We start from the raw sequence: 269,523 nt of genomic DNA, 5'->3' as shown, positions 1-269,523 counted from the left end.
CTGTCTTTGAAATTTGAAATACAGGACAGGGGCTCCTTAAACCTAGTAATCCTTTCCTCTCTCTCGGTCCATCTCAACCACAAACATGCACATGCTTGTCAAAAACAAGTCAGTTATTTTGAAAATCAATTAAAGTATTCATACCCTTTGAAATTTCAAAGGAAAGTAGAGAGAGAGAGAAGTCACGGGTATTAAAGTGCTTATGAGTTAAATCAGGTTCTTTGTCTCTCTACTTTGCTAGTGGCTGGGCTTTTGACTTTTCTGATGATCAACCCTGGCTATCAAGTGAGATGCCACGGGGCTTGGTTTGTTCATATTCTTCTGAGTGTCATTTTCCCCATTCTAATAGCCTAAAAGCATAATGAGGTAAATGAATCACAGGTAATAATGATTTTTTTTTAAATCTAGGCAGGAACAAAACTGGCTCATTACCATGAAGAAGTAGCATTCTGATGAGGAAAGGAAATCACTGAGGAACAGGAGAGAATACATAAACTTCCACTTATGTGTATTGCTAATAATATGCCAGACACGATTCTAAGCACTTACATGACAGTCTCATTTAATACCAATGCAAAGATTCTACAGATGAAGAAATGAGGGCTCAGAGAGATTAAGTAGTTTGCTTAAGGTCACACAGCTAGGAATGACCAAATTGGCATTTAAATGAGACAGGCTGGCTCAAACCTGGACTGCCTCTGCCTTTTTTTTTTTTTTTTGAGTTAGGGTCTCACTCTGTCACCCAGGTGATCACAGCTCATTGCAGGCTCAACCTCCCAGGCTCAGGTGATCCTCCCACTTCAGCCTCCCAAGTAGCTGGGACTACAGAAGCACCACCATGCCTGGATCATTTTTTTTTTTTTTTTTGAGATGGGGTTTTGCTATATTGCCCAGTCTGGTCTCAAACTCCTGGGGTCAAGTGATCTGTCCACCTTGGCCTCCCAAATTGCTAGGATTGCAGGCATGAGCCACCGTGTGCAGCCTGCCTCTGTCCTTCCGAAAAAAAGGAAACATCAAAGGCATCTGGAAAAATTAAACATATTTAAAGAAAAGGCTATAAATACTTCCATATGCATGTTGATTCATGTATTAGTTTCCTAGCACTGCTGTAACAACCATAACCAAGTGGCATTGGTGGTATAGTAGCGAGCATAGTTGCCTTCCAAATAATCATAACTTTGGTGGTTTTTTTTTTTTTTTTTTTGAAACACTTTCGTTCTTGTAGCCCAGGCTGGTGTGCAGTGGCGTGATCTTGGCTCACTGCAGCCTCCTTCTCCCAGGTTCAAGTGATTCTCCTGCCTCAACCTCTCGAGTAGCTGGGATCACAGGTGCCTGCCACCACACTCGGCTAATTTTTGTATTTTTAGTAGAGACGGGGTTTCACCATGTTAGCCAGGCTGGTCTCGAAAGACTGACTTCAGGTGATCCACCCTGTTGGGGTGATCAGACCCTAACACCAGGCTGTGTGGGCAATTAAGTCCGGTGGAATCAAAGGAATGAGACAAGACAAGTTAAGAGTGAAAGTGGGAGTGGGGACCAACGCTAGTATGGAGGCTGTGAAGGCCCCGAGCTCTGGGAGCCCGCGCTATTTATTGGTGATCAAAGAAGCAGGTGGTGAGGGTGTGGGGGTTGAAAGAAAACAGTGCATCAGGCACATAATCTACAGCTGTGACGGTTTAGCATTTTCTTTGCAGCATATGGAACATGTTCTGCTACTTGAGATAATGGGAGCCTGTAAGCAAGGAGCCAGCAAGTCTAGACACATTCCAGAGGCCACGAGGGGTTTTATGCCCTGGGCTTAGATTGTGGTGTGGCAGGGCAGCCTTCCACCCTTTAGCACAGAGCTTGGTGTTCCAAAGGCAACGAGGGATTTTAGACCCTGGACCCCGGACATGTTCCAAGACTCTTTTACATTATGTCAGACATGCAAACCCTGCCTCAGCTTTTTTCCCAACGCTCAGCTTTTACCCAACATATCCGCCTCAGCCTCAGTCTCCCAAAAGAGCTGGGATGACAGGCGGGACCCACCGCGCCCAGTCCCACTTCAGTGGTTTAAAAGAGCAGATATTTTCTGTCTCACAGTTCTGGAGGCAGGAAGTCTACAATCAAGGTATCAGCAGGGATATACCTTAGGGGAGGAACCTTCCCTGCCTCTCCCAGCTTCCGGTGGCTCCAAGTGTCCCTTGGCTTGTGGCTGCATCACTCCCATCTCTGTCTCCATCTTTACATGGGCTTCTGCTCGGTGTGTCTCTCCTCCATGTGTCTCTTATAAAAATATTTGTCATTGGCTATAGGGCCCACGGGGTGCGCTCATCTCAAGATCCTTAACTTAATTAGACAAGTCTGGGAGGCATGGTGGCTCACGCCTATAATCCCAGCACTTTTGGAGGCCGAGGGCTCACCTGAGCCTAGGAGTTTGAGACCAGCTTGGCTAACACGGTGAGACCCCAACTCTATTTTATTTAAAAAAAATAAAAAGACACCTTTTCCAAAAAAAAGTCACATTCACAGATTCCAGGGGTTGAGATGTGGATATATATTTTGGGTGACCACCACTCAACCAATTATAAACAGTCAGGATTTATGTTTTAAGAAACAGAAAACTCATATGGGGCCAGGCATGGTGGCTCATGCCTGCAATCCCAGCACTTTGGGAGACTGAGGCAGGTGGATCACCTGAGGTCAGGAGTTTGAGACCAGCCTGACCAACATGGTGAAACCCCATCTCTACTAAAAATACAAAAATTATCTGGGCATGGTGGCACATGCCTGTAATCCCAGCTACTTGGGAGGCTGAAGCAGGATAATCACTTGAACCCAGGAGGCGGAGGTTGCAGTGCGTTGAGATTGCACCATTGCACTCCAGCCTGGCCTGGGTGACAGAGCAAGACTCTGTCTCAAAAAAAAAAAAAAAAAAAAAAAAAATAGAAAACTCAAGGAATTGTCTGACTGAACAGTCCATGGGTAGCTCCAGCTTCAAGGTGAGCTTGAGCCAAGGCTCAAAAGTATAACCAGGACTTGGTCTCTCTCTGTCTCTTTCTCTCTCTTATTGTTTTTGTTTTTGTTTTGAGACTGAGTCTCGCTCTGTCACCCAGGCTGGAGTGCAGTAGCGCGATCTCGGCTCACTGCAAGCTCCGCCTCCCGGGTTCACGCCATTCTCCTGCCTCAGCCTCCTGAGTAGCTGGCACTACAGGCGCCCGCCACCACGCCCGGCTAATTTTTTGTATTTTTAGTAGAGACGGGGTTTCACTATGTTAGCCAGGATGGTCTCGATCTCCTGACCTCATGATCTGCCTGGGAGGATCTTTTGCACTGACTCTACCAACTCATAACGCTAATTTCTTCTGGAAACATCATCACAGGCCTACCCAGGACCACTGTTTTGCCAGACATCTGGACATCCCTTAGCTCAGTCAAGTTGACACATAAAATTAACCATCACACGACCATCCCTTGTCAACTTGTTATCCACCAGATACCAGGTCCTGCTGGGCATGGTGGCTCATGCCTGTAATCCCAGCACTTTGGAAGGCCGAGGCGGGAGGATCATTTGAGGTCAGGAGTTCCAGACCAGCCTGGCCAACACAGTGAAGCCCCATCTCTACTAAAAATACAAAAATTAGCCAGGTGTGGTGGCGTGTGCTTGTAATCACAGCTACACAGGAGGCTGAGGCAGGAGAATCGCTCCAACCTGGGAGGCGGAGGTTGCGGTGAGCCAAGACTGTACCACTGCACTCCAGCCTGGGTGACAGAATGAGACCCTGTCTCAAAAATAAAAATAAAAAATCTTCTGAGTTTTACATCTAATGCTACAGAAGGGCCAAAGACACAGTTGGGGCAGTAGGGGAAGGGGAACCAGCTTTCAGTTATTTTGGCAATATCCCCAGGTATTTTGAATCACAGTGAAGAAGAAAGAAATCAACAAAATCGGCGCTAGCCCTGCCACACCATTGGCCGCACAAGGTTACAGTTTCTATAGCTACGAGCCTGTCTCTTAGGGAACGTAACACACCACAGAGCGGCCAGGTCCCTAAAAAGGCCACTGAGTCATGTGAGACGTAGATCTCTGCTGAATCAGAGATGTTTTCCTTTGGAACTTACAATTAATAAAGTGATGCTCAGCAGTGCAAACGTGACAGAACGGGATACAATAAGAGAATGAGGCTGCTTCCCTCAGATGGAAATAAACAGGCTGGACTGTGATGAAAGCCAATAGAAAACACAAAGCCTGGCCGGGCGCCGTGGCTCACACCTGTAATCCCAGCACTTTGGGAGGCTGAGGCAGGAGGATCACTTGAGCCCAGGAGTTCAAGACCAGCTTAGGCAACAAAGTGAGACCCTGTCTCTACAAAAAATCAAAAAATTAGCTGGTTGTGGTGGCACATACCTGTAGCCCCAGCTACTCAGGAGGCTGAGGTGGGAGGATCACTTGAGCCCAAGAGTTTAAGGTGCCGTGAGCTGGGATTACACCACTGTACTCCAGCCCAGGTGACAGAGCAAGACCCTGTCTTAAAAAACAAATTAAAAAAGCAACAACAAAAAAAAAAAAAAGAGAGAGAAAACTAAACTTCAAAGATGTGACACAATTACCAGACATTCAAGCAAAGAACAAAAGAACAAAGGAAATAACTAACTAGGACCTGACCCCAGGTCTCCTGAGGCCACACCCAGGGAGCTTGCTACTTGAACCAGTGACAATTTAAAAAATAACTGGCCGGGCGCGGTGGCTCACACCTGTAATCCCAGCACTTTGGGAGGCTGAGGCGGGCAGATCACGAGGTCAGGAGATCAAGACCTCCCTGGCCAACATGGATGATAAAAGCCCATCTCTACTAAAAATACAAAAAATTAGCTGGGCGTGGTGGCGGGTGCCTGTAATCCCAGCTACTCAGGAGGCCGAGGCAGGAGAATTGCTTGAACCTGTGAGGGAGAGGCTACAGTGAGCCAAGATCACACCACTGCACTCCAGCCTGGGTGACAGAGCGAGACTCCGCCTCAAAAAAAAAAAAAAGAACTAACATTCCTTTCTGAACCCTTGGAAGAGCAACTTGGATGAAATTATTTTTCTAGTAAGCAAAGATGTTGGGTGTAATCACAGAGCTCACATGGAGGACCACGTGAGAGGCTTTTACAAACCTCAGAGCGCTAGGAAAGCTCTCTGAACCATTTATCAAGAGGAATCAGGCTTTTGGCATTTTTGAGGAAAAAGTAATAAATGACATGCTAAGTTTATGAGAAGATATTTTTTTCCCTGAGTTTATTCTCTTTCCTTTCGGAATTAAATTCTAATATTCATACAGAAGCAACACATTTGTTCCTAAGTCAAATAAAGAACCCCATCTAAAGGTATAAAAAACTGTCGAATTATATATAGCAGAGGCACACAAAATAAAAATTTTATAGTTCCCCCAACCTCACTGGAGGACCTTTGCCATAGCTAGGAAAAATAGCCAACACTTTCAGAGCACTTAGCTAGGCTGGGTCCTGGTCTGTGCACGAATTTTAACTCTTTTTTTTTTTTTTTTTTTGACACGGAGTCTCGCTCTGTCACCCAGGCTGGTGTGCAATGGCGTGATCTCAGCTCACTGCAACCTCCACCTCCCAGGTCCAAGCAATTATCCTGCCTCAGCCTCCCAAGTACCTGGGATTACAGGTGTGTGCCACCACGCCCAGCTATTTTTTTGTATTTTTAGTGGAGACGGGGTTTCACCATGTTGGCCAGGCTGGTCTCGAATTCCTGACCTCAGGTGATCCCCCCACCTCAGCCTCCCGAAGTGTTGGGATTACAGGCGTGAGCCACTGTGCCTAGCCTGAATTTTAACTCACTTAATCTTTCCAAAAACCCTACAAGGAAGGAACCTTTACCATCTTGACTTTACAGATGGGAAAAATAAAGGGATACAGCTTGCCTGAGGTCACACTGCCAGTAAGTGGTGGAGACGGGGGCCTGCGCAGCCTTGGGGCCAGTCCCCGCCCCGGACCACTAGACCGAGTCTAAGATGACTTTGATCCTTCTTCCTGAGGGGAACCATTTGCGCAGAAGAATTCTGGGTTTTCTCCCTAACCTCTATCCTCCGCCCCACTCAAGCTCCTGATGTGTGAGATCTAGAGATCCCCAGCGTTCACTGGGCTACACCAGCAATGAGGAGCACTCAACACCACTAGTCATTAGGGAAACGCAGATCAAACCCACAATGAGATACGCCTCACACCATCAGAATGGCCTTCATTTATTTATTTGTTTGTTTATTTATTTATTTTTAAGATGGAGTCTTACTCTGTTGCCCAGGCTGGTGTGGCTCACTGCAACCTCCGCCTCCCAGGTTTAAGCGATTCTCCTGCCTCACCGTCCCAAATAGCTGGGATTACAGGCTCCTGCCACCACACTTGGCTAATTTTTGTATTTTTTAGTAGAGATGGGGTTTCACCATGTTGGCCAGGCTGGTCTCGAACTCCTGACCTCAAGTGATCCGCCTGCCTCGGCCTCCCAAAGTGCTGGGATTAAAGGTATGAGCCACCGTGTCTGGCCAGAATGGCCATTATTAAAAAGTCAAAAAATAATAGATGCTGTGGCCGGGTGTGGTGGCTCAAGCCTGTAATCCCAGCACTTTGGGAGGCCGAGACAGGTGGATCACAAGGTAAGGAGATTGAGACCATCCTGGCTAACCCGGTGAAACCCTGTCTCTACTAAAAAATACAAAAAAAAAAAAAAAAAACTAGCCGGGCGAGGTGGCGGGCGCCTGTAGTCCCAGCTACTCGGGAGGCTGAGGCAGGAGAATGGCGTAAACCCGGGAGGCGGAGCTTGCAGTGAGCTGAGATCCGGCCACTGCACTCCAGCCTGGGTGACAGAGCGAGACTCCATCTCAAAAAAAAAAAAAAAAAAAAAGAAAACATGGTATGGGCCAGGCATGGTGACTCACTCCTGTAGTTGCAGCACTTTGGAAGGCCGAGGCGGGTGGATCACTTGAGGTCAGGAGTTCGAGACCAGCCTGGCCGATGTGGTGAAACCCCACCCCTACAAAAACACAAAAATTAACTGGGTGTGGTGGTGTGCCCCTGTAGTCCCAGCTACTTGGGAGGCTGAGACAGGAGAATCACTTGAACCCGGGAGGTCAAGATTGCAGTGAGCCAAGATTGCGCCACTGCACTCCAGCCTGGGCAACAGAGTGAGACTCTGTCTCAAAAAAAAAAAAAAAAAAAAAAAAACAAAGAGGAGAGAAAGAAAGGAAGGAAGGAAGGAAGAAAGAAAGAAAACATGGTACATATACACTTTGGAATACTACAAGCCATAAAAAGAATGAAATAATGTCCTTTGCAGCAATATGGGTGGAGCTGGAGGCTATTATCCTAAGTGAATTAACTCATGAACAGAAAACCAAACACCACATGTTCTCACTTATAAGTGGGAGCTAAACATTAAGCACACATTGATACAAAGAAAGGAACAACAGACCTACTTGTGGGTGACGGGCAGGATGAGAGTGAGAATTGAAAAACTACCTACGGGTATCATGTTGATTATCTGGGTGACAAAATTATCTGTATACCAAACCCCCATGACACACAATTTACCCATGTAACAAACCCGCACATGAGGCCGGGTGAAGTGGCTCACACCAGTAATCCCAGCACTTTGGGAGGCCGAGATGGGAAGATCACTTGAGGCCAGGAGTTTGAGACCAGCCTGGCCAAAATGGCAAAAACCAGTCTCTACTAAAAAAAAAAAAAAAAAAAAAAAGCCAGGTGCGGTGGCACATGCCTGTAGACTCAGTTACTCAGGAGGCTGAAGCATGAGAATTGCTTGAGCCTGGAAAGCAGAAGTTGTAGTGAGCCAAGATCGTGCCACTGTACTGCAGCCTGGGCAACAGAGCAGGACTTTGTCTCAAATAAATGAATAAATAAATAAATAAAAGTTGGAAAGAAAATAATTATGCTTTCAAAGCCACTTCACAGCATGGGGAGCTGGATATGTTCTGATGTAGAATAACAAAAACAGGATGCAAATGTGCTTATTACACTGATTTAAATGACATACATCACAATCGTGATTTTACAGACATACACTATGCACAGACAAATAAATGAGAAACACATTAAATATTAACAGTTGTTGTTTGGAGGTCGGAGAACTCTGGGTGATATTTTCTTCATCCATTTATCTAATTGATCCAAGTTTTCTTCAATAAGGAAACTTGCATAAATCAGGGCATACAGGCCGGGCACGGTGGCTCACGCCTGTAATCTCAGCACTTTGGGAGGCCGAAACAGTCAGATTGCTTGAGTCCAGGAATTCGAGACCAGCCCAGACAACATGGTGAAACCCCATCTCTGCAAAAAATACAAAAATTAGTTGAGTGTAGTGGTGTGCACTTGTAGTCCCTGATACTTGAGAGGCTGAGGTAGGAGTATTGCTTGAGCCTGGGAGGTGGAGGTTGCAGTGAGCTGAGATGGCGCCACTGCACTCCAGCCTGGGTGACAGAGTAGAGACCCTGTCTCAGAAAAAAAAGGCAACACATTTAAATCATGTCACGATTGGGAGTAATTTAGGCAAAACTTGCCTGGGAACAGGGAGTATAGACTAGAAAATTGTTGGAAGTTCATGCTTTTGTAACAAGGGCCGGTTCTAGAATCTGGCATCAGATGAGCAGCAGCTTTGGAAGAAAGCGTGAGAAAGGGACACATGAGGACTCCACACAGCCCTGATTGTCACTTTCTACCACCAGACATCCTCTTTAATTCTGAGAGTATTCAAAATGGTTTAACCGTTCAGTGGATGATACAATGATCACAGCGCCATAGCCAGTTGTCCTGTTAACAGCCATCACGTGTGACCCTGCGGAGCCCAGGCTTCTTTTGTGGTCAGACCTAAACCTGTGGAGAGAGGCTGGTTTCACATAAGTCACTGACAGAGCACATCTCTAGCTCTCAGTGCGGAATCCAAGTTTTCCTTTCGCCTTTCTGCCTCATTGCGTTCTGCCCATTTGCTTGGAGCCAGAAAGGGGAAAGGAAGAACCCAAGACATCTTCTCCCCTCTGCAACTGAGCCAGGTCTGTCTACAACGCCTCCTGACAGTGCACAGAAATCCTCGCATTAAACCACTGGCCCCTGATGCGATTTCTTTTCCAAATATGCTCATAGATCATTGCAGAGACAATATGAAGTTCGAGAGCATTATCGTCTGTGTAACTCAGTCTCCTCTTCGACCATAACTCAGAGCTTCCATGTAGGAATATGCACTGAAACACAGGCTACTGTCTGTGTTCTCATGGAGCTTACGATTTAGCTGCACTGATAAGATATTTACACATGAAGAAATAGCAAGGTAAGAAGATTCATAGATATTAATTTTTAGGAACACAAAGCAAACAATCTTTTTTTTTTTTTTTTTCCAGACAGAGTTTCTTTCTTGTTGCTCAGCCTGGAGTGCAATGGCGTGGTCTCAGCTCACTGCAACCTTCGCCTCCCAGGTTCAAGCGATTCTCATGCATCACCTTCCCACGTAGCTGGGATTACATGCACCTGCCACCACGTCCAGCTAATTTTTTTGTGTTTTTAGTAGAAACACGGTTTCACCATGTTGGCCAGGCTGGTCTCGAACTCCTGACCTCAGGTAATCTGCCTACCTCGGCCTCCCAAAGTGCTGGGATTAAAGGCATGAGCCCCCGGCTCCTGGACACAATCTTGTATGGATGGCTATCTTCCAAAATAATTGCAAACTTCCTGTGGGGGCTGGGATTTCTTCATATTCCTCCATTCACCCCTCAGGGTCCCCACAATGCCTTGAACACCATAATGCTCTGGTAAATGTTTTAGACTGGAAATTCAATGTCATTCTAAGTCCATAGTCCTTGCCTAGTTAGCCAGTGGTGCTTCTATCCTAACAAAAGTGAGTCTTCCTCTCTGCAGATGATACAGTAAAGATGACCCAACTCTAACCTGCCTACTAGAGGACCAAGGAGAAAAATAAACTTCTACCACACTTTCGAAAACAAGCACTCAAACTCAGGAGATACTTGATTGAAGTTGAAAGAGCCGTGCAGTCCCCAAGGCAGTACCCTCATGAATGGGATTAGTGTCCTTTAATAAAAGAGACCCGGGCCGGGCGCGGTGGCTCAAGCCTGTAATCCCAGCACTTTGGGAGGCCGAGACGGGTGGATCACGAGGTCAGGAGATCGAGACCATCCTGGCTAACACGGTGAAACCCCGTCTCTACTAAAAAATACAAAAAACTAGCCGGGCGAGGTGGCGGGCGCCTGTAGTCCCAGCTACTCCGGAGGCTGAGGCAGGAGAATGGCATAAACCCGGGAGGCGGAGCTTGCAGTGAGCTGAGATCTGGCCACTGTACTCCAGCCCGGGCTACAGAGCAAGACTCCGTCTCAAAAAAAAAAAAAATAAATAAATAAAATAAATAAATAAATAAAAAATAAAAGAGACCCAAGAGAGGTCCCTTGCTCCTTCCAGCATGTGAGATTACAGCAAAAAGATGCTGTCTGTGAACCAGAAAGTGGGTCCTCACCAGACACTAAATCTTTTGGCACCTTGATCTTGGATTTCCCAGCTTCCAGAAGTGGGAGAAATAAATTTCTCTTGTAAATAGGATAAACAGTTTATGATATTTTATTATAGCAGCCTCAAAGGACTAAGACAGAAATCCAGTTGTACACCAGATGGTTGTAACATGTTCAGTGGAATGAAAAACTTATGTCTTGGCAGGGTGCAGTGGCTCACGCCTGTAATCCCAACCCTTTGGGAGGCTGAAGTGGGAGGGTCACTTGAGGCCAGGAGTTCAAGACTAGCCTGGGCAACATAAGGAGATGTCCAGATAGCCAGCAAAACAGTGTTCCTGGATAAGCCTGTGATGGTGTTTCCAGAGGAAATTAGTGCTCTGAGTCGGCAGAGTGAGTGAAAAAGAGTCTCTTAAAAAAAAAAAAAAAAGGTTGGCTGGGTACGGTGGCTCACACCTGTAATCCCAGTACTTTGGGAGGCCGAGGCAAGTGGATCACTTGAGGTCAGAAGTTCGAGGCCAGCCTGGCCAACATGGTGAAATCCCGTCTCTACTAAAAAATATAAAAATTAGCCAGGCACGGTGGCACGCACCTGTAGTCCCAGTTACTCAGGAGGCTGAGGCAGGAAGATTGCCTGAGCCTAGGAGGTTGAGGCTGCAGCACTCCAGGCTGGGCAACAGAGTGAGATCTGGTCTCCAAAAAAAACCTTGTGTCTTCATGTGGAGATTAAGTATGGTTTAAGGAGATGTGGATGGATGACAAGTTGACAAGGGATGGTCGTGTGATGTGTCGACTGAGCTAAGGGATGTCCAGATGTCTCACAAAACAGTGGCCCTGGGTAGCCCTGTGATGATGTTTCCAGAAGAAATTAGCGTTACGAGTTGGTAGAGTGAGTGCAAAAGATCCTCCCAGGCGGATCACGAGTTCAGGAGATCGAGACCATCCTGGCTAACACAATGAAACCCCCGTCTCTACTAAAAATACAAAAATTAGCCGGGCGTGGTGGCGGGCGCCTGTAGTCCCAGCTACTCAGGAGACTGAGGCAGGAGAATGGCATGAACCCGGGAGGCGGAGCTTGCAGTGAGCTGAGATGGCGCCATTGCACTCCAGCCCGGGTGACAGAGCGAGACTCCGTCTCAAAAAGAAGGAAAAGAGAAAGATCCTCCCCATCCGTGAGGGTGGGTATCATCCACTGTTGAGTGGACAAAAGGTGGAGGAGGGGCGAATCTGCTCTTCCTGGGCCCACATCCATTTTCTCTTGCCCTGGGAGGTCGGTGCTCCTAGCTCTTGCTTTTGGGCTCAGACTGGGACTTACACCACTGTCCCTCTGGTCCTCAGTCTTCAGATTCAGGCTGAATTATACCACCAGCTTTCCTGGTTTTCAGCTTGCTGATGGCAGATCCTGGGACTTCTTGGCCTCCATAACTCCGTGAGCCAATTCCCATAATAAATCTACACTTGATCTTAGCTGAAAGGCCGAGAAGCGATCAATTCCTATAAATAATATCCTGTTGGTTCTGTTTCTCTGGAGAACCCTGACTAATACACCTTTTTTTTTCTTTTTTCTTTTCCTTTTTTTTTTTTTTTTGTTTGAGACAGTCTTGCTCTGTTGCCCAGGCTAGAGTACAGTGGTGCCATCACAGCTCACTACAACCTCCACCTCCCAGGTTCAAATGATTCTCCTGCCTCAGCCTCCTGAGAAGCTGGGATTACAGGCACCTGCCACTACACCTGGCTAATTTTTGTATTTTTAGTACAAATGGGGTTTCACCATGTTGGCCAGGCTGGTCTCGAACTCCTGACCTCAAGTGATCTGCCCGCCTCAGCCTCCCAGAGTGCTGCAGCTACAGGCATGAGCTACTACTGCGCCTGGCCCTAATACACCTTTTAACCTAACATTTCAGGATATTCTTTACTTAGAAAATTTTATATTTATTTATTTATTTTATTATTATTATTATTATTATTTTTGGAGACAGAGTCTTGCTCTGTCCCCCAGGCTGGAGTGCAGTGGCCGATCTTAGCTCACTACAACTTCTGCCTCCCAGATTCAAGGGATTCTCCTGCCTCAGCCTCCTGAGTAACAGGGATTACAAGTATGTGCCACCATGCCCGGCTAATTTTTGCATTTTTTGTAGCGACAGGGTTTCACCACCAGGCTGGTCTTGAACTCCTGACCTCAATTGATCACCTCCCTCCGCCTCCTAAAGTGCTAAGATAGCCACCGTGCCTGGCCAGAATATATTTTTTAAATGTGCCTTAACATTTCTCAATACAAAAAGGTTCAATGAACATTATCTAGAAAATAAAGAATAAAAAAAATTAAGATTACTAGGTAGAAAATAAACCGATTTAAATTCATAGAAAGGGATTGGAAGATTATATACCAAACTTTTTTTTTTTTTTTTTTTTTTTTTTTTTTGAGACAAGGTCTCACTCTGTTGCCCAGGCTGGATTGCAATGGCACAATCACTAACTGCAGACTTGACCTCCTGTGCTCAAATGATCTTCCCGCCTCGGCCTCCCAAATAGTTAGAACCAGAGGTACGCACCACCATGCCAGGCTAATTTTTTATTTTTTATATTTTGTAGAGACGGGGTCTCCCTATGTTGCCCAGGCTGGTATACCAAACTGTTGATGGTGGTCATTTCTGGGAGAAGGGCAAGCAAAAGGTGTACGTTTGTATTGTTTGAAACCTGTACAACCAGAATGTATTCATGTATAGGCGGAGCTTGCAGTGAGCTGAGATCCGGCCACAGCACTCCAGCCTGGGCGACAGAGCGAGACTCCGTCTCAAAAAAAAAAAAAAAAAGAAAGAGGGGAAGGGGAAACCACTGTCACCTGTAAGGTTAAGGAATATGTTACTTAACTGGGTACATAGTCACGATCCAAGGATACAGGGTTCTGTTGCTAATGAGAAAAGAGGAAATGGACATTAACAAGCAACTAAGCAGCCTCTCTGCTGGGGAAGAAAAAATGTACAGAGAGGCCGGGCAAGGTGGCTCATGCCTGTAATCCCAGCACTTTGGGGGGACAAGGCGGGTGGATCACTTGAGGTCAGGGATTTGAGCCCAGCCTGGGGAACATAGTAAAACCCCATCTCTACTAAAAATACAAAAATTAGCCGGATATAGTGGCATGACCCTGTCATCCCAGGTACTGGGGAGGCTGAGGCACGAGAATTGCTTGAACCCAGGAGACAGAGGTTGCAGTGAGCCAAGACTGCACCACTACACTCCAACCGGGGTGACAGAGTGAGACTCTGTCTCCAAAAATAAGAAGAAAGAAAGAGAAAGAGAGAGAGAGAGAGAGAAACAAACAAACAGAGGCAAAATTAATAGAAGTAGCATTTTGTTGTTGTTGTTGCTGTTTTGTTCCCGAGACGGAGTTTCAATCTTACACCCAGGCTGGTGTGAAGTGGTGCAATCTCTGCTCACTGCAACCTCCGCCCCCAGGGTTCAAGTGATTCTCCTGCCTCAGCCTCCAGAGTAGCTGGGATTCCAGGCGCCCGCCACAACGCCCAGCTAATTTTGTAGGTGTTTTTTGTTTTTGTTTTTGTTTTTTTGAGACGGAGTCTCGCTCTGTCGCCCAGGCTGGAGTACAGTGGCCGGATCTCAGCTCACTGCAAGCTCCGCCTCCCGGGTTTTACGCCATTCTCCTGCCTCAGCCTCCCGAGTAGCTGGGACTACAGGCGCCCGCCACCTCGCCCGGCTAGTTTTTTTTTTTTTTTTGGTATTTTTTAGTAGAGACGGGGTTTCACCGGGTTAGCCAGGATGGTCTCGATCTCCTGACCTCGTGATCCGCCCATCTCGGCCTCCCAAAGTGCTGGGATTACAGGCTTGAGCCACCGCGCCTGGCCTAATTTTGTAGTTTTAATGAAGACAGGGTTTTGCTATGTTGGCCAGGCTGGCCTCAAACTCCTGACCTCAGGCGACCCACCCACCTCGGCCTCCCAAAGTGCTAGGATTACAGGCGTGAGCCACTGTGCCCAGCCTTGGTTTTTTGTTTGTTTGTTTTTTAACTAGGGTTTGTTTGGGCCAAATTTGAAGACTGCAACCCAGAAGACATAGATTCAAGTTGCCCTGCCCTGAATATATGCTCTGATTAGCAGCAGTTATACATGGGTTTTTAAAGGAAAAAAGAAGGGGTAGTTCTTACATTGGTTCATTAAAATAACTACATTGTTTTTTTGTATCACAAATTCTAGGAACATGAAGATAATGGGTAAGGGTCACATTCTGCAACTTGTGATAACATTTTAGGTCATTTATCAGCTAATCTGGAAACTACAGGTAAGGAAAGAAAGAAGAAAATGCTTTTAAACAATTGCCTGGGTGCAGGTATGTACATGTGACTGAAGTATACTCATGACTCTCTGGGTGTGATAAATTTTGTAAACCTCACATAGCTCAGACTGCTCTAAGCTACTTTTCATTCTCAATGTACAGGGATTTGTTCCCACATATAACCAAGCAATTCTTTTTTTTTTTTTTTGAGACAGTCTCACTCTGTAACCCAGGCTGGAGGGCAGTGGTCCAATCTCAGCTCACTGCAACCTCTGCCTCCAGGGTTCAAGCAATTCTCTGCCTCAGCCTCCTGAGTAGCTGGGATTACAGGTGTGCACCACTATGCCTGGCTAATTTTTGTATTTTTAGTAGAGATGGGGTTTCACCATGTTGGCCAGGCTGGTCTTGAACTCCTGACCTGAGGTGATCCACCTGCCTCAGTTTCCTAAAGTGCTGGGATTACAGGCGTGAGCCACCATGCCTGGCCCAAGCAATTCTTTAGCAGAGTCTCCCGTGGACAACAGCTGGGTGTCCTCCAATTCAATAGCATCACATCTCACAGGTTGAGTGCTCAGTTCCACAAGACTGCCTCTCACTTCAGAGGTCAATTGCAACCCTCAGGTTATAACCTGATCTTCTCACTGGCTGGCTGTAAATCAGGGCTCCCACCACCCCCTCTTTGAGTTTGATTAACTTTCTAGAGTGGCTCATAGAGCTCAGGGAAATACTTTATTTACATGTATACATTTATTTTATAAAGGATATTACAAAGGATACAGATGAACAGCATGATGAAAGAGATACACAGGGCAAGATATGAGGGAGGGGGATGAACTTTCAGGCCATCTCTGGGCACACCACCCTCTAGGCACCTCCACATGTTCTGCAATCCAGAAGCTCTCTGAATCTAATCATTTTAGTTTTTTGTCTTTTTTTTATATGGAGTTTTGCTCTTGTTGCCCAGGCTGGAGTGCAATGGCGCGATCTTGGCTCACCACAACCTCCGCCTCCTGGGTTCCAGCGATTCTCCTGCCTCAGCCTTCCAAGTAGCTGGGATTACAGGCATGTGCCACCACGCCAGGCTAATTTTGTATTTTTAGTAGAGATGGGGTTTATCCATGTTGGTCAAGCTGATCTCGAACTCCTGACCTCAGGTGATCCGCCCTCCTCAGCTTCCCAAAGTGCTAGGATTACAGGCATGAGACACCACACCTGGCCTATTTTGGGTTTTTATAGTTTTCATTATGTAGGCATGATTGTGTGAAAATAAGTAATTCAAAATCTAAGTGGTTTTGAAAGCAGCAAGAGACACACAAATTCCTAGGCAGACAGAAGCAGGTCCTCAGTGAAACCCAACCTTCAAGCCAAAGACAGCCTGAAGCCTGAAAAATGGGCTGCCCATTCCATATAGAGTCCACAAGCAGAGTGAGAACTTCCTCAATGCCTTTTTAGCCAGTCGATTGGTGCTTTTTCCAGGCCAGTCAGCATATACTCCCCAATTCTGAGCCCATAAAAACCCTGGACTCAGCCACATGTTGGGACTACCCACCTTCAGGCCCGCTCTTAAACACAGGGCTACCCACTTCAGGTCCCCTCTCACGTTGAGAGCTGTTCTGTTGTTCAATAAAAGCTTCTCTGCCTTGCTGATTCTCTGGTGTCCATGTAACCTCATTCTTCTTGGACATGAGACAAGAACCTGGGACCCACTGAACCATGGGTGCGAAAGGAGCTGTAACACTGTAGCCCACTTATCCTCGGCCAGTGTCAGGTGGCCATCCCACATGATGGGAAGAGGCGGCAGTGGGGCTGGGGCAGCCCAGGAACCGCAGGCCAGAGTGGGGCAGCAGGATCGATGCCCCGTTCACTGAAGCATGTGGCTGGCAGGAACTAATGAGCTGTAACATGTCCTCCCATTTGCCACTGGGAGGCAGGAACAAACATAAGCTGTAACATGAATGAGCTGTAACACGCTTCCCACTACCACCATTTGCTGTGCTGTAGTCAGCAGGAAGGAGAGAGAGCTCTAACAGTCCTTGGGGGCTCAGATCTCAGGACTCTCCACATGAGAGCCATAACACCCCTTGGGGCTCTGTGGTTGCTGACATCTCCAAGTTTTCAGGTGCTGCTGTGTCCCCCTCATCTAGACGCCAGCACCCAAGGTAGTGACATGCCTGGACCAGCTGCAGGCTGAGTGCAGAGCCACAACGGGAGCAGAATCTGGGCTTGTAGCATGAACTGAGCACAGCCTGCTGGACTGAGTGGGGAGAGTGAGCCCAGCAGTGAGCCTGGAGCCAAGCAAGGCCCAGGTAGGGGTGCCCTCAGCCATGAAGATTTCTGGCTGGTGAGGTGGCACTGAAAGAACCCTATGTCAGCTGGAACTTTAAAATATTTTGAAACTTAAGGGAATGTGATTATGGGACCTGAGTGTCACAACCAGGCAGCTATAACCTAGGCAGCTGTAACTTATGTTTCTCTGATTATAAAGTGGCCTTCTTCCTTACCTACACTGTTTTGTAAAATGTTGTAAACGACTAAAGAGCATCAGGGACCCCTTCCCTCTTAACTGTTGATTTTCATTGTAGATTAACCTCCCTTTTTTCTTTCCCACACAAAGACTTCATGACTATCACATTGTCTAAGATAGAGTGTCAAACACACACCTTTGAATTGGAAAGGAAATGAAAACAGGTTGTAAAGAAAAGGAAAGCTGTAAGGAAAAGAAAAGAAACTGCAACGAATTAAATGGTTGTAACTCATAAACCAGTCCGGTATAGAAAATTGTAATCCTACTGAACTTCTTTATTTTCAGCCAATACAAGCAAGACCTTGACTTTTAATTTTGGAGCACTGACCCCATTTCTCTGGAGTCTGTGTTACCTGGATGGCTGTTCCCAGCTTTTTGCTTGAATATACTCTCTAAAACTGGATGCTGATGCTTTTGGATTTTTTCAGGTTGACAACTGATTATATCATTGGCCACTGATGATCAACTCCACTTTCTGTCTCCTCCCTGGAAGTTGGGGGTGGGGTGGGGACTGAAAGTCCCAACCCTCTAATCCTGCCTTAGGCTTTCTGGTGACCAGCCCCCATCCTGAAGCTATCTAGGGACTGCCAGCCCCATCAGTCATCTCATCAGCATATAAAAGATACTCTTATTACTCCTCTGATTCCAAGGGTTGTAGGAGTTGTGTGCCAGGAACCAGGGACAGACACCAAATATATATATATCTTATTATGAATCACCATATCAAAGAGATACATAATTATAAGATATTACTCAAATATTCTTTAGCCTATCTAATTTTCAAAAAGAGATGTTAAGAGTTCCATGTGATTAGTGGATTTGTCCATTTCTTTTTTTTTTTGAGATGGAGTCTCGCTCTGTCTCCCAGGCTGGAGTGCAGTGGCCCGATCTCAGCTCACTGCAATCTCTACCTCCCGGGTTCAAGAGATTCTCCTACCTCAGCCTTCCAAGTAGCTGGGATTACAGGCATGCACCACCACGCCCAACTAATTTTTGTATTTTTAGTAGTAAGTAACTGGTTTCTCCATGTTGGCCAGGCTGGTCTTGAACTCCTGACCTCAGGTATCAACCTGCCTCAGCCTCCCAAAATGTTGGGATAACAGATGTGAGCCACTGCACTGGTCAGATCTGTCAATTTATTTTGGTAATTCTGACCATCTTTGTGTTATGCATTTGAATCCATGTGATTAAATGTGTTAAATAAAAATTACAGGACGCTATTGTTTTGGACTAAGTTTCTGCTCTTGGATCCAACGGACAAGACAAAAATCAAAATGGAGTCACCTGTGCCAAAGTTCCACATCACTAAACCCAAACTAAGTTGACTGACCCTCCCCAAAATCACAAATAATTTCCCAAACAGGCCACTTTAAATCTTCAATTGGCATGATAATGAAGTTCCCTCTGCTTTAATCCTTACAGGAAAAAAGTAGCTTGATGTTTACTAATCAGTTATTTTTCTATTGTTCTGTCTCCCTGTCCCTGCCTTATAAGAAACATAGCTTTGAAATCACCAGTATGCTCTTTGTTCTTCGCTTCTGCTTGCTTGCTTTGTTTTTTTGAGACAGGGTCTTGCTCTGTCTTTCCTTAGCAATTCTCTGTCTAGAAAGTCAACCGTTTCCGTTGCCCAGTTCTAGAACTGCCAAAAAGCTAATTAACTAGGAGTGGGGTGAGGGGGAGTGAACTAGAAGACTTAAAAAATAATCTTATTTATGATATAATAATACTGTATACCTGACAGTGATTCATCCAGAACAGAGCTGAGAACCTAGGAAATAAGAGGCATTTAAGTCACCAAACAAGGTATATTGCACTTTATTCATAGGAAAATGCCCTCCTCGGTATACTTGCTCTTGTTTTATAAAAACTTCCAAAAACTTTAGCTCTTTGGCAGTCTCACCAAATTAGAAATTGCCTATTAGAAGAGAATGTTCTCAGAGGCAGGCATATGAAGGTCAGAAAAAGTGTTAATTAATAGCTAGGAACAGGACAATATGTATTTGTTTAAAAAAGAAAAAAAAGATACAGAAATGCAAAAACACAGCAGTTTGGAGTGATTCTCTGAAGGCACAAACCGTCCAATAAGTTCCCAAAGGTATTGAAACTGTCTTTGGAAAATTAAAACTGCGGAAATCATGGCAGTGAAAGAAATCAGACCTAATGGACTCTATCTTGCTTCTAACCTTTAAGCTGTCCTTGTTCATTCCTGGACATAGGCCAAACTAGCTTTGGGAAGGAATTCAGTTCATGGTTTGACTCTGAAACAAAATTAATAATAGCCCTTTCCTGAAAAGACCCCCTTCTTGCCTGGGGAGCAGTCTGCCTTTGCAGGACTAACAAATTAGCTACAAGATTAGAAATTATAATTTAGGGGTAATGTAGCCTCTGGCTCCAAGAGTCTGAGCCTCCCCAGATTACTCCTCTGGATAACATCTCTATTGTAAGATCGGTGCTTGAGATATTTTGCAGACCCTGCACTCCACGGATCAGCTGACACCACCCAGACCTGTAAAAAGGCTCAACCAGTTCTGCCATCCCACCCAGGAACAGATGACAGCAAGAAAACCTCACTTCAGCCCCCGATGATTCCACCTCCAACCTGACCAGTCAGCACTCCCCAATTCCCAAGCCCGTGTCCCCCAACTTATCTTTAAAAACTCTGATCCTCGAAGGCTCAGGAAGACTGATTTGAGTAATAATAAAACTCTGGTCTCCTGCACAGCCAGCTCTGCGTGAATTACTCTTTCTCCATTGCAATTCCTGTCTTGATAAATTGGCTCTGCCGAGGCAGACGGCCAGGTGAACCCACTGGGCAGTTACAGTATCCCCACATTATGTGCCACCAGAGTGACACATCACAATGATGTCCAAGTGCTAAAGCAAAAACTGAACGATATGTATTATGTTTATTTTATTTTCATTTTTTGTTTTTATTTTTTTTTATTTTATTTATTTATTTTTTTTTTTTGAGACGGAGTCTCGCTCTGTCGCCCAGGCTGGAGTGCAGTGGCCGGATCTCAGCTCACTGCAAGCTCCGCCTCCCGGGTTCACGCCATTCTCCTGCCTCAGCCTCCCGAGTAGCTGGGACTACAGGTGCCCGCCACCGCGCCCGGCTAGTTTTTTGTATTTTTTAGTAGAGACGGGGTTTCACCGTGTTAGCCAGGATGGTCTCGATCTCCTGACCTCGTGATCCGCCCGTCTCGGCCTCCCAAAGTGCTGGGATTACAGGCTTGAGCCACCGCGCCCGGCCATTTTTTGTTTTTATTTTTATTTTTGGAGACAAGGTCTCACTCTGTTGCCCAGCCTGGAGTGCAATGGCATGATCATAGCTCACTGCAGCCTCTACCACCTGAGCTCAAGTAATCCTCCTGTCTCAGCCTCCCAAGTAGCTGGAACTACCGGTGTGCACCACCACACCCAGCTAATTAAAAAAAATTTTTTTTTTATAGAGACAAAGTCTCATTTTGTTTCCTATGCTGGTCTCGAACTCCTGGGCTCAAATGATCTCCCAACCTTGGCTTCCCAAAGTGCTGGGATTACAGGCATGAACCACTGTGCCTGGCCTATGTTATGTTGAAAGTGGCCAAGGATGTTTAGCTTTTGAGAATGATTTCTGTACAAAATGGTTAAAAGAAAACAAAGCAATTAAATCAAAACATTTTAGTGCATAAAGAAGTAGCATTGCAATGATGTTAGTGACACAGGATGCTTTTGATGCTGCTTTGGCACCTGGAAATATCCACGGCTGGCAGCGCCTCTGTCCAGGCTTGGCTTGGTTTTGGGCTTACTCCTGGGCTCACTCCACCAGCTCGCCCTGGCAGGCTGTGCTCAGCTCGGGCTGCCAGCCCACATCCTGTGCATGCGCAAGGATTCCGTGCTTGGCCTGCAGCTGAGCCAGGCATGCCATGGACTGTTTTCATGTTAGGCACCAGCGTTTAGATGAGGGGAAGGCGGTGGCGCTTGCAAACTCAAACACGCCAGCAACCATGGAGCCCCAAGGGGTGTTATGGCTCTTGCCTAGGATGTCCCAAGGTTTGAGTCCCCAAGAATGACACAGCTCTCTCTCATTCCCACTGCCTGCAGCACGGTGAATGGGGGGCGTGTTACAGCTCATTTGTGTCACAGCTTGTCTAGTCCTGTCACCCGCAGTTTGGTGAATGGGGGCATGTGGTGCACAGTGGCTTTTTCTCCCCCTTTGCTTGGCGAGCAGGAGGGAGACCTACAGTGTTACAGCTCTTTACGCACCCATGATTTGGTGGGTTCCAGGTTCTTGTCCTACAACCAAGAAGAATGAGGTTAGGCAGACACTGGAGAGGGAGCAAGGCAGGGAAGAATGTTATTGAGTGACAGAAAAGCTCTCGATAATGAGAGGGGACCTGAAGTGGGTAGCCCTGTGTGAGAGGGGAGCCTGAAAGAGGGTAGCCCAATGTGTGGCTGAGTCCAGGGTTTATATGGGCTCAGAATGGGGGAGTGCATGCTGATTGGTCTATGGGCAGGCCTGGAAAAAGCACCATTTCATTGGATAAAAGGCATCAAGGAAGTTCTCACTCGGGTTGTGGACTCTACCCAGAACCGGCAGCTCAGTTTTCAGGCTTTAGGCTGTCTTTGGCTTGAAGGTTGGGTATCAAGAGGCCCAGGGACCTGCCCCTATCTGCCCAGGAATTTTTCTATCTCCTGCCACTATGATTAGGAAAACAATCTGTTTAGGTAGTGCCACGTATTCCTAAGAATGGCTAGAAGTGCTGAGTACAGAGTAGAAGCTCTGTTCTACTGAGCCTGCTTGCAGGCAGTGGAACAATGGAGAAGGCGGGCACGGTGGCTCACACCTGTAATCCTAGCACTTTGGGAGGCCAAGGTGGGTGGATCACCTGAGGTCAGGAGTTCGAGACCAGCCTGGGCAACATGGCAAAACCCCGTCTCTACTAAAAATACAAAAATTAGCTGGCCATGATGGTGCATTCCTGTAATCCCAGCTACTTGGGAGGCTGAAGCAGGAGAATAACTTGAACCCAGGCGGCAGAGATTGCAGTGAGCCAAGATCACGTCACTGTACTCCAGCCTGGGCAACAAAGCGAGACTCTGTCTCAGAAAAAAAAAAGAAAAAAAAAAAAAGAAAAAGAAACAATGGAGGAACTCTATGAAAAACCCATAGCTAATGCTCAAAAGCAAAAGACAGGATGCTTTCCCCTAAGATCAGGAACAGGACAAGAAATTATATACATATAATGCAATGACATAAACTGTCTTAGCTGGGTGACACTAATGCAAACCAAAAATAGAATTCTAAGACCCCCAATCCACTGAATGGACCCCTCCTCTCAGCCGAGGGGATTCCAAAGTAAACCTGAAAAACCAGTTCAGGCCATGATAGGAAGAGAGTGTTGAACGTGCCTCATTATACTCTCCTCGTGTTGGAATTCAGTCACAGCTGCCCAGCATTAACATTAAAACAGGGACCTTGAGGCTGACAAAACATACTCTTTGTAGCAATAAGATACCAAATTCCAACCTGATTCTAGTATAGCATCAGATGACATCTAGCAGGCCCTAAAATATTAAAGTATTTTACTCCAAAATATATGTCTTTGACATTTTCTAAATGGCCCTGCAAAGCGGTCTCTTTTGGGGGAAATGTACATTCTGTAGAGAATTCTGACCCCTCTCCAGGTCTTTTTCTAATCCTGAAGAGATTAGCTGAGAGTCTAGCACCTTTGAGAGAACTAAACAGGAAACATTTGCCATCTATTGCCTCTAAGGGCAACCATCTGTGAGATTTCAGCTCTATAGTAAGAACCTTAGTCTCCACAACCCGCCCCTTATCTTAACCCAGACACTCCTTTCTACTGATTTTTTTTTTTTTTTTTTTTTTTTTTTTGAGACGGAGTCTCGCTCTGTCGCCCAGGCTGGAGTGCAGTGGCCAGATCTCAGCTCACTGCAAGCTCTGCCTCCCGGGTTCGGGCCATTCTCCTGTCTCAGCCTCCTGAGTAGCTGGGACTACAGGCGCCCGCCACCTCGCCCGGCTAGTTTTTTGTATTTTTTAGTAGAGGCGGGGTTTCACCGTGTTAGCCAGGATGGTCTCGATCTCCTGACCTAGTGATCCGCCCGTCTCGGCCTCCCAAAGTGCTGGGATTACAGGCTTGAGCCACCGCGCCTGGCCTCTACTGATTACAGATTGTGTTTTGTTTTGTTTTGAGAGAAAGTGTCACTGTCGCCCAGGCTGAAGTGCAGTGGCAGGATCTCAGATCATTGCAACCTCTGCCTCCCAGGTTCAAGCAATTCTCCTGCCTCAGCCTCCCAAGTAGCAGGGATTACAGGCGTGCACTACAACCCCCGGCTAATTTTTTTTTTTCTTTCTTTTTTTTTTTTTAGCAGAGACAGGGTTTCACCATGTTGGCCGGCTAGTCTTAAACTCCTGACCTCAGGTGATCCACCCTCTTCGGCCCCCAAAGTGCTGGGATTACAGGTGTGAGCCACTGTGCCTGGCCTATTCCAAGTCTTAAGATAATAATCTAACTCTTTCAACAAATTGCCAGTCAGAAACTCTTTGAATCCACCTAGGACCTGTAAGCTCCCCTGCCCAACCTTTCCAGGCTGAACCAATGTATAGCTGATATGTATTGACTGATGTCTTATGTCTCCCTAAAACATATAAAATCAAGCTGTAACCCAACCACCTTGGGCACATGTTCTTAGGACCTCTTAAGACCGTGCCTTGGAGGCTAGACGCGGTGGCTCGCGCATGTAATCCTGGCTAACATGGCAAAACTCCGTCTCTGCAAAAAAAAAAAAAAAAAAAAAAAAATTAGCCAGGCATGGTGGCGGGTGCCTGTAATCCTGGTTACGGGAGGCTGAGGCAGAAAAATTGCTTGAACCTAGGAGGCAGAGTTCGCAGTGAGCCTAGATTGTGCTACTGCACTCCAGCCTGGGAGACAGAGTGAGACTCTGTCTAAAAAAAAAAAAAAAAAAAATTCTCTCTAGTTTCTGTTCTTTATAGCTCTTAGGTATGTCTAAAAATCACTTTACTGATTTATATGCTTCTTGTCTGTCTCTTTCCATTCTAATGCAAATCCCATAAAACAAGAATCTTGTCTGTCTCATTTACATTATATCCCTAGTGCTTAGCAAAGTGGCTGGCACATGGCAGATCTTCAAAAATTATTCACTGACATCTTTTTAATTTTTGTTTTTAAGGAACAGGGTCTTGCTCCGTCACCCAGGCCAGACTGCAGTGGCATGATCATAGCTCACTGCAGCCTCAAACTCCTGAGTTCAAGTGATCTTCCCACCTCAGCCTCCAGAGTAGCTTGGACTGCTGGAACATGCCATCATGCCTGGCTATTTTTCTTTTTAATTTGTTGTAGAGATGGAGTCTTGCCATGTTACCCGGGCTAGCATAGCTAGCACTTTTTTTTTTTTTTTCTTTTTTATGAGACAGAGTCTCACTGTCTCCCAGGCTGGAGTGCAGTAGTGTGATCTTGGCTCACTGAAACCTCCACCTCCCGGGTTCAAGCGATTCTCATGCGTCAGCCTCCCAAGTAGCTGGGATTACAGGTGTGTGTCACCACGTCTGTCTATTTTTGTATTTTTAGTAGAGATGGGGTTTTGTCATGTTGGCCAGGCTGGTCTTAAACTCCTAGCCTCATGTGATTCACCCAATTTGGCCTCCCAAAGTGCTGGGATTACAGACGTGAGCCACTGAGGCTAGCGTTCTTGTTTTATTACACAGTACATTTTCTGCTCACAAGCTCCTGAGATCATGCATGTATTTCTCAGCTTCCTTCTGCCTAGACATGCCCATACTTTATTCAATTCAGACTAAGGTAGGAGTGCATCAACCATATGGTATTTAATATGGTGAAATTTCTAAGGCACTAAATCTTAGGGAAACCATGTCTGACTTAACACTATAGCCTATCCCCCTCAATATAAACTCAATAAACAAATATGTACAGAATATTCATAGTAATGCCTGGGACTTAGCCATAGTAATGAGGGTTCAGAGCTCTGAATCTGCTAGATTGAGAGGGTAGGTAAGTAAACAAATAAATACAATTTAATGCTGACGGCGCTTGACAGAGCTCCACCCAGAGTATCATGTTCCAAAAACTAACAAAGACATACATACCTCCCAGCCTAGTCAATATAGTGTAAGACCCCGTCTGCAAAAAAAAAAAAAAAAAAAAAAAATTAGCTGGGCAGGGTGGCACTTGCCTGTGGTACGAGCCCCTTGGGAGGCTGAGGTGAGTGGATCGCTCGTGTGGTTGAGGCTGCAGTGAGCTTTAATCACGCCACTGCCCTCCAGCCTGGGTGACAGAGCAAGACTCTGTCTCAAAAAAATCAAATCAAATGAAATCAAATCAAAAGCATTCCAGATACCTTTGTTTTAGGGACATCCTTACCCAAACTTGAAATTCAAATGATGGGCCTACTCATTTTAACGTGGGTGTTACTGCATAAATCATACCTCAAGGAAAGATGCAGGAACTCAGCCTTGAAAGATATTCTTTTTTTTTTTTTTTTTTTTTTTTGAGATGGTGTCTTGCTCTGTCGCCCATGCTGGAGTGCAGTGGCACGATTCCAACTCACTGCAACCTCTGCCTCCTGAGTTCAAGCAATTCTCCTGCCTCAGCCTTCTGAGTAGCTGGGACTACAGGCGCCCGCCACCACACCCGGCCAATTTTTGTATTTTTAGTAGAGATGGCGTTTTACCATGTTGGCCAGATTGCTCTTAAACTCCTGACCTCCAGTGATCCGCCCACCTTGGCCTCCCAAAGTGCTGGGATTACAGGTGTGAGCCACTGTGCTCGGTGGAAAGAGATTCTTAGTAAAGGTCAACCAAGTACTAAAAAAGAATCCAATTTATTTTTTTCATTGACTGTAGGCTGAATCTACCTTTGATCTTTGGAGAAAAGAGAAATAGTACTGGTACACTTCTGAACTTATTTGCTAAATTGCTTGTTAAGCTAAATAATCACAACCATCAAGTGGCTATGTTTTTAACCTGCAGTCCTTTGGCATGTGATATGTATTGAGAGTAACAGGCTTACCTCTTCTAGGAGGACGGAATGCTGTTGTGGAAAGACGGATGGCATTTGAAGTTAGAAGACCTGTTTGGTCCTGCGCTGTCACTTACCGGCTGTGTGACTATGAACGAGTCATTTAACAATTTGGAACCTGTCTCCGCACCTATAAAATGGAGATATCATCTGCCCACTGCATCTCAGAGGTCTGGAGTACCAAATAAGAGGGTGGATGCCAGATTGTTTTATCAGCTACAAAGAAATATACAAAGATTAATAATCAGTGTTTGTATCTGTATGCTGCAGCTTTAGAAAGTGACTGGCACAAATGTACTCATAAGTGTTTGTAAAATAAATTAATATCTCAAACGCTCCTGGAATATAGACCAATGAGAGCTCTAGTCAGCTATAACCAGGAAGCCTCAATAATTACAACATTTATTTCAGATGATGTGGGCCAAGTGTGGTGGCTCATACCTGTAATCCCAGCACTTTGGGAGGCCAAGGCAGGTGGATCACTTGAGGTCAAGTGTTCGAGACCAGTCTGACCAACATGGTGAAACCCCCTCCGTCTCTACTAAAAAAAATACAAAATTAGCTGGGCGTGGTGGTGCACGTCTGTAATCCCAGCTACTTGGGAGGCTGAGGCACGAGAATTGCTTGAACCTGTGAGGCAGAGGATGCAGTAATCTGAGATGGCGCCATTGCACTCCAGCCTGGGCAACAAGAGCAAAACTCTGTTTCAAAAAATAATAATAATAATAATAATAAAGATGATGTGGAAAGATTTTTTACCTGTTTACATTAACAGCACTTGTTTAGTGAGGATTTGATTTTTAAATTCATGGGTTGTCAAAATGCTTTTTACCTCCTGCTCTGACTTTTAATCATTTTTCTGCCTGTTGGCACTTCCACCAATGGTGAACAGGAACAAGGGAGTTAACAAACTGTGGATCATTCTATTTTGCATGTTTCTTTCTTTTTTTTTTTTTTTTTTTGAGGCAGGATCTCACTTTGCTGCCCAGGCTGGATTGCAGAGGTGTGCTCTCAGCTCACTGCAGCCTTGGCCTCTGGGGCTCGAGCAATCCTCCTGCCTCAGCCCCCCAACTAGCTGAGACCACAGGCACACAGCACCATGCCCGGCTAATTTTTGTATTTTTTGTAGAGGCAGGGTCTTGCCATGTTGCCTAGGCTTGTCTTGAACTCTTGAGCTTAAGTGATCTCTCTGCCTTGGTCTCCCAAATTGCTGGGATCACAGGCGTGAGCCAGTGTGCCCAGCCGCCTAATTTTGCAAGTTTCTGTTAACTCCAATAAAGGCCATAAAGAGGTGGATGCTACTGGTCAAAAACTGTAACTTTTGTGTCTCACACTTCGATACCTGTTGATATGGAGAAGTACTGGCTTCATTCTCTGGCCAAAAAAGGTGATAAATGATAGATGACAAATTAAAAGTTTGGACATATGCTTGGGGAAAGAAAAAAGTAAAAGAATATAATTTCAACAAAGTACTACCAACTCCACTCTTCACTTTAATACATATAAAAAGGTGCTTCAGGGTACTGTTCCACTAAGTTCAAGTCACAGCTCCTATTCAGATTGTTTATCAGATCTAAAAATGCTTCCTTTTTTTTTTTTTTTTTGAGACAGAGTCTTGTTCTGTTGCCCAGGCTAGAGTGCAATGGTGTGATCTTGGCTCACTGCAACCTCCGCCTCCCAGGTTCAAGCGATTCTCCTGCCTCAGCTTCCTGAGTAGCTGGGATTACAGGTGCACACCCCAACGCCTGGCTAATTTTTGTATTTTTAGTAGAGATGGGGTTTCACCATGTTGGTCAGGCTGGTCTCGAACTCCCGACCTCGTGATCCGCCTGCCTCGGCCTCCCAAAGTGCTGGGATTACAGGTGTGAGCCACAGCACCCGGCCTAAAAATGCTTCTTTTTCTGGTTGAATTGGGAACAAATTTCACTAGACATCACTGACAGCAGTGATTTATAATGATTTATAATAAGAAGCTGACTGCAATGCCCTCTGGTGGTTTAAAGCTTTCTTCGTATCTATAACTGCAAAGTTAAAAAAAAATGCAGCCATTTTCTATCAAACGGGAGTTTGTTTATAAATTAAAACATCAACAAAGATAAGCCATAAAACTTCCTTTTGATTTCCATGACTATCATAATAATCATAAAGCACTTCTACAGATGCACTTTGCAGAACATAACTCCACGGTTCAAGGAATTAATAAAATAATTTAGCCTGTAATCCCAGCCTCTTAGGAGACTGAGGCAAGGAGGGTCACTTGAGCCCAGGAGTTTGAGGCTGCAGTGAGCTATGACCACGCCACTGTACTCAGTCCGGGGAAATAAAGCAAGATTCAGTCTCTTAAAAAACAAAGAGATTTATAGAAAGTCCCTGCCCTATGACCTTGCCATCTAACAAAGACACATAAACTAGGAGGCCATGCAGACATGAAACCAAATCCCAAAGGACAGAACTGCTTTTTAAATTTAATAACATGATATCATGGTAGGCAAACCTTTTGGTTCAATAACTGAATTCCTGGAAATTTTTCTTAAAGAAATAATCAGAGGCCGGGCGCGGTGGCTCAAGCCTGTAATCCCAGCACTTTGGGAGGCTGAGATGGGCAGATCACGAGGTCAGGAGATTGAGACCATCCTGGCTAACACGGTGAAACCCCGTCTCTACTAAAAAAATACAAAAAACTAGCCGGGCGAGGTGGCGGGTACCTGTAGTCCCAGCTACTCGGGAGGCTGAGGCAGGAGAATGGCGTGAACCCGGGAGGCGGAGCTTGCAGTGAGCTGAGATGGCGCCACTGCACTCCAGCCTAGGGGACAGAGCGAGACTCCGTCTCAAAAAAAAAAAAAAAAAAAAAAAAGAAATAATCAGAAAAATGTAAAGAGATACATATTTTAAGGATTTTTATCGCCACTTCATTTATAACAGCAAAAATTGAAAATAACCTAGAAGTCCATCAATGGGAGTCTAACTAATTATATATATTCATATAATGCAATTCTATGCAGCAACTATATAATAAAATTAGCACGTATTTATTAACATTATATTTGAGATGAAAAGGTTACAGAATTAGGCATAGTTTCATCCTTTTTTTTTTTTTTTGAGATGGAGTCCTGCTCTGTTGCCCAGGCTGGAGTGCAATGTGCGATCTTGGCTCACTGCAAGCTCCGCCTCCCGTGTTCACACCATTCTTCTGCCTCAGCCTCCCGAGTTGTTGGTTCGGACTACAGGCACTCCCCAACACGCCCAGCTAATTTTTTTGTATTTTTAGTAGAGACGGGGTTTCACCGTGTTAGCCAGGATGGTCTCTATCTCCTGACCTCATGATCCGCCTGCCTTGGCCTCCCAAAGTGCTGGGATTACAGGCATGAGCCACCACACCCGGCCCATCCTGCTTTTTAAAAAAACCCTTATCTATAAATATACTTGTGTATGTATACATTTAAACAAGTGTGAAAATGGATATACCGAAATATTAGCGAAATGTATAGAAATATATATCTCCTCATTCTCTTTCTTCTTTTCTGTATTTTCTGAAAAATTTTATAATGACTATGTATTACTTTGGTAAGGAAAGAAAATGTCTAAAGCTAAACAAAAATTTTAACCAAAATATAAAATACATCAACCTGGGAAATACAGTGAGACTGTTTCTACAAAAAAATTCTAAAAAATTAGCCAGGTATGGTACAGTCCTAGCTACTCAGGAGGTTGAGGCAAGGGGATTGCTTAAGCCCAGAAAGTCACAGCTGCAGTGAGCTCTGCCGATGCCATTGAACTCCAGCCTGGGTGACAGAGTGAGATCCCGTCTCTAAAAAAAATAAATAAATAAAATAAATACAGATAGCCCCAAGTAGTACAAGACACTATAAGATTCTTGGGTAGAAAGAACATCAGGATGTTTGAATTCCTGTTTTAGACTCCCAGTCCTTTGCTATATGACCTGAGCCAGACCTGTGTCTCCATTTTCCATCTATACGGTATGAAGTAACTAAAATAAATGTCACACTAGAGAGAATAAAATGAGAATGAGTATATTAGAAGAAAAATCTATATACACCTATAAACTGGTTGCAAATTAAGAAACAGGATTTTCTCAATTTAAAAAATTAAAAATATAAATATGTTATATATATTTACTAACTATAACATATATGTAAATATATTTAATATGTGTAACATATTAAATATGTATAAAATATATATCTAAAAACATTGAAGACTTAAGGTAAAGGATAATTTCTATATTATCCTTATATATATTACATATATGTATTTAATACATTTATATGTAAATGTGTGTCTAATTTATATATACATATTATATATATTTTTTGAGGCAGTATCTTGCTTTGTCACCCAGGCTGGAGGGTGGTGACATGATCATGGTTCATTGCAGCTTCAACCTTCTGGCTCCTGGGCTCAAGCAATCCTTCCATCTCAGCCTTCCGAGTAACTGGAATTGCAGGTGCGTACCACCATGCCCAGCTAATTTTTTCTTTTTCCTTTTTTTTTTGAGATGGAGTCTCGCTCGTCGGTCGCCCAGGCTGGAGTGCGGTGGCGCGATCTCGGCTCACTGCAAGCTCCGCCTCCCGGGTTCAGGCGATTCTCCTGCCTCAGCCTCCCGAGTAGCTGGGACTATAGGCACCCGCCGCCACGCCCGGCTAATTTTCTATATTTTTAGTGGAGACAGGGTTTCACCGTGTTAACCAGGATGGTCTGGATCTCCTGACCTCGTGATCCGCCCACCTCGGCCTCCCAAAGTGCTGGGATTACAGGCGTGAGCCACCGTGCCCGGCCATTTTTTCTATTTTTTGTAGAGATGAGGTCTTGCTATGTTGCCTAGGCTGGTCAAACTCCTGGGCTCAGGCGATCCTTCTGCCTCAGCCCCCTAGATTGCTGGGACCATAGGCATGAGCCACTGTACCCAATCTTTTATAATTTTTAATACACTAACAAATGCAAAATAAAGAAATCAAATAAAAACTCAACTAGTTTCTTTTCTCTTTTTTTTTTTTTTTGAGATAGAGTCTCACTCTGTCACCCAGGCTGGAGTGCAATGGCATGATCTCGGCTCATTGCAGCCTCCACCTCTTGGGTTCAAGCAATATTCTCCCGCCTCAGCTTTCCAAGTAGCAGGCAAAAACAACAAAAAACAGACAAGTTGGACTTCATGAAAATTTTAAAATGCATGCATCAAAAGACACTATCAACAGAGTAAAAAGGCAACAGAATGGTAGAAAATATTTGCAAATCATATATCTGATAAGAGATTAATATCCAGAATATATACAGAATTCCTAAAACTCAACAACAAAAAAACACTTGATTCAAAAACAGGCAAGTAACTTTTTTTTTTCTTTTTTTTAATTCTGAGTTGGCTCACTAGGGAGTAGGCAAGTGACTTGGATAGACATTTCTCCAAAGAAGATATACAAATGGCCAATAAGCACATGAAGAGATACTCATTATCACTAATCATTAGGGAAATGCAAATCAAAACTACAATGAGATACGACCGCACACCCCATTACGATGGCTACTATCAAAAAAGCAGAAAATAGTAAGTGTTGATGAGGATGTGGAGAAAGTGGAACACTTGTACACTGTTGGTGGGAGTGTAAAATGGTGCAGCTGCCGTGAAACAGTATGGTGATTCCTCAAAAAATTAAAAATAGTGCCAGGTGCAGTGGCTCATGCCTGTACTCCCAGCATTTTGGGAGGCTGAGGCGGGTGGATCACCTGAGGTCAGGAGTTCGAGACCAGCCTGGCCAACATGGTGAAACCTTGTCTCTACTAAAAATAGAAAAATTAGGCCGGGCGTGGTGGCTCAAGCCTGTAATCCCAGCACTTTGGGAGGCCGAGACAGGCGGATCATGAGGTCAGGAGATCGAGACCATCCTGGCTAACACGGTGAAACCCTCTCTCTACTAAAAAAAATACAAAAAACTAGCCGGGCGAGGTGGCGGGCGCCTGTAGTCCCAGCTACTCGGGAGGCTGAGGCAGGAGAATGGCATAAACCCGGGAGGCGGAGCTTGCAGTGAGCTGAGATCCGGCTACTGCACTCCAGCCTGGGCGACAGAGTGAGACTCCATCTCAAAAAAATAAAATAAAATAAAATAAAAAAATCAGCCAGACGTGGTGGCAGGTACCTGTAATCCCAGCTACTTGGGAGGCTGAGGCAGGAGAATTGCTTGAACCCAGGAGATGGAGGTTGCCGTGAGCTGAGATTGCGCCATTGCACTCCAGCCTAGGTGACAGAGCAAGACTCTGTCTCAGAAAAAAAAAAATTAAAGATAGAATTACCATACAATCCAGCAATTTTACTTCTGGGTATGTGTCCGAAAGAATTAAAAGCAAGGTTTCAAAGAGATATTTGTATATCCATGTGCATAGCAGCATTATTCACAATAGCTAAAATGTGGAAGCAACCGAAATGTCCCTAGAGAAGCAAAATGTGGTATACATACAGTGGAATATTATTCAACCTCAAAAAGGAAGGCAATGCTGACCTATGCTACAACACAGGTGAACCTTGAGAACATTATGCTGAGTGAAATAAGCTAGTCACAGTAAGACAAATACTGTAGGATTCCACTTAGATGAGGTACTTACAGTAGTCAAAAATCATAGAGACTTCAAGAAACTACAATGGTGGCTGCCAGGGGACGGGGAAGGTGGGCAGTGGAGAGTTAGTGTTTAATGGGCATAGAGTTTCAGTTTTACAAGATGAAGAGTTCTAGGATGAATGGTGCTGTTGGTTGAACAATATTATGAATATATTATATGCTACTGAACTCTACACTTAAAAATGGTTAAGATGGGGCTGGGTGCGGTGGCTCACGCCTGTAATTCCAGCACTTTGGGAGGCCGAGGCGGGTGGATCACCTGTGGTTGGGAGTTCGAGACCAGCCTGACCAACATGGAGAAACCCCATCTCTACTAAAAATACAAAATTAGCCGGGCGTGGTGGCGCAGGCCTGTAATCCCAGTTACTGGGGAGGCTGAGGCAGAAGAATCACTTGAACCCGGGAGGCGGAGGTTGCGATGAGCCGAGATTGTGCCATTGTACTCCAGCCTGGGCAACAACAGTGAAACTCTGGCTCAAAAAAAAAAAAAAAAAAAATTGGTTAAGATGGTATGCCATGTGTATTTTACCACACACACACCCTGACACACACACAAATTAGGAGCAGAAAAAAAAAAACACCTCATCTAATCTCTGTACTAGTTTCCAAGTAAACATTTCTGTATTAATCAAGATAAATCCAATTCCAGACCTTGATAGTAAGCCTAAACTGTTCTTCCTGGTCAATCTTCATAAAGGTAAAACGGAACAATTAATGCTATGTCTCATTATTATTTTTTTTTTTGAGGCAGGGTCTCACTCTGTCGCCTAGTCCTATGTCTAATTTTTAAAGTACATTTAAAATTAGATTTTGGGCCAGGCATGGTGGCTCATGTCTACTCCCAGCACTTTGGGAGGCCAAGGCGGGAGGATTGCTTGAGTCCAGGTGAGACCAGCCTGGGCAACATAGTAAGACCTCTACATAGTAAGACCTCAACATAGTAAGATCTCTACAAAAATAAATGAAATAAAGTTAGATTTAATTATTATTATTTTTTTGAGACAGAGTCACCCAGCATGATCTCACTGCAGCCTCCACCTCTTGGGTTCAAGTGATTCTCCTGCCTCAGCCTTCCGAATAGCTGGGATTACAGGTGCCTGCCACCAAATCTACCTAGCTTTTGCATTTTCAGTAGAGATGGGGTTTCTCCTTGTTGGCCAGGCTAATCTCAAACTCCTGGCCTAAAGTGATCCCCTGGCCTTGTCCTCCAAAAGTGCTGGGATTACAGGCATGAGCCACCGGGCCTCCCTTTTTTTTTTTTTTTTTTTTTTGAGATGGGGTCTTGTTCTGTCGCCCAGGCTGGAGTGCAGTGGTGCGACCACGGCTCATTGCAACCTCTGCCTCCTGGGTTCAGATGTTCCTCCCACCTCAGCCTTGTAAGTAGTTGGGACTACAGGCGTGCACTACCATGCCTGGCTAATTTTTGTATTTTTTGTAGAGGAAGAGTTTTGCCATGTTGGCCAGGCTGGTCTCAAATTCCTGGGCTCATGTGATCCACCAGCCTTGGCATCCCAAAGTGCTGGGGTTAAAGGCAAGAGCCGTAACACCTGACCTAGATTCTAAATTCTTAGAGTACAAGCACCTCATCTTCCTTCCCAAGTCTACATGTAGACATAACTGCTAAGTAGAATGGGGGTCCTAATCACTCCTCCTCCCTCGTTGCAGGCCCCGTGTGACCTGATGCTGTTTCTTCTCCTCTGCTTCAGTATTTGTTCAATCCAGAGGTCCAGGTTGGAAAGCTTCTGGATCTCATTCAGACTAATGCACAAATAATAAAGTATCATCCTCTTCCTACTTTGCATATGCTATTTATTTCCTGTGGAGGTCCTCCACCCACTGCTTGGTGTGTTTCTAGTTCAAATGTCGCCTTCTGGTCCCACAGTTCAACAGAGTTAGGTCCCGCTTCCTTATGCTCTCAGAGCAACTCCTGAATGTTTACAGCACATTTCTCTTCAGAACTCACCAGCGGTACAATTTTAAGTTGTTTTTGTCTGACTCCCACGCTGAACAATGAGATACATGAGGGCAGAGACTATTATTCATCTGTATAATCCCAGCAATTTGCATAGTGTTTGGATATGGCAGACAATCAAAAATGATTTCTTAAATGAATATAACATTATTCTTAGAAGAGGAATTTGCAATTTAAGAAGGTCCTCCATATGATACCCACACAGGGAACCACCTACTTGACTGGCCATCCAGTTTGCCAGTGGGTTCTACAGAAACCAAAGCAAAACAAGAATGAGGTGCACGTGACACGATTACATAAGCAGTGCCCTTAGGGTAGATCATTTTGGTGACTCCAATTAAAGCAAAGAAATAAACGAAGGTTACTTTTTTTTGTGGGGGATGGAGTCTTGCTCTGTCATCCACGCTGAAGTGCAGTGGCATGATCTCGGCTCACTGCAACCTCCGCCTCCTGGGTTCAAGCGATTGTCCTGCCTCAGCCTCCCAAGTTGCTGGGATTACAGACGCCCACCACCACACCCAGCTAATTTTTGTATTTTTAGTATAGACAGGGTTTCACCATGTTGGTTAGGCTGGTCTTGAACTCCTGACCTCAGGTGATCTGCCCGCCTTGGCCTCCCAAAGTGCTGGGATTACAGGCGTGCGCCACCGCGCCCGGTCTAGATGGCTTACTTTTAAGGACATCTGAAGAATGTAGTATGGCAGGGTAAAAAGTCAGCCTCAACTAGGAATCCCTACCCCTATTCATGACACATGTGACTGTAGATAAATTACCCTTTAAGCTTCAACTACTTCATCTGTTAATGGAAATAAACTCCATACGCTGGAGTTGTTACAAGGATATCAAGATGTATATAAATTATTTGTAACTAGCATTTAGTGGGCATTCAGTTTCTTGCATGGAAGTTTCAGGACCCACTCTCATGCTCTATAACTAGTTTCAAACAGATTTCTCCTTCCTTTTCAATGTCATTACAGACTGAACCCCATTTGCTGGGTCCCACAGTTCACTGTCCAGTATGTACCTGCCACACATTTTTTGAACATCTCTTTGAGCGTTGTGGTAGGCACTGGTCTCTCCCTTTCCTTGACTCTCATACCATCTCCTAATTTCTTTTTCACTCTGTCTTTAGTAGTTTTCCTTCTTCTCCCACTTAGCCTCTAGAAAACTTTTTTTTTGCTCATTAAGCCCACTGAATGCACTTTTCAGGGGCAACAAGTATGTCCCAGAAAGATCAGCACTAACCTTCAATTTACATAGTAATGAAGCCCTCCCACTGCTCCTGTGAAGGCAAAACAAAACAAACAAAACGAAACAAAACAAAACAGGCCGGGCTTGGTGGCTCACACCTGTAATCCCAGCACTTTGGGAGGCCGAGGCGAGCGGATCATGAGGTCAGGAGATCGAGACCATCCTGGCTAACACGGTGAAACCCCGTCTCTACTAAAAATTGAAAAAAAAAAAAAAAAAATCAGCCGGGCGTAGTGGCAGGCACCTGTTGTCCCAGCTACTCGGGAGGCTGAGGCAGGAAAATGGCGTGAACCTGGGAGGCGGAGCTTGCAGTGAACTGAGATTGCGCCACTGCACTCCAGCCTGGTGACAGAGGGAGACTCCGTCTCAAAAAACAAAAGAAAACAAAACAAAACAATCAGGTTCTCAATCAGTCACTTTTTTGTGGTGGGTGGGGGGTGCGGGGTAAAGGCTCTTGCTCTGTCACCCAGGCTGGAGTGCTGTGGTGCGACCACAGTTCACTGCAACCTCTGCCTCCTGGGCTCAAGCGATCTTCTCACCTCAGCCTTCCAAGAAGCTAGGACTACAGGCATGAACTGTGGTGCCCAGCTGATTTTTTTTTTATTTTTAAGCAATTGAGACGGGGTCTTACTATGTTGCCCAGGCTGGTCTCGAAGTCCTGGACTCAAGTGATCCTCCTGCCTTGGCCTCCCAAAGTGTTGGGATTACAGGTGTGAGCCCTGGTGCCTGGCCTCAATCAGCCACTTTTAGTGCACACATAAATATCCTACAAATGAGGCTTTGTGTATGTTGGGTATTCTGGTGACATTCCACACTGTCAGGCAAGTAATTAATTCACTTGCCCAGAGAAGGGCTCTTCTTAGGTGTGTGGCATTTGGCTCCTCAAGTCACCATTCTTTAGCTTTTCAAAAGAGCCAAGGTGAGTCACTAGCTCAGTCAGTGACGCTGCCATTAAACCAGCTCATGTTTTACTGATTAACTGATAAGTGTCTGGGAAACTTGACTACTAAATAAAATATAGAATTACTGGATTTGGCTTTTTTTGAGAAGATACAACAAAGGAAAGTTCCCAAAAAAGAAATGTTCACAATTAAAACAAACGGAAAGTGGAAAAGCTGCCCCAAAGCAAAACCTAGTTCATTTGCTTGGTTCAAACAGCTTTTATTAAGCACATAGATATGCCCTGTACCGTGCCAGATGCTCTCCCGTATCTACAGCTGTTAATCATCAGAACGGCTTTGAGAGGTCATCATTTCTACCTGACAGATGAAGACCCGGAAGCTCAAAAGGTCAAGTGATTTGTCTGTAGCTGCAAATGCTAATAAAGTGACGGAATGAAAACTGGAACCAGATCTGGCTCAAAATCCAGAGTGCCTTCCACTAAACCACAGATACATCTATTCAAATAGCCATATCCCTAACCAGTAACAATGATATCATAATAGTTGTCACCGCCGGGCGCGGTGGCTCAAGCCTGTAATCCCAGCACTTTGGGAGGCCGAGGCGGGCGGATCACAAGGTCAGGAGATCGAGACCACAGTGAAACCCCGTCTCTACTAAAAATACAAAAAATTAGCCGGGCGCGGTGGTGGGCGCCTGTAGTCCCAGCTACTCAGGAGGCTGAGGCAGGAGAATGGCGGGAACCCGGGAGGCGGAGCTTGCAGTGAGCCGAGATCGCGCCACTGCACTCCAGCCTGGGCAACAGCGTGAGACTCCGTCTCAAAAAAAAAAAAAAAAAAAAAAAAAATAGTTGTCACCAACATTTATCTAGCTCCTCTCATGTGGCAAGCCCTGTGCTAAGCGACTTACGTATATGATCTCATTTAATCCTCACAATCACCCTATGAGGTAGGTTTATCAAGATCTCCATTTCATAGTTGAAGAAACCAAGTTTCATAAAAGCTCAGTAACTGCTTAGTTCCCACAGCTGGTAAGGAGTAGGACAAGTTTGCACCTAGGTCTATCTAATTCCAGAACCCATTCTCTTAATCATTACACTAGATTGCAGGAAACTCAAACTCTAGTCCTGCTTCTAAAGAGGCAAGTCGTTTGATAGTTTTCTCTCAATTTCCTTGCTAGTTAAATGGGGATATTGTTACTTGTCCCTACCTATTTCACAGAAATATTAGGATTATAAAATGAGAAAGTATATAAGCTTTCAAAAGGGAAATTGCTATATAAATCTAGGTACTGTCTAAAGTTTCACTCAGATCTTCCCTATTCCACAGTCACCAAGGGATTTGGCTGACATCATTAGCTCTCAAACGTCCTCTGAAGTGGAGAGTATTATCTCCACTTATCAAACAGCAAATTACAAAGAGATGGCGTAAAATGCTAGTCAGCAACAGAGATGGGAATAAAACCCAAGATTTCTAACTCCCATTGAATATGTTCTTATGACAGATCTATTTCTGCATTTCTTACTTAACTGTAGAACAGACAAGGGTAGAAATATGACAGTGCCCGCTTCAAAACACACATTAAATACTTACAGAAATTAAATTTTCTACTGCGGTGACACTAATACAATCCCTAAGGTTCTTAATTCTCATATTCTAGAGAAACTGCACAAAGTATCAAAAATAAAAAATTCCCTTTTCCCTAGTACAGACTTCAGCTCTTCAGTTTTCTCAAACAACTTATGGTTACAAAACTAGGTGGGTTACTAACTAGTTTCAACTGGTGAGTCTATAAATTTCCATAAGGAACATAACTCAATGTTAAATTGTTTCCTCATAAAATCAGAAAAAGAGAAGCATCAAACACATTCTCACATCATAAATAGCTAATAGAGCTATATAATTTGAATTGGAAATTATCCTAACAGACCAACTCGCAGTATTCTGAGCTCAAAATTCAAGTTCCAAAGGGAACAGCATAATTAAAACAATAATGAAAACACACATGGCACCTTTATGATCATTCTTCTCCTATTCAGAAATCAAAATAATGTTGTACTTCCCACTCAAGGTCTGCCACAGGCACATAAAAACCTTAAAGTAAAATTAAAAAGTAGTAAAAACAATTCTGTCTTCAATTCTCTGACTTAAATAGGGGATGAATGTTCAGTCCTCTTCCCAGATTATTAGCTCCTGCTAATTTTTGTTTGCTAGAACAATACGATGATCTTTAACAATCATATACTTTGAAATTACCACAGGGACTAAAGAGGAAATTAGAGAAGGAAATTTCCACTCTCAAAATTGAATTAAATCCTAAAGAATGAAGTATTTCATTATTATTCTCTCTGACTGAATCATGGACTTATAAATCAAAAACCTGCCATTTTGTTATAGGGACAAACACGAAGTCACAGAAATCCAAAGAACTGCTCTACTAATGTCAAGAAAATTTGCTTCTTGAGTGGGTCGAGATATCTAAATCCACTCCTAGCCACATAATAAAAGCCCTACCACCTAAACAACGTGCTGTGAGTAGAAAGCAAAAGATGACATAGGACTCCTAGATTTTTCAGAGGTTGTTTGAATATATTAATCTCTTTCGTTTGAGAAAAATCTTTATCTTTATGTCCATAATTGAAACCAATCACTTCTGGTGGGTCAGGGGGTCCTATGGTCTCTGGACCTTTAATGTGGCTAAGAATCCCCCAGGGATGTTAAAATACGGAGCAGGATTCAGAAACTCTGGGTTGCATGCCCAGCAAGCTCGCGGCAGTGTCATTGTCTGATGGACTACACTGAGCAATAGGACTCTAAGGAAGGTTTCCAAATGAAATAACCTCAACCAGATGTTTATTTTCAAAATATACAGCCTACACCAAGTTTATAACGGGAGATAATATTCCAGACCTCAACAAGATACCTGCTCCCCCTCTTCTCATTTTTGTGATTTTTCCCATCTGGTTGCAAACTCAACGTAATACCTTAATGAAGAGCAATTTTCAAGAGTATCTTTTTTGTGCTGACCATTTATTGGGACTTGACTGACCAGGGCTTGCAAGGATGGACACAAAACTTCAAGTCTTTCATAATGAAAGTATTGATTCAAAATAAATATTCTAAAAATTATGTCAAACACTAATGAATAAGTGACATTTACCAATAGTTTATAAGAGAATCGTTTTGGATGAACAATTTTCATTTCGCAAAATAAATCACTCATATCCTAAAAAGACACCTCTCCTTAAGCAGGAAAACAAAAGCCCAACAAAAATCAAGTCATGCCCGTGGCACAGCCTTAATGTTAGTTTTAGGGAGGAAAACGCCAACACTGAGACATACAAAAGTATTTGAGGAGAATTACACGTTATTAAATTTGTCCTAGAACCTGGGGGAGTTCAGGGAAAGAAAACAGCTGGTATATTTAAGAAAAATTTAAATAGAAAATATTACACATGAGAGCAAAATAGTCCATTTCTCTTAAGAAAACCAATAAACACTCACAAACTTTCATTTTTAGGTTTTCAACAATGTTTTTTTCATATTAGTCCAACTGCCACCAGTCAGCATGACAATTAAGGTGACAACAGGTCCAGTTTGCCATACTCCCTGTACACCCTTGGATGCTTTTCAAGCCAAAGAGGGTAACATTTGTGGTGGGAGGAGCCAGAGTCAAAGGAGAATCATTTCTCTTCACTCACGAGGAAACCTCCCTCTTGAGCATCTTCGGAATTTTTCATGGGAAGGCATCTCAGTGTGTGTGTGCACGCTTTAGCCCCATAACTGTGAAGGTGGCAGCTGTCAGTTTCTCATAAACAAGGAACATGAGAGCAGCAGTGAGGACTGTCTGCAGCAGTTTGGCTTCCAGGCCTTTGTAGAGTCCCAGTATTCCAAAACGCCTAAAGGGAAAGAGGTTTGAAAAAACAGAAGTCAGCTCCTGCATCAGAGAACATGCTGCCTAGATAGCTACAGCACTTTGATGAGAACAAGCAGTGGAGGTTTTAGATTCAGCACAGACTTCTGCTGTCAAAGTACTTCTTACCTTTAAAGGTATTTGGGGACTGATGAAAGTTTAGTATTCATGAACCACTAATACTTTGTCTTTATAGTCACCATTAATTAGCAGAATGTTGACAGTATCCCACTGAGGATGCAGATCCTGAAACCTCCTGAAACCATCTTAATGGCAAAATCTGTGATCTAACTAAGAACTTCTGGATCTTCACTTTAATGCTAATTCAGTTATTTCAACTTAGTCCCTAAATGGCAGGACAGCTACCAATATGTTTAGATCATTTCAGCTCAATATAACGAAAGAGAAAAATGAAAAGCTACCTGATTCTCAAACTTCCCATACATTTCATCCTCTCACTCGGTGGTTTTCAAATTTAGCAGGCATCCAAATCACCTGAAAGGCTTCTTAAAACATACATCGCTGGGTCAATTCCCAGAGTTTCTGATTGACTAAGTTTGGGAAGAAATTCAAGAATTTGCATTTCTTCTTTTTACTAGAGACAGGGTCTCACTATGTTGCCCATGCTGGTCTCCGACTCCTACGTTCACGTGATCCTCCAAGCCTCGGCCTCCCAGAGTGTTGGGATTACAGGCGTGAGCCATTGCACCCAGCCCAAGAATGTGCATTTCTCACAAGCTCCCAGATGAGGAAGAGGAGGATGCCAGTCACCCAGGCTGGAGTGCAGTGGCGAGATCTTGGCTCACTGCAACCTCCGCCTCCTGGGTTCAAGCCATTCTCCTGCCTCAGCCTCCCGAGTAGCTGGGACTAAAGGCATGCGCCACCACACCTGGCTAATTTATTTTTATTTATTTATTTTTTTGAGACGGAGTTTCGCTCTATCGCCCAGGCTGGAGTGCAGTGGTGTGATCTGCGCTCACTGCAAGCTCCGCCTCCTGGGTTCACACCATTCTCCTGCCTCAGCCTCCCAAGTAGCTGGGACTACAGGCGCCCACTACCACACCTGGCTATTTTTTTGTATTTTTAGTAGAGACGGGTTTCACCACGTTAGCCAGGATGGTCTCGATCTCCTGACCTTGTGATCCACCCATCTCGGCCTCCCAAAGTTCTGGGATTACAGGCGTGAGCCACCGCGCCCGGCCTTTTTTTTGTATTTTTACTGGAGACGGGGTTTCATCATGTTAGCCAGGATGGTCTTGATCTCCTGACCTCGTGATCTGCTCGCCTCGGCCTCCCAAAGTGCTGGGATTACAGGTGTGAGCCACCGCACCCAGCCACAGATTTTGGTTCTTACAAATAATGTCGTAAATTTGGAAGCAATCTACATGTCCATCAACAGATAAATGGATAAAGAAAATGTGGTACTTATATAAAATGCAGTACTATTCGGCCGTCAAAAAGAATGAGAGCTTGTCATTTGTAACAACATGGATGGAACTGGAGGTCATTCTGCTAAGTGAAACAAACCAGGCACAGAAAGACAAATATCGCATGTTCTCACTTATTTGTGGGACCTAAAAATCAAAACAATTGAACTCATGGAGATAAAGAGTAGAAGGATGGTTCCCAGAGACTACTGGGAAGAGTAGTGTCGGGCGGAAGGCGGGGATGGTTAATGAGTACAAAAATAGAGAGTTTGAATAAGACCTTGTATTTGCTAGCACAACAGGTGACTAGAGTCAATAATAATTTAATTGTACATTTAAAAATAACTAAAAGAGTATAATAGGACGGTTTGTAACAAAAAGAATAAATGTTTGAGAGGATACATACCCCATTTTCCATGATGTGATTATTATGCTTTGCATGCCAGTATCAAAACATCTCACGTACCTCAAAAATATACACCTGCTATGTACCCACAAAAATCAAAAATTAAAAAATAATAAAAAAAAAGCCATTAATAACATCTGTATACAAGCGTTTGTGTAGACATATGCTTTCATTTCTCTTGGGTAAATACCCTGAAGTGGATGGCTGGGTCCTATAATAGGTGTGGTACATATAAATTTTTTAAAGAAAATGCCAAATTGCCTTCCAAAGCAGCTGTACCATTCTATATTCCCACCAGGAGCATGAGAAAGTAAGTTCTGTGGCCGGGCGCGGTGGCTCACGCCTGTAATCCCAGCACTTTGGGAGGCCGAGGCGGGCGGATCACAAGGTCAGGAGATCGAGACCACGGTGAAACCCCGTCTCTACTAAAAATACAAAAAATTAGCCGGGCGCGGTTGTGGGCGCCTGTAGTCGCAGCTACTCGGGAGGCTGAGGCAGGAGAATGGCGTGAACCCGGGAGGCGGAGCTTGCAGTGAGCCGAGATCGCGCCACTGCACTCCAGCCTGGGCGACAGAGCGAGACTCCGTCTCAAAAAAAAAAAAAAAAAAAAAAAAAGAAAGTAAGTTCTGGCTGCTCCAACATCCCTCCCAATACTTGATATAGTAAGTATTTATTTTTTACTTTATACCTATTCTTTGTCTTTTATTGTATTTTATTTTTTGATAGAAGGTCTCACTCTGCTGCTCAGGCTAGAGTGCAGTGGCACAATCACGATTCACTGCAGCCTCAACCTCCTGGGTTCCAGCAATCCTTCCACCTCAGCCTCCTGGGCAGCTGGGACTACAGGTACGCACCAGCACGCCTAGCTAATTTTATATTTGTGTTGAGACAGGGTCTCACTATGTTGTCCAGGCTGTTATCAAACTCCTGAGTTAAAGCAATCTGCCTGCCTCGGACTCCCAAAGTGCTGGGATTATAGATGTGTGCCACCATGCCAGCCTAATTTTATCGTTTAGTCCCTTGAATGTTCTTTTTTTTTTTTTTTTTGAGGCAAGGTCTTGCCTCTATAGCCCAGGCTGGAGTACAGTGGTGCCATCATAACCCAGCATAGCCTCGATCTGTCGGGCTCAAGTGAATCTCCTGCCTCAGCCTCATGTGTAGCTGTGATTACACATGTGTGCCACATGCTTGGCTAATTTTGTAAATATTTTTTGTAGAGACAGGATCTCACTACTTTGCCCAGGCTGGTCTTGAACTCCTGGCCTCAAGTCATCCTCCTGTCTCAGCGTCACAAAGTGTTGGGATTACAGGCATGAGCCACTGTGCCCAGCTGCACATTTTATTTTAATAACAAATTTATTTTCAAAATATCTTGTATCTAGGAACACTAATAAAGTTATAAGAGCTTCTGCTTCAAAGGAGGTCCCTGACATACCTGACTTCACTAAGTGTCAGTTTCTTTAAATGAAACAGGAAATGGCAATAGTTCTTAACTCACAGAGCTACTGTTAGGATTGTGATTACCTACGTGTAGCCTCTAGCTCAGTGTCTGCCACACAGCAATCCAATGAAAATGTTAGCTACCCTTACCATCATCATCATCATCACTATTATTACTTTTTCCACTGCCCCCTCCCTTCTCCAGTACTCCTATTCTATAGGCAGATGTAACATTGCTAAGAGGGGTCATAGGATATGCCACTGATGAAAGCACCACTCAGGGTGACTGGAGTATAGAAGGGTTCTCTTTCTGAAGGAGTTCTGTATATTTGTGTTTTTTGTTTTTTTTTTTTGAGACGGAGTCTCGCTCTGTCGCCCAGGCTGGAGTGCGGTGGCCGGATCTCAGCTCACTGCAAGCTCCGCCTCCCAGGTTTACGCCATTCTCCTGCCTCAGCCTCCCGAGTAGCTGGGACTACAGGCGCCCGCCACCTCGCCCGGCTAGTTTTTTGTATTTTTTAGTAGAGACGGGGTTTCACCGGGTTAGCCAGGATGGTCTTTATCTCCTGACCTCGTGATCCGCCCGTCTCGGCCTCCCAAAGTGCTGGGATTACAGGCTTGAGCCACCGCGCCCGGCCAGGAGTTCTGTATATTTGTAACTAACAAAGAATAACAACCTGAACTTTTCCATAATTTCCCAAAATACTGTCATACTGTACTAGGCTCCTAAAATGGGAAACGTCTAAGCACAGCAAGCAAGGGAAAGGTTTTGGACCGAGGCAGTAGTGTGAGAGAGGGAAATGCCGTCCCTGGCAGAGACGGCTGCTGAAGGAGAGCACGGGATGCGAGGCATCTGCAAAGCTCACCTTACTCGTTGGTGAAGAAGATAGAGAATATTCCGAAGACTTCCCAATGTTCTGTTTTCTGGGTTTAGTCTATGACGCCCAAACTGAGGAAAGAGGGAAAAAAAAGTAAGTACTGTTGCTGTTTTTAAAAATCTTCATTACTACCTGGAGAGGATATTATGTTGGAGCAGTATCTTATAGCATACATTAATAAATTTATCCAGTTAGTACCATAGATTTCTTTTTTTTTTTTTTTTTTTTGAGACTGAGTCTCGCTCTGCTGCCCAGGCTGGAGTGCAGTGGCCGGATCTCAGCTCACTGCAAGCTCCGCCTCCCGGGTTCACGCCATTCTCCTGCCTCAGCCTCCCGAGTAGCTGGGACTACAGGCGCCGCCACCACGCCCGGCTAGTTTTTTGTATTTTTTAGTAGAGACGGGGTTTCACCGTGTTAGCCAGGATGGCCTCGATCTCCTGACCTCGTGATCCGCCCGTCTCGGCCTCCCAAAGTGCTGGAATCACAGGCTTGAGCCACCGCGCCCGGCCAGTACCATAGATTTCATTAAACCTGTATTTTTCAACTGAGTGAAATATTTCAATTAAATAAGCGAAAATAAGAAAAATTTTTCTTTTCTTTTCTTTTTTTTTTTTTGAGACATCTTCTCACTCTGCCACCCAGGCTAGAGTGCAGTGGCGCAATTTTGGCTCCACCTCCCAGGTTTAAGCAATTCTCCTGCCTCAGCTTCCCGAGTAGTTGGGATTATAGACATGTACCACCACGCCTGGTTAATTTTTGTATTTTTAGTAGAGACGTGGTTTCACCATGTTAGCTAGGCTGGTCTCAAATTTCTGACCTCAAATGATCCATCAGCCTTGGCCTCCCAAAGTGCTGGGATTACAGGCGTGAGCTACCATGTCCGACCTAAGAAAAAGTTTTCAATGAAGCAAGCATAGTAATTTTCATTTTATAGAAATGTATAGGAAAACTCTACCTCAAAATAAAAAAATATGCCCAGGATGATGATTTAGATATTGATGGTAGTAACTTCCACTTCTTTAGGAAATTCTGAGAAACGAATCATTTAGGACCTCTGCAGTCTAAGCTCTTCACATTATGTGTTTACATTATAAAAGTGTTAAAATACATTTACAAGGATGCTACTGAATTCCCTTATATTAAGTACCAATTTTAAAATAATACATTAGTAAAAATGCTTTTAACAGAAATTACTAATTTTTCTGAACTGGAATACTCTCACTAACACCCCTATTTTATCTAGCAACAAGCCTTTTGAAATTTTTCTCCAAAACAGATCTTGCATCTGTCCTTATCCTATTCCTCTCCTCTTTAGTGCTGCCACCATGGTCCAGGCCACCATCCTCTCTCGCCTGTATTACTGAAATGGCCTCCTACTAGATTGCCCCTGGCTTTCTCTCTTAGCTTTCTGACCAGTTCACCACATCATAGCCACAACAATCTTCTCCAATTGTAAATCACAGCACATATTCTCCAGCTTAAAGCCCTTCCCATCACATATTCTCAGCTTCCAGTGCTGAGGATAAAAAATCCACATTCCTCACCTACGGTTTCCCTGCTACTCTTGTAATCTCACCCTGAGCCACTCTACTGCCATAGAGGCCTTCTTTCAGTCCCTAGGATGCACCAAATTCTTAGTACATTGATATGGTTTGGCTGTGTCCCCATCCAAATCTCACCTTGAATTGTAATAATCCCCACATGTCAAGGGCAGGGCCAGGTGGAGATAACTGAATTATGGGGGCGGTTTCCCCTATACTGTTCTTGTGGTAGTAAGTCTCACGAGATCTGATGGTTTTATAGGAGGAGTTCCCCCTGCACTTGTCCGTGCTGCAGCCATGTGAAGAAGGACATGTTTGCTTCCCCTTCTGCCATGATTGTAAGTTTCCTGAGGCCTCCCAGCCATGCTGAAACGTGAGTCAATTAAATCTCTTTCCTTTACAAATTACCCAGTCTCAGGCAGTCCTTTAGAGCAGCATGAGAAAAGACTAATACACACATCATGCTCCCCCTGCCTGGAATGCACTTTCCTCCACTGTGCCTGGCTAGGGCCTTACCCTCCTTTGCATCTTGATTTAAACATCCCTTCTCAAAGAAGCCCACCTCCAATCATGCTATCTAAGAAGATCCCCACCATGCCCCTCTCCAGTAAATAATTTCCTTTATAGCTCTTTTTTCAATTTGTAATTACCTATTTATTTTGCTTGTTTACCTGTTCATTCTAACTTCCACTAGCTCCATGAGGACAGGGATTATGACTTTTATTTACCACTGCATGCCCAGTTCCTCCCACAGTGTAGATGCTTAGTAAATATTTGAACAGATAAATAACTGAATGAATTAAAAAACAGAAATTTGAGAGTGCTTCAGAAAAGCTAAATCATTCATTCTTCCTGAGTGAACTAAAGGAATCAGCCTCTGACTTTGTAAAGGATAATCCCCCCTGGGGCACCAAACCAATAAACTTGAATGAGAAGGAAGCAAAGTTATGCTTTCCTGAGGTCTTTAAAGAACTTGTCTCCACATTTGTGTTTTCTGAGACATTATGTTACCTAAGAAATCACAAATGCAAACTTCATTCTAAACCAATGACAGCCAGCCTAGTTAAGCAGAATATCAAATAAAAAAATGGGGGCCAGGCACAATGGTTCATGCCTATAATCCCAGCACTTTGGAAGGCCAAGGCAGGAGGATCGCTTTAGTCCAGGACTTTGAGACAAGCCTGGAAAACATGGTGAGACCTCATCTTCAGAAAAAAAAAATTTTTAATTAGCTGGACAAGGTGGTGTATGCCTGTAGTCTCAGCTACTTGGGCGGCTGAGGCAGGAGGACTGCTTGTGCCTAGGAGGTCGAGGCTATAGAGACCCATGTCGCACCACAGTACTCCAGCATGGGTGACAGAGGGAGATCCTGTCTCAAAAAAAGAAAAGAAAAGAAAAGAAAAATAAATGGATAAGGAATACTCTGGCATACCAACTAACTGCTTTATTGCTTTATTAACACTGTTTTAAATCAAGAGACCACATATATTAGAATGCTGTTTGACTAGATGCGAAAAGAACTCCAGCACTCACCCTCAGAATTGACTGTACCGTCTGCATGGGATAGGTGAGCGTGGTGGCAATCGCTTTGGCTACTGCACCAATGATGAACACATCCAAGGAAGAAAGCTGGAAAGCAAAGAAAGAACAAACCATATCAATCAAGTCAACAAGAAGGTGTCAGAGAGAATTATTTTACTGCTTTCAAAATCAGGGATTACCTTCATCCGTTTCTTTAAAAGCTGCCGTTTTAAACCTTCATAGAACATGAACTGGATGGCAGGATTGAAGACCAACAGCAATGAGGGAAATGTGCCATTCCATAAAGCCGAGATTCCTTCATCTCGAATGATCTGATGAAAAGCATCTAAACAAGAAATCAGGGACTTTTGAAAAGCATGATGACAACCCCCTAACTAGAGAAGACAACGTGAATTCCATTCAAATGTACCCAGAACACAAACCATACTGGTTCTATAAAGATTTCCTTCTGGCAGCTGGGTACAATGGCTCATGCCTATAGTCCCAGCACTTTGGGAAGCTGAGGCGGGTGGATCACGAGGTCAGGAGTTCGAGACCAGCCTGGCCAGCATGGTGAAACCCTGTCTCTACTAAAAATACAAAAATCAGCTAGGTGTGGTGGCACGCACCTGTAATCCCAGCTACTTGGGAGGCTGAGGCAGGAGAATTGCTTGAACCCGCGAGGCAGAGGTTGCAGTGAGTCAAGATTGTACCACTGCACTCCAGCCTGGGTGACAGAGCAAGACTCCGTTTCAAAAAAAAAAAAAAAAAAAACAACAAAACAAGATGTATTTCTTGCAATGATAGTTTGGGGGCAAGTTTATCAGTTAATTACTTTTTGATAATCAGACACTGACAGTCACCAAGTTATTGAGAGACCAACTTCAATCACAGGCAACTGTTCCTGACGATCCGGAGTTAGAACGTCCAATTCTCCTAAGTCATTATCAGCATCACTGGGAATTCTGGATTACACAAAACTGTGAAGTGAGCCCACATCTTTCACAAAAAAGTCCAGTACAAGAAAAGATAGGCCGGGCGCGGTGGCTCAAGCCTGTAATCCCAGCACTCTGGGAGGCCGAGGCGGGCGGATCACGAGGTCAGGAGATCGAGACCATCCTGGCTAACACGGTGAAACCCCGTCTCTACTAAAAAAAAATACAAAAAACTAGCCGGGCGAGGTGGCGGGCGCCTGTAGTCCCAGCTATTCGGGAGGCTGAGGCAGGAGAATGGCGTAAACCCGGGAGGCGGAGCTTGCAGTGAGCTGAGATCCGGCCACTGCACTCCAGCCCGGGCGACAGAGCGAGACTCCGTCTCAAAAAAAAAAAAAAAAAAGAAAAGAAAAGATAAGATCGTTTCCTGGAGTTTATTATACAGGATTTGACTTTTAAAAACCACTATTTCACTACAAAGATTGATGTATGGGAAAGGAGAACCTGGCAGTGTCGTACTATTGAAAGGCAGAAGCTCAAAGATACCAGATACCAATCTGGTGTCTATCCAAAGACAACACTAGAATAAAAAAGTATAGATTATTCTTCAAAAATATTCATCCCCTCCCACTGATACTCCTTGGGAGCAGCATAATTCTCTACCCCTGGTCTTGGGTTTGGCTATGTGATGTGCTTTGGCCACTGGGATGTCAGCAGACAAGGTGCCAACAGGGTTGAAAGGTGTTTATACTGTTGGGTGTGTTCTCTTGGACCTTTTGCCATCACAATGAGAAGAATATGCTCATGCTCGTCCCAGAAAGAGGAGAGACATGTGAACTGAGACTGTTAGGCTAGGCTCAGCCTAGATGAGCCAAATCCACGTCAATCCACAGACACATGTGTTAAAAAAAAATGTTATTGATGAATGCCGAGATTTGAGGTTGTCTGTTATGTAGCTATTTTTTAAAAAAATTATACTTTAAGTTCTAGGGTACATGTGCACAACATGCAGGTTTGTTACATACAGATACATGTGCCATATTGGCATGCTGCACCCATTAACTCGTCATTTACATTAGGTAAAAGCAATGGAAACAAAAACCAAAATAGACAAATGGGATCTAATTAAACTAAAGAGCTTCTGCACAGCAAAAGAAACTACCATCAGCGTGAACAGGCAACCTATAGAATGGGAGAAAATTTTTGCAATCTACCCATGTGACAAAGGGCTAATATCCAGAATCTACAGAGAACTTAAACAAATTTACAAGAAAAAAAATCAAACATCCCATCAAAAAGCGGGCAAAGGATACGTTATGTAGCTTTATGTGGCAACATATTCCAGATACAAAGAAGAAAGAAAACCCTGAAATAGAAATTCTGTGAAGAGATACTTACCAATGATACCTTTGTAGTTCGTTGGTACAATGTCTTCATTCCTGAATTTTGCCCCTTGCAGCTTCAGTCTGGTGTTTACCACCCAGAGTGGAGTTGTTAGCAACACGTTAACTACTCCTTTAAAAAAGAAAGATGGAGAGAAAAAGGGAAAGCAAAATGTCAGCTTTTAAGCTTTGCTGTTTTAAAGCTACATACTAATATTCCATTTATATCTCTGTCACTGACCTCTTAGGAGACCTAAGGTAAGGTGTTTCTTTGTGCCAGGGTACAACACAAGCCACTACTGTTAGAAGCGATTTGGAAGCTTTGCTGAGAGCAAAATGGCTGGCAGCAGCACCTCTCCAGATGAAGAGCAACAAGTTCCCTCATTTGTACAATAGGCAATCTATATGTCAATTTACATACCATTCAAAGTAGCAATTGCGATATAGTCATAGCTTTAAATATAATTTTAACATAACAGCTTTAGAGATGGGAGTGGCTTATACCTAACATGCTAAGTCCATAACAATATCAGATAAAACACACAATTTACAACTCTTAAGTAGCTCACATGGTTTGAAGTGAGTATGGATCTGGTACAATGAGTGACAGGGGTGGGACAGGAAGTGGTGACGTTTAAAAATGCCTTCACAGAGACAGCTCACTGAAGAGTTCCTCATTGCTTAGAGAATTAGGATAGGCAGGCAGCAAGCATCAGTTAAGTGTCACAAAACACCTGAAACAGCTTCACAAGCATCATGATCCTTACAAGCTTAAAGATGGGGATCTTGGCCCCCCAAGGTTGCCTCAGAGTAGAACAATACAATGAGCCAGGTGCTTCTTTTTTGAAAACACATGATCCCAATTTAACACCATCTTGAGATATTAAAATATTCCTCACCAGTCCTGAAATGATTAAAAAAAAAATACCAGATAGAATTGTAACAAAGTGCCTGACACATGGTATATACTTTATAAATAAATATTTGTTAAATAAATAGTGGAACAAATGAAGCAATGAACAAACTCAGTAAAAAAGTGCACATCCAGCTCTCTGGCTCTATTCAAGATCTGAAGAACCAAGAGAAAAAAATCCTAAGGAAGAGAAGTCTTTTACTAAAATTCATTTAAAGACAATTGAAGAAATAAAGTTTTGATTTAAGAGTCTCAAAATATTATATATAGGAAATGCAGTCTAACCAAGGATAAACTTGACAAAACAGCCAAGAGATTCAAATTCAATGTTTTCATTGGTTGCATACAGTTGTTAAAGATATTTTGCTGCCTGTCTCTAAGGAGCATTATGAGAGCACATTTCTCAAAATAAAAGATATCACCTAATAATTTTATCAGTCATATTTGTCATATTTTTATAGATTCACAGAACATTAAGAAGTCATCTTTAGTTATAACTTAAAATATTCATACATTGTCTAATACATACATAATCTAAAAATCCCTTAGTTACAGAGTCTTGCTAGTCTCATTTTTTCAAAAGCACCCATGCCCCAGAGGCCATTATAGAAGGATATTAACACATTCCTATTTGCCTAGATTTTAGAACATATTCCTATTCAATGCAATGCACACTTCACTTAACAGAGAAAAACTAACAGTCAGAAAAACCAGACTATAAAGTGCTACTGAGCAGTCTACTACATTTGTTTTAAGAGAAAAGGAGGACAGGAGAGCTCAGGAGCAGAGATTACAAGCTTCTACAGATACAGTAGAAAGGCAAAGTGCACCCACCTTTCTAAACAAGTGAAATATGCTGCCTGTTAAATAAATTCTTTAGAAATCAAAATTTTCTTCATTTAAGAGGTAGGCACATACAAAAACACTTAGGGGGCAATGCAACTAAGATAAAGATCTAACCATTCTTTAAAATTCTGCTTTCACACCCAGTGTGGTGGCTCATGCCTGTAATCTAAACACTTTGAGAGGCCCATGTGGGAGGATCACTTGAGCCCAGGAGTTCAATAGCAGCCTGGGCAACAGAGGGAGACTCCATCTCTAAAAAAAATATTAAAAATTAGCCAGGCATGGTGGCACACTCCTGTGGTTCCAGCTACTCAAGAGGCTGAAGTGGGAAGATCGCCTCAGCCCAGGAGGTTGAGGCTGCAGTGAGCTGTGATTGTGCCACTGCACTCCAGAGCCCAGGCAACAGAGTGAGACCTTTTCTTATTAAACAACAACAACAACAACAAAAAAAAAAACTGCATTCCTATCCCCATTATTAACACAAGCAGAAAAACTAAAAGGATTCTTCTAAAGGACAACCTCAAGTACAAAAATGAACTACATTACTTACATAACGGATTATAAAGTCCTTGTAAGAACATTTGGTATTTCAAAGCTTTTTATCTGAGAAGTTCAAGTACTTTTTTCACCCTCTAAGTCAAAATAAATGGAGGAGTACTTTTTAACCACTATAATTTTATGGGTTCTGAGAGAAGCTACTCAAAATACTTGGGAATCCAAAACTTTACTAAAACTTGCAACCTGTATCATCAAGCAAAGGTCAGCATTCCACTGAGAGAAAAGCATGCCACAAACCATTCGTGAGTACCAACCCCTGACAGGCCCAAAGGACAAAGAAAATTGTCTGCTTTTTTATAAGCCCGTGTAACTCTTCTGCCAGTTCCGGCCAGGCGCGGCGGCTCCCGCCTGGAATCCCAGCACTTTGGGAGGCTGAGGCAGGTGGATCACGAGGTCAGGAGTTAGAGTCCAGCCTGGCCAACATGGTGAAACCCCGTCTCTACTAAAAATACAAAACTTAGCAGGGCATGGTGGCAGGTGCCTGTAATCTCAGCTATTCGGGAGGCTGAGGCAGGAGACTCGTTTGAACCCGGGTGGCGGAGGTTGCAGTGAGCCGAGATTGCGCCACTGCACTCCAGCCTGGGTGACAGTGTGAGACTCCATCTCAAAAACAAACAAACAAACAAACAAAAAAGAAAAATCTTCCGCCAGTTCCAAGCTGTGGGTGCTACTTCAGTCTAAAGTGGGCATACAAATTAATACTTTACCTACCAAAGGGCAGAAGACTGTTTTTTTTTTCTAATTCTAATGTCTACAATTTTATTTTCTTTCTTTCTTTTATGTAACAAATCATTTACAAGAAAGAATAAACCAAAATTAAGAGATGAAGAACAGCCGGGCGCGGTGGCTCACGCCTGTAATCCCAGCACTTTGGGAGGCCGAGGCGGGCGGATCACAAGGTCAGGAGATCGAGACCACGGTGAAACCCCGTCTCTACTAAAAATACAAAAAATTAGCCGGGCGCGGTTGTGGGCGCCTGTAGTCCCAGCTACTCGGGAGGCTGAGGCAGGAGAATGGCGTGAACCCGGGAGGCGGAGCTTGCAGTGACCCGAGATCGCGCCACTGCACTCCAGCCTGGGCGACAGAGCGAGACTCCGTCTCAAAAAAAAAAAAAAAAAAAGAGATGAAGAACAGTAATTGAACACACTGAAATTATTCACTAAATCAAGGAACAATTAGAACACAGCTATTTACTCCTGAAATCTTGATAATTTTATCAGCAGTGAGTCTCCTTTGTTATGGAGAGAAAACACAAGTGAAGTATGCTAATTGGGTATGCACTTCCGGGAAATATGTGCAACGACCATGGATATAAGAAAATGGCAAAACAAAGGCACAAATCTAACAAATCTCACTTGACTCTGCAGGAAGGAATGAAGCTTTACACACAACAGGAACAAACCTGTCTTGCCAGATTTAAGGCCAGAGGGCAAGAAATGCATTTTTAACTATCACAACAATAATACCTTTGGCATTCAGGAAGAGTTTATTGGTAAAAATTCCAATTTCATAAAAATGAGTGTCTCTTCACTTATCTGTTAAGGTTCTGTTCCCAAATTATTCCCCAGGATATTAAGCTTTATAGGCTGGTTTTTCTGGGAAAATACAACAAATAATAAATTTCTAAGTTTCAAGAAGAATTTGAAGAACAATGCTGTTCCTAGTTCTCCTTAGAGATGATACAACTCATTTCTGCAGTGATTATAATACAGCAGGAAGAGAGAAAGCTGTTATAATTATTATAAAAATATGTACATATTAAGACATAAAAACTTGTTATGAAGAGAAGTTTAAAACTCACAAAAGTAATTTTCAAGGAACTCCCAACCTTCAGAAAAAGAGAAGACCTACAATCAGAGAGTCTCACAATTACAAAGGATTGTAAAATTCTTTAACCCAGAGTCTCCCAACTGTGACACTACCGATATTTTGAGGTGGAAAATTATTTGTTGTGTGTGTATGTGGGCTCTTGTGTAGGATGTTTAGCAGTCTCCCTGGCCTCTACCCACTAGATGCCACATTTGACCCTGTGGGTCAAAATCAGCCTCAATTTTGCTGATTGAGGCTAATCAGCAAAACCACTAATCTAACCCAATCACCAAGTGATTATTCAGTTTATTCTTTACAATTTCAAAACACAGGAATTCACTTTCACACCTGTTGTATTCCATTAGCTGTTACAATTATTTATTTTATTTTGTTTTGTTTTTTTGAGACATGGTCTTGCTGCAGTCTCCTACTCCTGGGCTCAAGCGATCCTCCCTCCTTAGCCTCCCAAGTGGCTGGGACTACAGGCACACGTCAGCTCATTTATTTTTAACCTTTTTACCACTCCCAGCACTGAAGTTAAAATACGTAGATACAGCTTTAACTTAACACCACACTATCTAAAATGGTACCTCTTTTTTTCTTTCTTTTTTTTTTTTTTGGAGATGGAGTCTCGCTCCATCTCCCAGGCTGAAGTACAGTGGCGCGATCTCTGCTCACTGCAACCTCTGCCTCCTGGGTTCAAGTGATTCTCCTACCTCAGCCTCCCAAGTAGCTGGGATTACAGGTGCGTGCTGCCATTCCCAGCTAATTTTTGTATTTTTAGTAGAGAGGGGGTTTTGTCATGTTGGCCCGGCTGGTCTGAAACTCCTGACCTCAGGTAATCCACCTGCCTCGGCCTCCCAAAGTGTTGGGATTACAAGTACGAGCCATCGCGCCCGGCCGGTGGTACCTCTTTCTAACACTCAGTACTCTATCCCCTCTTTGCTTAAATTTTGTCTGTAACCGTATCCTCTAACACACTATGTATTTTCCTTGTTTATTGTCTATCTTATAATATTAGATTGTAAGCTTCATGAGGACAGAGATTTTCATTTTTTATTTACTGCCATATCCTTAGCCATCTAGAACTGTGTTTAGCACATACTAGACACCCAATATATATTTGATGAACAAACCATGATGAATAAATGGCTTGTGGGAGAGGGTATATACTTTTTCTTTATTGTCCAAGGGAACTAGGCCAGGATCACAATATATTTACTTATCCTAAAGTATACAAAAAATCATTCTGGAATTGCTAACTCATACCTTTGTGGGGTGGTGGGAGAAAACATATGTACTAAGTTTCATCTTTGTTTCTAGTTGCTTTAAGAAGGTAGATTTAATATCAGTACAATAAATATTATTTTTATTTTTTAAAATAAATACTCAGCTGGGTGCAGTGGCTCATACCTGTAATCCCAGCACTTTGGAAGGTCGACGCAAGAGAATCGCTTGAGGCCAGGGGTTTGAAACCAGCCTGGGCAACACAGTAAGACCCCCATCTCTACAAAAAATAAAAAACAAATTAGCTGGGTGTGGTGGCATACCTGTAGTCCTAGCTACTTGGGAGGCCAAGGCAGGGGGATCTCTGAAGCCCAGGAGTTGGAGGCTGCAGCAAACTGCACCATTGCACTCCAGCGCCTGGATGACAGAGCAAGACCCTGTCTCAACAACAACAACAACAACAAAAAAAAAAGAAAAGGAAAAAAAAAAACCTTGAAGGTTTTTCAGTATACAGTGAAGTATAACCTACCTGGATCTTGTGCCAATCATAGAGTTTCAGTTAATCACAGGCAGCCAACTGTTCAATTAAGGTAAACAAGTGGTAACTAATCTGGCTGTCTTTAAACCTCACTTCTGACTTCTATATGTCACTTTCCTGTTTCTGTCCATAAATATTCTACCATGTGACAGCTCCAGGGTCACTCTGACCTTCTGGTTCTGAGGGCTGCCCAATTTGTGAATTATTCTTTGCTTGATCAAACTCTGTAAGGCCAGGCATGGTGGCTCACGCCTATAATCCCAGCACTTTTTTCAGGTGATCCCCCGGCTGATGCGGGTGGATCACCTGAGGTCGGGAGTTTGAGATCAGCCTGGCCAATACAGTGAAACCCCGTCTCTACTAAAAATACAAAAAATTTCATTTTTGGGGCATGATGGCATGCGCCTGTAGTCCCAGCTACTTGGGAGGCTGAGACAGGAAAATGGCTTGAACCTGGGAGGCGGAGGTTGCAGTGAGCTGAGATCATGCCACCGCACCACTGCACTCCAGCCTGGGCGACAGGGTGAGACTCAGTCTCAAAACAAAAACAAAAACAAACTCTGTTAAACATAATTTGTCTAAAGTTTATCATTTAACAGTGGCCATTTAGGGAAAAACCTAAAAGGAGGTGAAGGAGTTAATCACATGGTTACCAGGCAGAGGTCACAGTAGGCACACAGGCAGACACATGCCAGGAGTGTTCAGGAAGGAGAAAAGAGGTCAGGGTGGCTGCAGCCGTGTAAGTAAAGAGAATAGGACGGCCAGGTTAAACACGCTTTGCAGGACAAGGTAAGGGCTTTGGCTTTTCCTCTGAGTGAGATGGTAAGCAACTGGACGGCTCTCAACAGAGAAATGACATGATCTCATTCACTTTTTAAAAATTTTTTCTAAGAGACAGGGTCTCACTCTGAATGACTCCTGAATAGCTAGGACTACAAGTGCATGCTACCATGCCCAGCTAATTGTTTTTTTTTGTTTTTTTTTTTTTTTTTTGTAGAAATGAGTTCTTGCTATGTTGCCCAGGCTGTCTCAAACTCCTGGCCTCAAGTGATTCTCTCACCTTAGCCTCCCAAACTGCTGGGATTACAGACATGAGCCACCGCACCCAGCCCTCATTAATGTTTTAACATGATCACACTGGCTGCCGTGCTGAACACAGACTGAAGGGGACTAAGGAGGAAGTGAGAGATCAGTTAGGAGGCTCTGACTGGGCGCACTGGCTCACGCCTGTGATCCCAGCACTGCGGGACGCCGAGGTGGGCAGATCACTTGAGGTCAGGAGTTCGAGACCAGCCTGGCCAACATGGTGAAACTCTGTCTCCACTAAAAATACAAAAATTAGCCAGGCGTGGTGGTGTGCGCCTGTAATTCCAGCTACTCAGGAGGCTGAGGCAGCAGAATCACTTGAGCCCGGGAGGCAGAGGTCGCAGTGAGTTGAGATCAGGCCACCACTGTGCTCCAGCCTGGGAGAGAGAGTGAGACTCCGTCTCAAAAAAATAAAATAAATAAAAACAAAACACTGAAATACTAGAAAACAGTGAATGAATAAATAATATGATTTTTCATCAGTGGTCATTCATTATTTTGCTTCTAGAAACCTGGAAGAAATTGTCTTGAGTTTCAAATGTTCTGGTAAATCTAGTCATTTCTTAGCTTCCTCAAAAATCACCTTGAATTGCTGAAATAAGTGACTCTAATGAATCAAAGTTCTTTTCTGGTCTGAGGTAGCCAACAATGGCCACACGCAGGATTTCCCCATAGAAATGCTCTTTGAAGGTATGCATGGTATGTGGTTCCATGGACTTCTTCGTATTTTCATAGTATGGGTTCCATCCTATGCTCACCACCATCTTCTGACCATCTCTACTTCCAACACTGGCCCAACCATAATAAACGCCACTGGATGTATCAGCTGGCAGATTATTTACCTTGTTTAGGAAAATTAGCTGTGGGGGGATGCCCAGCTGCTTGTAGCCACGGCTGAAGCCCCACACCACTTGGTCCCGGCAGGAGTAGGGTAGATGCCTCGTAATGCAGTCTGCTCGAGGCATGGGCTGTGGCCCGGTCCCTGCGTCCTAAGGAGCCGCCATCCACGTGGTGCCTGGACCCTGGACCAGCTGCGGGGTGGGAAGGGGCGTGAGCTCTGTCTGCCATGGGGGGGTTGGGGGGGGGGGCACCAGAAGCCAGGTGACACCGATGACACGCCACGGAGGATTCCTGATGTCGGCAACTCAGGAGCTGGGTCTCCCGACCATTTTCATTTTCTTTCCTCCTTCTCCCACCTTTTAAAATATTTTATTTGTTTGTTTGTTTGTTTGTTTATTTATTTAGAGATGGAGTTTCCCTCTTGTTGCCCAGGCTGGAGTGCAGTGGCATGATCTTGGCTTACTGCAACCTCCACCTCCCAGGTTCAAGCAATTCTCCTGCCTCAGTCTCCCAAGTAGCTGGAATTACAGGCACCTGCTACCACACCTGGCTAATTTTTTGTATTTTCAGTAGAGATGGGGTTTCACCAGGTTGGCTAGGCTGTTCTAGAACTCCTGACCTCAGGTGATCCACCTGCCTCAGTCTCTCAAAGTGCTGGGATTACAGGTGTGAGCCACCACGTCCGGTCCAAAATTTATTTTTTTATAGAGACGGGGTCTTGCTATGTTGCCCGGGCTGGTTTCAAACTCCTGGCTCAAATGAATCTCCTGCCTTGACCTCCCAAACTGCTGGGATTACAGGGGTGAGCCACCACACCTGGCCTTGGATCATTTTCTGACAAGGCAACAGATGATGCTCACAGTCAACACAGACCGGTAGGCTCTCCTATATGTCAACTGTAATCCTACCCTCTTCTCACACACTCAAGAAAACACCTCAGGCTGGGCGCAGTGGCTCACGCCTGTAATCCTAGCACTTTGGGAGGCCGAGGCGGGCAGATCACCTAAGGTCAGGAGTTTGAGACCAGCCTGGCCAACATGGTGAAACCCCGTCTTTACTAAAAATACAAAAAATTAGCTGGGCATGGTGGTGGGCGCCTGTAATCCTAGCTACTCAGGTGGCTGAGGCAGGAAAATCGCTTGAACCCAGGAGGTGGAGGTTGCAGCAATCCAAGGTCGTGCCACTGCACTCCAGCCTGGGAGACAGAGTGAGACACCATCTCAAAAAAAAAAAAGTGAAAGAGTGAACTTCAAAGTTAAAATACAACAATTAAGGTCAGTAGGCTATTTATTATACGTGTTACTTTGACTTTTTAAAATTGAGCCTGAAAAAAAAGAAAAAAGAAAAAAATTGTTCATGAGCCCTGAAAAAAAAATTTTAAGCAAGTGGAAAAAAGTAAAAAAAAGAAAGCTAACTGCCCTACTATACCAGTCCAGCTTGTTAGATATGGGGGAGTCTGCTGTAATCCTAAACTGCACAAAGAGCTAGAAAGGAGACGAACAGGACACAGAGAGTAACACAAGGGTGGTATATATCTGGTAGGTAATGGGATGGCAGACAGCAAATAAATAGCTTTGGACAATTTAAAAAGCAAAAGATTTCAACATATAGTCCATGAATTAGAAGTTTCATGGAAAGTTATATGAGTTGGTCCCTGTGAGTTATAATCTTTCAAATGCAAATACATATAAACTAATCTAAAGTGATTAAAATCAAGGTATTACAAATAACTGGTCTCAAGTACAGAAGATCCCACTAGATTGCCATTTGTTGTAATTTATGTAAAAAACAAGTCTTTTTCTGTATAGGAACTATTCTAATTTTTTTTCCCCAAGTGAACAAATCTCAAACTTGAGTTCTTTGAGTTGTGATACTCTTTGAAAACTACTCTCCTAGAAAGGCTGCAAAACTGCAAAGTGGGTTCATGAGGAAGACCTCAAAGGGAAGATCAGACTAGTGCAATAGTCCAGGTGAGCAATGATAAGGCTTGATTTGGGGAAATGGATATGGATATGGAGAAGAGGAAATGGATCCAAGAGATACTGAGGAGACAGACCAATGGTTCTGGATGGAAAAGCAGATGTGGAGTGGGTGAAGGCACGAAGAGCCTGTGATGACTCCTAGACTTCTATCCTGAGTTATTTATCCACAATTCAACCTCTCCCCCCTTCTCTCTAAGCACATGGCTGGTTCCTCTGGCCACCAGTGTCTATCCTGAAGCTATCTAGGAGCCATCCAATAGTAACCTTATTAACCTAAACTCAGGGATAGTTAAAAGGGGCTCATTAGGAATAACAAAAGATATTACCACTCAGGAAATTCCAATGGTTTTAGGAACTGTGCCAGGAACCAGGGACAAAGGCCACATGTATTTTTTATTATACCACATACAGAAATCCTATAACTTTAAAGCAAAAAAATCTAATAACCTGATTAAAAAATGGACAAAGAACCAGAACAGACATTTCTGCAAAGATAATATACAAATGGCCAACAAACATATGAAAAGATGTTCAACATCACTAATCATCAAAGAAATGCAAATCAAAGCCACAGTGAGATATCACCTCATACCCATTAGGATGGCTACTATCATAAAACAGAAAATAAGTGTTAGCGAGGATGTGGAAAAATGGGAACTTCTGTGTACTGTTGGTGGGATTATAAATGTTACAGTGTTATGGAAAACAGTATGGAGGTTCCCGAGAAAACTGAACAGAATTCCAAATGATCCAGCAATCCCATTTCTGGGTATATATCCAAAAGAATGGAAAGCAGGCTCTCAAATAGATAGCTACACACTCATTTTCATAGCACTACTCACAATAGTGAAAAGATGGAAGCAACTTAAGTGCCCATTAACAGATGAATGGATAAACAGAATGTGATCCATTATACACATATAATGGATTCAGTCATAAAAAAGTAAGGAAGTCATAGTACATGCTATATGGCATGGATGAAAGTCAAAGACATTATACTAAGTGAAATAAGCCAGTCACAAAAAAAACAAGTAGTATATGATTCGACTGGTATCAAGTATCTAAAGTAGTCAAATTCTTAGAAACTGAAAGTAGAATGGTGGTTACTAGGGGCTGAGGGAGAGGGAAAAGGGGAGTTTAATGAGAATAGAATCAGGTCTGCAATATGCAAAAGTACTGGAGATTTGTTTCACAACATTGTGAACATATTTAACACTACTGATCTTACACTTAAAATTATTAACATGGTAAATTTTATGTCACATGTTTTCTAACACATTAAAAAAAAAAAAAAGACCAAGTTGGAAAACTGGCTATATTCTTTGTAAGCATTAGTTTGGGCTAAATAACCTCTTAGAGTATGTAAAACCACAAGGTAAATATAAAAACATTTTATACCCAGAAAACCTTGTTACCTGCAACAAACCCAACTACCAGATCTTTTCCAGTGGTAGAACGTTGACCTTTGACCCAGACTGCTTTGAGGCTATTAAAAGTGTAGAAATAGACAAAATTGGAGCAGCAGAGACTGGAAATCACTGGAAACCACCCTCGATATGGTGCCAGGCTAGGGGAAAAACACAATAAGCAAAGTAAAGGTCATGGACAAATTAGAAATTGGCAGAGAAATCCTAGGAAAGGCTGACCATCACTCACATGGTCTCAAGCTTCACTCCTACAAGAATACAAGCGACTCCAAACTGTACAAACACCTCACATTCTGAAGGATGTCCAAATCAAGGAATCTATTCTAGCACTAATGATACCAAAGAAACAACACAAAGTGTGACTGATTTATTAATTCCCTCCCTTAATTTTCTTTAGTAACAATGGTATATAAAATTAGAGACAACTTCCTTATGGCTGTTAGTTAATAGAGTACCATTCATGTTTTATGACAGGGCAAGAACAGTTAAAATGAAGTAATTATAGAAAATAAGTACTGGAAAAAGAAAAAAAGATGGAATTCATAAGGGCACAGGAGCTCACAGGATTTGGCTACAGGCCAAATCTGGGGCAATTTGAATACCAAAATAATTAAGTAATCAATTGTAAACCACTGAAAAATAGACATTTCTGAGTCTATACCAATAATAAGTAGATAAATAAATGAAGGAGAAGGGGAAGTCCTGCTTATAGCAGAATGCCAACACTGGTAAAATTGCCACTGTGGAGGCAATGCTGGAGTTGGAAAGTTGTCATTTTGCAACTTCGTGGTAAATTTAGCGGAGAAATGTTGACAAGGCGCAGGATATTTGTATTGTTTTAAAGTATCTCCACATAGACTGCTTACAGTTGCAAGAGAAGAAAAAAGTAATCGCACAGTGGCCAAATCAAATTTAAGAAATTATAATTAGCAGGCCGGGCGCGGTGGCTCAAGCCTGTAATCCCAGCACTTTGGGAGGCCGAGACCGGCGGATCACGAGATCAGGAGATCGAGACCATCCTGGCTAACACGGTGAAACCCCGTCTCTACTAAAAAATACAAAAAACTAGCCGGGCGCGGTGGCGGGCGCCTGTAGTCCCAGCTACTCGGGAGGCTGAGGCAGGAGAATGGCGTGAACCCGGGAGGCGGAGCTTGCAGTGAGCTGAGATCCGGCCACTGCACTCCAGCTTGGGCGGCAGAGCGAGACTCCGTCTCAAAAAAAAAAAAAAGAAATTATAATTAGCCAACCAAGGGCAGGCAGACAATATGTGAGTCAAGATGTGATACCTTGAGGACACAATATCACCTGTGCATTATTCAGGCCAAGAATGTACAACCTCAATGGAATCATGAGGAAATGTGAGGCAAACTTAAAATGAGAAACATTCTTTTTTTTTTTGAGACGGAGTCTCGCTCTGTCGCCCAGGCTGGAGTGCAGTGGCCGGATCTCAGCTCACTGCAAGCTCCGCCTCCTGGGTTCACGCCATTCTCCGGCCTCAGCCTCCCGAGTAGCTGGGACTACAGGCGCCCGCCACCTCGCCCAGCTATTTTTTGTATTTCTTAGTAGAGACGGGGTTTCACCATGTTAGCCAGGATGGTCTCGATCTCCTGACCTCGTGATCCGCCCATCTCGGCCTCCCAAAGTGCTGGGATTACAGGCTTGAGCCACCACGCCCGGCCAAATTGCCCAGGCTGGCGTACAATGGCGTGATCCTGGCTCACTGCAACCTCCACCTCCTAGGTTCAAGTGATTCTCCTGCCTCAGCCTCCACAGTAGCTGGGATTATAGGCATGCACCACCATGCCCAGTAGTAGAGATGGGGTTTCTCCATGTTGGTCAGGCTGTCTCTAACTCCTGACCTCAGGTGATTCGCCTGCCTTGGCCTCCCAAAACGCTAGGATTACAGGCGGACTGTATTCTTTAAAAGTGTCAACATCATGGGGCTAAAGGCTTTGATGTATGTAACTTACTCTCAAATAATTCAGAGAAAATTTGTGTGTGGTGTGAGTAAGGAGAAAAGAGAGGTGGGAGAGGGAGAGCATGAGCAAAAATGGTAAAACAAAATGGAAAAGATGTTAACAGATGAATCTGGGTAAAGCATATACTTGTCTTCTTTGTACTAAGTTTAGTTTTGCAAATTTTTGTAAATTTAAAATTATTTCCAATAAAAAGCTAAAAAAAAGAAGTACATCATCTGTCTTAATGCACCTGACAGGAATGAACTAAACAACTATTATATTTTTTTCTGTTTACTGTATATAAAACAATACATTTTAGTTTCATGGAAGACTCCATGATCAAGAATCAAATGGCTTAAGATAAATATTGTACAAAAATAAATAAATAAAAAGAATCAAATGCCTTACTACAGATCTTTAAGAAACTGAAAACAATTATGTACTTATAAATCAGGCAATTATAAATTTACAACATTATAGTGCTATGAGAATAGATAGAAAGTAAGCATAACTCTACTGGAGGCACAGGAATCTCCTAACAAGTTGCTTTGTTTAACAAAGGTGAAATGAGTTAGTACTCACAGTCCTTCTTCTTTAATGATCTCCAGGAGCACCATGTGTGTAGTTTTGGATTTTCTTTTCTCATCAACTACAAGACCAAACAATGCATGTTTATTTTATTTATTAATTAAATTTTTTTTTTTTTTTTTTTTGAGACAGAGTCTCACTCTGACACCCAGGTTGGAGTGCAGTGGCGTGATCTCAGCTCACTGCAACCTCCACCTCCTGAGTCCAAGCTATTCTCCTGTCACAGCCTCCCAAGTAGCTGGGATTACAGGTGCACACCACCATGTCCAGATAATTTTTGTATTTTAGTAGAGGTGGGGTTTCGCTATTTTGGTCAGGCTGGTCTCGAACTCCTGACCTCAGGTGATCTGCCCAACTCGGCCTCCCAAAGTGCTGGGATTACAGGCATGAGCCACTGTGCCCCGTCTATTTTTTAATATTTTTAGAGACGGAGTCTCACTATATTGCCCAGGGTGGTCTCAAACTCTGGGGCTCAAGGGATCCTCATGCCTTGGACTCCCAAAGTGCTGGGATTACAGGCATGAGCCACCACACCTGACCTGTGTATGTTTAAACTAAACCCTTTGAGAATTATAATTGTCAGCATCAGCAAGTTTCACTAAAATGCCATTTACCTCACCTTTGAGCTCCCTAGGTTGCCCCAGAACTAAATGATCCGCCTGTGTGACCATGTGCTAAATTCCCACTGCAGATCCCTTGGCCTTCATCTGTTACTCATGAACCATAAAGCAATCTAATGTAATTCCTAATTTCCAAAGGAAAAGACATGACAGAAGCAATTTCTTTTTTTTTTTTTTGAGACGGAGTCTTGCTCTGTTGCCCAGGCTGGAGTGCAGTGGCGCAATCTTGGCTCACTGCAAGCTCCGCCTCCCGGGTTCACACCATTCTCCTGCCTCAGCCTCCCAAGTAGCTGGGACTACAGGCGCCCGCCACCACACCCGGCTAATTTTTTGTATTTTTAGTAGAGACAGGGTTTCACTGTGTTAGCCAGGATGTTCTTGATCTCCTGACCTCATGATCTGTCTGCCTTAGCCTCCGAAAGTGCTGGGATTACAGGCGTGAGCCACCGCACCAAGCCTAATATATTTCTTGTATTTCATAAAGCTCTCTTGTTTTATTCAATTAATGTACATATTTTCTCATTTTAGCATCTTATAAAGCAGAGAGGAAATAAATTACTCTCTACCTTTTATAGGAGAGGCTATAGACACAAAAGCTGGAAGGACAGATGTGGATGGCAGCAAAGCCAGTATTAAAATTCAAGTTTCTTTTTTCTTTTTTTATTTTGAGACAGAGTCTCGCTTTGTCACCCAGGCTGGAGTGCAGTGGTGTGGTCTCAGCTCACTGCAACCTCTGCCTCCTGGGTTCAAGCAATTCTCCTGCCTTAGCCTCCTGAGTAGCTGGGACTACAGGCTCCTGCCACCATGCCCAGCTAATTTTTTTTTTTTTTTTTTTAGTAGAGATGGGATTTTACCATGCTGGCCAGGTTGGTCTCGAACTCCTGACCTTGTTATCCACTCGCCTCGGCCTCCCAAAGTGCTGGGATTACAGGCATCAGCCACCATGTCCAACCTAAAATTCAAGTTTCTTAAAGGGTTTTAGCCTTGTGTTCTGTCTCCTAATCTAAAAAATAAAAAGTCTCAAAAGGATGAGGACTGTGTTTTTCCTGGCATTCTCACTGAAAACAAAACTCACCTTAACTAACCTCAAATTTCCTACCCATACCTGAAAAGCAATTTTAGAACATAAAATATGCAAATTAACCAATTTCCTAAGAATTAAAATTGGTACCAGTATGGCTTGTGGGATGGCAAACTGGCCAAACCCCTATAGAAGGCAATCTGAGGCCGGGCGCGGTGGCTCACGCCTGTAATCCCAGCACTTTGGAAGGCCGAGGCGGGTGGATCATCTGAGGTCAGGAGTTTGAGACCAGCCTGGCCAATATGGCGAAACCCCGTCTTTACTAAAAATACAAAAATTAGCTGGATAGGGTGGCGCAAGGCTGTAATCCCAGTTACTCGGGACGCTGAGACAGGAGAATCACGTGAATCCAGGAGGCGGAGGTTGCAGTGAGTTGAGATTACGCCACTGCACTCCAACCTGGGCGACAGAGAGAGAGACTGTCTCAAAAAAAAGAAGGCAATCTGGCAATAACCATCAAAATTACAAACACAATTACCCTTCAATGCAGTAATCCTACATCTGGGAATTTATCCCATAGAATTCACAGAAACAACGTGGCATAGGAACAAATCTATTCTTACATCATTTCTGTAATAACAAAAGGGTGGAAACAACCCAAGAATCTACAACGGGGAAGGGTGACACAGATTATGGTGCATTCACACCATGCAACACTCCACGGCTGTAAGACAGACGAAGACGCTCCCAATGCGCTGATTCGGAAGGCATCTAAAACATATTGTTAAGTGAAAAGTTCAAAGTACAGGACAGCATGTAAAGTATGCTGTTTGTGTAAAAAAGAGAGAAAATTAAGACTATATATTCTTATTTGCTTGTTATCCCATGAAGAAAGTCTGCAAGGCTACTCAAGAAACTGATAAACATGTTACCTGCAGTGAAGAGGAAAGGGAGACAGGGCAGACTAAGAGTGAGCATTTTCACTGCACTGTGTACCTTTTTATATATTTTGCCTTTTGAATAATATAAAATTATTTATCCAAAAACTCTAAAATTAACCAAAAATAGTAGGCATGAAGCGTTTAACCTTTGAATTATTACTATTCGAAGCTAATCTTACTCATCTCTTCATGCAATTTCTGGCATAGGTTTACAATTTCAACTTGAACAAATCTGAGGAAAAAACAGGCAAGAATCACAGTGAGTTGTAGAGTACTATGAAGCTGCAAAGGCAGATTAGGACTACATGCCTACATTAGCAATGGCACTGAGTATGTGGCTCCAGTATGTTCCTGCCTCTTCTTTTGAGACCATCTAACTCCCTCAAAAAACTCTCCACTGTGTGCCTTAAAAAAGTCATATGGCTTCTTAGAAAAGGATTGTCAACGATTCAAAATTATTAATGCAAGCCCACTCAGGTTCTTAGATTAGAAAATGGCTGAGGCTATGACTCATCCAGGAATGACTGTTAATTAGGAAACATATCTTCTGGAAAGAAAAGGAAAATAAAACTTAAAAAAAAAAAGGAAACAATGATGACCAATATTTAAAGTCAATGTTGGATCTCTATAGCATCAGAAATCATAGATTAATTCAGAAATCACTAGACTGGGGTGGAGGCTGAGGTGAGCCAGGCCTGTATGCCCGGCCAGCCCTTCCTCTGCAGCCAACAAAAGCACATGAGTTTTTCTTGCTGTGGCCACAGGGACATCTGATAAAGCCTTTGCCCCATGGGCACCTCTGGCTTTCCCGCCCTGACCTGGAACCTCCAAGAGGGCTGTACAGTAAGCACTGCCCCTGCACCCCGGGAGGAGCAGCGGTCCTGAGCGTCTTAGATCTGCATAGAAGGGGGCACTGCCCATTCTCACTTCCAGGCTAAAGCCACCCCAGAGTGTGGCTTCACAGGGTGTGTGGAGAAAATCGCAAACAGCTCATCTAAGGAATGAGTTTGAAAGCTCCCCGCTTAGCTCTGATAGAAATACACCTGCTCTGGAAATTCGAAGGGGCTGTTGATGTGGCCTTGATCTTCGCCTGTCTTGTCATCAGTTGTCAGCAACAACTGGGCAAAAAGCTCTGGAAAAGGTCGGAGGCAAATTGAGTCCATACAGCTACAGTCCACCCTTTACCCTGGGTGTTAGAGAACTCATCTCAGACAAAGTAACATGGCCTGATGTGCACCATTGGTTCCTCAGAGCCTTTTCCCCATCTGCCTCTTTCAGATCATCGATGGGCAGAAGAAAGAGTGAAAGCTTCCTTCCCCACTGTAATCTGGAGCAGGAAGTCAAGGGGCCTCTAGAGTGGGAAAGGGGGTGGCAACTTTAGGCCCCAGTCTACCAGGTATCTATCTTCTCCCGCTTCTACAACTTATTTCAAACTTCTGGGATACAGTTTCAGCTGAAAAGTTTATTTTCTCAGTCAAAACTTGTTCCCCCTTAACCCTATCCCTCCTAAAAAAATAAAATCACACATACATTAAAAAAGAAAAAAAAAAAGGCTGAGTGCAGTGGCTCATGCCTGTAATCCCAGCACTTTGGGAGGCCAAGGCAGGAGATCACCTGAGATCAGGAGTTCAAAACCAGTCTAGCCAATATGATGAAACCCCATTTCTACTAAAAAAGAGGTTCCTGTAATCCCAGCTACTTGGGAGGCTGAGGCAGGAGAATCGCTTGAACCCGGGAGGCGAAGGTTGCGGTGAGCCAAAATCACACCATTGCACTCCAGCCTGGGCTACAAAAGTAAATCTCCGTCTCAAAAAAAAAAAAAAAAGAAGAAGAAGAAGAAGAAAAAAAGAAATTACTAGAGAAAACGTTTGCTTCCTGACACCAAATGAGTAGGAATATGATTTCTACAAAAGATAAATACTCACCCTGAAGTCGAAGTCTAGCTGTATCCAGGGGAAAAAACACTGTCATTGCTGTCACGCTTCCCTGAAAAGTTTGAAAAAGGCCATGACAGTATTACAAACATAGTAAGTCACAACTTTTTTTTTTTTGAGACACGGTCTTGCTCTGTTGTCTAGGCTGGAGTGCAGTGGCATCGGTGTGGTTTACAGCAGCCTCAAACTCTTGGGCTCAAGTGATCCTGCCTGCCACCTCAGCTTCTCAAGTAGTTGGGGTTACAAGCACATACCATCCAGGTGCACAGCACCATGTTTGGCTAATTTTTATATTTTTCTGTAAAGATGGGGGTCTCACTTTGTTGCCCAGGCTGGGAGTCACAACATTATTATTATTTTTTGAGATGGAGTCTCGCTCTGTTGCCCAGGCTAGAGTGCAGTGGTGCCATCTCGGCTCACTGCAACCTCCGCCTCCCAGGTCCAAGCGATTCTCCTGCCTCAGCCTCCTGAGTAGCTGGGATTACAGGCGCCTGCCACCACGTCTGACTAATTTTTGTATTTTTAGTAGAGATGGGGTTTCACCATGTTGGTCAGGCTCGTCTCAAACTCCTGACCTCATGATCTGCCCACCTCGGCCTCCCAAAGTGCTGGGATTACAGACGGGAGCCACTGTGCCTGGCTGGGAGTCACAACTTTTAAATGAACAAAAGTTTATTATTAGCAATGGATGAAATCAGATTTTCAGTGAACAAATGCATACAATATTTTAATCTATTAGGATTAGTAATGTTGAAGCTTCTACTATGCTTTAGTAGAAGTACTTAATTGTTCAGAAGAAAACTCCTCTTTCTCTCCTCTCAGACACTGAAAAAGAAAACGTATTTCCCTGCATATGACAAACTTAGGGGTTTGCAACCTAGAACACATGTCAAAGATAGAAGGCAAATGGATTTTTAACCTTCTACAGGTCAGTTTCTGCTATCATGAGCACTCCCTGATAACCCCCAAAACGAAAATACCCAGTAATTAAACAGATACATACTTTTATTCTGTGCTTCATACATTCACCACAAAGTGAAAGGACATGTAAGAATCATATTGTCTTTGAAATAGTGGTTTGCTTGTGTTTTAAATTAAATAGGAACAATCTCTTTGCTAACAATTCTTTAAGCTCATCCAGGATAACACAATGACACAAATTATCAATGAAAAAAACAAGCAAACAACAGTCTTTCCACTCAGAAGGTCATATATAAAAACCACAAGCATATATTTAGGGATGAAACCTACATGCATGAAACTTCCATTTTGGTTTATGGTTCTCAACCCAGATGCATACCCATTGGTATAGCAAGTTTCAGACTGCTGATCTAATAATGGTTACAAAAAAAAATAACTAATGAATTAGTTAATTATTTTAGAGACAGGGTCTTGCTATGTCATCTAGTCTGCAGTGCAGTGGCGAGATCATAGTTCACTGTAACCTTGAACACCTCGTCTCAAGCAATTTTCCTGCCTCAGCATTCCAAGTATTTAGGACTACAGATGTGTGTCAGCACACCCAGCTCATTTTATTTTTTGTAGAGACAGAGTCTCACTATATTTGCCCAGGCTGACCTCAAACTCCTGGCCTCAAGTGATTCTCTGGCCTCAGCTTCCCAAAGTGCGGGAGTACCAGGTGTGAGCCACTGCACCTGGCTTCATACAATATTTTAATCACAAGGTGGAGGTTGCAGCGAGCCGAGATTGCACCACTGCACTCCAGCCTGGGGGACAGAGCGAGACTCTGTCTCAAAAAAAAAAAAAAAAATTGAAAAAAAAATTGAAAAAGGGCCAGGCACGATGGCTCATGCCTGTAATCAATCCCAGCACTATGGGAGGCCGAGGTGGGCAGATCATGTCAGGAGTTTGAGACCAGCCTGACCAACATGGTGAAACCCACCTCTACTAAAAATGCAAAAAAACTAGCCGGGCCTGGTGGCACATGCCTGTAATCCCAGCTACTCGGGAGGCGGAGGCAGGGGAATTGCTTGAACCAGGGAGGTGGAGGTTGCAGTGAGCCGAGATCACGTCACTGCACTCCAGCCTGGGCAAAAGAGCAAGATTCTGTCTCAAAAAAAAAAAAAAAAAAAAAAAAGTGTGTGTGTATATATATACACACACACACCACACATACATATACATAAATCAAGATAAATAACTAGGAACTAAGTCAACTTTAACGATAAATAAGAAAATTTGGAAGGCCTATTATCAATTTAAATAGGTCAGCCTCCAAGACAAGGGAGAATATTCTAATATTTGTATTCTTCAAAACACATATTAAATTTTACCTCTCCCTACGTATCAGCTTACAATTGGTTGTTCAGTCCTTAGGATGCCGTAGCACTTATTTATGGCTCTTTCAGCACATATACTACAGTGAAATCCAACTCTTCTGCTAATTTGTGAGAATATTCATTCTATACCTGTGCACATCCTAGATTCTCAATTAAACATTTATTCAATTCACTGTACTTTCACTTATTTATGTTTTGATGACCCCAACATAAATGTTCTTTTCTAGTCATGATAAATGATTAAATGATATTCAATGTTTCAAGAAATGATACTCAACGACTAAATGATATTCAATGTTTCACAAAACACTGAACCCACAAAGCTTTATAAATCCTACAAATCCTTGCATCCAGCATCCTTGCTCATCTTCAGGAGGCAATTTTCCAAGAAAAACGGGAGCTGGAAAGTTAGAGAAAGCTTATTAAGTTTATTACGGCTCTGGCATTGGTTTTCTATCGCATGGTACTGCATTTCTTTTCTTTTTTTAAGATGGAGTCTTGCTCTTGTCGCCCAGGCTGGAGGGCAATGGCAGGATTTCGGCTCACTGCAACCTCCACCTCTTGGGTTCAAGCGATTCTCCTGTCTCAGCCTCCTGAGTAGCTGGGGTTACAGGCGCCTGCCACCATGCACGCCTGGCTAATTTTTGTATTTTTAGTAGAGAAGGGGTTTCACCATGTTGGCCAGGCTGGTCTCGAACTCCTGACCTCAGGTGATCCATCTGCCTCAGCCTCCCAAAGTGCTGGGATTACAGGCGTGAGCCACTGTGCCCGGCCTGATTTGAATTTTCATATGCCAGTTCTTGAGGTAGTAATAGACCTCAATAGGTAGCGAGTCAAGATCGTGCCACTGCACTCCAGCCTGGGCAACAAGTGGGAAACTCCATCTCAAAGAAAAGAAAAACAGAAAATTCAAATGAGTAACACCAAGTAACAGGTTTATAAATTTAGTAGTACTAGAAAGACTGGATCAAGAGGGTTGGCTGAAAACCCACCACTGCCTCCTCCCTACTCCAATGATTAATAATGAGAACAGATTTATATATAAAAGGACTATATAGAAAAACAAAAAGGGGTCTAATTGGTAGATGAGCATTAAAAGAATACCAGAGTGAGACATTTTAAAATTTACTTATTTATAAGTGCCATGTAATAACTGTACATGTTTATGGGGTGCAGTGTGGTGTTTCAATGCATGTACACACTATATAATGATCAAACTGGGGTAATTACCACACCCATTACTTTAAACATCATTTCTTTGTGGTGATAACATTTGAAATCTTCTAGCTATGCTGAAATAAGCACAACATTGTTATTTGCTATAATCACCATACTTTGTAATAGAACACCAGAACTTATTCATGTCTAACTTTTTCTTTTTCTTTTTTTTTTTGAGACAGAGTCTTGCTCTGTCGCCCAGGCTGGAGTGCAGTGGCCCAATCTCAGCTCACTGCAAGCTCCGCCTCCCGGGTTCAAGCGATTCTCCTGTCTCAGCCTCCTCTGTAGCTGGGACTACAGGCATGTGCCACCACGCCCGGCTAATTTTTTGTATTTTTAGTAGAGACGGGGTTTCACCGTGCTAGCCAGGATGGTCTTGATCCCCTGACCTCGTGATCCGCCCGCCTCGGCCTCCCAAAGTGCTGGGATTACAGGCGTGAGCCACCACGCCTGGCTAACCTTTTCTTTTTTTAAAGAGATGGGGTCTCCCTGTGTTGCCCAAGTTGGCCTTGAACTCCTGCGTTCAGGCAATCCTCTTGCCTCAGATTTGCAAATAGCTGGAACTGCAGCCCTGTGCCATCATCATACCCAGCTTAAATGAAACTTTGTACCCTCTCCTGGTCCCCCTCTCCTTCGTACCATCTCTAGCCCCTGGTAACCACTATTCTATTCTCTACTTCTATAAAATCAATTTAGATTTTACTTATGAGTAACATCATGCGGTGTTCGTTCTTCTGTGCCTGGCTTATTTCACTTAACATAATATTTATTGTCCAGGTTCATCCACATCACCACAAATGGCAGGATTTCATTCTGTTTTACAGCTGAATAAAATTCCCATTGTGTATATTTACATTTTTCTTATCCATTCATCTGTAGATAAGCATTGATTCCACATCTTTTCTTTTGCAAATAGCACTGCAATTAACACACATATGCAGAGGTCTCTTTGACATGCGGATTTCATTTGCTTTGAATATATACCCAGTAACGGGATTGCTGGATTATATGGTAGTTCTATTTTTAATTTTTTGAGGAACCTCCATACTGTTTCCATAATGGCTGTACCAATTTACGTTCCCATCAACAGTGTGCAAGAGTTCCCTTTTCTCTGTATCCTCACCAGCATTTGCTAGTTTTTTTTGTTTTTTTAAATGGCTAAGTTGGAAAGTGGCGGCTCACCATATGCTACACATTTCCACTATGTCGGATCTCACTTCTAGTTTCCAGCTGAGCCATCTGAGGTGACTGGGCAGGTCCTTTCTCTGAATGTTTCATTTCCCATAAATGAGAAAACAGGTGGAGGACCTTAGAGAGTTTTGATGCGAATAACGGCTATTAGATATCCTCAAGAGCTTTTTCTCCAGACGACATGGACACAGGCACACTGGGTTCTGCTTTCCTTGTATCCCACTTCTGAGCCCAGGCCCTGTTCCTCTCACTTTCAATCCCAATTCGGGTTCCAAAGGAATAGCAAAAGGAGTCCTTTTAATAATATCTAGTGCTCCTTTGTCCTGAAATCTGGCTAAGGGAGGATTTCAGGGCCTCAGCTGGTTGAGGGAAGGTAGAGACAATCCATCCTTTCCCATCTACCCACCCAACCCTAGAGCAAGTGAGTACTTGGGGCTCTCTGGTACCTAGACATTCAAGTTCGTTCTACCAGGGTCCCTGTGAAGGAATGGGATCCCTATTTTCTGTCCTTTTTATAACAGTCAATCTAATTGGGGTGCGGTGATATCCCATTGTGATTTTGACTTGCATTTCTCTAATGATTAGTGATGTTGAAGTTTTTTTATATATCTGTTGGCCAATTCTATGTCTTCTTTTAAGAAATGTCTATTCAGAGCTTTCGTTTTTTAAATTATTTACTTGGTTTTTGTTTGTTTGCTTTGTTTTGTTTTTGCTATTGAGTTGAGTTGCTTATATATTCTGGATATTAACCTCTTGTCACATGCATATTTTGCAAATAGTTTCTCCTATTGTATAGGTTGTCTCTTGACTCAGGCCAGTCATTGTGCCAGGCCTGAAGTGTTTTACTGAGTCTGTGAGAAAAGGGTGGGATTATGGTTGACATGCAGGAGAGCCTCCGGGTCTGTGTCGATTGTGAGCATCATTTGTTGTCTTGTCAGAAAATGGTCCAAGGCCAGGTACAGTGGCTCACCCCTGTAATTCCAGCACTTTGGGAGGTCAAGGCAGGAGGATCACTTGAGCCAGGAGTTCGAGACCAGCCTGGGCAACATAGCAAGACCCTGTCTCTATAAAAAATAAATATAAAAAAGGTGAAAAAAGAAAGAGAAGGAAGGAAGGAAAGAAAAAGACAATGGTTTATAACTGCTATTCTGAGGAAAGCATTATTGGCTGGGTACAGTGGCTCACGCCTGTAATCCCAGCACTTTGGGAGGCCGAGGTGGTAGATCAATTGAGGTCAGGAGTTCGAGACCAGCCTGGCTAAAACAGTGAAATCCTGTCTCTATTAAAAATACAAAAATTAGCTGGGAATAGTGCCACACACCTGTAATCCTAGTTACTTGGGAGGCTGAGGCAGGAGAATCACTTGAACCTGGGAGGCAGGAGAATTGCTTGAACCAGAGGTTGCAGTGAGCTGAGTTTGTGCTACTAAACTCTACCCTGGGCAACAGAATGAGTGAGACTTTGTCTTAAAAAAAGGTAGCAGAGGAATACAGAAGAGTAGTGGGAATGTTGCATTGTGATGAGGACTCAACCCACCATTGCTGGCTTTGAAGATGGCATAAAAAGCCACTAGCCAGGGAATGTGGCAGCCTCTAGAAGCTAAAAAGGCAAGGAAATGGATTATCCCCTAGAGCACACATGTTCAGCCTTTTAGGGATAATCCTGGGACACACTGGAAGAAGAATTGTCTTGGGCCCACATATAATACACTAATACTAATGAAAGCTGACAAGTTTAAAAAAAGATCCATGCATAATTTTTGTGATATCCACTACAACAGATAAGCAAAAAACTCCTTGCATTCAAAGGACTGGACAAAGTTGCAGGCCTGGAGCCTCCAAAAAGGAACACAGCTCTGCTGACACTTCGATTTCAACTCTGTGAGACTCGCATCGGTCTGATCTACAGATCTACAACACCTACAGATAATAAATTTGTATTATTTTAAGCCACTAAGTCTGTGGTCATTTGTTACAGCAGCAATAGAAAACTAGTAATACAACAGAATTACTATTATACAAATGGTGGACACAAACCCTGGGAAGCAGAAGGAAGCCCTGGGCCAACTTTCAGGTTGATTGGCTGGGTGCCACAGTAATACCAGACAGGCAGTACCAGTCCCAGCTAGTAACTGTGAGTACGGGAACCTGACTTGCCAAAGGTGACTTGGAGCACCCAGTTGGAACAGGAAATTCTGTGCCCAGAAAGCTAACCATTATCATATTTTGCCAGAAACCCATTCTACCTTTTTGCTACAATCCCTGGAGACTGGAAGCAGTAAACAGATAGGCAGAGGCAGGGGGAAAGCTGTGACGTGGGGAGGAAACTAAAAGCTGACCAGTTTTAACCAATTAAAGGAGATTTGTTTACACACACACACGTATGGATTTGTTTTAGGCTTTGTTAGAAAACATAAGTGTAAATGTGCCGGGCGCAGTGGCTCAAGCCTGTAATCCCAGCACTTTGGGAGGCCGAGACGGGCGGATCACAAGGTCAGGAGTTCGAGACCATCCTGGCTAACACGGTGAAACCCCGTTTCTACTAAAAAAAATACAAAAAACTAGCCGGGCGAGTTGGCGGGCGCCTGTAGTCCCAGCTACTCGGGAGGCTGAGGCTGGAGAATGGCGTGAACCCGGGAGGCGGAGCTTGCAGTGAGCTGAGATCCGGCCACTGCACTCCAGCCTGGGTGACAGAGCAAGACTCCGTCTCAAAAAAAAAAAAAAAAAAAAAAAAAAAAGTGTAAATGTGAGGGTTATATATTTATTTATTTATTTATTTATTTATTATTATTTTTTTTTTTTGGGACGGAGTCTCACGCTGTTGCCCAGGCTGGAGTGCAGTGGCGCGATCTCGGCTCACTGCAAGCTCCGCCTCCCGGGTTCCCGCCATTCTCCTGCCTCAGCCTCCTGAGTAGCTGGGACTACAGGCGCCCGCCACCGCGCCCGGCTAATTTTTTTGTATTTTTAGTAGAGACGGGGTTTCACTGTGGTCTCGATCTCCTGACCTTGTGATCCGCCCGCCTCGGCCTCCCAAAGTGCTGGGATTACAGGCTTGAGCCACCGCGCCCGGCCGAGGGTTATATATTTAAAGTTGAAATGTAGGCTTCCATTTCCAGCAATATGGTAGCCTAGACAACATGCTACAAAATACCTAGAAATGTTGAATAAAATATATATAACAAATATCCTTTAAATGCTTAGCTGAGCTCACAAGAAAGTAAGGGAAATCCACTGGGGCCAGGAAGAAGATTAAAAACCTACAGGGTTATGAAGTCTCTTCTATTTTGGTTGTCTGAGCATTTTTTTGCCAGTCTAATTGCTCAAGGGGCTTTAAAAAAACAGGTGGAATTAACATATTATAAAATCAACCATTTTAAAGTATTCCATTCTATAAATTCATAATATTGTTCAACCACCACCAAAGTTCCAAAATATTTTCATCATCCCAAAGAAAATCTCATACCCTGGCCGGGCGCGGTGGCTCAAGCCTGTAATCCCAGCACTTTGGGAGGCCAAGGTGGGTGGATCACGAGGTCAGGAGATCGAGACCATCCTGGCTAACATGGTGACACCTCATCTCTACTAAAAAATACAAAAAAATTAGCTGGGCGTGGTGGCAGGCGCCTGTAGTCCCAGCTACTCAGGAGGCTGAGGCAGGAGAATGGTGTGAACCTGGGAGGCAGAGCTTGCAGTGAGCCGAGATCGTGCCACTGCACTCCAGCCTGGGCGACAGAGCGAGACTCTGCCAAAAAAAAAAAAAAAAAGAAAAAAAGAAAATCTCATACCCATTAAGCAGTTACTCCCCACTTCCCCTCTTCACTCAGTTCCTGGCAGCCACTAATCTGCTTTCTGTCTCTATTCTGGATATTTACTCTAAAGGAAATCACATAACCTGTGACTTTTTGCTACTGGCTTTTCTTTTCTTGTCTTAGAGATAGGGTCTTGCTATGTTGCCCAGGCTGGAGTGCTGTCTGTACCTATTCATAGGCACAATCATGGTACACTACAGCCTTGAACTCCTGGCTCAAGTGATCCTTCTGCCTCACTCTCCCAAGTAGCTATGACTACTGATGATTGCCACCACGCCCGGCCATGGCTTCTTTACACTTATCATGCTTTCAAGGTTCACCCATCCTGTAGCACGTATAAATTCTTCATTCCTTTTTATAGCTGAGTATTCCATTGAGTGTATATGCCACATTTTATCTATTCAAAATGGTTTGGAATGAGATAGAGGTGGTGGTTGTACAACATTCTGAATATATTAAATACCACTGAACTATACTTGAAGTAATTTTATGTTGTATGAATTATATCTCAATTTAAAAAATTTAATCCTCACAACAACCCAATGAAGCAGGCACTATCATTCTTTTTATTTTACAGACAAGGAAGCAGATGCCCAAAGGTACAGCAATTTTCCTAAAGTCAGATAGTTTGTGACAGAATCAGTATTTGAACACAGGCAGCCTGACTACACAGCTCATGCTCTTACTATAATGAAAACTTTTAAAAAATTATAGAATTAAATTAAAAATAAATTAAATTATAAATAATATAGAAATAAAAATTAGAGGCCAGGCGCAGTGGCTCCTGCCCGTAATCCCACCACTTTGGGAGGCTGAGGTGGGCAGATCACGAGGTCAGGAGATCGAGACCATCCTGGCTAAAACGGTGAAACCCCATCTCTATTAAAAATACAAAACATGGCCGGGCGCGGTGGCTCACGCCTGTAATCCCAGCACTTTGGGAGGCCGAGGCGGGCGGATCACAAGGTCAGGAGATCGAGACCACGGTGAAACCCCGTCTCTACTAAAAATACAAAAAATTAGCCGGGCGCGGTTGTGGGCGCCTGTAGTCCCAGCTACTCGGGAGGCTGAGGCAGGAGAATGGCGTGAACCCGGGAGGCGGAGCTTGCAGTGAGCCGAGATCGCGCCACTGCACTCCAGCCTGGGCGACAGAGCGAGACTCCGTCTCAAAAAAAAAAAAAAAAAAAAAAAAAAAAAAAAAAAACAAAACATTAGCTGGGTGTGGCAGCATGTGTCTGTAGTCCCAGCTACTCGGGAGACTGAGGCAGGAGAATGGAGCTAACCCAGGAGGCGGAGCTTGCAGTGAGCTGAGATCGCGCCACTGCACTCCAGCCTGGGCAACAGAGTGAGACTCTGTCTCAAAAAAAAAAAAAAAGAAATAAAAATTAGAAAATAGTCTTAATATAGAATCTATTTTATGTGTCATTTTTTTTTAATGAACTAGTCTGAAAATACAGCATAGAGCCTGGTATAGCATAAGCCCTGAACTTATTAATGAATGTATAAATGTGTACCTTTACAGACAAGTTTATATCTACAAGATAATGTACTCCAGGCTGGGTGCAGTGGCTCACACCTGTAATTCCAGCACTTTGGGAGGCCAAGGCAGGCAGATCACAAGGTCAGGAGATCAAGACCATCCTGACTAACATGGTGAAACCCCATTTCTAATAAAAATACAAAAAATTAGCCAGGTGTGGTGGTGGGCACCTGTAGTCCCAGCTACTTGGGAGGCTGAGGCAGGAGAATGGTTTGAACCCGGGAAGCAGAGCTTGCAGTGAGCGGAGATCACACCACTGCACTCCAGCCTGGAAGACAGAGCAAGACTCCGTCTCAAAATAGTAATAATTAAAAAAAAAAAAAAAAGATAATGTACTCCAAATGCTAATGGTAAATTTAGAACACAGCATTCTATACCTCAGGGGCTTGCTGTATTTGTCTCCAAGCCAAGCAAACACAAAGATGACTGTTTTTATAAGCAGCTGTTACCTGAAGGAAAATATTTGTTATATATATGAGTCTTATGCCAAGCTGTATAAGCACAAACTTTTCAGAATCTGAATTAAATTTGTCTTAACATAAATACTCATTTTCTTTCCCCCTGAGGACTGTCTGTTCACTTACACAAAATTAGAAGGCACAAAATACCGAGAAGAAAACCACAGTGTACAATACTGTTGTGCCAGAGAGGCATAAAATAAATCCATTATTTGGAGTCCCACAGAATTCTAACCATCTATCTAAGTGGGAGTTCTATCGCTGACAGCAATTACAATTTTAAAGAATCTATTTCCCAAGAGACACCATTCTTTGTATCTCACTCAAAACATTTTTAATTACAACACTCTATCTTCCCACCCCCGCAGCATTTAACCATTCGGTGTTGGGAGAGTAAGTGACTTCCTACACTATATCGGTACTTGAAGCAGAGGAGTCCCTTCAGCTGAGAAATGAGGAGACAGGGCAGGGTAGTTAAGGGGTCTGCCCAAAGCCAGAGTGGCAGAGAAAAGGTTACAACCAAGATCTCTGACTCCTACTCCTACTGTTTGTTGCTCTCCTACCAAAGTTCTCAACCTTTTTTCAATCAAGACACACATGATGTTGAAATTTTCTCTTCCACTTACAAAAGTGTACACAACACATACACATACACATACACATAAGATCTGGGAAAATCAAACAGCTAATTCTTGACCGGGTGCGGTGGCTCAAGCCTGTAATCCCAGCACTTTGGGAGGCCGAGACGGGCGGATCACGAGGTCAGGAGATCGAGACCATCCTGGCTAACACGGTGAAACCCCGTCTCTACTAAAAAATACAAAAAACTAGCCGAGCGAGGTGGCGGGCGCCTGTAGTCCCAGCTACTCCGGAGGCTGAGGCAGGAGAATGGTCTAAACCCGGGAGGCGGAGCTTGCAGTGAGCTGAGATCCGGCCACTGCACCCCAGCCTGGGCGACAGAGCAAGACTCTGTCTCAAAAAAAAAAAAAAAAAAAACAAAAAAACAGCTAATTCTTAAGAATGATTATATGCAGAGGGAGGGAATTAAAAGTGGTTTCTATTTCTCATGTTACGCATCTCTGTACAATTTTTTATAAAGAAGCATGCGTTAAACATTTCAGTTTTGAAGTGGGTAAGAGGCAAATATTTTTTGTAAAAGACATCAGAACACAAGATATAATATAGTCTAGTTATTCTCAAACTATAGTCTGGAGATCCCTAAAAGTCCCCAAATCCTTTCTAGGAGGCTTTGTAGGATTAAAAATCTTTTCATAAGAATCATTATGAAATAATTAGATGCTATTTGCCTTTCTCATTCTCATTCTCTCACAGTGTGTAGCAAAATTTTCCAAAAGCTACACATAAGTGTGTGATATTGCAACAGACTGAATTCAGAAGCAGAGAAAAGGATCCAGCTATCTTCTATCACGTCAAAGAGAGGTGTTTGCAAAACTATACATCAATGCCATTCATCTTACAACAGTTTGGAAAATATGGTTTAAAAAATATAGCTTACATATGTTAACATGCAATGGATGTATTTTACCTTTTTTTTCTTTTTTGTAGAGGCAAGAGAACATTGGAATTACAGGTATGAGCAACCACACCCAGCTAATGTATTTTTAATTATTTTTAATGAATTAACAAATACCTTGGCCGGGCTCAGTGGCTCATGCCTGTAATCTTAGCACTTTGGGAGGATGAGGTAGAAAGACTGCTTGAGGCCAAGAGTTCAAGACCACCATGGCCAACAACATAGACCACATCTCTTAAAAAAAACAAACAAAAAGGCCAGAAGCGGTGGCTTACACCTGTAATTCCACTTTGGGGGGCCGAGGTGGGCGGATTGCTTGAGCCTAGGAGTTCGAGACCAGCCTGAGCAACATGGTGAAACATGTAGAAACCCAGTCTCTACCAAAAAAAAAAAAAAAAAAAATTAGCTGGCATGGTGGTGCACGCCTGTAATCCCAGCTACTTGGGAAGCTGAAGTGGGATAATTGCTTAAGCCTGGGCTGTCAGGGCTGAAGTAAGCTGAGATTGCGCCACTGTACTCCAGCCTGGGTGACAGAGTGAGACCCTGTCTCAAAAAAACAAAAAAAACAAAAAACAAAACCAAATATCTCAATGATTTCTCAGTTTTAATTTCCAACACAATAATATTGAGAGTTATAACCACATAAGCAAGACTCTGGGATAGGCGAAAATTTTTAGGAGTGTGAATGGGTCCTATGACCATAGTTTGAACACAGGCCATTAACTACAAAAAAAAAAAAATACATTATTAACAAACTTCATTATTATTTACTATCAATTCTAATACTCCCTTCAGCTAATCTTATCATACCAGTGTCACAAAAAACAGAACCTGACATCATCACACTACCTCTGGGTTGGCCACTGTCCTTTCCAAGAAAACTCTATAAAAAGGTAAATACCACTAGGAAAAATAAATTATATAATTTATTATCTCTCTATATTATATAGGATATTACTTATACCCTATAATTAATGTCTTACAGATGATCATTTAGTAGGGGATTTTTTTTTAATGACGGGATGTGGTATTATGATGCAAAGTATATATTTGGTCCTCATCTCAGGCTCCTGACACAGAGCTCCTGGTAAAATTCTTGTAATTTCCTGAATGATAGGAATGTCTTTTGTTATAATAGTGTCTTAGTCCCTGGTTCCTGATACAAGAGTGTCCAAGACCCTTGGAATCTCCAGAGTGCTAAGAGTGTCTTTTTGTATACTGGTGGCCCCTTATCTTTTAGTGCATTAATTGCATCTTCAGCTGTATCTAGTATGTTCAGAAATCTGTGCTTGAATTTGAACATATCACTAAGCTTCAATTAACATAAATTCATAGCCATGTATTAAATATATATATATATATATATATATATATATATTTTTTTTTTTTTTTTGAGATGGAGTTTCACTCTTGTTGCCCAGGCTGGAGTGCAATGGCGCAATCTCGGCTCATTGCAACCTCCGCCTACCGGGTTCAAGTGATTCTCCTGCCTCAGCCTCCTGAGTAGCTGGGATTACAGACATGCGCCACTAGGCCCGGCTAATTTTGTATTTTCAGTAGAGACGGGGCTTCTCCATGTTGGTCAGGCTGGCCTCAAACTCCTGACCTCAGGTGATCTGCCCGCCTCGGCCTCCCAGAGTGTTAGGATTACAGGTGTGAGCCACTGTGCATTAAATATTCTAATTGTAAATTTTTAATTGATCAATGCAAAGCATGCACATAGTTTAAAAAATCACAAAGTATAAATGACAAAATACAGCAGTTTTTGCCCCACTCCTGTCTATTTTATCCAATCTTCCTTCACAGAGGCAATTAAATTCTTCTAGTTGTTTGTTTTGGAATTTATACATCTTCATATAATAATATACTGATACCTTATTAATCACTTTTAGACATTATTTACATTCTCTTATGGGGAATGAAAATTCAGCTCTCTTATACCACATTCCCTCTTTTTTTGTGGTTATTGTTTTGAGACAGGGTCTCACTCTACTGCCCCGGCTGGAGTGCAGTGGCACGATTTCAGCTCACTGCAACCTCCACCTCTGGGTATCAAGCAATCCTCTCACCTCAGCCTCCGAGGTGGCTGGGACCACAGATGTGAGCCACCATATCCAGCTAATTTTTGTATTTTTTGTAGAGACAGGGTTTTGCCATGTTACCCAGGCTGGTCTCAAATTCCTCTCTTTATTCTATCCATCCTTTTAATAGTTAAGATTTTTGCTTAAATCAATATTTGGTGTTCCCATGATTATCATGTATTAACTTTTAAATTTTTTTTTTTTTTTTTGTAGTAGAGACAGGGTTTCACTGTGTTGGTCAAGCTGGTCTCAAACCCCTGGCCTCAAGTGATCTACCCATCTCGGACTCCCGAAGCGCTGGGATTACAGGCGTGAGTCACTAAGCCTGGCCAATCGTGCAGTAACTTTTAAATTGTAGTCATTTTGTTTCTAGATTTTTTTTTTTTTTTTTTTTTGAGACAGGGTCTCATTCTGTTGCCCAGTGCAATCGTGGCTCACTGCAACCTTGGCTTCCCAGACTCAAGCGATTTTCCAGCCTCAGACTCCTGAGTAGCTGAGACTACAGGTATGAGCCAGAACAGTGCTGGAATCTGCTTCTGCTGAGGGCCTCAGGTGGCTTATGATGATGGTGCAAGGTGAAAGGGGAACAGGTATGTCACATGGTAAGAGAGGGAGTAAGAGAGCGAGCAGTGGGTACCAGGCTCTTTTAAATAACCAGCTCTCCCATGAACTATCAGTGAGAACTCACTCATCACCAAGGGGATGGCACCAAGCCATTTATGAGGGATCCGCCCCCATGACCCAAACACTTCCCACGAGGCCTCACCTCCAACACTGGGGGTCACATTTCAACATGAGATTTGGAGGGGTCAAATAGCCAAACTGTATCAGTCACATAAATGATTTTTAGCCTAAGTTCCTAGGGATTTGGGGGTTCCTCTTTTTTTTGTGAACAATTCTGCAACTGACACCTGGATTTCTTTCTTTTTCTCTTTCTTTCTCTCTCTTTCTTTCTTTTTAACTTATTTATTTATTTTTAGAGATGAGGTCTCACTACATTGCCCAGGCTGGTCTCGAACTCCTGGCCTCAAGTGTTCTGCCTGCCTCAGCCTCCCAAGTGCTACGATTACAGGCGTGAGCCATTATGCCCAGCCTGGCACCTGGATTTCTTAAGAATGCATCATCATCTACACTTCAGGCTACTTACTAAAAAAAAATAGATGGTTTATTCATTCTGGGCTATATCTCTCCTGTAAAAGGGCAATAAATATCTAAAGTATACTTTTAAATTTGGCCAACACAATCCACACATGAAGTTGAGCTTACAGACAGAGTAAGAATTAAACACTGGGTAAATCTGGGTAAATCTGGTCAAGACTTGGTCCCCCCAGCATGTACAATCTTATTGGAATAACAGATAGGAACATACATAAATACAGAAGCAGATTTTCATGTCTTTTAAGCATAAAACAACGATGTTTGGGTTGGTGTGCCAACCAAATCACCAAATGTGACTATTTCTAAAATGCTGATTCATCCTAGCAGGGTGAAAACTAGTTGGGGGGTGGGGGGAGACAAACTGACAACTGATTGCTAGTCCAAAATCAGTTTCCAGAGGAGTCCAGAAATGGCTGAGACACAGCAGCACCACTGAAATCAGTGTACAGCCTCTCCTGATTTAGAACACTGCATTATAGAACAGAAAGATTATTTTAAAGCCGGGCATGGTGGTTCACACCTGTAATCTCAACACTTTAGGAGGTGGGAGAATGGCTTGAACTCAGGGGACTGAAGCTGCTGTGAGCTGTGATCATACCACAGCACTCCAGCCTGGGTAATAGAATGAGACTTTGTCTCAAAATAAATAAATAAATAAAAATTAAAAAAAAAAATTTTAAAAACCACCTAAGATGTTTTCTGTGGTTTGAGCTAATAAAATTCTAAAGATTAAAAGTCACTTACTGTGGTTTTCATATTGAAAAATGTTATTCACCTTATCAGAGTTAATGTAAGTCTTTTCCCTGACGTAACAATCAAGCTAACTCACATACGTACACGGACAGGCAAGTTACACAAATGGCCTCATGGATGACACTCTCGAGTGTTTAATGGAAAGACTGTGGGCTTTGGGATAAAATCTAGGTTCAGGTCCCAAGAATAGTATATATTATCTAAGTAACTTCAAATCTCTATGTCATAATTTCCTCATTTGTAATTTTGAGACCAGTATCTGTCAAGGTTGCTATGAGAAGTTAGAATCAAATTATGGAAAGTAGCTGGGCGCGGAGGCTCACGCCTGCAATTCCAGCATTTTGGGAGGCTGAAGTGGGTGGATCACTTGAGGTCAGGAGTTCAAGACCAGCCTGGCCAACATGGTGAAACCTCATCCCTACTAAAAATACAAAAATGAGCCAGGAGTGGTGGCACACACCTGTAGTCCTAGGTACTCTGGAGGCTGAGGCAGGAGAATCACTTGAACCCAGGAGGCAGAGGTTGCAGTGAGGCAAGATCATACCACTGCACTCCAGCCTGGGTGACAGAGTGAAACTCTGTATTTAAACAAAAACAAAACAAAAAACAAAAAAACACATCTCTACTAAAAATACAAAAAAAAAATTGCCAGGCGCGGTGGCTCAAGCCTGTAATCCCAGCACTTTGGGAGGCCGAGATGGGCGGATCACAAGGTCAGGAGATCGAGACCATCCTGGCTGACACGGTGAAACCCCGTCTCTACTAAAAAATACAAAAAACTAGCCGGGCGAGGTGGCGGGCGCCTGTAATCCCAGCTACTCGGGAGGCTGAGGCAGGAGAATGGCGTGAACCCAGGAGGTGCAGTGAGCTGAGATCCGGCCACTGCACTCCAGCCTGGGCGGCAGAGCGAGACTCCGTCTCAAAAAAAAAAAAAAAAAAAAAAAAAAAAAAAAAAAAAAATTAGCCGGGCGTGGTGACAGACGCCTGTAGTCCCAGCTACTCAGGAGGCTGAGGCAGGAGAATGGTGTGAACCTGGGAGGCGGAGCTTGCAGTGAGCCGAGATCACGCCACTGCACTCCAGCCCGGGCAACAGAGAGAGACTCCATCTCAAAAAAAAAAAAAAAAAAAAAAAAATTATGGAAAGCATCTAGCATCATACCAGGCACACAGTCGGCACTCAACAATTGCTGGTTTCTACATGTCCTTTATAGCTGTAGCATCTGTTAGTACTAGAAGCCAGTGTTAATTTTAGGTCCCTAAAATGAGTAATGTCTTCTCAAGTTCCTTCCAAAAGAGCGATTGCTGTTTAGTAAAAAATAAACACCAACTGCTCTTTCAGAAGGAGCTTCAGAAAGGTAGAAGGGTCAACAGTATCGAATACTTACAAAGAACTGGAATCAATTAAGAATGCAAAAACAGTCAGGAGATGTACAGAGCACTCTTGACATAAGTAACTCCATCTTAGAAAAAGACTCCAACTTACATTTTAAAAAGCACTTTGACAACAGGGACCAGATGTTTTTCCACATAAAGACACAACCAAGCATACTCTTCCACTATCAGTCCTCACCAGAAGACTCTATGACCATAAAAAGAACAGGACTGAAAATACTCAAAATGGTCTTCTTAACAGACACTGTCTTGCTGTCACTTGTTATAAATGCCTGATATCACGCCAGGCGCGGTGGCTCACGCCTATAATCCCAGCACTTTGGGAGGCCGAGGCAGGCGGATCACGAGGTCAGGAGATCGAGACCATCCTGGCTAACATGGTGAAACCCCGTCTCTGCTAAAAATACAAAAAATTAGCCGGTTGTGATGGCAGGCGCCTGTAGTCCCAGCTACCCGGAGGCTGAGGCAAGAGAATGGCGTGAACCCGGGAGGCGGAGCTTGCAGTGAGCCGAGATCTGGCCGCTGCACTCCAGCCTGGGCAACAAAGCGAGACTCTGTTTCAAAAAAAAAAAAAAAAAAAAAAGCCTGCTATCTGTGTCTGAAGGCTCTGCCTACATCAAGGATTCTTTCCTACAGGACCAACACACCGCCATGACGCCATGACGAGACCAGGATACTTGTCTATATCGCTCTCCCTGGACTGGTTAGGTAACCCTTTTTCCTTATCCTTTTCTCTTGATGTTCAATGTTACTTTGTTGCAGAATGTTTAATCTACAACATTTATATATTAATTAGGTATACTATTATGTATGATTTACAATATTGACTGACTAGTGAATAAGAAGTACTAAAAAAAAAAATTGCCTCCCTGAGAACTCCATGTAACTTGTGACTTCTGTAACTGGAATAACACAGTAAAAGTCTGACATTGTGAAAAGACACAAACATGTGTGTACCTGGTTATCCCTGACCTTACACCATTCACAATAGTAGATTAAGCTGTCAAGAAGTCAGAGTTGACCTTTGGAAGAGCAGTTCCAGTGGTCAAAGTAGGATGAGGAAAGGCAGTACATGTGAAAAAAAATACATATTTATATATTTACAAATATATAATATATATAAAATATTAAAATATATATTATATATAATATAAAAAATATATATATATATTTTGAGATGGAGTCTTGCTCTGTCGCCCAGGCTGGAGTGCAGTGGTGCGATCTCAGCTCACTACAAGCTCAAAACCTCCCGGGTTCATGCCATTCTCCTGCCTCAGCCTCCCGTGTAGCTGGGACTACAGGTGCCCGCTACCATGCCCGGCTAATTTTTTGTATTTTTAGTAGGGATGGGGTTTCACCGTGTTAGTCAGGATGGTCCCGATCTCCTGATCTCATGATCTGCCCGCCTCGGCCTCCCAAAGTGCTGGGATTACAGGCATGAGCCACCGCGCCGGGCCCAGGATATTCTTTAAATAAGCTTAGCCTAAAGGGAAGGAGAACAGGCAGAGGCTGAAGAAGCTGCCAGATTCCAGATCAGATTGGTATAGTTTTCTGATGAGACAGGCCTGACCATGTTTGCAGGCTGAACAGAAGCAGACACTAGGTTAAAGCTACAGCAAAGAGGTGAAAGATTACTGGAGCAAGGTCCTAGAAGAAAACTGGCAGTGGGGTGGAAGGGAGGACCAAGGTAGCAGACACTGAATATGTCTGTTTTTCCTCTGAGACCAGCAGAATGTAGAAAACTATACAACTGGCCGGGCGCGGTGGCTCAAGCCTGTAATCCCAGCACTTTGGGAGGCCGAGACGGGCGGATCACGAGGTCAGGAGATCGAGACCATCCTGGCGAACACGGTGAAACCCTGTCTCTACTAAAAAATACAAAAAAAAAAAAACTAGCCGGGCGAGGCGGCAGGCGCCTGTAGTCCCAGCTACTCGGGAGGCTGAGGCAGGAGAATGGCGTGAACCCGGGGGGCGGAGCTTGCAGTGAGCTGAGATCCGGCCACTGCACTCTAGCCCGGGTGACAGAGCCAGACTCCGTCTCAAAAAAAAAAAAAAAAAAAAAAAAAAGAAAACTATACAACTGTAATTAGAAAAAAATGAAAAAACTCATCCCAAGTAGGTTCTATTTTATCTAGAGAGTAAAAGGTAATCTACAACAAGTGAAGGGAATAGGTGGAGATGGCCATGAGGCAAGAGAACATTTCAATTCCCTTAAATTTCTAAAACTGGGTATAGTGCTGTATTTGCAAGAATAGACTTGAGACAGAAATGAATAATTATGGTTTTACTACAATGTTCCATTAAGGTAGATGCTCCACAAACATAATCACATTTACTTCTCACAAGAACCCAGTTAAGTGAGGCGTTGTTATTGTCCCTGTTATATAGTTCAGTTAAAGATAACACTCATAGTTAAGCTTTACTACAGAACTTTTTTTTCAGCTATTATGCCATATTTGCTTCTTAAAAAAATTAAGTTATAGAATACTATGTATGACGATATAATTTCATTAATCCTTTTTGATTCAGGCATAAACAAACAAAGTTAGAAAAGCAATTCCAGGCCAGATGGAGTGGCTCACGCCTGTAATCCCAGCACTTTGGGAGGCCAAGGCGGGCGGATCACCTGCGGTCGGGAGCTTGAGACCAGCCTGACCAACATGGAGAAACCCCGTCTCTACTAAAAACACAAAATTAGCCGGGTGTGGTGGCGCCTGCCTGCAGTCATAGCTACTGGGCGAGAGGCTGAGGCAGGAGAATTGCTTGAACCCAGGAGGCGGAGATTGTGGTGAACCGAGATCGCATCATTGCACTCCAGCCTGGGCAACAAGAGTGAAACTCCATATCAAAAACAAAAAAAAAAAAAAAAAGAAAGAAAAAGAAAAAATGAGAAAAACAGGCAACAAGTGAAAAAAAGAAATATCTTTATAGATTAAATAGAAATATATTACCACTATTGCCAGTCACTCTCTACAGCAGGAGTCAGAAAACTATGGCCTATGGGCCAAATCCAATCTACCACCTGTTTTTGAAAACAGGATTTTAGGCCGGGTGCGGTGGCTCACGCCTGTAATCCCAGCACTTTGGGAGGCCGAGGCGGGCGGATCACAAGGTCAGGAGATCGAGACCACGGTGAAACCCCGTCTCTACTAAAAATACAAAAAATTAGCCGGGCGCGGTTGTGGGCGCCTGTAGTCCCAGCTACTCGGGAGGCTGAGGCAGGAGAATGGCGTGAACCCGGGAGGCGGAGCTTGCAGTGAGCCGAGATCGCGCCACTGCACTCCAGCCTGGGCGACAGAGCGAGACTCCGTCTCAAAAAAAAAAAAAAAAAGAAAACAGGATTTTATTGGAACACAGCTCTGTCCATTCATTTACTGTCTACAGCTGATTTCACACGACCATGGCAATGTTGGGTAGCTATGACAACTGTACGCAAAGCCTAAAATATTTCCCATCTGCTCTCTTTAAAAAGTTTGCCAACCTCTATGTTCTTTTATAGCACTTAACTGTATCTAAAATTATTCTACTTATTTTTTATTTATTAATTTATTTTTTATTAATTAATTTTTTTTGAGACCGAGTCTTGCTCTTGTCTCCCAGGCTGGCGTGCAATGGCACAATTTTGGATCACTGCAACCTCCGCCTCCCGGGTTCAAGTGATTCTCCTGCTTCAGTCTCCCGAGTAGCTGGGATTACAGGTGTCCACCACCATGCCTGGCTAAGTTTTATATTTTTAGTAGAGACGGGGTTTCACCATGTTAGACAGGCTGGTCTCGAACTCCTGACCTCAGGTGATCCGCCCACCTCAGCCTCCCAAAGTGCTGGGATTACAGGCGTGAGCCACCGTGCCCGGCCTATTCGTTTATTGTCTGACTCCCCTACTGGAATGCACAGTCCATGAAGAAAAAGACCTTCTTCTCTACTATATTCCTAGCACCTAGAACAGTGTGTGGCACATAGAATGCACTCAGTAAAGGTATTTAATGAACAATATTTATTGCAAGAAGGAAAAGAAAAACATTTCCCATCTCCCCACTTTCTTCTCTTAGATGCACTCCAACTATTTACCCCACCACTCCAACAAAACTGGTCTTCTCAATTAACCACTGGATTTCTCAACATGATAAATTCTCAGTTATTTCTCAGTCCTTGCCTTACTCGACCCCTCAGCAGCATCAGACCCAGCTGGTCTACATCCTTCCCGGCAAACTTTCTTCACGTGGCTTTCACTCTTAGTTCTTAGCTTCCCTCCTACCGTACTGATCCATCTTCCCTTGGTCTCCTTTGCTAGTGCAATCTTATTTTCCCGGCCTCTTAATGGTTAGCCTGCTCCAAGACTCAGTCATTCAGATTCTTCTGTCAGTCCATACTCACATCCTTAGTAAGCTCATCCAGTCTCACGACTACTCTTAGGCATTTCAAACTCCTCCAAAACCAAAGCCAAAGCCAAATCTATCTTTTCCCCCAAAACCTTCTCCTTCACAGCCTCTGCCATCCCAGTAAATAACACCATCCCTCCAGTTACTGAAGCCAAAAGCTCTTGGAGTCAACCAACCCTCATTTTATAAATATATTCCAGGTCAATGACCACTTCAACCATGTCTGCTACCACCCTGATCCAAGTCACCATCATCTCTCGCCTGATAATTAATTGTCCCCTGTTCCCTTACATTCTACTCTCAACACAGCAGCCAGGGTGATCACATTTAAAGGTAAATCAGCAAGTTCAACAGCTAGCCAGAGCGAAAGACTCACACAATTTCGTCCCCTGAAAACTATTTGCCTCTTTGTTCCCTCCACTCCAGACATCCAGGCCTCCATGCCCATCTTAAAGCAAGTCACGCAAGCGTCCATCTCGGCCTTCATACTGGCTGAAAGGCTCTTCTGGCTGAACTGAATGAACCAGGCTTCCTGAATTAGGCATTTTCATGAAATGCTGTGTCGCTTAATTCTCTAAACTTTGTGAGGTAGGTATCACTTCCCCCACTTTACACATCAGGAAAGTGAGGTTTACAGGGCATCTAGCTAACAAATGATGGAGTTAGGGTTCAATCCAGGTTAGTCTACACAGAACATGAGCTCTCTTTTTTTTTTTTTTTTTTTTTTTTGAGACAGAGTCTCGCTCTGTCGCCCAGGCTGGAGTGCAATGGCGCGATCTCGGCTCACTGCAAGCTCCGCCTCCCGGGTTTACGCCATTCTCCTGCCTCAGCCTCCCGAGTAGCTGGGACTACAGGCGCCCGCCGCCTCGCCCGGCTAATTTTTTGCATTTTTAGTAGAGACGGGGTTTCACCGTGTTAGCCAGGATGGTCTCGATCTCCTGACCTCGTGATCCGCCCGCCTCGGCCTCCCAAAGTGCTGGGACTACAGGCGTGAGCCACCGCGCCCGGCCAGAACATGAGCTCTCAGTGAAGTTTCTGGAGGCTAAACAGAGGATTCAGTGATGTTCCTCTGAAGTCACAGTGATTTTAACAGCTAAAGGTGTATGCTAACTGGTGAAGGATATGAGAAAAGGCAGTCAAAGAGATAAAACAACCACAAGAGGAGTCACCCAAGCCACAAGTGGAAAGTTTTAAGGAAAAGCGGGGAGAGGGGAAGTGTCAAGTGGAACCTAGACGCCAGAAGCCCAAGAATCAAGCGTATACCTCATAACAAACCACACTCGTGGTAGACAGGAACCCAGATCTTGATTTAGAAAGAAACAAAAAAAAGCCAGGCACAATGGCTCATGCCAGCACTTTGGGACGCCAAAGAGAGATTCGTTTGAGGCCAGGAATTCGCGACCAGCCTGGGCAACATTGCCAGACCCAAAAAAAAAAAAAAAAAAATGTAGCCGAGTGTGGTGGCTCACACCTGTAGTCCCAGCTACTCAGGAGGCTGAGGTGGGCGTATCGCTGGAGCCCGGGAGATCCAGGCTGCAGTGAGCCGTGATCGTGCCACTGCACTCCAGCCTGGGCAACAGAGCGAGACCCTGTCCGGGGAAAGAAAGAAAAAAAAAACAACTATCTTCTCTTGCCAATAATGCTGCCCAGAGCTATCCTACTAGGTATTGCCACTTGCCCGCGGCAAGCGTGAAGACAGGCTGTAGGGAAGCATGTGACTAAGCAACACGGCTTCACACCTACGTTCTCCTCCGGGTCAGTGAAGCAAAGTGTGTGAGTGTGCGGTGGTGGACTGATCTTAAATTTCCCAAGGCAAAGATGTAGACCCTGATTGTGCACGTGTGACCACGGCTCTCTACCCCACAGTCTCTAGGAGACCAGGACGTGGCGGAGTCTCGGCCCTTAGCCCGAATTCCTCCAACAACTTTCCGCCTATGGCCCATTCCTCTCTGCCCCACAGTCACGACAGAGGACCCCAACCCACACTACCTCCCTCTCAGACCCATCCCCCAGGCATATCCCGAGACTGGCCGCCGAGAAGCCTTACAACCAGTTAAGGCCCGGGCGTGAAGACCCCGTCTCACCACGGCTCCGGCCACGGCGTGGACTAGGCTTTCGTAGGACAACACAGAGGCCATTGGTGCGGCTCCTCGAAGACCCAGCCACACTTTTCCCACAGATGCCGCAGCCAGTGGAGTTAGGAAAGGAGCGCCGGAGCCTGGGGCGTGAAAGTCGCAAGCTCCACCCTCTCAAACCCGCCCGCCTGCCTTAGAACCACTTCCGGGTCGCGGGGTGGGAACGAGGGCCTAAGAACGCCCCTGAGTGCTGATTGGCCCCTGTGGGCGCGGGGCGGGACAGCGAGGTGTTCGCGCGGGCCGGGCTCCAAGGCGCAGGGCGGCCTGATACCAGGTACCCGGCTCCCAGCTCCCGGGTCTCAAGACGTTCTCTCGTGTTCCCGGGCCCTGACCAGTCCCTCCATCTCAGAAATCTTAATGGCCCTCTTTTACTCTGGTGACAAAGATGGGGAAACTCAATGAGACTCCAGTCTCCTTGTTTCTCTGCGCCTGAGCTCTTTTCTATTCTGAGTCACATTTTGGCCAAGAGGAAAACAGCTTAATTGTGGACTTGGAAACTTCTCCCTCCCGAAAAACCCTTGAGTGTGGTAGGAAGAGATATTGAGCTCAGGAGACCAAGATACCAGACGCGAGTGGGAGCCTCCCCCTAGTTGGCAACTATGGAAGTCGTTTAACCTCTTGGGTTTCCAACTTTGTGAAATGACAATGTACTAGTACCAACAATCCCCGTTTGCTGTAAAGATTATGAAAGCCAGTTTATGTAGCAGTACTTCATAAAATACTGAAGGAAAAAAATTTTTTTCCATGTTGCAAAGTGAGTAACAAAATTACATAGCACTAAAGAAGCCACATTCAGCTTTAACCTGTCATACTGTGAGATTCTGCTTCAGGATGCTCCTCAGGGACTCTTTCATGAGACACCATCACCACTTGTCTGTACCATGTTTCCTTTTAGAATACCCTTGTGATAACTCCTGAGTGCTGACTACATGCCAGGGTTAGTGTTTTATGCCCAACGTCACACTTAATCCCTAGGAGAGGGTCCTAACAAAGTTTAACTCGGCCGTTTTCACAAAATTTCCAGAAGATACTGCTTCCAGGAAAATTCCCATCACGCCATAGAATCATGACGTGAACGTGCAGGACCAAAAGTGAAGCGAAGATGATTTGGGGCTGGGCGCAGCGGCTCAGGCCTGTAATCCTAGCACTTTGGGAGGCTGTGGCGGGCAGATCACTTGAGGTCAGAAGTTTGAGACCAGCCTGGCCCATATGGCAAAACCTTGTCTCTATTAAATATAGAAAAAATTAGCCGGACATGGTGGCACGTGCCTTGTAGAAATTACAAAGTAGAAACTGCAGCTACTAGGGAGGCTGAGGCAGGAGAATCGCTTGAACCCAGGAGGCAAAGGTTGCAGTGAGCCAAGACTGCGCCACGGCACTCCAGCCTGGGACAAAGCAAGACTCCTAAAACAAACAAAAAAAAAAAAAAAAGAGGGATTTTGGCACGGGAACGTAGCCAGAAACTGGTTGGTTGTAAAACTTGAGAACTCAGTTCTCACTGACTCCTGATCAAATTGGGAGCTTGCTGTCAAGAATACACTAGATTATGCATCATAGTTATGAAAACATTAATACTTCGTTTTGACGTTTTTATATCTTAGCTACCAAACACATTTTGATCAGTTTGTTTTTTTTTTTAAACCTGAGACAGGGTTTCCCATCTCGAACTCCTGGGCTCAAGTGATCCACCTGCCTCAGCCACCCAAAGTGCTGCTATTACAGGCATGAGCCACTGTACTGGGCCTTGCAACTTTTTTTTTTTTGAGATGGAGTTTCACTCTTGTGGCCCAGGAAGGAGTGCAATGGCGCAATCTCGGCTCACTGCAACCACCACCTCCGGGGTTCAAGTGATTTTCCTACCTCAGCCTCCCGAGTAGCCGGGATTATAGGCACGCGCTACCACGCCCAGCTAATTTTTGTATTTTTAGTAGAGACGAGGTTTCATCATGTTGGTCAGGATGGTCTCAATTTCTTGACCTCGTGATCTGCCCGCCTCGGCCTCCCAAAGTGCTGGGATTACAGGTATGAGCCATCACCCCCGGCCTGATCAACTAAAGACTGACATACTGAGAACAGTAGTCACTTTTTTTTTTTTTTTTTGAGACAGAGTATCCCTCTGTCGTCCACGCTGGAGTGCAGTGACGTGACCTCGACTCACCTTAGCCTCCATCTCCCGGGTTCAAGTGATTCTCCTGCCTCAGCCTCCCAAGTAGCTGGGACTACAGATGCACGCCCCCATACCTGGCTCATTTTTGTATTTTTAGTAGAGAAAGGGTTTCACCATGTTGGCCAGGCTGGTCTCGAACTCCTGACCTCAGGTGATCCATGCATCTCAGCCTCCCATAGTGCTGGAATTACAGGTATGAGCCACTGCACCCAGTCAGTGTCATTTTCACATAATCAGAGTATGCACTGAAAAATGTAGACATTGCATAGCTACCTCAGTTATTAAATGGAACTATGAAGTTGTGACGTTTGAGGCATAATTTTATTCATATATATATGTTTTTTTTTTTGAGACAGTTTCGCTCTTGTCGCCCAGGCTGGAGTGCAGTGGCGCAACTTCAGCTCACTGAAACCTCTGCCTCCCAAGTAGCTGTGACTATAGGCATGCACCACCACCCCCAGCTAATTTTTGTATTTTTTTGTAGAGACGGGGTTTCACCATGTTCGCCAGGCTGGTCTCGAACTCCTGACCTCAAGTGATCCGCCCTGCCTTGGCCTCCCAAAGTGTTGGGATTACAGGCATGAGCCACTGTGCCCAGCTGAGACATAATTCTAAAAAATTATAACTTAGTTGAGCACAGTGGCTCACGTCTGTAATCCCAGTACTTTGGGAGGCCAAGGCAGGAGGATTATTTGAAACCAGGAGTTCCAGACCAGCCTGGACAACAAAGTTAAGACCTCATTGCTGTTAAAAACAAAAACAGATGGTCATGGTGGTGCATGCCTGCAGTCACATTTACTTGGGAGGCTGAGGTAGGAGGATTGCTTGAGCCCAGGTCAGGGCTGTAGTGAGCTGTGATCGCATCACAGCACTCCAGTGTGGGCGACAGAGAAAGATTGTTTCAAAAAACCTAAGGACTGTAATTTTTGGCTGCTTTTTTCATTCTAAACAAATATCCACTTGTGTGTCCAATTTGTTGTTCATAATTACATTCTTTTCCTTAAAGAGGGTCCTGTGAATTATACAAGCATCATATCCCTTGACACTACATAAAGTATATAAAAAATTTGGGGCCATTCTGTAAACACCCATGCTATAAGAATTAAAGGAACCTAGCTAGTACTTGCCATTTCATGTATGTTGCTTTTACACTGGCTTAAGTATGGTCAGGTTACTTATCCTGCAATCTAAAAATGTCCCAGTGATGTGTGTGAGTGAACTACTTAATTATGTATAAGAGTCCTAGATTTTCAGAGCACCATAGACATTTCTATTAGTTCTACTTACCTCCTGGCTTCTTAGAGCCGTAATTTTAAAATCAGGATTTCACCAAACATAATTTTTAGTTTACTGCTAAACAACTTTATAGAAAACCATAAACTTCCACTTCCACCAGCACTATACAAAAGGTCTCACGGAAAAACTGCCAACTTGACAGGCATACTATTTACATTTGCTCTTTAAAGCTCAACAGTTATTCACTGTTGTTGCCTATTTACCTTAGGCTATTTTCCTCCCCAAACTGCATGAGCTCTATTAAGTACATTATATACTGGTTGTAAATACTGGCACATAATGACCTTTTTAGAATTACTGTGCTGTAATTCTTTTACTTATTCTTGCCCTTATTTGGGGGCTTGTCATGTACTTCAATTATGCTGTGTCCCTTACTATTAGGAAGAAACCCCCTGGATGTATACATCAGCACATCAAGTGTGTGACATTCCTTATTTAACCAACCTTATTCAAATGTACATTTTAGTTGTTTTCAGTTCCTTAAACAATTCTGCAGGAATCAACCTTGTACGCAGGCAGCACAGTATAGAGTTTGGGAGGAAGCCCTTTGAAGCCACAAACCTCTGTATTCAAGAATTTCAGCTTTACAAATAATCAGCTGTGTTATCCTGGGCAATTTACTTATTAAGTGCTTCAGTTTCCTTATCTATAAAATTGTAAAGTGGTGCTAACAGTATCTACCCTTATGGTCATTATCAGAATTGATCCAATACTTGCAAACGGTTAACAGGGTTTGGCACAAACACTACTTACCTGTGCCTACTCAAAATGCATTCATTTTAGTCATGAGCAAATCTCTGAAATTGTTTCTCCTTTATCTTATCATACTAGTATTTCCTAGTATGGCAGACTGCTAGGTGTCACCCCAAGTCTTTCCTGTTTCTACGTAAGTTTTTTCTTGAGCACGTGACCACACAGTTATGGATGACAAACTGGCTTTCGCTGCAGCTAAACATAGCCTCAACACACAAACTGACCAATGGGATATTAGAAGTAATAAAATGTTAACTTCATATATTAGCTTCAGTATCTCAGCATGTTTCCCAGACCCCCCTTCTCCTATTTCCTCAATTGGAGGATGAGCACCAGAGCAAGCAACTTTGGACCTAGAAATGGAAGCTACCTTCTATGTATGGCAGAATGCCTGCCTCTGAACAGCTACTCAAAATAAAGTACCTGTTTTTTAGGGGTTCTTGTTTGCAGCACTTAATAGTCTGCAGCCTAATATACCTAGTAAATAACTTGAGTACCAGAGACATAAATAGAACATATGCTACAAAAAGGCAGGGGCGGGGGGTGGGGGAATTAATATCTAGTTTTTGTTTTTTGAGGCAGTGTTTTACGATCTCAGCTCACTGCAACCTCTGCCTCCCAGGTTCAAGTGATTCTCCTGCCTCAGCCTCCCGAGTAGCTGGGATTACAGGTGCCCAACACCATGCCTGGCTAAATTTTGTGTTTTTTTTTTTTTTTTTTTGAGACAGAGTCTTGCTATGTCACCCAGGCTGGAGTGCAGTGGCACAATCTCGGCTCACTGCAAGCTCTGCTTCCTGGGTTCATGCCCTTCTCCTGCCTCAGCCTCCCAAGAAGCTGGGACTACAGGCGCCCACCACCACGCCTGGCTAGTTTTTTTTGTATTTTTTAGTAGAGACAGGGTTTCACCATATTGGCCAGGATGGTCTTGATCTCTTGACCTCGTGATCTGCCCACCTTGGCCTCCCAAAGTGCTGGGATTACAGGAGTGAGCCACCACACCCAGCAATTTTTGTATTTTTTAGTAGAGACAGGATTTCGCCATGTTGGCCAGGCTGGTCTCAAACTCCTGATCTGCCTGCCTCGGCCTCCCAAAGTGTTGGTATTACAGGCGTGAGCCACCGCACCTGCCCAAAATCCAGTTTGAAACCGTATTTTTTAACATAGCTAGAAACATAACTATATTTTTAAGCAGAAAAAAACTTCCTTCTGATAGCATCATTAGTACAAGAAAACATTTCTAGTTTAGAATATTGAGTTGAAAATTAAGAATGTATATTATGGAATTTAAAAATCTAAAAGCACAGGACACATTTTCAGAAGAGTAATTTTACTTTTACCCACTTATGGTAATATTTGCAATATTAGAATATAATTAGGTTAAATAAATCAAATAAGGAATCCAGAAGAAACTGTTCTTCAGTGAAGCCAAGTACGCACTGGCAATTTTGAGAAAGGAGAACTCTACACGTTAAGAAAAAGAACACACAACCTCAAATCCAAGTTTATATGGTGAGTGTTTTTAAAGGATTTAAGCAGCATGCTCCATCAGCATAATAGCTTTTTCTCATTTATGTAACAGATGCATTTCTGTCTGCTTGTGTACAGCAAAGGGTTAGAACCTGAATAAACTTATTTATGATTTTAGAAATGTACTCCATAGAATTTACTTCACTGCTCCTACCACTGATTCTTCAAATAAGCAAAATACAGAAGGTCTTATCCCTTGAAAATGTTTTTAAACACTAGCACTTTAAATTGAAACACTGGTAGAAACGTAGCAATGTCAGGTACAATGCCTATACTTAGTCTTATTTAAAATAAGAATTGAATGCACAACAGAAAATTTATCATTTTCTTTATCATCGGAGGGGAGGGAAAGAAAGCAAGCAGAGGTGGGGGTATGGTTACACTATTTAAGAGCTGAATACAAAGACAATGAGTCTTTCATAGTCTCAACAACTCCACAATGAATAACTGTGGATTATCTCATTTATAATTCACATTGGATCAAAAAAATTGGTTCCCCTCTGTGTATATCAACTTAATTCAAACCATATTATCTTCAGAATATAAAGATGAATACTACAAGATAAACTCTAACTGCAATAAGTATTTTCTAAGTAGAAGACCAAACACCAAAGGGAATCCCTCTTTCCAATGTCTTCTGATATGGCAAGATTTTGCCAGAACGGAAGTCTAACACTTAAATAAGCATTCTCTTGGCCAAGTAAGAAACTACAGTTGTTGTGGGTATTACCCTACAATTACCATATGTATTACATATTAAATTAAACTCAGCATTAAATATGCTTGTATAGTTATGCTGTTAATGATGATAGCAGTGATGATGCTGGTGGAAAAAGCCTGTCTTTAGCCCAAGAAAAGTAAGGGAGAAAAACCTAACAAGCAGAAAACAAACACAGAGTTGGGCAATTTTTGACTAGGAAAGAGAATTTTAAGCGTAAAAATATAAAAAGAAAAGTACTCCCTTATTTCCCTTATGTGGAAATAATATGAAACACTTATTAGATATACTGGACAAGAAGAGAACTCCAACTCTACTGCAGCATTACAAAAAAAATCATCCCTTCACCACAGTGTAAGATTTAAGGGCAACCTGCCCAAGGATGCATGTTATATAAAACACAGCAAGACTGCTGCTGCCCTGCTAAGTACTTCCAATCCCTACCCAGGTCCTACTGAAATACGGGTGGTCCCAATTAGTTTTATTGAAATAAATCTTTAAAGAAAAAGATAAAGCATTTAAAAAGACAAGTCAAAATGCATCAGGAACCACATATCTAACACAAATTTTATCCTCAAATGAGTTATGTTTGCCTCGCACTAGTAACTTTTATTTCACTCAAATTAGAGCAATAATCTTCCATACATATCTTCCCTGCCCAATTCAAAGAAAAAAAATCCAAAATGATCAGTAAAGAAAAATATAAGAATTAACAGACCCTTTAAATTTGTTTTAAATATTTTGAATATTTAAAAAGTGTTTAAAGTTTGTAATTCCTAGTAGGAAAACATTATCTGAATGAATACCCTAATGGCAAACCACTGTAAAATGCTTCAGCTGAATTTGGGGGAGAGGGGTAGGGATTATCTTCAAAGCACCCCAGCTCTCTTGATGAGAAGGTCAGAGGTACACTGGTTTGTATTATTGCGACATCCATAAGGTGATCTAGGTTGCTTTTCCTTCAGCAAGGGCTTTATTTATCAGAAGGGCATTACGCTTGACCTCCAAATTTGGCTGACAATTTACTGATGAGATTCATAACCTTTGGGTTGCTCTGGTATTTTGACATATTTGCTGGGTTCTGAGCCACATCCTGGAAGGCCACCATAACTTCTGGATCCTGAAAACAAAGGGTTTGTTAGTATTTAAAAAGTATCCTACTGGGTCAATAAGTTTATTATCCTAAATTCCATCTCTTATTTAGACCTATAATTTGGTCATAGTTAAATGGCGTTTAGACAAGTGCTTGAAGTATCAAAATCAAGCTGAATTATGTCATTTGAACTATATGATGAAAAAAGCACAATTGTGATACAAAGAAAAGGACAACTGGATATAATTGCCAATCATTACTAAGTATTTCCTAGTTTTAAAAATTTAATTTACTCACTCTGCATAAAGAACATAAATGTCACTCCTGCATAATTAGCTATTTGATAACTGTGATAAATAAAAAATAGCTACAAGAGTAACCTTTGTCTCCACACAGAATTATGAAATAATTGCCTTAATGATACAAAGTCCAAAGTTCTTCCAAGTCTTACCTGCATGGCTGCAAGAACCTCTGGATCACTAAGAATTTCATTGAGTCCAGGCATTCCAGCCATTCCAGGCATGGCCCCTCCCATTCCAGGCATTCCTCCGGGAAAACTACCAGGCATTCCCCCAGGAAAGCCACCTGTAATAAAAAATGAAGAGACACTAATCATACTCCCAAATATTCTGTCACAGTACTTCATCCACAAAAAGCACAGGTTCAACGAATAAGGGTGCCACTAAGCACGAAGTAGTCTGAAGAGTCTGAAAATTCTAATCAGACTGACACAAGACACAAGTTATAGCTTCTAATTATCTCTTAAAAAACAAGGCTGTGGGCCGGGCGCGGTGGCTCAAGCCTGTAATCCCAGCACTCTGGGAGGCCGAGGCAGGCGGATCACGAGGTCAGGAGATCGAGACCATCCTGGCTAACACGGTGAAACCCCGTCTCTACTAAAAAAAATACAAAAAACTAGCCGGGCGAGGTGGCGGGCACCTGTAGTCCCAGCTATTCGGGAGGCTGAGGCAGGAGAATGGCGTAAACCCGGGAGGCGGAGCTTGCAGTGAGCTGAGATCCGACCACTGCACTCCAGCCCGGGCGACAGAGCGAGACTCCGTCTCAAAAAAAAAAAAAAAACAAAAACAAGGCTGTAAATCTCACTTTGCTACCTCCTGGATCAGCATTTTTCTAGTAATAACAGTTTTTTATTTTTGTTTGTCTTAAGACAGAGTCCTGTTCTGTCACCCAGGCTACAGTGCACTGGTGCCATCTTGGCTGACTGCAACCTCTGCCTCCCGGGTTTAAGCAATTCTCCTGCCTCAGTCTCCCAAGTAGATGAGACTACAGGCACGCACCACTACACCTAAGTTTTGTATTTTTAGTAGAGACGGGGTTTCATCACGTTGGCCGGGCCACTCTCGAACTCCTGACCCCAGGTGATCTGCCTGCTTCAACCTCCCAAAATGCTGGGATTACCAGTGTGAGCCACTGTGCTCAGCAACTGTTTTCTAGTAATAACACTGTTAAAAAAAAGACTAATTTCACCTTAAAAGCAAAGAGTCATCTAACAGTTCCTTAGATTATAGTCATTTTGATCATCTTTCAACTTTCCATTCTTGCATATTTGTCTGTTTCAATTTAAAATTGATTCATATGAGTTTAGGTTTTTGTTTCAATTATACTCATCTAGCACAGATCTTCCTTCAGTTAAGGACTACTTTAAAGGCTTGTTTATCTGTTGATTTTTCATTTCCATCTCCAATAAAATAAAAATTATCTGAAAGTTAAACTGGAAACCTGCATTTTTAACAAGAAATCCTGGTGCTTCTTTACAGAGAATAATGCTCCAGCAAAAAGGATTTTATCCTCCCATTATAATTTGTTAGATTATAAACCCAAATAATCTACTCTGTTCTTCAATATCACAAACCTGTATGTCTACTGGAGATACTCTAAAATTATAATTAATAATATAGAGAAAGATAACAATGTATTCTACAAAGGGTCACTGTAAGTAAAGCCGTTTTAAAGAAGGAAACACATGATAAAGTCATTTCTACCTGCCTCAACAGTAATTAAAACATGGCCATTAATAACTAACAACCACAGATGAAGAAATCTAAGGGGACCATAAAACAACTTCTAGCTTCTCTTGCTGTCCCTACTTACCCCAATGCTTTGAAAAATTAGTGCCTACCCATAACACAATTACTGACCCAAGGCTTGTCAATCTAAATAAAATGTACATAACAGAAAATTATCTCTAGTACTAGCCCAACATTAGCAGTCACTTTCCAAAACAAAGGTATCTGACAATAAGATTATTTATATTTTAAATAGGAAGTAAACTATGAGCTAAATTTAATTTCTTGCTTTTTCTTCAAACATCAGGTCATCCTCAGTATTTGTTCTAGGTTTGAATTCTGTTGCTGTGCACTAGATTTTCTAGTCTCAGATCATGCAGCTAAGTTCTAACCAGTGACATATAAGCATAAATAGCCTCTAAAAACTTTCCTTAAGAGAAAGCTAGTTACCATTGAACAACTGGAGACAGCTGTTTAAAAAACAAAAAATTAAGTCTTGTCCTAGTCTTTATATAAATTCCACACTGTCGTAATCAGGAAGTACTCAATAAATCTTCTGCGTGCCTTTTCCATCTCTTCTATCTCCGTGTTAGTCCTGTTCTCTGGTATTCAAAGATTTGCCTCACTAGCAATTTCTGATCACATTTGAAAGAAAAATAATAATATGCTATTTTTACACTGGACTCAAAACATCATTTTTATGCCTAATAATTCCATCACTTCTTTTACCTAAGTTCTTCATGAATATCACTGTATAAGAGAACAAAATTAGAACATCACGTTATAATAAATATTGAGTATTATATTAGAATATCACTGTATAATAGAACAAATTTCAACTTTTCTTTAAATATACCTGGAAAAGAGCCATACTGAGCTCCTGACTGTCGTCTGGCTTCTTCCTCCTTTGACACAAAAGGAAATAAATTATATAATAAAAGAAGAAATAAGTGCTGTCCATTCAACTTGTCCATGCAAGACCATGAAAAAATTGTAAAATAACCTAGTAGATGGCAATACTGAACTAAAGGATATACCCCATACCCCCTTCCAACATTTTTTCCAACTGGATTCTCAGTGGGCATTATTCTCTGTAATAATTTCAAGTGTTTTACTTCTACTCTGGAAACAAACCTGGAAAACAATTTACAGTATTAATATGAAAACTCTAAATTCATCCTGGTTTTAAAACACCTACAGGGAAGGACGTGGCTAGATTACCAAGACTACCATGACTTTTGTTTCCTAGGTACATCTTTTCCATACTCTCCCTACATAATACAAATGTAGATTTATTGATTTGTTTTTGCTGCTTTTTAAAAGAAAATGAATGAAAAATAAATTTCCCTCACATGTAGTTATAAAATTATCAAGGAGATATATTGCTTTTAAATATCAAGGAGATAAATTACTTTTACAGATTATAAACTATAACCTTAAAATCAAGTATTGATGCTTAATATTAAATGGACAAAAAATTAGAAATGAGTTATATAATACAGCCTTATGTTCCTTCATTCAACGTTAGAAATGAGTAGATGAATTATTGTTATTTTTTAAAGAGACAGCATCACACGATGTTGCCCAGGCTAGTCTCGAACTCCTGGGCTCAAGTGAACCTCCCACCTCAGCCTCCCAAACAGCTGGGACTACAGGCACTTGCCACCTTACCCTGCTAGAATCAATTGTAAATAGCAACGCATCCACTGTTGGAAGAGAGGAGGAATCATAAATTGAATTAATCTGGCCAAGCATCCTCAAAAGATCAAACAATAATACTGCCACGTTTCAATTACCTGACCTGGAAAAACTCCTGATTTTATAAAAACACAAACAAGAATATAAAATGGTGAAATAAAAGCTCACTGAAGAATTTAAGACTAAAAATAGGCCGGGCGCGGTGGCTCACGCCTGTAATCCCAGCACTTTGGGAGGCCGAGGCGGGCGGATCACAAGGTCAGGAGATCGAGACCACAGTGAAACCCCGTCTCTACTAAAAATACAAAAAATTAGCCGGGCGCGGTGGCGGGCGCCTGTAGTCCCAGCTACTCAGGAGGCTGAGGCAGGAGAATGGCGTAAACCCAGGAGGCGGAGCTTGCAGTGAGCCGAGATCGCGCCACTGCACTCCAGCCTGGGCGACAGAGCGAGACTCCGTCTCAAAACAAAACAAAACAAAACAAAAAAAGACTAAAAATGCCCCCAAAATTAGACACAGTGAAAGGAGACTCCTTATACATAATATCATTACTCTATAGAACTGTAGCCAGCATTAAATAAAAGAGCCAGCAATTAGAATTTTAGTGTCCTAAAACCTCTATATAATTTGCTGTATTTTCCTTTCATGGCTTTGCTATAGGAAATTTACCCTCTGGGCTCTCTCATGCTCTTCTCGAGCCTTTTTAACTCGTTCTATTCTTTCTTTGATCTCTCGCTCTTCACGTTTTCGCTCATACTTTCTCCGATGTTCCGCAATTTTCTGTGCCTAGAAAAAAGAGCCATAGCAAAATAAGCCTGCTCCAAAAGCTGAATAACATCAACACAAATATTTTTTGTGGAGAGATGTTTAATTCAACATGCAGTTCAGAAAAATGACAGATTTGTCTTGTAGAAAAAGACCTAACACAAGCTCAGGCTTTAACAAAACCAACCTCAACTGCACGAGGCACTGTAAAACAGAGTAAAGGGGCCTGGGATTTGAAGTTAGAAATGTTACAATCTCAAACAATTAAGCTCAAAGATTAACAAATAGGTTTCTAAGTGCATGACAATTCTTGCCTGCTAGTTTCTACCAGATACAGTGTTTAGGTTTCAGAAGGACAGCTGAGATCAGTGGAAAGAGTATCATTACGGATGTCAACCTGGGAAGGCAAAAACTGGGAACACATACACCAAGTATATGTCACAGTATATTTAAGCTTCTGTATCCATAAAATAGGAGAGGAAGAAATATTTAGTCTTATCAAATTGCTATAGGGATTAAGAGGGGAAAATGTAAATATGTGTACCAGACACTAGTTAGTAGTATCAAATAAATGCTCTGGATCTGTTATTTCCTCAGAGAATAAAGTAAATTTAAGAGATTCATATTCAACTGTCACTTTAGCTTGTTTATACTTTGCTGACAAAGTTACAACTTTGCCCTATTTTAAGAAGAAAACAGAAAACCAAATGAACTCTCTGGCAGTAAATAATTAAATTCAATACAATTTCCACTATCTTAAAATCTCAGAGTAAATTCCTGACAGTTGAACTTCCCACAGAATGAAAGATTTACCATGTAAACACATTAATATTATCTTAACCAACAATTTCAGAGAAAAATCATCCTTAAAAGCTGGAATGTTCTACCTTTGGGATTCAATATTATTATTTTTTAAAGATTGAAAATTCTTTGTTTTATTAAGACAGCTTCGCTCTGTCACCCAGGCTGGAGTGCAGTGGCCTGATCTTAGCTCACTGCAACCTTCCACCTCCCAGGTTCAAGTGATTCTCCTGCCTCAGCCTCCCAAGTAGCTGGGATTACAGGCTCGTGCCACCACACCCAGCTAATTTTTTGTGTTTAGGAGACACAGGGTTTCACTATGTTGGCCAGGCTGGTCTTGAACTTCTGACCTCATGATCCACCCGCCTTGGCCTCCCAAAGTGTTGGGATTACAGGCGTGAGGCACTGCGCCCGGCAGGAAGACTGAAACTTCTTAACTTCCACAAGGCTTCTTGCTTTATAAAGTGGCTGTATACACCTATGATATCTAAGGACACATCAGATTCAATCTTGGGTAATGCTAATTATAGATTTTCTATTTGTTTCCTTGTTGTAAACCTGATACCCTCTTTTCTAATTTTCTGGTTATAATTCCACTGCAAGCTTCCAAAGTAACAGAGTTTGCTCTAATAATGCATGAGAAATGAAAGCATGAAAACCTAATGAGATCTCCAGAGTTGAGCACAAACTTCAGCAATTACAGATTATATCTTCCGATAGTTTCTTTGCCTATTTTTCAGATGAATTACAGCTGTCAGGGGCTAAGCACTCGAGCGATGGAGTATTAAACTAATGACTTTCCTTTCTCTACTTTAACATACCCTAGGTTGAACTTCTTTCAGCATTGCACTAGCATCTTCATCATAATCCAATTTACAGGCAAGGGCAAGATCATGGGCTGCTTCTTCCCAGTGGCCTAGAAGTCTGAAACAGATTTACACTCATTTTAGGAGCCTTTTATACATATTCACCTATGTGGCATGGTATCTTTTTTTCCTTAAAAAAAAAAAAAAAAGATTGTTCTAAAACAGGCTTAAGTTAAATATTAACTATAAACTTTCACCAACCAATTCAGTTACTATATCCCACTTTAGTTAACTCTATAAAAACATTTAAATTTCCTCTATTTAAAGCTGATCTCCTACTAAAAGCTAAAAAACAAAATTTTTCTTAATTCAGAGTATCATAAAATTTTCTAAAAAGTATATAGAGCAGTAACTTTCAACTCACCCAAACCAGGACTAACATAATGTGTTAGCTTTTAGCTACCTTCTATGTAAGACAGAAGAGAAAATAATACACGTGTACAGGCTTTATGAAAAACACAGAACAGGTAAGCCAGAAACTACAGATTGGTGGGGGTAGGTGAGAATGGGGTACAGGAGACAGCAACGGAAATTTACAATTCTCTGGGTATACCTTTTAACTCAGGTGTAACTCTTCAAACATTTAAATGCTTTACATACTCAAAAAATAAAATCAGAAAAATGGAAATAAAGCAAATCCTAAACCTCAATACAAACAAATAAGCTGTGTGGCTGGGTGCGGTGGCTCATGTCTGTAATCCCAGCACTTTGGGAAGCTGAGGCGGACAGATCGTGAGGTCAGGAGATCAAGACCATCCTGGCTAACATGGTGAAACCTTGTCTCTACTAAAAATACAAAAAATTAGCCAGCCGTGGTGGCAGACACCTGTAGTCCTCGCTACTCGGAAGGCTGAGGCAGGAGAATGGCATGAACCCGGGAGGCGGAGCTTGCAATGAGCCAAGATCACACCACTGCACTCTATCCTGGGTGACAGAGGAAGACTCCATCTCAAAAAAAAAAAAAACAGAAATAAGCTATGGCTAGGCGCAATGGCTCATGCCTGTTATCCTAGCACTCTGGGAGGCTGAGGCTGGTGAATCACCTGAGGTCAGGAGTTCAAGACCAGCCTGGCCAACGTGGCAAAACCCCATCTCTAAAATAAAAAATTTGCCAGACATGGTAGTGCACACCTGTAATCCCAGCTACTAGCGAGGCTGAGGCAGGAGAACCGCTTGAGCCCGGGGCGGGGTGAAGGGGGTGCAATGAGCCGAGATTGCACCACTTTACTCCAGCCAGGGTGAAAGAGCAAAACTCCTCAAAACAAAAAACAAAAAACTGTGTATTTTATTAACAACATAAGCTACACAGAAAAAACAAATTCAACTTTTTTTTTTTTTTTTTTTTTTTTTTTTTTTTGAGACGGAGTCTCACGCTGTTGCCCAGGCTGGAGTGCAGTGGCGCGATCTCGGCTCACTGCAAGCTCCGCCTCCTGGGTTCACGCCATTCTCCTGCCTCAGCCTCCTGAGTAGCTAGGACTACAGGCGCCCGCCACCGCGCCCAGCTAATTTTTTGTATTTTTAGTAGAGACGGGGTTTCACTGTGGTCTCGATCTCCTGACCTTGTGATCCGCCCGCCTCGGCCTCCCAAAGTGCTGGGATTACAGGCTTGAGCCACCGCGCCCGGCCTCAAGTAACTTTTCATACCGTTATCTTGACTGTATATTTCAAGTGGGATATATATTCTAAGAATAAGAACATCCTTGGGTCATGCCTGTAATCCTAATGTTTTGGGAGGGAAAGGAGGGCAGATCACTTGAGGCCAGGAGTTTGAGAATATCCTGGCCAATGGGCTAAACCCCCTTTCTACCAAAAATACAAAACATTAGCTGGGCATGGTGGGGCATGACTGTAAGTAATCCCAGCTACTCAGGAGGCTGGCTGAGGCAGGAGAATCACTTGAACCTGGGAGGCGAAAGTTGCAGTGAGCCAAGATCGCACCACTGCACTCCAGCCTGGGTGACAGAGTGAGACTCTGTCTAAAAACAAAAGACAAAGCAAAACAAAAACTTCCAAAAAAACCTTCAAACTTTACTTAGGGCATATACTGTTTTTAAGGTATTATAATTCTGAAACAGTTTTATGTATATCATAGCACTGTAGTAAGTAAATGTAAAACTAGGACAAAAATTTTTACGTTAAGTGTCAAAAATACAAACTAAAAGGTAAAACAAAACATTTAATGTTAAATTTTAATAGAAAATATCAGTATAAACTCATAATTTCAAGCATTTTTTCCTTAAATTCATGATTTTTAAAATGTCTTTTTCTAGCTGTTCACTGAAATGACAGTACATACCAGAAGCAATGAACACGCATAGTGATCAAATCTTAGTTTCCACTATAATGAACCATGATTTCCCACAGAAATGGCTTATTTTCAGTCTGAGACAAGCAAAGCACAAGATGAGCCAACGCTGTCTTGTATTAGAAGGGAAAGAAAAACTTGGACTAATGGGATTTCAAAAGGGATCAACAGCAATGCATGCGCTTTTCCTGTGCTGACACAGCATTAATAAATTTTATTTCAACTTTTAATGTTTATCTTTAATGCGTCATAAAATCCACTAGAGCTACTCTGAGTCAGCTAATACAGTTGTCCTAAACATATCCATCTTTACTTCCATCCACATTTGAGGTATAAGACCTTTCAACCCATGTAACATGTGAAAGTCACTGAACGCTTCATCCCCAAGATACAAATATTCGTAAGTTTTGCTGCAAGGTATAATTACTAATCTGGGTTAAATTCCCCTCTTTATGCCCCCCTTCCTTTTCCTAATTTTTCAGGTGGCCTAGCAGTGACTGAAGTAGTTTCAGGCTGGCATACTCCTTCTTCTATAATACATTGGTAATTCAATGCTAACTTACAGAGTCTGAAAGTAAGAGAAAATTTGTAAGGACACTGATAAAAGATCATTCTTTCTTTTCCTGGAATTAATTTTAAGGAAAAATCCTTACCTTATATTTGGCCATATGTAGTCAAAAACTGGTAAAAGTAGCTTCATTTGAATGAAAAAAATGAAAAGAATTTTTATTTTATTTCTTCCTTTCTATATTCTCACTTCCTTTTTAAAAAAATTTCCTTTTTTTCTTTTGCCTTTTAAGCAGCTGTCTACAAGCTATCTCATTTCTTGACACTAAGTACATACTAATTTGAAAATTAAGTCATTAGGAACTTCTGTATTTTTGTTTAAACAAAGCATCTTAAAACATCAGATTTAAATGTAAAGAGTTCTGAAAATAATTAAATTCAATTATTTACCTGTGTGCTTTCCCTCGCCACTTGTAAGGCTGAGCTGAATCAGGATTTATCTCAATGGCTCTGTCACAGTCTCGGATAGCAGCATTTGGCTTCTGTAATTTGACGAAGACACTGAAAAATAAGTGTTATTAAAAAGTATTCATTTCAGTAAAACTTTTGGGATCAACACAGAAGCAACTCTATTTAAACAAATGTGCAGAAATTATTCGCCAGGGGATGCTTTTCTGTTTAGAGTTCTCACCTGGCCCTCTTGGCATACAAAATGGCCAAGCGAGGATTCAGCTTGATGGCATCTGTGAATAAGTCAATGGCTTTCTGGAGTTCACCTAAAGTGAAACAAAAGTTATCGAAATATTGAGAGGATAAAAATATTAATAAAAAGTTTTTATCTTTTATCCAGTTAAGTCTTCTACATTTTTCTTTTCATCAAGTAAAAATAAAAAAGACACCTAAGTTATACAAAAACTGGCTCTTGAAAGCAAATCTTAGCACATCTATACTGTAACTCATGAGGTAAGGCAATTTCTGGGTACATAAGCCCCTAACTAACAATAGAATAGCACATTCCTAGTATGACTCATATTGATTATGTTTAAGAAAACAGTAGCCGGGCGCGGTGGTTCACACCTGTAATCCCAGCACTTCGGCAGGCCAAAGTGGGCGGATCGCGAGGTCCAGAAATTGAGACCACCCTGGCTAACACAGTGAAACCCTGTCTCTACTTAAAAATACAAAAAATTAGCTGGGCATGTGGGTGGGTGCCTGTAGTGCCAGCTACTCGGGAGGCTGAGGCAGGAGAACTGCGTGAACCTGGGAGGCGGAGCTTGCAGTGAGCCGAGATTGCACCACTGCACTTCAGCCTGGGCGACAGAGCGTGACTCCATCTCAAAATATAATAATAATAAAAATAAAATAAAATAAAGTAAAAAGATAAAATCAATTTAAAGGATAAATTAATTTTATTCCATTGATTTTCTTTTATCCATTAAATTAAAAAGATAAAATTAAGTTTAGGAAAAGGAACCCATGCTAACTTCACAGGGCTGATTTTAAAAGAAAACAACAATATGCTCATTATTTGAATTCAAAGAAATGGTATAAAAGTTCAACAAAACTAGAATTCATAAAAGACTATAACCTATAATTCATTGTGTCCTATTCTCATAGTTTCTTTACTAATCCCTTAAGTAATATAACACATAAAACACCCTATAGAATCAGAACAGTTCTTTGCACAAAGTCTAAATCTTGGGGAAGCAAGACAAATATAGAATTTTTTTTTTTTTAAAGAGACAGGGTCTGTCACACAGGCTAGAGTACAGTGGCAAGATCACAGCTTATAGACTGAAGTGATCATCCCACCTCAGCTCCTGAGTAGCTGCGAATACAGGCCCACACCAGTAAACCTGGCTAATTAAAAAATTTTTTTAGAGACTGGGCCTCACTGTGTCACCTAGGCTGCTCTCGAACTCCTGGACTCCAGTGATCCCCTCTGCCAGCTCAGCCTTCTGAGTAGCTGGGAGTACCACTGTGCCAGGCCGAACACAGAAATTTTAAAATAAATGTCACAATTCACTATGAAAGATACTTAGCCAGTTAGCAAATGAGTAAAGGACTTGAAAGGAACTCACGAAAACAACACAGAAAAATGCTCAGTCTTATTAATTACTATTACAGGTATCTATTATAGGTAATTACACATGGATGTCTAATAAGCAACTCAGACCTACCATGTTCAAAACCTAAATTTTTTTATGACAGGGTCTTGGCCAGGCGCAGTGGCTGACGCCTGTAACCTCAGCACTTTGGGAGGCCGAGGCAGGTGGATCACATGAGGTCGGGGGGTTCAAGACCAGTCTGACCAACATGGAGAAATCCCGAGACCAGTCTGACCAACAAGGAGAAACCCCATCTCTATTAAAAATACAAAATTAGCCATGCATGGTGGCGCATGCCTGTAATCCCAGCTACTTGGGAGGCTGAGGCAGGAGAACTGCTTGAACCCGAGAGGCGGAGGTTGAGGTGAGCCAAGGTTGCGCCATTGCACTCCATCCAGTCTGGGCAACAAGAACGAAACTCCGTATCAAAAAAAAAAAAAGTCTTGCTCTGTCACCCAGGTTGGAGTGCAGTGGCACAATCACAGCTCACTGCACCCTCAACTTCCTGGGCTCAAAGGATCCTCCCAGCCTCAAGGGAACCTCCATCTCAGCCTGTCAAGTAGCTTGGATTACAGAAACATGCTACCACATCCAACTAATTCTTTGTGTTTTTTTAAGAGATGGAGTCTCACTGTGTTGAACAGGCTGATCTTAGACTCCTGGACTCAAGAGATCCTTTCACTCTGGCCCCTCAAAGTGTTGGGATTATAAGTGTGAACCATCACGCTCAGCCAAAACTGAAAAACTGAATTCCTATTTCCCACCCCATTTCCAAATCTATTCCCAATCTGAATCTTCCCAACTAAATAAATGGCTCCTCCATACATTTAGTTCAGGAGTTGGTAAACGTTTTCTGCAAAGGGCCAAATGAGAATTATTTTAATCTCTGCAGACCATACAATCTGTCATAACTACTCAGTGATGCTGTTGTAGTGGGAAAGCAGCCACAGTTAAGTGCCAGACCTGGGATTCAAACCATAGCATTCTGGCTCCATACTCCAGGTTTTAACTACATTCTCCAAACAAAACTGCCTTCACCAACCCTTGGTGGGGCTTGGATTCACAATCCCTGCTTTAGAATACTAATCTTTTATCCTTTAGAATATACTAGAAAATTGCATAAATTCTAAAATCAGAACTAGATTAAATTTACAAAGGCACATGAACAGAGAGTTCAGAAAAAAACAAGAAAACAAAAACATGATTAGGTGATAGCCTCATTTTTCTTTTGTTATATATTACCGAGACGGTAAATTTTAAAATGGGCTGGGCACAGTGCCTCACATCTGTAATCCTAGCACTTTTGGAGGCTGAGCTGGGAGGCCTGCTTGAGGCCAGGAGTTCAAGACGAGCCTGGACAACAGGGTGAAACCCTACCTCTACCAAAAAAAAAGATAATAATTAGCCAGGCATGGTGGCATGCACCTGTATTCCCAGCTACTCAGGAGGATTGCTTGAGCCTAGGAAACTTGAGGCTGCAGTGAGCCATGACCATGCCACTGCACTCCAGCCTGAGTGGCAGAGTGAGACTCTGTCTCTTAAAACTTAGGTGCTAGGGAAATCAGCAAAACTTTCGTGTAAAGAAAAGGAATGGTATAGAAGAGCAATGGCTGGGAACAACTGATAGGTATAAATTAAAGGTTGAAATATGTGAAGAAAAGCTTTCCAGAAAAACAGTATAGCACAAGTAAAAAACATTCTAGAACAGTAAAGTCTGACTGGAGAAAACAAGGCTGGAGAAGTAAAATAAGGGGTCTGAGTCTGGCAGGTCTATAATCCTCTGATGAAGATCTTAAATACGTATGCAAAACTTAGTCACAGGTTACAAGCAAGAGTAGTATAATAAAAAACAGCTCTAAGTAAGAATAACCTAGGTTAAAGTAAACAGAAAGCAATAAAGGAATAATATTTTTCAGGAAAGTAAATTATTAAGGCAACTGCAGTATAAAATAGTATAAACATGTTCTAAGGAGCTAATCAGGTGGTAAAATCACAAAATGTTTAAAATATGTACCAACTCAGAACATTAATACTGAACTCATTCTAAAAATAACTTCAGTCATCTTCTAAATCTAATAATGAAGTCCAAATGCACATGAACACTATATAATAGTATCTAGTCGACTATGGCATTGTGACACACTATCACAGTTATTAAGAATGAAATATTACTCAAGCAGCCACAGTACCCAAGTTTATACATGATTTGTTCTTACAAATTATAACCGATTATACATTATATTTAATACTACCATGGGCCGGGCACAGTGGTTCGCGCCTGTAATCCCAGCACTTTGGGAGGCTGAGGCGGGCCGATCACTCGAGGTCAGGAATTCGAGACCAGCCTGGCCAACATGGTGAAATTCCGTCTCTACTAAAAATACAAAAATTAGCTGGAGCTGGTAGCACACGCCTGTAATCCCAGCTACTAGGGAGGCTGAGGCAGGAGAATTGCTTGACTCGGGGGGGGAGGTTGCAGAGACCCGAGATCGCACTACTGCATTCCAGCCTGGGTGACAAAGCACTACTGTGTCTCAAAAATAAAAATAAAATAAAATACAACTAAAAAAAAAAAAGAAAAAAGAAAAAAATAACCTATTGTTACCTTGGAGAGTTAAAAAAATAAACATATAAAAAAAAGAGGCCAGGGTCGGGCGCGGTGGCTCACGCCTGTAATCTCAGCCCTTTGGGAGGCCAAGACAGGTGGATCATGAGGTCAGGAGATCCAGACCATCCTGGCTAACTCCGTCTCTACTAAAAAAGACAAAAAAAAAATTAGCCAGGCGTGGTGGCAGACACCTGTAGTCCCAGCCGAGATGGCCTCACTGCACTCCAGCCTGGGTGACAGAGCAAGACTCTGTCTCAAAAAAAAAAAAAAAAAAGAGGCCAGGCACAGTGCCTCATGCCTGTTATCCCAGCACTTTGGGAGGCTAAAGCGGGCAGATCACCAGGTCAGGAGTTCGAGACCAGACTGGCCAGCATGGTGAAACCCCATCTCTAATAAAAATACAAAAAATTAGTTGGGCATGGTGGCACACGCTTGTAATCCCAGCTACTTGGGAGGCTGAGGCAGAAGGATTGCTTGAACCCGGGAGGCAGAGGTTGCAGTGAGCTGAGATCACGCCACTGCATTCCAGCCTGGGTGACAGAGCGAGAATCCGTCTCAAAGACAAAACAAAACAAAAACAAAAAAACAAAACCGAATACTATCAGCACTTTCTCACTCTGAGGGGATTTTCTGAAGAGAATCTAACATGCTCTGACTAGGAATGATTGTTATGCCTATGAACATCATCATCTGTCAAGGGTATTAGCATGTAAAAAGTTAAGGGTCACTGTTCTAATACTACTATTTTTTTTTTCTTTAAAGCCTTTCACCCCTTTAAAGCCTCTTCTCAGTAGAAAAACACCATGATAGGGTCAGGAAATCAGAGGCACTGAATCAAATCAGAATCTGTCCTTGCAGAGAGAAGGTAATACATACTGAGTGATTTCAGCCTCTTTATCAATGAGGAAAGAGTGACTGGATAATAGGACACTATCTTCTCTAGTACAGGACAGGTACATGTAACTTCTCTTCTACTTTACCACGATTTAAGTTACTGCAATAAATATTCTGACTACCATAGAAATGTAGCAAAAAGATTACTCACCATCATTAAGAGCTTCAATAGCAGCCACTTTTTTATCATTTGCCTGATCCATCATCTCCTCTGTTATCTAGGAAGAAAATAAAAGTCCTCTTAGAATTGGTAGAGAGAGAGAGAAGGAACCAATTCGTACTTTCTTAGGGATGAAGTGCAGTCACAATACCCATTTTCATTCATTCTTCTCTAGTCTCCAGAGAACAGAGAGACAATTATGATAACTCATTAGTGAGAAACTACATATGAGTTTTAACCTTTTATACAAAACAAATTTTACTCCTACACTGTGCCCGAGATACAACCTTTGCTTAACCTTCCCGCCCAACCAAAGCATACCACCTCCTTCCCAGCTATCCATAAACATTAAACCCAATCTCCTCACAGAGATAACTAACTCCTTTTAGGTTTGAATTCTCAGAAGAGAAAGGTCTCATTCCTTTGTTCCCACAAACAACTACTGAGCACCTATACTATATAGATAGACCAAACACTGTACAAGATGCTGACAGTATAAAGATTAGTTAAGAACAACAACATGTGCTTCTAGGCAACAGAGGGAGATCCCATCTCTCCAAAAAAAAAAAAAGAAAGAAAACCAAGCTGGGCATGGTGGCACATGCATCTGGTCCCAGCTACTCAGGAGGCTGACTTAGGAGGATCACTTGAGCTCAGGAAGTCAAGGCTGTAGTGAGTCGTGATTGTGTCACTGCACTCCAGCCTGGGTGACACAGAGCAAGACCATGTCTCACCCTACCCCTGCAAAAAAAAAAACAACAAAGACTTACAGCAAACATCCTCCTAAAATGGAAAGCTCAGGAGATCTTTAACCACAGGAAAAAAATACACAACTCATGCCTGTAATCTCAGCACTTTGGAAGGCCGAGGCAGGTGGATCCCTTGAGCCCAGGAATTCAAGACCAACCTGGGCAACATGGCAAAACCTCGTCTCTACAAAAAATAAACAAAAAATAAATATTAAATATAGCCGGGCGCGGTGGCTCAAGCCTGTAATCCCAGCACTTTGGGAGGCCGAGACAGGCGGATCACGAGGTCAGGAGATCGAGACCATCCTGGCTAACACGGTGAAACCCCGTCTCTACTAAAAATACAAAAACTTAGCCGGGCGAGGTGGCAGGCGCCTGTAGTCCCAGCTACTCGGGAGGCTGAGGCAGGAGAATGGCGTGAACCCGGGAGGCGGAGCTTGCAGTGAGCTGAGATCCGGCCACTGCACTCCAGCCTGGGTGACAGAGCGAGACTCCGTCTCAAAAAAAAAAAAAAAAAAAAAAAAAAATTAAATATAACAATTATTTTTTCTTTATTTAAAGACAGGGTCTACCTCTGTCACCCAAGCTCCAGTGCAGTGGTGCAATCACGGCTCACTGCAACCTCCATCTCCTGGGCTCAGCCTCCCCTCACATGTAGCTGGAACTACAGGCTCGCACCCAGCTAAATGTTTTGCATTTTTTTATAGAGACAGGTTTTCGTCATGTTGCACAGGCTGGTCTGGAACTCTTGGACTCAAGTCATTTGCCTGCCTCAGCCTCCAAAAGTGCTGGAATTAGAAGCATGAGCCGCCACTCCTGGCTGCAATTTTATTTTGAAGGTAATGCAGGACCATAGGATACAAAGTCTATATTCAGAGGAAAAGAATGTATGTGGTCTAACCAGACACTTTCCAAAATAAATCTGAAACTCCAAATGCCAACACTGGCAAGCATAATGGTATAAACCTGTCCTACAGAAACGGACAGTTGAGTAGTGAGATTAAAAGAACTTCCCCTAAAAATTCAGAGCCACCGGCCAGCCTTTCATCTGGAATTCATCCAACTACCAAAGTAACTGGAACAAACAAAAAAACACCATGCTGAGAATTTCAAGGGGGCCTTGAGTTGGTAGCACCAATTCAGTGACTTGATGGAAGCCATCACCTTCTTAACTAGGCCTCAAAAATTTTCTACAGGTTAAGTTCCAAAGAACACATTTTCAAAATATCACACACAACACACATCATAAAATAAACAAGGTACCTTAATGAACAAGAGCCATGAATAACAGAGTAAGACCAGCAAAGAGTTCAACAAGGAATTTAATGTGTTTAATAAAATTCTGAAAATGAGTAATGAGCAAAAGACTTCTAAATAACCAAGTAGACTTCGAAAAGATTTGAAGTACCAAAATGAAGAACACAAGCACTCCAATTCAAACATCAATGGAACAGAGAAAGTACAGACTGCTTTTCAGCAGACAGTGATAAAGAAATGAAACTTATTAATGAAAAAGTCTAACATAACCAGGGATTCAGAATTAAGAGCATAAAGTAAACAGGAAGGAGGCAATATTTGAATGAAATAACAGCTGAAGATATTCTAGAGCTAAAGAAAGTTAACCCTAGAATTTGATGCTCAATGAATCCCAAGCAGGATAAATAAAAAATTATAAACCTAGATACATTATGAAAGAAGCAATACCATCAATAAACGTAATATTTAACCTTTAAAGTTTCCTTTGACAAATGGTGACAGAAAGTACTTACATTTGTTCTTAACAAAAATGCACAAGACTTAGGTCTGGTGCAGCGACTCATACCTGTAATCCCAGCACTTTGGAAGGCCAGGAGTTTTGAGACTTTGTCTCAACTAAAAATTTTAAAAATAAAAATAAAAAACTAGCTGGGCATGGTGGTACATGACTATAGTCCCAGCTGGTCAGGAGGCTGAGGCAGGAGGATCACTTGAGCCCAGGGGGTCAAGGGTGCAGTGAGCTATGATTGTACCACTACACTCCAGCCTGGATGGAAGAGTGAGACCCTGTCTCAAAAAAAAAAAAAAAAAAAAAAGCACAAGACTTACAGGGAACATGTTAGTAAGTTATTAAAACATTTTAAAAACACCTAAAAATTAGGCAGATAACATTATTTATGGATACTTTATCTCAATGGTGAGGAGATATATCTTTTCCTGAACTTGATTTAGATTTAAGACAATTCTAACAAAGGAGAAAAAAAACAATGGGACGGGGGAGACTTGACCAACCTATTTCTAAAATTTACTTGGAAAAACAAAAAGAACAGCTGAAAGACTAAAAAGTTTTGGGGGTCCTTGTTCTACAAAATAACAAGACAGTATCAAACGATGTGGCATTAGTGAACAGAAAAAAAACAGACAAGCAGAACAACAGAGTCCTCAGACAGACCCACAATATTCGGAAACGGTGTATTTCAGTACTGGCGGGACCGGCAGACTAAAGGTGAAAGGTAAGTGTATAAAGTGTTCAGAAAAGAAAAAACAATGCACTACAGTGATTATAACCATAAAGTAATAAAGCAGAAAATATCTGCATTAAAAGATGCTATTTTTGAAACAACATGAAGATGAGCAAAGATGAGTCACAAACTAGTAGAAAATATATGCAGCACCAGCAACAAATTATTAGCATCCAGAATATTGAAACGAAATACAAAGTAGTAAGAAAGAGATTCAGCAAAAAGAAAGAAAAGAGTTTAAACAGGACTTCGCAAATGCCGGTGAATGGCCAATAAACATTTAAATATGCTTGGCCTCAGTACGAATCAGGAAAATGCAATTTTTTTCTTTTTTTTTTTAAATACAGAGTTTTGCTCTGTCACCCAGGCTGGAGTGGAGGGGTGCGATCTCAGCTCACTGCAATCTTTGCCTCCTGGGTTCAAGTGATTCTCCTGCCTCAGCCTCCCGAGTAGCTGGGATTACAGGCGTGCACCACCACACCCGGCTAATTTTTGTATTATTAGTAGAGACGGGGCTTCACCATGTTGGCCAGGCTGGTCTCAAACTCCTAACCTCAGATACCCACCCAGCTCAGTCTCTCAAAGTGCTGGGATTACAGGTGTGAGCCACCGTGTCTGGCCAGGAAAATGCAAACTAAAAGCCAAAAAAAGATACCATTTCCCACAATACTGGCAAAGATGAAATTCGATAATATCAAGCTTTGAGGATAAAAACCAATCTTTTAAAACTGCTATTACTATATTAGAGTTTCTCAACTGTTTTATCAGACACCAAGGAGCCTTTTTAGACATCTTTTCCTCATTTCCACATCGCCAATTCTAATACCACAGATACACTACATATTAATATTCTATGAGTCTTTGGAGGACCACTAACCATTATAATACGTAGAATTTTTTTCAAGCCCTCCTCCCAAGAACCAATTTTTACTCCCTTGAGGGCCCGTTATGACAAAACCATTTTGGAATACAATTTGGCATTAGATATTCCATTAAGAGCAACTCCACTAGTAAATGTGTATTTTAAGTGAATTCTAGTAGACATGTATTTTAAGTGAATTCTGCGTTACAGTGCAAACAAGCAGTCACACCAGACGCAAACTTAAAAAACAGATAAAACAGAAAGTAACAGTATTTATTTTCACAAGTATTTTAAGTAGTAAAATACAATGCTTGCCTAAATGCCTGAAGTCAGAGAAAGATTTACTACGCACTTTTCCTGGAAGAATCGTGTCGTAAAATAATTGCAACAAGAGGACCTTTCACGTTTCTTAGAATAAGCAGGAAAGCAGGAAATCAAGTCACCGAACTTACCTCTGCATTTTCATCTCCCATTTCTTGAGGAGAATCAGTGTCTGGTTCAATCACACCTTCTTTATCAATTTCTGCCAAAGTTGAGAAAATGACAATAATACCTGCACTGTGCAATATAGTAGCCACTCCCAAGATTATTAAAAACTGATGTACTATGTCTAGTACAATTAATTGAATATTTCGTTTTAATTAATTTTGATTTAAATATTGATGCATTTTAAAATATGTTCCCATTAAACATTTCATTGCTTTGGTAAGACTACAAGTACGTTAACTCTCACATCATGTAAGATATTTATCATCAGGTTGTAGGGGGGTTGTTGGCACGTGCAGTTTCTAGTATTACACATAAATACACCACTGATTTAGTCTTTGTATATAAATACACCATCGATTTAGTCATTATCAACAAACTGATTTAGTTCAAATAATTTTCTTCTACACACTGATGTACTATACGTTTTTCAAAAACACTTTATGTAGGTAACACAAGCTACAGTGATACTTTAAATCAAAATATTTTAATATAATTATCTTCATTACTTTCCTTTTTAAAATTAAAATATTTTGGGGGGCACAGGATCTTACTATGTTGTCCAAGAAATGCTCCCACCTCAGCCTCCCAAAGCACTAGGATTCCAGGCACGAGCCACTGTAGCTGGTCCCTAATTACTTTCATTTTTAAAAGTAGCAGGCCAGGCGCGGTGGCTCAAGCCTGGAATCCCAGCACTTTGGGAGGCCGAGATGGGCAGATCACAAGGTCAGGCGATCGAGACCACCCTGGCTAACCCGGTGAAACCCCGTCTCTACTAAAAAAAAATACAAAAAAAACTAGCCGGGCAAGGTGGCGGGCGCCTGTAGTCCCAGCTACTCAGGAGGCTGAGGCAGGAGAATGGCGTAAACCCGGGAGGCGGAGCTTGCAGTGAGCTGAGATCCGGCCACTGCACTCCAGCCTGGGCAACAGAGCGTGACTCCGTCTCAAAAAAAAAAAAAGTAGCATGGACAAATTTTAATTTTAAAATAAAGGCTTACTGCTAATGCAGCATCAAGTACCAAGGCTAGATTTAAAAATATATTTAGTTACAGATGTGTGCCACCAGGCCTGGCTAATTTTTTTATTTTTAGTAGAGACGGGGTTTCTCCATGTTGGTCAGGCTGGTCTCGAACTCCCGACCTCAGGTGGTCCACCCGCCTCAGCCTCCCAAAGTGCTGGGATTACAGGTGTGAGCTACCGCCTGGCCTCAGGCATACCTCATTTTATTGTGTTTCACTTTACTGCACCCCACATAATGAAATGATTCTCACCCCATCATATTAATAACCTATGCATCTCACATATTTATTTATTTTTGGTTAGAACACTGAAGATCTAGTCTCCTAACAAATTTCAAGTATACAGTATTATAGTCATGCTGTATACTGGATCTCTGGAATTCATTCAGATTATAGCTGAAAGTTTATGCACTTTAACAGGGTAAAAAAAATTTAATCAATTTTTAACAGGAACTAAGCTTGTCTAACGGTCAAAGTTTGATTTGTACACAAAAAGGAAAACACTTTTGGGTGGAGATTTGGTTAAAAACTTTATTGTAGTTTTAGAAACTGCTAGAAAGTAAGACTAAAAAGGCATTTTATAAAAAGTAAAACATCTTCAATTTAGCATTCGAACAACTGCCAATACAATATAAGACCTCTAATGATATCAAAGATCATTTGATTCAGGCCAGGTGTGGTGGCTCACGCCTGTAATCCCAGAACTCTGGGAGGCCAAGGTGGGCAGATCATCTGACGTCAGGAGTTTGAGACCAGCCTGCCCAACATGGTGAAACCCTGTCTCTCCTGAAAACACAAAAAAATTAGCCAGACATGGTGGCACACACCTATAGTCCCAGCTACTCGGAAGGCTGAGGCAGGAGAATCGCTTGAACCCAGGAAGGAGGGGTTGCAGTGAGCCGAAATTATGCCACCACACTCCAGCCTGGGTGGCAGACCAAGACTCAAGTCTCCAAAAAAAAAAAAAAAAAAAAAAGATTCAAAGTTTGAAACATTTCAAGTACTTTTCTTTAGGTTCTGTGATATAAGAGATTTCTCAATTGATAAACTGGGGAATACTTATACCCCAAAGGACTTTCAAACTCATGAAGAAATTTTGTCAACTTGTGGCAAAAAACCAACCAAACTCATAGCACAGATAACAATTCCTCTAAATATGAACCAGTTTTATCAACATGGTTGTAAGTACTAAACGAATACTATTTTTTGGTACTCAATTCAGTTACGGGAAAACTTTTGGCTGGGCGTGGTGGCTCACATCTGTAATCCCAACACTTTGGGAAGCCAAGGCAGGTGGATCACCTGAGATCAGGAATTCAAGACCAGCCTGACCGACATGGCAAAACCGTCTCTACAAAAAAAAAAAAAAAAAAATCAGCTGTGCCTGGTGGCAAACGCCTGTAGTCCCAGCTATTAGGGCGGCTGAGGCATGAGAATTGATTGAACCTGGGAGGTGGAGGCTGCAGTGACCCGAGATCATGCCACTGCACTCCAGCCTCGGCGACGCAGTGAGACTCCATCTCAAAAACAGAAAAAAAAAAAAAAAAAAAAAAAAAGATAACTTTTAAAGTATGCTTAGAACAACTTTAATATGTAACCCAACTTTTTCTAATACAAACATTACGAAGTCTGATTTATTATCAGTGAAAATGTAAAATCTGAATTGAGGGATACCACTTGTGTACAATACCCTTTGGAGTTTGAATGTTATTAAAAAAGGGAAAATAATTTATTAACAATATATTGAGGCCAGGCACAGTGGCTCACATCTGCAATCCCAGCACTGTGGGAGGCCGAGGTGGGTGGATCACGAGGAGTTCAAGGCCACCCTGGCACACATGGTGAAAGCCTGTCTTTACTAAAATTACAAACATTAGCCGGGCATGGTAGCACGTGCCTGTAATCCCAGTTACTCAGGAGGCTGAAGCAGAACTGCTTAAACCCGGGAGGCGGAGGTTGCAGTGAGCCGAGATTGTGCCATTGCACACCAGCCTGGGTGACAAGAGCAAGACTCCGTCTCAAAAAAAAAAAGAAACACCCCCCTTGCCAAAAAAAATATTCATTACACATGTCAATATTTCAACCAATATGACATTAATATCTGAATTTATTTCATGTTTCCTTTTACTTTCTAAAATGTGACTATTAGAACATTCTAAGTTTCATATGTGCCATTATATTTCTATTACACAGTGCTGATTTAAGTCACCTTAATAAAAATCAACAAAGGATCACATCATAAGTTTTCAAATACAAACCAACTACCATCTCCTCACCTAGATCACTTTCCTCACTTGATGGTTCGTCTGCCTTTAAATCTTCCTCCACCTTCTTACTATCAGGTTTTTCTTCCTAGCAAAGGGAAGGCAAACAGTATCAGTATTTAATAACATACCCAATATTTATACTAATTTCTACAAATCTATGTATAAGCTGTTCAAATATGGCCAGGCATGGTGGTTCATGCCTGGAATTCCAGCACTTTGGGAGGCTGGGTTGGGTGGATCATTTGAGGTTAGGAGTTCAAGACCAGCCTGGCCAACATGGTCAAACCGTCTCTACTAAAAATACAAATCAGCTAGACGTGGTGGTGCACGCCTGTAATCCCAGCCACTTGGGAGGCTGAGGCAGGACAATCACTTGAACCTGGGAGGCAGAGGATGCAGTGAGCCAAGATCATGCCACTGCACTCCAGCCTGGGGACAGAGCAAGACTTTGTCTCAAAAACAAAAAAACTGTTCAAAATAAAGTTTGAACATTGACAATGAACAGTTTAGAGATTATAAATAGCCTCATGTCCACTCACATTATGTTTTATTGTCAAATTTAGTAAAAATCTTTACAAGGGTTTTTGAGTTTTGGAACTGCAAATAAGAACCTGAGGAACTATAATAATAAACAATGAAAAGTCAAAGAATTTAAAAGTGCACATGACATTATAGAAAGCAACATTTTCTTCCCATCCTATAAGTAGTCAGTGTGGTTTCTTGTATATCCCATTCTAGGATAGTCTCTCTGTATAAGAAACAACTCTATCCTTTGCCTTTTGCATTTAACAATGCTGTGTATCTTATGAATTATATACCATTATCAGCCTATCTTTATCTATTCACTCAACCATATATCATTAACCAGTTTTTTAGGTTGCTTCCCTGTTACTTAAAAAATTAGAACCAAGGCCGGGCGTGGTGGCTCATGCCTGTAATCCCAGCACTTTGGGAGGCTGCGGTAGGCAGATCACAAGGTCAGGAGATGGAGACCCTCCTGGCTAACATGGTGAAACTCCGTCTCTACTAAAAACACAAAAAAATTAGCTGGGTGTGGTGGTGGGCACCTGTAGTCCCAGCTACTCAGGAGGCTGAGGCAGGAGAATGGCATGAACCCGGGAGGCGGAGCTTGCAATGAGCCAAGATTGCGCCACTGCACTCCAGCCTGGGCGATAAGAGCGAGACTCCGTCTCAACCAAAAAAATTAAAAATTAAAAAAAAAAAATTAGAACCAAAGACCTACCTTGTTACAAAATATTTGTTGAGTCCCTATGAAATGTGCAAAGTCTAGGTGTTCTAGAATATATTGAAAAGACCAGTCATAATTCTAATTTAGAATGTTTTTCTTACAAAAAATTTTCAGCTGACACATAGGTTAAATATAATTTTGCCTTCATATGCATTTGCCAAATGGCAAAATACCTACGGCTCAGAAAATACCACTCTGATAAATGACTCTTTTAAAAAAAGGTAACTACTTTTTGGGCTTTTGCTTACCTTTTCTCATTCTCCTTCTTAATAGACATAACTTCTACTTTAAGATCCAAATAGATATCAATGTTTAAGTTTCTAAATAATAAAACAGCTAATTTTCTTATCAATTTAAGACAGCTAATCAGAAAATTTGCCAAAAAAAAAAAAAAAAAAAAGCCTTTTAGATACGAAGGCAGAAGAGAGAAATACAAAATTATGAAGAAAGCATTCTTGGCCAGGTGCGGTGACTCACACCTTAGTCCCAGCACTTTGGGAGGCTGAGGCAGATGGATTACTTGAGGTCAGGAGTTCCAGACCAGTCTGGCCAACACGGCAAAACCCCCATTTCTACTAAAAATAGAAAAATTAGCCGGCCATCGTGGCATGCACCTATAATCCCAGATACTCGGGAGGCTGAGACAGGAGAATCGCTTGAACCCAAGTAGGCTGATGTTGCAGTGAGCCGAGAGTGTACCACTGCACTTGGACCTGGGACACAGTGAGACTTTGTCTCAAAAAAGAAAAAACAAACAAAACAAAAGAAAACGTTCTTAAACATGTATTTTCCCCTTCATCTGTCTCTCAACTTCAGCTACCGGTAGCCTTCTCCTAATCTTACACATCCTTTAAGCAAATATGCCAACCTAACACTATGACTCACATTCAGAAATATTACTCAGGTAGTAGAGCAAAAAAATTAAGTTCCTGAACTGGGATACTTCTTCATTTACTCTGCAAATAATAAAGTACTTACAATGTATATGACACACTGTAAGGCAATGATGAAGACTACGGATGCATACCATCACGCAACTTACCACTTACAGGCCATACATGTAACTTATTGTCATGCATTCTAAAACAGTGAACATCCAACCCTAAATTCTCAGTTCTAAATCAGAATCCAGCGAATTCGGTCTACAAAGTTTATAAAGATAAAGAGGTCGTAAAAGATCTTATTTCCAAGTGATCTTGGGGAAATCAGGAGTGATAATTGGAGAGCAGCAGCTTAAAAACAACCCCTAAGAAACCTTATAGTACTTTATCACAAAACATACAAATGAAATTAAAACTTACCTTGGTATTTTCTTCTGATTTAGCTTTCTGAGTAGCAGGTGGTACTTTACCCCCCATGCTTGAAGAAGAGGAGAAAAAAGAAATTTGTTTAGAAAATTAAAGTTCACTATCACGCAACCCATTTATACCTAAAAAATAAAGTTAGACATTTAGATGACTACCTTTTCAAAATTTAAAAGTAAACACTCAATTGATCTGAATCTGTGGTATTATTATGGCCAAATTTTTTCCAGCTTAAAATTTTATTTATTTTTAGGCTACTGGCTAATCCACCCCTTTGCCTCAGTAAGTCTAATAAACATAATTTATAGCTTCTCTGTGCCTCTTCCCAGAGGAAGAGGCAGATATGTCAACATGGAATGACAAAATAATTTGTACAAGCTGGTAACTTAGAATTCAACTCAGTAGGTATATTTGAATCCAAAATTTGAAACTTGAAATAAGAGTAGTTCAATTAAATTTAAATATGCAGTTTATGAAATAATTATGCAGTCATGATATAATAATTCAAAATGTTTATTTCCTGTGACTGAGACCTACGAGGACTTTTCTTGCTTATATTTGCATGCCCATTACATTATACATTTTCTTCTTATACACCCCTCCCGACCTCATCCATTAATACTTCCTCCTGGCCCTACAAACTCTTCTTTTCCAAATAGTCCAGGGCAACACAATTCATTAGAAGTAAATAACTAGAAGAGGAAGAAAAAAGATACAAAGTGGCCAGGCACAGCAGCTCAGCACTTTGGGAGGCTGAGGTGGGCAGATCACCTGAGGTAGGGAGTTCGAGACCAGCCTGACCAGCATGGAGAAACCCTGTCTCTACAAAATTAGCCAGGTGTGGTGGCGCATGCCTGTAATCCCAGCTACTCGGGAAGCTGAGGCAAGAGAATTGCTTGAACCTGGGAGGCAGAGGTTGCAGTGAGCCAAGATCACACCATTACATTTCAGCCTGGGCAACAAGAGTGAAACTCCGTCTCAACAAACAAACAAACAAACAAACAAAAAACACAAAGAATTAGCATTACATGCTCCAATTTGGTGCAGACACTATAGCATATAGGCTACCTGCGACATTCCAGTTACTAAAATGGTTGATAGATTTCACAACAGTTGGAAGCAACACAGACATTATTAAAATTTGCCTTAAAAACAAAGAAAAAAGACTAACCCGACCACCACTGGCCTTCGCAGGACACCATGAAGCATAGTCCAAACCTTCTTCTCTCCTGTCAACAGCGGCCAGCCCCACAACTATGAGATGCTCAAGGAGGAGCACGAGGTGGCTGTACTGGGGGCGCCCCACAACCCTGCTCCCCTGACGTCCACCATGATCCACATCCGCAGTGAGACCTCCGTGCCCGACCACGTCGTCTGGTCCCTGTTCAACACCCTCTTCATGAACCCCTGCTGCCTGGGCTTCATAGCATTCGCCTACTCCGTGAAGTCTAGGGACAGGAAGATGGTTGGCAACCTGACTGGGGCCCAGGCCTATGCCTCCACCGCCAAGTGCCTGAACATCTGGGCCCTGATTTTGGGCATCCTCATGACCATTCTGCTCATCGTCATCCCAGTATTGATCTTCCAAGCCTACTGATAGATCAGGAGACATCATTCAGGCCAGGAGCTCTGCCCATAACCTGTATCCCACGTGCTCCACCTTCCATTCCTCGCCCTGCCCCTGGAGCCAAGTCCTGTATCAGCCCTTTATCCTCACACACTTTTCTACCATGGCATTCAATAAAGTGTACATGTTTAAAAAAAAAAAAAAACAAAGAAAAAAGTCATTAACTATGTAAAACAAGGGATATATTAACTTTGAAAACAGAAAGGGTTGATTCCTTTTTTTTTTTTTTGAGATGGAGTCTCGCTCTGTCACCCAGGCTGGAGTGCAGTGGCATGATCTTGGCTCACTGCAACCTCTACCTCTTGGTTTCAAGTGATTCTCCAGCCTCAGCCTCCCGAGTAGCTGGGATTACAGGCGCATGCCACCACACCTGGCTAATATTTTGTTTTAGTAGAGACGGGGTTTAACCATGTTAGCCAGAATGGTGTCGATCTCCTGACCTTATGATTTGCCCGCCTCGGCCACCCAAAGTCCTGGGATTACAGGCGTGAGCCACCAGGCCCGGCCTGATTCTTTGTTAACTAGAGTTGTCATATCTACATTTACATTCATTTCAATTGGGTGGAATTTGTGGTCATAAGGGTATGTGCAGGTTGAATTTAAATGAGTATCAGTTTTCCGAAATTCTTTTATCAATTCACACTTATATCAGCAACCCATGAGAATTCCAACTGTTCCACCCCTTGGCCAACACTTAGCTATTGTACATCTTTTTTTTTAGCCATTCTGATAGGTGTCTACTGGTATCTCATTGCAGTTGAGTCCCTTTTCATGTATTTACTGCTCATTTGAAAAGACTTTTTTGTAAAGTTCAACTCTCATCCAGCTTTCTAAAAGATTGTCTTTATTTATTTGAAGGTGTCGTTTGTATATTCTGCATATGAACCCCTTGTCAGCTTTATGTGTTGCAAATATTTTCTCCTACCATGTGGCTTGCCTTTTCACTCTTTTAGTATCATCTGAGGATCCCAATATGAAGCAAAAGTATAAATGCAAAGTAGCAAATGTAACAAAAAGAAACAGAATTTGGAATTTCTTATAGGCACCATTCAAACAAAATGTGCCTACTTTTTCCATCATGCTTAATATGATAGAAAAAAATGTTACTCAGTACCCTTAATATGGAATAGCTCCCATGTCAACAATAAAGATTATATGATCCAAAACATCCTAATCTGCAGTTCAGCAAAGTAAAATGATTTAATAAGGAACAGGCATACAGACACCACAAAATTCTTTTCTATGGAGATACTACTTTGCGAAAGAGCACGGTAATCACCAGTCCTTTGTAGTTAAATTTTAACGAAGACACAAGGGGTTTCTTACACTATGTTCTTCCTAAGTTTCAAAATGCAGTGTCAGGAATGTATTCAGGGTGACATCCAGACACAGTATAACTTACGGTACACCAACTTGGGGAAGTGATATTCCTGCCAAGAAATGTATTAAGCTAAATTCAATACTCAGGGAAGGCCAGACAAACCCAAATTTAGAGAAAGTCTACAAAATAACTTGACTATAATATTCAAACTGTCAAGATCATTAAACTCAAGGAAAGACTGAGGAACTGTATCAGAATGGAGACTAGGTGACATGGCAACTAAATGCAACACATAAATCTGAGGATTAGATAGCATGCATGCATCAGTATTCGTTTCCTAAGTTTAATATCTGTATTGTAAAGACTTTGTTTGTAGGAAATACACACTCAATGGTGTTGGGGCATAATGTTGGCAGCTTACTTTCAACTAGTTCAGAAAAAATTTCTTTGTACCATACCTGCAATTTTTCTCTGAGCTAGAAATTGTTGCAAAAAAATTAAAACTTAAAAAAAAAAAAAAGAGGATTTACTCATAAGCTAGATTTAGTTTCTCACATCCTAAATTCTAGTTAACTAATGGAAGAAAACACCATCTGGGAGGTACGAAATTTCAATTAATGCTTCCAAGCCTCAGAACAAGCTACTTTCTGGCCAAGAACTGCCACTTGGACTTTGCCACTACAGGCTTTTATGTTACACAATCAAGTAGGACCAGTGTAGAGACCTTTCTCACATAGTATCACACAAAACTTCATTCACAATTCTCTTAATTTGATAACCTTCTAATCTGCTTTGTGCTATGGTTATTTATACACATGTACAAAAAAATTGGTTGCTACACTCTAAATCCTATATTGAGGGTAGAAATGCATTCTGTTCATTTCCTTTACAGTATTTAGAAAAGCCATGTGCCATGTACTGTGCTACCGAGTAGAATACAAAGACACTCTCTTTGATCTTAATTACCATCAAGTAAAGCCATGAAAGCACATACAAGATACTAAATTGTTAAACGGGAAAAAATAGAGTGGGAGAATACTTCTGTCTCTAAAATGGGGAAAACAAAAACATCTCAAAACACAGTTCTTGAAAAGAACAGTCTCCTGGATCCTCAATGACAACTACTTCAGACTTTTAGTACTTCTCTTTGTGCAATTTAAAAGGTTGTTAGGCCGGGCGCGGTGGCTCAAGCCTGTAATCCCAGACTTTGGGAGGCCGAGACGGGCGGATCACGAGGTCAGGAGATCGAGATCATCCTGGCTAACACGGTGAAACCCCGTCTCTACTAAAAAAATACAAAAAACTAGCCAGGAGAGGTGGTGGGCGCCTGTAGTCCCAGCTACTCGGGAGGCTGAGGCAGGAGAATGGCGTGAACCCGGGGAGGCGGAGCTTGCAGTGAGCTGAGATCCGGGGCCACTGCACTCCAGCCTGGGCGACAGAGCGAGACTCCATCTCAAAAAAAAAAAAAAAAAAAAAAAAGGTTAAACTAATAAATCCTTATATCAAATAAAACTAAGCTATAAACAATGCTAGCAATTACAGCAAATAGACAAATGTACTGTTCTTCAACAGCTAAGCCTGTGAGAAACTGAGATGCTTTCAACTTGAGTAACCCTAACAGTAGGATCAGGCCTAGGAATACGTCTGGACCTAGAAGTCTCGGTATTCAGCCCCATCAGCCATAATCTTGAACTGCAGATTGATGAAAGCAGAGAGAGAAACGGATACAAACTCAAAGGCCTCAAGAGTTTATAAAAATCTTAGTTTAAATACAGAAATAAAGAGAAAAAGCTTCTATATTAAATATCTCAATTTAAGTTCAGAATAAAGTCCCAACGTATGCCATGATGCTTCACCCCATACTTAAGCCGACTCAGGATGCCACAAGAATGTAAGTGGAATCAGAAAGAAAAACTGGAATTATCTATGTTAAAATAAAGTATATGACGATTTGTTGTTTTTTTTGGGGGGGGTGGGGAGGATATAGTAGTGCCTGACAAATAAGTATTTTGCAGACCTTCAACTGGAATTCTCTATATAGCACAATCACTCCAACACAAGTCAGGAGGACACTGTTCTTACGCGTTAATTTTTCCTTCTGTGTCTCCTCTTCCTCACTAGTAAGAATGGAACAAAAACATTGTATCCACTTAAAGTGCAGTCAGCTCTTGGAGCTAGCTATTTCTTCCTGTGATACTTGTTTACTTTACCTGGAATTTTAGAAAGAATTTATTAACTGCAGGTTCTTTCCTATAATTAGGATAAAAGCATACAAATATCTTAAAGGCTTTTGGATCATCAAGCTGTTCAATAGAGAATACGACTAAAATCTAGCCCTCAATTCCTAATCCTGACATTTCCCGGTTGAGGAGTTTGCAAAATAGACTTCTTACCAAGTCATAGTTACTATTAACATAATAATATTAAATGGTCTCAGAATTTCACATATAAGTAAAAGTCTTTCAGTAGTTAAGACAATTGGTGGGGAGTTAAAGATTGAAAAACTACTTAAGAGGAAAAAAATATACAACGTTGACAGATTGCAACGAGTTTTTTCCTTAGAACCAGCCTGTTAATATTCTTTGAGCTATTTGGTAATCATGAGCTCATCTTCCCATATAAAAATATCAGGCTGGGTGAAGTGGCTGACGCCTGTAATACCACCACTTTGGGAGGCAGGGGAGTCCTTTGAGGCCAGGAATTCAAGACAAGCCTGGGCAACTTAACGTGACCCCCACCTCTAAAAAAAAAATTAAATTAGCCAAGTATGGTGGCTCAATCCTGCACTGCTAGCCACCTGGGAGGCTGAGGCAGGAGGATCGTCTGTGCGCAGGAATCAGAGGCTGCAGTGATCCCGCCACTGTATGCGGCCTGGATGATACAGCCAAACCCTGTCTCTAAAAGAGAAAAATCACTAAATAGATAATGTTCACAATAGCACCTCTTAGGAGTCGCAATGGTCTGCATAGTTGCTATTTATCCCTGTTTAGTGCAATTTGTATGTCATCTTTGCAGTTATCCACTAGTAGTAACTTTTTAAAAAGTCATCTTAGGGAAGACTTCCTTCTCACTTTTTCTCTCTTCGGGGCTCCTTCAATACGTAAAGTGCTAATTACTATTATATAGTAAATATCAAAACGAACTTTCGTATTTATTCGTCTGTATCCCTAAATAGTACTTATACTGTTTCCTAGCACCAGGCACAATGCCTTGGCAATTAACTCCTTGCACGTAGCGAAGTACTCTACAGTTAAAGACAAGAATACATCCTGGAAACACGCCAGGACTTAAAACATTATTTTTCTCAGAAGTGTTTGGAGTGACAACACTGCCAAGTAACGGAGGTATAAAAAGTGATTCTCAAGATAATCCTACGCAGCTAGAAACGCTGTAAGGTAAAGACAATCATTTTTACAGTTATCATTTTTATTCTAACTTACTAAATAATTTTGTAACTTTTAACTTACTAGTGTTATATTATAATAACACAATGTAAAGGGATAGTGCGTAAAAGAACCGCTATATACCAATGAGACCTGAGCAGGGCACACGAGACTGAAAGAAAAAACCACCCCACGCAAAAGCTAAGTCTTGCAGTTCTCACTCCTCGCGTCTCCAGTGTCGACGTATCCGTTTTTTTATTTCGCCCAAGATACACCCCTGGCAACCTCAGGGTGCGAGGAACCCGGTCTGCCTCCGGCTCGCCGCAGCTCCTGTACTACCCAGGGCTCGCGATCCTCCATGACCCATCGAAGTCGCCTCCCTTTCCCGGGCAAAGAAGGGGCTGCGACCCCGCCTCGCCCGCCGGCCGGAGCCAGCTCCCGCCCGGCTCCCCCTGGGGCCGTGCTTCTCCCCGCCCCCAACGGTCCTCAGGCCTGGGTCTCACCTCTCCACCCACTCTCTCAGGAAGCGCATTTCCTCGGTGTGCAGAACGCTCGGGTCCTGCTTACACATTTTCACAAAGGCCCGAAGCTCGTTCACTTTGCGGGGGTCCATGGTAGAGAGGTGGTGGGCGAAGCTGGGGGGACTACGGCCCTGTTCCAGGCCCAGGCGCTGGCTCGGCGTGACCGCGCAGAAGGGGGCGGCTGCCGCGAGGCAGAACAGACCAGAACCTCCCCGGCCGCTGGCTCCTCCCACCCAACGGTCTCGTGACCCCGGGTCCTCCGCCTGCTCATTCCTACTCTCTCTGCGCTGCTCCTGCGCGCTCCCTAGAACCTTCTAGAAGCGTGGCTGTTCGTGCTGTTGCCTGCCTCCCTGCGCATGCATTCTCATATTCTTAACTAGGAACCAGCTCCCTGGATGGGCCAACCCCAGAAATGGGCGCCTGCAAGGAGGCGGTAGATAGCATCCCCTCCAGGGAGCAACGTCCAAGAACACATCGTGTGGCTGCGCGCACCGAGTAGAACTCAACACCCCGACCTAAACAAGGGTGTGGAACCGGAGAGGCGGTCCCACCTCGGGGCATGACGTCACACCCTGCGCCGCCGCGCAAGGAAGGCCCGGGAGCGACGCCTGCCGGAAGCGGGGGGGGGGGGCTGGCCTGGTTTCCTGGCGACGCGGCGCTGCAGGCGGTTACCCTCTTTCTCTTCCCGACGCGTGAGTTAGGCCGTCATGCCTTGGCTGCTCTCAGCCCCCAAGCTGGTTCCCGCTGTAGCAAACATCCGCAGTTTCTCAGGTTAGACTCTCCTCCCACGGTCTCCTCCCATGGTGTCCCCTGGAGGGACCCAAGTTGGTCTCAGGCGATCCCTGTTTCGGCCGACCTTTCTCCTGGTGGGGCCTCCGCTCCCCAACCCTCTGTGCTCTCCGCGGATTTCTTCTATACCGGCTGCTCCTGGAAGGGGGTGGTCCCAGTGTGTTCTCTACCGTTCAGGTATTCTGTGAAGCCGAAACGACTGCAGAGAAAAAAGTGTGCCATTCCCCAGAGGGGCTGTCTTCCAAGTTACTCGGACTCCGAAGTTGTGGCAGTTATCACAAATAAGTGATATAAGTGACAAAGTGTCTCACATCAAGTAGCTCTTGTTTCTGTTAGGCATGAGAGCTTGCTCCAGAATATACACGAAGCGTGTCTTAGTAACACAAATTATTTAAGCAGCTCTTCTTAGGAAAGGTAACTGTTTGGAAATACTCCTGGGGCATTCTGTGTCTGAAAGTCCTGTTTGCAAAGACAAGACGAAGGATTAAGGAGAATAATTTTTTGTAGGGTGTCCTCTATTGCGAGCAATTAATCTGATGAACATAAAGCTTAATCAGTGAAAACTGAATCACCTTCCTTGCAGGCGGATCTGCCATTGGATTGTATTTCAGTTTTTTGGGCCAATATATAAACAACGTGTGGTATTTGACATCAAAGCTATGTCTTGGCATATGTTTATGTTGATATACTTGAATTCATTTAAAATGGAATGTTAATTACATCGACTTCTTACTATAAAAAATAAAAAGTTATTGTCCAGTGCACAGAACTTGTTCTTCAGTTCTCATAGTAAAGCTACAGAAAGACGTAAGTTTCCGTGGGATTAGGTGAAAAGAAAGATGTGCAATTGTTCAGTCTTTTTTTGAGACAGGCCCTCATTCTGTCGCTCAGACTGGAGTGCAGTGGCAATCTCTACTCATTTGCATCCTCTTGCCTCCTGGGGTCAAGCAATTCTCGTACCTCAGCCTCCGGAGGTAACTGGGATTATAGGCACGTGCCACCACGCCTGGCTAATTTTCGTAATTGTAGTAGAGACCAGGTTTTGCCATGTTGGCCAAGTGGATCTCGAACTCCTGGCCTCAAGCGATCCACCCTCCTCTCTGAGCCACCGCGCCCGGCCTGGAATTTGCTTTTATTTGAAAGGCTGTCACCAACATGACTAAAAGCCGTACTACCAGAAGGAACGCTTGTAAAGACACAGAACTCTGAAAAGGAATGGCCAACACTAAGCATTGCAATCATGTAGTATGGCTGGATTTTTTTTTTTTTTTTTTTGAGATGGAGTCTTGCTCTGTCGCCCAGGCTGGAGTGCAGTGGCCGGATCTCAGCTCACTGCAAGTTCCGCCTCCCGGGTTTACGCCATTCTCCTGCCTCAGCCTCCCAAGTAGCTGGCACTACAGGTGCCCCCCACCTCGCCCGGCTAGTTTTTTTGGTGTTTTTTTGTTTTTTTTTTTTTAAGTAGAGACGGGGTTTCACTGTGTTAGCCAGGATGGTCTCGATCTCCTGACCTCGTGATCCGCCCGTCTCGGCCTCCCAAAGTGCTGGGATTACAGGCTTGAGCCACAGCGCCCGGCCTTTTTTTTTTTTTTTTTTAAAAAAAAAAGACAGAGTCTGACTCTAGCCCAGGCCCGAGTGCAATGGCGCGATCTCTTGGCTCACTGCAACCTCTACCTCCGGAGTTCAAGCGATTCTCCTGCCTCAGCCTCCCGAGTAGCTGGGATTACAGGTGCCCGCCACCATGCCTGGCTAATTTATGTATTTTTAGTAGAGACAGGGTTTCACCATGTTGGCCAGACTAGTCTTAAACTCCTGACCTCGGATTATCCGCCAGCCTCGGCCTCCCAAAGTGCTAGGATTACAGGCGTGAGCCACTGCACCCGGCTTAGGAAAAGCTTTTTTGAAATATGTTCTTAGACAAAATAGTAGGCATTACACGAAAATGATTCTGTGATCAAATACTTTTGGGGAATGCTGCATTTCATAATGTACATAATAGTTTAAATCTTTTTTTGGAGATGGGGTCTCGCCATGTTGACCAGGGTAAACTTGAACTCCTAGGATCAAGTGATCCTCCCACCTCAGCCTCTCAGAGTGTTGAGATTTTAAGCGTGAGCCACTGCACCCAGCCCTTAATAGTCTAGGTTTCTAAGAGATGTGTTCAGCAGTAATTTGCAAAATGTGTAAAAATGTATTTGACCATGGACCCCTTTTCTGTGATGAGTCTTGAACTGGTATCCCTGGAACAGATTTTGGAAACAGTTGAGCTAGAGCGTAAGATGGGCGCAAGGAGCTGATAGGAAATCAAGTTGGGAAAAAGCTGGTGGCTGGCTCATGGAGGGCCTTGTATATTATGTTAAGAAACAATTAGCTTTTTCATTTAGATGGTGGGAAAACTTTGAGGAATTTTAAGCTATTGAGTAAGATGATTAAATCTAAATTTTTGGTTTTCTGTTAAGAGTGAAGAAATGGACTACAGGGCATGTCATTACATTCTTAAATTTTCTGAGACACTGATTTTTGCTTTAGTTTTTGGAAAATTGCAATTTTTTTCAACTTTACTACCATATAAATGATAACAGATAAACTTTACTAAATATCACATCTTATATAAGAAGCATTTAAAATACTCTGGGCTTTTATTATTTTATTTTCTGAAAATAAACTTTTTATATGAATTGTCCCCAGTCTCTTCTGTAGAATAAATAACCTTTCCTTCTCCCATCTGCCCACTAAAAATCAAATAGCGATACAAAACACAAGCTCTTGACTATAACTGTCTTTTAAAAATAGCAGATATTATCATTTTTTTCCAATTTTGTATTTGTATTTGGCCAAAGGTGAATAAGTTTTAGTGCTGCTAGACGTAACTCAAACGATTTGCTCGATATCTGGTGTATTTGTAACCCATCTGTTTTTCTCCCAACATGACTAAATTAAAATGGCTATACGTGGTATTTCAATGTAACGTATTTGTAGATTTTGTGTACAAACTCTAAACAAAAATAGAAAGTTTCCTATCTGGAGTGATTCAGTGATGGCCTACCATACAGACTGCTCTGAGTTCAGGGTAAGACTGGCCTTAAAAAAAGAGTGGTAAAATATACTACATAAAATTTACAATGTTACCCATTTTTAAATTTTTTTAATTTTTTATTGTTTTTCTTTAGAGACAGGGTCACACTCTGTCAGCTGGAGTGCAATGGCAATATCATAGCTCCCTACAATCTCAAACTCCTGGGCTCAAGCAATCCTCCCACCTCAGCCTCCTGAGTAGCTAGGACTACAGGCACGCACTACCACACCCAGCTAAAGTTTTTAAAAATTTTTTTCATAGAGGACAGGTCTCTTTATGTTACCCAGACTGTCGTGAAATTCTGACCTCAAGCAACCCTCCTTCCTGGGCCTCCCAAGATGCTGGGATTACAGGTGTGAGCCACTGCACCCAACTAAGTTTATTTTTAACTTAAAATATTTTATACTTTAATTTTTAATTTGTAGTACCTTTAAGTTATGCATCAAATGCTGTACCTCCATTGGAAAAAAATCATTTCATGAATAATTATATAGTCTGAACCTGTGTGTCTTAATACCTTCTTGTCTCCTAATGTTATGCATGTTTCAGAAATGTGTATAGTGGTTTTAATTAGAGAAAAGAAATAAAATAGGATATACACTCTACTAAAGAAAAATTCTGAAGTAAAAAACTCTTTGCAGTTTTCCAAATTCCTTTTTTTTTAAGACAGGGTCTCACTTTGTCGCCCAGGCTGGAGTGCAGTGGCGTGATCTCAGTACACTGCAACCTATGTCTCCCAGGCTCAAGCAGTCCTACCAGCTTCCCGAGTAGCTGGGACTACAAGGTGCGTGCCACCACACTTGGCTAATTTGTAAATTTTTTGTAGAGACAAGATCTCACTATATTACCCAGGCAAATTCTTAATAGCACCAACTGTCACAACAAACTCATCCTTTTCTGACATACCCAATCCAAACAACTACTAACCAAATGTCCACAATCCTGTTAAGAGTGTTGAAAAGCTCTTAGTATAGTATTAAACAAGTGTTATCTACAAAATTTGTGATTAACCAAAACACACACAATTGTGTTCAAATGTTATGTTTGAAGAGTCAATTTAACAATTCCTTTTGGTAGACTTCTTTCGCACCTCTTTACGCTTCTTTTTTTTCTTCTTACCACCCTCTTTGACTCCTGCTGAGAAAGTAGGGGGATCCCGGTTGCTGGTAACCCAAGATATACCTCCCTCATCATTGTCCACAAAAGTACGTTGAGATACATGTTTGGAGCTGTGAGACTTTGGTGAATAGTTGTTCAATGACTGTCTTCTCCAGCTGCATTCTTCTGCAAAGCCCTCTTCATCGGCCACACTATTTACAAGAAAAAATGTCAACTTTCCATTATCTTCAGCTTCTCTTTCTTGATCACTTTCAATAATTTTCTTTGTATTAATATTTCTGCCATTAACAATTTTGTCTGAAGTTGTAATAGATATGTAGTTGTCCATTACACTATCATCAAAAGCCAGGGAAGAGAACGAAGTAAGGCCTTCATGCCCCAGTGAACCCTGTGATGTATATCCTGTATCATATGAAGAAAATTTCTCAAAAATTGGATATTCACTGGAGGTAGAGAAAAAGGATCCTGCGTCTCTGCTTCTGTTTCCATAGGAGCTTTTTGGATGATTTAACAGGTCCTCAAGCGAGTCTTCAAAGAAGTGAAAAGAAAATGGATCCCTTTCATGAAAAATTTCTTTAAAAACATCATCTGGCTTATGGAATGTGAAGCCATACTGACATTCATCATCAAAATGACTTCCACCTCCATTTAATCCTTCTTTGCCATATTTATCGTAAATGTCCCGTTTTTCATCATTTGATAATACCTCGTATGCCTCAGCTACTTCTTTGAATTTTCTCTCTGCTTCTTCTTTATTTTCTGGATTTTTATCAGGGTGCCATTTAAGTGCCACTTTATGATAAGCTTTTTTAATGTCCTCAGGTGAAGCATATCTTTGCACTCCTAGAACTTCATAGTAATCCACCATGTTTTAACAGATAATTGGAAGTGGGTGTGCTGGGTATTGAGAACCGTGGTTTCCTTAGCTCAGGCTCTGCTGGTGGTGGTGATAGAGGTAGTGACTGCAAATAGGTACATCTTTATATTAAAGATAATGTTATTACCATGCGCTAGGAGATGAGGATACTGATTATGTGGCAAGCAGAGTTACAAATATGTCAGAGAGGGCTGCATTATGGTGTCATTCTGGGGTCAGTGTAGGGACTGGGCCGTCCAGATAGAGCTAGTCCAGAGTCATACCAGACCATCCTGAATCCTCTGGACTGTTTCCCCTATATATTTCCCTGGAAGCTTCAGGCAGTGCCTTATAAGCCAATGGAACCTGTTGCTAATAGACACACCATATCCCTTGCATAGTATGACCTCTAGATTACTGGGCCTTAATTACTTCCCAGCTCTTCCATGCTTTGGTTTAGGAAAATGAAGTAGTGACTTATGTGTGAAAAAAGTACTCAAACAGTTGACATATTTATTTCAGTCAAGAGACAGTTCAGTGGGAGATACAACCAAGTAACTTAGTTACAATATAATAAGAGTTACCATGAGAGGAAGTACTGGATGCTAAACAATTATATGAGAGACAGCTCAGGCTGGGGTTGTCAATGAAAGCCTTTTGGAGGAAGTAGCCTGGTAAGTTAACTTTCTGCATGCCAGTGGTAAGTCATTTTGAAATTATAGTATTTTGTCCACCCAAGGTTTACTGCTATACAACATGTAATTAAAGATTTAGAAAGTTGCGTGTTTATGTATTCACTATATAATTATTGAATGTCTACTTTGTGCCAGGCACCGTTTTAGCCACTGGTGATAACAGTATTGAACAAAAGACACCAGTTTTCCTGGTGCTTGCATTATAATAGAATACAAATAATAGAACAAATAAAATAGTTCGAGATAATGTGATATGTGCTCCAAAAAAAAATAAAGAACAATGTGCTGGGGGAGAGCGCTACTTTAGATTGGGTTTAGAAGGCCTCTGAGGAGAAGCCTCAGAAGATTATTGCTGAGACCTATGTGAGAGTCAGCCACGTAGTGATCTAATATGGTAGCCACTGGCCATGTCGATGGACGTTTTGGTTGTTGCCAGTTGGGACTGGTGCACTTAAAGCTAGCGCTTGATTTCGAGTACAGTGGGAAGCCTTTGTGGGGAGTGGGGAATATGCAAGTTTAATGATGTAATTTACATTTGTAATGGATCAGTGGTTGCTATTTGGAAATTCAGTCATGTATGGGAAAGTAGAATTCAAGAGCCCAGGTAGAAACAGACCAAAGGTGGTTTGCTTTGGGGATAAATTACCAGTAGTCTAGACCCAAATTTAAAGAACTTATATTCTATACCTGGCTCATTTTATTGTCTCTGAAAATTCCCTATAATGATCTTTGTTTTTCCTCCTCTATGTTGTGTTTATTTTATTTTCCATCACATTTATAACCCCTCACTTAAATGATAGTATAATGAAATCTAAAACTGCAGTGTATGTTTCTAGTCTTTCAAGACCATTTGTCAGGTCTGAATATTTTTTTGCTTTGCGTTAATTTTTTTATATACTTGTTTTTGAGAGGTATTGTGAAATGCTTAAAACTCCATTTAAATTCTCTCCAGTATATGTACTTACATGTACTTATGTGTGGCATACCCATGATTATAATTTGCCTGCCATTGGAAATAGTAACTAATAATGTTGAACATTTTTGGGTACCCTCTGAGTCACACTGCAGCAAGTGCTCATTTCACTGACACAGCATTATAGCAAAATAAGTATTTTATGCCCATACGAAAACAGACGTTCTGAGAGATAGAGTAATTTGTCTAAGGCTACGTAGCTTGTTAGTGAAAAACCTGATTTTTAAACTTGAGTCTAATTCCAGGTTCTCCTCATTCCACTCTACTGCATTTCTCAGACCAGGACTTAAAGAGTTTAGGTTCTAGGCATTCCACAAACAGATATTAAGAACCTACTGTTACTGGAAAGGGGTCCCCATCCAGACCCCAAGAGATGGTTCTTGGATCTCGTGCAAGAGAGAATTTCAGTGGAATCCACAGAGTAAAGTTAAAGCAAGTTTATTAAGAAAGTAAAGGAATAAAGAATGGCTATTCCATAGGCAGAGCAGCCCCAAGGGCTGCTGGTTGCCCATTTTTATGGTTATTTCTTGATTATATCCTAAACAGAAATTCATGCTTCCCCATTTTAGACCATATAGGATAATTTCCTGACGTTGCCATGGCATCTGTAAACTCTTAGGGTGCTGGTGGGAGTGTAGCAGTGAGGACAATCAGGTTACTGTCATTGCCATCTTAGTTTTAGGGGGTTTTGGCCAGCTTTTTTTTCTTTTTTTTTTTTTTAATATTTTTATTACTAAGAATATCACAGGTAAAGTTCACAGGAAGGTGACAGTCTAGGAGAAGATGTTTGCAATATCTAAATTTGACGGGCTTATTTTAATTTTTAATTTTTTGTTATTATTATTATTTTTTTTATTATTATTTGAGGCGGAGTTTCACTCTTACGGCCCAGGCTGGAGTGCAATGGTGGGGTCTTGGCTCACCACAACCTCTACCTCTTGGGTTCAAGCCATTCTCCTGCCTCAGCCTCCTGAGTAGCTGGTATAGGCATGCACCACCTTGTTTTTAGACAGAGTCTCGCTCTGTCTCTCAGGCTGGAGTGCAGTGGCGCGATCTCCGCCCACTGCAAGCTCCGTCGCCTCCCGGGTTCATGCCATTCTCCTGCCTCAGCCTCCCAAGAAGCTGGGACTACAGGCGCCCGCCACCACGCCCGGTTAATTTTTTTGTATTTTTAGTAGAGACGGGGTTTCACCATGTTCGCCAGGATGGTCTCAATCTCCTGACCTCGTGATCCGCCCACCTCAGCCTCCCAAAGTTCTGGGATTACAGGCATGAGCCACCGTGCCTGGCCTAATTTTGTATTTTTAGTAGAGAGGGAATTTCTCCATGTTGGTCAGGCTGATCTCGAACTCCTGACCTCAGGTGACCCGCCTGCCTCAGCCTCCCAAAGTTCTGGGATTACAGGCATGAGCCACTGCGCCCAGCCGGCCAGCTTCTTTACTATAACTTACCTGTTTTATTAGCAAGGTTTTTATGTCCTGCATTTTGTGCCGACCTCCTATTTCATTCTGTGATTAAGACTGCCTTAACTTAAACTGGGAATGTAGCCTAGCAGGTCTTAGCCTTATTTTACCAGACCCCTACTGAAGATGGAGTTGCTCTGGTTCGAACGCCTCTGACACAATGATACAGAGAGAAGGTAGAAAATAGGAAATTCTGCTCTTAAGAAATTCATATAGTTTGAAAAAACTAATTTCAGTGGAGTATAAAGTTATAAGACGAGCACTTGTTTCTGCCGCTATCCCCTACTTTGATGATCCTTTGCCTCCCAGCCATCTGCTGTGCCATTTTCTCTGCCTCTTCACAACAAAACTTATCCAGAGTATTGTCTCAGTGTCTTTGCTTTCTTTTTTTTTTTTTTTTTTTTTTTTTTGAGACGGAGTCTCGCTGTGTCGCCCAGGCTGGAGTGCAGTGGCCGGATCTCAGCTCACTGCAAGCTCTGCCTCCCGGGTTTTTACGCCATTCTCCTGCCTCAGCCTCCCGAGTAGCCGGGACTACAGGCGCCCGCCACCTCGCCCGGCTAGTTTTTTTGTATTTTTTAGTAGAGACGGGGTTTCACCGTGTTAGCCAGGATGGTCTCGAACTCCTGACCTCGTGATCCGCCCGTCTCGGCCTCCCAAAGTGCTGGGATTACAGGCTTGAGCCACCGCGCCCGGCCGTCTTTGCTTTCTTACATCATATTCCCTCCTTGGCACGCTCCAATCTGGCTTCTGTCTTCTTTACTCTGCTGAAATCGCCAGGGTCTCCAGTGACTTTGATGTTACCATATCCAGTGGTCGTCCTTTTGGCTTCCTTATATTTTGAAGCACTTGCCACACTGTGAGCCCTCCCCACCTTTCTTTCTTTCTTTCTTTTTTTTTTTTTTTTGTGATGGAGTTTCACACTCGTTGCCCAGGCTGGAATGCAATGGTGTGATCTCGGCTCACCACAACCTTCACCTCCCAGGTTCAAGCCATTCTCCTGCCTCAGCCTCCCAAGTAGCTGGGATTACAGGCATGCACTACCGTGCCCGGCTGATTTTGTATTTTTAGTAGAGACGGGGTTTCTCTATGTTGGTCAGGCTGGTCTCGAACGCGACCTCAGGTGATCCATCCACTTTGGCCTCCCAAAGTTCTGGGATTACAAACGTGAGCCAGCGCGCCTGGCCTGGCCCTCCCCACTTCTGAAAACACTTGTTTGTTTAACTTCCTAAATACCACACTCTTTTTTTGTGGGGGGTAGGGGGTGGCGGGTAGAGACACAGTTTAGCCATGTTGGCTAGGCTGGTCCCGAACTCCTGGCCTCAAGTGATCTGCCTGCCTCGGCCTCCCAGCGTGCCGGGATTACAAGCGTGAGCCACCGCACCCGGCCCTAAATACCACATTCTTCTTATTTTCCTTCTTTCTCCTGTGTTCCTTCTCACACTTAAAATATTACAGTGCCAGGCTTTGTTCAGTTTCCCTGGGTAATACCCATTCCCAGGGCTTTAGATGCTATCTGTGTGCTTATAACACCTTGATTTATATATCTAGCCTGGCACTTTTCTCCCTGAAATTAAGATTGCTCATTTGACCTCTCCATTAAATTTATTTCCAATAAATATCTCAGGCTTTCCTGTTTCACGTAATGGTACAACCATTTATTCACTTGTTGAAGTCAAAAATCAAGAATTACTCTTAATTCCTCTTTTTTATTTCTTATGTCCAATCAGAAGCCAGACTCATTGACTTTTAACTTCAAAATACATTCCAAATCAAGTCACTGGGAAAATAAAGTCAAGTAACAAGTTATCTCTTTTTCCAAAGATTGTTCATAGTAGACTGGCAAACTAATTAGCAATTATGTGAAGTGTAGTAGGTATTAAAATAGAAACCATAGGAGCATTGGCAAAGACATCTGAAACAGAAGCAGTAGGTGTGAGAAGAGTAAGAGAAGTCTCCTGCATAAGTGCTATTTGAGCTGATTTTTTTAAGAATTTGTGTAATCATATAAGCAGGCAGTGTCCTCTTTAAGAGAACTGTATTTTTTCATGCAAATGCTATTATGATACAGAATGATTTAGCCAGAATTCTTCAAGTAGCTTAGTGTGGCTGCAATTATGTTTTTTGAGGATTAGGTCAGATGAGGGAGCAGGATCCAAATCACGAAGTTTCCTAAGCAAAAGAGTTTGAAACTTATGAATGAACTGGATATTTTTGAAATAGAACTTAACACACCAGCTTTGCTACTAATTACATGACTTTGGGCAAAAGATGTTTAATGTAAGTAAAAAGCTATTGAGACCTTTTTTAAAAATGTACTGGGAATAAACATCTCAATTTATGTCTCCTGTTAAAGTGTCACTTGTTTGCTTTGAATTTATTAAAGTTAAGCTCCCTCTGCTTGAGAGTGGTCCAAAATAGAAGGATATGCTAGGATTATTTCATATGAGCATTGAAAAAGGAATCAGTTAACTTTTTATATTCTGAAATTTCACTCCCGAATGAGATTACAGAAGATACTATGTGTGCATGAGTATGTGTGCACAAGCGTGCATGTGGAGAAGGTGCAAGAAGAGAGAGAGAAATCACGAGAGAACTCACCAGTGCAGCAGCAGCCTACTCCACCAGCAGGTTAGTGCTGCTGGAGGGAGATGAAAAGATTAGGAAGATAAGAGAGCTTTGAAGGCTTTGCATTCTAAATTAAGTAGGCATTATCATCATTGTTTTACAAACACAGAATCAGACTCCGAGAAGTAATCTGGACAAGGTTACACAGTTAGTACCGGAGAAACTGAGATTCAAACTCAGGTTTATTTGACTTTGTAATCTTTGCTTTTATCCCTCCCCGCTGCTGCTCACTAGGTCCTCTCTGTTTGATCTCAACGATCAATACTGTACAGTCTCTTTGTGAACACACAATTTCTGTAAGGACTGTGAATTATGAATAATAATATATGTATTTGGAAGAGAGGAGTCTTAAAAGTTAATTCCAATTAAGTTTGTAGAGGATTGTTTAGAAAAAGCATAGTTTCTTCTAAAAAGATTTAAAAAAAAGAAAAATCATAGTTTCTAAGATGATTACAAAGAAAATGGTGTGGGTTTCCAGCCTGGGCAACATAGTGAGACCTCATCTCTACCAAAAATAAAAAAAATTAACCAGGCTTGGTGGCACATACCTGTAGTCCCAGCTACTAGGGAGGCTAAGCCACTGACTCCAGCCTGGGCGACAGAGTGAGACTCTGTCTTAAAAATAAATAAATGAATATTGAAGGAGAGAAGGAAGGAAATACTAGTTTGCATTTTTCTAAAGCATCCAAACTGCTGGAGATGGAGAAGTGTATTTATATCATAAAGACTTCTTAGATCTATTGTTTCATTTCGCCCTCTTTATTCTTCATTCAGGATGTATGTTGTGTTCACAGCGAAGGTACTCCCTTCATCCTGTCCCAGAAAGGAGGATTCCAAACCGATACTTAGGCCAGCCCAGCCCCTTTACACACCCACACCTCCTCAGACCAGGTAAGGCCTTTTAACTATGCTGTCTCCCCATTTAGGTTTTGTCTACAGCAATGCTATTGAATAGAACTTCTTGCAGTAAGCTCTGGATCTGTGCTGTTCCATAAGGTAGCCACCAACCTCACATGACCATTGTACACTAATAAGGTTGCTAGTACAGCTGAGGAACTGAACATTTTATTTTATTTTATTTTAATTAATTTAAATTTAAATTTAACTACCTGTGGGTACTGGTGCTTTGTTGACAGTACTAGTCTAGAACAAGGTTTAAATATGATAAACCTTATAATTCAGAATAAGTAATGAAAGGTATGTATTTCAGGATGTTTTTAAAGCAAAGTTCTATTTCTACGTTTATACTATTGTGAATTACTGTGTTAAAGACATTTTAGAAAACGTGTTTTTTCTTGAAATTATCAAATACTTTAAAAATTTAACCGATTTCTATATAGATGAAGCAAGATTTCCAGATTTGTTTGTCACAGATTTGAGAGGTAGTATCCCAGTTGATAAAGGTGATGCAAAAAATTGTTAAAGGTTTGTTTTACTAATTTTTTTTTCTGCTATAAGATCCCAGCGTTGCTGCCAGAAGATGTCTTATAACTACTGCTCAAATTTAGACCTAAAGGTTTTTTGTTTTGATTTCTTAAAGGGCACTTAAGGGGTGAACTGTGACTAATGAATATCTCAAAGAGATAGGTAGGGTAAAAGCAAACATGTTGTAGAAAAAGCAATCAGGTTTTCAAGGAAAATTAATTGTTCTTTCTGCCATAAGAAATTAAATCCGTCTTTACCATATAAACATATATATTACTAATGTGAATTTGCCTTTAGAAATATGTTCCTTTTTCACTGTCTCCACTCAGTGAATGATACCAGTATGTTTCTCAGTGAGGGCTTCCTTTTGCTGATTTTTCATCAGACTCGAATTCCTGCTGGGAAGTCGGCTGAAACTAAGGAAATGCAGCTCACTACTGAAACCCACAAGAAATCAGAGTTTTTCAAAGCTGTAAGGTAAGCTTAATAGCAACCCAGTTGGTATTAATTTTAGTATTTACCCTATCAACCTACCTGTAGCCTCGAGGTTTTTTTTTAGAGTAGAATTAATAGTTTTACCAGCTTTGAAAATTACTGATTTCTTGTGGTGAGATATTTTTACATGGTAAGCTGCATTTTCCAGGCCTTAAACCTAGTAATTATATTGTCAAGATAATGGTCTCTGTATCTAGACTTTTTTGCTGTATACCTTAAGTGCATATTAAGTATAAGTGAATATAAATAAATATGCACATGTGTATGTTCATATACATACGTATGTGAATATCTGGGGGAAAAGGGATGTCTGTCCTAATTTTACTCTCCTAGACATGGGATTTTGGACATTGGGGTAAGTGAGAAGGGATGGAAGTGGAATTTTAAAACAGAATTATGAGGATTTTAGACCTCAAACTATCAGGTATGCCATTAGGTACCGATTTTTCTGCAGACAAAAGTATCAGAAGAATTAATCATTTGTCTTTCTCCTTCCAGAGATGCAAAACTTGTGGAAGCGTTAAAATGATCGTAGGGTGAAGAAGAGTAAATTTTTAAGAAAAATTAAAAGAGGCCAGGCGCAGTGGCTCACACCTGTAATCCCAGCACTTTGGGAGGCCAAGGTGGGTGGATCACCTGAGGTCAGGAGTTTGAGACCAACCTGACCAATATGGTGAAATCCCATCTCTACTAAAAATACCAAAAAAAAAAAAAAAAATTAGCCAGGTGTGGTGGCATATGCCTGTAATCTCAGCTACTGGGGTGGCTGAGGCAGGAGAATCACTTGAATCCAGGAGGCGGAGGTTGCAGTGAGCCAGAATTGCGCCACTGCACTCCAGCTTGGGGGGCAGAGGGAGACTCTGTCTCAAAAATAAAAATAAAAAAAGAAAAAAGAAAAAAAATTAAAAGGCATATAATACTTACTTAAAAAGTCTCTTGTAGGCCAGATACAGTGGCTCATGCCTCTAATCCCAACACTTTGGAAAGACAAGGTGAGAGGATCACTTGAGGTTAGGAGTTCGAGACGAGCACAGGCAACATAGCAAGACCCTGTCTCTATAAGAAATAAAACAATTAGTGCTCATGCCTGTAGTCCCAGCTACTCGGGGGACTCGGGTGGGAGGATTGCGTGAGCCCAGGAGGTCAAGGATGCAGTGAGCTGTGATCATGCCTCAGCACTCCATCTTGGGTGACAGAGTGAGACCATGTCTCTCAAAAAAAAGTCTCTTACGCAGTTGGTTTGTTAGTTTAGGATATAAAATTATGTCATGTGCTACTTGGTTTCTCCAAAGGTTTCATGTTTTGCATATTTCCCTAATACATGGCAGTATGTACTTAATACTTTTGGGAAACATCTCAGTGCCTTTCCTAATTATTATACAAGTTCTGTGCATACAGAAAAAGAGAATACAGGTAAGCATAGTTTTTTTTTTAAATTACTGATAATCCCACAACTCAGAGAAAGATACTGTTGAGAAAATTTTGGTATATGTTTCTTTATAGTCTTATTCCTTTTTTTTTTTTGAGACGGAGTCTGGCTCTGTCGCCCGGGCTGGAGTGCAGTGGCCGGATCTCAGCTCACTGCAAGCTCCGCCCCCCGGGTTTACGCCATTCTCCTGCCTCAGCCTCCCGAGTAGCTGGGACTACAGGTGCCCGCTGCCTCGCCCGGCTAGTTTTTTGTATTTTTTTTAGTAGAGACGGGGTTTCACCGTGTTCGCCAGGATGGTCTCGATCTCCTGACCTCGTGATCCGCCCGTCTCGGCCTCCCAAAGTGCTGGGATTACAGGCTTGAGCCACCGCGCCCAGCCTCCTTAAATTCTTAAAAGTGAAATTACTGAGGCCGGACGTGATGGCTCACACCTGTAATCCCAGCACTTTGGGAGGCTGAGGCAGGTGGATCACGAGGTCAGGAGTTCGAGACCAGCCTGGCCAACATAGTGAAACCCCATCTCTACTAAAAATATAAAAATTAGCTGGGCTTGGTGGTGCCTGCCTGTAGTCCCAGCTACTCAGGAGGCTGAGGCAGGAGAATCACTTGAACCCAGGAGGCAGAGGTTGCGGTGAGCTGAGATCACGCCATTGCGCTCCAGATTGGGCAACCGCATGAGTCTTCCTCTCAAAAAAAAAGTGTAATTACTGGGCCAGTTCCTCTGAATTCTTGGGAGCTATTTTTCCTAGATTTTTCTTTGCCATACCTACCTATCCAAGTTTCCTGAAGCATCAATGGCTTGGAAAATATTTAGCAGGATGATACGGGAAATAAATTCTATTCTGGCTGTGCTACTGCTAGGTTCTAGTGATTTTCAAAACTTGTCATTTCCTTAAATCTGAGCATTGTAGACCATTTCTGCTTTTTATGACAGTGCCATCTCTGTGCTAAGGACTGTATCTGTAGGGATGGAAAATGTTGGTCAGTCTCTTTGATTAGTACTGTGTCTCACACTTGACACTCAGACATGAAAATGATTCCATGTGGGAAGACAAGTGGCATTCTGAACTGTGAGTCTACTTTTTTTTTTTTGAGACGGAGTTTCATCCTTGTCGCCCAGGCTGGAGTGCAACGACACAATCTCTGCTCACTGCAACCTCCGCCTCCCGGGTTGAAGCAGTTCTCCTCCCTCAGCCTCCCAAGTACTAGGATTACAGGTGCCTGCTACCACACCCGGTAATTTTTGTGTTTTTAGTAGAAATGGAGTTTTACCATGTTGGCCAGGCTAGTCTCGAACTCTTGACCTCAGGTGATCTGCCCGCCTCAGCCTCCCAAAGTGCTGGGATTACAAGTGTGAGCCACTGCGCCCAACGAGTCTACTTTTTATATTATCTGTACAGGAAAGATAGTTCCATGGTTCCCTGATTATTGTCAAAGGAGTAATGTTGTCATTATGCAGGACAGCAAGACATTCATCTCAAAGAAACACTGAAATATATCAGAGAATGAATGGGAAGAATCAGTGGGATACCTAATGAGGCATTATTTCTAAAATTTTTACATTCTTAAACAAAATTAGTTTTAGAATATGTGGTATAGTTTGGAGTGCTAGATTTAAAAAGGGCTACTCAGGGAGTTGGGCTTGTCAGAATAACTTGTCTAACATATGTAGAACCACTTCATGGTGGTTTTTTTTTTTTTTTTTTTGAGATGGAGTCTCGCTCTGTTGCCCAGGCTGGAGTGCAGTGGCGTGATCCAACTCACTGCAACCTCCACCTCCCAGATTGAAGCAATTCTCCTGCCTCAGCCTCCCGAGTAGCTGGGACTACACGTGTGCACCACCACGCCTGGCTAATTTTTGTATTTTTAGTAGAGACAGGGTTTCACCATATTGGTCAAGCTGGTCTTGAACTCCTGACCTCATGATCCACCCGCCTTGACCTCTCAAAGTGCTGGGATTACATGTGTGAGCCACCAAGCCCGCCCCACTTCTTGGTTTTCAACTACAGCAGCGAACAGATTTTTGGGGAAATAATCATAATGCAACTATGTGGCATAAAATTTAAGACAATGCTTTCACCATTTACCTTTTCATCTCTATTGTCAACTATAATGGCAGAAGCCAGGTGTGGTGGCTCACGCCTGTAATCCCAGCACTTTGGGAGGCCTGGGCAACATAGTGAGACCTTATCTCTACAAAAAAGTAAGCAAAATTAGCTGAGTGTGGTGGCACATGCCTGTAGTGCTAGCTACGTCTATAATCCTAGCACTTTGGGAAGCTGAGGTAGGAGGATTGCTTGAGCCTGGGAAGTCAAGGCTGCAGTCAGCCGAGATTGTGCCACTCCACTCCAGCCTAGGCAACAGAGCAAGACCCTGTCTCAAAAATAAAATAAAATAGAAATAAAAATAAAAAAATGTATATAATGGCAGAGACGATACAGTTATAGTGAATATAATATTTAAAATGATGAAAAGATTGATTCTAGAATGGGTTATAGATAATTATTCCCAAATCTTTTTCTCTTAAGAGTTTCAAAATCAGCTGCCCATCTTTCAGTGATGGTTTAATTGTAGCTGTCTCTTGAGCAAGGGATGCATTTTATTTTTAAAGCTTGTTAAATATGGTTGATTTTAATAATATCTAAAAGACAAAGATACTATTTTGGTGGTGGTAAGATTTTTATACTATTTAAAAGATTAAAATGATGCTTGATAACAAGTTTGGGGAGTCAGGAAGAAAAATAAAAAATAAATAAAATGATGCTTGAGACCAGGAGGTCAAGGCCGTAATGAGCCATGATTGCACCACTGCACTCCAGTATAAATAAAAAATAAAATAAATAAAATGATGCTTGAGCCCAGGAGATCAAGGCTGTGGTGAGCCATGATTTCGCCACTGCACTCTAGCCCGGGTGACAGAGTATTACCCTATCTCAGAAGAATTTAAAAAGTAAAATGTATAAAGAAATAACAGAAATTGGAAGTAGTTTGGACCTGCCTAGACTGTTGGGTAAGCTTTTTCAAAATATACATACACACTAGGACTCTAAAGAGCTGTTGAGGCCGGGCGCGGTGGCTCAAGCCTGTAATCCCAGCACTTTGGGAGGCCGAGATGGGCGGATCACGAGGTCAGGAGATCGAGACCATCCTGGCTAACCCGGTGAAACCCCGTCTCTACTAAAAATACAAGAAAATTAGCCGGGTGAGGTGGCGGGCGCCTGTAGTCCCAGCTACTTGGGAGGCTGAGGCAGGAGAATGTCGTGAAACCGGCGGGGCGGAGCTTGCAGTGAGCCGAGATCGCGCCACTGCACTCCAGCCTAGGGCACAGCAAGACTCCGTCTCAAAAAAAAAAAAAAAAAAAAAAAAAAGAGCTGTTGAATGATAATCTCAAAGGGAGGGCTTAGAACATGTGTTTTTGTTTTTGTTTTTTTGAGACAGGGTCTCACTCTGTCTCCAAGGTTGGAGAACAGTGCCGAGATCACAGCTCACTGGAATCTTGACCTCCGGGGGTCAAGCAATCTTCTGCTTCAGCCTCCTGAATAACTAGGACTACAGGCATGCACCACCATGCCCAACTGCCCAACTAATTTTTGTATTATAGAGATAGGGTCTCACTACGTTGCCCAGGCTGGTCTTGAACTCCTGGACTCAAGCAATTCTACCACCTTGGCCCTCCCAAAGTACTGGAATTATAGGCATGAGCCACCATACTCAGACTTTGGAACATGTGTTTTGAAGAGCTCCCCAGGCGTTTCTCACATATACCACTAACCTAGTGGGTACTCATTTAGCTAGGTGCATGAGATGCCTGATGACTTAAGGGGACAAGCCAGATCTGTGGCCATTGGCCATGTTTTGAAACACAGAATATGCCTTCCCCATGCCTCTGTAGTCTTATCCCCAGTCACTCAGTCCTTAAATTCATTCACATCTTTATCATCATCACCACCATCAAATGAGTGATGACATTACATTTATCTAACCATTTCGAAACACTTTTTAAATAGATTATACCTGATAGAATAGTAGACTGAAAGTTTTGTATCCTACAGGTTTTAAATTTAAGTTGAAGGTCTACTTTTTCTATAAGTATTTCACCATGAAGCCCACCTGTTTTTATAAAGTAATATGTTTTCTTTTCTCACCCCAATGTACCTATGTAATTTTATTTGTTTTTGTTTTTGTTTTGTTTTTAAGATGGGGTCTTGCTCTGTCTCCCAGGCTGAACTGCAGTGGCACAATCATATCTCACTGCAGTCTCGACCTCCCAGGCAATCCTCCCGCCTCAGTGTCCCAAGTAGCTAGGACTACAGGCATAAGCCACCATGCCTGGCTAATTTTTTAAATTTTTGTAGAGATGGGATCTCACCGTATTGCCCAGACTTACTTATATAATTTTTTAAAATCACTGTATTCATAGTGATTATTTGTTTTCCTCTTGTCTTCATCTCCTGATTCAGTTTTAATACAGAGTAAATAATGTAGTCACTGTAAATAAATTTATAGATGAATAAACCTGTTTTTTACTTACACATCTAGTACATATTGACAGACCATTTCAGGATGCCATTATACCAATAATCTATAAACTGTCATCTAGTGAAGAATTATAGAGGATTTCTCTGTTTGTTTGTTTTTAAGTCCAGTAGAAAATCTTGAAATATAATAAAGTTTTCATGTAGTGTAAATACTAGAAAATTAAAAATAAATGACTTTGGCTGGGCATGGTGGCTCACACCTATAATCCCAGCACTTTGGGAGGCCAAGGTGGGCCAATTGCTTGAGGCGTGGAGTTTGACAACAGCCTGGCCAACATAGCGAAACTCCTTCTCTACTTAAAAAAAAAAAAAAAAAATTAGCTGGGCATGGTGGCACATGCCTGTAATCCCAGCTACTCGGGAGACTGAGGCACGAGAATCACTTGAACCCAGGAGGCAGAGGTTGCAGTGAGCTAAGATCGCACCACTTTGCTCCTGCCTGGGCAACAGAGCAAGACTCTGTCTCAAATAAATAAATAAATAAATAAATGACATTTGTATTTCTCTTTTTTACCTTTGTGTGTAGTCCTCATTAACACTGAGAAACCCTCTGAGGTAAAGATTAGCGAGAAACAGCCCTAGACAAGAATCAGGAGCTACCTAAAGAAATGAATAATAATGAAAAGTTTCTGAATGGTCAATGGAGACGCATTCCTAACATGTTTGAAAAAGCCAAAGACTTCCAGGTCTTCTATTTTGATCTCATTTGTTGTCGTAATAGTGGTTGTCCATGTAAATTTTACTCTTCTAAGGTCCTGCCTGGCTTTGGATTACCAGGATGACAACCAGTTCAAGTGTAAATTTTTTATTTTGATAATAATTATAGCTAATACTTATGTAGTGCTAAGTGTTATGTTTTAAGTGTTTTATTAACTTACATAGTCCACCTGACAACTTTGTGAAGTCAGTGCTATTGTTATTTCCATTTTACATGAGGAGACTGAGGCACAGAGAAGTTTGGTAGCTCTTTCCAAGTCACTCAGTGAATTGCTAAGCCAGGATTCCAACTCACAAAAGCCTAACTCAGAATCCACACTTTCAACCACAAAACAGTGCATAATACCTATGCCAAAAAATACTATCTGGGAATATTTTTAAAAGTATTTTCTCATTACATTTTTTATAAGAAGACATCCAACTGAGAGAAGTCTTAGTATAAAAGTTATTTTGTTTGGAGAGTAGTATACTTTTTTTAAATAAGGTAAAATTTATATGCAGCAAATTTCACAGATCTTACATATGTAGTTCAGTGAGCTTTAACAAAGGTAACCTACAACTCAGTCAAGATATAGAACATTTCCATCGTCCTGGAAAGTTCCCTCATGCTCCTCCAGTCAGTCTCCACCTTCATAGGCAGCCACTCTTTTGGTTTCTGTCATCATAGACTGTTTTGCCTTTTCTTGACTTCATCTAAGTGGAATCATACAGAATCATAATATGTATGTATGTAGCCTTTCTGTTTGTTTAGTTTTGCTCAATATATGCAAATCTATTTAGAGTATTTTTTATTTGGTCATTGCATTTTTTCTGAGAGGCCTATTTTGCATTATAAAGGAAACACTAGCTTTTTCTTTCTCCCCATTCTCCAACTGCAAAGTGATAGTTTATTAATTACTTCCTTATATGCTGTGAAAACTACCTAATATTAAGCAGACTTCTTTTCAAAATCAGACCATGTTAAAATTCTAATCTAGTTAGTTTCAGGAAATAAAATACATACCTAGATTGTAGCAGAGACCTGTATCATTTCATCCATTTTCAGTCTTTGTTACATCTTCCTTTCTGGGTGTTTTGTGTAGCTGGTAAAATATGAAGAACATTACTGCTTTTCTCTTCAAGAGGCACGATCCTAAGGGTCCTGGAAGAGCTTTCCTTCTTGGCTGCAGAATCTCAGAACTGATAGTGAGACTTTGCAGAGTCCAGCTTCCAATATCTAGGCTTTTGATTGGCTCAATAAACTTGTTAGAAGAGCCTTTCCATCTTAAGTGGTTCCACGTCATAAAATGCTGACTTTGTTTTTTAATTCTTTACAATTCTACAAAGTTGCCAGAGGATCTATTCAGGTATAGTTTTATCAGAAGAAATCCAGGCCAGATTGACTATAAAGTTGAGTTCTGTGATCAAAGGCCATAACACCTTCCAAGTTTACTCCCAGGGTTTAAAGGTCATTGCTTTAACACATTTTTTTTTTTCTCCTTCAAATGAAATGGTTTCTTTTTTTTTTTTTTTTTTTTGAGGCGGAGTTTCACTCTTGTTGCCCAGGCTGGAGTGCAATGGCACGATCTCGGCTCACCGCAACCTCCGCCTCCCGGGTTCAAGCAATTCTCCTGCCTCAGCCTCCCTAGTAGCTGGGATTATAGGCATGTGCCACCAGGCCCAGTTAATTTTGTATTTTTAGTAGAGACGGGGTTTCTCCATGTTGGTCAGGCTGGTCTCGAACTCCCGACCTCAGGCGATCCACCCGCCTCGGCCTCCCAAAGTGCTGGGATTACAGGCGTGAGCCACTGCGCCCGGCTTAAGGTTTCTTTTTCCTTGAGTAAATTTTTTGTTTCTGGGTACAGTGGCCCACACCTGTAATCCAAGCACTTTGGTAGGCCGAGGCCAGTGGATCACCTGAGGTCAGGAGTTCAAGACCAACCTTACCAACATGGTGAAACCCCATCTCTACTAGAAATACAAAATTAGCCCGGCGTGGTGGCGCATTCCTGTAATCCCAGCTAGAGCTTGGGAGGCTGGGGCAGGAGAATCGCTTGAACCTGGGAGGCACAGGTTGCAGTGAGCCGAGATTGTGCCATTGCACTCCAGCCTGGGCAATAAAGGTGGAGCTCTATCTCAAAAAAAAAAAAAAAAAAAAGAAAATTGTTGTGATGGAGAGTGCTTTGTCGTGTTGAGATTTTAGAAGTTTAGAAGCATTTACTTAATGATCATTCAGTAGTGTTGATAATTAATAGGTGTGGGAAAATATAGCCAGTGTTTTAAATATTTCTCATGTAGTCGATTGTATGAAATTGGATTCAGCAAACATAGGAATGCTTTGAAGGGTATGAAAGACGGTTTTTTTTTATCCTGCTTTGATTTCCAAATAATTTTCTTGTTTCAGAAGTAACTTCCTGATATGCGTTAATATATACTGTTATTAATGAAAATGAGAGATAACATATAAAGTTATTAAAATTATGAATTTTCTTCTGAAATTAAAAAAAAATTGATTTTTAAATTTCTTGGTTTTTTTTTTTTGTTTTTGTTTTTTGTTTTTGTTTTTTTTTTTGAGACGGAGTCTCGCTCTTTTGCCCAGGCTGGAGTGCAGTGGCCGGATCTCAGCTCACTGCAAGCTCCGCCTCCCGGGTTCCCGCCATTCTCCTGCCTCAGCCTCCCGAGTAGCTGGGACTACAGGCGCCCACCACCTCGCCCGGCTAGTTTTTTTTTTTTTGTATTTTTTAGTAGAGACGGGGTTTCACCGTGTTAGCCAGGATGGTCTCGATCTCCTGACCTCGTGATCCGCCCGTCTCGGCCTCCCAAAGTGCTGGGATTACAGGCTTGAGCCACCGTGCCCAGCCTCTTTCTTGTTTTTTAGAGACTGAGTCTCACTCTGTCGCCCAGGCCGAAGTGTAGTGGGGTGATCTCAGCTCACTGCAACCTCTGCCTCCTGGGTTCAAGCGATTCTCCTGCCTCAGCCTCCCAAGTAGCTGGGACTACAGATGTGCGCCACCATACCTGGCTAATTTTTTGTATTTTTAGTAGTGACAGAGTTTCATCGTGTTGGCCAGACTGGCCTCAAACTCCTGACCTCAGGTGATCTGCCTGCCTCGGCCTCTCAAGGTGCTAGGATTATAGGCGTGAGCCACCTCACCCAGATGATTTTTTAATTTCTTTTTATTTTATGGACTATAGCTGTGAAATAACCAAAAGCAAAGTTCAGGAAAGGAAGAAAATAAAAAGATGAAAAAAAGGAAAGGTCAGATAATTCACCGATTATAACCAGCCTCTGCTTTTGTAAGAGTATTTACTACTTGAGTAAATTAGGAAATTTTCAATGTTAAGTAACAGTGGCAGACTTAACAGGAATAATTATCAAGGAGATAAATAGCTCTAGTACAAAGTTCAGTATTCTGAGAATCCTAGGAGACTGTTAGCCAGCTCAATCTTGAAAGAAAAAAATGTGATATGAGCTCTTCTGGGCCCCATTTTGTTGCTTCAGCTGCTTCACATTGGCCCATAAGACCTTCACTTATCTCTCTCTCTTATTTCTTGCCAACTTCATCAACAAAAACATAAGTGTAGATGTCTGAAAATTTAAATAAAAATATTTTATTAATGGAATACAAGTTACAGAATTTGCTGGCGAGATAAACTATATATAGGTAAAACAGTTAGATCCTGGGCCATGGGACATGGGTCACACCTGTAATTCCAGCACTTTGGGAGGCCAAGGCAGGCAGATTGCTTGAGGTCAGGAGTTCGAGACCAGCCTGGGCAACGTGGTGAAACACCGTCTCTACTAAAAATACAAAAATTAGGCCAGGCACGGTGGCTCATGCCTGTAATCCCAACACTTTAGGAGGCTGAGGCTGGTGGATCATTTGAGGTCAGGAGTTTGAAACCAGCCTGGCCAACATAGTGAAATTTTGTCTTTACTGAAAATACAAAAATTAGCCGGGCCGTGTGGTGCACACCTGTAATACTAGCTATTCGAGAGGCTAAGGCAGGAGAATCACTTGAACTGGAAAGTCAGAGGGTGCAGTGAGGTGAGATCGCACCACTGCACTCCAGCCTGGATGACAGAGCAAGACTTTTTCAAAAAATAAAAATAATAGCAATAAATAAATAAAAATACAAAGATAGGCCTGGTGGCTCACGCCTGTAATCCCAGCTATTCGGGTAGCTGAGGCACCAAAATCACTTGAACCCATGTGGTAGAGTTTCAGTGAGCCAGGATCGTGCCACTCCTCTCCATCCTGGGTGACAGAGCAGGACTCTGTCTTCAAAAAAAAAAAAAAAAAAATTAGATCTAAGGTAATCATATACTGAACATGAGTACTAAGGAAATTCAAAGATCTTTGACCAAGCCGTTTTTCTCCTGGGACTATCCCCATAGTAATTAAAGCACCAGTACATGGGACATGAAAGTACTAAGATGTAAGTACAAAGATATTTATTATAGCAGCAAAAAACTGAAAGCAGTTTGAATTCCTATAGTAGAGAAATGGCTGAATAAGTTATGGTCTATTTACCCCAAGAAATGTCATGGAGGCATCAAGAAGAATGAATTGAAGCGATACCAAATGACTTGAAGGGAAAGAATTCCATGACATATTGTTCTGTTGGAAAAGGAAGATACCAAAAAGAGTGTGTAGTGTCCCATTTTGTAAAACACTAGTGATCCAAAAAGCCCCAAATGCATGTATGTATGATTATGTGAGTGTTGAGAAACTCAGAAAAGATACATACTAGATTACAAACCTGGGCAAGGTGTTGATGTGAGTAGGAGGAGAGAATAGGAGTAAGGAGCCAGTGAAGGGAAAAACATTTATTGAAATAATTCAGTATTACATTTATATACAGCTATACAGTGTGTGTATTTAAGGAACTGAAATCGTTACCTTTTTAAAATTAAGAGGGGGCCGGGTGCAGTGGCTTACACCTATAACCCCGGCACTTTGGGAGGCCGAGGCAGGCGGATCACTTGAGGTCAAGAATTCGAGACCAGCCTGGCCAACATAGTGAAACCCTGTCTCTACTAAAAATACAAAAATTAGCCCTGTGTGGTGGTGCACGCCTGTAGTCCCAGCTACTCAGGAGGCTGAGGCAGGAGAACTACTTGAACCAGGGAGGCAGAGGTTGCAGTGAGCCAAGATCATGCCATTGTACTCCATCCTGGGTGACAGAGCAAGACCTGTCTGAAAAAAAAAAAAAAAAAATTAACTGGGTATGGTGGCATACACCTGTAATCCCAGCTACTCAGGAGGCTGAGGTGGGAGAATTGCTTAAGCTCAGGAGGCAGACATTGCCTTGAGCTGAGATGCCACCACTGCACTCCAGCCTGGGTGACAGAGTGAGACCCTGTTTAAAAAAAATTTTTTTTAAGGGATAAATCAACAAACTTTTTGAATGAGAAAAGTCTGAAAACAAACATGTATTAAGCCAAGATTTTGGAGTGGAGTTAGTGTGGAGGAAGAAGAAATTTTAGAAAGAAGACACATTGTAAGCAAGGTAATAGGGAAAGAACAGATTTTTTACTTATATAGGAAGTAAGGAATTAATTGCAGAATAATTGGGGGAATGATAAAAAGAAAAAAACAAGTTGGCCGGGCGTGCTGGCTCACACCTGTAATCCCAGCACTTTGGGAAGCCAAGACAGGTGGATCACTAGGTCAGGAGTTCAAGACTAGCCTGGCCAATATGGTGAAACCCCATCTCTGCTAAAAATACAAAAAAAATTAGCCGGGCGCGGTGGTAGGTGCCTCTAATCCTAGCTATTCAGGAGGCTGAGTCAGGAGAATCGCTTGAACCTGGGCAGTAGAGGTTGCACTGAGCCAACATCAAGCCACTGCACTCCAGCCTTGGTGACAGAGTGAGACTGTCTCAAAAAAAAAAAGGCCGGGCATGGTGGCTCACGCCTGTAATCCCAGCACTTTAGGAGGCCGAGGCAGGCAGATCATGAGGTCAGGAGATCGAAACTATCCTAACACGGTGAAACCCCGTCTCTACTAAAAATACAAAAAATTAGCCAGGCATAGTGGCAGGCACCTGTAGTCCCAGCTACTCGGGAGGCTGAGGCAGGAGAATGGCGTGAACCCAGGAGGCGGAGCTTACAGTAAGCCAAGATCGCGCCACTGCACTTCAGCCTGGGAGACAGCGAGACTCCGTCTCAAAAAAAAAAACAAAAAAACAATTGGCCAAGTCAGCAAAGGCCCTATATTGTATAGTTTCATTATATAAAATCTCTGCAATAGGCAAATCCAGAGAGATAGATAATAGATTAGGAGTTGCCAAGGGCTGGGGGATTGTGAGAAAATGGGTAGTGACTGCTTATGAACATGGAGTTTTTTTTTTTTTATTGAAATGTTTTAAAATGCATTGTGATGGTTGCACAATTCTGTGACTATACCAAAAACTCTTGAATTATATACTTTTATTTTACTATTATTGTTATTTTTATTTTTATTTTTATTTTTTGAGATGCAGTCTTGCTCTGTCACCTAGGCTGGAGTGCAGTGGCGGGGTCTTGGCTCACTGCAACCTTCACCTCCTGGGTTCAAGCGATCTCCTGCCTCAGCCTCCTGAGTAGCTGGGATTACAGGCATGCACTACCACACCTGGCTAATTTTTTTTTTTTTTTTTTTTTTTTTTTGAGACAGAGTCTCGCTCCCTGCAAACTCTGCCTCCCGGGTTTACGCCATTCTCCTGCCTCAGCCTCCTGAGTAGCTGGGACTACAGGCGCCCGCCACCACACTCGACTAATTTTTTTTGTATTTTTAGTAGAGACGGGGTTTCACCATGTTGACCACGATGGTCTCGATCTCCTGACCTCATGATCTGCCCGTCTTGGCCTCCCAAAGTGCTGGGATTACAGGCATGAGCCACCGCGCCCGGCCAATTTTTGTGTTTTTTTAGTAGAGATGAGGTTTCACCATATTGGCCAGGCTGGTCTCGAACTCCTGACCTCAGGTGAGCTTCCCGCTTTGGCCTCCCAAAGTGCTGGGATTTCAGGCGTGAGCCACCTCAGCTACTCAGGAGGCTGAGGTGGGAGAATTGCTTGAGCCTGAGAGGCAGAGGTTTCAGTGAGCTGAGATCATGCCACTGCACTCTAGCCTGGGCAACAAGAGCGAAACTCTGTCTCAAAAAAAAAAAAAAAAAAAAAAAAATTCATTGAATATAACTGAGTGAGTAAAAGAATGAGCCAAAGACCTGGAAGAGATCTAAGGGGTCCATGATTCCAGATTTCAGGCGGGGCCACATTCAACTATCATTTCTTCCAAGTTTTTGCAGTGGGATAGAAATTTGAAACCTGGGTTATCTCCTTAATTCTCCATGTGCTGGGAGGAGATTTGGCATAAGTTGAACAATTGGACTTGAGTATCTCCATCTAATATCAAACTACCTTAAGTACTTTGGCATTGCAGAAATGTAAAGCATCCCTTTTATTTGTCATTTCTAGGGGAGGTAACTCCAGGACTATCTCAGGTGGAATATGCACTTCGCAGACACAAACTAATGTCTCTGATCCAGAAGGAAGCTCAAGGGCACAGTGGGACAGACCAGACGGTGGTTGTGCTCTCCAGCCCTACATACTACATGAGCAACGATATTCCCTATATTTTCCACCAGGACAACAATTTCCTGTACCTGTGTGGATTCCAAGAGCCTGATAGCATTCTTGTCCTTCAAAGCCTCCCTGGCAAACAATTACCATCACACAAAGCCATTCTTTTTGTGCCTCGGCGAGATCCCAGTCGAGAACTTTGGGATGGTCCACGATCTGGCACTGATGGAGCAATAGCTCTAACTGGAGTGGACGAAGCCTATACGCTAGAAGAATTTCAACATCTTCTACCAAAAATGAAAGGTAACAAATGGGAGCAGAAGTCACATTACAAACCAGATTAGGATTAAGACCTTTCTTGCCTGTTTAGACAAGTCTTTAATTTCGTTATCGTAGCACCACCGTGAAAAGACCATGAGCACCATGAAAGAAATGTAAAGCCTTTTCCAGAAGATTGAGCTTCTTTAAGGATTTCATTTATGCCTGCTGCATTGGCTCACACTTGTAATCCCAGCACTTTGGGAGGCTGAGGCAGACAGGTTCCTTGAGGCCAGGAGTTCAAGACCAACCTGGCCAACATGGCAAAACCCCGTCTCTACTAAAAATACAAAAATTAGCCAGGCATAGTGGCGTGCGCCTGTAATCCCAGCTACTCAGGTGGCTCAGGCAGGAGAATCACTTGAGCCCGGGAGGTGGAGGTTGCAGTGAGCCGAGATCATGCCACTGCATTCCAGCCTGGGCAACCAAGCAAGATTGTCTTTAAAAAAAAAAAAAAGATTTCATTTATTCATTTGCAGGAGGTTATAGTGAACCAGTGAGCCAAGATCCCACCACTGCTCTCCAGCCTAGGCGACAGTGCAAGACTCCATCTCAAAAAAATAAATAAATAAAATAAAAGTATCTAATTCAGGAGTTTTTGGTATAGTCACGGAATTGTGCAACCATCACCACAATGAATTTTAGAACATTTCATTGAAAAAAAAACTCCATGTTCACTGGATTATTCATTAATGGAGACTGTTACTTATCCTAGTTTGAAATCTCAGAGAGATAATTTTCCTTTAAAGCAAAGGATAAGCCAGACACAGTGGTATGCATCTGTAGTCCAGCTACTTGAGAGGCTGAGGTAGAAGGATCACTTGAGGCCAGGAGTTCGAGTCCAGACTGCACAACGTAGTGAGGCCCCATCTCCAAAAAATAAATTAGGGACAGGATGGGCATGGATCACTCTTCAAGATTACTGACCAGTCTTGATATTTGACTACTACTTCTTATCTTAGTGCTCTTGCCAACTCTTCTAAAAGAGGTACTGTTCTCCAAGAACGATCCGTGCGTCACAGCATCAGAATCACTTGGTAATGCATATTAAAATTTAAAATGCATAATACGTAATAGAAATTAAAATCTCAGGTCTCCACGTCCTATCTACTGAATCAGAATCTACATTTTAACAAGATCCTGTGTGGTTCATATACAGTTGAGTTCTTTTTTTTTTTGGCAGGGTCTCACTGTCACCCAGGTTGGGATGTAGGTATAGTGGCACACTCATGGCTCACTGCAACCTTGAACCCCAAATCTCAAGCAGTCTTCCTGCCTCAACCTCCAGAATACTGGGATTACCTGGGAACACCACCACGTTTGGCTCATTTTTTTATTTTTTGTAGAGATGGAGTTTCACTTTGTTGCCTAGGCTGGTTTTGAACTCCTGGCCTCAAATGAGCCTCCCACCTCAGCCTCCTGAAGTGCTGGGATTACAGGTGTGAGGCACCGTGCCCGGCCACAGTTGAGTTCTTGTCCCTCGAAGAAATTACCTTCTCTATAGTTATTCTGGTGAAATTTTAATCATTCTGAATGTTTTGAGATTTTCCTTCTGGGAATTTTTTCAGAACCTACACCACATTATAAACTATCTTTAGTAATTCTTATAAAACTTTAGCTCTGGGAGCATTTTATTTTTTGAAGTATCTTATTTGGAAAATAAGATAGATGATCAAGTTTAAAAATACTGATTTCAGGCCAAGATAATGTATAATTGTAAAGTTTTTGTTTGATTTTTCTCATATGGCTTATAAATCATTTCTGAAGTTAGTTTCTAAAAGAGAATTCCAAAAATGTTTTTCACAATCATGAAATATATTAGACTGTTTCCTTTAAAGCCTCTTTTGGGAGAAAATACTCATTTGAATAAGTTCTAACATCTGATTAAATTCTTTTTATTTATAGAAATATTTTCCATTTTATAGATAATTAGCCTGTTCAATTCATTGAATGTTCTTATGTCTTCAAAATCCACAATAAATATGGGGCATAGAATCATTTTCTTTGTAGCTTTTTTATTTCTTACATTAGTTGCTAGTTGTCTATTCTACTGTCTAAATTTTATTAACTCACTATAGTTACAATCTCTTGTAAAATAAATTTCTCAAAAGTACTTCTCAGTCACCATTCCTTTTTTTTTTTTTTTTGAGACAGAGTTTTACTCTTGCCCAGGGTGGAGTGCAATGGCGCGATCTCGGCGCACTGCAACTCCTGCCTCCCAGATTCAAGCAATTCTCCTGCTTCAGCCTCTCGTGTAGCTGGGATTACAGGCACACACCACCATGCCCGGCTAATTTTTGGTTTTTTTAAGTAGAGACAAGGTTTCACCATGTTAGTCAGGCTGGTCTCAAACTCCTGACCTCAGGCGATCCACCCCCTGCTCAGCCTGCCAGGATATTATAGGCATCAGCCACCGCGCCTGGCTGAAATCATTTATTTAAAGGTTTTAAAACCTTTAAAAAGGTGAGCTATGATTTCATACACTTTGAACAGGTAGTAGAGATTGTTTTACTTTTTAAAAATTACAACAATTGGCCGGATGTGGTGGCTCACGCCTGTAATCCCAGCACTTTGAGGGGCCAAGGCAGGCGGGTTGCCTGAGATCAGGAGTTTGAGACCAGTCTGGCCAACATGGTGAAACCCCGTCTCTACTAAAAATATGAAAAAATTAGCTGGGCATGGTGGCGTGCGCCTGTAATCCCAGCTACTCGGGAGTTTGAGGCGAGGGAATTGCTTGAACCAGGAAGGTGGAGGTTGCAGTGAGCTGAGATCTCGCCACCGTACTCCAGCCTGGGCGACAGAGCAAGACTCGGTCTCAAAAAAAAAATTACGCAACAATTAAATTTCTATCTATCATAAGTAGGAAAGTGTTTCCCATGTGGTATATATTTAGAACCATTTGTATTTTAAAAATGAAAATATGTAGGACAGAATTACTAGTGCATATCCAATCGAAGTTTTCTGGATTTTTTCCCTTCTACTTTCCCCAAAGTACTTTTTAGTCATATAAAATATACAGACCTTCTCACTTGGATTGTTAGGAATACTGTTCATAGCTTACTGTTAGAAAAAAAGAACAAATGTAGATCTGGTATTAAGTACAAATCATTTTTATAATGAACATTTATATCGTATATCTTAGGCAAATATAGACCATTTCCTTAGGTCTCTAACGTTGAAAGCTGAAATGTGATTGTTTACAAAGAGAATGTATAGCAGGTGCAAAGGGAGAAGTGAGGAAATATCAACTGTAGTGTTTCCATAGCAATGAATAATTGCTCCAGAATGGAAGGAGAACCCTTTCCTCTAGTTCTGAGATCATTATGTGAAAGGATGGGACACTTTACCCATAAAGTCATAATCTGAGTATGTTTATGTTTTTCTGTCCTTCTGTGTGCAATTATTCAACAGGTGCCTCTAGCTCAGTAAGTGGTGGTGAAGAACAGTTGTTTTAATTGTTTAATTTAATAATGAAGGCCAGGCACGGTGACTCACGCCTGTAATCCCAGCACTTTGGGAGGCTAAGGTGGGTGGATCACAAAGTCAGGAGTTTGAGACCAGCCTGGCCAATATGGTTAAACCTCATCTCTACTGAAAATACAAAAATTAGCCAGGCGTGGTGGTGGGCGCACGTAGTCCCAGCTGCTTGGGAGGCTGAGGCAGAAGAATCGCTTGAACCTGGGAGGTGGAGGTTGCAGTGAGCCGAGATCGTGCCACTGCATTCCAGCCTGGGTGACAGAACGAGACTCTGTCTCAAAAATAGAGAGAGAGAAAGAGAGAAAATCAAAGCTTGAATAAAGCTTTAGTCCCATGTATTGTCCTTTATAAAGAACACTGAAGTTTAGGGGCAGAAAAGCTGGATATTCCGTCTTAGAATGTCTTGCCATTTCCAGGGAATTACCTTTTTAGTGATTTATAATCAAACCTTTATTGCTTCAGTCCTTAGAGTCTTACTCTCAACACTTTAGAGTTCCACATTACAGGTTTTGTAGTTTTGACTCTTGTTGAAGTTGTTATGACAGTTGATATTTCTTGTTGCTGGTAGTTTTGTTTTAAATTTATTTTTTGGCTTCTCATTCTAAGCTGAGACAAACATGGTTTGGTATGACTGGATGAGGCCCTCGCATGCACAGCTTCACTCTGACTATATGCAGCCCTTGACTGAGGCCAAAGCCAAGAGCAAGAACAAGGTTCGGGGTGTTCAGCAGCTGATACAGCGCCTCCGGCTGATCAAATCTCCTGCAGAAATTGAACGAATGCAGATTGCTGGGAAGCTGACATCACAGGTATGATTCCTATTGAAAAGGTTTTTTCCAGATTGCAAAAATCATAAGCTCTTAAGGTTCAGTAAGCACCTTGAGGCCATATACCCAATGCAGCAGTCTCCTCACCGCAGATGGGCATCTGGCTTCTGCTCCAGTGTGTAGTGAACATACCTAGAGACTTGCTTAATACCTTGCAAGACAAAGTAAATCTGCTTTCTGTGAAGGTGGTTCTTTTACCCATCAATCTTAATTATTTCTCCTTAGAACGACAGAAATTTATACTATTTCCTTTCCTTATAGTTACACTAATAGCGTCAGTTAAACAGTTTGCTTCTAAGAAAGACTCAGGACCCAAAGTGACAGTGCTTAAAGATCTGCAGTTTATTATAGGAAAAGGGTGAAAAATAATCATAGTATGAAAGTAAGGATATCTATCACAGCCAATGGCTATCTCAAAGCAAAGAGTCGAGAGAAACCAGGTGCAGGCTTCAATGGTCCTCCCTAGGTAAGGGCCAGGCAGGATGTATCTCTCTCTTACAGATTAGGAATCACCAGTGTTGTCATACTCTGCTCAGGCTGCCATTACAAAATATCACAGTCTGCATGGCTTAAACAAGAGAAATTGATTGTCTCATAATTTTGCAGTCTGGAAGTCCGAGATCAAGGTGCCATCATGGTCCATTTCTGGTGAGGGCTCTCCTGGCTTACAGAAGGCCGCTTTCTTGCTGCGTCCTTACATGACAGTGAAAGAGGGCCTTCTTGTATGGCCATAGTCCTGTAAAATTAGAGCCCCACCCTTAATTACCTCCTAAAGACATAGAGAGTAGAGCTTAAACACATTAATTCTGGGGGAAACACAATTCAGTCCATGGCACATGCAGCAGAATACCTCAGAATCAGAGACCCCAAAATGGAATCTCAGCTAGGGATTTTTGTTTTTTTTGGTCACATAATCATATTCCTGCTATATAACAGTAAAGCCCCCCAGAGGTTTCACAGAGACCAAGTGTAAACCATAAATCTCATTGGCTACCCCAAAACTCCTTATTTCATTTATTCTCTCCAAGGTGTTGGCCATTGACTTAATGTAAAAAAATTTTTTACTGTGGTGAAATATGCATAATATAAAATATATCATTGTGACCTTTTTTTTTTTTTTTTTTTTTTTTTTTGAGACAGAGTCTTGCTCTGTCACCCAGGCTGGAGTGCAGTGGCCGGATCTCAGCTCACTGCAAGCTCCACCTCCCGGGTTTACACCATTCTCCTGCCTCAGCCTCCCGAGTAGCTGGGACTATAGGCACCTGCCACCTTGCCCAGCTAGGGTTTTTTTGTATTTTTTAGTAGAGACGGGGTTTCACCGTGTTAGCCAGGATGGTCTCGATCTCCTGACCTCGTGATCTGCCCGTCTCGGCCTCCCAAAGTGCTGGAATTACAGGCTTGAGTCACCGCGCCCGGCCATTGTGACTATTTTTAAGTTGCAATTCAGTGACATGAAGGATATTCACATTGTTGTGCCCACTTTTCCCGCCTTTTTCCATCATTCCAAATAGAAACTGTACATAAATCATAACTTCCCATTCTCCCTCCTCCAGCCCCCAGTAACCTCTCCTTTCTCTATGAATCTGCCTATTCTAGCTACTGCATAGAAATGGAATCATACAACATTTGGCTTTTTGTGACTGGCTTATTTCACTTAGCATAATGTTTTGAAGGTTCTTCCGTTAGAATTTCATTCTTTTTTTTTTTTTTAAGATGCCCAGACTAGAGTGCAGTAGCATGATCACAGCTCACTGCAGTCTCGACCTCCTGGGTTCAACTGATCTTCCCACCGTAGTCTCCCAAGTAGCTAGGACCATGGCCGCATGCCACCATTCCTGCTAATTTTTTAAAATTTTTTATAGAGACAGGGTTTATCAGTGTTGTCCAGGCTAGTCTCGAGCTCCTGAGCTCAAGCAATCCGCCCACCTTGACCTCCCAAAGTGCTGGGATTACAGGTGTGAGCTGCCATGCCCAGCTTCATTATTTTTAAAGACTGAATAATATTCCATTGTATGCATATGCCATATTTTATTTGTCCATTCATCCTTTGATAAACATTTGGTTTCCTTCTACGTTTTTTTTTTTTTTTACTATTGTGAATAACGTTGCTGTGAATATAAGTATACAAATATCTTGTGTTCAAGTCTCTTTCAATTCTATTTGGTATATACACACAACTGGAGTTGCTAGATCAAATGATAATTTTATGTTTAATATCTTGAGCACCACCATACTGTTATCCATAGTGGCTGCACCATTTCACATTCCCACTAGCAACACACCAAGGGTTCCAATTTCTCCACTCTACACCAACATTTGTTCTGTTTTTGTGGTAATAGCCAATCCTAATGGATGTGAAGTGGTATCTTATCGTGGTTTGGATTTGTATTTCCCTAATAATTAGTGGTATTGGGCATCTTTTTATGTGCTTCCTGCCTTCCTAATGGTTTTGTTTTGTTTTTTTGTTGTTTTTTGCTTTCTTTTTGAGACAGTGTCTCGCTGTCACTCAGGTTGGAGTGCATGGTGAGATCATAGTTTACTGCAGCCTTGAATTCCTGGACTTAGGGGAGACTCTTGCCTCAGCCTCCTGAGTAGCTTGGATTACAGGCACATACTACCATGCCTGGCTAATTTTTTAGGTTTTTGTAGAGATGGGTTCTCACTATATTACCCAGGCTGGTATTGAACTCCTGGCCTCAAGAGATCTTCCGTCCTCAGCCTCCCAAAACACTAAGATCACAGGCATGAGCCACCATGCCCAGCTTCCTCTTAACAATTTCAATCAGTGTATTTCCTGCCACACCTTGACCAAGGAAGGAACTTTAGCAAAATAGCTCTGGCTAATTCTAAGCCCAGAATTAGCAGAACAGTTCACTCTGTCCCCATAACCATTATTAACTCTATTTTTTGATAAAACAGTAATCCTGAGTTGACAACAGTTAACTTCACTTCTCAATATCATATAGATAAAATATATAGACAAGCAGGGCACAGTGGCTCACCCCTATAATCTCAGCACTAAGGCCAAGGTGGGAGGATCACGTGAGGCAGCAAGGAGTTAGAGACCAGCCTGGCAACATGGCAAGACCTCACCTCTACAAAAAAAACTATATTTTAATTAGCCAGGCATTGTGGCATACGCCTGTAGTCCTAGTTACTCTGGAGGCTGAGGCAGAAGGATCACTTTAGACCAAGAGTTTAAGGTTGCAGTGAAGTATTATCACATCACTGCACTCCAACCTGGGTGACAAAGCAAACCCTGTCTCTAAAAAAATGCATACATAGAATCCAAACATTTACAGTGATCAGTGAAGGGTTGGTACTGATTTAAAGAGACAGCTGAATTATCCAATTATACTTTCTTTTTTTTTTTTTTTTTTTTTTTTTTTTTTTTTTTTTTTGAGACGGAGTCTTGCTCTGTAGCCCGGGCTGGAGTGCAGTGGCCGGATCTCAGCTCACTGCAAGCTCCGCCTCCCGGGTTTAGGCCATTCTCCTGCCTCAGCCTCCGGAGTAGCTGGGACTACAGGCGCCCGCCACCTCGCCCGGCTAGTTTTTTGTATTTTTAGTAGAGACGGGGTTTCACGGTGTTAGCCAGGATGGTCTCGATCTCCTGACCTTGTGATCCGCCCGTCTCGGCCTCCCAAAGTGCTGGGATTACAGGCTTGAGCCACCGCGCCCGGCCCAATTATACTTTCTTGTGTTTTTGTATGAACTGTACAGTCCTTTGGACTCCTTGATCCACGGTTTTCTGCACTTTATGGTATATATCTGCTGAGTTATTAGAAATAATAATCTATCATTAATCAAGTCTAAATATTCATCAAACCAATTCTCCTCCATAGGGATAACATCCCAACAGCACTTTAATTCAGTCTCTCAATATATTTGATCATCATCATCAGTATTATACTAAATTTTATAAGCTCCTAAAATACAATTTTACCTGACCCCATCTTACATCATGTAGCAGTACCATTGAAGCGAGAAGTCAGACAAAATTTAGCTGCTAAAGGCTTACATTAAAATAAAAATTAAGGCCAGGTGTGATGGCTCACACCTGTAATCCCAGCACTTTGGGAGGATGAGGCAGGAGAATCACTTATGCTCAGGAGTTCAAGACTAGCCTGGGCAACAGGGAGAGACCCCATCTCTACAAAAGATTTTTAAAAATAGCCAGGTGTTGTGGTCCCAGCTGCTTGGGAGGCTGAGGAAGGAGGATCACTTGAGCTGGGGCAGTTGAAGCTGCAGTGAGATTTGATCGTGCCACTGCACTCCAGCCTGGGCAACAGAGTGAGACCCCATCTCAAAAAAGAATAATAAAAATTAAAAAAATAAAATTAACAAATAAGACAGCTGGATGCAGTGGCTCACGCCTATACTCCCAACACTTTGGGAGGCCAAAGCGGGCAGATCACTTGAGCCCAGGAGTCCAAGACCAGCCTGGGCAACATGGTAAAACCCTGTCTCTGCAAAATACAAAAAAATTAGCTGGGCATGGTGGTATGCACCTATAGTCCCAGCTCCTCAGGAGGCTGAAATGGGAGGATCACATGAGCCCAGGGAGGTCAAGGCTGCAGTGAGCTGAGATTGCACCACTGCACTCCAGCCTGGGTGACAGAGTGAGACCCTGTCTCAATAAAGAAATAAATAAAAGAAGACAAAATCATGGTGTAATTATTTTGTCCATCCCTGTGCAATTTACCTCTTCTTATATACCATATATTATTTCTCATAGGAGTCTAGATCAGAGACCATATCTCTGCTATTTCAAGATTCAAAACATCTTGAAAACAGCCAGATTTTCTTCTCGAAAAGTTACATGATTTAGCCAGATGTGGAGACTCATACTTGTAATCCCAGCACTTCGGGAGGCCAAGATGGGTGGATCACTTGAGCTCAGGAGTTTGAAACCAACCTCAGCCTCATAGTAAGACCCCATTTCTACAAAAAAATAATGTTTTAATTAGCTGGATGTGGTGGCACATGCCTGTAGTCCCAAGTACTTGGGAGGCTGACATGGAAAGATCACTTGAGCCCAGGAAGTCAAGGCTGCAGTAAGCCATGATCATGCCACTGGTTACATGGTTTAGCTGGGCGCAGTGGCTCACGCCTGTAACCCAGCACTTTGGGAGGCTGAGGCCGGCAGATCACGAGGTCAGGAGATCAAGACCAGCCTGGCTAAGACGGTGAAACCCCGTCTCCACTAAAAATACAAAAAAATTAGCCGACTGTGGTGACGGGCACCTGTAGTCCCAGCTACTTGGGAGGCTGAGGCAGGAGAATCGCTTGAACCCGGGAGGCAGAGGTTGCAGTGAGCAGAGATAGCGCCACTGCACTCCAGCCTGGGTGACAGAGTGAGACTTCGTCTCAAAAGAAACAAGAGAAGAGAAGAGAAGACATGACACGACCCTAGTCCTCTTTAAAGTTTGTCCAGGATCCACAAACTGCACTACAGGAAAAGAATGCTTGGCACTCAGTTGCATTGTTGGAGCTGTTAAAAAGCACCTCAACTGGTTGCATCCTTTAGTTAGAATTTCCATAGACCAGAGGGTCCAAGTCTCCCATGCATGCACAACATGGGGTTCTGCCATGGGAATGAATCACTGGCAGTCATGCTTGGTATCCCTTGGACTCCATTTAAATTAAGGTATCTGTAATGCAGCTTGTGTTCACATGCAAGCTTATTCCTGTTGTTGGGTTGGTTTGGGCATGTTGTCATCATGCATGCTGTAAATTGTTAAGACCCATTTTGATAGCACTGTCTGTCATTTCAGCTTGCCACTTTTCTTCTTACTCCTGAAATAGGATGCCTTCAAGGCGCCCTATTGGCATTGGCAAATCTATTTCTTTCTCTTTTTTTTTTTTTTTTTTTTTTTGAGATGGAATCTCGCTCCGTCACCAGGCTGGAGAGCAGTGGCGCGATCTCGGTTCACTGCATCCTCCGCTTCCTGGGTTCAAGCAATTCTCCTGCCTCAGCTTCCCAAGTAGCTGGGACTACAGGCATGCGCTACCATGCCCAGCTAATGTTTTTGTATTTTTAGTAGAGACAGGGTTTCGCCATGTTGGCCAGGATGGTCTCAATCTCTTGACCTTGTGATCCACTCGCCTTGGCCTCCCAAAGTGCTGGGATTACAGGTGTGAGCCACCATGGCCGGCCAGCAAATTATTTTATCAGTATGTCTTTCCTCATTAAAAACAAATCCACCTGCCAGTTGCTCCTAGCCTGGCTCCTAATTCCACTAAGGCTCTTATTTTGAGTATGGGAACATAACATGTTGTCACCATAAATATTAGTACAACTAATATTTGTACAACTGTTTCATTTGTACAACTGCTTTACTACAGCTAGGAAATAAATTTGAGACCCCAAAATATTGAGTCCCCCAGGCTTAGGTCATATGAGTGGTAGTCACATCTAAATAGAGTCGTTTGAATATGCTTTCCAGAATCATCCACATTGAGTTTTGAATTCTCAGAAATGTAGGCCCACCAGGTTATACCTTGTTATTTCTTTTTGTTACTGAGCCAAGTATCCCAATTTTCTCTCTACCTCCTTATGCCTATTCACCCACAATAACAATGCAAATAGCTATTTTTACAGATATTATAATAGATGGAACATGGCATGAGATAGCATTCTATCATATTCTGGTAGCTTTGTAAAACCTTTATCGTCTCAGTTAATGGTTGTATGTGCTAACTGAGATGATTATTCATCGATTTTCAAATTTAATTCGCTAAATATTCTCACAGGTTGCTTTCCTAACACAGATCCTTTATAATAGATACATCCGGCCAGCTGCTCACGCCTGTAATCCCAGCACTTTGAGAGGCCGAGGCGGGCGGATCACCTGAGGTTGGGAGTTCGAGACCAGCCTGACTGATACGGAGAAACCCAGTCTCTACTAAAAATACAAAATTAGGCCGGGCGCGGTGGCTCAAGCCTGTAATCCCAGCACTTTGGGAGGCCGAGACGGGTGGATCACGAGGTCAGGAGATTGAGACCATCCTGGCTAACACGGTGAAACCCCGTCTCTACTAAAATACAAAAAAAATTAGCCGGGCGAGGTGGCGGGCGCCTGTACTCCCAGCTACTCGGGAGGCTGAGGCAGGAGAATGGCGTGAACCCGGGAGGTGGGGCTTGCAGTGAGCTGAGATCCGGCCACTGCACTCCAGCCTGGGCAACAGAGCCAGACTCTGTCTCAAAAACAAAACAAACAACAAAAAAACCAAAATTAGCCAGGCATGTTGGTACATCCCTATAATCCCAGCTACTCAGGAGGCTGAGGCAGGAGAATCACCTGAACCCAGAAGGTGGAGGTTGCAGTCAGCAGAGACAGCACCATTGCACTCCAGCCTGGGCAATAAGAGTGAAACTCCAACTCAAAAAAAAAAAAAAAAAAAGATGTATCCTGTGAAACAGGAATCAAGATATAGCCTTATTTGTATTATTCCACATAGTCATGGATAGCTGTACCATTTCTTTTTGTTTTTTGTTTTTTGTGTTTTGAGATGGAGTTTCGCTCTTGTTGCCGTGGCTGGAGTGCAATGGCATAATCTCGGCTCCCCACAACCTCCGCCTCCCAGGTTCAGGTGATTCTCCTGCCTCTGCCTCCCAGGTAGCTGGTATTATAGGCATGTGCCACTACGCCTGGCGAATTTTGTATTTTTAGTAGAGATGGGGTTTCTCCATATTGGTCAGGCTGATCTAGAACTCGCAACCTCAGGTGATCCGCCTGTCTGGCCTCCCAAAGTTTTGGGATTACAGGTGTGAGCCACCACATCCAGCAGCTGTTCCATTTCTTCATCCGTTTTGAGGACATATGTCACTCCTGGAAGTGTGCTTGTTAGGTTGGCTATTGCCCAGCTCTCTTTTTGGCTCTTCAGAAGAGGAGGAGAACACTGGGCGTGGTGGTGATGCCAGTAGTCCCAACTACCCGGGAGGCTGAGGCAGGAGGATCACTTGAGGTCAGGAGTTAGAAGCTATAGTAGACTGTGATACAGGTGCTGCTATGATAGTGCCTGTGAGTAGCCACTGCACTCACAGGCAGCACAGCAAGACTCTATTTCTTAAAAAGAAGGGCATTTCATAAGTTCTTCACCCCAAGGGGTATCTGAGTTAAAGCAAAGAGAGAATATTATTCTCTTGCTTTAAGCATCTCTTGAGGCACCAGAAGCATCTGTTGAGCTTCTGTACACTCATTTATTGACTTCCTTCCCCTTAGCAACAACCTTGCGTTTCTTAATCATTTTTAAATTTTTTTATTTATATATAAAGTGTACAACATATTTTGATATACATATGCGTAATACAGTGGTTACTGCAGTCAAGAAAATGCATTTATTGGCCGGGCGCGGTGGCTCACACCTGTAATCCCAGCGCTTTGGGAGGCCGAGGCGGGTGGATCACAAGGTCAGGAGATCGAGACCACGGTGAAACCCCGTCTCTACTAAAAATACAAAAAATTAGCCGGGCGCGGTTGTGGGCGCCTGTAGTCCCAGCTACTCGGGAGGCTGAGGCAGGAGAATGGCGTGAACCCGGGAGGCGGAGCTTGCAGTGAGCCGAGATCGCGCCACTGCACTCCAGCCTGGGCGACAGAGCGAGACTCCGTCTCAAAAAAAAAAAAAAAAAAAAAGAAAATGCATTTATTATTAATTTGAATGCAAACCTTTCCCGCTGAAGGAAACTTCCGCAGTCAGCTATTGAGGTAGTCCAATCATAGGGAGATAAATTGGATAAATACAGAAAATGGCACTATACTGTTGGCAGCCAGGACAATTTTTATGAATAGTCTAAGCTTCAGTGGAGCCCACTGGTATATGTCACTGTTCAGTGCATCACTGGCTGACTTGAGTTCCTCCACCCATTTCATAGACTTGGTTGCCATTTCAAGAGATCAAGTTAGGCCATCAACTGTTGGTTCCAATCACCTTAAAATTCTGGCATAGAGTTTCTTTGGTATCAGCATGCCCTACTTTGATTGTTCCCTTAGAATTTTCATAGAGATTTCCAAAGAGCAGCTCCTCACATGGAGGGCTCTTTTATTGTCCAGTTATTTGTGACCCACTTGTTAGACCAATTGCAAGTCCATCAGTGACAGCCCAAAAATCAATATTTACCCAAATAATAGGGCTTTTGTGTCCAGTTCTTCTATCAGGACTATGATTATAGCCTGTAATTCAGCCCTGTTGACCAACTTGTACTTAACTTTTTCCATAGGATTTTACTTTCTACTGGACTCTGAACATCTATTTTTCATACAGAATTGCCCTCAGTTCTAGAACAGCCATCTGTGAAGCAGTCCAGTTGCCTGGCATTCGTGGGCAAATAATAGAAAGGAGGGATCCTAGGGGGAAAAGACTACTTGCTCATGAATCTGATGATTCTTTCACATAGATCCCCTGGTAGCATGCTGCATATAGTTCATTTCCATTTTATGACACAGCTTCTTTGGACATTGTCCATCTTATTGAAATGCATTTCTTTTTTTTTTTTTTTCCAATAGAGATTACTACTTTACTTTTCTTTTTTTTTTTTTTTTGAGACAAAGTTTTGATCTGTCGCCCAGGCTGGAGTACAGTGGCGCAGTCTCGACTCACTGCAACCTCTGCTTCCCGGTTTCAAGTGATTCTCCTGCCTCAGCCTCCTGAGTAGCTGGGATTACAGACGCCCACCACCATGCCCGGCTTATTTTTGTATTTTTAGTAGAGACGGGGTTTCACCATGTTGCCCAGGCTAGTCTTGAACTCCTGACCTTAGGTGATCCAACCGCCTCTGCCTCCCAAAGTGCTGGGATTACAGGCATGAGCCACCATGCCTGGCCCAGACTTTTTTAAATTAAAAAATTTATAACTTTTTTAAAAAATTGAATTACAGTCCTTGAACCCTGGACTCTCAGATTAAAAATCTGATGCTCACGCAACTGAGCTATGCAGACTTCTAACCAGACTTTTTATCCCTTTCACAGCAGCATCCCCACATCCCATGAGTTAATTCTGTCATTCGTAAGTGCTTCATTAAGAGGCCCAGAGAGTATTGTACACTGTCTTACTCCGTCCAGTAGACGTAAAAGAGTTTCTTCTCCACCTCCAGGGCATTTTACTCACATATTTGTGAAAGGTCTTGTGTTCCCTGCCAGGAGTTGGGGTTATGAGATCCTGGCCTGCATATCAATATTCTTCATTTATTACCATGCGGATATTAAAACACAGCATTTTGACATCTGATGTTAGAGACTCATTGGAACCTTTCTCTTTCTAAACTTCCTTTTAACTCAGATAATAAACATATCTCCCTTGGGATTTTTATAGTCTGAGGAGTTTAATGACAGGCAGTTGTGGATCCCAAACCTTCCTGTAAAATTCTATCAGGGTTGGCCTTTGTCAATTTTTGTATCATTATTTTTGGAGAAACAGGGTTTCACCATGTTGGCCATGAGGTCCTGAGCTTGAGCACTCTGCCCACCTGGGCCTCCCAAAGTGCTGGGATTACAGGCATGAGCCACCACGCCTGGCCTCTGTGTGTTTTTTATTTAATTGTGGTGAGATGCATATAACATTTTATCATTTTAGGCCGAACACGGTGGCGCATGCCTGTAATTCCAGCACTCTGGGAGGCTGAGGCAGGTAAATCACTTGAGGCCAGGAGTTTGAGACCAGTCTGGGCAACAAGGCGAAACCCCATCTCTACTAAAAATACAAAAAATTAGCCGGGTGTGGTGACACATGCCTGTAATCCCAGCAGCTTGGGAGGTGGAAGTTATAGTGAGCTGAGATCATGCTATTGCACTCCAGACTAGGCAACAGAGTGAGACTCTCAAAAAAAAAAAAAAAAAAAATTTACCATTTTAGCCATTTTTAAATGCATGTCTTAAAAATGGCTAAAAATGGAAATTCAGTGACATTAGGTATATTCATACTGTGTGTGACCATTACTACTATCTTTTTTCAGACTTTTTTATCATCCCAAATAGAAATTGTACTCAATAAATAATAACTTCCCATTCTCCCCTCCTCCCAGCCCCTGGTAACTTTTACTTTTTCTGTGACTCTGCCTATTCTAGCTACTTCATATAAGTAGAAGCATACAGTATTTGTCTTTTTGTGACTGGCTTACTTCACTTAGTAAAATGTTTTCAGAGTTCATCCATTTTGTAGCATTTATCACAATGACATTCCTCTGTGGCTGAATGCTATTCCATTGTATGTATAGACGTTTCCTTCATCTTTTCATCTGTCTTTGGACACTTGGGTTGTTTCCATCTTTTGGGCTATGATGACTAATGCTGGTATGTACCTGTGTTTACAAATAATTGTTCAGGTCCCTGCTTTCAGTTCTTTGGGGTATATACCCAGAAATAGAATTGTTAGATCTGTGGTGATTCTGTGTTTAATTTTTTTTTTCTTTTTTTGAGACAGAGTCTCCATTTGTTCCCAGGCTGGAGTGCAGCAGCACCATCTTAGCTCACTGCAACCTCCATCTCCTGGGCTCATGTGATCTTCCCACCTCAGCCTCCTGATTATATGTTTAATTTTTTGAGAAACCACCATCCAGTTTTCCACAGCACATGGACCATTTTACATTTCTACCAGCAATGTACAGGGGTTCCGGTTTTTCTACATTCTTGCCAATTAATGCTTGTTATTTTCTGCCTTTTGAGTCCTAGCCACCTTAACGGGTATGAAGTGACATCTCATAGTTTCTATTTGCATTTCCTTAACATGTTGAGGATATTTTCATGTGTTTATTGGTCATTTGTATATCTTATTTGGAGAAATACCAGTTCAGTTCCTTTGCCCATTTTTTAAATCGGGCTGGGTATTTTTGTTGTTGAGTTGTAGGAATTCCTTATATGTTTTTGATATTCCTAATCCGATATATGGTTTGCAAATATTCTCCCATTATGAGGGTTGGCTTTTTACTATTGATGGCATCCTTTAATGCTCAAGATTTTTTAATTTTTATAAAGTCCAGTTTGTTTTTTTGTTGTTGTTAACTGTGCTTTTGGTGTCATATCCAAGAAAATATTACCAAACCCAGTGTCATAAAGATATTCCCCTGTGTTTTCTTCTAAGAGTTTTATAGTTTTTTGTTTAGGTCTTTGACCCATTTTGAGTTAATATTTATATATGGTGTAAACTAAGGGTCTAACCTTATTCTTTTTCATGTCCCCTTTCTTTCTTGATTTTATTTCTTTTGTAAAGTCCTAAACTTACTATCTTTTTATTATCCAGGAAGTTGGGATAAAAGATCTTAAACTGCCTTTTTACATCTTCCTGAGATCTAACAGCAAAGTCACATATGAAGTTCATGCTGGTGGATGCCTTTTATCACAGTATCATCATAACCTGGGTGAGGGGTAGCCAATAATGGAGTTCATTTCTGTCCTCATACAACCAGAACCATACTGTCTGCATCCACAGCTTTTCTGCAGCTTCAGGAGGCACTGACTGTATGACGAGGGAGGGGCAGGACAGTCGCCCATATCTAGATAACATATGATAGGCCCCTCCCTTCATCCATTTTAATAAACTAGGGGTTTCCCTGTGAACCCTTCTCTCTCACTCAGCAGTATTCAAAATGAGAGATACTGTTCTTTGATCTAAAATTCTCAGGAACCATTTTTAACAAGAGCTCCTCAAGGTATTGCATGTAGTAATCTAGAAAATGGCTCATTTTCTTCACTGAATAGCCCCTTACATCCGTGTTTTTTTACCCATCACTGTCAACTTGCCGCTCAAATTATTTTAGCTGGGGTTGGTCTCAGTTGACTCATCAAAAAAATGGTAGTAGGACAGTTTCTTTGGGTTGGAGCTCCATCTGTTGATCAAAAAGAGAAGCTCATCTAAAAGAGATTCTGAGCTTACTGTCAGCCAGCACTGAAGGCACTAACCAAACTACTGAATATTTAGACCTACCAGCAATTCAGAATTTCCTCCGAATCCATTTTGCTAGCTCATGAAGTTCAGGGTCTGTCATTTCCACACTCCATGATTTCAAACATGTACCATAGCAAACCAAGGATGAATTTTTAAAAAAATGAGTCAGTTGTGCTGGGACAGCTGGATATCCACATGCAAAAGAATGAAGTTGTGACTGGGCACGGTGGCTCACACCTGTAATCCCAGCACTTTGGGAGGCCAAGGCGGGCAGATACGAGGTCAAGAGATAAGACCATCCTGGCCAACATGGTGAAACCTCATCTCTACTAAAAATACAAAAATTAGCTGGACGTGGTGGTGGGCACCTGTAATCCCAGCTACTTGGGAGGCTGAGGCAGGAGAATTGCTTGAACCTGGGAGGTGGAAGTTGCAGTGAGCCAAGATCATGCTACTGCACTCCAGTCTGGTGACAGAGCGAGACTCTGTCTCAAAAAAAAAAAAAAAAAGGAATGAAGTTGTACCCCTACTTCATACGTTATCTAAAAATTAATTAGCCAAGTGTGGTGGCATATGCCTGTAATCCTGAGTACTCGGGAGGCAGAGTCTCCCTTTGTTCCCAGGCTGCCGTGTGGCAATAGGAGAATCACTTGAACCCAGACCAGGAGGCGGAGATTGCAGTGAGCCAAGATTACACCACTGCATTCCAGCCTGGGCAACAGAGCAAGACTCTCTCTCACAAATTAAGTAAATAAATAAATAAAATGGATCAGTGACCTAAACTTAAGAGCTAAAATTATAAAACTATTAGGAAAAAACATAAGGGTGAATCTTCCTGACCTTGGATTTGCCAAAGGATTCTTAAGTATGATACCAAAAGTACAGGCACCAAAAGAAAAAGTAGATAAATTAGAATTTATCAATGTTTAAAACTTCTGTACGTCAAAGGACACTTTTCTCACACTGAGAAACAGCCTTAGAGGAAAAAAAAGGCCGGGCGCGGTGACCCATGCCTGTAATCCCAGTACTTTGGGAGGCTGAGGTGGGCAGATCACCTGAGGTCAGGAGTTCCAGACCAGCCTGGCCAACACAGTGAAACCCTGTCTCTACTAAAAATACAGAAAATTAGCCAGGTATGGTGGTGGGTGCCTGTAATCCCAGCTACTTGGGAGGCTGAGAGGATAATTTCTTGAACCTGGGAGGCGGAGGTTGCAGTGAGCCAAGATCACACCACTACCCTCCAGCCTGGGCAACAGAGCAAGACTCTGTCTCAAAAACAAAGTAATTAATTAAACAATTTAAGAATAAATGAAAAGGCTGAGCGCGGTGGCTCACGCCTGTAATCCCAACACTTGGGGAGGCCAAGGTGGGCAGATCTCTTGAGCCCAGGAGTTTGAGACCAGCCTGAGCAACATGGAAAAACCCCATCTCTATGAAAAATACAAAAATAAGTTAGCTGGGTGTGGTGGTATGCTCCTGTAGTTTCAGCTACTCACAAGACTGAGGCGGGAGGATCACTGGAGCCTGGGAGGCAGAGGCTTCAGTGAGCCGAGATCGCAGCACTGCACTTCAGCTTGGGTAACGGAGTGAGACCCTGTCTCAAAACAAAATAATTTTTAAAAATAATAAAAGACAAAGGGACTGGGCATGGTGGCTCATACCTGTAATCCTTGCACTTTGGGAGGCCAAGGCGGGGAGATCATTTGAACTCAGGAGTTCAAGAGCAGCCTGGGCTACATAGTGAGACCTCCTCTCTTTTTATTAAAAAAAAAGAATTTAAAAAACTTTTTAAAAATTGTTTAAAAGGACACTATCCAGAAAGTGAAAAAAAGGAATGAGAGAAAATATTTGCAAATCATGTATCTGATAAGGTTCTACTAGTATCTAGAATATTTAAAGAACTTTTTGGTTGGGCGCGGTGGCTCAAGCCTGTAATCCCAGCACATTGGGAGGCCGAGACGGGCGGATCACGAGGTCAGGAGATCAAGACCATCCTGGCTAACACGTGAAACCCCATCTCTACTAAAAGATACAAAAAACTAGCAGGGTGAGGTGGCAGGCGCCTGTAGTCCCAGCTACACGGGAGGCTGAGGCAGGAGAATGGCGTGAACCCGGGAGGCGGAGCTTGCAGTGAGCTGAGATCCAGCCACTGCACTCCAGCCTGGGCGACAGAGCAAGACTCCGTCTCAAAAAAAAAAAAAAAAACTTTTTTTTTTTCCAGATGGAGTTTCACTCTTGTCACCCAAGCTGGAGTGCAATGGCCTGATCTTGGCCCACCGCAACCTCCGCCTCCCAGGTTCAAGCAATTCTCTTGCCTCAGCCTCCCAAGTAGCTGTGAATACAGGCGTCCGCCACCACGCCTGGCTAATTTTTATATATTTAGTCGAGATGGGGTTTCTCCATGTTGGTCAGGCTGGTCTCGAACTCCCGACCTTAGGTGATCCACCCTCCCCCCTCCGCCTCAGCCTCCCAAAGTGCTGGGATTACAGGCATGAGCCACCGCGCCCGGCCTATTTAAGGAACTCTTACAGTTCAACAACAGGCCAGGTACAGTGGCTCATGCCTATAGGCCCAGCTACTTGAAAGGCAGAGCTACTCGCGCTACCACGCCTGGCTAATTTTTGTATTTTTTGTAAATACTGAATTTCACCATGTTGCTGAGGCTGGTTTCGAACTGCTGGACTCAAGCAATCCACCCAAACAAAGTGCTGGGACTACAGGCGTGAGCCACTGCGCCCGCCTGTATGACTCCATTTATGTGAAATATCCAGAACAGGTAAACCCATAGAGACAAAAAGCAGGGAATAGGGTGAGAGGAGAACAGAAATTAACTGCTTAATAGGTAAGGGATTTTCTTTTCTGGTGATGAAAATGTTTTGGACCTAGAGAGAGGTGGGGGTTGCAAAACATTGTGAATGTACTAAATGTCACTAGGTTGCTCATTTTATTGGTTAATTTATATGATGTGAATTGTATCTCAGTAAAAAAATCAAGAATGAATTAGTTGTCTTCTAAACATTCCTTACTTTTCCTACTATGTTTTGGTTTTGGTTTTGGTTTTGTTTTGAGACAGTCTCTCTCTCTGTCACCCAGGCTGGAGTGCAGTGGCGCAATCTCTGCTCACTGCAACCTCTGCCTCCAGGGTTCAAGCGATTCTCCTGCCTCAGACTCCCAAGTAGCTGGGATTGCAGGCGCCTACCACCACTCCTGGCTAATTTTTGTATTTTTAGCAAAGATGGGGTTTCACCATGTTGGTCAGGCTGGTTTCAAACTCCTGACCTCATGATCCACCTGCCTCTGCCTCCCAAAGTGTTGGGATTACAGGTGTGAGCCACCGTGCCTGGCCAACATTCCTACTTCTAAGTGGCAGTTAGAGTTCAATTGTTAAAGAAGACCCAGAGACAGTGCTTACAAATACACAGTCATTACAGGGAAAAGGTTTCATAGAGCAACTGCATTAAAGTTAAAGATATGTATCACAGCCTGTGGCTGTCTCACAGCAAGGAGTCTGGAGAAGACAGGTGCAGGCTCCTGTTTTTCTCCCTAGGTAAGGGCTTGGTGGTTCTCTCACAGACCAGGAACCAGTGATGAATGCCCAGAACACCTCAGAACCCAAGAGCCTAAAATGGAATCTCACTCAGGATTTTTGATTTTGGTCACATAGGCATATCCATGCTATGTAATAGTAAAGCCCTCTGGCGAGCTCATGGAGACCCAGTACAAAGCATTGATCTGTTATCAAGTACTGACAAGCTGATACAAACTGCTCTGAAACTCCCCGCAACACTGTTTATCAGTATGCTTCAGGCCTTGGCCCGAATCAGTGTCATATAGAACTTTAGCAAAACAGCTCAGGCTAATTTCAGACCTGCTAGAATTAAGCCTCATAGCATAATAGCACACAAACATTTGAGGCCTGCTTCTCTATATTCTACCTTTAGTCTTCCAAAGTTAAACATTCTTGTTTTCCTTAACCATTCCTTTTATTTATTTAAGATGGAGTCTTACTCTGTAGCCCAGGCTGGAGTGCAGTGGCGCGATCTAGGTTCACTGCAACCTCCGCCTTCCGGGTTCAAGCAATTCTCTGCCTCAGCCTCCCGAGTAGCTGGAATTACAGGTGCCCGCCACCACGCCTGGCTAATTTTTGTATTTTTAGTAGAGACAGAGTTTCACCATTTTGGCCAGGCAGGTCTGGAACTCCTCACCTCATTATCCACCTGCCTCAGCCTCCCAAAGTGCTGGAATTACAGGTATGAGCCACTGCGCTCGGCCTCAAATCACTGATTTTTAAAATAAGGAAGCTAAGAAACGATCCATGGGACAATATTAAGGGCTGCCTCCCCCCATCTCTCTCTCTGTCACTCACACACACACACACACACACACACACACACACACACACACACACCTTTCATGAAATGGTTTGTGAAATGCTTTTTCTCTCTACTCTCCCTTCTCCATTAGCTTTACAGTGTTCGTTTGTGATGTGTTCTGATTATAAGATGCAGGGTGAAATGCAGAGAAAGCCCATTTTACATTTTTTAACAGTCAAAATACATTCAGGTAGCACTTAGTGAAGTAAGAGTGTTAAATCTTTATTGGGAGTGCGGACTACGTTGTGACAAGACAATCCTAAGAAGTGCCAATCATACAGTTTAACTCTTGATCTTTACTGGAAGGATATCAAGCATATAGTAAGGGTAGGTAGCATTTGAACTGCGTGTCATGTGTACCTGGAATGCTCTGTAAAGAAATTGACTCATAGGAGGCACATTCATTACAAAAAGAAGTAAAGCAAGATTAGGCATTTGATCACCTAGGAAGGAAGAGGAACTTTTCTATCCTGTTGAGTCTGCATAACAGTTTGAAAGAGTCACAACTGTCCTGGCACAATGGTGTGCACCTATAGTCCCAGCTACTCAGGAGGCTGAAGCAGAAGGATCGCTTGAGCCCAGGAGTTCAAGGCAGTAGTGCACCATGATTGTGCCTATGAATAGCCACTGCCCTCCAGTGTGGGCAACATAGCAAGACCCCATCTCTTAAAAAAAAATTTATTTTTATTTTTTATTTTTTATTTTTTATTTTTTTTTGAGACGGGGTCTCGCTCTGTCACCCAGGCTGGAGTGCAGTGGCTGGATCTCAGCTCACTGCAAGCTCCGCCCCCCCGGGTTCACGCCATTCTCCTGCCTCAGCCTCCCGAGTAGCTGGGACTACAGGCGCCCGCCACCTCGCCCGGCTAGTTTTTTGTATTTTTTAGTAGAGACGGGGTTTCACCGGGTTCACCAGGATGGTCTCGATCTCCTGACCTTGTGATCCGCCCGTCTCGGCCTCCCAAAGTGCTGGGATTACAGGCTTGAGCCACCGCGCCCAGCCAAAAAAAATTTTTTTTAAGCCATGACATCAACAATTATCTATGCCAGGCAATAAGGGTTAAAAGCAAAGTTAATAAAAAGACAAATCCCTCTTTTGAGTGAGTGAAGCCACTAGGACTGCCATATTTTTTAGGTTTCATGCTAAAAATATAGTGCTGAATAAGTTATTTGTCAACATTTGTGATTGTGTGTGCAAGTGTCCTTTATTTTTTTATTTTTTTATTTTTTTTGAGACGGAGTCTTGCTGTGGCACCCAGGCTGGAGTGCACTGTTGCAATCTCAGCTCACTGCCACCTCCACTCTCTGGGTACAAGTGATTCTCCTACCTCAGCCTCCTGAGCAGCTGGGATTACAGGTGCCCACCACTATGCCCAGCTAATATTAGTGGAGACAGCAGGGTTTCGCCATGTTGGCCAAGCTGGTCTCAAACTCCTGCCAAAGTGATCTACATGCCTCAGCCTCCCAAAGTGCTGGGATTACAGGCGTGAGCCAGCACACCCAGTTGTTTAATTTTTTTTTTTGAAATGGAGTCTCGCTCTGTCACCCAGGCTGGAGTGCGGTGGCATGATCTTGGCTTACTGCAACCTCCACCTCCCAGGTTCAAGCGATTCTCCTGCCTCAGCCTCCCAAGTAACTAGGACTACAGGTGCCCGCCACCACGCGCAGCTAATTTTTTTGTATTTTAGTAGAGACCGTGTTTCACTGTGTTAGCCAGGATCATCTCAATCTCCCGACCTCGTGATCTGCCACCTGGGCCTCCCAAAGTGCTGGGATCACAGGCATGAGCCACCACATCCGGCCCCTTTAATTGATTTTAATTGCTCATTATCCAGCAGATATTTACTGAGTACCAACTATGTGCCAGGCACTGCTCTAGGTTCCGAGGATACATTAGTGAGCACAATAGACTATCCACGCTCACTCTCCATAGTTACATTCTGGCGGAGGAGAGACAGTAAACAAACGACATGAAGTCATCTGGAATTAAATGCTATGAAGAAAAACAAAGCAGTGAAGGGGGATGAAATGTGATGGAAGGTGCTAATTTAGATGGGATAGTCAGGAAGGGCCTCTATGAGGAGGAAACATTTGAGGAAAGATTTGAATCTAGAGGGAGCAAGCCATGCAAATATTCCCACCATTGCCCCACTTGCTTTTACTCTATTGGGCATTTTGGCAATGCCATTACCTCGTACTAAGAAATGTTTTCATGTTTTCTTTTTTTTAGACAGAGTCTTGCATTGTGGCCCGGGCTGGAGTGCAGTGGCGCAATCTTGGCTCACTGCAACCTCTGCCTCCTGGTTCACGTGATTCTCCTGTCGCAGCCTCCTGAGTAGCTGGGATTACAGGCGCACACCACCACATCCAGCTGATTTTTTGTATTTTTAGTAGAGATGGGGTTTCCCTATGTTGGACAGACTGGATTCAAACTCTTGACCTCATGATCTGCCCGCCTCAGCCTCCCAAAGTGCTGGGATTACGGGCGTGAGCCATCACGTCTGGCCTGTTTGTTTGTTTGTTTGTTTGTTTGTTTTCTTTAGAGAAATAGTGTCTCACTATATTGTCAAGGCCGGTCTTGAGCTCCTGAGCTCAAGCGATCCTCTCACCTCAGCGTCCTAAAGTGCTGGGTTACAGGTGTGAGCCACCCTAGGAGGCTGAAAAAATTAAAAATTACAAAAAATTTAAAAATTAGCTGGGCATGGTGGCGTGCACCTGTAGTCCCAGCTACTTAGGAGGCTAAAGTGGGAGGATCACTTGAGTACAGGAGTTTGAGGCTGCAGTGAGTTCTGATCACTCCATTGCACTCCAACCTGCGGGATGGAGTGAGACTCTTGTCTCAAAAAAAAAAAAAAATGCACACGCATATGGTGTGGTTATCACAGAGAATTAATAAAAGTACTTATACTATAGGCCAGTGGTTTTCAGTGGGGGAGCAGTTTTGTCCCCTGGGGAGCATTTTGGTAATGTCCTGTTGTCACAATTGGGAATGCTTCTGGCATCCTACATAGAACAGGACAGCTCTCCCACGAGGAATTATCTGGCCCCAAATGTCAGTAGTACGGAGGTTGGGAAATCTTGATGTAGACTAGACCATTCAATCCATAATTTCATACATGGTGCTATTGAGGCATTTTGTTACGTAAATAACAAATGTGTATCTTAGTATGTGCTGCTATTACAAAGTACCTGAGATTGGATAATTTATAAGCAATAGAAATGTATTTCCTCAAAGTTCTGGAGGCTGGGAAGTCCAAGGTCAAGGTACCAGCAGATTCAGTGTCTGGTGAAGGGACATTCCTGATAGATGACACCCTCTAGGTATCCTTATATGGCAGAAGGGACAGAAAACCAAGAGGGGCCAAACTCACTCCCCCAAGCCCTTTTATAAGGTCACTAATCCCATCTATGAGGGCAGAGGCCTCATGATTTAATCACTACTCAAAAGGCCCCACTTCTTACTATCACCCCAATGGGGATTAAATTGCAACGTGAATTTTGGAGGGGACACATTCACATCAAAGCAAAATATTTTCCTTTCAGAAATCTATATTATTATCCCCAGTAAGTCACAACTTCAGGTTGACAAAATTGTGGGGAAAGGTGCTTTTCATTTGAGCTCCAGTATTTTGAATGTTCAAGTAAGCAACATAGAATGAGATCATGTTCTTTTCATCCTCCTTTCTCTTTGCAGGCTTTCATAGAAACCATGTTTGCCAGTAAAGCCCCTGTGGAAGAAGGCTTTCTTTATGCTAAGGTGAGATTTAGATGGTTAGCTTCACCGTCTTGTTGGAGGTGAATATAATAAAGTAATTTGATTTGCAGAAATGGTAGTGCAGTTTGCTTTCATGATAGTGATGACCAGCATGTCATTGGAGAGGATTTGTTTCTGAAATATCACTGGTCATTTTTAAGTCTAAAATATACTGTGTTACAATTAAAGGAAGAAAATTGCAAAGTAGAACAGATGATGATGAAGGGAAAATTTAGCAATGCAAGGTGACAAAAGTAATACTGTTTAGGTCAATGTCAAAAAGAGGCTGAGGGCTGGGCGTGGAGCTCATGCCTATAATGCCAGCACTGTGGGAGGCCAAGGCAAGTGAATCACTTGAGGCCAGGAGTTCGAGACCAGCCTGGCCAACATGGCAAAACCCCATCTCTACTAAAAATACAAAAACTAGCTGGGTGTGGTAACGTATGTCTATAATCCCAGCTAGTCAGGTGGCTGAGATACGAGAATCACTTAAACCGGGGAGGCACAGGTTGCAGTGAGCCAAGATCATGCCACTGCACTCCAGCCTGGGCAACAGAGCAAGACTGTCTCAAAAAAAAAAAAAAAAAAAATGCTGAGGACAGGTGTGGTGGCACATGCCTGTAAAATTTGGGAGGCTGAGATGGGAGGATCACTTGAGTCCAGGAGTTCGAGACCAGCCTGGGCAACATACTGACACCTCATCTCTACAAAAAATTTAAAAAAATTAGTTGGGCATGGTAACACACCTATAGTCCAGTTACTCTGGAGGCTGAGGTGGGTGGATGACTTGAGCCTGGAAGATTCAGGCTATAGTGAACTATGATTGCCCCACTGCACTCCAGCCTGGGTGACAGAGCAATACCGTGTCTCAAAAAAAAAATAGAGGTTGAGAAAGTGCTGTAGATAGTAGCAGATACTCACCAACCTCCAGCTCCATCCTGTATCCTAGAACGTAGTGAAATTAGTAGGACTGCAATTTTCCTAGCATCCATTTTCACTTTTCCAGAGCATTTAGATTCGTAGCTATTTGAAAGATTGGAATTAGTAATTTAGAGCTGTTGTTAAAAATGTAAGTCACATTTCAGTGTTTAGCTAAATCAGAATAAACAAATAGTAACCTTACATGATTGTATTTCAAGGCTCAGCCTTCATCATAGTTTTCTGTCTTCTGGACTTAATTTGAAAATTATAAGAGATTTAGAGAACACTAAAGAAAAAAGAACAGATTTAATAATAGGGTTGAAATAACAGGATTTATGGGAATAAAAGAGTATACTTAACATAGATTATAGTACATGGGGTGAGAATAAAAGAGATGGACTGAAATTACAGCATAAAAGGTTTGGTTAGGTATGATGAATAGTTTTCCAGTAATGACTTAAGATAAGTACTGGTATGGAGGTATGGGCAGTTGAGAGCCTGGGCTGGGGCAGCCCTACAGAAACCCTTTGAGTCATACCTTGCTGTTGTTTTTCACAGTTTGAATTTGAATGCCGGGCTCGTGGTGCAGACATCTTAGCCTATCCACCTGTGGTGGCTGGTGGTAATCGGTCAAACACTTTGCACTATGTGAAGAATAATCAACTCATCAAGGTATGTGAAATGCCCTCAGTGCTACTCCCACTAGGTCCAGATACCCTAGTAGAAAACCTGCTAACCTCATGGTCCCCTAACCTTCAGCTTTCACAAATTAGCTGACATTTTAAAAATATTTTATTGCTTTAAAAATATTTTATTGCTTATTACAGGCATTATCTCATTTTATCCTTAAATTAGCTCTGTTAGAAAGGAGCAAATATTAACATGACTTTTTAATAGATGAGGAAAATGAACTTTAAAAAATAAAACAACATAGGCCAGGTGTGGCTCAGGCCTGTAATCCTAGTACTTTGAGAGGCCAAGGCAAGTGAATCACTTGAGGTCAGGAGTTCGAGACCAGCCTGGCCAAGATGGTGAAACACGTCTCTACTAAAACTACAAAAATTAGCCAGGCGTGGTGGCACGTGCTTGTAATCCCAGCTACTCTGGAGGGTGAGGCAGGAGAATTGCTTGAGCCCGGGAGGCATAAGTTGTAGTGAGCCGAGATCACACCACTGTACTCCAGCGCTCCAGCCTGGGCTGCGGAGCAAGACTCTGTCTCTAAATAAATAAATAAATATTTAAATATTTAAAAACCTAAAACAACATATTAGTGCAGAGCCAAGTATTCTACTCTAAAGCCTCTGCTCTTTTCACTATAACTCTCATTCTCTAAGGACTTGCAGCAACAACAGTGAGCCAAGCGGATTTTCTGGGCAGAAAGACTTTAAGAAATCGCTATTAGCTGTGAGGGAACATATCTTCTATGATTTTCTTCCCATGTGACTCTACAAGTGAAGGAATTGTGTGTTCCTTTACTAAGTCCATTTCTTTACTGATTTAGTATTCAATAAATCCAAAAGAAAAAAATATAGGAAACATGTAAATTATACAGCATAATTTAAAAAAACAAAAACAAAAATGAATACCCATGAACCAGGCAGTCAATTTTAGAGCTAGAACAGTAGCAATACAGCACACCTACCCTTATGCTGTCCCATCCCACTTCCTCAAAGGTAACTGGTAACCTAAATTTTGTTTTTCCCTTGACTTTTAAGAAATAGTTGTATTACATACATAGGACTCCCCAAACAGTATTAATTAGCTACTGCTTGTTTATAAACTCTATACAAATTGTATACTGTATATGTAGTTTGGAGTGATTTTTTTTAACTCATAAATATCATAGGTTGGGTGAGGTGGCTAACATCTGTAATCCCAGCACTTTGGGAGGTCAAGGCGGGCAGATCCCTTGAACGCAGGAGTTCAAGACTGGCCTGGGCAACATAGTGAAACCCTCTCTCTACAAAAAAATGCAAAAATGAACCAGGCATGATGGCACATGCCTATAGTCCCAGTTACTTGGGAGGCTAAGGTGAGAAGGATCATCTGAGCCTGGGGAGTTCAAGGTTGCAGTGAGCTGTGATCACACCTCTGCACTCCAGCCTGGGCAACAGAGCAAGACCCTGTCTTCAAAAAAAATAAATAAAATATAGGCCAGACACAGTGGCTTATGCCTGTAATCCCAGTACTTTGGGAGGCTAAGGCAGGTAGATCACTTGAAGCCAGGAGTTCACGACCATCCTGGCCAACATGGTGAAACCCTGTCTCTACTAAAAATACAAAAATTAGCTGGGCGTGGTGGCGCATGCCTGTAGTCCCAGCTACTCGGGAGGCTGAGGCAGGAGAATCTCTTGAACCTGGGAGGCAGAGATTGCGGTGAGCTGAGGTTGCACCACTACACTCCAGCTCTGGGCAATAGAGCAGGACTCCATCTCAAAAAAAAAAGTCAACATTTCATAAAATACATTTTATCCAGGATTTAGTTGTTTATTAGCAGAAATTTATTCAATCTTTTACCAAAAATGAAAAATCACATCCATTATTTTAAGTTGCCATTACTGTATGTTATCATTTACTCACTATTCTACTGTTTGTCAAATGTTGTACTTACTTAGATATGAATAATATATACTCTGTCTTCACGGGCATAGAGAGATAATTTCAGCATAACATGACAATTAGAAAGTTAGAGATATACTTAAAGTTTTCTTCTTTCCCCACATGTATTATGATGGAGAGCAAAAGGGGAGTGGGGCCTGACGCGGTGGCTCATGCCTGTATTCCAGCACTTTGGGAGGCTGAGGCGGGCGGATCATGAGGTCAAGAGATCGATACCATCCTGGCCAACAGAGTTAGCCAGGCATGGTGGCATGCGCCTGTAGTCCCAGCTACTTGGAAGACTGAGGCAGGAGAATCGCTTGAACCCAGGAGGCGGAGGTTGCAGTGAGCTGAGATCACACCACTGCACTCCAGCCTGGGCAACAGAGCAAGACTGTCTCGGGAAAAAAAAAAAAAAAAAAAAGGGAATTGATATTCCAAGGTTAAATGTTTAAGGGTGGCTGTGTTTGAATAAGGCCCGGCATACCAACGTATATAGGATTGGTTTTTTCTTTTCTCATATACCAACAAAGCAAAAGCATATGGGGGTTTTTTTCTTTAAAAAAACGATAATAGTGATATTTATGATGTGCTAATGTTTATACCTAGTAATTCAATCCCAAGGAATCTGGTTCCAAAGCCTATACACTTAAACACTATGCATTGCCAACTTTCTTGAGGCAGTGTGAATTCATCTGAAAAGTTTTGTTTTATTTTCACATGCCCCCTGTTTCAAACATCTGAAAAGTTTAGATGCTGTGTAGATAAATAGAAGAAACCAGCAATTAGTGTCCTTCAAATTAGAGCTTTAAAAAAAAAAATGGACCAAGTGCGATGGCTCACGCCTGTAATCCCTGCACTTTGGGAGGCCAAGGTGGGCAGATCACCTGAGGTCGGAAGTTCTAGACCATCCTGACCAACATGGAGAAATCCAATCTCTACTAAAAATACAAAATAGCCAGGTGTGGTGGCAAGCACCTATAATCCCAGCTGCTCGGAGGCTGAGGCAGGAGAATCGCTTGCACCTGGGAAGTGGAGGTTGTGGTGAGCCAAGATCACGCCATTGCACTCCAACCTGGGCAACAAGAGTGAAACTCCGTCTCAAAAAAAAAAAGGCATACTTTGGATTAGGATTACTAGAAACAACTTATAATCATGAGCTTATCCACTTTAACCTGTCTTACTTTGTTCCAGGATGGGGAAATGGTGCTTCTGGATGGAGGTTGTGAGTCTTCCTGCTATGTGAGTGACATCACACGTACCTGGCCAGTCAATGGCAGGTAGGGTTTCTACAGAGTAACATACCCCACTGCTTCTTAGGAGTATGAGTTGGAATATGGCTATACTTGGAATGAATGACTAAAGAAATACTATAGGTCCATTCCTGGTCAAGTTAGGTTGCAAAGCTCCTCATTATTTTCTAAGACTGTTGTGTTAGCCAGGTAAAAGTCCATTTTTAAAAAACTATAATGGACCAGGCGTGGTGGCTCATACCTGTAATCCCAGCACTTCGGGAGGCCGAGGCAGGCAGATCACCTGAGATCAGGAGTTCAAGACCAGCCTGACCAAAATGGTGAAACCCCGTCTCTACTAAAAATGCAAAAATTAGCCTGGGCATGGTACTCGGGAGGCTGAGGCAGGAGAATCACTTGAACCCAAGGGATAGAAGTTGCAGTGAGCCAAGATTGGACTACTGCCCTCCAGCCTGGGTGACAGAGTAAGATTCTATCTCAAAAAAAAAAAAAAAAAAACTGGCCAGGCACAGTGGCTCATGCCTGTAATCCCAGCACTTTGGGAGACCGAGGCAGGCAGATCATAAGGTCCAGAGATCGAGACCATCCTGGCTAACACGGTAAAACCCCGTCTCTACTAAAAATACAAAAAATTAGCCGGGCGTGGTGGTGGGCGACTGTAGTCCCAGCTACTCGGGAGCCTGAGGCAGGAGAATGGCGTAAACCCGGGAGGCCGAGCTTGCAGTGAGCTGAGATCGCACCACTGCACTCCAGCCTGGGTGACAGAGCAAGACTCTGTCTCAAAAAAAAAGAAAAACTATAATGGATAAATTTGGTGAATAGGGCTTTTTGCCTGTGGACATTGCCCAGTGCACATAGCTTGGGCAGCAGAAAGCCACAGCCTTATTGATTTAAGATATCAAAGGACAGATTTAGGTGCTGGCAGAATAGCCAGAAAGATGAAGGAAAATCCTTGACGAGAAGGGCTCGCAGAAACTGTGAGCCCCAAAATCTGCATATAGATTATTTAAAAATCCTTGGCTAGTCACTAAACTATGTGTTCTGAGGAGGCCTCACGAGGCTCAGCAAAATACCAGCAGCTAGAAGCAGAATAAACTGAGAAGATATTTTAGTTGCTTCCCAGTGAAAACAGAGTTTGTAGTTTGAATCTATCCAAGTTAACAAAATTGCTAGACTTGAGAAGAAACAGGTAATTGTGACCTGTATTCAAGAAAATCTGATGACGAAATAATCCCGGCCAGGTACAGTGGCTCACGCCTGTAATTCTAGCACTTTGGGAGGCCGAGGCAGGTGGATCACTTGATGTGAGGAGTTCAAGACCACCTGGCCAACACGTGAAACTCTGTCTCTACTAAAAATACAAAAATTAGCTGGGCGTGGTGGCGGGCGCCTATAATCCCAGCTACTCAGGAGTCTGAGGCAGGAAGATCTCTTGAACCGGGAAGGGGAAGGTTGCAGTGAGCTGAGATTGCACCACTACACTCCAGCTTGGGCGACAGAGCGAAACTCCATCTTAAGAAAAAGAAAAAAAAAAAAAAGAGAGAGAAATGATCTTAATGTTCCAATTAGCAGAAGGACTCTAAAGTAGCTGTTACAGATATGTTAAAGGAAGATGTAGACATAATGAGCGAACAGATGGAGAATCTCAATGAGAAATAGAAACTAAAAAGAACCAGGGATTCTGGGAAGACGGCAGCAGCAGGATAGTTTTTCAAACTTTTCAAATTGTCACATAAACATAGAGCAACTAGCTAACAAAACCAAACACCAGGTAATATTTGTTACCTCAGAATAATTACCTCCTAATTCACAAACATTCAGTCTGTAACTGCACAATTAGCAAAATCTAGACTGATAAACTACGTCAAGCAGCCTGGATTCTTTAACAAATACATTACAAGGAAATGAAAAGAGGTGGAGGAGGAGCCTATTAACTAAAAGAGGTTTTAGGTATATCAAATATATTACAAATGAGTGTATCAAATACATTAAAAATGAGCACAAAGAAAATTATCTTGGGGTGAATATTTGGGTGATAAAAATATTTTTAAAAACATAAAGGACAGCCAGGCGAGGTGCCTCATGTAATCCCAGCACTTTGGGAGACAAGACAGGAGGATCACTTGAGCTCAGGAGTTCAAGACCAACATGGGCAACATAGTGAAACCCGGTCTTTACAAAAAATACAAAAAAATTAGCCAGGCATGGTGGCACGTGCCTGTAGTCCCAGCTACTCGGGAGGCTGAGGTGGGAGGATTGCTTGAGCCCAGGAGACAGAGGTTGCAGTGAGCCAAGACTGCACCATTGCAGTCCAGCCTGGGTGACAGAACCAGACCCTGTCGCAAAAAAAATAAAAAGAAAAAACCCCACAATGACCAAGCATAGTGGCATGCACCTATAGTCTCAGCTACTCAGGAAGCTGAGGCAGGAGGATCACTTGAGTCCAAGGGTTCTAAGCTGCAGTCCACTATGTTGATCAGGTGTCTGCGACAAGTCCATCATCAATATGGTATCCGCTCAGGAGCGGGGAACTACCACGTTACCTAAGGAGGGCTGAACTGGCCCAGATCAGAAACAGAGCAGGTCACAACTCTTGTACCGATCAATAGTGGGAACAAGCTTGTTAATAGCCAGTACACTCCAGCCTGAGCAAAAGAGCAAGACCCCATCTGTAAAAAGAAAAATTTTTTTTTAAATTAAAATTAAAAAAAAAAAAATGCAAGGAAAAGGGAGTGACTGCTAACAGATACAAGATTTGGGAGGAGATGGTAATGAAAATTTTCTGGAATTAGGAGTAGTGATGGTTGTACAACATTGTGAATATACTTAAAACCACTGAATTGTACACTTTTTTAAGTGAAGGAATTTTATGATAAATGAATTATATCTCAATAAAAATTATAAATTCGGTCAGGCATTGTGGTTCATCCTGTAATCCCAGCACTTTGGGAGGCCAAGGCTAGCAGATGACTTGAGCCCAGGAGTTCCAGACCAGCCTGGGCAACATGGCAAAACCCCATCTCTACAAAAAAACTTTAAAAGTGCTTCCTTCAGCAGCACATATACTAAAATTGGAACAATACAGAGATTAGCGTGGCCCCTACGCAAGGATGACATGCAAATTTGTGAAGCATTTCATATATAATCATGAAAGAAAAAAATTAGCTGGGTATGGTAGCATGGGCCTGTACTCCCAGCTACTAGAGAGACTAAAGTGGGAGGATCACCTGAGCCCGGAGGTCAAGGCTGCAGTGAGCTGTGACTGCACTACTGCACTCCAGCCTAGGCAACAGAGTGAGACCCTGTCTTTAAAAAAAAAAAAAAAAATTAAATTCATGTGTAAATAATAGTACACACAAATAAAAAATCACAATTAACTGACTACAAACTGATACGGCTAGCGTGGTGGCTCACACCTGTAATCCCAGTGTTTTGGGAGGCTGAGGCAGGAGGATCACTTGAGGCCAGGAGTTCAAAACCAGCCTGGGCAACACAGCAAGACCTCTATATCTACAAAAAATTGACCAACTATGGTGGCGCACACCTGTAATCCCAGCTACTTAGGAGGCTGAGGTGGCAAAATCACTTGACCCCTGAAATTTTTGGTTACAGTGAACTACGATCACGTCACTGCGCTCTAGCCTAGGTAACAGAGCAAGGCTCTTATCTCCAAAATAAAAAAGGCTGGGCACGGTGGCTAACACCTATAATCCCAGCACTTTGGGAGGCCAAGGCAGGTGGATAACCTGAGGTCAGGAGTTTGAGACCAGCCTAGCCAACATGGTGAAACCCTGTCTCTACTAAAAATAACAACAACAACAAAAAATCAGCCAGTCGTGGTGGCAGGCGCCTGCAGTCCCAGCTACTTGGGTGGCTGAGGCAGGAGAATCACTTGAACCCGGGAGGTGGAGGTTGCAGTGAGCCAAGATCACACCACTGTACTCCAGCCTGGGCAGCAGAGTGAGACTCCATCTCAAAAAAAAAAGTTAGGATGAGGGTTACTTATTGGTAAGATTGTAATTATTCTGGGACCTATAGAAAGGTCTTCTGGGATAGTCTGCCAAGTTTTTCTTTTTTTCTTTTTATTTTTTTGTCTGACTGGTATTCACCTTATAATAATTTCTTTTTTTTTTCTTTTTTCTTTTCTTTTTTTTTTTTTTTGAGACGGAGTCTCGCTCCGTTGCCCAGGCTGGAGTGCAGTGGCACAATCTTGGCTCACTGCAACCTCCAGCTTCCAGGTTCATGCAATTCTCCTGCCTCAGCCTCCCAAGTAGCTGGGCTACAGGCGGGTGCCACCACGCCAAGCTAATTTTTGTATTTCTAATAGAGCCACCGAATAATTTCTTAAGGTTTATGTTTGATTGATTTGTTTGACTTTCTATATCTGTGTTTTGTTTTACAATAAAAAAATTTTTAAATTTTAAATGACAATTTTAAAGCCAAAAAGTACATTAACTGAAATAGGAAATTCACTGGGTGGACTTAACTGTAGATGGGAGGCTGCAGAAGTTTGCAAACTTGAAGATAAATAGAAAGTATCCAGCTGGGGCCGGGGGCGGTGGCTCACTCCTGTAATCGCAGCACTTTGGGAGGCTGAGGCAGGCAGATCACAAGGTCAGGAAATCGAGACCATCCTGGCTAACACGGTGAAACCCCGTCTCTACTAAAAATATAAAAACAATTAGCCAGGCGTGGTGGTGGGTGCCTGTAGTCCCAGCTACTTGGGAGGCTGAGGCAGGAGAATGGCGTGAACCCGGGAGGCAGAGCTTGCAGTGAGTGGAGATCGCACCACTGTACTCCAGCCTGGGCAACAGAGCAAGACTCCATCTCAAAAAAAACAAGAAAAAAGAAATTATCCAGCTGGAAGAATAGAACTACATTGTAAAAAGGCCAGGTGCAGTGGCTCACACCTGTAATCCCAGCACTTTGGGAGGCCCAGGCGAGTGGATCACTTGAGGTCATGAGTTCGAGACCAGTCTAACCAACATGGTGAAACCCCGTCCATACTAAAATAACAAAAATTAGCTGGGCATGGTGGCAGGTGCCTGTAATCTCAGCTACTTGGGAGGCTGAGGCAGAGAGCCATCCTCCCATCTCAACCTCCCAAGTAGCTGGGATTATAGGCACCTGCCACCATGCCTGGCTAATATTTTGTTTTTTTATAGAGGCAGGGTTTTGCTATGTTGCCCAGGCTGGTCTGCAACTCCTTGGCTCAAACGATCCTCTTGCCTTGACCTGCCAAAACACTGGAATTACAGGGATGAGCCACTATGCCCAGCCAAATTCTAGGTATTTAAGAGAAATGAAAACATTTCTCAACAAAAAGAGTTGCACAAGGACATTCATAACAGCATTTATTCACAATAGCATAACAACCAAAATGTCCCATCAACAGGAGAATGAATATGCAAATTGTGGTCTGTTCATACAATGGAATACCACTCAGTAATAAAAAAACATTTTAATTACTGATTGAATGTTTTTTGTTATTGATTGAAGCAACACCATGGATGTACTGCATAGACATCATTCTACCCTCACTGAGCATAGATTATTGCATTCCAGGCTGGAGTGCAGTGGTGCACAGAGCATAGATTATGCTCAGTGAAGGAAGCCAGACACAAAATAGTATATATTATATGATTCCATTTATATGATGTTCTAGATTAGGCAAACTAAGGTCAAAATAATCACAACAGCATTTGCCTCGGAAAGTAGGGATATTGATTAGAAATGGACATGGTGACTCACGCCTGTAATCCTAGGACTTTGGGAGGCGGATCACCTGACATCAGGAGTTCAAGACCAGCCTGGCCAACATGGCAAAATCCCATCTCTACTCAAAATACAAAAATTAGCCAGGCATGGTGGCAGGCGCCTATAATCCCAGCTACTTGGGAGGCTGAGACAGGAGAATCGCTTGAACCCGGTAGGGGCAGAAGTTGCAGTGAGCCGAGGTCACAGCACTTTAGCCTGGGCAAAAGAGGGAAATTCCATCTCAAAAAAGGAAAAAAAGAAATGAACATGAGGAAGCTTTCGGGGGAGATGGAAATGCTCTGTATAAGGCTTGAGTCCAAAATCTATAGGGCAGACTTCAGTCCAAACTCAGGCAGGATTTATATTACAGTCTTGAGGCAGAATTCCTTCTCCAGTATACCAAAGCAGTTGTGGCATTTGTGTTTATGTATTGTGGATGACCTTTTGGTTTGTGTTTCAGCCAGCCAGGCAACCAAACTGTTAGAACTTTTCTGACCCCTTCAGCTACAACATTGAATCCAGAATCTCTGATTAGTGGACCCATATCAGTAAAGTTGCCTGATGCAACTATGTTCCTTCTACCATTATCCCACACCATAAATATTCATTCCCACCCATATTCCCAGATTTTTGTCTGTCAGAAATTGGAAACCTCGTGCAGTTCTCTTTTTTTTTTTTTTTTTTTTTTTGAGATGAAGTTTCACTCTTGTTGCCCAGGTGGGAGTGCAATGGTGCAATCTCGGCTCAACGCAACCTCTGCCTCCCAGGTTCAAGCAATTCTCTTGCCTCAGCTTCCGGAGAAGCTGGGATTACAGGCATGCGCCACCACGCCCAGCTAATTGTGTATTTTTAGTAGAGATGGGGTTTCTCCATGTTGGTCAGGCTGGTCTCGAACTTCTGACCTCAGGTGATCCATCGACCTTGGCCTCCCAAAGTGTTGGGATTACAGGCATGAGCCACCATGCCTGGCCCCTCATACAGTTCTTTTTGGAGTGGAGTGGACCTCCTCGTGGGTCACACTTTCTACCTAACTCGGAGCCTGCTGGGACTTGAGGACTGCTCGGACTAGAAGAACCAAGGCAACTACCTCAAGGGATATACCTACAGGTTTTCAGGAAAACAGGGTTAGCCTTCTCAGACAGGGGTGGAAGGGCCGCTTCTGCTGGCAATGAAGACTCAGAAGAGGCCGGGCGCGGTGGCTCAAGCCTGTAATCCCAGCACTTTGGGAGGCCGAGACGGGCGGATCACGAGGTTAGGAGATCGAGACCATCCTGGCTAACATGGTGAAACCCCGTCTCTACTAAAAAATACAAAAAACTAGCCAGGCGAGGTGGCGGGCGCCTGTAGTCCCAGCTACTCGGGAGGCTGAGGCAGGAGAATGGCGTAAACCCGGGAGGCGGAGCTTGCAGTGAGCCGAGATCCGGCCACTGCACCCCAGCCTGGGCGACAGAGCCAGACTCCGTCTCGGGGAAAAAAAAAAAAAAAAAAAAAAAAAGACTCAGAAGAATTTAGGAGTTCATTGTCCTCAGCTTCAATAGGTTTGGTACATGCATCTGTCAAAATTGTACCATTCAAATGTATGCATTTTAGTGTATATAAAGACACTTTGGGAGGCCAAGGCAGGAGGATCGTTTGAGCTGAAGAGTTCCAGACCAACCTGGGCAACATAGTGAGACCTTGTCTCTTTAAAAAAAAAAAAAAAAAACTGTTACAGAAATAATTATTTAGTAATACTGTGGTGGGGTGGGGTATGGGTACATTATGCTATGGGTTTTTTATGCTATTATATTTAACCATTCTTCTATTAGAGGACATTTAGAGTTTAATAATTTACAATTATAAAATTACATTCATTTTATATTACATTCATTTATATATTCAAATTATACATAATTTACAACAATAAAATTACATTTCATACATTCAGCTGTTTTGAATTTCAAATATTTTCTTCGGATATATTAGAGTAGAATTATAAGCTCTAGTTATATGAGCATCTTTAAGGCCTTTGATGTAATTGGCTGTATTAGTTTACACTCCTATCAACAGTATGTGAGAATACATACCATATATTATCCCAGGTCACTTTTTAATCTCATAATTGCTAAAGAAACTGTTATTCTAAAGACACTTAAGTGCTAGTATGTTACTAGTAGCCCAAATGTTGACTAGTTTATCCCATGGTATCTGCTTCACCTGTCAGAAGTGGGTCTCTAGGCTTTCCTGCCTTTTTTTAAATGGTAGTCTGTGCTGTAAGGGATTAGACAGGATCAAGGCTGAGCCTCGTCTGCCCACTGACTGCACTCGTGGCTGGGTGCTGCTTTTGGCCCTACTTCATGTCTCTCCTGACCATTTGAAGAAGAGACTGTGTTGCTGCTCCAGCTTGAAGGATTGTTGCCCTTCCTGCTGAGCACCTAGGACATGATTGAGCTCCTGGCCATATTGATAGATTGGTACTTATTAAACATCAACAGTGCCCCAGCAGCAGCATCTTGGGGTTTTTCTAATCAAACTTAGTAGCAAACTTCTTAGAGTATCAGATTATCTAAGTTCAGATTATTTGGTTTTCCCATCCCTAGGTTCACTGCACCTCAGGCAGAACTCTATGAAGCTGTTCTAGAGATCCAGAGAGATTGTTTGGCCCTCTGCTTCCCTGGGACAAGCTTGGAGAACATCTACAGCATGATGCTGACCCTGATAGGACAGAAGCTTAAAGACTTGGGAATCATGAAGAACATTAAGGAAAATAATGTCTTCAAGGTATTTCACTTCTCTTGACCCCAGTTCTCAAGAACACCTAGCATGCTGCTAGGCTTTTACCGTATATAAAGCTAATTCGATTTAGAAATGGGACAGATGCAGTGATTCATGCCTGTAATCTCAGTAGTTTAGGAGGCTGAGGCAGGAGGATCGCTTGAAGCCAGCCTGGGCAATATAGCAAGACCCATCTATATGTATATACATATAGATATGTATACACACACATATATATACGTACACACATAGATATATATACACACATACACACACGGGGTTTTTTTAAGTGAAAAGATTTAGAAATCATCTTTGTGATCTATAAGAGGGATTTAGCTTTAACATAGATTAAAACAAAGGAAGTCAGTACTTATTTCTTCCAGATGATGGCAGCACATTCTGATTCATTACATGCTGCACAACTAGCTCAGTATTCAGAAAACGTAAAATGAAGTCTGGTGTAGACAGGGTGAAAAAGGAAACAAGAAATGAGGAGAAGCCTGGGAAATATAGCAAGACCCTGTGTCTACAAAAAATTTAAAAGTTAGCCAGGTGTGGTGGCACACATCTCGAGTCCCAGCTACTTGGGAGGTTGAGGTGGGAGGATCACTTGACCCCAGGAGTTCAAGGCTGCAGTGAACTATGATCGCACCACTGCACTCCAACCTGGGCCACAGAACAAGGCCCTGTGTCCAAAAAAAAAAAATAGAGAGAGAGATTAACTTTTAATCCCTTTATGGGTTATTCTGTAGGTCAAAGGAGAAGGTATTTGTTTAAGTGACATTTTTGAGACTTCAGCAATATTCCCAAAGGCCATGTCATTAGTGAATTTTTTTCTGCATCTAAAATGTGATGATGTTCAGTAAAAATGTAAAACCTCAGCTTTAAAATTAAGATGCTAGATGCCCAAGTCAGATAGACCATTAGGCATCTCCTACCTACAAGTTAAGGCTTCTAGGACTTCTATTATCAATAAAAACGAAGCTATAAATTGGCTGTTGCTCGGGCCAACAAATCTTTAACTAACTGATGGAAATACCCAAGCTGGCTGGGCACAGTGGCTCACACCTGTAATCCCAGCACTTTGGGAGGCTGAGGCAGGCAGATCACATGAGGTCAGGAGTTCGAGACCAGCTTGGCCAACATGGTGAAACCCTGTCTCTACTAAAAAGACAAAAATTTGCCAGGCATGGTGATACAAGTCTATAATCCCAGCTATTGGGGAGGCTGAGGTGGGAGAATCGCTTGAACCCAGGAGACCGAGTTTGCAGTGAGCCAAGATCACACCACTGTACTCCAACCTAGACAACAGAGCAGGACTCCATCTCAAAAAAAAAAGAAATACCCAAGCTGGTACGTGCCCAAAAGTATGCATTCTCCACAAGTTGCTGTGAGATACTTAGGGTCTCCAGAGTGGATTCCTGAGAGGGATGTGTGAAGGAACATTGGAAAGAGAACTGTGGTAATAGTCATCCTCTCTTTCCCAAAAAAAGAGATTTTTTTTTCTCTCTTTTATTTTTACCTTTCCTGTGGTACTGAAGAAAACAGACTTTCATTTGCCACAGTCATTAGTTGGATTACCCAAGTCAGCATGTAGGTAGTATATTAAATAGTGGGAATGGAAGTGTGGATTGATGAGAATGCCATTGGCAGAATTGCATATAAGAGGTTGCAGTTTTTCAGGTGCCTTTAAGTATTAGCCCAAGGAGGAATTAAACTGAAGTGGCAGAACCATGGGGGAGATAACAACACATATCTCACTGATTTATACTTGCCCAGCATTCCCCATTAGAGGTCATTGCTCTGATGATACTGTGATAATTATCTTTCCAGGCTGCTCGAAAATACTGCCCTCATCATGTTGGCCACTACCTCGGGATGGATGTCCATGACACTCCAGACATGCCCCGTTCTCTCCCTCTGCAGCCTGGTATGGTAATCACAATTGAGCCAGGTAAGGAGTTATAATACTACTATGAGGTAAACGTTTGTTTGTTTTTGAGATGGAGTTTTGCTCTTTCGCCCAGGCTGGAGTGAAGTGGTGTGATCTTTACTCACTGCAACCTCCGCCCCCCAGGTTCAGCGATTCTCCTGCCTCAGCCTCCTGAGTATCTGGGATTACAGGTATCTGCCACCACGCCTGGCTGATTTTTATATTTTTAGTAGAGACGGGGTTTCGCCATGTTGGCCAGGCTGGTCTCGAACTCCTGACCTCAGGTGATCCACCCATCTCGGTCTCCCAAAGTGCTAGAATTACAGGCGTGAGCCACCATGCCCAGCCACATTGTTTGTTTTTACCTCAACCAACGTAATTAAGTTAGAAGAGACAAGAAAAAAAGTCTCTCCAGTGTGGAAGATAATTTTATTTTAGACTTATCTTTCGTATTCTTATTTAACATCACACAATTTGTTCAATTTGACTCCTCCAATAAACAACTGATGGAGAATACTTCCTATATATAGATATATACAAATGAATAGATATGAAGACATGAATCTTTTTTAATCCTGCCTTTCCCAGGGCCAGTTTGTACTGGTCTCCCATTTAGTAGCTGGGGGCTGCTCAAGCTTCCAGAGCCCCCGGTGCTTGCGTGCAGAGAGACAGGCAGACACACTATGCTCTCAGTTTCAACACCTCTGCAAGCTGCATTGAACTACCCAGCACCATCCCACTCGTTAGTACCCAACGCCTTCCTCGTAAGCTTCAGAGAAAGCTCACAGTCAGATACATTACCTAACTTGAATGGTCCTGGGTGTTGAGCAGGATTCTGAAGAGGAGCAGTGGCCACAGTGGTGTGTGAAGATTGATGTTGTCAGAGTTGATGGTTAAATACTGATGCTGGTTTTGTTTTGAAAACAGATCTAAATTTTAGATTTCAAGTATTGTAATCTCTATATAAATTATGGCTGTGAAATGTCTTTTATGCCACCCTTTGAACCTAGTCATACATTGCTATCTGTGGCCATAGCTATATCGTTTGGTTCAATCTGGTTGGTACATGAGCGCTTCCTTAACTGTGCTCCATTTTCCTTTGCTGATCTTTTTCTGTTTTTTAATCGTAGAGCAGGATCTGTGAGGATAGTGGAGGAAGTTTACAACTTGTTTAATATAAAAAGCCCTGGTGTGTGTCTAACTTCATGATTAGAAAGGGTACCTGGGGTTCCTACATTTTTCCAAATGTACATTAAAGTCTTTCAGTTTCTCTTTTACTTTATATTATACACATCAGATATATATATATATATATATATATTTTTTTTTTTTTTTTTTTGAGACGGAGTCTCGCTGTGTCACCCAGGCTGGAATGCAGGGGCGCGATCTCGGCTCACTGCAAGCTCCGCCTCCCGGGTTTACGCCATTCTCCTGCCTCAGCCTCCGAGTAGCTGGGACTACAGGCGCCCGCCACCACGCCCGGCTAGTTTTTTGTATTTTTAGTAGAGACGGGGTTTCACCGTGTTAGCCAGGATGGTCTCGATCTCCTGACCTCGTGATCCACCCGCCTCGGCCTCCCAAAGTGCTGGGATTACAGGCTTGAGCCACCGCGCCCGGCCACATCAGATATATTTAAACCTTATAATGACTATTTCTGCAGCTTCCAGTTGTCAAGGCTAATAATCTCTAAATGTTTCTTTTCATACAGTTTAAATATATTTTGTCTTTATTTTTGCAAAGTGCTCTTTTTCCAGGGGACTCTTAGGCAGGGGAAGAAAGCACTTATATAATCTGCTTGTACCCCACATATATTGACGTACTTTTAAATTAAGTAACTTTATTGGCCTGCTTGAGCCACTGGAATATGACAGAATCATGATCAGCATTGCCATAGTTGTATTGAGCTTGTAGTCCAATATAAAGATAATCACAATCAAAATTTTAGTAATGATACCAACATGTGTTGACCATTATATGCCAGGCACTTTGACATGTATTATCTCATTTAATCTTCACAGCTTTACTAGGTAGGTACCTTAAAGATCCAGTATTACAGAGGAAGGAATTTTAACCCAGAGGTTAACTTACTTGCCCCAAACCACCCAGTTACTGTCATTCCTGAACAGCATGTTCTTCTTTCTACTTCACAGGCATTTATATTCCAGAGGATGACAGAGATGCCCCAGAGAAGTTTCGGGGTCTTGGTGTACGAATTGAGGATGATGTAGTGGTGACTCAGGACTCACCTCTCATCCTTTCTGCAGATTGTCCCAAAGAGATGAATGACATTGAACAGATATGCAGCCGGGCTTCTTGACCTTCACTGTGGCCCACTTGCACCTCAGGTTCAAGATGGGTGTATGCTGGCAGCCCTGCACGTGTGCTTTCTGAGTGTCTCTGTGTATGCAGTAATATATGTGTTCCATTTGGGAGCATAGCAGCTGTGTGAATGTATGTAATCGTGTGTGTGGGGTTTTTTTGTTTTAAGCAGTTAGAAGTCTGGAAAAATGAATTTTTGAATAGTATGTTACTGCAGCTTTGGTAACATTAATTCTATAGAATTAATGACCAGAGCAATTTTAATTTTTAAACATAAAGGTCTTAGTTACATATATCCATGCATTCCAGTTAACACATTTAAACATACAGAAATTTCACTACTTCTTTCAAGTCCTTCCCTTTCTATACTTTTGCTGAGATCCACCCAATATCATAAGAAGTTTGTGTGATCCCTGTATTTTTAGGTAATTACCAAGGTCTCTGCCTATGCGAAAATTCATCTGTTGGTGATTGTGGGTGGCCAATACATACCTTCTGTAACTCCTCCCTACCTATTCTAGATCCTGCATATCTACTGGAGCCATATGAGCCCTCAGGGGCACTGGTGTCCTGCAGTCTTACTAGTCAGCCACAGTCCAGGTTCCAGCAACACTAGCTACCTACCAAACAAAACACTTTTGAGCTTTTCTTCCCATTTGGTTGCCTGGGACCTGGAAAGTGTTTAGATTCTAGATAAAGAAGGAAATGGAAGAGAAAGAAAATTGTATATGTATATACTAAAGATCCAGACATCAGGTCTGGGCACAGTGACTCAACGCCTGTAATCCCAGCACTTTGGGAGGTTGAGGCAGGTGGATCACTTGAGACCAGGAGTTCCAGACCAGCCTGGCCAACATGGTGAAACCCCGTCTCTACTAAAAATACAAAATGAGCTGGGTGTGGTGATACATGCCTGTAATCCCGGCTATTTGAGAGGCTGCGGCATGAGAATTGCTTGAACCTGGGAGCTGGGGATTGCAGTGAGCTGAACTCATGCGACTGCACTCCAGCCTGGGTGACTGAGCGAGACTCTTCCTCAAAAAAAAAAAAAAAATCCTGACATCCTGCCATCTTTTCTCTTCGATTTAAAGATGATTTCTTAATGATGGCTTCAAAAATTAATAAAAAGAAAAGAAAAAAAATGATTTCTTTCCCAGACATCCCTGCTCCCTCTATAGATTCTTGATGCACTGACCCTCACAGGTTAGCCTTGTAGCTGTTGTGCTACGCAGAAGCAGACCCTCTACTTACTTACCCCGTCAGAGTCACAGTAGTGGCGCCCAGTTTTCAGAGAAGTACCCCTGTTATTCTGTGATTTCCTCTAGTGCTAATAGAAACAAAATACGGAATCTACCAAATACCCATAAATATCCTATGATTCTTATCTTTCTCTGATATTAGCATTGGGAGTGCAGTGGTAAAGAGTCATATTTCTTTTTTTTTTTTTTTTTTTTTGGAGACGAAGTCTTGCTCTGTCACCTGGGCTGGAGTGCAGTGGCGAGATCTCGGCTCACTACAACCTCCACCACCCAGGTTCAGGCAATTCTCCTGCCTCAGCCTACCGAGTAACTGGGACTACAGGCGCACACCACCACGCCCAGCTAATTTTTTGTATTTTAATTTTTTGTATTTTAGTAGAGACAGGGTTTCACCCTGTTGCCCAGGCTGGTCTCAAACTCCTGAGCTCAGGCAATCCGCCCACCTTAGCCTCCCAAAGTTTTAGGATTACAGGCATGAGCCACCACACCTGGCGTAAGAGTCATATTTCTTTAAAAACAAACATTGGATACAATTATACAACAAGTCAATTTGCAAAGTGAACAGGGCTAGATTACCACAGATAGCTTATTTAGGAGCTTCTGTGATAGAGGGAAGCTTTAAGAACCAGTATGTTCACCTCCTTTAAACCTGGATATGAGCTCAAGATGTATAAAGCATGCCAATTGTTAGAACACAAATTTGAGGGTTTCTTAAAAAAACAATTTGTATTAGGGAAGCACAAGCTAGGGGATTAACAATCTCTGCAGTGCTGGAAGTTTGCCTATCTTATCAGGGAAACCCAGGGTACACAGTGAAAAGCAGACAGGCAGTGACTTCCTCAAGAGACAGATAATGTGAAAACAAAAGTGATACAAATCGTATCCTGACAGTGCTAGCCCAGGAATGCCTGGCTTTGCGCACCTTATCTAAGCAGCTCTCAGAATGGAGGCTGCACAGCTGGAGTCTCCATCCCCCATACCCACCCTCCCACCTCCCTCCAACTTCTCAATCCAGCACTACTTTTTAAAAGAAGGGGAGGGAAACAACTCCACAACTCTGGCTTCTCACTTCCCAGGCTCTGTGCCACCAGCAGCCCTTTCCTTGGATTGTGTTTCCTTTGTTCATTTATAATCCAGGAATAAGGAATTTCCTTTTCTTCTTGTATCATTTTCTTTTTTCTTTTCTTTTTTTTTTTTTTTTGAGATGGAGTCTCGCACTGTCACCCGGGCTGGTGTGCAATGGCAAGATCTCAGCTCACTGCAACCTCCGCCTCCCAGGTTCAAGCGATTCTCCTGCCTCAGCCTCTCGAGTAGCTAGGATTACAGGCGTCTGCCACCACACCCGGCTATTTTTTTGTATTTTAAGTGGAGACGAGGTTTCACGATGTTGGCCAGGCTGGTCTTGAAATCCTGACCTCATGATCCACCCGCCTCAGCCTCCCTAAGTGCTGGGATTACAGACGTGAGCCATCGCGCCTCCTGCATCATTGTCTCTGGTCTAAACTTTTCTAGCTAAAAGCCTAGGTGGCTTGTATGTATGGCAGCATGCTTGGACATGAAACAGACTTCTGGTTAGATTCCAGTCAAGTTCTATAGATGTTACTGGTAGGCAGAAAGACTGTTGTGGAATTCTTCTGGTGACTTTTAGTCCCTGACCCAGGTATATTGTCCTTTGAGTCCCAGATTAACTAACTATAGCAGCTAAGCATTTGAATCAGACTTCTCGTAGCAATATTACGGGCTGTCTGATATATTCAGGATTTGTTGAGCAGATAATTATGCACAGTGCTGTGTGTGATCTTTTTCATTCTCAGCCTTGCCACAGACATACCCCACATTTCCCTTTAGTTATTTTTTTTATACAGAGAATGCTATTAATTGTTATTTGATATCAAATAATTTTATTTTTCTAATGTCAGGAAATGACCCATTCCACTTAAGTCAGTTTTCCAAATAATTAAAAAATACTTCAGAAATAAAATGTTTCCAAATATTTCTTAAAATTCTTAAAATTTAGATTAAAGTTTGCTGATCTCTTACATTTAATAAAGCTGGGACTTGAAGACTTACCATAGTTTTCAACTGCCTTGCAAGTTCATAAACTTGTAAGGGTACAAAGTGAATAAGATAAATTCTGAGTTTTAAGGTAAGGGCTTTATATTAGCTTTTTTTTTTTAAAGGTTGTTTTGTTTTGTTTTTGTTTTTGTTTTTGAGACAGAGTCTCACTCTGTCACCCAGGCTGGAGTGCAGTGGCACGATCTTGGCTCACTGCAACCTCCACTTCCTGGGTTCAGGCAATTCTTCTGTCTCAGCCTCCTGAGTAGCTGGGACTACAGGCACATGCCACCATGCCTGGCTAGTTTTCTGTATTTTTAATAGAGATGGGGTTTCACTATGCTAGCCAGGATGGTCTCAATCTCCTGACCTCATAATCTGCCCACCTTGGACTCCCAAGGTGCTGGGATTACAGGCGTGAGCCACCGCACCCGGCCTTTTTAAAGTTTTTAATTGACATATAATTGTACATATTTACGGAGTACATAGTGATGTTTTGAGACATATAATATATAATGATCAGATCGGAACAATTAGCATATCCATCACATTGAACAATTATCATTTGTGTTGAGCCTTTAGTTTTTTTTTTGGACGGAGTCTTTTTTGTTTTTTTTTTTTTTTTTGGAGACAGAGTCTCACTCTGTCACCCAGGCTGGAGTGCAGTGGCGCCACCTCAGCTCACTGCAACCTCCGACTCCCTGGTTCAAGCAGTTCTACTGCCTCAGCCTCCCAAGTAGCTGGGATTACAGACACGCGTCACCATGCCCAGCTAATTTTTGTATTTTTAGTAGAGACAGGGTTTCACCATATTGACCACGATGGTCTTGATCTCCTGACCTTGTAATCTGCCCACCTTGGCCTCCCAAAGTGCTGGGATTACAGGCGTGAGCCACCATGCCCAGCTGAGCCTTTAGTTCTAAGTAAATAATATCTATACCAGTCACTCCTATTAAAAATCTTTTTAAAAATTACTCAAATGTTACCACTGGAATTTTTCTCCCTGAATTGAAGGTACATGGTTAGATCATTAGCAATACCCTCTAAATGAAGGAAACATATCTGGATATCCACTGTCATATACTTTTATGTATTTATTTCAGGAATTACTATGTTGTCTCCATAATTAGGAAACAGACTGTGTTCTTTATTTGAAACACAACAGTATAAATACTGGAGTAAAGTTGGGTGCAGTGGATTACGGCTGTAATCCCAGCACTTGAGCCCAGGAGTTTGAGACCACCCTAGGCAACACAGAGGGACCTTGTCTCAGCAAAAAAATTTAAAAGTTAGCCGGGTGTGGTGGTGTGCACCTATAGTCCCAGCTACTCAGGAGGCTGAGGTGGGAGGACCGCTTGAGCACAGGAGGTCAAGGCTGCAGTGAGCCATGATTGTGCCACTCCATGCCACCCTGGGCAACAGAGCAAGACCCTGTCTCAATAAAAGAGAAGAGAAAAATTGGAGTGAGAACTCTCCTCCTCTCATAATCATAGTATCCACGTTAGGAAAATGCTTCTGAGAGTAACTTAAAGTACTCTGTGTGCATCTTCTTTCAAAACCTTGCTTTTTTCTCAGTTTTTGTAAGGTGAGAAAGAGAAAAACCTTCACCATAGAAGTACTGTCTTAATTGAGATTAAGATCCAAATAAAACATGTTAAACCTCCATATAAAGACATTGCAACTCATTAAACAGAAAAATGTACCTTTGTTATGTCTTTCCAAATATCCATACCCACATCCTGTTCAGCTTTGTTAATAATACAAAGATCACAAATGTGAAGCACAAATGCTGCTTCTCCCCCTCCTGTTCCCATGTCAGAGATGGAGAAGAAAGCACAGTGAGCTGTTCACCAGTCCAGCAGTGACCTTGGAGTCCTTTGTAACAGTGTTTCCAATAACTGCTGCCAATAAAACAGTTAGAATTTGAGTTAGAACCTATCTGCTGTCCCTCAACTAGTGTCTGATAGCCGAGAATGTAATTCGTTTGTGTGTCTATTAGAAAATTAGCACTTTGGGAGGCCGAGGCAGGCGAATCTCAAGGTCAGGAGATCGAAACCATCCTGGTTAACCTGGTGAAACCCCGTCTCTACTAAAAATACAAAAAATTAGCTGGGCATGGTGGCGGGCACCTGTAGTCCCAGCTACTCGGGAGACTGAGGCAGGAAAATGGCGTGAACCCAGGAGGCAGAGCTTGCAGTGAGCCAAGATAGCGCCACTGCACTCCAGCCTGGGCGACAGAGCAAGACTCTGTCTCAAAAAAAAAGGAAAAGAAAAGAAAATTAGGCAGGCCCCACAGACAGTAGCAGCATGAACGAACCTGCTTAGAAGAGGTTTTTATGGTGTGATTGTGGTTTTTTTTTTTAATTGTTGTTTCCTGAAGTAGAATCCATAGCCCAAAACAAGTTTTAAGCCTGAGAAAATATAATTTGAGGTGTTTTTTATGCTCCTAATGAAAAGATGAATGAATGCATCATTACACCTTAACAGTAGAGCAGAATTTCACTGTTACAAACCGCATAGGTCCTCCTGGTTGTGCTGCTGTTCTCTGCCTGTGTGTCACTGAGTTCGAGCATCATTATTGTTTGAAGCAGAGGACCCACTGGGATTAAGGCTTCTTGGAGTTGCTGCACAAGAATCTGAGGAAACTTCAATCTTTACTAGCATTTCTTAATGCTTTCCATGACTTTTGTGCAATTATATAAGTTCAATTTAGACAAAATGCTGTTACTTTTTAAGGCATTACTATTCACTGAAAATAGATACGTCATTCCCCATCAAGGGAAAAGCATTTGTAACTGTCATTTAAAAAAAAAACTATAAAACAATATAGAGGTGTATGGTGTGTGTGTGTTACTTTAGAATCTGGAGTTTACAGTCTGTTTAGTGTAAACATGAAACCATCTGGTTTTACAAAATATTTTACAAAGTATTCATTAGCTGCTGTCTCAAAATCATGATAGCAAACTTGAAATGATTTTATCAGTCTTATAGAGGAAGAATCTGATGGATTTGATCCAGCCTGTTAAACTGGTTGACACAAAAGTGACTGAAAGGTCTCCAGAAAGTCCCCATAGTACTCAAGACTAAACTATAGCCGTGCACATTTTATGAAGGATGGATTTTGTGGGGAAATAGGATCAAGTTGCAAAATTAGGCATATTTGAACTTTGTCAACCATATAATGAATCGTAAGTGTAGCCATCTTGGGCTCAAGTGACTCTCCCACCTTAGCCTCCCAAGTAGCCGGGACTACAGCTGCCTGCCACCACGCGTGGCTAATTTTTGTATTTTTAGTAGAGATAGGGTGGCATGAACCACCTCACCCAGCCATTTTTGTCTTGCTCTGTCTTGCTCTGTCGCCCAGGGTAGAGTGCAGTGGTGTGACCTCAGCTCACTTCAACCTCTGCTTCCCAGGTTCCAGCAATTCTCTTGCCTCAGTCTCCTAAGTAGCCGGGATTACAGGTACACATCTCCACACCCAGCGAATTTTTGTATGTTAGTAGAGATGGGGTTTCACCATGTTGGCCAGGCTGGTCTTCAACTCCTGACCTCAAGTGATCTGCCTGCCTCAGCCTCCCAAAGTGCTAGGATTACAGGTGTGAGTCACTACATCCATCCTAAATGTTATATGTCCCAAAAAAAATAATTTTTAAAATGGTAATGAAAGATTTGAGCTTTCTGGGAACCTCTGAGTTTTTTGCTATCAGGCTGAAACACCTATACACTATACCTGATCCAGACTTTTTAGCGATAATGTCTTCAGATTCTTCTTACACAAGTAGGTGATAAAAAACTTAAAATCAGCCAGGCACGGTGGCTCATTCCTTTAACACCAGCACTTTGGGAAGCCAAGGCAGGTGGATTGCTTGAGTCCAGGATATTAAGACCAGCATGGGCAACATGGTGAAACCCTGTCTCTACTAAAAATAGAAAAATTAGCCAAGCATGGTAGTGTAACACCTATAGTCCCAGCTGCTAGGGAGGCTGAGGTGGGAGGATTTATTGAGCCTGTGAGGTTGAGGCTGCGGTGAACCAAGATCATGCCACTACACGCCAGCCTGGGAGTCAGAGCTAGACCGTATCTCAAAAAAGAAGAAAAAGTTGTCCAGGCGCGGTGGCTCACGCCTGTAATCGCAGCACTTTGGGAGGCCAAGGTGGGCAGATCACCTGAGGTCAGGAGTTCAAGACCAGCCTGACCAACATGGAGAAACCCCGTCTCTACTAAAAATACAAAATTAGCCAGGCATGGTGATGCATGCCTGTAATCCCAGCTACTCGGGACGCTGAGGCAGGAGAATCGCTTGAACCCAGGAGGCAGAGGTTGCAGTGAGCCAAGATTGCACCATTGCAGTCTAGCCTGGGCAACAGAGCGAGACTCTATCTCAAAAAAAAAAAAAGAAAAAGAAGAAAAAGTTAAACCAGGCTGGGCACGGTGGCTCACACACCTGTAATCCCAGCACTCTGGGAGGCCAAGGTGGGTGGATCACCTGAGGTCAGGAGTTTGAGACCAGCCTGGCTAACATGGTGAAACTCCATTTCCACTAAAAATACAAAAGATTAGCCGGGTGGTGTGCACCTGTAATCCCAGCTACTTGGGAGGCTGAAGCAGGAGAATCTCTTGAACCTGGGAGGCAGAGGTTGCAGTGAGCCAAGATCGCGCCATTGCACTCCAGTTTGGGCAATAAGAGCGAAACTCCATCTCAAGAAAAAAAAAAAAAAATAGGTTAAACCAGTTTTAGGACCGTTCAAAAATTTACCATCAGGCACAGTAGTGGTTGTAGTCCCAGGTACTTGGGAAGCTGAGACAGCAGAATTGCCTGAGACAGACACATTCCCTGTAGTCCCAGGTACTTAGGAAGCTGAGACAGCAGAATCGCTTGAACCCAGAAGTTTGAGTCCAGCCTAAGCAACATAGCAAGACCCCCAATCTGAAAAGAAAAAATACATTACCATTGAACTGATGAAATGGATAAAATATGGTATATCCATACATTAAGATATTCAGCCATAAAAAGGAATAGGTAGGCCGGGCACGGTAGCTCATGCCTGTAATCCCAGCACTTTGGGAGGCCGAGGCGGGCAGATCACGAGGTCAGGAGTTTGAGACCACCCTGGACAAGAAGGTGAAACCCCATCTCTACTAAAAATACAATTAGCCAGGCATGGTGGTGCGAGCCTGTAGTCCCAGCTACTCAGGAGACTAAGGCAGGAGAATCGCTTGAACCCGGGAGGCGGAGGTTGCAATGAGCTGAGATCGTGCCACTGCACTCCAGCCTGGGCAACAGTGCGAGACTCCATCTCAGAAAAGAAAAAAAAAAGGAATAGTTAATGCTACTACATGAATAAATCTTGAAAACATTATGCTAAGGGAAAGAAGCCAGACACAAAAAGAGGGCTGTCGCAGGAGTCTATTTAAATGTAATGTCCAGAAGAGGCAAATCCATACAGACAAAAAGTAGGTTAGTGATTACAAGGTGCTTGAGGGCAGGGGAAATGGAGAGTGGCTGCTAACAGGTACAGAGTTTTGTGGGGTTTGGGGTTTGGTTTTTGTTGTTTGGGTTGTTTTGTGTTTTGTTTTTGTTTTTGTTTCTAGACAGGGTCTCACTCCAGTTGCCCAGACTGGAATGCAGTGGTGTGATCTCGGCTCACTGCAGCCTCGACTTCCCAGGCTCAGGTGATTCTCCCACCTCAGCCCCCCAAGTAGCTGGAACTACAGACATAAGCCACCATGCCTGGCTAAATTTTTTTGTGCTTTTTGTAGAGACAGGGTTTCATCATACTGCCCAGGCGTGGTCTCAAACTCCTGGGCCCAAGCAGTCCTTCCCCTTCAGCCTTCCAAAGTGCTGAGATTACAGGTGTGAGCCACTGTACACGGCCCAGAGTTTCTTTTTTAGGTGATGAAAATGTAGAACTCGATAGTGGTGATAGATGTCTAACTCTGTGAAAACCATTAAATTGTTCACTTTATGTTAAATAAATCTTTAAAAAAATAATTTATGCTGGGTGCAGTGGCCCATGCATGTAATCTCAGAAACTCAGGAGGCTGAGGTAGGAGGATCACTTGAGCCCAGGGGTTTGAGGCTGCATTGAGCTATGGTCATGCCACTGTACTCCAGCCTGGGTGACAGAGCAAGACTCCATTTCTTAAAAACTGAAAAAATAATTATTACCATTGAAGTAAAATTTAAAGAATCTAAGCCTGGGCAACATGGCAAAACCTCATCTCTACTAAAAATACCAAAAATTAGCCAGGTGTGATGGCATGTGCCTGTAGTCCCAGCTACTGAGGAGGCTGAGGTGGGAGAATTGCCTGAGCCCAGGAGGTCAAGGCTGCAGTGATCACGCCACTGTACTCCAGCCTGGCCAAGTGGAGTGAGACCCTATCTCGACGACAACAACAAAAAAGAATCTAGCAATTCTTCCTTTAACAAATGTGAATTTTTTTTTCTTTCTTTTTTTTTTGGGGGGACAAGTCTTGCTTTGTCGCCCAGACTGGAGTACAGTGATCTCAGCTCACTGCAGCCTCCACCACCCAGGTTCAAGCGGTTCTCCTGTGATTCTCCTGCCTCAGCCTCCCAAGTAGCTGGGACTACAGGTGTGCACCACCACATCTGGCTAATTTTTGTATTTTTTTAGTAGAGACCGGGCTTCACCACATTGGCCAGGCTGGTCTCAAACTCCTGACCTCTGGTGATCCACCTGCCTCAGCCTCCCAAAGCGCTGGGATTATAGGTGTGAGCCACCATGGCTGACCAACAAACATAAAATTTCTTATAATGTGAATGGATTTCTAATCCAGTTGAAATATTTTATATCAAATATTTCAAAATAATGAAGCTATAATTTGCAGCATATTACATGTAAGAACAGTCACCCTGCTCACAGCTTGGACTCCACTAAGAGGTACTTCATCCAAAAAAGTCATAAGTATTCAGCATATGTAAAGCAGAGATCTGGGCTGTCTGAGGCTGTATCTGGAAGCAGCCCTGGCCCAGTCTTCAGCCCCCATGACACCTATGGCTAGCAGCCCTTACACATCTGAAACACCAACCACCCTAGCAATTCCACGGCTGCCTTGTCTTTCATGTGAAACTGTGCTCAACTGCTGCCACTGAAGTAGATGACCAAATGGTAACATCCCTCCTCCGTGTTTCAGTGAGCTCTTGAAAAATAATTCTAGATCTTCCAACCTTAAATTAAATACCCTAATTGAAATACCATTTAGGGTATTTAATTTAGGGTCATAAGATCTAGAATTATACTGGTAAGAATTATTCTGGACATAAAAATTTGTGTGACTGGTCAGGTATAGTGGCTCATGCATGTAATCCTAGCACTTCGGGGGGCTGAGGTGGGAGGATCACTGGAGGCCAGAAGTTCAAGACCAACCTGGACAACATAGCTAGATCCCCATCTCTACAAAAAAAATTGTATTAGGTGTTATGGTACACACATACAGTCCCAGCTACATAGGAGGTTGAGGTGGCAGGATCATTTGAGCCCAAGAGTCCGAGGCCCAAAGCTGCAACAAGCTATGATCACACCACTACACTCTTCAGTGACAAGGGCAAGACCCTGTCTCAAAAAAAAAAGTATCTGTCACTATGTAATATTGATTTATATATATAACCAATTTTTAAACCCCATTGGTACTGAATGGTTGTCACTAAATACTACGTTTTCCTAGGAAACAAAGTTGAAAGTGGGAAGCCTACAAGGTTAGAACAAACATTTTTATTAAAATATTCATCTTGGAGGGGCAAGGGGAGGGAAGAGCATCAGGATAAACAGCTAACACATGCAGAGCTTAATACCTAGGTGATGGGTTAATAGGTGCAGCAAACCACCATGGCACACATTTACCTATGTAACAAACCTGCACGTTCTGCACAGTTCTGCACATGTATCCTGGAACTTAAAAAAATGGCCGAGCACGGTGGCTCATGCCTGTAATTCTAGCACTTTCGGAGGCCAAGGTGGGTGGATTGCCTGAGCTCGAGTTTGAGACTAGCTTGGTCAACATAGTGAAACCCCATCTCTACTAAAATACAAACAACAACAACAACAATATATTAGCTGGGCATAGTGGTGGGAGCCTGTGGTCCCAGCTACTGGAGAGGCTGAAGCAGGAGAATTGCTTGAACTTGAGAGGTGGAAGTTGCAGTGAGCCAAGATCAAGTCACTGCACTCCAGCCTGGGAGACAGAGCGAGACTCCATCTCAAAAAAAAAAAAAAAAAAAAAAATTAAAACTTTTAAAACTTCACATTTTAGCAATTAAATAAAAAAAATACTCATCTTTTTGAAAGATGTTATTAAATATTCTATTGAGGCCAGGTGTGGTGGCTCACACCTCTAATCCCAGCACTTTGGGAGGCTGGGGCAGGCGGATCACCTGAGGTCAGGAGTTATAGAGCAGCGTGGCCAACATGGTGAAACCTCCTCTCTACTAAAAATACAAAAATTAGCCAGGCATGGCCGGGCGCGGTGGCTCAGGCCTGTGATCTCAGCACTTTGGGAGGCCAAGGTGGGTGGATCAGGAGGTCAGGAGAGATCGACACCATCCTGGCTAACAGAGTGAAACCCCGTCTCTACTAAAAATACAAAAAAAAAATTAGCCGGGCGTGGCGGTGGGCGCCTGTAGTCCCAGCTACCTGGGAGGCTGGGGCAGGAGAATGGAGTAAACCCGGGAGGCGGAGCTTGTAGTGAGCCGAGATTGCGCCACTGCACTCCAGCCTGGGCAACAGAGCGAGACTCCCTCTCAAAAAAAAAAAAAAAAAAAAAAAAAATATATATATATATATATATATATATATTTTCTCACTCATAAGTGAGAGCTGAACATTGAGTACACATGGATCCAAAGAAGGGAACAAGAGATAGCGGTGCCTACTGGAGGCTGAAACAAGGAGGGTGAGGATCGAAAAACCAGCTCTCAGGTACTAGGCTCATTACCTCAGTGACAAAATAATCTGCACACCAAACTCCCATGATGACCAGTTTACTCATGTACCAATCATGCACAGGTGCCCTTTGAACTGAAAAATTTGAAAGAAAGAAAAATGCGTAAAATTGGGAAATTGCATGTGCATTTTGCCACAACAATTTTTTTTTTTTCGAGACAGAGTCTTGCTCTGCAGCCCAGGCTGGAGCGCAGTGGCGCGATCTCGGCTCACTGCAAGCTCCGCCTCCCGGGTTTATGCCATTCTCCTGCCTCAGCCTCCCGAGTAGCTGGCACTACAGGCACCGGCCACCACGCCCTGCTAATTTTTTGTATTTTTTAGTAGAGACGGGGTTTCACCGTCTTAGCCAGGATGGTCTCAACCTCCTGACCTCGTGATCCACCCGCCTCGGCATCCCAAACTGCTGAAATTACAGGTTTGAGCCAACGCGCCCAGCAATAACAATTTTTAATAAAATAACTATATCTGCAGAAGGCTGAGGCAGGAGAATTGCTTGAACCCAAGAGGCAGAGGTTGCGGTGAGCTGAGATGGCGCCATTGCACTCCAGCCTGGGCAACAAGAGCAAAACTCTGTCTCAAAACAACAACAACAACAACAACAAAAACACTATATCTGCATGTGGGCAACAGGAAGAGGAGGACTAAAGGCAGATTGAGGTTGACAGTATTTAAGTAACTAAAATGAGAATAAAATCAAATAGCAGGAATTTGGCCAGGCGTGGTGTCTCGCGCCTGTAACACCACCACTTTGGGAGGCCGAGACAGGCAGAATACCTGAGGGCAGGAGTTCAAGACAAGCCTAGACAATATGGTGAAACCCCGTCTCTACAATTAATAAATAAATAAATAAAATAAAAAATGTTGGTGGTGACCACCTGTAGTCTCAGCTACTTGGGAGGCTGAAGCATGAGAACCAGGAGGCAGAGGTTGCAGTAAGCCGAGATCACACCACTGCACTTTGCCAGCCTGGGTGACACAGTGAGACTCTGTTTCAAAAAAATACAAAAAATGAAAACAAAAACCAAGAGTTTATAATCTCATGGTCCCCTGCAATAATTAGATTATTATGTCTGAAGTATCCTGTGCATTTTGGGGCACCTGTTTTTAAAAAGATATGCTGGCTGGGCACGGTGGCTCACGCCTGTATTCCCAGCACTTTGGGAGGCCGAGGTGGGCGGATTACCCAAGGTCGGGAGCTCTAGACAAGCCTGACCAACATGGCAAAATCCTGTCTCTACTAAAAATACAAAAATTAGCGAGGCATAATGGCGGGTGCCTGTAATCCCAGCTACTTGGGGAGGCTGACGCTTGGACCCAGGAGGCAGAGGTTGCAGTGAGACGAGATCGCGCCACTGCACTCCAGCCTGGGCAAGACTCAGTATCAAAAAGAAAAAAAAGAATGTTAAGTAAATAGAATCACATCATATAGTGTGTAACCTTGAGGGACCGGCTTTTTTTTTTTTAATTCAGCAGAATTCTCTGGAGATTCCTCCCGTTGTTGCATATCAATAGTTTATTCCTTTTTATTGCAGAGTGGTATGGATTTACCAGTTTAGCCACTCATCCGTTGAAGGATATCTGGCTATTAAGAATAAAACTGCTATAAACGTTTATGTATGGGTTTTATGTAAATAGAGGTCTTCATTTCTCTGGAATAAATGCCAGGAGTGCAATAGCTGGGGTTTTCTGTTTCTGTTTTTGTTCTCTTTTAGAGTCAAGACCTCACTCTAGTGCCTAGGCTAGAATGCAGTGGTACAATCACAGCTCACTGCAGCCTCAAATTCCTGGGCCCAGGTGATCCTCCAGCCTCAGCCTCCTGAGTAGCTAGGAGTACAGGCACCTGCTACCACACTCAGTAAAATGTGTGTGTGTGTGTGTGAGAGAGAGAGGGAGAGTTTAGAGACAGGGTGGAGAGTCTTGCTATGTTGCCCAGGCTAATCTCAAACTCCTAGTCTCAAGCAGTCTTCCCACCTCTGCCTGCTTTATTTTGTAAAAAATACAAAAAATTAGCCAGGCATGGTGGCGCGCACCTGTAGTCCTAGCTACTCAGGAGGCTGAGGTGGGAGGATCGCTTGAGCCTGTGGCTGTCAAGGCTGCAGTGAGCCATGATCACGCCACTGCACACCATGCACACCAGTCTGGGCAACAAGAGTGATACCCTGTCTAAAAAAAAAACACTACTGCCAGGCCCAGTGGTGCATGCCTGTAATCCCAGCACTTTGGGAGGCTGAAGCAGCTGTATCACCTGAGGTCAGGAGTTTGAAACCAGCCTGACCAACATGGTGAAACCCCTATTAAATCTCTACTAAATACAAAAAATTAGCCAAGTGTGGTGGTGCATGCCTATAATCCCAGCTACTTGGGAGGCTGAGGCAGGAAAATTGCTTGAACCCAGGAGGCGGAGGTTGCAGTGAGCTGAGATCACACTATTGCACTCCGTCCTGGGCAACAGAAGCAAAACTCCATTAAAAAAAATACTGGCAAAGATACTGGCAAACTTTTTCCAAAGTGACTGTACCATTTTGCATTTCTACCTGCAATGTATGAGTGATTCCGTTTTTCCACATCCTCACCAGCATTTTGTGTTGTCACAATTTTTTTGTTTTTGTTTTTGTTTGTGTTTAGGTTTTTTTGGCCATTCTGATGGGTAGTGATATCTCATTGTGGTTTTAATTTGCATTTCTCTGATGGCTAATGGTGTTGAACATCTCTTCATCTGCTTACTTGCCATTAGTATTATATATATCCTCTCCAATGAAATATCTTTTCATGCCATTTGCTCATGCTCTAATTGGATTGTTTTTTGACAGCTGAATTTTAAGAATTTTTTCTTTATATATTCTGCCTATTAGTGCTTTGTCAGATATGTGGTTTGCAAATACTTTCTCCCACTCTGTAGCTATCTGTTCCTCCTCTTAACTGGCCCTTTCACCAAGCAAAAATTTTAAACTCTAATGTTCAATTTATCAATTGTTCCACTTACAGATCATGCTATTTATTGGTGCCAAGTCTAAGAATTCTGTCTGACCCTAGATCCTGCAAATCTTCTCCTCTTTCATTCTAAGTTTGTTTTATTATTATTATTATTATTTTGGCTTTTTTTGTTGTTGTTGTTGTTATTGTTTTTGAGACAGAGTCTCACTCTGTCACCCAGGCTATAGTGCAGTGGCACTATCTCGGCTCGCTGCAACCTCTGCCTCCCAGGTTCAAGTGATTCTCATTGCCTCTCAGACTCCCAAGGAGCTGGGATTACAGGCGCCCACCATCATGCCTGGCTAATTTTTGTATTTTTAATAGAGATCAGGTTTCTCCATGTTGGCCAGGCTGGTCTCGAACTCCTGGCCTCAAGTGATCCGCCCATCTCGACCTGCCAAATTGCTGGGATTACAGGCATGAGTCACCGCGCCTGGCCGTCATTCTAAAAGTTTGATAGTTTTAGGTTTAAGTTCTTGATACAGGTTGAGTTAATTTTTGAATAACATGTGAGACATAGGTCGAGGGTTTTTTGTTTTGGTTTGGTTTTTGTTTGCCTATAGATGTTCAATTGCTCCAGCACCATTTGTTAAAAATGGTGTTTTTCCTCTATGGAATTACTTTTGTACCTCTGTCAAAATTCAGTTGGGCATATTTGAGTGAGTCTTTTTCTGGGTTCCTCTATTCTGTTCCTCTGATCTACGTGTCTGTCCTCCACCAACACCAGTCTTGATTACTGCAGCTGTAAAAAATAAGTCTTGAAAGCAGGTAAAGAGATTCCTCCCACTTTATTCTTCCTTTTCAAAATTGTTTTAGCTATTCTAGTTCCTTTGCCTTTTGATATAAATTTTAGAATAGGCCAGGCTCGGTGACTCATGCCTATAATCCCAGCACTTTGGGAGGCATAGGCAGGCAGATCACTTGAGGTCAGGAGTTTGAGACCAGCCTGGCCAACATGGTGAAACCCCATCTCTACTAAAAAAATACAAAAATTGGCTTAGGTGCGGTGGCTCACGCTTGTAACCTCAGCACTTTGGGAGGCCGAGGCAGGCGGATCACCTGAGGTAAGGAGTTTGAGACCAGCCTGACCAACATGGTAAAATCCCGTCTCTACTAAAAATACAAAAATTAGCTGGGCGTGGTGGCGGGCGCCTGTAGACCCAGCTACTAGGGAGGGTGAGACAAGAGAATTGCTTGAACCTGGGAGGCAGAAGTTGCAGTGAGCCAAGATCATGTCACTACACTCTAGCCTGGGCGACAGAATGAGACTCCATCTCAAAAAAAAAAAAAAAAATTAGCCGGGCATGGTGGTGGGTACCTGTAATCCCAGCTACTTGGGAAGCTGAGGCAGGAGAATCACTTGAACCTGGGAGGTGGAGATGGCAGTGAGCTGAGATCCCGCCACTCCACTTCAGCCTGGGTGACAGAGGGAGACTCTGTCTCAAAAAAGAAAAATAATAATAATCTTGTCTATAAATAAAAAAAAACTTACTGGGATTTTGATAGGAATTCTGTTAAACTGTATATCAATTTGGTGAAAACTGACATCTTTACAATGTTGAATCTTCCAACCTATGAACACCGTGTGTCTATTTATTTTTTTAAAAATGTTTAGACCAGGTATAGTAGCTCATGCCTGCCATCTCAGCACTTTGGGAGGCTGAGGAGCGATGATTGCTTGAGGCCAGGAGTTAGAGGCCAGCCTGGGCAACTTAGTGAGACCAATCTCTACAAAAAATACCAAAAAATTAGCCGGGCATGGTGACACACGCCTATAGTCCCAGCTACTTGGGACGCTGAAGGAGGATTGCTTGAGCCCAGGAGTCCAAGGCTGGAGGGAGCTGAGATCACACACCACTGCACTCCAGCCTGGGCAACAAAGGGAGATTGTGTCTCAAAAATATACATATATTGTTTATTTCTCTTATCAGTGTTGTGTAGTTTTCCGCACACAAGTCTGAAATACGTTGTTAGATTTACACCTAACTATTTCACTTTTTGGATGATTAGAAATGGCATATTCCTTTCAATTTCAGTGTCCACATGTTCTTAGCTAGTGTATACAAATACAATTGATTTTTGTATGTTTATCATGTATTCTGTAACCTTGCTGAACTCATTTAGTTGTAAGAGTTTTGCTAGATTCCTTGAGATTTTCTACATAAACCGTGTGTTGTCTAAAAATGGACAGTTTTATTTCTTCCTTTCCAAACTGTATGCCTTTTACTTCCTTTTTTTTTTTTTGAGATGGAGTCTCGGTCTGTCACCCAGGTTGGATGGCGCGATCTGGGCTCACTGCAACATCCACCTCCTGCTTCAAGTGATTCTCCTGCCTCAGCCTTCTCAGCCTCCTGAGTAGCTGGGATTACAGGTGTACACCACCACACCTGGCTAATTTTTGTATCTTTGGTAGAAACGGTCTCACCATGTTGGTCAGGCTGGTCTGGAACTCCTGATCTCAGGTGATCCACCTGCCTCAGCCTCCCAAAGTGCTGGGATTACAGGCGTGAGCCACTGCACCCGGCTACTTCCTTTTTTTTTTTTTTTTGGTCTTGTTCCACTGACTAGAGGTTCCAGTGCTATAATGAATAAGAGTGAAAGAGTGATGAGGCCTTTCTTGCCTTGTTCCCAATTTTAGGAGAAAGTATCCAGTGTTTCACCATTAAGTACACTTGTCCCTTGATGTCCATGGGAGATTGGCTCCAGGATCCCCAACATATACCAAAATCCTGGGATCTTCAAGTCCCTGAGATAAAATGGTGTAGTATTTGCATATAACCTAGGCATATCTTCCTGCATACTTTAAATTATCTCTAGATTACTTATAATACAATGTAAACGCTATGTAAATAGTTGACATACCATATAGTCTAGGTAGGAAATAATGACAAGGAAAAAAAGGCTGTACGTGTTCAGTACAAACACAACATCCTTATTGGGGTTTTTTTCCCCAAGTATTTTTGATCCCTTGTTGGTTGAATCCACAGATACGGAGGACCAGGTGTATAACGTTGGCGGTAGGGTTTTTGTACATGCTCCTTATCAAATTGAGGAAGTTCCTCTTCTATTCCTAATTTTCTGAGAATTTATATCATGAATGGATGTTTAATTTTGCAAATGTTTTGTGAGCACCTATTGATATAATCATGTGATTTTTCTTCAAGTCATTAATATAGAAGAATCCATTGATTTATTTTGAAATACTGAACCAGCCTTGCATCCCTGGAAAAACCCCCACTTGGTCATGATGAATAATTATTTTTATAAATTGTTGGATTATATTTGCTAATTTTGTCCCATTAACAAAAATTTTTAAAATTTTTGTAGGTATTATTTGCTAATATTTTGTTGAGGATTTTTGTGTGTATATTTATGAGAGTTATTGTTTCCGTAGCTTTCTTTTTTGTACTCTGTGTGGTTTTGTTATCAGGGTAAAACTAGCTTCATAAAATTATACATGATCCTCAACTTTTTGTTTTTTCCTTTGAGACAATTTCTGGGTCTATTGCCCAGGCTGAGTGCAGTAGCACCATCTCAGCTCACTGCAATTTCTACCTCCCGGGCTCACACCTATAATCCCAGCACGTTGGGAGGCCAAGGAGGGCAGGAGTTCGAGACCAGCCTGGGCAACATGGCAAAGCCCCGCCTCTGCTAAAAATACAAAAATTAGCCGGGCATGGTGGCATGCATCTGTAGTCCCAGCTACTCAGGAGGCTGAGGCACAAGAATCGCTTGAAGCCGGGAGGCAGAGTTTGCAGTGAGCCGAGATCACACCACTGCACTCCAGCCAGGGCAACAGAGTGAGATTCTGTCTCAAAAAATAAATAAATAAGAAAAAGTTATATGGCTATTCAAATTATCTATTTTGTTTTGGATGAGTTGTAGTAATTTGTGTTTTTTGAGAAAGTGATCAATTTTGCCTGAGTCATTACATTTTTTTTCCTTTTTTTTTTTGAAACAGGGTCTCACTCTGTTACCCAGGCTGTAGTGCAGTGGGGCAATCATGGCTCACTGCAGCCTCGACCTCCCAGGCTCAAGAGATCCTCCCACCTCAGCCTCCCATGTAGCTTAGACCACAGGTGTGTGGCACCATGCCTGGCTAATTTTTTTTTATTTTTTGTGAGGCAGGGTCTCACTATGTTGCCCAGACCAGTCAACTCCTATGTTCAAGCAATCCTCCCACTTTGGCCTCCCAAAGTGCTTGGATTACAGGTATGGGCTACCACACCTGGCTTGGACTTATCTATTTCTTCTTCTAGGTCTATCAGTTTTCACTTCACGTTTTGCAGTGCTGTGTTTTAGTGCGTACACATTTAGGATTGCTATGTCTTCTTAGTGGATTGACTCTTTCAGTGTTGTATAATGTCCCGCTCTTTCTATGTTAATTTTCTTTGCTCCAAAGTCCACTTTAGTTTATTTTAGTATAGTCACTCTTGCTTTCCTTTGATGAATGCTTGTATGACATAACTTTTTCCATCCTTTTACTTGCAACTTGCCTATATCATATTTGTAGTGAATTTCTTGCAGATAGTATACAACTGTTTTTTTTTTTTTAAATCCACTCTGCCAATTTCTGTCTTTTAATTGGTATATTTAGACTATTTGCATTTAATGTAATTGTTGATATGTTAGGGCCAAAGTCTGTCATTTTTTTTTAATTTTAATTTTTTCTATTTTTCTAATCAGCTTCCTCAGGTTGAAGTGATTATTTTATTTCATTTTTTTTTTGAGACGGAGCTTTGCTCTTGTTGCCCAGGCTGGAGTGCAATGGTGCGATCTCAGCTCACTGCAAGCTCTGCCTCCCGGGTTTACGCCATTCTCCTGCCTCAGCCTCCCGAGTAGCTGGGATTACAGGCGCCCACCACCACGCCTGGCTAATTTTTTGTATTTTTAGTAGGGACGGGGTTTCACTGTGTTAGCCAGGATGGTCTCGATCTCCTGACCTCCCGCCTCAGCCTCCCAAAGTGCTGGGATTACAGGCATGAGCCACTGCCCCCAGCTCTTTGGATAGCTTTTTAAGTGGCTGCTCTTATATACATGACTTATGACAGTCTACTAATGTCATCATTTTACCAGTTTGAGAGAAATATAAAAACTTTACATCCTTCCGTGTCCCTTCACCCTTCCCAGTTTATAATTGTTTGAAATATTTTCTCCATACAGACTTAGGACTATATTAGATGATACTATATATATATTTTTTTTTTTTTTGGAGACGAAGTCTCGCTCTGTCATCCAGGCTGGAGCGCAGTGGCACGATCTCAGCACACTGCCACCTCTGCATCCCGGGTGCAACCTCTGCCTCCCAGGTTCAAACAATTCTTCGGCCTCAGCCTCCGGAGTAGCTGGGACTACAGGCATGTGCCACCATGCCTGGCTAATTTTTTGTATTTTTAGTAGAGATAGGGTTTCACTGAGATGGGGTTTCACCATGTTAGCCAAGATGGTCTCAATCTCTTGGCCTCGTGATCTGCCTGCCTTGGCCTCCCAAAGACCTGGGAATGCTGTAATTTTTATTTTAGGCCAGGTGCAGTGGCTCATGCCTGTAATCCCAGCACTTTGGGAGGCCAAGGCGGACAGATCACCTGAGATCAGGAGTTCGAGACCAGCCTGGCCAACAAGGTGAAACCCTATCTCTACTAAAAAAAAAAAAAAAAAAAATTAGCCGGGCATGGTGGCACATGCCTGTAATCCCAGCTACCTGGGAGACTGAGGCATGAGAACTGCTTGAACCTGGGAGGTGGAAGTTGTAGTGAGCTGAGTTTACACTACTGCACTCCAGCCTGGGCAACAGAGCAAGACTCTGTCTCCAAAAAAAATTTTTTACTTCAACTGTTAAACATAATTTAGAAAACTCAAGAAGAAAAGCTTATTGTATTTGCCCATATTTTTACTTTCTGAGTTTGTTTTTTCTTTCTAATTTTCCAAAGTCCTTGTTTTATTGTTTTCTTTCTTTTTAGAGAACTTCTTTTAGCCCTTTCTGGGGGAAGGCCTACCGGTGACATATTCTCTGTCACTCCACTGAGATCGTGCCACTGCACTCCAGCCTGGGTGACAGAGTGACAGAGACAACCAAATGTCTTGATTCCCCCTTGATTCCTGAAGGACATTTTCACTACATACAGCGTTCTGAGTTGACAAGTGTTTTTTTGTATTCGCTTTTTGCATGAAAAACATTTTGCCACTTCTGCTGGCCTTTGTGGTTTGTGGTGAGAAATCTGCCATTCAAATGATTTTTCCTCTTTAGGTAAGGTGTTTTCTCTGGCTGCTTTCGAAATTTCTTCTCTCTTTAGTTTTCAGAAGTTTAACTGTGATGTGTTGTGGTATGGGTTTCTGTGGGTGTATTCTGTGTAGTGTTTGCTCAGCTTCTTGAATCTACAGATTTTTCTTGCCAAAGTTGGCGAGTATGCAGCCTTTATTTCGCCAACTAACTTTTCAACCTGGCCCTCTTTATCCTCTCCTCCTGGAACCCTGATGACACAAATATTAGATCTTTTGTAGTATTTCCACAGGTCCACAGGCTGTTTTTAATTTTGTTTTCAGTCTATTTTCTCTTTCTTGTTCAGATCAGGTAATTTCTATTGTTCTGGTTTCTTGTTTGTTTTTTGGAGACAGTCTCACTCTGTTGCCCAAGCTGGAGTGCAGTGGTGCAATCTCAGCTCACTGCAAGGTCTGCCTCCCAGGTTCAAGTGATTCTCCTGCCTCAGCCTCCCAAGTAGCTGGGAATACAGGCACGCACCATCACACCTGGCTAATTTTTTAGTAGGGACAGGGTTTCACCATGTTGCCCAGGCTGGTCTCAAACTCCTGAGCTCAGACAATCCGCCTGCCTCAGCTTCCCAAAGTGCTGGGATTAGAGGTGTGAGCCACCACATCCAGCTTTATTTCTATTGTTCTGTCCTCCAGTTCAGTTATTTTTTTTTTCTTCTGTCACTTCCATGTCTTTTTCTCCTCCCAGCTTCTGTTGGGAAAAATGTCACTTCCATTCTGTTGTTGATCCCATCCACTGAGAGTTTTTTAATTCAGTTATTTGCATTTTTCAGTTCTAAGACTTCCATTTGGTTCTTTTTTTTCTTTTTTTTTTTTTTTTTTTTGAGACAGAGTCTTTCTCTGTCGCCCAGGTTGGAGTGCAGTGGCACAATCTCAGCTCACTGCAACCTCTGCCTCCTGGGTTCAAGTCATTCTCCTACCTTAGCCTCCCAAGTAGCTGGGATTACAGGCACAAGCCACCATACCTGGCTAATTTTTTATATTTTTGGTAGAGATGGGGTTTCACCATGTTGGCCAGGCTGGTCTCGAACTCCTGACCTCAAGTGATCCACCTGCTTTGGCCTCCCAAAGTGCTGGGATTATAGGCACAAGCCACCCTGCCTGGCAGATACCTGAGCTAAAAATACAAAAACTTACCCACGTGTGGTGGGGGGCACCTATAATCCCAGCTACAGGGGAGGCTACAGAAGGAGAATTGCTTGAACCCAGGAGGTGGAGGCTGCAGTGAGCTGAGATTAGACCACTGCACTCCAGCCTGGGCAACAGAGCAAGACTCTCAAAAAAAACAAAAACAAAACAAAAAAAACCTTCAATGCCTTCCCATAAGATCTACAATAAAATAGATGCTCTGGCCCCTGCCTGCCTCTCTGACATCTCTTACTACTTTCTGCTTGCTCAGTAAGCTCCAAATTTCTTTACTCAACACATAATGAGCACATACAATGTACCAGTTTTTGTTACCAATAAACAAATCAAAATTCCCTCTTCTTGCTGAGGACACACAAAAAACAATAATCCTAATATACAAGTAAATGTCAAAATACGTTTGTTCGTTAGGAGATAGGGTCTTCCTCTGTCACTCAGGCTGGAGCACAGTGGTGCAATTTCAGCTTACTACAGCCTCGAATTCCCAAGTTCAAGGGATTCTCCCACGTCCTTAGCCTCCTGAGTAGCTAGGACCACATGCCCAACTTAGAAAAGATATTTTCAAAGGTATATGTAAATTGGATGGGGAAGCAGATCATGTAGGGCCATTTAAACAACTTCAGCTTAAATGTCACTCTTCATAGAAACCTTATTAATCACCCAATTTACTGTGGCCTCCTTCTCCTCTCAATCTCATTACCTTGTTTTCTTCATAGCACTTATTAATACCTGACACTTTGTTGTTGTTGTTGAGAACGAGTCTCACTCTGTCATCCAGGCTGGAATGCAGTGGCACAATCTCGGCTCACTGCAACTGCCATGTCCCAGGTTCAAGCAATTCTCCTGCCTCAGCCTCCCAAGTAGCTGGGATTACAGGTGCCCACCACCACGCCCAGCTAATTTTTATATTTTTAGTAGAGACGGGGTTTCGCCATTTAGGCTGGGCTAGTCTTGAACTCCTGACCTCAGGTAATTCACCCGCCTCGGCCTCCCAAAGTGCTGGGATTACAGGCATGAGCCACTGTGCCCAGCCAGAGACTTTTTTCAATGCAGCATTTTTTATTAATTTATTATGAGATAGGGTCTTGCTCTGTCACCCAGGCTGGTATGCAGTGGCACCATCTCAGCTCACTACAACCTCCATGTACAGGGCTCAGGTAATCCTCCCCCCTCAGCCTCCAGAGTAGCTGGGACTACAGGCATGTGCCACCTTGCCTAGCTAATTTTTTTTTTTTTTTTTTTTTTTTTTTTTTTTTTTTTTTTTTTTGAGACGGAGTCTCGCTCTGTCGCCCAGGCTGGAGTGCAGTGGCCGGATCTCAGCTCACTGCAAGCTCCGCCTCCCGGGTTTACGCCATTCTCCTGCCTCAGCCTCCCGAGTAGCTGGGACTACAGGCGCCCACCACCGCGCCCGGCTAATTTTTTGTATTTTTTAGTAGAGACGGGGTTTCACCGTGTTAGCCAGGATGGTCTCGATCTCCTGACCTCGTGATCCGCCCGTCTCGGCCTCCCAAAGTGCTGGGATTACAGGCTTGAGCCACCGCGCCCGGCCTTTTTTTTTTTTTTGTAGAGACGATGTTTCGCCATGTTGGCCAGGCTGGTCTGGAACTCCTGGACTCAAGTGATCAGCCTGCCTTGGCCTCCCAAAGTGCTGGGATTACAGGCCTGAGCCACCCTGCCTGGCAGATACCTGAAACTTTTTATTTATTTATTTATTTTTGAGATAGACTCTCGCTTTGTTGCCCAGGCTGAAGTGCAGTGGCACTATCTCGGCTCATTGGAATCTCCACCTCCTGGGTTCAATCCATTCTCCTGCCTCAGCCTCCCCAGTAGCTGGGACTACAGGTGCCTGCCACCACACCCGGCTCATTTTTGTTTTTTTACTTTTAGTAGAGATGGGCTTTCACCATGCTGGTCAGGCTGGTCTCTTAACTCCTGACCTCCGGTGATCTGCCTGCCTTGGCCTCCCAAAGTGCTGGGATTACAGGCGCCAGACACCTTAACTGGCCCTGAGACTTCCTGATGTATTTATTTGTTGACTTGTGTCTTATTCCCTAACTAGGGGTTTGACTGTTATTATGTCTCTTCTGTTTAAAATAGAACCTGGTAAATATCAATACTTTTGTTGAATGATGGATAAGTATGTCCTCAATACCTTAATTTACAATGGGTTTCTTTTTTTTTTTTTTTTTTTTTTTGAGACGGAGTCTCGCTCTGTCGCCCAGGCTGGAGTGCAGTGGCCGGATCTCAGCTCACTGCAAGCTCCGCCTCCCGGGTTCACGCCATTCTCCTGCCTCAGCCTCCCGAGTAGCTGGGACTACAGGCGCCCGCCACCTCGCCCGGCTAGTTTTTTGTATTTTTTAGTAGAGACGGAGTTTCACCGTGTTAGCCAGGATGGTCTCGATCTCCTGACCTCATGATCCGCCCGTCTCGGCCTCCCAAAGTGCTGGGATTACAGGCTTGAGCCACCGCGCCCGGCCTACAATGGGTTTCTAGTATTCCTGTCAGGGCCTGTAGGCGCACAATAAATTAACAACAGAAATTTTAACATAAAGTCATTACAACTTGGGCTAAAAAAAACTTTGTAGGGTTCTTGTAGCCCTTTAAGGTCTGTCTCACACAATTTTTCTTTCCAAGTCTGGATAAAGCTGTGGTGGTGTTTTCCCGGATCTGTTGTGCCTGTTTATGACTAACAAATAAACAAATGGCAATTCTTTCTCTTTTATTATTATTTTTTTGGGAACGGAGTCTCACTCTGTCACCCAAGCTGGAGTACAGTGGCTCGATCTCAGCTCACTGTCACCTCCGCCTCCCGGGTTCAAGAGATTCTCCTGCCTCAGCCTCCCGAGTAGCTGGGACTACAGGCGCGTGCCACCACGCCCAGCTAATTTTTGTATTTTTAGTAGAGATGCAGTTTCGCCATGTTGGCCAGGCTGGTCTCGAACTTCCGACCTCAGGTGATCGACCCGCCTCGGCCTTCCAAAATGCTGGGATTACAGGCGTGAGCCACCGCGCCTGGCCAATTCTTTCTCTTTAGCAATAGTGTCAGCACACTCCATTACTCTCCAGTTATCTTTTAAGAGAAAATAAAAGGCTTCAAATCACCTGTACGAGATCTAAGAGTGCTCTGGCGGAGTCATACCTCTGCAAGGTTAGAGATGTCAAAGGGAGTCCTGGTCTAGCGAGAAAAGGGAGAGTGACACAAAGTACAGGTGCTTGGGTCGGGCGCGGTGGCGCACTCCTGTGATCCTAGCACTTTGGGAGGTCGAAGTGGGAGGATCGCTTGAGCCGAGGAGTTCGAGACCAGCCTGGGAAACAGAGTGAGACCTTGTCTCTATTTAAAACAAAAAAAAATCGGCTCTAGCCTGTAATTCCAGCACTTTGGGAGGCCGAGGCAGGCGGATCACCTGAGGTCAGGAGTTCGAGACCGGCCTGGCCAACATGGTAAAAACCCGTTTCTACTAAAAATACAAAAGAGCCGGGCGTGGTGGCGGACACCTGTAATCCCAGCTACTAGGGAGGCTGAGGCAGGAGAATCGCTTGGACCCGGGAGGTGGAGGTTGCAGTGAGCCGAAATCGCGCCAGTGCACTCCAGCCTGGGCAACAAGAGCGAAACTCCGTCTCAAAAAAACACCCCAAAAAGAATGCTTCACAAAAATTAAAGAAATACAGCGACTGCAGATGGGTCGGTTTCACTATAGCACAAGTAGCGGAAAGAGGACACAGACTGGGGAGAAATCACCCTACACAAGATGACAACTGAGGAATGAGAAGTGGGGACTGACACACGCCACGGTGAAACCGCGCACCACGACCAAAGGCGGTCCTAGGACTGCGACTAAGCGGGCGCAGAGGCCACCCTCCAGGCTTGGCGGGGGGATGAGGGCAGCACTGGGGGCCTGCTCAGTCTGGCCTTAGGGAGGACCTTCGGGGCTCTCCTCTCTCCCCATCGATCCCTGAGCAGTTCCCGAACAGAAATCGGAGACCAGACGGTGCCTGGGCCCCAGCCCTCCCACGCGGACTGCGCCTTGGGCCTGGCTCGGAGGTGGGTCAGAGTCTGCGAAAGACCAGCGAGGGCTCTCAGGTTTCGGGGCAGGCGGCGGGCGCCCACCCCGGCTAGCAATGGGAGTCGCGCGGCGACCGGGCGAGCCCGGTAGGCAGGACAGGACTGCGGCGCAGGTCCGACTCAGGCGGAGGAAGCAGCCGCCGCCCCAGCTGATGGAGTGCGGCCGGGGGCTTCCCAGAGGAGGCGGCGACCTCGAGCCCTTTCGAACGTTTCTACCAGGCTAGCTCACGTAGCCTCGGCCCCGCCCGGCCCCGCCCCGCCCCACCCACTCCGGCCACCGCCCCCTCCCCGGCCGACACTTCGCGGGTGGGGCGACTTGCGATAGCCCCTTTAAGAGGCGTGGTCACGTGCTCCGCCCCCACCTCCCCCACGCGCGCCAGTAAGGGGTGGGGTGCGGGAGGAGGTGCCGGGGAGGCTGGGGGAACGAGGTGTGCGCTGCTGCGCAGGCGCGGTGGTCGGACGACAGACCGTGTGTTTCCAAAATGGCGGCAGCGATGGATGTGGATACCCCGAGCGGCACCAACAGCGGCGCGGGCAAGAAGCGCTTTGAAGTGAAAAAGGTTGGGTCTCGCCAGCGCCTTCCTCAGGGAAGCTAGAGAGGCGCGGATCTGGCTGGCAGGCCCGAGGATGGTCGAGGCGCGGAGTAAAGGGTTTCATTTTAGGGCGTTCCTGGGACCGGGTACCACGAAAGGAAGTCGGGGGGCGGGCCTTAGAGTTGATCGGCGTGACGGCGGCCCACTGTCAGGGGAAGTGTTGGTTTCGATGTGAGGCTGAGGGGCCAATCACAGAGCTGCTTGTTGAGATACGCGGGGTTGCGACTTGGCGGCGGGAGCCAAGCGCCTGAGCTGTCACTGGAGTGGTTGAGAGGTGGGGGAAGGTAGGGTGGGGTGAGGTAGGGTGGGGTGGGGTGGGGTGGGGTGGGTGGAATGGGGAGTCAGAGCGACTGCGGCGGTGGAGGATGGGGCAGTGCGGCGAAAGCCTGGAACCTGAGGTCCTACCGCATTGGAGGCCTCTGAGGAGCCCCGCTAGTGATCTTGCTCCGCCCCTTTTTGAAGCTTGCTTGGGGTCCTCTCACTTGAAGGGATCAGACTTGTTCCTCGCTGAACCGAGGCCTCCATTAACCCCATCTCTGGGCCTCACACCGCCGAGTTAGAGTCTGGAGTGTAATGCTTGGGTGTTCTGAGACGTCTGTTGGCTTTTCCCACAACCACCCCACTCTTGGATTCTCTGTCACGTTCAGAATCTCCCCCTTCCGAAATAATAATAAAAAGCACGGTGGAACTTGTTAAGAAAATCCGAGCCCAAATCCTGTGGCATTTCGGAAGGGTTGAGTACTAGTTGCGAATGACTTGGTAAGAGGGGAAAGCAAAAATGGAACGTGTCTTTTGCATGAAATGCATTTTAGTGGTTTGCCACAGTTTGGGAGAAAAGTGTCGATTCCCACCTAACATGAAAACTATTCGAAATGGAGATTCTGAAATAGGGAAGATATTCCTGGAACATCTGGCTAAACACTGACAATATCCCCCCCCTCCTAGTGCTTTTTGGTGTCTCATTGTGGCCACTGCTGCTCAGTTACAGCCAGCCATATTGAAGAATAATAGAAGTAGGGGCTTTTCCTCCAAGTTGAAGCTGTGATGTGAAAAGTGGTGAAGAAGTTACTAGGCACTGAGACTGGGGTTTGAAAGCGATGAAGGTTTGGGAGTACTTGTAATTGAGGAAACCAGAGTTGAATGAATGAAATGCCACTTTTAATTAAACTCTTACTGGAATTATTATCTTTTTTTTTTTTTTTTTTTTTTTTTTGAGACGGAGTCTAGCTCTGTTTCCCAGGCTGGAGTGCAGTGGCCGGATCTCAGCTCACTGCAAGCCCCACCTCCCGGGTTCACGCCATTCTCCTGCCTCAGCCTCCCGAGTAGCTGGGAGTACAGGCGCCCGCCACCTCGCCCGGCTAATTTTTTTTGTATTTTAGTAGAGACGGGGTTTCACCGTGTTAGCCAGGATGGTCTCGATCTCCTGAACTCGTGATCCGCCCGTCTCGGCCTCCCAAAGTGCTGGGATTACAGGCTTGAGCCACCGCGCCCGGCCTGGAATTATTATCTTAATAGAAGAGTCTAAACATATAAAAGTTCAGAACATCAGTTTATTTTATGGTAAGAATCGAACAAAATTCTAGTGAATTGTAGAATTTGTTATGAAGTAATCTAAGATTTAAGTGATGACCTTGTTCTGTGTACTGACATGGGCAGTTAATTATCCAGCTTATCCCACGATTACCTGTTTTATGATCCAGTCATCATCTTAGTTCATTCTGTTCCCTAGCTTTCACTTCATTGCTCATGCTTCCAAAGCTGCCTGGAAGAGCAGATACTTATTCAGATTTTGAGCGCTTCTGCAACTGCCACCAAAACCTGCACAGAAATTCAAGTTTGTGCTTTTTTTTTTTTTTTTTTTTTTAGATGGAGTCTCACTCCATCGCCCAGGCTGGAGTGCAGTGGCACGATCTCGGCTCACTGCAACCTCTGTCCCCCAGATTCAAGCGATTCTCCTGCCTTAGCTTCCCAAATAGCTGGCATTATAGACACCCGCCACCAAGCCTGGCTAATTTTTGTATTTTTAGTAAAGACGGGGTTTCGCCATATTGGCCAGGCTGGTCTCGAACTCCTGACTTCAGGTGATCCACCCGCCTCAGCCTTCCAAAATGCTAGGATTATGGGCGTGAGCCACTGCGTCCGGCCAGACTAAATTGTTTTAAACTACAGGAAACAAAAGATGACATTCATTTATGTCTTCATATACTCAGTCTTTTGGAGAATAGGAGAACGTATGTGTTGTCTACTGTTGTCTTTGGTATAATAAGATTAACATAATATCCAAAACCTTTTGTTTGGTGGTTCCTTGTGGCCAGAGATCATAACTACAACTGCAGCCTGAAGTCCTAAAAACTGTGTGTGTGTTATAAGGAGAATGCATTGTTCCCTCTTTTTGTCTTTGCAGTGGAATGCAGTAGCCCTCTGGGCCTGGGATATTGTGGTTGATAACTGTGCCATCTGCAGGAACCACATTATGGATCTTTGTAAGTAATTGGAGGAGGATGGGAGGAAGTTGAGAAGGTTGCAGAGCTTGTGGCTATCTTGATGTGACCGATTTTCTTCTTCACAAGCAGATATCAAGCCTACTCTGAGCACTCGGTCTTCTGTATCTAGTCTTTTGGTGTGTTTGAAATAGAGTAGTTTTTTTATGATGTCCTGGAGGCATACCCAGCTTTCAGAATAAATCTACTCAATCTAAAGATGGCAGGAACACATTTAGAATTAATTGTGGACAACAGGCACTGTTGATTCTTCCTGCATATCTCCCATCTTGTACCTAGACTCAAAGGTAGAAATACTGAAAGGAGGAAAATAAAGTTTGAGCTAAAATATTCTATCTGAGGCGAGGCGTGGTGGCTCATGCTTGTAATCCCAGCACTTAGGGAGGCCAAGGCGGGCAACATGGTGAAACCCCGACTCTATTAAAAATGCAAAAATACTCTATTAAAAATGCAGAAATTAGCCGGGCGTGGTGGTGCATGCCTGTAAACCCAGCACTTTGGGAGGCTGAGGCGGGTGGATTATTTGAGGCCAGGAGTTCAAGACCAGCCTGACCAGCATGGTGAAATCCCGTCTCTACCAAAAATACAAAAATTACCTGGGCGTGGTGGTGCATGTCTGTAATCCCAGCTACTTGAGAGGCTGAGGCAGGACAGCTGTTTGAACCTGGTAGGTGGAGGTGGCAGTAAGCTGAGATCACACCACTGCACTACAACCTGGGCGACAGAGCAAGACTCACAGTCTTTTTTTGAGACTCAGAGTCTCAAAAAAAAAAAATGTCTATCTGAGCTAATTTTTGCTGGTCATTGTTTACAAAGGAAAGAAGCCTAAGGAGTAAGTATTTTGTATGTTAGGCCCAAACATAATAAAAAGGAAATCATTGCCAACATCTAAATAGGTAATTGATTGCACTAAAGAAATTTCATTTAAATCTCCACATATTTTATTACATGTAGTGGTCAGCACATAGTGATCCGATTATAGTCTTTGATGGACTGATTTCCTGTCCTTATAGTAGAAGGAACAAGAATGTTGATCACACCAGGAACAGTAGAGGTTACTTTTTCATCCGGGAACTAAAATGATTTGTTACTGAGGCCAGAAATGGAGGAAAGAAACTTCAAGTTTCTAGAATTGGAATTATAGGAACTTACTTTTCAGATCACTCACCTGCCTTTACAACTTCATCTTGAGTCACTCCTGCTCACTCTGTTAGTTTACCTGGACACTTTTTTTTTTTAAACTAACTATGGTGGCCAAAGCAGCCATGGCCCCTGGCCAGTTTTCCTTTTTTTTTTTTTTTCTTATTTTGAGATGGAGTCGCCCAGGCTGGAGTGCAGTGGCGTGATCTCAGCTCACTGCAACCTCTGCCCCCTGGTTTCAAGCAATTCTCCTGCCTCAGCCTCCTCGATAGCTGGGATTACAGGCGCCTGCCACCACGCGCAGCTAATTTTTGTATTTTTAGTAGAGACAGGGCTTCACTATGTTGGCCAGGCTGGTCTCAAACACCTGACCTCAGGTGATCTGCCCACCTCGGCCTCCCAAAGTGCTGGGATTAAAAGCATGAGCCACCGCTCCCGGCCTGCTTTTTCATTCTTAAGTGTCCATGCTCTTTTTCAGAGCCCTTACATAGCCTATTCTTTCTCGCCTAGAATATTCTTCACCTGTTCTCTTCCTTGGTTTTGTCTAACCCAGCACTGTCCAATCTGAATGTAAGCCACAAATACACATACATAATTTTAAATTTTCTTTTTCCTCTTTTTTTGTTTTTTCAGAGACAGGATCTCGCTTTGTTGCCCAGGCTGGTCTCGAACTGGCTTCAAGTGATCCTCCCACTTTGGCCTTCCAAAATATATAGGCGTGAGCCACTGTGGCTGGCCTGAAATTTTCTAGTACCCACATTCATAAAGTAAAAAGAAAATAAAAAGGTGAAATTAATCTATTTTATTTAACCTTTTATAGCCAAAATATTTTTATTTCAACATGTAATTAATGTAAAAAAAGGAGATATTTTACATTCTGTCTTTGTACCATCTTTGAAATTTAGTGTGTATTTTACACTTACAACACATCTGGATTCAGACTAGCCACATTTCAAGTGCTCAATAGTCACATGTGGTTAATAACTACTTTATTGTGCAATGTAACACTAACCCAGAGTTGAGCTTTAGATCTTATCTTAAACTTGCTCAGATGTTTTCAACTTGGAAAGCACGAATCAAATATTTTCTGTTGGAAAGCAGTCATGGCATATACTGGTCATGTATTGCCCTTGGCTTCTTTGAGCTTTTGACACTGTTTATCTCTTCACACTGCAGCCAAGGGAGATCAGCAGCTACCATGATGTTTAATATAGATGATGTGAGCCCATCACAGAAAAACATATGCATGGTTTCAAATGTGTTTGGGTGGGGTCTTTGATTACATGCTTGCCAGTTTCTGGGCCTTGCATTTTCACAAGGGGTTATACCCAGAGAAAATTTTACTTTATTGGGGCTCTGTTTTGAAAATAGTTAATGATTTTTAATGATCTTATATACAACCCTGATTTTTTTTTTCTCTATACTTAAGTCAGTGTATATGTGTCTCTGGATATGAGAGAATGTACTTCTTAGAAGGACCACAGAAGACAAAGGCGATCCATATTCTGTCTTCTCTTAGAGTGAAATGCTTGAGACATCACATTAGGCTTTCAGTGGAATACCTGTTTTGTTTCATAACATATTTCGAATGTCAGATGAAGTAGGATATTGAAATCTTACAACAAAAACCTATGAAAGTATTTTCTAAGTCATATCTTTTATTTATCCAATGAATATATCCTGAGCATCCTGGTAGGCACCAGGATAAAACAATGACAGAGATCAGGTCTTTACCTTTTTTTTTTTTTTTGAGACAGAGTCTCTGTTTGTCTCTCAGGCTGGAGTGCAATGACGCAATCTTGGCTCGCTGCGACCTCCGCCTCCCATGTTCAAGTGATTCTCCTGCCTCGGCCTCCCAAGTAGCTGGGATTACAGGTGTGGGCCACCTCACCCGGCTAATTTTTTGTATTTTTACTAGAGATAGGGTTTCGCCATGTTGGCCAGGCTGATCTCGAACTCCTTACCTCAAGTGATCTGTCCACCTTGGCCTCTCAAAGTGCAGGGATTACAGACGTGACCCACTCAAACTCCTGGCCTCAAGCAAACCACCCCCTTTGGCCTCCCGAAGTGCCAGGATTATGACTGTGAGCCACCATGCCCGACCTCAAGTCTTTACCTTTAAGAAACACACTCTTCGGCCGGGCATGGTGGCTCACATCTGGAATCCCGGTACTTTGGGAGTTCGAGGAGGGTGGATCACCTGAGGTCAGGAGTTCGAGACCAACCTGGCCAACATGGTGAAACCCAATCTCTACTAAAAATACAAAATTAGCCAGGCGTGGTAGTGCACGCCTGTAATCTCAGCTACATGGGAGGCTGAAGCAGGAGAATCACTTGAACCTGGGAGGTGGAGGTTGCAGTGAGCCGAGATCCTGCCATTGCACTCCATCCTGGACAAAAAGAGCAAAACTTTGTCTTAAAAAAAAAAAGACACTCTTGGCCAGGTGAGGTGGCTCACACCTGTAAACCCTAAGACTTTGAGTGTGAGGCAGGCAGATTGCTTGAGACTGGGAGTTCAAGACCAGCCTGGGCAACATGGCGAAACCCTGTCTCTACAAAAAATTAGCCAGGCATGGTGGCCTATGCCTGTGGTCCCAGCTACTTGGGAGGCTGAGGTGGGAAGATCCCTTGAACCTGGGAGGCAGAGGTGACAGTGAGTCAAGATTTCTCTCCACTGCACTCCGGCCTAGGTGAGAGAGTGAGACTCTATCTCAAAAAGAGAAACACTGTTTATTTTTTTTTTTATTTTTATGTATTTTTTTTGTTAGCAATAGGGTCTCACTCAATTGCCCAGGCTGGAGTGCAGTGGTACAATCATAGCTCACTATAGCCTTGACCTGGGATCAAGCAGTCCTTCTGCCTCAGCCTCTAAGTAGCTGGGACCACAGGCGTGCACTACCACACCTAGCTAATTTTTTTTTTTTGGAGGCGGAGTTTCACGCTGTCACCCAGCTGAAGTGCAATGGCGCAGTCTCGGCTCACTGCAACCTCCACCTCCAGGGTTCAAACGATTCTCCTGCCTCAGCTTCCCGAGTAGCTGGGATTACACATACCCACCACCACACCTGGCTAATTTTTTGTATTTTTAATAGAGACGGGGTTTCACTATGTTGGCCAGGCTGGTCTCGAGCTCCTGACCTCGTGATCCACCCATCTCGGCCCCCAAAGTGCTGGGATTACAGGTGTGAAGCACCGTGTCTGGCTGCGAATTTTTAAATTTTTTGTAGAGATGGGGTCTTGCTATGTCGTCCAGACTTGTCTTGAACTCCTGGACTCAAGCAATCCTTCTGCCTCACCTTCCCAAAACACTGAGCTTACGGGTGTGAGCCACTGCCCCTGGCCACACACTTTTATTATACACACTAAGGAGAAAGAGTCTGAGTGTCATAACATTAAAAAAAAAAAAAAAAAAGGATTTATATGGGAAAAGAACTTAGTAAAGAAAAACAAGAAAATGGATTTATTTTTGTAAAGACAATTTTTGTTAAAGATGAAAGTAAGAATCTAGATTTAGCAATGGCTGTATTTTAATAAATCTTGTCTGGCCTTAAATGAGTAATTATATACATAGCTGTAAGTAAATAAGAATGATTATGGCTGTGCCTCAGTAGGATTCTGAAGACTTCCTCTTTTAAGTCCATATTGATTCTGCATGCCCTCCTATAGCTTTGTATTTATTTTATTTTACATTGTCTCCTTTCTTGGTTGTATTAAGGAGTTGCTGAAAAATCAAATATGCTAGGTTTTATTTTCTCTGTTACCTCTGGTAATCTTATTCCGGATGATGGGGAATCTTCATCATCTTAGACCCAGCCTTGGCCCAGAATATGTTAGTATCTACCTAAAACTACAGATCCATCAGTGTTTTGGTTTGGTTTGGTTTGGTTTGGTTGGTTTGGTTTGGTTTGTTTGAGACAGAGTCTCATTCTGTTGCCCAGGCTGGAGTGCTGTGGCATGATCTCGGCTCGCTGCAACCTCTGCCTCCCAGGTTCAAGCTATTCTCCTGCCTCATCCTCCCGACTAGCTGGGACTGCAGGTATGCACCAGCACGCCCAGCTAATTTTTGTATTTTTAGTAGAGATGGGGTTTCACCATGTTGGCCAGTCTGATCTCTTAACTCCTGACCTCGAGTGATCCACCCGGTGTTGCCTCCCGAAATGCTGGGATTCCAGGCGTGAGCCACTGCGCCTGGCCCTATCAGTGTTTTGAAAGTGTAATCTGTCTGCTCTTGAGATGAAGCCATTGTTTCCTTAACAGCTCTTTGGTGGCATAGCCTTTCTATCAAAGCCGAAAGGTCCCCAAGCTTTAGAATCACATGATAGGCTTCGGCCTTGGCAGGGGTGTGACATGAACGCATTATGTGCCACTGTCTACCTGTTCTGGGTTGACAGTGAACAGTTCCTGCACCTGTTTAAACTAACTGGACCCAACCCCTTACGTACTCTCTGCAGCAAAAGCTCAAAAACGTTTGTATTGAGCACATTTTACACCAATCGTTTTCCCTGCTATATCCCTTCTTATCTGGCATTCTAGATCGCTGTAATATCACTCCTATATCTTTTTGTTCTTTCTTAGGAATTTTCTAGCAAAGAATGGATCTAGCTGGGCGTGGTGCTCACGCCTGTAATCCCAGCATTTTGGGAGGTCAGGGCGTGTGGATTGCCTGAGCTCAGGAGTTCAAGACCAGCTTGGGCAATGTGGTGAAACCCCATCTCTACTAAAAATACAAAAAATTAGCCAGGCATGGTGACACACACCTGTAGTCCCAATTACTTGGGAGGCTGAGGCAGGAGAATCACTTGAACTCGGGAGACAGAGGTTGCAATGAGCCAAGATTGCGCCAGTGCCCTGTAGCCTGAGGGGACAAAGCTAGACTCTGTCTCAAAAAAAAAAAAAAAAAATAGGAATGAATCTTGGCCGGGTGCAGTGGCTCACACCTGTAATCCCAGCACCTTGGGAGGCCGAGGCAGGCAGATCACTTGAGGTCAGAAGTTCAAGACCAGCCTGGTCAACATGGTGAAACCCCATCTCTACTAAAAATACAAAAAATTAGCTTGGTGTGGTGGTGCGCACCTGTGATCCCAGCTGCTTGGGAGGCTGAGGTGGGAGAATCGCTGGAACCAAGAGGTGGAGGTTCCAGTGAGTAGAGATTGTGCCACTGCCCTTCAGCCTGGGCAACAAAGTGAGACTCCGTCTAAAAAAAAAAAGAATAAGAATGAATCTGTATTTGTCTTGTATTTCTTCTAGTTATAGAAATAGTTTTTGTTTGCTTGTTCAAGTACCAAGAGCCTACTTTGCACTTGGCAAAGACCAGGTCCCTGCTCTGTGGGAGCTTTGAGTTGAGGGGGAAGGAGGGAGGTCAGGTATGTAAAGGGATACTCATAATTGATGTGTTAAGAGTGCCTGAAGGAGAGGAAAATGACTCAGGGTGGAAGCGTCAGGAAAAGCTTCGGTCAAGAAGTAGGGATTTAAGCTGGGTCTTGAAGGGTGGAGATTAATTGAGAGTGATAGGAGGAGGAGCATGTTGCAGGTGTGGCAGAGAGGAAGGAAAGAACTATACCATGAAGGGAGCCTGAAGGATTCTTTAGGTTAGTAGTGCCATGGCCACAGTCAAAAGAAAGACCCAGATCAAATTTAAACATGATGACGTACCTTGAAACAGTTTTGATTTTCACTTTAATAATTGTGACTCTTATTTAATTTTATAATATATAGTCCTCCTCTTAAGTTAGAGGATCCAACTTAAAGGATATTATGTTTACTTTTCTCTACCATTCTTTTAAATATAGTAGTGTATTCCAGTCCCAATAAGTTCTTAAATACACTGCATAGACCCTAGATCCTTTTTTTTTTTTTTTCTCTTCAAGATGGAGTCTCACTCTGTCACCCAGGGTGGAGTGCAGTGGCGTGATCTCAGCTCACTGCAACCACTGCCTCCCAAGTTCCAGCGATTCTCCTGCCTCAGCCTCTCTAGTAGCTGGGATTATAGGCATGTGCCACCCACCACACCCGGCAAATTGTTTGTATTTTTAGAAGAGATGGTGTTTCGCCATATTGGCCAGGCTGGTCTTGAACTCCTGACCTCAGATGATCTGCCTGCCTCAGCTTCCCAAAGTGCTGGAATTACAGACATGAGCCACCACGCCTGGTCGAGCCACCATGCCTGGCTATTTTTAATTTTTTTTTTATTTAATATTTTTTTTTTTTGAGAAGGAGTCTCGCTCTGTCGCCCAGGCTGGAGTGCAATGGCGCGATCTCGGCTCACTGCAAGCTCCGCCTCCCGGGTTTACGCCATTCTCCTGCCTCAGCCTCCCGAGTAGCTGGGACTACAGGCGCCCGCCACCTCGCCCAGCTATTTTTTTGTATTTTTTAGTAGAGACGGGGTTTCAGTGTGTTAGCCAGGATGGTCTCGATTTCCTGACCTCGTGATCCGCCCGTCTTGGCCTCCCAAAGTGCTGGGATTACAGGCTTGAGCCACCGCGCCCGGCCTTTTTTTTTTTTTTTTTAAATGCAAGGTTTTGCTCTGTCACCCAGGCTGGAGTGCAGTGGTGCAATCATGGTGCACTGCAGCCTCAACTGCCTGCACTCAAGCCATTCTCCTGCCTCAGCCTCCTTAGTAGCTGGGACCACAGGCATGGGCCACCACACCTGGCTAATTTTTTTGTTTCTAGAGATGAGATGTTGCTGTGTTGCCCAGCCTGGTCTTGAGTGGGCTAAAGTGATCCTCCTGCCGTGGCCTCCTAAAGTGCTGGGATTACAGGTGTGAGTGACTGTGCCTGGCCCAATTCTTTATTTTTATTTTATTTATTTTATTTTTTGTTTTTGAGATGGAGTCTCACTCTGTTACCAAGGCTGGAGTACAGTGGTGCAATCTCGGCTCACTGCAAGCTCCGCCTCCCAGGTTCACGCCATTCTCCTGCCTCAAGTCTCCTGAGTAGCTGGGACTACAGGTACCCGCCACCACGCCTGGCTAATTTTTTTATATTTTTAGTAGAGATGGGGTTTCACCATGTTAGCCAGGATGGTCTCGATCTCCTGACCTCATGATCCACCCACCTCAGCCTCACAAAGCGGTGGGATTACAGGCATGAGCCACCGCACCTAGCCCCAATTCTTTATTTTTATCAGTTGGCAAGCCAAGTTACTCTGTAGTGTAAATCTGGCTAGCAAAAGTAAGTTCTTTGCTTTCCTTTTGTGTGTGTGTGTGTGTGTGTGACTCTGTCGCCCAGGCTGGAATGCAGTGGTGTGATCTGGGCTCACTGCAGCCTCTGCCTCCTGGGTTCAAGTGATTCTCCTGCCCCAGCCTCCTGAGTCACTGAGATTACAGATGTCCACCACAACGCCTGGCTAATTTTTGCTATTTTAGAGAGGGGGTTTTGCTATGTTTTGCCAGGCTGGTCTCAAACCCTGACATCAAGTGATCTGCCAGCCTCATCCTTCCAAAGTGCTGGGATTGCAGGCATGAGCCACTACTCCTAGCCTTTGTTTGATTTTTTGTTTTTTGATATAGAGTCTTGCTGCATTGCCCAGGCTGGAGTACAATGGTGCACAGCCTCAGCTCACTGCAACCTCTGCCCCCTGGTTTCAAGCAATTCTCCTGACTCAGCCTCCCAAGTAGCTGGGATTACAGACGTGTACCACCACGCCCAGCTAAATTTTGTATTTTTAGTAGAGATTGGGTTTTGCCATACTGGTCAGGCTGGTCTCGAATTCCTGACTTCATGTGACTCGCCCACCTCAGCTTCTCATAGTGCTGGCATTACAGGTGTGAGCCACCATGCCCAGCCCAGTTTCTAAATTTTTGAAGGATAAAAAAATATATATTATTGTGGTATCTCTTCCCCTAAAACCACATATGCCCATTAACATCTACTTTTGTTTGTTTGTTTTTTTAGTTTTCCTTTTTTTTTTTTTTTTGAGACGGAGTCTCACGCTGTTGCCCAGGCTGGAGTGCAGTGGCGCGATCTCGGCTCACTGCAAGCTCCGCCTCCCGGGTTCCCGCCATTCTCCTGCCTCAGCCTCCTGAGTAGCTGGGACTACAGGCGCCCGCCACCGCGCCCGGCTAATTTTTGTATTTTTAGTAGAGACGGTGTTTCACTGTGGTCTCGATCTCCTGACCTTGTGATCCGCCCGCCTCGGCCTCCCAAAGTGCTGGGATTACAGGCTTGAGCCACCGCGCCCGGCCTTTTTTTTTTTTTTTTTTTTGAGACGAAGTCTAGCTCTGTCACCCAGGCTAGAGTGCAGTGGCGCAATCTCGGCTCACCGCAACCTCTGCAGGTTCAAGCAATTCTTCTGCCTCAGCCTCCTGAGTAGCTGGAACTACAGGTGCCCACCACCACGCATGCCCGGCTAAATTTTTTTTTTTTTTTTTGAGACAGGAGTCTTAACACTGTCGCCCAGGCTCGAGTGCAGTGATGCGATCTTGGCCCCCTGCAAGCTCCGCCTCCCGGATTCAAGCAATTCTCTTCCCTCAGCCTCCTGAGTAGCTGGGACTACAGGCACCCGCCACTACGCCCGGCTAATTTTTTCTTGTATTTTTAGAAGAGACAGGATTTCACCATGTTGGCCAGGATGGTCTCGATCTCCTGATCTCGTGATCTGCCTGCCTTGACCTCCCAAAGTGCTGAGATTACAGGCGTGAGCCATTGCGCCTGGCCTACACCCAGCTAATTTTTCGTATTTTTAGTAGAGACAGGGTTTCACCATGTTGGGCGCACTGGTCTTGAACTCCCGACCTCATGATCCACCCGCCTCAGCCTCCCAAAGTGCTGGGATTACAGTCATGAGCCACTGTGCCTGACCATAGTTTTACTATATTTCACCTGTAGTGGTTTGAAGTACTTCTCCCCTATTAAATAGTTTCTCCTGAAGCTTTTTATTCTTCAGAAGGAAGACTCCATTTAGTTACTATCATCAGAGAAAGCAAATTATGCATTAGTAATTCTTGTTCTTTGAATATTTATACCCAGTTGTACTTTACCCATCAGATCTTTTTTTTCTTTTTTTTTTTTTTGTTTTTTGAGATGGAGTCTTGCTTTGTCGCCCAGGCTGGAGTACAGTGGCACGATCTCAGCTCATTGCAAGCTCTGCCTCCCGGGTTCACCATTCTGCTGCTGCTTCAACCTCCCAAGTAGCTGGGATTACAGGCAGCCGCCACCACGCCTGGCTAATTTTTTGTATTTTTAGTAGAGGCGGGGTTTCACTATGTTAGCCAGGATGGTCTTGATCTCCTGACCTCGTGATCCACCTGCCTCAGCCTCCCAAAGTGCTGGGATTACAGGCATGAGCCACCATGCCTGGCCTGCGATGAGTTCTTGACTGAGATCAAGATCTGATGGGTAGGTCGGGCGTAGTGGCTCACTTTGGGAGGCCGAGGCGGGTGGATCATCTAAGGTCAGGAGTTTGAAACCAGCCTGACCAATATGATGAAACCCTGTCTACTAAAAATACAAAAAATTAGCCGGGTGTTGTGGCATCCGCCTGTAATTCCAGCTACTTGGGAGGCTGAGACAGGAGAATCGCTTGAACCTGGGAGGTGGAGGTTGCAGCGAGCCAAGATCGCTCTATTGCACTCCAGCCTGGGCAACAAGAGGGAAACTCCGTCTCAAAAAAAATGGAAAAAAACTCAGTCTAGGCAACGTGGTGAAACCCCATCTCTACAAAAATACAAACAATTAGCTAGGCATGGTGGTGCGTGCCTGTATTCCCAGCTACTCAGGAGGCTGAGGGAGGATCACCTGAACCCAGGAAGTTGAGGCTGCGGTGAGCCATGCTCATGTCACTCTGAACTGTAGCCTGGACAGCGGGAGTGAGATGTGCGTTTCCCATTTGTTACTCTTTTTAAACAAGGATAGGAAATCATCAGAAAGCATACTGTTAACCTCTGTTTTCTCTGTTCGTCCTTTCCCACATTCATTAAAAAACAATTATGGCTAATTAACCACTTGAGAATTGTTTTGGCTGCTATAGATTGAAACATTCCTGCTCCCAAGGTCCAGTGATCCTGTTGCTCTTGTTCCCACAGGCATAGAATGTCAAGCTAACCAGGCGTCTGCTACTTCAGAAGAATGTACCGTCGCATGGGGAGTCTGTAACGTAAGGAAGCATCTTTACCTGTCAGCATGGCTTGTAAACATATTTCCACTTTTCCTGCTTTGCTAGTCTTGAAAATAACTAGGGAAAAAAACTGACTAGTCCAGCTTTCTCCTAAAAGGTATACAAATAATAAAAAAAATTTTAAATCATGATACTATTCACCTGTTACAGGGTAAAAATTACAGTTACTGCAAAAAGGCACTTACCTGTCTTAATTATAAAGTGGACCCACTTTTGTTAGCAATATTTTGGGGCTTCATCTATGGGAATTGCCTTCAAAACCTGCGTGCACCCTTTGGAATATTCTCGGTAGAACTTTGTACCTTTGAAACAGACTTTTTTAAAGACCACGTGTCTAATGGAACTAAGTTTGATGAGTAAATTGAGTGTTCAAGTTTCTGTGTATGTATGTGTGTGTGTGTGTGTGTGTTTGAAGTGTGGCATATGTACTGAGACAGGATTTTTTTTAACATGGCTTATGCCAGAAATGCTTTGTGTAGCTTTATTGGACTGAATGGCCTTCCAAGAGTGTGACAGCTGTGAAGGATAACAAATACCAAATATGTTATTTCTAGCATGTGTTAAAAATTCATTCTTTAAGCTGTAAAGTCCCAGTCACATGAGCTAAAATTGTCTTGTCAGGGCCTCCTGTGTCATGGGGACAGAATACCCACAGTTTCCAGCATGACACAGGGCTAAGAGATTCTAGAGTCAGACCACCATTCCCTGTCTTTGTGACTGACTTGCTGAGTGATGTTAGGCAAGGCGTTTAACCTCTCTAATCCTGGGTTCCCTCATGTAAAATGGGGCTGATAGTAGACCACATAAAATTGTAATCAGGATTAGATGATTTATGTTAAAATGTGATTAAACAGCTCCCAGCACATAGTAAGCACAAGTGCTTGTTAAAAAAAAATCTAAATAGGCCAGGTGTGGTGGCTCACGCCTGTAATCCCAGCACTTTGGGAGGCCAAGGCAGGTGGATCACGAGGTCAGGAAATCGAGACCATCCTGGCTAACAAGGTGAAACCCTGGTCTCTACTAAAAATACAAAAAATTAGCTGGGCGTGGTGGCGGGAGCCTGTAGTCCCAGCTACTTGGGAGGCTGAGGCAGGAGAATGGTGTGAGCCCGGGAGGCAGATCTTGCAGTGAACTGAGGCTGTGCCACTGCACTCCAGCCTGGGTGACAGAGTAAGACTCTGTCTCAAAAAAAAAAAAAAAAATCTAAATAAATACAAATTAGAGGTAGAGGTGTTACTGTGTAGATGGTGTTCTTGGTATTTTTTCCTGTTGCCTTGCAACCCTTTTTCCTACCTACACTGTTTTTTGTTTGTTTGTTTGTTTGTTTTGAGATGGAGTCTCACTATGTGGCCCCAGCTGGAGTGCAGTGATGCGATCCCAGCTCACTGCAACCTTCACCTCCTGGGTTCAAGTGATTCTCCTGCTTCAGCCTTCCAAGTAGCTGGGATTATAGGTGTGCACCACCACGCCCGGCTAATTTTTATATTTTTAGTAGAGATGGGGTTTCACCATGTTGGCCAGGCTGGTCTTGAACTCCTGACCTCAGGGCGATCTGCCCACCTCAGCCTCCAAAGTGCTGGGATTACAGGCATGAGCCACCGTGCCCAGCCCCTACCCACACTTTCTGGTACACCTTCTTCCATCTCTGTTGCGACCCTTTGGCCAGGCTCACAGTAGACCGTGTTGGCCATGGGGGAGCTTTAATCATTTATGGGGATAAAAGAAGTATGTTAGGCTCTTTGCTCTCTCTGGCATGCAGACATATACTAAGAACCATGTTCCTTTATGTGGAAAGAAAAGAGAGTGAACATCCCCTTCAATTTCGCTAAGGAGAGATTCTCTCAGAGAGCCTGACGTAAAAGAGAGCCAGCATGGTGTGGCAGAAGCCTCTGGATTAGTCCTGGGTTCTAGTTCTGGGTCTTCTACAAACCAGCTCCATGAATTAGGCAAGTCACTTGTCTGGGTTTCGGTTTCCTGTCTGTAAAATGAAGATAAAAATATCTGTCATGCTTGCCTGCCAGGGTTGATGTGAGGCCTCAAATGAGGTAATACATGTCAACATCTTCTGTAAACTGTCAAGTACTGTAAATTTATCTTCTGTAAATTGTACTTTGACCGCTAAATATATCCATTAACACGTCTTAGTAAACGTTCAGGGTGCTGTCACGTCCCTGACACCTCATTACAGCCCCCTTCTCCCCAGCGCTTGGTGTTCTCTGACTTAGTTGGGCTATACCAGGACCCTGTACCACTGCAAAGTGCTTAGTGGGTGAGGAGAGAGAGGGAGAAGCTGTCGAATACCCTTCGGTGAACCCGACCCTAACACCCGGTGGTTAAGAAAAGTGTCGCCGCTTTCTGCCTTTTGGAAGTGCTGCCTTTTCTCTTTTTCACAGTGAGTTATACAAGAGTCAACAGAAGAGGGATCTTCTAAAAGGCTGTACTCTAGGAGAATATTTGTCCTCTTGGGTATCGTTAGTGTAGTAGCTGTGGATTCCACTCTTAATTACTAAATTATGTTTTTGTCTTTGTCAAAAGATATTTCACAAGATAATAATCCATATTGTATAATCCCTTAAGTTCCATACATACTTTGGGAGGTGTACTGACCAGATTTCAGTTGTTATTAAATGAAGCTTGCAAAGCTTTTGTTGTTTTGTTAGGGTGTGAGTATTTCTCCCCGTGCCCCATCACAGCGCACCAATCACAGACGAAATGAAGGAAGCACTTGCTACACCTGTCCTAATACGCACATGAGCAGGGGGAGAAGTGCTCATTGTAGAGGCATTGTGATTAGCATCTGCATGTCATGAGCCCACACCAAAAAACTGCACGCAGCCTGTCCTTTTCCCAAATCTAAGCAGACTTCTAGCTCCCTGTCAGTTACCAGTGGTCTTGGTACTCTTGTCTTTTTACTTCTTGTCTTGATTATGAAATAAGCCTTTTGATGCTCTTTAGGCTGCTTGTGTGCTGTTTGTCCCTCGTAAGAATACTTCCTTTTACCCCAATTTTCTTTTATCTTATTCCCTAGGACAAAGTCCCTCACCCATTACAGGCATGTGAAGTACTGAGCTCTTGTAATATCAATATGTCTGTGAATAAGTCTGGAAATAAAGTTCCTTTGACCAGAGCTGAGCTGGGTGTGGGGAAGTTGGGGAAGTGCCCGTCTCAATTCTGGGTGGGTGGCAGTGACCGTGCACTTCTCTACCAAGGGCTGGGGAGAAGGCTCTGCTCCTGCAGGTCGTATTCTCCAGGGGCAGGAGGATGGGAGGGAAGCTAGAGACCAGGAATGGCGATATTTGAAATCTGCATTGATCAGGGGCCTCCTTTCCAGGGAAAGTGGAAGTATCCCCTTACAGACTGAATGGGACCAAGGAGCCACATTCCATGTTCTCTTAAAGAGAAGAGAGCTCAGTGCTAGCACATACTCCTGTGCTTCCTGAATGATTTCCTTTAGTAGTAGTGACATTTCTAACAAATGCTTTATTGGAAATATCCTCGCATCTAACCAAGATACAGTCAGTTGTTGAACTTTTGCCTCTCGTTGTTACCTCCTTTTCTAGCCCACTGTGTGTCACCCATGCCACTGCCCTGTGGGACCTGTAAAAAAACCGGAGTTATTTTTAATCAAATATCTTTTTTTCCAGCATGCTTTTCACTTCCACTGCATCTCTCGCTGGCTCAAAACACGACAGGTGTGTCCATTGGACAACAGAGAGTGGGAATTCCAAAAGTAGGTATCTTTGGTTGTTTTGACGGGGCTTTTTGACTTGCCTCAGGCTGAAAGGAGTGTGGTCTTGGGGGATGGAGACATGATACATGCCTTATTCTTTTAAAGCTAGTTTTTGGTTACTTAAGCTAGGACTTATCTGTATGGAAAATGCACAGAGGATTAGCCAACATTTAGACATTTGCAGCCTAGGGTCTCCCAAACTTTTTTTTGGTTTGTTTTTTGAGATGGAATCTCGCTCTGTTGCCCGGGCTGGAGTGCAGTGGTGCTGTCTTGGCTCACTGCAACCTCTACCTCCCGGGTTCAAGCAATCCTCCCACGTCAGCCTAGCAAGTAGCTGGGATTACAAGCATGTGCCACCATGCCCAGCTCATTTTTGTATTTTTAGTAGAGATGGGGTTTCACCATGTTGGCCAGGCTGGTCTTGAACTCCTGGTCTCAAGTGATCTGCCTGCCTCGGTCTCCCAAAGTGCTGGGATTACAGGTGCGAGCTACTGCGCCCAGCAGGTTTCCCAGCCTTGTAGGGTCTGTGAAAGTAGAAAATGTGATAATCTATAAACTCTTAAATATTTCATAAATTACATCCTAATGAGGTTCCATGGGCTACCTAATGTCAGGTAGCTTTTGACTAGACTTGTATCCACCTATCATATTTCAGTAGTTTATCTCATACTGATTAATTCTAATATAGCATTTATGGCTATCCTGATTAGATTTTATTGTTATATAAATAAAACATGGCCTGGTAAATTTTTAAAAATTTAAATGGTTGAAAGTGTATATCACAAAACATGAATTTCCCACTATAGGCCTCTGCTCCTGCTTGCTGGAGCTAGCCATCAGCGACAGAACAGCTTCTTAGTAGATTTTCTGACTCTCTCTTATATGTCCCAGCATTTACATGGCTGTGTGTATATATATTTTTTTGTTAACATAAATGTGAGTATCCTATACAGTAATTCACCTTTTTTTTTTTTTTTTCATTTTGTACATTTTGGAGATTTTCCATTTCCACAAATAACAAACTACCTCATTTCTAATGTTTGCAGAGTATTTCTTTATGTAAATGTACCTTAACTTTTTTCTTTTTTTTTTTTTATTTGTTTGCATGTTTTTAACATTTTTTACATTTTTTAAAAAGTCAGTCCCTGGCCGGGCACAGTGGCTCACGCCTGTAATCCTAGCACTTTGGGAGGCCGAGGCGGGTGGATCACCTGAGGTTGGGTGTTCAAGACTAGCCTGGCCAACATGGAGAAACCCTGTCTCTACTAAAAATACAAAATTAGCTGGGCGTGGGGGTGCATGCCTGTAATCCTAGCTACTTAGGGGGCTGAGGCAGGAGAATCACTCGAATCCGGGAGGCAGAGGTTGCAGTGAGCTGAGATCGCGCCTTTGCACTCCAGCCTGGGCAACAAGAGCGAAACTGCATCTCAAAAAACAAGTCAGTCCCTATTGGTGGACATTTGGGTTTCCAGTTTTTCACTGATGCAAGCAATGTGAAGGGAGAAACATCCTTATACATGAAGCTTTATGTAAATATGTAGATGTATTTGGAGCAGTAATTCCTAAAAGAGGAATTTCTGGGTAAAGAGTATGGCTGGGCTTGGTGGCTTACACCTGTAATCTCAACACTTTAGGAGGACAAGATGGGCAGATTGCTTGAGTCCACTAGTTCGAGACCAGCTGGCAACATGTTGAAACCCCATCTCTACCAAAAAATAGTAAATTAGCCTGTGCGTGATGGCTCGTGCCTGTAATCCCAGGACTTTGGGAGGTTGAGGCAGGTGGATCATTTGAGGTCAGTTTGAGACTAGCCTGGCCCACGTGGTGAAACCCCGTCTCTACTTAAAAAAATACAAAAATCAGCTGGGTGGTAGTGGTGCGTGCCTGTAATCCCAGTTACTCAGGAGGCTGAGGCAGGAGAATCACTTGAGCCTGAGAGGCAGAGGTTGCAGTGAGGTGAGATCGTGCCACTGTGCTCCAGTCTAGATGACAGAGTGAGACTCTGTCTCAAATAAAAGAAAGAAAATTAGCTGGATGTGTTGCCATGCACTCGCAATCTACTCTAGAGGCTGAGGTGGGAGGATGGCTTGAGCCCAGGAGGCGGAGTTTGCAGTGAGCTGAGATCAGGCCACTGCACTCCAGCCTAAGTAATAGAGCCAATAAAAAAAAAAAGGTCAGGTGCAGTTGCTCACACCTGTAATCCTAGCACTTTAGGAGACTGAGGCGGGTGGATCACCTGAGGTCAGGAGTTCAAGACCAGCCTGGCCAACATGGTGAAACCCTGTCTCTACTAAAAATACAAAAATTAGCCAAGCGTGGTGGTGCGCACCTGTAATTCCAGCTACTTGGGAGGCTGAGGCAGGAGAATCATCGCTTGAACCTGGAGGGCTGGAGGTTGCAGTGAGCTGAGATCACACCACTTCAGCCTGGGCAAAAGAGCAAAACTTCATCTCAGAAAAAAAAAATATATATATGTATTTTTATTTTTGAGAAATAGTGTCAGTTTTTCCATTCCTAAGAATATCCACTAATTTACACTCCCTCCAAACAGTGAAGCAGAACTCCCCTTTCTTCATTTCCTGCCAAGGCTTCCTCATACAATTTTTCCATCTTAGCCACTCTGATAGGTGACGATCAGTATTCGATTTTCATTTTTGGATATTCAGTGAGGTTGGGCAGTTGTTCATGTTTTTATATCTCTTACGCTTTTCTGTGAGCCACTGTGTTTATCTTCCTGCATGTTGTTTTCTTTTGAATTACTGGTCATTTTCTTTACTGAGTTTTTTCTGGGAAAGGAGTTTTTAAATTTAAATATAAGTCTTTATTAGGCTATTCTTGGATTTAAAAAACAAAAAACTAGGATTCTTTTGTTTGTGAAATACTTAGAAATCTGTTATTAGTGCAGTGATTTTGCCTTTAAATTCAATAATTTATTTTGGTAAAACATTTGGAAGTATTATCAGTGCATATTCAGTTTTTAAGAAACCTGCCAAATACTCAGTATCTGAGTGGTACTGTTGGGCTTCCTTCAGCAAAATGTATGGTAAGTGCCGTGTAAAGTATAAAAATGTTTGAGATGGTCCTTCCAGCCCTTGGAGCTTGCATTGTACGGAAAACCATAACAGGAATACATGTCAAGGCAGAGGACTTTTCTAAGTTTTCAGGCGGCCTGTGTAATTGGCTCTGCCCTACAGCAGGCTCAAGGTTCCGTTTTAGACCAAAACGGTCTCGTTTTGCCCGTACATGTGCCCAGGGCTAAATCTAAGAATTGGCGGGGGTATGAAGAATTCCTTGTCTGGGGCTTTGACTGCCACTCTAACTGGTGACTTTCCCAGGTGGTAGTTATCAGTGCATTGGGAAAACAAATTCTTCAGTATTCTTTAATCTGATAGGATTGTTCTACAGCCCATATCACGTGCTAGAACCTAACCTATGTGGAATTTGGCACAACAGCTCTTTTTAAGACAATATTTAAGTAGATTTCTTAAGAGAAGCTGTGATCAAGAGTTCCAGTGCCCTAGTTTCTATCCATACAACAAATTATTTTAATCAGGTTAACTGCCTAAAAAGATCCAGGACAAAAGATAATGAGGGATCTTGTGTTCAAGAAATCTGTTCATATGTGGAAGAAATTCCTTGGCCTTGTTTATTTTTATTTATATATATATTTTTTGAGACAGAGTCTCACTCTGTCCCCCAGGCTATAGTGCAGTGGTGTGATCTCTCGGTTCACTGCAACCTCCAACTCCCAGGTTGAAGCAGTTTTCCTGCCTCAGTCTCCCAAGTAGCTGGGATTACAGGCACCTGCCACCACACCTGGCTAATTTTTGTATTTTTAATAGAGACAGGGTTTCACCATGTTGGCCAGGCCGGTTTTGAACTCTTGACCTCAGATGATCTGCCCACCTCAGCCTCCCAAAGTGCTGGGATTACAAGGGTGAGCCACTGCACCCGGCCCCTTGTTTATTTTTTATAATTTTAGAGCCAAATTTCAGTTTCTGGGGAAAACAGAAACCCCTGAAATCCACGCCTAGCTTCTTTTCTCTTTGTATAGAACTGAATGTAATCAGAGTTGTAATTGGAGCTGATGACAGATTTTGAAATTGAAAGCTGATCAATCGCTATTCTCACTATTAGCTTTACCCCGAACATGCCTGAGTAACGGAGTTCAGGTGAAAATAGGCCGCCATGATCAGGGGAGCCCGAAAGTTTAAACTGAGCCCCTGCTTGGAGTGAGCAGGTGGAGCTGCCTTTCACAACCCACCAATGACTTTCCCCTCTCACCTCCCTAATACCACCAAGCAGCTACTCGCACCTGTCAGGTGGGCATGGTTGAGTCACAGGGAGAGCCTGTCACTAAGAGGGGATAGTAGGCAAGGAGTCCTGAAAGATGGGGAGGGGAAAGGGGATCACAATGACAGCTTAAGCTAGTGTCAGTGTCTCACTCAGTCCTGGAGCAGACTGTGATCACTGAGGTTCTAACTAAAGTTGCTGGTGTTTAAGCAGGTTTTATGTCTCACACAGGAAATTACCACGGAATTAATCAGAGTAATTTGCTTTGTCTTTCAGGTATGGGCACTAGGAAAAGACTTCTTCCATCAAGCTTAATTGTTTTGTTATTCATTTAATGACTTTCCCTGCTGTTACCTAATTACAGATTAGATGGAACCGTGTTTTTTCTGCTTTGTTTTTTCAGTTTGCTGTTTCTGTAGCCATATTGTATTCTGTGTCAAATAAAGTCCAGTTGGATTCTAGAACGGATGCTCTCTCTTGTGTATGTGAACAAAGTGAACATAAATGAAGAGTCTCCCCTTCCAAGGCTGAAAACTCAACTTTCGAAAGTGAAATGTTCGTTCATCCGGGCCAGAGCAGGGTTGTCCTCTGAGCGCATCACTTAGTCATGAGGCATCCGACAGAGGCAGAGTATGGATCGCTGGCACCCGAAGACAGCAGTCAGCCCTTCTTTCTCCTCCTGTGTGACAGCAGCGGGCAGCTGAATGAGGGAAGAACGTGGGATTCAGTCATCAAACCCAGTTCTGAGTCCTGGTTCCACAGCCTGGTTACTGATGGCAATCTTGGCAAAGTTGCCTCTCTGCGCTGAACTTTGTCTGTACTGTGGGCTTCTGAGGACTAAGTGGTATCATGTGGTCACAGAGAAAAGCTTTGTAAAATGTAAAACCAATATACAAATGTGACCTTTGGTTGTGTATGACAGCAGTCCCCAACCTTTTTGCCACCAGGGATTGGTTTCATGAAAGACAGTTTTTCCACAGCTGGGGGTGGGGTGGGGGTGTGCCTGGGGATGGTTATGGAACTGTTCCACCTGAGATCATGAGGCACTAGATGGACTCCACAACCTGGATCCCTCACATGCACAGTTCACCATAGGGTTCAAGCTCCTATGAGAATCTAATGCCGCCGCTGATCTGACAGGCAGAGCTCAGGCGGTAATGCTTGGTCAGCACCTGTTCACCTCCTGCTGTACAGCCGGGTTCCTAGCAGGCCATGGACTGGTATCCACTCTGCAGCCCAAGGGTTAGGGACCCCTGGTGTATGACATGTTTCTTTCTTTTCTTGGCTTAGAAAAATAAAGATATATATAATCGTGGCTGGCAAAAGGACAATTTATGAACTCAAGTTAAAAATTGATACTGGCCGGGGCGGTGGCTCATGCCTACAATCAGGCGGGCGGATCACGAGGTCAGGAGTTCGAGATGAGCCTGACCAACATGGTGAAACCCCATCTCTACTAAAAATACAAAAATTAGCCAGGCACGGTGGTGTGCACCTGTAATCTGGGCTACTCAGGAGGCTGAGGCAGGAGAATCCCTTGAACCTGGGAGGTGGAGGTTGCAGTGAGCCGAGATCGCACCACTGCACCTCAGGCTGGGCAGCAAAAGCGAAACTCCGTCTCAAAAAAAAAAAAAAAATCTTGGGAGATGGAAGGAATTGTCAGTTCTAATACTAATTCAATGGTTAATAATACAGATTTTTTAACTGAGAAGCAATATAGTTTGTTGCAGTGGTTCTCAAAGTATCATCTGAGGATTCTTGACAAGGGGGTACCTTAAACCCTTTCAGGGGGTTCATGAAGTTCTTCCAACTGCAAGTCTATGTGAAAGCAGTTTTTCTTTATATGCAACCAAAGCAGCATATCTAATGAAGAAACCGTCTTAAGAATCCACTGTCTTCTATTAAATCAGATGTAAAAGAGATTAGCAAAAATACAAAAACTGCTAGTCTCACATTTTTTGTTTTTAAAAATAATTTTACTAAAAATATGTTCATAAGTGATGGGTTTTTATTCTTTTCAGTCATTTTTCAAATTTCTGGGGCTTTTCTTTTGTGGGGGGCAGCGGGATTTGAGACATGGTCTTGCTCTGTCCCCAAGGCTGGAGTACAGTGGCGAGATCGCAGCTCACTGCAGCCCCAACCTCCTGGGTTCAAGTGATCCTCCCGCCTCAGCCTCCTAAGTAGCTGGGACTACATGCGTGCACCACCATACCCAGCTAATTTTTTTTTTTTTTGAAAGTCTCACTCTTGTCGCCCAGGCTGGAGTGCGGTGGCGCCATCTCGGCTCACTGCAACCTCCTTCTCTCAGGTTCAAGTGATTCTCCTGCCTCAGCCTCCCGAGGAGCTGGGATTACAGGCACATGCCCCCATACATGGCTAATTTTTATATTTTGATTAGCAACGAGGTTTCACCATGTTGGCCAGGCTAGTCTCAAACTCCTGACCTCAATCCACTTGCCTTGGCCTCCCAAAGTGATGGGATTACAGGTGTGAGCCACCCCACCAGGCCCCACACTGAGCTAATTTGTCAATTTTGTGTAGAGTCTTGGCCGGGCATGGTAGCTCACGCCTGTAATCCCAACAGTTTGGGAGGTCAAGATGGGTGGATTGCTTGAATCCAAGGGTTCAAGACTAGCCTGGGCAACATGGTGAAACCCTATCTCCAAAAAATATAAAAATTAGCTGTGCGTGGGGGCATGTACCTGTAGTCCCAGCTGCTGGGGAGGCTGAGGCAGGAAGGTTGCTTGAGCCCAGAAGGTGGAGGTTGCAGTGAGCCAAGATCCTGCAACCTGTTATCCAGCCTGGGTAACAGAGGGAGACCCTGTCTCAGAGTCTTACTGTGTTCCCCAGGCTAATTTCTCAGTTCTGGTTTCCATTATTGTAAATATTTGTAGATAAAACCCGCATAAAACTTTGGAGTCCTCAGTTTTTAACATCATAAAAGGGTCCTGATACTAAAAAGTTTGAAAAGCTTTGTTTAACTTAGTCATTAAGAACTTCGGCCGGGCACAGGAGCACTTTGGGAAGCCGAAGTGGGTGGATCATGAGGTCAGGAGATCAAGACCATCCTGGCCAACATGAGGAAACTTTTTCTACTAAAATACAAAAAATTAGCCGGGCATGGTGGTAGTCCCAGCTACTTGGGAGGCTGAGGCAGGGGAATCGCTTGAACCCGGGAGGTGGAAATTGCAGTGAGCCGAGATTGTGCCACTGCACTCCAGCCTGGTGACAGAGCGAGACTCTGTCTCAAAAAAAAAAAAAAAAAACCTCAAAAAAAGAACTAAAAGAACTTCAAAGTCTAACCTGGAACAAAACTGGCTTCCCCACTAAACTACCACAGTACCTAGTATGTAGCAAGCACTCAAATGGAGGCAGCTGCTACTGTTCCTATTTGTATCATTTTGGGACTACCATCCTCAGCAGAAATTCCTGCTTTTAAACACTTTCCAGGCAGTATTCAAACTGCATAAATACTTTCATTAATGAAGAACACATTGCTTTTTGCACAGATGACACATTACATATTTGCAGAATTCTGCTTGGGTTTTGATCAGAATTCTTTGCGTAAAGTACAGAAATCCAGCTTCTGCTTGGGCAAAAGGGAAATTTCTTGGAGGGCTGTAGAGGTCTGCAATGCAACAGCAGAAAGGGCTGGAGACGCAGCTGGATCTAAGACTGAAGAGAACCAGGGAATCCATGCTGCTGGGATTCTCACTGCTTCTCTTTTTCATTTTTTATTTTTATTTTTGGAGACAGAGTTTTGCTCTGTCACCCAGGCTGGGATCCAGTGGCGTGATCTTGGCTCACTGCAACCTCTGCCTCCCAGGTTCAAGTGATGCTCCTGCCTCAGCCTCCTGAGTAGCTGGGACTATAGGCATGTGCCACCATGCCCTGCTAAGTTTTGTATTTTTAGTAGAGACGGGGTTTCACCATGTTAGCCAGGCTGGTCTCGAACTCCTGACCTCAGGCGGTCCGCCCACCTCAGCCTCAGAAAGTGCTGGGATTACAGGTGTGAGCCACCGTACCCGGCCCTCACTGTTTCTCTCACAGAGACCAGCTTCAGACATGACAGGAAAACTCTGGATGCCAAAGACTCTGCCACCTTTCCCACAGCTTCTGCCACAGGCAAGGGACCAACTCCAAGTTCTTTCTTTAAAAAATGAATTGGCTGGGCACGGCGGCTCACGCCTGTAATCCCATCACTTTGGGAGGCCAAGGTGAGAGGATCGCTTGAGCCCAGGAGTTTAAGACCAGCCTGGCAAATATGGTGAAACCTTGTCTCTAGTAAAAAATATAAAAATTAGCTGTACAGGCTGGGCGTGGTGGCTCACGCCTGTAATCCCAGCACTTTGGGAGGCCGAGGCAGGTGGATCACGAGGTCAGGAGATTGAGACCATCCTGGCTAACACAGTGAAACCCTGTCTCTACTAAAAATACAAAAAATTAGCCGGGCGTGGTGGTGGGCACCTGTCCCAGCTACACGGGAGGCTGAGGAAGGAGAATGGTGTGAACCCAGGAGGCGGAGCTTGCAGTGAACCGAGATTGTGCCACTGCACTCCAGCTTGGGTGACAGAATGAGACTCCATCTCAAAAAAAAAAAAAAAAATTAGCCAGATATGGTCGCGCTCACCTGTAGGTTGCAGTGAGCCAAGATCACGCCACTGCGCTCCAGCCTGGGCGACAGAGCAAGACTCTGTCTCGGAAAAAGAAAAAGAAAAACAAAGGCAAGGCATGGTCGCTCACGCCTGTAATCCCAGCACTTTGGGAGGCCGAGACGGGTGGATCACTTGAAGTCAGGGGCTCGAGACCAGCCTGGCCAACATGGGGAAACCCTGTCTCTACTAAAAATACAAAGAAAAAAAAAAAAAAATTAGCCAGGCGTGGTGGCGAGCACCTCTAGTACCAGCTACTCGGGAGGCTGAGGCACGAGAATCGTTTGAGCCCAGGAAGTGGAGGTTGCAGTGAGCCAAGATTGCACCGCTGCACTCCAGCCTGGGCGACAGAGTGAGACTCTGTCTCAAAAAAAAAAAAAAAATTAAGAAAAAAAAAGTCAATGAATAATAGAGCATGATAATAATAACAATGCCAATAATTATCAAGCTCCTAGACTCATATATACAAAAAAAACACACACAAATTATTTCAAAGTGAACCATAACTGTTGCAGGGGTCAGGACAAATACTTACGTCTATACCATCATTTTAATACTGTCTCCTAGTGGACCGCCAGATCCTGACCAGATAATTGGCTTGGCAGACACGAATGAAGTCAAAGTCAGGGCCACTCATTCGTTCATTCCTTCATTCATTTACTCAGCCGGTATTCATTAGGGCACCGTGTTGAGTGCTGGAGATTCACAGGTGAACAGGACAGACAAGGCTTTCGCTCTGCTGGAGCCTCAGAACCAGGAGGGTAGACAGGCTGTAAAGAAGTAATCACATATGTGACTAGTGTTTTAGATAGTGCTAAGTGTCATGTAGACAGTGAAGCGGGTTGAGGTGTCAGAGTAAAACTTGTTGGCCATTTCTAACAGAGTGGCAGGGAAGTCCTCTGAGCACATGATACGCAAGTTCTGAGACTTGATGAAGCCAGTCATCGGAGATAGGTGGGGAGTTCAAGATCAAGTCCCCGGGGCAGATGATGACTTGCTCCAGTGTGATTGGAGCTCTGTGAACACAGGAGGGAGCATCATTTTTACAGAGGAAGGCTGGGGCCAGTTCACCTGGAGACATGTTGGGCTGGGTAAGAAGTTTCTGTTGTTGTTGTTGTTGTTGTTGTTGTTGTTGTTGTTGTTGTTGAGGCAGAGTCTGGCTCTGTCGCCCAGGAGGCTGAAGTACAGTGGCACGATCTCGGCTCACTGCAACCTCCGCCTCCCAGGTTCAAGCGATTCTCCTGCTTCAGCTCCCTAGCAGCTGGGATTACAGGCGTGTGCAACCATGCCTGGCTGATTTTTGTATTTTTAGTAGAGACAGCGTTTTGTTATGTTGGTCAGGCTGGTCTCTAACTCCTGACCTCAGGTGAGCCACTTGCCTCGGCCTCCCAAAGTGCCAGGATTACAGGTGTGTGCCACCGTGCCTGGCCTATTCATTGACTTTCAATGATGTGCCAGGCACAAGGGGAAACTGCACCATCCACTTATTCATCACAAAAATAGAGCCTGTGGGCTGGGCGCCGTGGTTCACACCTGTAATCCTAGCACTTTGGGAGGCTGAGGGGGATGGATCACTGGAGGTCAGGAATTTGAGACCAGCCTGGCCAACATGGTGAAACCCCGTCTCTACTAAAAATACAAAAATTAGCCAGGCGTGGTGGTGCATGTCTGTAGTCCCAGCTACTCAGGAGGCTGAGGCAGCAGAATCGCTTGAACCCAGGAGGTGGAGGTTGCAGTGAGCCGAGATGGCACCATTGCACTCTGACCTGGGCAACAGAGCAAGGCTCCATCTCAAAAAACAAAAAAACAACAAAAATAGAGCCTGTGAAATTAGTTCTGTTGTTGCCCCGATGCTGCACATCAGGAAACTGATACCCAGAGAGCTAAGTGACTCGTTTAAGTTCCCGCCATAGGAAATGGCAGGGGCAGAATTTGAATCAGGGTCTGCCTGACTCCAAGGCTGGCGTCCTCATCCTTGGCCCACGGTTGATACCAAGCCCTGTCCCGTTACCCACCCAGAGGATTTGCTTACCCTCTCTTGGTCTTTGGTGATGATGGTTTTTTTTTTTTTTTTTTTTTTTTTTTTTTGAGACGGAGTCTTGCTCTGTCACCCAGGCTGGAGTGCAGTGGCCGGATCTCAGCTCACTGCAAGCTCCGCCTCCCGGGTTTACGCCATTCTCCTGCCTCAGCCTCCCGAGTAGCTGGGACTACAGGCGCCCGCCACCGCGCCCGGCTAGTTTTTTGTATTTTTAGTAGAGACGGGGTTTCACCGTGTTAGCCAGGATGGTCTCGATCTCCTGACCTCGTGATCCGCCCGCCTCGGCCTCCCAAAGTGCTGGGATTACAGGCTTGAGCCACCGCGCCCGGCCGGTGATGATGGTTTTACCTCACCCTACCCTTTGCAGTGGGCTGCCCACCCCGCAGTATCATCATTCATGATTCGGAGTAGACAAGATTTTTATTTTTTATGCAATATGTATATTTACTTATTTGAGACAGAGTCCCGCTCTGTTGCCCAGGCTGCAGTGATCTCGGCTCACTGTAACCTCCGCCTCCCGGGTTCAAGCAATTCTCCTGCCTTAGTCTCCCTAGTAGCTGGCATTGCAGGTATGCGCCATGACGCCCAGCTAATATTTGTACTTTTAGTAGAGACGGAGTTTCATCATGCTGGTCAGGCTGGTTTTGAACTCCTGACCTCAGGTGATTTGCCCATCTCAGCCTCCCAAAGTGCTGGGGTTACAGGCGTGAGCCATCATGCCCGGCCTTATTTTATTTTATTTATTTATTTATTTTGAGATAGAGTCTTGCTTTGTCACCCAGGCTGGAGTGCAGTGGCACAATCTCAGCTCACTGCAAGCTCCGCCTCCTGGGTTGACGCCATTCTCCTGCCTCAGTCTCCCCAGCAGCTGGGACAACAAGCGCACGCTGCCACACCCGGCTAATTTTTTTGTATTTTTAGTAGAGACAAGGTTTCACTGTGTTAGCCAGGGTGGTCTCAATCTCCTGACCTCGTGATCCGCCCACCTCCACCTCCCAAAGTGCTGGGATTACAGGCGTGAGCCACTGCGCCCAGTTAATTTTTGTATTTTTTAGTAGAGACGGGGTTTCTCAATGTTGGCTAGGCTGGTCTTGAACTCCTGACCTCAGGTGATCTGCCTGCCTCGACCTCCCAAATTGCTGGGATTATAGACATGAACCACCATGTCTGACTGTTGTTGTTTTTTGTTTTTATTTTTTTTTTACCTTTTGGCTGTCACAAATAATGTTGCAATAAACACAATGTGTACAAATGTCTCTAGAAGACCCTGCTTTCAGTTATTTTGGGTATATATCAAGAAGTAGAATTGTTGGGTCATACAGTAAATTCTATGTTTAGCTTTTTTAGTAATTGCCAAATTTTTCCACAGGTATACTATTTTACATTTCCACCAGCAATGCACTTCAATTTCTCCAAATTTGTATTAGTCTACTAAGGCTGTTCTAACAAAATACCATAGACTGGGCAGCTTCAACAACAGAAATTTATTTTCTATTCTGTTCTGGAGGCTGGAAGTTCAAGATCAAAGTGCCAGTAAATTCAGTTTCTGATGAGGGCCCTCTTCCTGGCTTGTAGACGGCTGCCTTCCTGCTGCATCCTCATATGGCCTTTGGAGAGAGAGAGCTCTGGGTGATAGCCCAGGGCTCATCTGGCTGTCCCTGCAGAAGTGTCCGCTGCTTCTCAGCACCCATAGCAGATTTTTGTTGCTGCTTCTCTTTTCTTCTAGTGCCACTGTCTAAATTTAGATTCCCCTAAAGAAGAGCCTGAGACGAGAACTTGGTAGCTTATTTTGGAGTTGATTCCAGGAAGCACAGTGCGGGAGAGGGAATGTGAGACAGGGGAGTGAGGAAAGGCACTGAGTGGGTCACCTCTGTGGGCACCTGGGCTCAGTCCCCCTCCGGGCCCGCTGAGGGGTCGTGCAGAGCACACCACAGCACTGCGCACCCAGCGATGGGAAGCCCGGTCTCTTCTTTCTCTTCTTCTTTCTCTTCTTCTGAGACACTAGTCCTATTGGATTAGGTCCCCAACTTTATACCTCAGTTAACCTTAATTATCTCCAAAACACGTTATCTCCAAATACAGTCATACCAGGAGCTAGGGCTTCAACATATGAATTTGCAGGGAGGGGTACAATTCAGTCCACAGCGACATCCTTGCCAACACTTGTCATTTTATGAATTTTGATAATAAATCCTGGGGAATGAGAACTAGTTGTGGTTTTGACGATGTTGAGCATCTTTTCATGGCTTCTTTCTTAGCCATTTTTGGTTTTTGTTTTGTTTTTTGAGACAGTCTTTTTTTTTTTTCTTTTTTTCTTTTTTTTTTTTTTTTTTGAGTCAGAGTCTCACTCTGTCTCCAGGCTGGAGTGCAGTGGCGCGATCTCGGCTCACTGCAAGCTCCGCCTCCAGGGCTCAAGCAATTCTCCTGCTTCAGCCTTCTGAGTAGCTGGGACTACAGGTGCACGCCACCACACCCAGCTAATTTTTGTATTTTTATAGAGACGGAGGATGGTCTCCATCTCTTGACATTGTGATTCGCCCACTTGGCCTCCCAAAGTGCTGGAATTACCGGCGTGAGCCACCGCACCTGACCAACACAGAGTCTTATTCTGTTGCTCAAGCTGGAGTGCAGTGGTGAGATCTGGGCTCGCTGCCACCTCTGCCTCCCAGGTTCAAGCGATTGTCCTACCTCAGCCTCCCAAGTAGCTAGGAGGATTACAGGTGTCTGCCACCACACCTGGCTAAATTTTGTAATTTTAGTAGAGACGAGGTTGCACCATGTTGGCCAGGCTGGTCTCGAACTCCTGACCTCAAGTGATCTGCCAGGCTCAGCCTCCCAAAGTACTGGAATTACAGGCATGAGCCACCATGCCTGGCCCCTTTGCCATGTTTTAATTGGGCTTTTTTTGGGGGGGTTATTTTTTGGGGGTTTTTTTGGTGGTGGTGAGTTGTTGGAACTTTTTATATAATGTGGATATTAAATTGTTACCAGATATATGATTTGCAAAAATTTGTTTCCATTCTATGGGTTACCTTTTTACTCTCTTAATAGTGTCCCAGCTGGGCGTGGTGGCTTACGCTTGTAATCCCAGCACTTTAGGAGGCCAAGACAGGAGGTTCGCTTGAGCCCAGCAGTTTGAGGCCAGCCTGAGCAAGATGGTGAAACCCCGTCTCTACAAACAAATTCAAAAATTAGCCAGGCATGGTGCCACATGCCTGTAGTCCCAACTACTCAGGAGGCTGAGGTGGGAGGATAGCTTGCTTGAGCCTGGGAGGTGAAGGCTGCAGTGAGCCGAGGTCACATCACTGCACTCCAGCCTGGGCAACAAAGGGAAACTCTGTCTCAAACAAACAAACAACAACAACAATAATAACAAAACCCATAATATCCTTTGATACACAAAAGTTTTTAATTTTGATGAATTGCAATCTATTTATTTTTTCTTTTGATGTCACATTTAAGAAATTGTTGTCAAGTCCAACATCATGAATATTTGCCCCTATATTGTCTTCTAAGAGTTTTTGTGGTTTTAGTTCTTAAATATAGGTCTTCCATCTTTTTTTTTTTTTTTTTTTGAGATGGAGTCTCACTCTGCCACCTCAGGCTGGAGTGCAGTGGCATTATCTTGGCTCATTGCAACCTCTGCCTCCCAGGTTCAAGTGATTCTCCTGCCTCAACCTCCTGAACAGCTGGGGCTACAGGCCCGTGCCACCGCACCCGGCTAATTATTGTATTTTTATTTATTTATTTATTTATTTATTATTATTTTTTTTTTTTTTTTGAGACGGAGTCTTGCTCTGTCACCCAGGCTGGAGTGCAGTGGCCGGATCTCAGCTCACTGCAAGCTCCGCCTCCAGGGTTTACGCCATTCTCCTGCCTCAGCCTCCCGAGTAGCTGGGACTACAGGCGCCCGCCACCTCGCCCGGCTAGTTTTTTGTATTTTTTAGTAGAGACGGGGTTTCACCGTGTTAGCCAGGATGGTCTCGATCTCCTGACCTCGTGATCCGCCCGTCTCGGCCTCCCAAAGTGCTGGGATTACAGGCTTGAGCCACCGCGCCCGGCCTGTTGTATTTTTAGTAGAGACGCGGCTTTGCCATGTTGGTCAGGATGGTCTTGAATTCCTGACCTCCCAAACTACTGGGATTATAGGCATGAGCCACCATGCCTGACCTACTTCTTACTTTTGTTGTTGTTGTTGTTGTTGTTTTGGAGACAGAGTCTCCCTCTATCCCCCATGCTGGAGTGCAGTGGCATGATTTCCACTTACTGCAACCTCCGCCTCCCGGGTTGAAGCGAATCTTCTGCCTCTTCTTCTTGAGTAGCTGGGACTGCAGACATGTGCCACCAATCCTGGCCTTTTTTTTTTTTTTTTTTTGAGATGGAGTTTTGCTCTTGTTTCCCAGGCTGGAGTACAATGGTGCAATCTCGGCTCAGTGCAACCTTCGTCTCCCGGGTTCAGGCGATTCTGCTGCCTCAGCCTCCTGAGTAGCTGGGATTACAGGCGCGTGCCACCACGCCCGGCTAATTTTGTATTTTTAGTAGAGACGGGGTTTCACCATGTTGGCCAGGCTGGTCTTGAACTCCTGACCTCAGGTGATCCGCCCACCCCAAAGTGCTGGGATTACAGGTGTGAACCACCACACCCGGCCTACTTTGTTTTTTAAGATATTACCTCCCTTGCAAGTTGTCAAGAGAATGAGAGATGAAAGGGAAGTGCCTGCCACAGAGCTGGCCACATAGTAGATGCCCAATAAACAGCAGCTCTCCTTAGGAGATGCCTGGTTCGGTGTCTTCAGGTTGAAAGGACCAGAGTCTTCCTCGGGTTCCCTCAGGCACACTGGTAGCACAGCAGGCTCACAGGAAATGCTCCCTGTCTGCACAGTCTGGCCTGGGAGACCAGAATGTTGCTCAGTAGGCCACAGGCCTCCATCTGGTTGTCCCTGCAGAAGTGTCCGCTGCTTCTCAGCACCCACAGTAGATTTTTGTTGCTGTTTCTCTTTTCTTCTAGTGCCACTGTCTAAATTTAGATTCCCCTAAAGAAGAGCCTGAGACGAGAACTTGGTAGCTTATTTTGGAGTTGATTCCAGGAAGCACAGCGCGGGAGAGGGAATGTGAGACAGGGGAGTGAGGAAAGGCACTGAGCGGGTCACCTCTGTGGGCACCTGGGCTCAGTCCCCCTCCGGGCCCGCTGAGGGGTCGTGCAGAGCACACCACAGCACTGCCCACCCAGCGATGGCAAGCCGGGTACTGAGCCAGGCCCTGGAGGTTTTAAATACCTGGCCCTTCTAGATTCCCCTGCACAAAAGGCTGAACAAGTGTTCACTGCTCCAGAAAAAACCCCTCGGGCTGAGAAGCAGAGAGATGGGGGTAGTGAAGTGAAGCTTTGTGTGTGCAGGGAACCACCGCCTACACCTGCAGTGGACGAAGAAGGCCCAAGGGGATACAACGCAGGGGACCAACAGCTCCCGCAACCACCACAGCCTCTCTGCCGCCTTACTCCTGCGTACTTCTGCATGCTTAAAGCTTCTACTGCCTCAGCTTCTACTTTTAGCTGTCATCTCTGTGGATTTCTGGGTTTCTGTGTCCCTGCTGCACAAATCTCCGCGGAAGCCTTGCATTTCATGTGTCCACGAGAAACAGGTGATCGGGCAGGACTGTTCATGCTAACCCAGCTCACAGAGCACTGACCTCCAGAGATGGCTGCCCTTGCCACAGTCACCTGATCCTCTTCTAGTCCACATGTCTGAAGTCCGAGGAATACATAATGACTTGTTCATAAAAACAATCTGTGGGCCGGGTGCAGAGGCTCACGCCTGTAATTCCAGCACTTTGGGAGGCCAAGGCGGGTGGATCATTTGAGGTCAGGAGTTTGAGACTAGCCTGGCCAACATGGTGAAACCCCGTCTCTACTGAAAATACAAAAATCAGCTGGGTGTGGTGACAGGCCCCTGTAGTCCCAGCTACTAAAGAGGCTGGGACAGGGGAATCGCTAGAACCTGGGAGATGGAAGTTGCAGTGAGCCAAGATTGTGCCATTGCACTCCAGCCTGGGTGACAGAGCGAAACTCTGTCTCAAAAAGAAAAAGAAAAAGAATTTCTGACACCTTCTCTAGTCGGGGCTGTGGAGTGGCAGCTCCCAGGGTCTCCTGGATGGCTGATCTGTAGTAAGTACTGTTACCCCCTTTACAAATGAGAGTACGGGGCTCAGAGTGTTGGAGAGACTGTGCCCGGAGGCAGATTTGGACCTGAGAGCAGTCTCCTGACTCCAAATCTCATGTTCTTTCCACTGAATGACTTTACCTCTTATGCAGGGAACAAACTCTCCAAGTGTTAAGTGTTATGAAAATCTTCCTATTTGGAGCTGGGTGCGGTGGCTCACGCCTGTAATCCCAGCACTTTGGGAGGCCGAGGCGGGTGGATCACCTGAGGTCCGGATTTCAAGACCAGACTGACCAACATGGTGAAACCCCGTCTCTACTAAAAATACAAAAATTAGCCGGGCATGGTGACACATGCCTGTAATCCCAGCTACACGGGAGGCTGAGGCAGGAGAATTGCTTTAACGTAGGAGGTGGATGTTGCAATGAGCCGAGATCACACCACTGCACTCCAGCCTGGGCGACAGAGCAAGACTCCATCTAAAAAAAAAAAAAAAAAAAGAAAGCAATCTTCCTATTTGGGGTGTGCGGGGGTCATCTCCCGATAGAAAGGGATCTGCCCAGGGAACCTCAGGCTTTCCAGGGCTCTGGGTTCCTGAGTGGCAGAGCACCATGGTTGAGCTGTGCGCCAAAGCCAGAATAAATAAACCTATACCTCTCGTGTCAGATTCAATACCTTTTATGAAATTCTAGTGGAGATGAGTCATAGTAGACATCAAAGATTTCAGAAAAATTTGCAGGAGAAAAGCATTAGACTGAAAAGAATTCTATGTATTCCCTTAAATATTTCTGGGAACTGGGGTGAGCTACTGGTACCAGTCAGGTTCTTGGTGGCAAAGAGAAGAGACCAACTGGCTAGCTTATGCAGGAGACCATCAGAAAGCTCAGCAAATGGCAGGAAGTGCCAGGTGAGGATTACACACCTGTGATCCCATCTCTTTGGGAGGCCAAGGTAGGAGGATTGCTTCAGCTCAGGTGTTCGAGACCAGCCTGGTGAAACCCCATCTCTACAAAAAATGCAAAGATTAGCCAGGTGTGGTGGCACATGCCTGTAGTTCCAGCTACTTGGGAGACTGAGGTAGGAGGCTCACCTGAGCCCGGGAGGGTCAAGGTTGCAGTGAGCCATGATCACGTCCCTGCACTCTAGCCTAGGTGACAGAGCAAGATCCTCTCTCAAAAACAAACAAACAAAATGAACAAATGGCAGGAAGGCTAGAGAAGAAACTTAGAAAAAAAAAAAAGGCCAAACCAAGAGGGACAAAATGCAGCTGAGACCAAACCACAGGAACTGTGGGCCGACACCGCCACTCCTGGACAATCATCATGGCCTGCAAGCAGGTGGCCCCTGGGATACTCACTGCCCACCACTGGCCCCTAATCCCACCTTCTATATAGGAGCCTCTCAGATTGACCCAATCTGTGTCACATGCCCACGCCAGCTGCCCAGGGTGGGTGGCAGGAGGTGATGCCTGCTCTGTTTCTCAACTTGTCACTTCCAACCCTCTCCAAGAACTCAGAGGCTCTGCTCAGTGAAACCCTCTGTTCTCTAGCCACTGGCCTTACTTTTTTTTTTCTTTCTTTCTATCTTTTTTTTTTTTTTTCTTTTTTAAGATGGAGTCTTACTCTGTCACCCAGGCTGGAATGCAATGGCGTGATCTTGGCTCACCACAACCTCTGCCACCTGGGTTCAAGCGATTCTCCTGCCTCAGCCTCCCGAGTAGCTGGGATTACAAGCAAGCGCCACCATGCCAGGCTAAATTTTGTATTTTTAGTAGAGATGGTATTTCACTATGTTGGCCAAGCTGGTCTCCAACTCCTGACCTCAAATGATCCGCCTACCTCGACCTCCCAAAGTGCTGGGATTACAGGGGTGAGCCACCATGTCTGGCCCACTGGCCCTATTTCTTTGTTAATTGCCATCATCCATTATAGAGTATGACAGGAGCAGGCTCAAATGTTATGGAGCCTGGAGCTTATGCATTCAGGGGGAGCCTCTTTAAGAAATAATACAACGTTGCACATAGAAATGGCTAAAGCCCCTCCTTGGGCCTTGGAAGGGGGTGGTGCAAGTGAGACGCCTGCAGCTTAAACTTCAGCAACTTCATCATGAATCCCCCCTGAGGAGAGAGACCAGTTCATGAGCCATTTCCTGTCCGTGGATGTCATAGATTTGTCAGGTTTTCTGCTGTTACAAACATGCCACAAAGAACATTCTAATATGCAACTCTTTTGTGAACATGTGTAAGTATTTCTCCAGGTTAGACAGAGCTAGAATTGCCAAGTTGTAGGACAAGAGCCTTTTCATTTTTATCTGATGGTGTCCTGCCAAATTGCCACCCAAGGGGTGTCGCTAAATCCAACTCCCATCAGAATTGCAGGGAGAGTTTTCTCACATCTTTGCCAGCACTGGATATAATAATATTTTTCATTGTTTTGCCAACTGATGGAAAAAAATGAAAGTGATCTCAACGTTGTTTTAATTTACCATATTAGTGTTCTAGGGGTGATATAACAAAGGACCACACACTAGGTGGTTTAAAAACAGAAATGTGGCCAGGCGCGGTGGCTCACGCCTGTAATCCCAGCACTTTGGGAGACCGAGGTGGGCGGATCACTTGAGGCCAGGAGTTGGAGACCAGCCTGGCCAACATGGTGAAACACCGTTTCTACTAAAAATACAAAAATGAGTTGGGCACGCTGAAGCATGCCTGTGATCCCAGCTACTTGTGTGGCTGAAGCACGAGAAGTGCTTAAACCCGGAAGGCGGAGGTTGCAGTGAGCCAAGATTGTGCCACTGCACTCCAGCCTGGGCAACAGAGTGAGACTCCATCTCAAAAAAAAAATAAATAAATAAATAAATGGAAATGCATTGTCTTACAGTTTTGGAGGTTCAAAGTCCAAAATCAAAGTGTTGGCTGGGCGAGGTGGCTCACAACTGTAATCCCAGCACTTTGGGAGGCCAAAGCAGGCGAATCGCTTGAGGTCAGGAGTTTGAGACCAGCCTGACCAACGTGGTAAAACCTCATCTCTACCAAAAATATAAAAAATTTGCCAGGTATGGTAGCGCATGCCTGCAGCTACTTGGGAGGAGAGGCAGGAGAACTGCTTGAACCTGGGAGGCAGAGGTTGCAGTGAGCCGAGATCGTGCCACTGCACTCCAGCTTGGGTAACAGAGCAAGACTCTGTCTCAAAAAAACAAATAAACAAACAACAATAACAAAAAAATTAAAGCGTCGACAAGACCATGCTTATGCTGAAACCTGTAGTGTAGAATCCTTCCTTGCCCCAGCCCAGCCTCTGGTGATTTGCTGGCAATCTTTAGCATTCTTTGGTCTGGAGATGCCTCCCTCTAATCTTCCTTCCTGTGTGTCTCCGTCTTCACTGGCCAGCTCCTTCTAAGGATGCCATGTTGGATGGGAGCCCACCCAACTCCAGTATGACCCCATCTTGACCAATTACCTCTGCCATTACCCTGTTCCCACAAAGATAACATTCTGAGGTGGCTGGAGGTTAGTACTAAAACATATTTTTTTCAGAAGGACACACTTCAGCCAGTAACATTCACATTCCTCTAATTTCTGGAGACATTGAACTTCTTTTCCTAGGTTTACCGGGAATTTGGATCCTTTCTTCTTCAAATCACCCTTTCATATGAGTTGCGCAGCTTCCTGTTGGGTTTTCTTGTTTGTTTGTTTGTTTTGGGGATTTTTTTGGTCATTTTCTTATTTCTTTCAAGATTCTCTCCATTTTCCATTATGAAGCTGTTATACTGTGGCAGGCAAAGGTTTCTCCCAGCCCGTCACATGTGTGTTGACTTTAGTTTTTGTTCGTTTTTTGTTTGTTTGTTTGTTTGAGACGGAGTTTCGCTCTTGTCGCCCAGGCTGGAGTGCAGTGGCGCGATCTTGGCTCACCACAACCTCCACCTCCTGGGTTCAAGCCATTCTCCTACCTCAGCCTCTTGAGTAGCTGGGACTATAGGCGTGTGCCACCACGCCCAGAGAATTTTTGTATTTTTAATAGAGATGAGGTTTCACCATGTTGGCCAGGATGGTCTCAATCTCTTGACCTCATGATCCGCCTGCCTCTGCCTCCCAAAGTGCTAGGATTACAGGTGTGAGCCACCGTGCCTGGCCCGTTTTTTTGTTTTTTGTTTTTTAAGACAGAGTCTCAATCTGTCACCCTGGCTGGAGTGCAGTGGTTCCATCTCAGTTCACTGCAATCTCCACCTCCTGATTCATGCGATTCTCCTACCTCAGTCTCCCAAGTAGCTGGGACTACAGGCATGCACCTCCACACCTGGCTAA

At 43.3% G+C, this 269,523-nt stretch overlaps 6 protein-coding genes, 6 long non-coding RNA genes and 2 other non-coding genes across 38 annotated transcripts; 7 read left to right on the top strand and 7 right to left on the bottom strand.

The window, feature by feature from the left end:
• The first annotated feature begins 27,482 nt into the window (after positions 1-27,482).
• On the top strand, positions 27,483-34,945 carry LOC144331717 (uncharacterized). The gene is made up of 2 exons (XR_013399086.1): positions 27,483-28,139; positions 34,131-34,945. It is a non-coding gene; the product is annotated as an uncharacterized LOC144331717 (long non-coding RNA).
• Positions 34,419-36,438, bottom strand: LOC144331708 (uncharacterized). The gene is made up of 2 exons (XR_013399077.1): positions 36,129-36,438; positions 34,419-35,449 (listed from the first exon to the last, which is right to left on the bottom strand). It is a non-coding gene; the product is annotated as an uncharacterized LOC144331708 (long non-coding RNA).
• Positions 36,439-39,943: 3,505 nt separating this feature from the next.
• SLC25A17 (solute carrier family 25 member 17) lies at positions 39,944-92,919 on the bottom strand. Of its 5 annotated transcripts, XM_077948417.1 has the most exons (10): positions 92,742-92,893; positions 68,837-68,897; positions 67,091-67,143; positions 64,324-64,390; positions 61,772-61,923; positions 50,574-50,690; positions 48,444-48,589; positions 48,256-48,351; positions 45,170-45,252; positions 39,944-41,019 (listed from the first exon to the last, which is right to left on the bottom strand). In XM_077948417.1, exons 3-10 carry the CDS (start codon positions 67,092-67,094, stop codon positions 40,872-40,874), a joined length of 813 nt encoding a protein of 270 aa, XP_077804543.1. In that variant the 5' UTR covers positions 67,095-67,143; positions 68,837-68,897; positions 92,742-92,893; the 3' UTR covers positions 39,944-40,871.
• On the top strand, positions 40,134-53,742 carry LOC144331723 (uncharacterized). The gene is made up of 2 exons (XR_013399093.1): positions 40,134-41,814; positions 53,471-53,742. It is a non-coding gene; the product is annotated as an uncharacterized LOC144331723 (long non-coding RNA).
• LOC144331698 (uncharacterized) lies at positions 58,607-59,829 on the top strand. Its single transcript, XR_013399067.1, has 2 exons — positions 58,607-58,817; positions 59,581-59,829. It is a non-coding gene; the product is annotated as an uncharacterized LOC144331698 (long non-coding RNA).
• On the bottom strand, positions 86,171-86,226 carry MIR4766 (microRNA mir-4766). The gene has a single exon (NR_130433.1). It is a non-coding gene; the product is annotated as a microRNA mir-4766 (primary transcript).
• A 5,511-nt stretch (positions 92,920-98,430) lies between the features above and the next one.
• On the bottom strand, positions 98,431-132,543 carry ST13 (ST13 Hsp70 interacting protein). 5 transcript variants are annotated; one of them, NM_001261322.1, is given in 12 exon segments: positions 98,431-100,373; positions 100,798-100,931; positions 103,230-103,278; positions 104,739-104,855; positions 106,457-106,559; positions 109,764-109,874; positions 110,005-110,089; positions 115,075-115,141; positions 119,645-119,715; positions 122,974-123,049; positions 125,515-125,572; positions 132,352-132,542. In NM_001261322.1, coding segments are annotated over 12 exon segments (1,110 nt in total). In that variant the 5' UTR covers positions 132,462-132,542; the 3' UTR covers positions 98,431-100,244.
• Positions 121,854-127,114, top strand: LOC100430243 (interferon-induced transmembrane protein 3-like). Its single transcript, XM_077949778.1, has 2 exons — positions 121,854-121,861; positions 126,724-127,114. Exons 1-2 carry the CDS (start codon positions 121,854-121,856, stop codon positions 127,112-127,114), a joined length of 399 nt encoding a protein of 132 aa, XP_077805904.1.
• Positions 132,544-133,005: 462 nt separating the features above from the next.
• XPNPEP3 (X-prolyl aminopeptidase 3) lies at positions 133,006-209,421 on the top strand. Of its 16 annotated transcripts, none has more exons than XR_013399034.1 (13): positions 133,006-133,140; positions 144,737-144,853; positions 145,773-145,864; positions 146,381-146,505; positions 160,008-160,415; positions 164,514-164,716; positions 185,678-185,740; positions 187,217-187,330; positions 190,451-190,536; positions 198,846-199,026; positions 200,854-200,974; positions 203,104-203,580; positions 208,813-209,421. XR_013399034.1 is itself a non-coding variant. In XM_077949720.1 (13 exons), the coding sequence occupies exons 6-13, from the start codon at positions 160,064-160,066 to the stop codon at positions 203,268-203,270; spliced, it is 1,287 nt and encodes a 428-aa protein (XP_077805846.1). In that variant the 5' UTR covers positions 133,006-133,140; positions 136,922-137,015; positions 144,737-144,853; positions 145,773-145,864; positions 146,381-146,505; positions 160,008-160,063; the 3' UTR covers positions 203,271-203,970. The 16 variants fall into 16 exon arrangements, 11 of the variants coding, with proteins under 11 accessions (XP_077805846.1, XP_077805841.1, XP_077805845.1 ...); XM_077949720.1 differs by lacking the exon at positions 208,813-209,421 and adding an exon at positions 136,922-137,015 and having other exon boundaries at positions 203,104-203,970; XR_013399035.1 differs by lacking the exons at positions 146,381-146,505; positions 208,813-209,421 and adding an exon at positions 136,902-137,015 and having other exon boundaries at positions 203,104-203,970.
• Positions 137,003-139,170, bottom strand: DNAJB7 (DnaJ heat shock protein family (Hsp40) member B7). The gene has a single exon (XM_001102579.5). It carries the CDS (start codon positions 138,216-138,218, stop codon positions 137,289-137,291), a length of 930 nt encoding a protein of 309 aa, XP_001102579.3. The 5' UTR covers positions 138,219-139,170; the 3' UTR covers positions 137,003-137,288.
• On the bottom strand, positions 142,210-144,490 carry LOC144331714 (uncharacterized). The gene is made up of 2 exons (XR_013399083.1): positions 142,894-144,490; positions 142,210-142,777 (listed from the first exon to the last, which is right to left on the bottom strand). It is a non-coding gene; the product is annotated as an uncharacterized LOC144331714 (long non-coding RNA).
• On the top strand, positions 193,551-193,654 carry LOC114670745 (U6 spliceosomal RNA). The gene has a single exon (XR_003720434.2). It is a non-coding gene; the product is annotated as a U6 spliceosomal RNA (small nuclear RNA).
• Positions 209,422-230,460: 21,039 nt separating the features above from the next.
• RBX1 (ring-box 1) lies at positions 230,461-253,697 on the top strand. 2 transcript variants are annotated; one of them, XR_013399045.1, is made up of 5 exons: positions 230,461-230,559; positions 232,997-233,075; positions 244,258-244,500; positions 245,938-248,079; positions 252,649-252,833. XR_013399045.1 is itself a non-coding variant. In XM_015150450.3 (5 exons), exons 1-5 carry the CDS (start codon positions 230,482-230,484, stop codon positions 252,659-252,661), a joined length of 327 nt encoding a protein of 108 aa, XP_015005936.1. In that variant the 5' UTR covers positions 230,461-230,481; the 3' UTR covers positions 252,662-253,697. The 2 variants fall into 2 exon arrangements, 1 of the variants encoding a protein (XP_015005936.1); XM_015150450.3 differs by having other exon boundaries at positions 244,258-244,328; positions 247,994-248,079; positions 252,649-253,697.
• On the bottom strand, positions 238,142-239,446 carry LOC144331731 (uncharacterized). Its single transcript, XR_013399101.1, has 2 exons — positions 239,171-239,446; positions 238,142-238,854 (listed from the first exon to the last, which is right to left on the bottom strand). It is a non-coding gene; the product is annotated as an uncharacterized LOC144331731 (long non-coding RNA).
• Positions 253,698-269,523: the final 15,826 nt, after the last annotated feature.

This window comes from Macaca mulatta, chromosome 10 (genome assembly GCF_049350105.2).
Source record: "Macaca mulatta isolate MMU2019108-1 chromosome 10, T2T-MMU8v2.0, whole genome shotgun sequence".
Taxonomy (NCBI): domain Eukaryota; kingdom Metazoa; phylum Chordata; class Mammalia; order Primates; family Cercopithecidae; genus Macaca; species Macaca mulatta.
This window is presented reverse-complemented; position numbering and strand designations above follow the sequence as displayed.

Coding starts and splice junctions, on each gene's coding strand:
- SLC25A17 (XM_077948416.1), bottom strand. CDS start 68,882: ATGACAGTGTTTTTTCCCCTGGATACAGCTAGACTTCGACTTCAGG. Junction 61,924..64,323: donor ATCATTAAAGAAGAAGGACT/GTGAGTACTAAC, acceptor TTTTTCCCCTAG/CCTGGCACCATATCGAGGGT. Junction 48,352..48,443: donor TTTTAAAGAAACGGATGAAG/GTAATCCCTGAT, acceptor TTTGCTTTCCAG/CTTTCTTCCTTGGATGTGTT.
- ST13 (XM_077948420.1), bottom strand. CDS start 132,461: ATGGACCCCCGCAAAGTGAACGAGCTTCGGGCCTTTGTGAAAATGTGT. Junction 125,573..132,351: donor CTGAGAGAGTGGGTGGAGAG/GTGAGACCCAGG, acceptor CTCTTCTTCAAG/CATGGGGGGTAAAGTACCAC. Junction 123,020..125,514: donor AATCAGAAGAAAATACCAAG/GTAAGTTTTAAT, acceptor AAGAAGGTGGAG/GAAGATTTAAAGGCAGACGA.
- RBX1 (XM_015150450.3), top strand. CDS start 230,482: ATGGCGGCAGCGATGGATGTGGATACCCCGAGCGGCACCAACAGCGGC. Junction 233,076..244,257: donor GAACCACATTATGGATCTTT/GTAAGTAATTGG, acceptor TTGTTCCCACAG/GCATAGAATGTCAAGCTAAC. Junction 244,329..247,993: donor TCGCATGGGGAGTCTGTAAC/GTAAGGAAGCAT, acceptor CTTTTTTTCCAG/CATGCTTTTCACTTCCACTG.
- DNAJB7 (XM_001102579.5), bottom strand. CDS start 138,218: ATGGTGGATTACTATGAAGTTCTAGGAGTGCAAAGATATGCTTCACCT.
- XPNPEP3 (XM_077949712.1), top strand. CDS start 133,077: ATGCCTTGGCTGCTCTCAGCCCCCAAGCTGGTTCCCGCTGTAGCAAAC. Junction 187,331..190,450: donor AGAATAATCAACTCATCAAG/GTATGTGAAATG, acceptor ACTTTGTTCCAG/GATGGGGAAATGGTGCTTCT. Junction 200,975..203,103: donor GGTAATCACAATTGAGCCAG/GTAAGGAGTTAT, acceptor TCTACTTCACAG/GCATTTATATTCCAGAGGAT.